This window comes from Trachinotus anak, unplaced genomic scaffold (assembly GCF_046630095.1).
Source record: "Trachinotus anak isolate AG129_WGS33_773 ecotype Australia unplaced genomic scaffold, CSIRO_AGI_Tana_v1 ptg000005l, whole genome shotgun sequence".
In the NCBI taxonomy this organism is placed as follows: domain Eukaryota; kingdom Metazoa; phylum Chordata; class Actinopteri; order Carangiformes; family Carangidae; genus Trachinotus; species Trachinotus anak.
Window position 1 is genome coordinate 5,077,911 of NW_027273856.1, and position 256,153 is coordinate 5,334,063.

Here is a 256,153-nt window from a genome sequence, read left to right on the forward strand (position 1 = left end):
TAACAGCTAAAACATTAGCCCTGACAACTTGCATGAAATATATTTACATAGTCACACGACCAACATGGTTAAGGTTTGAAGAGTTTCACTAGAAAGCAGGCGATTCTGTCACAAAATTACATGAAGAAAAAACAAAAAAACCCTTTTGCCTAAAAATGAGTTTTTTCTTTCTAAACATGACCGTGTCTGTCACAGGATGCTACTTCCTCACATGTTGAAAAAGGGCGGATTCATAATACATAATGATACATGAGGTGATTCATAATTTGTTTCTAGAAATGGGAACTGTTACAACTAACCCATGTTACAACCATCTCCAGTCTACATGCTGTATTTATGTTCAGCTTACTTGAGTATCTCAATTGTATGCTAACTGCATTTCAGAATGAAATACTGTACAGTTATTGTGTAAGATTTTACACAACAAACATGACATACAGTTAAGTGTTACAGATTTTCTGGCTGATTTTTTGTTGATTTACCTCGGGTGTTTATAAGCTGTTAGCAGCTCCACATAACTTTTTGAGCCCCAAATAAAAAAAGAAAAAAAAAAAAGAAAAAGGTTAAAATGTCTGAAAAAGCAGCAAAGATGAGTGTTGCAAAGTATATCTATATACAAGTATATCTTTTGTATATATAAAGTAGTTAACCAACCAGTTAGGTGCATGAATCACTGACTGACTAATTCTGTTAACTATCAAACTTGGAACAATTTCTGCTTGAAAACCTTAAGATTACTCAAGTCAACAAAAAAATTCCAGTTTAACTTCATCTATTATTCCATTTCCCAGCACAGTCCCTCCAGCTCCTCTGGTCTTGCGGTAAATATCCAAATATTTTTGTGTTGAATTGTTTGAATGAATTCTAATAAAACATCAGCGTTGCGATGCTGATCTGAAAACAATAGAGAGATGTGAATCCAAGGAAGCGGCAGAATCAACAACTTCTCAGCAAATGTGACGAGGAACTCTGTAACGTTCAAACAAAAGCACAGAGCCACGTGTCGCCGAAGGATGAACACTAGAGGACATTCTCTGTTTGCTCTTATCACATACCTCCGTCTAAGAACTGTTTAAATATGAGGTCATTTCTCTGGCGTGATGACGTCTGAGATTTAAAAGGATGCGTGACGGTCAGATAGTCTGATGTCTGACTGCCAGAGGTGTTGACACATGTCAGACTGGACAGACCAGTCAGTGACAGGCGTCCCCGGCTGTCCCGTCATATTCACCGCTCACAGCAGGTCTATAAGATGCCACAGTGTCCCGCAGATTCCTCAGTCTGCCAAGTTTCACAGTTGACCAAACTCTGCTCCCTCAAGACAGTAAGGTAAGAAAACCCACTTAGTGAGGACGAGCACCATGACAGGAGTACTGAGATACCACAGGCCTAGAGATTTCCATACTTCATGTTTTCTATTTTTAGCATTAGTCATGTTTTAAGAAGTACTTATCGGCTCACGTGAGATTGGTCTTCAAGTGACTTTCATGTTGTAACTTGAGGTGAAGAATTACATGATGCTGTAACTCTCCAGGAAATTCTGCAACCAGTGAATTTATGAAACTACTTAGAAAACAGAAGTAGACGAATTCTTCCCTCGTGATCTTTCCACCCACCATCAAGTCTGCATTTCTTGTAAATATGAAGTTTCTACCTATTAGAAGCAAATCGATTTTTATGATGTAGGACAATTTAATAAATCATTCTGAGTGTGCATCACTCTCAAAGCTAGAAGCTGAAAGTCTGAGCCTAGAACTTGTGACCTGCTGAACTTGATCTCAATTCTGGTTCAATATCAGAATATAAGTTTGATCTTATGGCTCCAAAGTCTACTAGCTACTGAATTTACATCCTGGAGACTTCTGAGGTACAAAGGTTTGGATTCTCAATGAGCGAACACATTAATGTGGTTGTTCAATAGCTGCTCTGATCTATGCAGGTAACTATTCTATTCTGCAAATGTAAAAGCCTCAACTTATTAAGCATTCGTCATTGCAACATCTGCTTTGTTCACTGTGTTATATTTAGTTAGTATGTGTGAAAAAAATGACATATTGACCAGAAATATACATAGATGTCCCAGTAATTTGGGCAACACACTGCCCAGACAGCAAAATAAAACTTCTGGCCCAGTATACACCCCAATTCCATGGTCCGAGTCTGGCCCATATACGTCCACATCTGGGTAGATTCTGGCTGTTATTCGGTGGTGACTAACAGCCGCAGGATTTTCTATGTGTGCACCAGAATTGGTCCACATATGGAAGTGGCATCTGACCATCATGCTGTACATGGGTCAGACTTGGGCCGTGGAAACCAGTGTGTATACAGGGCCAGAAGAAACAGAAGCATGTGGCCCAAGCATGAGCCAGATGTATCTTGCTATTCTGGTGGTTTTGTTGACTTCCTGCCTCAAATGAAATGTTTGTGCTGTCAGAAGAAAATCACGTTTGCTTTTCAGGAACCAAGAAAAAAAAAAAAAAACTCTGACTCTGACACTTAGTGACCTTGCACATTTGCAATAATCTAGTGCTTTGAAAGAAGATGTAGTGAGAAATGACACAATCCACAATAGATCATGTATAGCATGTACTTATTTGACATAGATCACTACGCATACGGCTAGATTCACCGTCTGAAAAAGCTGAACAACTTATTAATATTGTAGCTTTGTAAAAATGGATACTTGATATTCATATTTTGGCAAGAAAAGCTTTTGTCACAGTAACAATGACTGTTTTCTTTAGAAGCTGAAGCCATGTCTGAAAACATGGTCGTGTCCCAACCCCGGCCCTACATCATGACCACTGTATCCAACCAATGGACCTCTGGCATCTGTGACTGCTTCCAAGACCTGCCCCAGTGTAAGTCCTCTTTATATATATATATATATATGTGTGTGTGTGTGTGTGTGTGTGTGTATATATATATATATATATATATATATATATATATATATATACACATCCTTATATATATATATATATATATATATATATATATATCAGAATCAGAATCAGAATCAGAATCAGTTTTATTGCCAAGTATGTGGGGCTCTCTAGCCTTGTTGATGAGGCTAATAGCAGATGGGAAGAAGCTATTTTTGTGGCGAGAGGTTTTGGTCCTGAAGGACCGCAGCCTCCTGCCAGAGGGGAGTGTCTCAAAGAGTTTGTGTCCAGGGTGGGAGGAGTCAGCTACAATCTTCCCTGCACGCCTCAGAGTCCTTGAGGCGTACAGGTCCTATATATATATATATATATGTGTGTGTGTGTGTGTGTGTGTGTGTATATATATATATATATATATATATGTATATATATATATATATATATATATATATTACACTGTATTACAATATTACACTGAGAGGAAAAGGAAGAAATAGCAGGTGCAATTTTTAGTCCACGTGCTGAGACAAGCACTCGCCATCTAAATCTCTGTCTCGTGCATGAAACTGAAAACATGCTGATCATTCAGACTGATCTAGGTTCAGGAATGCCGACAGATTGGCAGATTGGAGATCAGTGGGTGTGGCAAAGGGTTTGAGCATTGCTGGACTTTACCATAATTAATGCTCCTTTTTTCTAATGCAAACTAACTCCATCCATCGGAATCTGAAAACTGAAGCCCTGAAACAATAAAAACGTGTGATCATCATTAAGAGCTCAAAAATGGATATTTGGGTGTGACCTCAGTGGCCATGAACTCTCTCACATCAGCATATTACTACTCCTCATGTCCAATGAATGTAATATATGACAAATATGTCCCTATATCAAGAGCAATGTTGCCATATATGTCACCTATATTATTAACACATATATACATCCTTTGCATATATGAAGATATAGTTTATAACATATTTGAAATACCCATAGTAAAATTCGTATATGTACATATATAAAAAATATCTATGTGATGAGTTTTTATATGGTGTAACATATGGTGACCATACATGTTAACAATATATATTAAATTATATATGCAGCTTTATTAAATTATAATACATATAAAAATTCTACATGTTTATATATGTTTTTCTTAATAATTCATTAATTGTAAACATGTCTAGTGGTCTCAGACTTTTGGAACCCACTGTATATAATATCAACATATATTTGCAGGTTGTGAGATGGATTTATGTATCATATGTCTACAATATAAGCATACATACATTAACATACATATTTGTATGGGCTAGACATATATGTCAATGTATGAACTTATTCCAGTGTCTAATAGATTTCATATGACATTTCATATGTGCTTTTATTTTTTATATATTTGCATATACGTCATATATGGAAATTCAATACATTTGCATATCTTACATTTGCACAGTGTGACCTAACGGCCTTTTTGCAGGTTGCCTTGCCTTTTGGTGCCTTCCCTGCTTCACCTGTAAAACGGCATACGAGGCCGATGAGTGTCTGTGTTTACCTCTGCTGGACGCTTTCGGAATCATCCCACCTATGACCACAGCCCTCAGGGTGTCAGTGCGCCAGAGATATGGCATTGAGGTACAGTTATCTACTGTTTTTATCTTCTTTTTTTTTTTGGTGTAAATAAAATGTTCCTCAACTACATCAATAAGTACCGACATAGTGTTTACCAGCATAAAAGTCAGTGTTGACTTCAATGTTTATCTGATCTCTGATGAGTCTTAAACCTGTTTAGCTTTTCGTCACAAAAGTTCCTGGACAACATCCGGGAATTCATGTAGTCTGGTCATTAAAGAAGGTCACATTACACTGTGTCCCTTTGTTCCAGCCGATTTGTTATGTAGACTTTGGCAGTGATTAATGACCAAAAAAATCTGCATGACGGGTAGCTGTAAGTCTGTGCAAACAAATCTGGGTTCTACAAGTACTGGATGCATTAGTTTAATCCCTCGCTCCACTCGCCTCTAACTGTGTCTCCATCCTCACAGGGTACAGTCTGCAAAGACTGCGTGTACTCCTTCTTCTGCGGGCCCTGCACCTGGTGTCAAATAGCAAGAGAAATCAAAACAAGGAAAAACCCCATTACCTTCATCAACATGACGGCCACATAAGAACAGAGACTCTTTTCAATCACCGTGTCATCAGTTGTAAAAACAAACGTCATCACCATCATCAGGGACTGTACTCTTCATCATTGGCGCTGTCATGCTATTTAGAATAAGCGGGGGGAAGGGATTGAATCGACTGACTCCTGATCTGTTTCTCAGCATGTTTGCCTCTGTGGAATGTGACTGAGCAGCTGATTAGGGATCAGTACACGAGGGTCACAAATAATGTTTCATAACTTACTGCAATGACAGAGGACAGAGATAAGCAGGCTCCTGGCCTCCATCACATCCACTGACAGATATTAATGAGCACCAGCCAGTGTCAGTGGCATATACTGGTGTAACTGTGTTGTTTATTATTGTCTTGTATTTTAAGTGGGTTTATACTTTTAATGTTCCACTTTCCCCGCCACTTACCAGTTGTTTGTTTTGTATTTTCCTTTAATTGCATGACCTATTGGATGGGTTGTTATCCTTCAGAAGTATGTGTGTATCTATATATGGGCTTATTTTTTATCTCTTATATGAAAAGCAAAAGAAGAATGTACTAAATTTACCAAAAGTGTTGCTTATTTTTGGAGCCATTCAAGTGAATGGGAAAGTGGTCTAAGACTTTTGGACCCCGCTGTATTTAATGTACCCAGATAACTAATTCATCTATTTTGTATTTAAAACATAACTGCTGCATGTGAGTCCTCTTGAACGGTGCAATAAAAGTCTTACACATCAAAGTCTGTGTGAAGGTCAGCACAATAAATCACTGTGTTCTGTGCTATGCAAAACCACACATGCAAATGTGCCATGCAACGTTATGCCTTGAAGCATTGAACATTCACTTTTGCTCTATGTGATCAAACCAGATGTACCAACACCACGAAGAGGTTCCAACAACAGGTGAGTGTTCATCAGATTTATGCCAAATTTCTCAAACAGAAAACACTGCAGCACAGAAACTGTATTAGAAGACAGTGAGCCGGATTTTCTGGCATGCATGCGAGGCCAGTGCATGTGAGTCAGTTTATATTATGAACGTTAACTTCAGGTTCATGTGAAATTCCTGCAGAAATGTGTTTTGATTAATAGTAAACAACTGTCACCAAGTGATAGAACATGCCAGGTATGTGAGTAAATGGTGTGAACAGTGTGATGGGGGTTGAAATGAGCCATAGAATGACGTGGAACAATTGAAGGAAGGAAAAGTTTTGAGGTGGCAAGCGTCTGGGGAGCTTTGTTCAGATATTTGGGCTCGAGGTCAACTTTGAAAAGGTGCAGTGAATGTATGAGTCCCACGAGAGAAAATTAGAAATACATGTTTGCATTTTCAGGCCTTCCTTATTTGACTAATTGCCATGGCAACAAATGTGTTCATCAACAACCAGCCTCCGCCTCAGCCTCAGCCTCCGGCTGTGGTCAGCATCCAGTCCAATCAGTGGAGCACTGGCATCTGTGACTGCTTCGATGATGTACACGTCTGTGAGTCTGTTTCTCTGTAGCCACATTTTGTAGCGTTCACTACAACACCTTCCACTGGTGCATGAAAATAGTGACATCTGAGTCTGGACTCTTAAGATTGCTTTAAACTAGGGCTGCAGTCCAGACCACTGAGGTGAAGAAACATTCAACATTAAATATTCTGTTTTGACAACGTGTCACCGTTAGTTGACCTTTGCTTATAAAATTCTGATTTTTACGGCCAGTATTTGCTTCCATAAGGGAGGAGCAGGTACACACACACACACACACACACAAACACACAGAAAGACAGAGAGAGAGAGAGAGAGAGAGAGAGAGAGAGAGAGAGAGAGAGAGAAAATCCAACTGGTCTCAGTCAAAACACCTCCCAGACTGAGACAAGTCAGAGATAATAATGAAAAAAAAAAGCCTTGTGAACAGACTACAGCCCTACATTAAAGGTCCCGTTTTGTATAAAATGAGATGTCCATTTTTTTTTTTTTATTACAAAGCAGGTCTGTAAAAGTATCAAAGCCTCAGTCTACAGAGAAATGCACACAGTCAAGACTACTGTACATTTGTGATGTCACAACAAAGCAGTCACCGCTCTCAGCCATGATCCAAACCTGGCCCACCTGGAACCACCATCCAACCTTGCAGGATTTGGTTTCTGAGTGTTTACCTGAAATCTGCTATATTTTTATTCAACCACCAGAAAATCAGAGGTGAGGCTCTGAGCCCTTTTTCTGGTTTTTGGTTTTTAAAACCACAGATATATCTTCTCATAGATATCAACACTTCAAATAGAATTCAGGAAAAGTGTAAGATACGGGACCTTTAAACTTCTGATTCAATTTGAAGAAAACTGTGCACAACAACAACGACAACAAACAAGTGTGATCAATAATCATGGTTAAAAAAATGCAGTGACAGACTGCCATACTTCAGCATCTACTCCATTTTCACATAGTAAGGTCTGTTGCCTTTTTTCTTATGGCACATAAATCCTGAGAAGCAGTTTTTCCTTTTACGTGTAGACCAATTTACAAAATGGAAACAGAAATCTGAAATCTGACATGTTTTGAAAAGCACCTGGGATATTTTGAACCGTGATAAAGGAGTTGTTACTGCTTCTTGAGATAGGGCCTGTTATCATTGCGAACTCATCTGAGCCTCATTCCAGGTTGTTGTGGCTTCTGGTGCTTCCCTTGCTTTGCCTGCAAAACCACCTATGATTTTGGAGAGTTTTGTTGTCTCCCCCTGCTGGATAATCTGGGGATGACCTGCCCTCAACCCATTTCCATGTCCATGAGAGTGGCTGTGCGCAACCGCTATGGAATCCAGGTGAGTTTATGAAAAAGAAAAAAAAACAAAACTTCACCAGGTTTATATATATCTTTTCATGTCTGTAACTGTCTTTCCACTTTGTGTGTCTCTTCTCAGGGAGACATGACATCTGACTGTGTCCATACCACTTTCTGCACCATCTGCTCTTGGTGCCAGATGGCCAGAGAGATAAAGAGACGCAAGACGACTCTGAATGTCCTCCAAGCCCTGCCGACAAACCTGCCTGGAGTAGTCACCTCGCAGCCAATGATCTCAGCTTTTCATTAGGAGGTCCTGACTTCCAGGGCTGTGTAACCTCCTGTTCTCTTTTTAATTCTTCTTTGGGTCTCTAGTCTCAATAGTCAGTCCTGACCTACCCATAACTCTCACAATGATGCGCGTTTGGATCTACTTTTAGACTGAGATGTAAAAGAATTTTATCAACTTTCCTAGCCCAGGAATGTCATCCAATCACATCTGCAGAGCTGTCCTAACCCGTCAGGAGTTTTGGCAGCAGGTGGAAAGTGATAAGAGAAATATGTGCAAACAGTTCATTTATTATATAGTTAACACGACTGACAGGAACTGATTTACAAAAATTCCCAAGACTCCATCGACAAACAACATGATGTTTTTATAAATTCCTTGTCAATGAGATAAGATATCAAAAACAGATGTGAATTTAATATATATATATATATACACATATATATAGCATATACTTTCTGTCTTTACATGAGTGAGCAACTTGTCTCAATACATGATGCTAACATTGTTGTTTATGTCACTTTACCTGCATCAAATCATCTCTGAGCCTCTGTGTTAAATCTACAGTTTAAGCCGTGATCAGTTTTCTTGTATTTTACTGTCATACATTTCTTTCTCAAAAGAACAGGAATAGCTCTCATGTCCTGCTCTGAGGAAGGACTATTTTTAGTTCACTTCCAAAATGTCAGCACTGTCTTGATAAATATGGGCCCTCATTTGTTAAACTGGTAACATACACTGTTTAGTCAGCTGATTATTTCTATTTCTTTATTATCTGAGGTCCTATTTAAAACATGTTTGGATTTCATTGACAAATAAAAGTAAAAATCTTTCACATGAAATATGAATGTATAATGGTTTTATCTACCCAGCCGCAGTTGCTGCTTTGCTGTGAGATATCATATGCACTTTTGGTAGGATGTAGACCACTGGTTTGCACTATGGTGGGGTACAAACAAAAGGAATAAAGCTGGCATTGACTCTCTTTGCAGTCTGATTCCATGCATCTTTTTTTCTGTACATATCACTGTAATACAAAACTTCCCTTTCTTGTGTTTTTTGTCTTGCGTGTACCTTCTCTACCGATAGCAGTTAAAATGAATTTTAATAATCATGTACTCACAGAGTATTGCTGAGAAAATAATGGACTGTGGATGAAGTCTGTGTGTCTTATTGGCCGCTCCTGCTCTGACTGCACACATGACTAATCATGTGATCATTGAAGAGCTGCTCTTAAAGGTTACTGCAACACTGCACTGTACGTAACACGGACACGCTTGTTATTGTGTCTTATTCTTTGCTTTTGGCAAAGAACTGATAAAATTTCTCCTTTGAGGACTTTTCAAAGGTAATTCTTAACTAACTTAACTAATGGTGCAGTCGGAACAAACCTGATCTGAAACGTTAGCTCTTTGCTCAGGTTAACTGAGTTGACTTTCGTTAGGCTGTGAGGCAAGAGAGAGAGCAAATGAAAAGCACTTTTACTTGTAACTTGTAACCTCAGTTGACCTTTTCATGTATATCACTGTGGTAAACATTCTGTATTCATCACAGCCATCAGAGCCACAAGCTGCATGTTCTCGTCCCTGCTGTCATAAGCTGACTCTTACTCTATGCTCAGGTTTACATAAGTCCACAGAGGCAGAGGAGAGGAGGGGAAGGGTGCAGGGCACTGATATGACTGTTGAACAGTGACTCGTGCTGTTATTGTAATCGCCCCTGCTCACTTTATTTTCCCTGTGTGACCTTGCTGCTTCCTCCTTCCCTCGTTCTCCGCCACTCCCGTCTCACACTCTGTGAATTTTCCCCTACTCTCCCTTAGGTTTCCTTATCAATCTCATCAGAAAGGACTGCATTTTTAAAATGCTCTAACTCCCGAGCTTAAGAAGCCGGTACATGAACATTGCCTGTGAGTGCTCACGTAGGAATCTGTAAGAAGTGAAAACTGTTATCCAGTGGAATAAGGAATTAACAGCAATTTTGAGCAGGGGATGAACTGAGGAGTAACTCTGCACTGACACACACAAAAACAACCCAGACAGGTCAAAAAACAGCCATTCATGGCTCACTTGAGTCCATCTGATGACTTCATCTTGTACTGATTCTATTATGTGAGTGCACATGTGGATGGAAAGGTGACTTGACACAATTAAGACAAATTCAAAATGTTGGGTAATTCTACTGGCAAAGCCAGTACTCATATCCTATGTGCACACTAGTATACCCAATCATACCACGGCTTTTAACATCAAGCTTTGCAGTTTACAACAGTTTAGACCTTTGTAAGTTACATCTAATCCACATGCTGGACTTTGACCTGACTGAATAGGGCCTATGTGTGTTAAAGTTAAGCTGTGTGGAAACACAGATATCACATAGTGTCCTGGCTCACTCAGGACCTGGAGCTCAAACCAAACTTCTGGATTCGGATACAACAAGAACAAGGTGAGGCATTTGATTAATTTTCAAGAGAGTAATTTTAACAAAAAATCAACCATAATTACAGTAGCTTTAACTAGTACTAGACTAAATATACTGACACCATGTGATTATACAAATACATAACTGGTACAATTTAGAATATTAATAATTCTTCTTGGTGTGCCTCCAGCCCCCTGTGACACTGAACAGAATAAGTGGCTTAGTAGTCATCTTTCTAAAGTGCAGAAGTCTTAAAATCCTGCTGAACAGAACATGTTGAACAGCATGGGTAAAGTAAAGTAGAGGAGAAACAGGAATATATATGGAATGTATATGTACATAAATACATAAATGTATATGTATTTATGCATATATGCATATATTCTCCTCCACAGACCACAGCAGGTCAAGACCAAACTTTTCTACCCACCACTGCATCACTGTCTCATTGTCAATGTTGCAGTTTTGCAAATTGCTGTGGAGCAGCAGGCAAATTTATTTAATTTCTTTGTTTGCATGAGTAAAAAAAAAAATCTGTCCTTTTTCCCACAATGCACTGCAAAGCAATTGGCTTCCATCCCATCAAAAATGAATAGTGGCAAACTTCATATGCTGCCTGGTTTTCATGGTTAAGCCTCTGATTTCTGTTCGTGTCAAACACTGTGCTCTGACTGAACCACATCCTAGATATTATTACAATATCAATAACAAAACATTCAGGATTGAACTGAGAGCAGGGGAAACTCAATTTTTCTTTTTTGTTCAACAAAAACATAAAAGTTCCTGTCATTGGCTTATCCCAGTGATAGGCCTTAATATGAGGAAAAATCATTTTGTTTTAAAGGATTTAAAAACATTATCTATATTTTTAATTTATGTTTTTTTAATTGCATATTTTTACCAAAGTTTTGCAAAATATTTGTCAGTCCACTTGTGTTACAAGCTACACCTTAAAGTATTACTGGATTTACAAGTCTAATCATTTCTATCTGTTGCTTCTCTCAGGTCATGTCCAGCACAATCCCCATATTCCTGACAGGGCTCTGCTTCCTGCTGCTCACACCCACTTGTTGCAGCGGCAGTAAAATTGTGGTAGTGCCCGTTGATGGTAGCCACTGGATCAACATGGAGGTGATCCTCCGAGAGCTGCACTCCAGAGGCCACGAAATCACAGTACTACGCTCGGCCAAGAGTTGGTACATTCCAAGTAACTCTCCAATTTATACTTCTATTAATGTGACTATGCTGGAGGATGAGTCAGACAAGAACTACTACAATAAAATGCTACAAGATGTCATGGAATGCCGCAAGTCACTGACCTTTATGGGCAGCTTCTGCCAAAGGTACTTGATCACATCCATGTTGGCAAAGGGCCATGGGATTCTTGCCAGAGCAGCTGCTACAATGTTGGATGACCCTGTTTTTATGAAGAAGCTGCAGGATGCCAAGTTTGACTTAATGTTAACAGACCCCGGTCTGACTACTGGAGTCCTTCTGGGTAGTTACCTCAAGCTGCCGATGGTTTTCAATGTGCGCTGGATTAATACTGGGGAGAGCCATTTCACCATGGCTCCCTCTCCTGTCTCTTATGTCCCCGTGCCAGGAAGTGAACTTCAAGATCAGATGGATTTTCTGGAGAGGACCAAGAATATGTTGCATTATCTCTACAGTCTTGTTGAGCAGCACTTTATCATTAACCCTGCCTACTCAGATCTACTCCAGAGGCACTTCCCTCCTGGAACGGACTTGCTGTCTTTGGACCTTGAAGCTGATATCTGGCTAGTGAGGGCGGATTTTGTTTTTGAGTTCCCTCGACCCACCATGCCCAACGTGGTCTACATAGGGGGGTTCCAGTGCAAGAAGGCCAGACCTCTCCCTGCTGACCTTGAGGCCTTCATGCAGAGCTCTGGGGAGCATGGGGTGGTGTTCATGTCTCTGGGGACGTTCGTGTCAGCCCTTCCTCGTGATGCAATGGAGGCCATCGCAGCTGCTTTTGCCGAACTCCCTCAGAAGGTGGTGTGGAAGTTTATGGGTGAAAAGCCTTCATCCCTTGGGAACAACACCCTGCTGGTAAGCTGGCTGCCTCAGAATGATATCCTGGGACACCCCAAGACTCGTGCCTTTGTGGCCCATGGAGGCACCAACGGGATGTATGAGGCCATCTACCACGGTGTTCCCATTCTAGGCGTGCCGCTCCTCTTTGACCAGTTTGACAACCTACACCGGCTGAAGGTACGTGGGGCAGCAAGGATGGTGGAGGCCAAGTCACTCACCAAAGAAGATGTCCTTGAGGCCCTTAAGGACATCCTGGATAATCCCTCATACCGAAACAACATTCAACGTCTCTCCCAGTTACATCACGACAAGCCAATGTCTCCAATGGACACTGCCATCTTTTGGATTGAGTACGTCATTAGGAACAAAGGAGCAGCCCATCTCCAGTCAGCAGGTTTCAGTCTGCCTTGGTACTCCTACTTCTGCCTGGATGTGGCTGTTTTAATCATGGCCCCTATTGGAGCTTTTGTCTGGGCTTCAGTCTTGATCTGTAGGATTATCTGCTGCCGGAGGTTCAGGAGAAAGATAAAGGCAGAGTGATGGATACAAACTCATGCTAAGTGACTGTTCAGTGTTTTTCAGTTCAATAACCATAATCATTACCACTCATGCATTTAGTGGAGTTAAACAGCAGCTGACACAGATTATACACGTTCCTGCCTCATATTTTAAACTTTTTCAGAAAATAAAAACCTTGAACTGTAAATTGTTGTGAAATGTTTATTTTAGATGCAAACACGTTATTTTTGATAGAGACGTAGGAGGTTTTTGGGCCATTTCACTTATACCTCATATAATACATAATCTGGAACTGTTTTGATATTATACAATATCAAAACTGTTTTGATATTATACAATTATGCTCTTAGCTAGTTTAGTTTCATCCACCTCCTGTTTGCTCCAAAGGTGATATACTGAGAGCTCTAAATCCTACTCTATACTCTAAAAGAAAGCATATACAATAAAACACCATATTATCAGCATTAACATATTTTAACTTCACTTTATTTTCTAGGGCACTCGGGCTCTTAATAAATCAATTATTTTAAAGAAAAAGAGCATGTTTGATTGTCAGTGGCAGATACAGGCTATACTTTGCCTTTAAACAAACATGTGGAGTCTTATCATGAGGTCATGATATCATTGAGTTCAGTGCTGCAAACCACAGGAAAATGTGAGATCATGGTGTACAACTTCTTTTTTTTATTTCTGCTAAATTTGGAAAAGAACTTCAGGCCAGGTTAAAACACAGCTCAAGCACCAATGAGAAAAACTTGCTTGGTTAAAATAAAACTAGCAGCAGAGCTGAAGATGTTTCACCATATTGTGGTAAAATGTGTTTTCAAGCCAGTTTGGAATTAACCTAGAGACCATTTGTGGTGGGATCACAGCCGCGATATCCATCTGCGCTGTATCTTATGATGATATCACGGTGACAAAATGTGTCTACAGATACCTGCAAAATAATTCCAAACCACCTTTGTGGTGTTCATACTATAGACCACATTTGCCATGATGACACACACACACACACACACACACACGCACACAACTAATAGTTTGTTCAGTGATTGGTTAAAGTATGGTGGTGATTCAGGGGAAAGATAAGCTCAAGAACAGATGAAGATGACATAGAAAATGGGATGCATATCATCACTTACAGTATGCTGAGAGACATCCTGTGTTCACACCTGGTTCCACAGATAAGATAGTGTGATGAGGTTAAATTGGTTGCTGCAGTAGCAGTGGGAGCTTCAGTATTTGCTCCGCAACTTCATATCTCCTTCTTATACAGCTTCCTGGAAGACTGACCATGTTGATAGTAGAAGAAAGAACTTATAATAAAATGAATATTGTATTGTAGTTGCTTACTGAAGCACTTAAAGATATGTGAGTATGTAGTTTGTCATTTATTTCCCCTTATTAGGACTCTGACAGGTGAATGACATGGACTTTTTCACCTTATCCAGCAAATACCATAACCACAACCTGGTGTGGTGACTTTTTCTGTGACAGAAAGATGGAGCTATGAGGTTGCCAGTCTTTCACAATGTTGCTTCCTGTATGATCTTTATTTGGCACAAAGCTGTAGTGGCACCCAGACTGCTGTGGAAATCTTTAGTCCAGAGACATAACTGTGTGAGGATGGAAGCGGGAGCAGTAGGTGTTGTTTGGAGTGAAAGCTGTGTTCAATGAGACACTCATGATGACCTTTATTGAAGTCAGTGGTGTTGTTCATATCAAGCAGCTACTGTACGTTTCTGAGACATATTGGAGAATACCGATTGTTTTGATGTGGACATAGCTGATGTCTTTGGTGACTTCTGTGGTTCGCTAAATGCCCTACCTGTCTCTTCCCTGCCTGGCCAGCACGTTTTAGCGCCTTTTCCATGCGGCGGACTGATGCCACTTTGTTACTATTGGAATATGTTGGTCGGTCAGTAGAGCTGAATACAGACGGAGCTACTTCGGGTGTTAGTCTGTTGGTGTAACTAACCTCCCAGACTCAAAGGTTTTCTCCTCAGTTTCCTCCAAAAAGTGTTCACTGCAAACCCTGGAGTCAGAGCCCAGTGGAGGGCTCTTTCTCTTCAGGTCTTTATGAAAATGGATTGTTTTGTCCTTGGCTTTAGCCCTGTAAAAGTCATTTTTACAGCCAGGAGCAATACAGTAGTGGCCCCCCTTTGGTCTTCTGGTGTCCTGCGGCTCGTCAGTCTCCATCTTTAGCTTTCACTGTCTGTCTCCTCACCTCTGTCTCTCACTGTCACTATCTTCCACGTCTGTAGCTTTCAATGTCTCTATTCTCCACGTCTCTGTCTTTCACAGTTTTTATCTTTCACTATCTATCTTTCACTGTGTCTGTCCTCCAACTCTGTCTTTCACTGTATTTATCTTTCACTGTCTATCTTTTACTTTCTGCCTTTCAATCTCTGTCTCTCATTGTCTCCACCGATCAATCTGTTCCATAGAGCATGGGACTAACCCTGTAACGTCACAGGTTATAGTACAGCAAGATGGCGGCGCCTTGAAACAAAACATAAAATGGAGCTTCTTTTTTCTTTTATATGTTTACATTTGTCATGCTTATCATATAATTGTTGGGTAGAGTGGATATCCATTTAGTGAATAATGCTAATTTGATTGACTGTTTCATATCCCCTTTAAAGGCTGACCCTCTTTTTACTGACCCAGTGTTCCATATTGAGGTTTTAACAGCCCAGTACCTCAGATTGGGGTCGAGGCTGATGAAACTGACTTGGCAGTGACTTAATCCTCATCTCTCCACGTCTATACAGTATGAACAACTCCCTCTTTCATGGCAATTCCTGTAGAGAACAGAGGACTTCCTGCAGTGTGCAGCCAGCCTGCTGCAGGAACAACTTATCATGCTCCCTCTCTACTGGGACCTTCTCCAGGAACACTTCCCTCTGCAGCTGATTTGTTGTCTGTGCAGTGCACAGCTGATATGTGTGCCTCCATACCCACAGTGATCTACACCAGGGCACAGAGACCTTTATGCAGAGTTCTGGCGAGTGAAGGGTGCTGGTAATGTCTCAGGGGACTAGTCAGCTTAATAGTGGGTTATTCAATAAATCAGAGATCAGTGACATTTAAAGGAAACAAAGTGAGTGATTAGACCCTCCTCCCTTTGAAACCATGTGGTAAAAATATTGCCTAACACCCATTGTCTCGACATACCCATTCTTCAGGCACACAATTTCAATTGTGTTAGATGTTTTTCTCCCCGTGGTGCCTGAGAAATATAACTCCTGGGTAAATTTAATATGTTCACTGTCTAACAGTATCAATTAAAACAGTGTTGGAAAGTGAAAATGTTTAGGTTTATTCTTTCATGTTATTTAACATGACATTTGCTTTCACTGCACAACAGGGTTGTTTATCTGCTCTTTCTTTCTGTGGTTTTAATCTCTTCAGTCAATCGACTCTCTCTTGCAAATCAGATATACGCACGCACACACAGCTTCATGGTTTTGTCCCTTAGCAGGGTGCAGCATACACTTGCATTCGTTCTCTGAACACTAAGCCGACTGTAACCGTATCCAAAGCCACTACATACCTAACCCTAACCTGAGTACTAATCTTAACATAACCTTAACCCTAACACAAACATGCACACACACTCACTTGGTTTACTTTGAGGAAACCTACTTTGAGAACAAATGTCTGTTTCCTTGATATATACTGTACACATACACACACACACACACACACACACTAACACAGGCACACACACACAAACACACACACACACACTCACACCCAAGCACACACATTTAACAAGATTCACAAGATAAGCAGAAAAATGTAACCCTCTGTTTACATTTAAAACACACCTAAAGCTGCTACGTTAAATTGCTGCACGCTTACATCATAAAAGCTTAAAGCACAAATGTGTTGAAAAGCATGTCTGAAGGCAGCATATAACAGAAGGGTTAATGTGTTTAATGGCACAGAGCCAGCAACCGACAATCTAAAAGGCATTAGTGGACACCATATATTAGTTCCTCCCCTTGCAGCCCCTGTCCACCTTAATCATCCTTTCAACTACTGGAGTAAGAGAGAGGGGGACACGGAGAAAGAGAGAGTGTGTGTTTTTGTTCTGGGGTAGAAAGGCGTTCTCCTGCCTCAGGATGTTGCCTTTAAAGCTGAAGAAGTGGGTTTCCTGTGGAGGAAACGATCACAGAATAGACATGGCTTGGGCGAGACACCGTGTTCCCAACATTTCTTGAGCACAGGTCACCCAGCTGCAGAGTGGGCAGTGAGCTTCAAGGGAACAAAGCTGGTCTCACTGCTTAGAGAGGTGAGTGGAAAGACTTGGTTTGTGTTTTTTGGTTTAATTCCTCATGCACCTGCTGATAGTAAACCATCTGAGAATGCACATGCTATGTGCTTTGCAGGTGTTTGTTTCCCCTGATGGATCCTGGATGGTTTGAAGACCGGTCGACTGACAGCACGAAATCTGAGGCTGACCTTCTCCAGAGGAAAATGCATTTCTGAATATTGCACAATGGACAAATGACAAGTAGTTGAGTGACTGACACTTTTGGTCCTTACTTTTGCTTTTTCGTGAATGAATGGGTATTTCTACACCAATTCGTCAGCCGGCGAGTTTCAGTCCACATCTGAGTGAGATCTCTTCTAGTTTCCCATGTCAGGTGTTTGACCAGCAGAGACATGTCCAATGACAGCTGCAACGTCCCCTTGGACACGGATACATTTGGCCTGACCTGTATCTATGGCCTGATCTTCTCTTTGGGTCTCCCCAGCAACCTGCTGTCTCTCTGGGGATTGTACCAACTGGGTCGCTCAGGTGGGGGAGGCTGCCAGCTGGTCTACATCCTCAACCTGCTGCTGTCAGATCTCCTCCAGCTGCTCACCCTACCACTCTGGATCCTTTACCTCCAGGGTGCACACCGCTGGCCCTACGGCCAGCTGACCTGTGAGTTGGTTGGCTACGTGTTTTATGTGAACGTCTACGCCAGCGTCATGTTCCTGTGCCTGATAGCGCTGGACCGCTGCCTGGCCATCGTGTACCCACTGAGCAGCCGCGGGGTGCGGACTGTCAGGGTGGCGGCAATGTTAGGTGTTGTGGTCTGGACACTCACCTTCCTGTTCTGTCTGAGTGGGCTGCTGCCGTCAGTGTTTGATGCTGACAGACTGCTGTGCCTGGAGCAGTACCCCGTCAGTCCCAGATATGCCCACTTCAAAATCACCACTGTGGTCCTTGGTTTTCTGCTGCCATGTGCCATACTTGGGTGAGTTAACCCCAAGCTCTCAGGGAGAATGTTCCTTTTGTATCCTGCATGTCCAAACCTGTTCATGTAAAGGTGTAGGGGTCAAGTCCACTGTTTCCAAGAACGTCTTTCTAGTCTAAATCATCTAAATTGTAAAATTTTTGGTAGCAGACTATTTACCAACCTCAAGTTAAAGTAATACAATAAAAATGTTTGGACTTTGTGTGGTAAATTTCAACAACAACTAAAATGAGGGTTAAATCTGAAAACATTGAGTGAATGTGGATCATGGAAATCCTTGTGATACTGAGCTACTTTTTTCAGTTAAGAAAACCTCAAATTTTCTTGTCTTTAGGGGGTCATAATGTGACTTTGTATATTCTGTAGAAAAGGCTGAGTTCTATCTGCATCTCTGCTTCCTCCCTCAGCTACACCTCAGCCCACATTGGGGTGACACTCCGACGATCTCCTTCTCTCTCCGATTATGAGCGCCACAAAATCGTGGGCATCCTAGTCGTCATCACCATCAATTTCATTGTTGTCTTCGGGCCCTACCACCTTGTGGGTGGATACAGGTTTGTGTCCTTGCTGCTGACTGATGAGCCGTGTGGATTGGAGCGTTCAATTTTCCTCATCTACCGCCTGTGCTACGGTCTGACCAGCCTCAACACCCTGCTGGATCCCCTCTTCTACATCTTCCTGTGCCCTGACGCTCGGCTTGAGCTGCAAAGGTCCCTGCCATGTTTGGGAAGGGGGAAAAACACCAGAAAAAAGATGAGCCTTAGTACCAGAGCTCATACTGACACCCAGGGGGAGAGTGAAACTGGACATAGTAATCTTCTAACTATATGACTTAGGTTTGACCACAGACCTGACTAGACAAAGCAATTGCACCACCCAGTGGACATGCATGTGCATTGCTTATGTGCAGCTTGAGTTTCAACTCAGTGAATAAATTCATTTGTTTCCGCCATGTCATCCAAAGAGTACTGCTAGTACAGTTTTTAATTTTAGTTTCTCATTTATAATCATCTGAGCACTTATTCAGAAACATGTGTGTAGAGCACAAAGATTCCCAAGCACGGCTTGAACTGTTGCTTACAATAATTTCAATACTGTGTATTAAACTACAAATATGAGAATTCACCATTTCATATTTGCCAAAAATGATTTTCTTTTTTATGACCAATAAAAGCCACTGTGCCTTAAAAGAAGAGACATATAACCCTCTAAATAGAATATATGACCTTTGAAAGGAAATAAAGCTTTGTGGATTTTTTTTCTTTTTTACTGTTACGTTTACAACACATTGAAATTAAAATTCATGTTTGATCACTTGTTTGCTGTCAGTTACTAAAAACCAACTGATGTGAATCACAACGGAAACACAAGCATGTTTGTGCTTCTATAATCGCAAGAGAAGTGTCACACTGCAACACCAAGTGCTTTTCTTTTTCTTTATTAATGCCAGGAAACTCTTAACAGTATGAAGGAATATAGACATTACATATAAAGAATGCCGTGATGGACAGTGAAGCAGATGTACAATGCAAAATTTAAGACGTCCATTTTCTATTATATGTACATATCAGAAAATCTGCACGTGTGCAGGGTATTTCAAAAATGTAGCTCCCACAGCTACTGATAAAATCTAGTGAGGAACCTCACACGTGATACTTGCATCTTAATATCTTTTTTTTTACAAAAAGAAACAACACTGATCACAAAGAATGAAGACTAAATGATATCAGTCAGATAAGATACTTAAACAAATAAAATCAGTATTCAAATAAAGGTCACAATAGCTGAGGTTGTGGCCAGCACAAATACTTACTAATAAAGTTTGGGAAAAAACACTGAGGAAAGATAATACACATAGCATAATGTAGCATAATGTACATGGCGATCCCACTAATTCCATCAGTACTAAAATGTCTCCCTGTGTCAACTATTAGGTCAGCATCAATGAAAATTAAAGGTCCTATTTTGTGTAAAGTGAGATTTCCATGTCTGTTTTGATCATAAATCAGGTCTAGGTTCAATATTAATACTGTGATAGTATTAAAGCATTCAGTTCACTGAGAAATGCACACAGCCTGTATTCAGAAACTGAGCCTTAAAATGAGCCGTCAGGACTTCTGTAGCTTTGTGATGTCACAACAAAGCATTCTATGCTCTCTGAGTGTTTCCCTGAAATCTGCTACATTTATGTTCAATCACTCAGAAAACAGTCAGCCAATCAGAGGAGAGCCTCAGCTCCTCCCTTCTGAATGGCTCACCAATCTTACTGTTGTTACTCTCTAGTAACAACAGAGAGAAAGCCATCACATATAGTAGCTGCACATCAACTCAAAAAATGACGGCATGCCAGCATAGAAAATTAGGGAAGTGGCCAGAGGTGAATGACAACTATATTTGTCAGTGGCAGCAGGGTGATGACTGAGATTGACTGTTGTTCTGATGAGAGTGATGCATTACAATGTACATTATCCTCGTATTACAACAGGCAAACAACATCAACAGCAACTTTGAACTGGAGAAGAAAGAAATCAGAGAGAGTTTGTGATACATTTTTGCTCATTAATTAATTAGTAGAATTCGCAGTACCTTCATCCTCTGTTTTAAGACACACAGTTGCAGTGGAATTCCTTGGCTTCATCAAAAACTCAGTGGTGCTGATGGAACCGCGAGCGGTGCTGCGGCGCCGGGACAGCTCTATCAGATCCTCAGCCAGAACGCTCTCCATCACTGCTCCCAGAGAATGTCTAATCTTATTGCACAGGTCAGGGCAGCTGAACACATACAGGATGGGGTTGAGGACACTGTTAAAGAAGCCGATGGTTGCAGAGACTGGGAGGGCTTTGCTTGCATATATCTGCAATGAACTCCCACTGGAAGCCATCACCTCTACGGTCATAAAGAAGTGGTATGGAGCCCAGCAGAGTGTAAAGGTGACCACCACAGCCACGACGAGCCGAACAAAACGGAAGGGGCGCCGGCAGCCTCTCCGCGACAAGGCAGTATTCACGGCAGAATAGCTGAAGATGATGATTAGTAGAGGGATCAGGAAGGCTAAGAAGAGCTTCATGAAGGCCAAGGCCTCCTTACGATGCTTACATAGAGCATTCAGGTCGTACGGCTCCCTAGGGAGGAGGGCTCGAGCATAATTGTAGTAACAGAGAATCTTGCCGTCTGGTAGGGGAATGGTGTCACGGTATAGGTAGAAGGGGATAGTGAAGAGCACAGCCAAGGCCCAAATAACCCCACATATCTTCCCCACTAGTTGGATGTTCCTGTGGTTCTGCGCCCAGACAGGTCTCAGCACCACCAGGCAGCGGTCCATAGAAATCGCCGCCAGCAGGAAGCCACTGACAAACATGTTGAGAAAGAAGATGGAGGAATGGATTCGACAGAAGGTCGGGCCCATTGTCCAGGTGTTGCCACGTGCCATATAGAGCGTGAAGAAGGGCAGGGATGCAGTGGCCAGCAGGTCAGAGGCTGCGAGGTTCAGGATCCAGATGCTGATGACGGAGCGGCGGATGTGGAAACCCACTACTCCCAGGATGAGGAGATTTTCTATGATGCCAATGGAAGAGACCATGCCATGGAGGGAAATGGTAAAAATATTCAAAGAACTCAAGTTGACTGTTTGGTGTGATGGGTTGATGGTGATATTTCCCATCTTGTTGGTAGGACAGTGAATCATCCTGGAGGGTAAATGTCTGGATCCTTTGACTTCACACTGCTGAGACCTACAACAGATATTAGAGCACGTAAAACTAAGCAGACACTTTAAGATTTCAATTGATCAGATCCGTTTTGAAGCAAGACAGGCATATGGTGCACATATATGACATGGCTTATGTTCTCTCCTTCTATAGCAGTACAGTTCATGACATGGGAAATACGTGCTCTAACAAACAACACAGTTTGCAGTAATGCTGATTATGCAAAACCTGTTTCACATACATTATCACATTCTTCACTAACCGCCTCTTAACAGAAACAGAAAAAGAAACACAACAGAGGTGAGAAGAAGATGAGCGCGCTATTTTTTCAGCTGACGCAGACTTCTGCATTCAACTCAGCTGTGCATTTTTCTTTAGTTCATTTCTACAACCCTTTTCAAATTGACCATTTATTAAGTTATTAAGTTATCTTATAGACCCGCACTAAGAAGTTAGATAGAAAAAAAAGAAATAAAGAAAAGATGGGAACATTTAGAGACTGGGACGGTAACAAGAAAGGAAATGGCAAACACCTAACCATCAATATTTCAAACCACACTAAATATATTGTTTCTCAGAAGATGTCCGAAACAGAAACCTACTTTTGAGGTCTACAAACTAGGACATATATATACATATGATATTAAGTTGATTTTATAGATCAAAGAAACCAATTGATCATTAATAATCAAATAAAATACAAGCATATAACCAAACTGGATGACGTAAAATCAATACCAAAATTAAACCGCTAAGTGGTCGAAATTTACACACAACACTGTGAATGTTTCACACAGAAACGCACACAGGCTTAGCTCACTGTTAAATCTCATTGCCTGCAGACACCAGGTTTAATCCTCTCTTAATCTGCACTGGACAATGTCACCATCTCTCGGTATGATTTTCTCATGGGTGCTCTGGAGCTCGGGCAAGCCACCATTATTTTGACTGCATAAAGCTTAATTGTACAACAACAGCAAATTTCCTCCACTAACCTTCACATTTTGTGGTGTAAGCTATGCACTTTTGCAAACTTTGAGAGAACAGTCTTTTTCCTTTTAAAACTCCAATGTATGGCAAATGTTGCATGTGAAATTGAAGCGTTTTTTTCTGTTTTGTAGCAGCTTCACAGTCGAGCAGTTTCTCTGAAAGAGGAATTTATAATTCTGTTTGCAGCCATTATTTTTTTGAAGTCTTATCTGTCACATCAGCCACATCCTCTCTACAATTCTACTCGTGATTACTAGTGTAATGCTTCCCTGTCTGATTTTATCATTCAACACAATATGCTAGTGTATTAAAGCACCTCTACATGTTAATGAGTTTCGCACATAGTAATATAGACCTATATAATTGCTGAATTACCATTTTGAAATTATACAGTAACGTATTAAATGTTGCATATCCTATTAAAGAGAGATTAAAATACTTAATTTAGGAATGGCTATTCCACAACTAAAATAAACATGTAATGCTCAAACTCTGCATAAAGACCAAATTTCAAAAAGTTCTGTCTCAAATCAAATTTTTCCTGGAAGCAAATGATCAAGGGATAACATTTACAATCAACATTCAATAAGTTTTAAAATTTGTGAAAATTATACTTGTGGTTTAGCTGGCTCATTGCAAGATGCTGACTGCAGCTGAAACTGCCTCTCACTTTAACCCATTTGTACAAACATGCACGCAAAAAAAAAAAAAAAAAAAAAAAAAAAAAAAAAACACTTGCCTGTTTGTCTGCATCTGGTGAGGTCTGTGTCATGTTATGTTACTGTAAGGCACAGTACCCAGCATTAGCCTCATGGGCGTTTAAGTAGGGGAATAGGAAGTCACAAACCTCAAAAGGAAGAACAGCTTGAAAGAGCCAAGCTTATTTGTTGCGACCTTGAAGAGCCAGACCTATAATTACAGGGTATTTGGTCGGCTGGTTTCTGAAAACAAACTGTTGCTCAGGAAATGAAAGTTGTAATTTATAAAGCTTTGTGTGTAATGATGTGAGTGGACTGCATTATCTCAGTGATTACTTGATGTGACACGTCAACCAGACTATATTATATACAGGGGGGTGCGAATGGGAAAAGGTTCTCTGACTTTTATACATACCATACAGGCTTCATTAATGCTAGGCTGCACAGAATTAAATTGAAGGCGCTGTGCAGGTAATATTTTAGGTTTTTCCAAGATGTCATAAACAAACTTCTTGTCAATGATACCGAAATTGAATCATTATTCCCTGTTTGAAGTAGTGGCAGAAAGAATGAGATCGCAGATAAAAACGCCTGAAATGAGTTTCCCCCACAAGCACGCAAGGTGGTTGGGCTCAGCCTTAAAGATAGGGTGAGAAGCTGTGACATTCAGAGGGAGGTCAGAGTGCAGCTGTACTCAGTCTCTACTTTGCATAAGATAGAGCCAGTTGAGGTGGTTCAGGTATCTAGTTAAGATGCCTCCTCAGCACCTTCTATTGGAGGTCTTCCAGGTACGTCCAACTGATGGGAGGCCATGGGGTAGACTCAGAGCACGCTGGAGAGATTATATATCTCACGTGGTCTGGTTGTGAACAACTCTGGATCCCCCAGGAGGAACTGGAAAGCGTTGCTGGGGAGACGGACGTCTAGACTTTGTTTGACCTTCTGCCAGTGCAACCTTGAATAAGTGGAAGAAAATGGATGAATTAATTATTTCCTGTTCTAACACTTTTTTTGTCATTTTTAGATGAAGTGAAAGACACTGACCACATCAAGGGTGTCTCAAAGACTGTTCACTCATTATAGATTTATAACACTAAAAGTTGTTTTTTTTAACATTGGAAAACATCTGTTCCACCTGCAGCAGCACTGGTGCAACGGAATCTTAGACGTCCTCCACCACGAAAGAGTCAACTTCCTTCTTTGCATCATGATAACTCATGTTCTTGCTGAATGTCTGCAAAACCCAAGAGCTGGTTTTGGAATTTAGGAGGGAGCAGTAGAGGCATAATATAACCCTAATGATCTCCAGGACACTTATGGAGAGGGTAGCGGATAGTCCACCTAGCTGATAATCTGACAGGCATCTTGGTGAGAAGAGCGAAGCAACGCCTTTTATCATGTCAGACAGCTGACAGTATCTCTGCAGGTCCTAAAGACCTTCTGCTCTGGTGCTGTGGGAAGCATCCCAACAGGCAGCATCAACAACTGGTCCAGGAACTGTCCTCCTCTGGGCCCTAGATGTACAATTGGATCTCAGGCAAACAATCCCACACCCAAAAGTCCGTTAGGCTTTTATGACTTTTATACATTCTCAGACTTATTTTTACAGTGTTCAGTGAACTCTGCACTCCGCATATTCACACTTTTTTTTTTACATATATCTACACTGAAATATTTTTAAGCCTCTCTTCTGATTGGCTGACTGTTTTCTGAGTGATCCAATAAAAATATAGCAGATTTCAGGTAAACACTCAGAGAAACCAAATCCTGCAAGGTTGGATGATGGATCCAAGTGGGCTGGACTTTTTGTGACATCACAAAGTTAGAGACATCCTGATGGGTCGTTTTAAGCCTAAGTAGGGGCTGACTAGGGGCTGTGTGCATTTCTGGAATGAGTGCTTTGGTACTTTTACAGTATTAATATAGAACCTAGACCTGCTTTATAATCAAAAAAGTCACAGAACTCTCACTTTATAAAATATGAGACCTTTAAAGTTCTTAGATGTGCTTCTCTTAAGATATCAAGACCTCAAGAAAGGAAAGCCAAGCAAAGCAGAAGTTTTCAAATGAAAGAAGAAATGAGGGTGTCACAATCCAGTCGCTCTTTTCTATCCTCACCAAATTTCACTTTCTGTTCAAGTTCCAATAAATGTGTGTTTGTATTTGTCTTTTTCTCTACCTACTATAAGGGCGCAGCTGGTTGTATTCAAGGTTTACACAGAAATTTGCTGGTCTACTGGGTGTTGACACATTCAGTATTCTCAATCTTTTTCTGGCACTTCCTCTTTGTGAGACTCAGTACTTCCCATTTATTACAATATGTGCAACTCAATGATGTATCTCCCTTTTACATGATACAGAAAATACCACCACATCTTAGATTTTATATTTTCAAATGCACAATGTGGAGTTACAGATGACTAAGCAAAAGATAAAGTGACAAGCACTTCTGATTTTTGTCTCATTGCTGTTTGTATAAAGGTGTGTATATAAGAGTGTGAGAAACTTAGACAGAAGGACAGAGGGAGGAGGGTAGCAAGGCAAAAACAATTTCTGTCAAAACCACCAAACATTGCATCTTTGGCTATTAGGACAAAACAAGAAGTAAAGGTCCCTTTCTTCAGCAAATACCTAAACACATAATGACTGACCCACATTTCAAGCCAGATACCAAAGACTGACCCTGTCCATATTAATTTAAGGTCTTGGAATACAAATTCATAACTCTAAAGGTCCCAGATTATCCAAAGTAAGATTTATGTGTCTTTTTTGATTATAAAGCAGGTCTAGGTTCTATATTGATACTGTGAAAGTATCAAAGCCTCAGTCCACAGAGAAATGCACACAGCCTGTATTCAGAAACTGTCACAACAAAGCAGTCACTGCTCTCAGACATACCCCAAGCCCTGCCTACCTGGACCCATCATCCAACCTTGCAGGGTTAGATTTCTCTTAGTGTACCTGAACTCTGCTATATTTTTATTGGATCACTCAGAAAACAGTCAGCCAATCAGAAGAGAGACTCAGACCTTCTCCTCTCACAAATATATCTTCTTATGGATATCAACACTTCAAATAAAACACTGGAAAAGTGTAAAATATGGGACCTTTAATAAAAGTTATTGTGAGGCATCATTAATGTACAATGGAAGTATTATGAAACAACTGTGAATGTGCCACAGAATGATACAATTTGTTAAATTATTAGAGTGGTGAACTGATATCACACACACACACACACAGTATGATGATCTCTGACAGGGCCTTTAGGGATGAATTTGTGGGGATTGCTACTTACACAGAGTTTATCGAGGCTCCATTTAGGATCTTACAGGCCTCCCAACAACCAAATGTAAGAAACAACAAAGGATCTTATTTTAACTTTGTGGATGACACACCTTTATTTAACAATATTACTTAGTGACAATGCTACTATGCAGTCACTGAGTAAGTACACTACAAATCCAAATCAATGACTGGAGTATAGAAATTTCTCCATCATTCATTGACATTTAAGACGACAAACTGACAAGTTATTGACTTAGACATAAATTTAATGTTTGCATTATTTGCATAATTAATCGTGAATCATTTGACTTATTCTTTCATTTGATTTTATTCTTCGAACTTGATTTCATTCTTTGAATTGTGAAGCACCTTGTGACTAGTGTCTGTGAAAAGTGCTATATAAATACACTTGTCTGTCTTATGTCTCAGCAAGATTTAAATGATCTTGTCTACATGTTTATCTCTAGTGTCTTCACAGGTCTATAAAAAGTCCATCAGACAGCTGCAGCAGAATGCTAATATTAAGGGCTAAGGTACTATGCTCATAATGTACTATGTCTACAATGACGATTACTATGCCTATCACAGTAAAGATTGAAGTGTGAAGAATCATGTCACAATATATGCAAACTGTGTGTATCACTGATTATGTGCACATGTGTTAAACTCAAGCAAATATATTATTTAAAAAAAAATGCAGTATGAAAAGGTTAGAACATAATGGTGTATTCTTGGATGAGAACATGTTTTTAAAAAAGGTACTAGAAGAGAATTAGAATATAATGGTGTCTACTGAGCATGGACTTGACTAAAAGAAAATAGATAAGCCTTATGAGCATAATTATATAAGAGTTATGTTAAAAGAGTTTCAAGAAATAATGAGCCAGGTATTATACTGAGAAATGCTTTTTAAATAGAAGAAAATAGACATGGACGAGACACAGAGAGCTGTGTGCCCTAGACGCAGGTGGGCGAGGGGCCAGTTTTGGTATGACGGGACAGTTAGGTAGTAATCCAGTCTCTGGGGAAGAATAGGGAAATATAATAGTGAAATATGATAGGGGGTGTGAGCAATTTTTGGACTATAAAAGAAGAGGTCACGTACTAGATTTTCAGAGCAACTCCTCGTTGTTTTCGGGCTTTGTTGTCGACAATAAATCTCTGCTGCACCAAATTCTGCCTCCTGGTGATTTTTGAAGACTTTGAAGATTTTTTGAACAACTGATAAGACTCAAGATTTAGAATCTGGTCCCACATCACTGCCAGTGTCCACAGTAAGACCAAGAAAGTAACCACATTGTCCCAGTTTTCAGATCTACTCTGACTTCCTGTTTGTCAAAAAACTGTTTACTGTTGAAACTAAACAAACAGAAGCTGCTTCAGTTTTTATGCATCACATAAACATCTGCTTCGACTCTACTTCTTTAATCAATATAAAATACTATCTATTCTATTTGCAACTCATTCATATCTTGCACTGCAATGTAACTGCGCTGTGATTTTTATGCTTCTATCAAAAAGGTTTGGTTGAATTTTGTCCTTAATCTTTTATCTTTTATCCTCTATTTAATTGTCTTTTTATATTATATATAATATTTTTTCTTTGTTATTTAAAAGTGCTTTACAAATGAATTTGCCTAAGAAATAAAACAAAAAACCAAAAAAACATACACAAACCCTTTGTGCAACTGACCACAGGCCAGCAACAACAAGCATTCCACCCAGTAACATGTTGCGTTGTTGTTGTCGCCCCCCTCTGGTCAATCAGCATAATATTCATATAAAGGAGAACAGACATGTGCAGCATCAATTTCATGCACAGAAGGGATGCATGCAAGCCTGCTGCACTTTATACATGTGAAAACACATCCAAACCACAAAAGGTGCAGCAAAGTTCAACCAGAATTGGGCTGAAGATGTTCAAGAAAAATCCATTTGGGTTACCGACGGTCAGTGGAAAATTATAACAGCTGTTGGATGATTGTTTGAACTCTGGAAAATGTTTCCACCTCAATGCAAAACATGAGAAATGTCAAGTGAACAATCTCAATTTAAAATGCATCTCACTTCCTTTTCCTTTTGAGTATTGACACCCACAAATCTTCTGGGTTACATAAAGACCACTTTCCGCTGAAGGTGTATATTCTCTGTCTTCGACCCCATTACACTGGAAGACCGGAGAGTGAAGGATGTACAAGCTTTATGTGTTCTTGATTCACCTCTTTAGAGCCTGTAAGTCACTGTGAACTCTCTTTTTTCAAGCTAAAAATTATTGGAATCATCTGTATCTTAAATCTTACTGTGGCTCCTTGAAATTTTTATTCCGTATCCTAAGAAAAGATTTTTGAAATTGTTGAATATTTTAGTTTAACAGTCATCAGTTTATCTCTCTCTTTCAGATGGTGCTCTGCTTTATGCTAACCTTGGAGACAATGTGACTTTACCTTGTTTCCATTCCTCCGGTGCCAAAGATCTGAGTTGGTACAAGCAGGTTGCAGGGGAGCAACCTCAAATAATTTCCTCTTTCTACAAACATTCACTCCGCTTCAACAGCTTCTACAACCAGTTTAAAGACGATAAACGATTTTCAGTTCACAGCGGAGAAGGATTCTATCATCTGAACATTTCTTATGTCCAGGACTCGGATTCAGCCATGTACTACTGTGGACAAACCAACGTTAGAATCACTGAATTTGGCAATGAAACATTTTTGGCTTTAAAAGGTAATCTGCCTTCTGTTTTTGATTTTTTTGCAAAACATTTTCAACATTTTCATTTCCTCCTTCTTCTTTCTAAAGTCTTATTTTTGTTCCTTCCAGAGTCCAGCTGCTGGTCTTTCATCCAGCAGCCGGTGTCAGACTCTGTGCAGCCAGGAGGCTCCGTGACTCTGAACTGCACGGTGCACACTGGAACCAGTGACGGAGAACACAGTGTTTACTGGTTCAAAAAGAATACAGGAAACTCCCACCTGGGAAACCTGTACGTCCACACATGCAGCAGCAGTCAGTGTGTGAAGGCCACAGGGTCAGGGTCTCCTGCACAGAGCAGCTGTGTGTACAATTTATGGAAAAGGAACGTGAGCCGGTCTGATGCTGGGACGTACTACTGCGCTGTGGCTTCGTGTGGAGAGATAGTGTTTGGTGAGGGAACAAAACTTGAAGGTGAGCAACACATGTTTCCCTTCAATTCATGTAATGTATTTACAACTAATATCACAAATCCATCCAGACACAAATCTACACTATCTGATTTTAAGGAGAATAAACATGTCCGCATCATTGCTGGTGGTGTCTCATAAAAATCCAAACCAAGCCAAATTCTTTTTTTTAATCCCATTATTTCTCTAGTCTTAATTGCATATTTTTAAAATTTATTTATTGACTTATTTATTTATTTATTTATGTATTTTTCACAGTGGAACAGAACAGTCTTCCTGTCTTTGTCTGGTGTGTGGTTGCAGCTCTGCTTGTGTCTCTCATCTTGAACATTATCCTCATCTGTATCCTCTGCAAAAGGGCCAGGAGAACAAACCTGCAGTCTGGAGGTGAATTAACTATATATTAATCACAGAAGAAGTCTGTCTGTTGTTTTGATGAGGCTAAAAGGGAAGGTTGATTAAGTCATGAAGACAGTTTTGGTTTTATTCGCTGACGACAGAAGACTGGATAGTTGATAAAATCTGATTTTATTTTTAAAGGATCACATTCCCAGCTGAGTGTCCCAGAATGCACCACTGTGACTCAGGTTAGCTCAAAATATCCTCCCCGACATGAGTGACATTTCCTTGTCTGCGGACTCATCCCAATAATTGACAGCTGCTTTCTTACGTCCTGCAGAATGAGCAGTCTGACGGTGTGCAGTATGTAGCTCTGGACTACAGGAAGAAGCAAAGCAAGAGCAGGAGACAGAGGAGCACAGAAGAGGAGACGGTTTACTCTGCAGTCAGACTGACTGACCTGCAGTGAGAAAACCAAACCTGCCAAATCCCGACTGCTTTTGCTTTTTCTGGCTCCTGTGGCCTCAGTTAGTGTTAATATCTGAAACACCTTTTTTTCTGCACTTAGTGAACCATATGTATCACTGCTGCTTCTTAAAAGGCTCTGGTGAAGTATATGCTTCCTGATGATTTTTATTCCTAGAAAGACACTGCCCTCATGTGTCCTGCATGAGTGGACTGTCATTGTTTCACCTTTTCATCACGATACATCAGTGGTTCTCAAACTTATTTACCCCTCCTTCAAAGAAAAAGCTCACACCACCCCGCCCCATAATTCTTAAGCATGATAGCATTTCCTTATGTTCATCATATCCATTCAACATAGTGTCACTCCACTCTCCTCTGGTGAATTTGCATTAGCGACAGCTACAGGGGTACTCCAACGATTTAGTGCACTGCTCATTTTCAACAGACTGAGTTTGTCTCTTCATGTCAAACAAACGTCATCTCAGTGGAGTGGTCCTTTAAACTTGGTCTAAGGCCTTAGTTGTTTGTCCTCATTATTTGTGTGCAGTTCAGCTCTTGATCAACAGAGAGCAGCAGACCACCTCCAATAGATACAACCTCAGCGCTAAATCGTGATGCTTTAACACCCTTTGCTGTTGCCGTGACCACCAGACAGCCAAGATTGGAAGCATAAGTTAAAGTAAACACACCGCAGAGAAATGCTGAAGAAGTGTGTCAGATGTGTGTGAGGTGTGTCCTGTTTTTTTCTCGACTCTCTGCAGCCACCCACCCACAGACTGATGTGTTTTCAGGTACTGTTGTGGTCAATTGACATAAAAAGCCTCCTTACACCCCTTTAAAGTGCCTGAGGGGCCGTCAGGACCGTGACAGAAACATTTCATCTTTTTGTACAGTTCACATGAGTGTGTAGACCAGCCTTTTGCCATCTGGATCAAACCTGACCAAATCTGACACATATGTATTGCTGTCGTCGATCCTGCTGAGTTTCTGAGTTGTGCAGTAAACATTTGGCTCAGCTTTGAACTTGTTTACTTCTTCTTATAAAGGCGGTTGTGTGTTTTCAAGAGCTGCATCTCACTGACTAATAAGAAGAGAGAGAGAGAGAGAAAAATAACACCTCTCGCTTCTGAGTTCCCGCTCTGGTCAAGCTCTCTCACATCGAGTTCAACCAAAGTGGTTTTGACACCCCCTCTCACTGCAGCCCCCCCTCCTGACAGGATGTCTTCGTGGTTGTATTTGTGATGCTGTTTGTTCGCTACACACGCCTCTTTTCTTTCTCCTCTCATTGGCCTGTATATTTTTACACTTTAGTCTATTAACAGGTTAAAAACCAATACACAAAGCCAGACTTTTAACAACTGACAAACAGGTTTCACATCATGGACTCTGCTGCCATCACAGCGGAGGAAAGAGGAGGAGGAGCTTTATGACAAGGTTGCTGGGGGCCTGGCTTCACTTTTTCTATTCTATAACCATTTTTTTTTGCCTTCATCTTCCTGCTTTTAAATACATACTTCTATAAATGTAAAAATAAAGGTGTAACTAGCAAAATGATTCTTATGCAATACAAGCCTCAGAAGTATCACTTGTTCTTTGTGTTTAATCTTGCAGAGGTACAGAGGAAGTATATTTGCCACTGACTGACCTGAATTTACTTCTTAATGCCAAAAGCACAGTGGAGGAAAAAGAAAAAATCTAGTGTTGCCACACAATGTATTTGCTACCCAGTGTGGTGCTCTGGTCGCCAGCTCACAGTGTTTCTGACCTATTTTCCACAGTTATTAAAAAAGAAGTGAAGAATCCTATGCAAAAAATAAGTAAATAAGTAAAAATTACTGCTACTCTTTGATTTCTTTTCCACGTTTTCATGCAAAGCCAATACCAGGATCAATCATTTGTGTATGAATGGTGATGTAGAAAACCACAGCAGCAGCAGCAGCAGCAGTATCTGTCTAAAGTAGTCTGAACTAGAACTACCACCTTGCAATTATGGCTCCGCCAATCAGACTAGTTTGAGGTAACGTATCTGTTACCCTCATATAAAATATTTTGTCATAATTCTCTTGTGAAATCTTGAGTTATGGCTCAAAAGTGTTTTGTGCCGTCAGACTGACCTTGACCTCTGACCTTTGACCACCAAAATCTATTCAGCTCATCCTTGAGTCCCATTGGACATTTGTGCCAAAAGCAAGGGGATTTCCTTGAATAGTTCCTGAGATGTTGTGTTCACAAGGCCAAAACTGTGTTTGTGAGGTCACTGTGACCTTGAACTTTGACCTGTGATCTAATCAGTTTATTCTTGAGTTGAAGTGAATGTTGGTGCCAAATTTGAAGAAGAATTTCCCTCAAGGAAATACTGAGATATTGTGTTTTGTGTTGTATTTTTCCAGATTTTCCAGACACAAAGAGTTGTTCTCTTTATCTCAAGCAAACTGAGGTTGATCTCAGCGGAACTGCCTTTTAGACCCAGTATAAGGCCTAAGTTGATTGTCTTCAATAGTTGTGTGCAGTTCAGCTCCTGATCAGCAGGGAGGTAGCAGGGGCTGTGGTCATATCAGTGGTCTGTCCACCAACCATGGTCACTAAAACAGACCACTGGTTACTACCACTAAGGGCACTGAAGATAGTGGTGCAGACCAGTTAATGAATGGTCTGTGGTGTGATCTTTGTTGTTCTAATCCACCTTTTCCCTTTTCTGGACGTGTCGGCAATGCTGTCAGCAGAATAAATGTCACAGATTATGATGTATCCATCAAATAAACTCGAATGATTAGCCTCTGCACATTTGTTGCACCATATATTGTAGTTTTATTAACTGTCTATAAATATCAACAAGTATATAGTCCTTGTGGTCCAGACCAGTTGCTCATTGGTCCATGTTGTGGTCCTTATGGTCTGGACCAGCTGGTCATTGGTCCATGGTGTGGTCCCTCTGGTCCCGACCTGTTGTTTAGTGGTCAGTGGCGTGGTCCTTGCTGTCCAGACCAGTTGTTCAGAGGTCCGTTGTATGGTCCAGACTACTGATTTGCTACAATCACCCCTCTCATGATGCTTAAACACCTTTTGCTTGGTGTAACAAAGTTGAACTAGAAAATGGCTGGGGATGTTCTAGAAAAATCCATTTGGGTTACCGACGGAAGATCTAGGAAAAATAGTTAAAAGTATTTTTTCAGTATGAAACTTCTTCTGCTTGCCTTAATTAGTGTAATCAACATATAATATGAAAATGGTTCATCTCACATATTTGCAACCACCCCCTGCATGTTTATATCACATAGATACTGTTCGGGTCAATTTGACCCAGCAGTCAAACTAGAGGTAAAGGGTGGCAGAAATGTCAGACTATTTTTTTCTTTGCAACTGTGAGACATATTTCATCCCAATCACTCACTCACACACACACACGCACGCACACAGAGCAGCAGCAAAAGGATGACAGTCCAGGAGGCTCTGGAAGTCATCATTGATCATGACGGTGCCAGGGCCCACTAGGATGGCAGTGACTCTGGTGACCGACATCAAGTCAACTTTTGAGCTGGTCATGCCAGATTCAATACAGAAAATCATTCTGGAAATGACTAATCTGGAAAGGAGGCGTGTTTCTGGGGAGAATTGGAAGGAGCTAGACAAAACACGTTTAGATGCATATTTGGGGCTCCTCATCCTTGCTGGGGTCTATAAGTCGAAGGATGAATCGACAGCCAGTCTGTGGGATGCAGAGACAGGCAGGGCTATATTTCGAGCCACAATGTCTCTGGAGACTTTTCACATTTTCTCCAGAGTCATCTGATTTGATAATCAAGAGACAAGGGCTGGTAGACGGGAGAGAGACAAGCTGGCAGCTATTAGGACTGTGTGGGACGAGTGGGTAGAGCAACTTCCACTACTCTATAACCCAGGCCCTAATATCACAGTGGATGAAAGGCTGGTGGCATTCAGAGGTTGCTGCCCATTTAGGCAATACATGCCTTCCAAACCAGCTAAATATGGAATAAAAATCTGGGCAGCATGTGATGCTGTCACCAGCTATGCATTGAACATGCAGGTTTACACTGGAAAGCCGGTTGGAAGAGCCCCAGAGAAGAATCAGGGCACAAGGGTCGTGCTCGACATGTCACAGGGTAATTACAATGTTATGTAAAACTATTGTGTTTCATATGTTGGTCTTTCAAAAGCAATAAAGTGGTGAAACATTTAAAAAAAAAAGTTTGAACATGCATTTTTTTAATGAAAAATGAGTGAATTATCCTAATTGAACCATTACCTGTTAGAGGTAAAGAACACCATTGCACTAAATATTGATAGAATAGTTAGTAATGGAGTTAGTAATGAAATATTCACAGTGCTTGTTAGGATTTTTTTGGTTTCGGACATCTTTTGGATAATTAAACATGCACTGGGTCAAATTGACCCGGGAACACCATTGCTGTTCCTGACAAATGAACATAACAGGAGGGTTAATGCAAAGTATGAGAAATTTCAAATGAACGATCTCAATTTAAAATGCTTCTCACTTCCTTTTGTGTGGGTATTAACACCCACAAATCTTCACTACCTGGGTTACATAAAGACCACTTTCCGCTGAAGGTGTGGCTTCTCTGTCTTCGACCCCATTACACTGGAAGACTCTGAACACTGGAGAGTGAAGGATGTACAAGCTTTATGTGCTCTTGATCCACCTCAATGCATTCTCTCTTTTTTCCTCTTTGAAATTGTTCCAAATCCTAAAAGAAGATTTTTGAAATAATTTAATATTTTTGTTCAACAGTCATTAGTTTATTTTTCACTTTCAGAGGTTGCAGGGGAGCAACCTCAAATAATTTCCTCTTTCTACAAACATTCACTCCGCTTCAACAGCTTCTACAACCAGTTGAAAGACGACAAACGATTTTCAGTTCACAGCGGAGAAGGATTCTATCATCTGAATATTTCTTATGTCCAGGACTCGGATTCAGCCATGTACCAGTAACAAACAGTGTTAGAATCACTGAATTTGGCAATATAACATTTTTAGTTTTAAAAGGTAATCTGCCTTCTGTTTTTGATTTTTTTGCAAAACATTTTCAACATTTTCATTTCCTCCTTCTTCTTTCTAAAGTCTTATTTTTGTTCCTTCCAGAGTCCAGCTGCTGGTCTTTCATCCAGCAGCCGGTGTCAGACTCTGTGCAGCCAGGAGGCTCCGTGACTCTGAACTGCACGGTGCACACTGGAACCAGTGACGGAGAACACAGTGTTTACTGGTTCAAAAAGAATACAGGAAACTCCCACCTGGGAAACCTTTACGTCCACACATGCAGCAGCAGTCTGGGACGTACTACTGCACTGTGGCTTCGTGTGGAGAGATAGTGTTTGGCGAAGGAACAAGAATGGATGTTGAAGGTGAGCAACACATGTTTCCCTTCAATTCATGTAATGCATTTACAACTAATATCACAAATCCATCAATACACAAATCTACACTATCTGATTTCACAGTGGAACAGCACAGTCTTCCTGTCTTTGTCTGGTGTGTGGTTGCAGCTCTGCTTGTGCCTCTTATCTCGAACATCATCCTCATCTGTATCCTCTGCAAAAGGGCCAGGAAAACAAACCTGCAGTCTGGAGGTGAATTGACTAATATTAACCACAGAAGAAGTCTGTCTGTTGTTTTGAAAAGGAAAGCTTGATTCCTCGAGTTTTGCTGACTGATGACAGAAGACAGATCAGTTGATAAAATCTGATTTTTTTCTTTGAAGGGTCACATTCCCTGCAGAGTGTCGCAATATACACGGCTGTGACTCAGGTTAGCTCAATATATCCTCCCAACGTGTGTGACATTTCTTTGTCTGCAGACTCATTCCAATAATTTACTGCATCTTTCTTATTTCCTGCAGAATGAGCAGTCTGACAGTGTGCAGTACAGTACTGAGCTCTGGACTACAGGAAGAGGCAAAGCAAGAGCAGGTGACAGAGGAGCACAGAGGAGGATATGGTTTACTCTGCAGTCAGACTGACTGACTGGATTTTTTTGTTGTTGTTAGTATTAATATCTGAATTGAGATCAGTGACAATGCATTTTCATAATATTCCACTGCTCTATCACATAAAGGCACAAAATGCCCGAAAAACATAATTGAAAAAAAACAAACAAAACAAAACTTAATGAATCATATGTAACATAATTGCTTCTTAAAAGGCTCTGGTTTCTATAGCAACATCAATGAAGTATATGCTTCCTGATGGTTTTTATTCCTAACACTGTCCTCATGTGTGTCCTCATGCGAGTGGACTGTCATTGTTCCGTGTTTTCATCACTGTACATCAGTGATTCTCAAACTTATTTACCCCCATTCAAAAAAAAAGAAAAAAAGAAAGGTCACACCACCCCTCCTCATAATTCTTTATCAATCATTAACATTGATAGACATATACTAAACTTTATCACGCTAACCTTAACAAAGATTAGCAAGATAGCATTTCCTTATGTTAATCATATCCATTCAACATAGTGTCACTCCACTCTCCTCTGGTGGATTTGCATTAGCGACAGCTACAGGGGTACTCCAACGATTTAGTGCACTGCTCATTTTCAACAGACTGAGTTTGTCTCTTCATGTCAAACAAACGTCATCTCAGTGGAGTGGTCCTTTAAACTTGGTCTAAGGCCTTAGTTGTTTGTCCTCATTATTTGTGTGCAGTTCAGCTCTTGATCAACAGAGAGCAGCAGACCACCTCCAATAGATACAACCTCAGCGCTAAATCGTGATGCTTTAACACCCTTTGCTGTTGCCGTGACCACCAGACAGCCAAGATTGGAAGCATAAGTTAAAGTAAACACACCGCAGAGAAATGCTGAAGAAGTGTGTCAGATGTGTGTGAGGTGTGTCCTGTTTTTTTCTCGACTCTCTGCAGCCACCCATCCACAGACTGATGTGTTTTCAGGTACTGTTGTGGTCAATTGACATAAAAAGCCTCCTTACACCCCTTTAAAGTGCCTGAGGGGCCGTCAGGACCGTGACAGAAACATTTCATCTTTTTGTACAGTTCACATGAGTGTGTAGACCAGCCTTTTGCCATCTGGATCAAACCTGACCAAATCTGACACATATGTATTGCTGTCGTCGATCCTGCTGAGTTTCTGAGTTGTGCAGTAAACATTTGGCTCAGCTTTGAACTTGTTTACTTCTTCTTATAAAGGCGGTTGTGTGTTTTCAAGAGCTGCATCTCACTGACTAATAAGAAGAGAGAGAGAGAGAGAAAAATAACACCTCTCGCTTCTGAGTTCCCGCTCTGGTCAAGCTCTCTCACATCGAGTTCAACCAAAGTGGTTTTGACACCCCCTCTCACTGCAGCCCCCCCTCCTGACAGGATGTCTTCGTGGTTGTATTTGTGATGCTGTTTGTTCGCTACACACGCCTCTTTTCTTTCTCCTCTCATTGGCCTGTATATTTTTACACTTTAGTCTATTAACAGGTTAAAAACCAATACACAAAGCCAGACTTTTAACAACTGACAAACAGGTTTCACATCATGGACTCTGCTGCCATCACAGCAGATATAGAGGAAAGAGGAGGAGGAGCTTTATGACAAGGTTGCTGGGGGCCTGGCTTCACTTTTTCTTTTCTATAACCATTTTTTTTTTGCCTTCATCTTCCTGCTTTTAAATACATACTTCTATAAATGTAAAAATAAAGGTGTAACTAGCAAAATGCTTCTTATGCAACACAAGCCAAAACAATATTGTTTGTTCTTTGTGTTTAATCTTGCAGAGGTACAGAGGAAGTAGGTTTGCCACCGACTGACCTGAATATAATTCTTAATGCCAAAAGCACAGAGGGGAAAAAAAATACTCTAGTGTTGTCACACAGTGTATTTGCAAACCAAGGGGGGTGCTCTGGTCGCCAGGTCACAGTGTTTCTGACCTATTTTCCACGGTTATGGAAAGAATCCAATACAAAATAAATAAATAAAAATTACTGCTATTCTTTGATTTCTTTTCCGCATTTTAGTGCAAAGCTGCTACCAGGATACTCAATAAGTCATTTGAGTATGAATTGTGACATAGAAAACCACAGCAGCAGCACCAGTATCCGCTGGGCTCCACTTCCTCTAGCTCTAAAGTCTGAACTAGAATTACCACCTCGCAGTTATGGCTCCGCCACTCAGACTAGCTTGAGGTCACATCCCTGTTTATCCACAATCATATGAAATATTAACCATTTGTGTGAAATTTTGCCATAATTCGTGTGTGAGGTCTTGAGTTGTGTCTCAAAATTGTTTTGTGCAGTCACACTGACCTTAACCTCTGACCTTTGACCACCAATAAAACTCAGACAATCAGAACTGGGGTGTCTATGAACTGTCATTTCACAGCCTTCTATATACTGTATATCAGGGTTGCATCCCTGCAGCAGCTCTGTGTGGTTCCCCGCCCTGCAAGCAAGGTGAGAGGAGAAACTACTTTTAATGAGTCAGAGACACTGTGCATACTTTCTTTCATACAATGCAGGATGAAATGTGTGCATTTTGTGTTTGTACAGTGTTTTGAAAGCTAAAAAGAAAAGCTGGGGGTTAGCTGAGCTGACAAAAGAGAGCGTCTTCTCTTTATCAGGACATGAGCCCAGCAACAAGAATCCTCCACCCACATGCTTTTCTGGGAAGTGCAACACAAACACACAATAGCACTAAGTACTTATTGCCAAATGACACTGAAACAATGTTGTAACCATGACACAGTGCAGACCAGTGTACCACAACATGCAAGTCTCAATAATAATGCGTTTTACATCTTGTTGTTTGCTCCTCCTCAGTTAAAGACTTCTGACATGTGGCACTGCTTCCTATTTGTCATGTTTACCACGTGGTCGAACTCATAATGTCTTAAAACAAGCATTAGTCTTTTTATTTTCCATTGTAGCTTTCGCTTGTTTGAAAACCAGTGAACATTAGGCCTCCCTACTGTCGCTTTGCACGACTCAGGAAGTACGGGTTTAAGTAAGAACCTTGGTCAGTAATGCTTCGTCTCTACTGAGTCAACAACCGTACAGCTTTTACACTCTTTTTTTTTTTTTTAAAGCATCTACATACAGACCACAAACATCAAAAGAGTCATATGCAGGAGCTTGCGTCTGCTGCATGAGCTGACAGTGGTGTTATATCTGCAAGGGCAAGGCGGAGGGAATAGACACAAATACTAAATTGTATTTACAACAGATGCACACACCTGACAACAATCAGACCACTCCAACAGAAACACAAGCTCCTACACAATTATGCACACGTGTACATGTACAGTGAATTTTTTTCACCACGTGTTACAATCAAGCACCGTGAGTCCTTTATGTGAGGCAAATATCTCAACCTACTGTATGATGTTGATAATGTTATTGATAGTTTACTATAATGCCGAAAACTTTGTGTATTGATTATCTTACAGTTATCTCTCACTGTGAATGCTTAATAATAAGTAATAACACATTTAAGATGATACTACACTGTACGACTTTAACCCCAGTACCATATTAATACATACAGTCATGTCACAGTCCTCCCTGTCATTATATTTTCCACAGCAGAGGCCCTACAGTCTGATCACACTTTTGAATCTCTCTGGTCAGAACTCTTTCCTTTTACTGACTGTAAAAGCAGGGCAGTATGGTGTTGCAGTGGTTAGCACCGTCACGTCACAGCAACACGGTTCTGTGTGCCGGTTAACTGGTGACTCTAAACTGCCTGAAGGTGTGAATGTGAGTGTCAATGGCTGTTTGTCTCTGTGTGTCCCTGTTGAACCGGTGACCTGTCTAGGGTGTACCTCGCCCACTGTCAGCTGGGATTGGCTCCAGCCCCCTCACTCACTAACAGCTGTCTCCAATGGTGGAAAGCAACTCCAATGCTAATTCTTTTCTCTATCACCTCTTTTCTTCTAGTGAAGTTAGCATGCTAACCAGCTAGCCCCAGCCCGTCTTGTCACTTTCTGATAGCGACTCACTGCAGCCTCCAGTCTGCCCTGAAGATGCGGCACTGCTCACACAGCCTATTATAACCTCTTGTAAACACAACAATGGCTGGACCTAGCCTGCTACCTACTGAGCTGTATTTTAGCTGAACCACAGTAGCTGCACCTGACTGACCAAAGGACTGAGTGATGAAGTCACACCATTGGTCTGCCACATGCGGTGTGACTGCGTGTAACTGTAACTTGTGTTACTGTTACAGCCTGCCCGTCGCTGTCTATCAGTGGTGGTGCTGAAACATTACTCGTAGAGCATTGTGTGCTGTCCTCAGTGCCGAAACATTTGAATATGACTGTCAACCTGTTACACAGCCTTGCTTGGCACAGCTAGGTTGAACTTGTGTTTATGGATGGGATATATCAGCTTTTTTGCAGTTGTGAATTTTAAAATGACTTAAAAACAAAGGCCCCTCAAGAACGCTCCGCCCCCTCTGAAAGTCTAGCTCCACCCCTGGGTTTGACTGAAGAGACGCTGCCTCGCTATAGGACACTGGTGTCCTGTAATTACCACTTGTGGCAGCAGAGGCCGCTGTTGCTGCTGCTCACCAGGAGCTATACAGTCTCACTTTAAAGTGTTGATACTCCACAAATATGTACTAAAACGACCTAAACTGAAAAATGGAAAACTATGCACAATAACCACAGTGTTGTTTCCTTCACCAAAAAAATATGCAGAATTCAAATTTCTGCTTGACTTGAATTGAATATAATCTGACACTAGCAACACAGGTTGTGGTAAATAACATGCGTTACGTGGTTTCCTCTAAATGAAAGACTGTGTTTTATTCAAGTTTTAATATTTATAAGAAAATATATTTTCTCCATGTAGTTTTAGATCTCCTCTCACAGGCTTCTCTCTGGAGCTCTTGCAACAACAGGTTTGTGAGCCAATCAGAAGAGAGGTTCTGAGGCTTTCTTATGATTGGCTGATGGTTTTGTGAGTAAAAGTATAGCAGATTTCAGATAAACACTCAGAGAAACAAAATCCTGAAAGGTTGGATGATGGGTCCTGGTGAGCAGGGCTTGGGGCATGGCTGAGAGCAGTGACTGCTTAGTTGTGACATCACAAAGTTACAGAAGTCCTGACGGCTTGTTTTAAGGCTCAGTTTCTGAATACAGGCTGTGTGCATTTCTCTGTGGACTGAGGCTTTGATACTTTCACAGTATTAATATAAAGCCAAGACTTGCTTTATAATCAAAAAACACATGGAGATCTACTTTTAAACTATATGGGACCTTTAAGTATCTGCATGTAACAATTAGAGCCATAACATTATAAATATAAATTATCAACATCTACTTAAAGTATTTTACATGGGTTAAATAAGTTGACCTGCTTTCCTGATTTCTTCTTTCTTTCTGTGTCACACCCACACAATCCCTTTCAACCCACTTAACCATTTAAACAAACACTTTCTTACACAACTAATTGCAGCACATCTACATGTCTAAGCATTCTGCATATTGTGGGAAACAAACACTGTGTTGCACCAACCTCTACACCTCTATTCAAACATGGACTTGAGAAAATTTCCATTTGATAATATAGACACATGTGACGCCTACTGTCCTCCAGTGGACAAAAAACAATGATGCAACCAAAAAGACTCAATGAACGCCAATTACCCCTCTAGTCAACTGATCAGGCTGATCTTTTGGAAAAGAACAAATCGCAAGTCTGACTCTAAACCAAACAAGTCAGCTTTAGCCAATCACAAACAGCCTTCGTCTCCTATAAGAGTTGGGTGCGTACATCGAACACACAGGATATAGACTGCAGAGCTTCAGAGATGATGCCACTTTGCATTTTTCTTTTGCTTCTCACTGAAATCGGTGAGTATCTTACACCATTTTCTCACATTTTCTATGTGCATGAATCTAATTTTGAATGAGAGAAATGTTTAAAAGACAAATAATATAATTTTTTTGCATTTCTGCACAGGTCAGGTGACAGCTGCTGTAAAGAAAACCTTAGGTATAATTCAGGACAGTGGGGTCATAAGAGCTAAAGTTGGGGATACTGTGACTTTGCAGTGTACTTGTCAAGATGACGCTGTAACTTTCCTGTCCTGGTACCAGCAAAGCTTGGGAGGCAAACCTCAAATCATATCAACTCGGATGAAGCACAAAGATGAAGCTGACATCTACCCCGCATATAAAGGGAGATTTCAAGTCTCTACACGAAATCAAGAGGGCAACAACCATCTCACAATCACAGACCTTCGCCTCAATGATTCAGCAACATATTTCTGTGGGATTTTAGAGTTCAATGCAATCGAATTCGGAGAAGGAGCTTTCCTTCACGTCAAAACGTCACTGTCCAACATCCAAGCTGTTGTCCATCAGACAACAGGGTTGGAGCCACTTCGGCCCGGGGACCCTCTGAATTTGAGCTGTACAGTGCACGCTGAATCGCTGTGTGCAGGGGAGCAGAGTCTCTACTGGTTCAGACTTGGTGCACCTCGGGCTTCAGTCATGGACCCCAGTGCAGGACAGTGCACAAGCTCCTCACACGAAAAGCCTGACGTGAAAAATTGCACTGCGGACCTTGAATTAAACTCCTTCGATGCTGGGATGTACTACTGTGTTCTGGCCTCATGTGGGGAGATCGTTTTTGGAAATGGAACGAGAGTGGAGATCGTAGGTAGGTGGTGATAGGTTCTATTGCATATTACTGTTGCTTCTAACCTGAAAAATGTCCATTTAATTAAGTGTATTGATTGTAGATCCACAAAAATACACGTTTAAAGGGATGTGAGTTGTTACATCTCCTCTCTTGACTCCAGATGGTTTTACCAAAGTCCACACTTTCCTGCCTTATTTCTTGAGCGTGGCATTGGCAGTTTCCATCATCGTTCTGCTGGTCCTGGCTCCCATCGTGTACAAGTTGAAAAAAAAGTTGTGCTCTGTCTGCAAAGGTAAGGTCCTCAGAGTCAATCAAACATTGCTGTATTGACTTGGCTTGACCATTAATGTATTTTGATCTGCAGGAACTGTTTCTCATCTGACATGTTCTGCAGCCCCTGGCACTGCGGTAGGTCAAATAACTGGATGTTAAAATTCAGATTTATACCTACAGAGTCACAAAAGCTGTTTTTCTTCTAGTGCTGTATTTCTTACATAATTTGACTTTGTCCTTAACAGAGCCAAGATGCAGACATCCTCCATTATGCTGCTCTGAATCTGAAGAGAAAAAGTGAACGACATCATCAAGAGAACGTGGAGAATGCTTGTGTTTACGCCAGAGTAAAGAGTAGAAAAGTGTGACGTAAAAGTTAATATTTAACCTCTTCAGCACATCAGCTTTCTACCTTTTCAATCACTGTTGCAAGAATTCACATGACTAAATGTACAATGTAAAATAATGTTGATGTAAAATAAAAATATTTTTTTGTGTGCAGTATTTGTACATCAAATCTGTCCTGAGTCACACAGATCAGCATCACTATACATGCAGTATAATACTGGATACAGACACCAACACAAGGAGGCTCATGAAAATCCCCTATGATCTATTAATACCTTCTTCTACCAGAAACGTAAGTGCTGGTCACACCTTTCAATCTGTGGCCTTCTCTCAACGTTCACCTTTCTCTCCTGTGGTGAAGGTGGTGTGAGCTACAGAGTGCAAGTTTCCACTGGTGGAAACATGAGTCCCAGCAGAGCTTAAACACAGGAAGACTGGCCTGTAGCCTCCGGTCACAGTGTCTTACATTAAAGCGAGCATGGGTCCCACAGGACTTTGTGAAACAAACAACATAGCTTAAATGCAGAAAACAAGCTGTGCATATAATAAAGACAATTAAAGAAAATGAATTTGACTGACCTTTGCTTTAGCTCTTGTGAAGACCTTCAGTCTTCTTGATCAGTAATAACCACAATGTTGTTTTGGTGTCTTATCCTGTCAGCATTTAGTGGTCTATAATTGTTTCACTTCCCTCAAGCTTTTATGCCCAAACTTGGCCTAGAGCTGTGATTTTCAGGAAACTCACCATAATGACATGTCGAGAATGTGGAACATCAACTTTCTGAGAAAGAAAGCACAAAGCACCATGCTGCCCTACAGCTTGTACTTAGTTCCAGTTTTAGGTTGCTGTGGTTGTAGTGGAGGTGGACTAAGCCTCATTAAAGAGGACATACAAAAATCTTTAACCACTGCTATAAAAAAGTAAAGACTTTTAGTAAACAAGGAATAAAGCTTTTGCTTCCTTTGGAAATTGTTCAAAATGAGGTGGCGATATGGCTGCCAGATCATATCAGAATATTTCAAGATATTTTATGAAAAAAAGGATAATGTGCTGTCAGCATCAAGGACATAATGTACATAATGAAAGGGCTGCCTCCAGTAAAGATATCTGTTAGGCACATCATATCGGCTTCCAGCTTCCTACTGGTGACATAACCAAGCTCGCTTTTTCAAATCACTCTGCCCAAATAAGGCACTACATATCTTCTTTCTGATTTCATCTGTACTAACAATAGAAATGGTCAAGCACAAGATTATTATAGAGTGCTGCAGGAATTAATCTTAAAATCCCGAAATGATTTAGCATTTTAACACTTCCAGTTCCGTCGTCCCAAAGACTACAGGTTTTTTCACATTTTTTTTCTACGCCATAAAATACATCAGTAAGTACCCCAGTACTGATTTCTTTAAGGATTTAGATTTAAAAAAGGGAAGGTGCTAAATGAAACTGCAGAGGTCGTCTGGGACAGTAAACATCATCCCGCTGAACACGAAAACTGATCTACTCACTGGTCCACCTTTACAGCCTCTTTGTGTTTAAATGCTTTTGCAAACTATTACTAATTTTGAGGCAGGTTTAGCAGTGGTGATGTTAAAATCACGCAACACTGATGTAGTACGTTTATAGCCTAACATTAGCTGTAACTTCTGGTGATTGTTTTTAGCCTTCAAAAACCATAAAGAAACCATAAAACCATAAAGAAACCTGCTAAACATCAAACTCTTGGCGATGCTAACATCTGGGTTAGGCTACAAAAATTCATCATCCCTGTGGCACTCTATAAACATGCTAGCATGAAGAGGTCAGAGGTCAGTGTTAAACTGTGAGTGATTGTAAGTGCAACCTTTCCAGTTTTGCAAAAATGCGTCTTTTGTAACATCACAGACTCGAACCTATGAATGAAATACTCAGCACTAGTAAATCCCGGTTATCTTATATGAATGCATTTATTAATGTGTTCCAAAGTAGAAAATCCAAGTGTATATGTGTTTCTTCCAAAGTCAGTAAAAAACAGCAGATCTATGGCACAGAGCAATGGGGACAAGATGAAGGGGAGGGGTGTTTATGGTCTGGGGTGGTCCTTGGCTTGACCTTCATGTTAATATAAAGTTCTACCTCACTAACTTTACAGCTGACCATAGTTGAAGTAAGAAGAACATAAATGATGTGCACATTTTCTCAGTAAATCCTAACTGCATAGCCTCTTACAAATACACTGTATTTTCCAATTCTGTGTCACTTCTTTCCATGACAATCTTCTCACAGAGCAAACTTTAGACTGCAGGGGGGCACTGGTCATGTGATCATGCAGTGTCATTTCTGATTGGCCAACAAAACACAGTCTTGTCTCTGAAAAGTAGAGAACGTAGAGAGACCCTCTCAATTGACCAACAAAATGAGACTTCCATTGTTTGCTTTGTATGCAACATGTCTGCTCTGTTTGGGGAGAATGAGTAAGTCATTTATTTTATTTATTTATTTTAATTTATCTTATTTTTTTATAGTTTTAAGTGCATTTTGTCTCATTTTTTTCTGCATAATGTTTTTTTTCTGATATTTTTGACATGCATTGCCATATATTATGTGCTCAATATCTTTTTCTTTCTCCTCAGCTGATATCACAACGAGTGAACAATCATCATCTACACGTTTCCTATCATTTAATGTTGGTGAAAATGTGACTCTGGAGTGCTTCTACAAACATACTGACACTGCAGTGATGTTTTACTGGTATAAACAGACTCTTGGACAGAGACCAAGGTTGGTGTCTAAATTCTACAAGCATGACAAAAACGGCACGCTGTTCGATGAATTTAAGAACAATCCACGTTTTGAACTGGTAACTACCACAAGTAAAAATCATTTGAAGATCTCAGGCGTGCAAACTTCAGACTCAGCGACTTACCACTGCGTAAGTAGCTTTTCATATCTCTTTGAATTTTTGGAGAGCATTACTGTTGGTGTAAAGGGTTCAGGATTGAACAGCCAATCTTGGGTCCATCAGTCAGGATCTGAGACCATCCAGCCAGGAGGCTCCGCGACTCTCAGCTGTACAGTACACACTGGGACCTGTGATGGAGAACACAGTGTTTACTGGTTCAAAGACTCTGAATCTCATCCAGGACTCATTTACACCCATGGAGACAGAAATGATCAGTGTGAGAGGAAACCTGAGACACAAACACACACCTGTGTCTATGACTTGCCGATGCAGAGCCTGAATCGTTCTCATGCTGGGACCTACTACTGTGCTGTTGCCTCATGTGGACACATACTGTTTGGGAATGGGACCAAGCTGCACTTTGAGGGTAAGTAAGGTTCTTGTTACATTTGTTAAGCTTTGGTGGATACTTTACAATCCGATTTGATGAAAAGTCTAAAAGCTCTAATGTTTCCTGATGTGTGGCTCTCTGCAGATGAGGTGGACTCTTTTGGCTTGGTGTATTTCTTGAGTGGAGCTTTGGCATTCAACACCATCCTGGTTGTTTTCCTGGCTTACACAGCATATACAATGCACAAGGCAAACAGCTGCCAACATACAGGTAGGATAAACTGTCATTATCTATATTTGATGGTGTGTTTTTCAATGAACATGATAATGTAGAACAACAAACATGAGTTGGTATGTTTTCCACCGTGTGATTTGGACATCCAGATTCATTCGTAGACTAGGGTTGCCACCTTCTATGTGAAGAAATAAGGGTGGGTTTACTTAACATCACATTATTCACAGCACTCTGAGGACACAGTTTATAAATGAAATGACGAGAACCAAAATACAAATAATTGCGTCCTCTACTGAGTTTATACAGAATGCAGCATTTCATTTTAAAATACAGGATGATCCTGTGTTATACCCTATTGGAGATATCAAGAGAAATTGTTTACTCAGCAGAGTCTATTGTTCTCTGAATGAAAGCGATTGTAATGGTAACAACATAACAATGGTAGCAAAAATAGCACACACTCAGATTTTAACATGCTAATTTGAACACTGAAGTAAATACACTTAAGATGTATACGGTGTGTGCCGAAAGACTGACAGTCCAGATATAATAACTTATATATAATAACTACCTGCACATGTTTCTTTCACAATACAGTATGATGTCAATTACAAGAACCGGTTCATGACTTTAGGTTCCAACAGTCCAGCTAATTCAAATATTTATCCCACCTCCAGCTTATTGCATTTTGAATAGCTGTTGTTTTTTTTGTCTTGACTAGACTCTCAAGCAAGATCTGCAGCGTCCTCTGCTCCAAATACAGAGGTAAGTATTAGCACTGCGCTATTACAACTGTAACATATTTTACATCACAAAAGCCAAGCACATAGGATGAACACAAGAGTGACACTAGTTTGACATAATGCAGTTCAGTAAGTACTACACACTGCTGTGAGGATTCAATGTAGACCGTAGAGCTTAAGTTGTTGTTGTTGCACTGGATTTCATTATATTTTGATTTTTTTCTGTTATTTTCTTTTTAGTCTTATTTCACACTGCACAGGAATTATGTTGTTCTCAACACTTGCCCATATCAGTTATGATACATATACTAATATGGCAATTAACTCTTATTACCAGGGTGACCGAGATGCAGACGACCTCCATTATGCTGCCATCAGGGAGCACAAGTTTGATGGCTCCAGAAGACAGAGAAATGACACCTTGAGTGAATGTGTTTACTCCAGTGTAAAGAAGTACAACCACTGAATGTTAAGCTTTGCCTTTGCAAAAAAAAAAAAAAAAGAAAAAAAAAAAGAAACATATTCCTTCAGCTACAGTTAAGTGAAGTTCCTTTGATGTGACCTGTGCTTTCAGTGGTGTCATGTTTCCACTCTCTCTATATCTGTCATTTACAATGTATAAACACATAACCACACTGATCTCTGTGGTACTTGTAGGGTCAGACACTCGAGAGAGTTTGATGTGTGGAAAATGAATATTAAAACCTTGCTGTCTACATCTGTCTGTGTGAATACTATTTTACTTTGCAAAGATAAACCATCACCGCTGACTACCTGCACATGTATTGTTTCCCGCCTCACACAGCACTCATTATCATGTGCTTGTTTGTGGTCAAAGTCATAAACAGTGTAACTGTCAGCAAGACGAGTCACTCAGATACAGACGTGAAGCTTTCAAGTTGTGGTGGCGTGCTCAGAAACAACGAGGCCAACCTCCTCAGAGCTGGGTGGCAACAACACTCGCCAACATTAAATATATGAAATAAACAATGGGGTCCAAAAATCTGAGACCACTGGTCCCCACTGTGCAAGGTGAATGCAGCACAAACACCTTCGTCAGAGAATGAGCGCCTGTCCAAGGTGATGTGATAAAGCCCTGTTGTTTACTGTAAATGTGCTGATTGTACACCACAAACCCAAGCTGTGAGGATCTTTATTTAGCCTCTGTGTCCTCGGCAGCTGAAAGACCCTCCGCTCTGTTTGTCTCTGTGGTTTCAGGCAGGAAGTCTCTGCAGTGTTTTCATGCATGCATGCCACGCAGTATCACTCTGATGCCCAGGCTAGTTCAAGTAAATAACAGTGAAACTAATATGAGTTGATAAAACTCAGTGACACAGTGTCACATTACAAAGCTAGAACATGGTGTAAAAAGTGTTAAATAAAATATTAACAAGAAACTGTGTTTGTCATTGAAAGTGCTGGGTTATAGAAGTTAACCTTGTCCAGACCCCCACAGCACCAGGCTTACCTGGGAAGTGACATGTTCACTTTGGTGTTAGCTTTAGTTTGTTATCATGTCCATCCACCAAATCCAAGTGAGTCTGCTTGTCATTTACACTTGTCAGTCACATTTAGTGTTGTATCAGCCAAACAGTGGCCATGATAGCCTATATGTGCCACAGATACAGGTACAGATGAAGTTACTAGCTACATTAGCTAAGAATTAAAATATCATTTAATTTGCTATATTATAATGTGTAATATGGACATAATGTTAGGTTATAGCAGCACACCATCTTCTTCATTCTGGCATTGGTTATTTCCTTTTGTTTTCAAGCCCTTTGTCTTCACACACATTGACACTCTGCTTACACTGGAAACAAAATCACACCCATCTAACAGGTAACAGTGAAAATCATGGTCATTATAGTAATGCCATGCAATGTCTCATACTTGCAAGATCAAAAAATCAGCTAAATGTCGTTTTAAGATGCCATCAATGTGAAATACTACCAAGCAACCAGGGGCATCAAAGGTGCTCATGCTTTTACATTGATGGGTTTTTTTTTTATCAAATAAGAGTTAGGTATATTTTAAATGTTAAGCACCCTATTGAGTTGTGTAATAAATAATAATAGATGATTACATTGTTATAGGACATTAACTAGGGCAAGTAACAAAGACAGATAGGTGAGACTTGCCCACATTCCCAGCAACTGAACATTAAAGAGCCTGGTGGTGTGTATGGACGGAAACAGTAGAAATCAGTTGAGTGAACCGTCTGTCCAATGATCTGTTTGAGCTTTCTTCATGCAGTGCATTCGAGGCAACACTGAACATGTGATCATTGTTTCCACATCAGGATAATAGGTGTTGCTTCTCGTTAGCCAATCAAACGCAGCCTTCTGTCTGAAGAGTAGAGAACGCACAGAGGTTCAGTTCATTTGACCTGGCATTTTCAAAACAATGACACCTCTGAAGTTTGCTTGGTATCTGACCTGTCTGTTCTTAGGGAGCTCAGGTAAGTTGTTTATTGTAAATATATTTTTTATAAAACAACTTAAATTATTACAGTTTTGTCCTATGATTGCCATCAGCCTATATCATTGATCAGAGCTGCATTTTTTCCAATCTTCTTTCTCTTCAGCTCAGACGCCTACTCTGAAATCCCCCCGATACGTGCGTCAAGACAGTGGTTTTATTGCAGCTAACGTTGGCGAGAATGTGACTTTACAATGTGTCTATGAAGGTAATGGAGTGATGTTTTATTGGTATAAACAACCTCTGGGACAAAAACCAAGGGCCATCTCTACCTTCTATAAACATGATGAAGGTGGAACCTTTCATAATGAATTTGAGGACAATCCTCGTTTCTCACTAGAAGCAGGAAATGGCAAATATCACTTGACGATCTCGGATCTGCGCATTTCAGATTCAGCCACTTACTACTGCGTAGGCTGCTACGCATATGATTTTGAGTTTGTAGATGGAGTTACTGTCAGTGTAAAGGGTTCAGGTTTGAACATCCAAGCTTTGGTTCATCAGTCAGGATCTGAGCCCATCCAATCAACTGACCAGCTCAGCTGTACAGTCCACCCTGGGACCTGTGATGGAGAACACAGTGTGTACTGGTTCAGAAACTCGGGAGAATTTCAACCAGGACTCATTTACACAAATGGAGACAGGGATGATCAGTGTGAGAGGAAACCTGACACACAAACACACAACTGTGTGTACAACTTGCCAGTGACAAGCCGGAGTCTTTCTCATGATGAGCTTACTTACTGTGCTGTTGCCTCATGTGGACACATACTGTTTGGAAACAAGAAAAAGCCAGACTCAGAGGGTAAGTAACATTATAGCAGTGCTTTCATATATATTGCATTTATGATCACTCCCTACTTAATTTTCTAAAGCTCTGTAATGTCTCTTATTGTGTGAATCTGCAGATGGGGATAACTCACTTGCCTTGGTGTATTTCTTGAGTGGGGCTTTGGCATTCACCACCATCCTGGCTGTTTTGCTATCATATGCAGCATATAAAATGAACAATAGCTCCCAACATACAGGTAGGCTGACAGTCAGTTATTACTTTTGATAGGGTGTATTTATGTACTTAATACTGGAGGTAAAACAACTTGAAGCTGATAAATGATACAATGAAGTCAACCAAATCAAGACCTTACATATACAATAGGAATATTATTCCATATCTATCAGCCGCAAACCTCATCAGCACCAAAAATTTGAACTTCAGAATTTTAGTCATCAGTTTGTAGAAAATTGAGCCAGTCAATATGAATATTAACGATGCTGAAGATGCTATAACTGGATAGGAGCTTTATACTATTAAATGGTGTAGTTGTGCAGTATGAAATGGTTTCACTGTTGAGTTTTATTGATTCAGTTATGTTGAACTACATTGTGCTGTTGTTCACTCTACGTCATGTGTGAATAGTATGTTAAAATCAAAAGAATTTTAAAGAGTCTGTCTTTCTGGTCTTATTTCATAATCAGACTTCCAAGCAAGAACTTCACCTGACTCAAATGCAAATGTAAGTATTTTCAAAGTACTGCATCACTATAACAAAATATAGCAGGAAAAGTGTACAATACTTGTGAAATGCATAACGCAGAGTAGCTGTTTGGTTATTTCCACTACAGGACTTCTAAAGTTTTAAGACACCGAGTCTCTGGTTCTAGGTTCTGTCTTGCGTCTCTGCTGTGTTACACGGCAGAACATTTTAGATATACCGTATGTCAATTAAATTATATATTTGAATATGCCAATATGTGCTACATGTTTAGTTACAGGTCATTACGTTCTTGTAGAGGAAGCCCCTGTGTATAAAACACTATTTTTTAAGTTTAGTTATATGAGTGTGAATTATACTGTTGCTATTGGTGCGTTTAATACCTGTGTGTCAACAAGTCATTGGTATTGATACAGTCAATAAATGTTAACGTGTTTTTTTTTTTTAACAGGGTTACCAGAATTCAGACAACCTCCATTATGCTGCTCTGAGGAAGCACAACACCAACAGATCAAAAAGACACAGGGAGAACACACAAACTGAATGTGTGTACTCCACTGTAAGGCAGTAGAGCTGCATTTCATTTGTACTTTGTTTCTTTGTAAGAAGTGACTTTCTAAATCTGTCCATCAAGCTCAATAATGCAATTTTTAATAGGGGCATTGTTGTCAAATTTTAATATATAAACCGAAAGCAGTGCTGGCAATAACCTAATAAAACTAATGCATTCAGTAGTCAGGTTTTAGCATGTCAAAAGTACTATTTTTAGCCATGCTATTTAGTGTCTCTAATGTCGGTCTGTCTGTTAGTTGTTCCACCTCCAACATCCACTGGATGGATTGGCAGGAAATTGGCTTCAAATAGGCTATCCATGGTGGCAAGGTAATGAATCATATTGTATTTGGTGTTCCCTGACTCTTCATCTAATGCCATCATCAGGTCAAAATTATACATTGTACTTAGATTTCCAAAACCTGCTAAACATCAGCACGTTAACAGTGTTGTTTCGAGCATATTAGCATGTTAGCGTACTGATGCACTGTGAGTATTTAGTTCAAAGCACCACTGTGCTGATGTACAGCCTCACAGAACTACTAACGTGGCTGTCTTGTTTCTGAAATAATACACAAGACCTGTCAGATTTCACCTCCATATACATAATAAAAAATCTTGATCTGCAATAAACTAATTAAACAAGTTCTTGATGTGGTCTGTGTCATCTAATATGTCATATTTCAACTCAGTATATCTGTACTACAGTTTAATTTACATGCAAACATCCACAACTCATCTCCATGGTGTTGTGGTGTCAGATATGGAGTTAGCGCTAAAGCACCAGCAATAATCACTCGAGAGTACCTGCAAAGAAACCCCCTCAGAGCCACAGCTATCAATCTTTCAACTGATTCATAGCAAGCTAGAGACACTGTCTCATAGCCATTTACCATTTACTAAACAGAACTGAAACCTTGACACTGGAACTGTCAGCACAGAGTATGACAAGCCGACATTGAGGGAGAGAGCATTTGCTCTCGGGTGTGATGGCTTTATCTCCGTGTTTCCATCTTCACCAGACAATCATAAAAATCAGGCCATTTACTCCCCACTTAAAATTAAAGATCGGAATTTGTTTTTTTTTTGTTTTTTGTTTTTTCTAAATGAGAGAAAGAGGAGGAAAGAGCTAGATGGAGTGCATGAGAGAAAGAGGAAAAAAGCCCCACTTGTTAGAAAGTGAAAGTTGGTGCAATAGTATCCTTCTTACTGGTTAGTTACTAAATCAAAAGCAAATAAAACTGTCAGCAAAAGCTCCCGTGCTCACATTCTCACATTTCATGAACTATACATTCTGAAATGTAGAAGGGACATAATCAGCAAGCAACCTGCAAACTTAAAGCATGTTTGATATGGCTGCATGCTCAGTAAGAGCAGGGCCGGCCTCCTCATAGCATATGAAGAACAACAAAAGCCACCACCACCTGTTGAACATGGTGGGAGGAACCAATTTGCCAAATAGTTAGTACCCACCTCAAGTGTACTGATAAATACCTTTCCTAAATGTCTTTGTGGGTTGTTTTTTGTTACACATTGTGTGAGTTGTACACCACAAACTCAGGATGTAAGGATCTTTTTTTAGTCTCTGTGTGGTTGGCAGTCAAAGATCAGGCTCAGTATACTCTGCTCGTGTACTTTTCTAGGACCCTCCAGTCTCTTTGTCTTTTTGGTTTCAAACAGGAAATCTCTGTATCATTGCATTGTTTCTGTCCAAATCATCTAGAGAGCTGTTTAACTGTATTACCAAAAAACCCCAAGACCAACCTTGCTTAGAGAATGGCACTTTGATGCTAGTGAAAGCTTCATCTCATGCTGTGTTGATACTGTTGATTCAACCAAACAGCAGTGGCCTATATGTGCTTAGGAGAAGCAGCTGACACAAATTACATCCCCATGTATCAGTGAACTTTCACCAGCAATGTTGCTGCCAAAGCATGGCTCTAGGGATGTCAATGTCTGTCTGTCTGTTCTCCACTTCGATCCAGAGTCAAATATCTCAACAACTACTGGACATTCATTGTCCCAAGAATGAACCCTTCTGACTTTGGTGATGTTTTCCCCTAGTGCCACCATGAGGCTGTCATGATTGGTCTTATGATACATGTCTGGACACTTGGTTGGATTTCCATGGAATATGATCCAGATACCAAAGGTGTCCAAAGGATGAACCCAGCTGACTTTGGTGGGTTTTCACTAGGCTTATCTTGTGAAATATATCAGCAACTGTTGGATGGATTGGTACAAAATCTGGTACAGACATTTATGGTTTCCATATGATGGATGCTGATAACTATGGTGTTCTCCTGTCTCTTTGTCTTGTACCGGCACCTGACATTTTTGAGCAAAACTTTTCAAAGATTATTGGATGGATTGCCATGAAACCTTGTTTACACATTCAGTTTCCAAACAGCATGAAGTTTACCAAAAGTAAAAGTAGTAGTGCAAAAGTAATGGCACCCTCATGATCCTCAGACCAATACTTGGAAGGCTGAAAATCAGCCAAATGTCCCCTGAACACCACATTGAGGTGAAACACAAAGAAGCTAAAACTGATTGGTGGGATAATTGTATGGTAATTGCAAATGCACATGCTTTTTTAAATTATAATTAAAAAGTCAAGATATCAACAGGTATGACACCACCCTCTTTTAACTATATAAGTTGCATTTTTCAGTATTTGATGAAAGTGGTGTGTACTTGTGAACAGTTTTCCACTGGCGGAAACCTGGGTCACAGCAGAGCTTCAACACAGGGAGACTGACCTCTTACCTAAACTATGTAGTACGTTTGAAAAGCAAACAATTCGCTTTGTTGAATAAAGCATGAGAAATGTTTCTGCCAGTGAACCATGATTTGTTGGATGCAGGACAAAGGACAGGGTTTATTTTACTTTAAAACACTACATTGTAAAGTGTAAGTGAATGGGATGACGGATGCGACCTTACACTTAACAAAGCCTGATTCATTTTCAATACTGAAAAGACCTTGCAGCCGTTTATTTTTCAGTTGACCTTGACCTCAACCCTGACAAAAAGCTTAGACCAACCCTTGGCCAAGGGGTCTAGTTTCCTAACATTTGGTAAACTCTCATTTACCGTTTCCTTTCACACAGACAATAGACATGTTTTATTATTAAAGAAGCATTTTGTGGTAGATAAAGAAAACCTTCATTCATGTATGGTAATATGGGGTCCAAAGTTTGCACTAGAATCAAGCTCAGCAGTCTTAAGATGTGTTTTCCTGGGTTGGTGTAGTAGACCAATTGACTTTGATATGGCACCATAAGTGAGATTCAATACTTCCACTACTTTGCAGTTTCTTTCTTTTTGTTTTTTTTTTTTTTACAGTCATTTGTACATTTGTCTGAAAATTACTGTCAAACATCTTGTATCTCTGTCTTCGTAACACCTACTGCTGCTGATGTCGGGCAATGAAAGTGAGTGATCTGTGAATGAGAGAACCTTAAATTCAGCAAAAGTGGACTCCACTTTAGCTTGTTATTCCTGTTTTTATTGATTTAAACATCAGGCATCAGGCTGTGTCTTGATTCAAAAACCAGATTTACAATGGAGGGGGCGCTGAACATGTGCTCAATGTTTCCAAAATAGGACATTCAGTGTCACTACTTGTTAGCCAATCAAATACAGTCCTCTGTCTCAGAGTAGAGAACGTATGAGGGTTCTCTACATTCATCAAGACATTTTGATCACGATGACATCTTTGAAGTTTGCTTTATATCTGATTGCTCTGTTCTTGTGGAGAATAGGTAAGTTGGGGCTTTTGTGGATACATTTACATCCTTAAAAATATTGTTATATTTTTTATTTTTGTGGCAGTCATTATGATAGATTTATCATGGCATTAACTGTGTCCTTTCTTGATCTCTATTCTCTTTAGCCTTTGTAACTAATCTTAAATCGTCCTCATGGGTGCATCAAGACAGTGGTTTCATACCAGCTGAAGTTGGAGACAATGTGACCTTGCGATGTTTCTATGAGGGTGATGTAGCAGCAATGTTTTTCTGGTATAAACAAACTCTGGGACAGAAACCAAGGCGTGTCTCTTCTTTCTATAAACATGACAAAACTGGCTCCTTTACTGACGAATTCAAAAAAAATGCACGGTTTTCACTGGACACTAATCCTGGTAACAACCACTTGACAATATCGGATTTACGCATCTCAGACTCAGCTACTTACTACTGCATAAGTTGCTCTGCATACAAGATTAATTTTGTAGAGGGCATTACTGTGAGCGTACAGGGTTCAGGTTTGAATGTCCAATCTATGATCTATCAGCCGGGATCTGAGACCATCCAGCCAGGAGGCTCTGCCACTCTCAGCTGTACAGTACACACTGGGACCTGTGATGGAGAACACAGTGTTTACTGGTTCAAAGACTCTGAAGAATCTCATCCAGGACTCATTTACACTCATGATCAGTGTGAGAGGAAACCTGAGACACAAACACACACCTGTGTCTACAACTTGCCCATACAGAACTTGAATCGTTCTCAATCTGGGACCTATTACTGTGCCGTTGCCTCATGTGGACACATACTGTTTGGAAATGGGACCAAGCTGGACTTTGAGGGTGAGTGCTATAAAATTCTAGCAGAGAATTAACCAAGGTTTATGTAAACACAAAGATAATAGTCTTGCTCTTTGCAGATGAGGTGAACTCTCTCAACCCTCTTGTGTATTTCTTGAGTGGAGCTTTAGCGTTCACTACCATTCTGAGTGTTTTGCTGGCATTCTCAATCTACAAGATAACCAAGAGAAACAGCTGCCTCTGCACAGGTAACCGGTACTGTTTTTGTGCTACATCATGTATTCACTGAAAATGACTTTTAAATAAAAATGATTTTCTATGTTTCACATCAGAGTCTGGAGCAAGATTTTCAGCTCCTTCCACAGCTAATGCAGAGGTGAATATTATATTATCTATTTACATTTGAATTACCTTACATATATATAGAACACCCACAATGTGTTTTGTGGTCTTATTTATATCATGCGCCATAATCTGATTCACTGATATATTTTTTACCAGGGTTACGAAGATTCAGATAACCTCCATTATGCTGCTTTAAAGGAACCGAGAGTCAACCGAACAAGAAGGCAGAGAGATGACACCTTGAGTCAGTGTGTGTACTCCAGTGTAAGATAGTAGAAATGTTTGATCTGTGCTTTGTTTCTATATTAGTTGGTAACTTTCTTAACTTCTGTTTTGAGATGTAATGCAGATTTTTATTTAAGTCAGAGCAGTTGAACATGAATCATGATGATGAATGTAAAAGGGTTGCAGTATTTCTACAAGCTTGTGCTTGTGCTGTCTGAGCTGTGTTTTGATGTGTGCTGGCAAAGGTGACATATTTCCACTGTCACTTTACCCACTCTATCAGTCTGTCAGTGCTACACTAAACGTACCATAACCATGCCATAGTGCTAAAGCGTCATAGACACAGGCCACGTATTATTTTTGCACTTTCACGGTTAAAGATCTCCAACGTCCAATCATCTGTGCTTGGAAATATCTGTTGTCTTTATGTTTGTTGTAGACGTTGCTACAAACTCTGAAACAATCTTTTCATGGCTTCCCTTGTGGTCTGCAGTCAATATATAAGACCGCTGCATGCTGTGCTAAAGGTGGCTCCTGTGCATGGTCACACACTTCTGCTCACTTTGTTTTTGTATCAGTGTGGTTTCAAGTGTTTGACACATTGTCACTTCATTTGTTTTACCAAAGCAGCTATGTATTTCTATTCATTTAATTTGTTTAATAGATAATACATTGTTTTTTTCAATGAAACCAGTATATTCAAAATGTCATGTTCACTGATGTACAGCAAGCCAAATGCCATAATGGAAGTCAATTTTTAACTTATTTGTTATTTGTTGTCTCATCATAAATTGTTTTCAACCAAATGCAGTATTGTGTATGTGCATTTTGTGTTATTAATGATGAAATCATTGGTCCAATCATTGCACACTGAGAAAATATGTGCATGCATAGTATATAAACTCAAAATATCATCAACAGTGCATTCCATTTCAGAAAACTAGAAGAGCAGGGGAGGTTGCAGCATTACTGTTGAGGTGATATAATGCTTACTATAGGACTGAAGTCAGTAAAGGTAACACCACCTCTTCTTCCTCTACACTCAAGCAATGACTTTCCAGCCACCATCAGGTCACACCACAATGAAGCAGACACAGCACTGTAGACACTGCTGCAGACTCCAGTAGCTAGCTCCAAGTTAGCTCCAGCAAACACACCTGGAAATGTTTTTCAGGTGGGAAGCCCGTGAGGGATCATGTCTTTGATAGCCAGTTAATTAGAAGTGGCTGATTGTATGTGCAACAGAGGAGGCACATAATGAAAAATTTCCAAAAATACAAACAATAAATAGAAAGAAAAGGCTCCAAAGCTGCTAGTTTTCACATTGCTGTCTTATGTGTATACCCCATTAAACACAGAACTGAAGACATTCTGGTTTAACAAGAAATCAACCTACACATTGACTGGCAATAGCAGGCCAATAACATGACTGGACTCAACATGCAGAGATGAATCTGACATTCATCTTCTCATCTAGTTAACTATGAATAATGCAGGAAACAAGATGATGTCCAAAAGAATCTGGGAGGTATGTTGTTAGAATAACAATGTCAAAGAAAATGTAGTTACATCATTTGTTTTTACTGTGAACGCAGAAATTAAGCAGTCTTTTCACCATATCCTTTAGTGCAGTGATCTTTGTGGTTTTCAGCAGGATGCAGAGGAGTTTACACTCATAGCAAAGGTTCAGACCAAAGACCGCCCTGCCTTTAAACAGTGCCAGGGGCTGCATTTGTGGGGGTGTGCTGTTAAAGATAGCGGTAAGACAATAGCATGACTTACACTGGACAAAAAACCTGTTTTAAAGTAAAATAAACCCTGTCCTTTGTCCTGCATCCAACAAATCATGGTTCACTGGCAGAAACATTTCTCATGCTTTCACATTGTCATCAATGTGAAAGAGGACAATAGGCATTCACTCCTGGGTTGAATGACTCTCCAGTGTCCATGGGTATTTATTGGCCCCAGCTCTGATTGGCAGTGCTGGAAACAAGACACTTGGGTGAACACACTAATTTTCACCCCTTTTCCATGCAGTGACATCTATAAGTGCAAACACTGTGAACGGACCTGACACCTGCTCAGCACAGTCCGTTAACCAGAAACACCGCTGGTACACTTTTCGCTGAGGGCAACAACCTGGGCGTGAGACAAGGTCATTGATATGATGGATTCATTGTACCAGTCTGCAGCTAAAAGCTCATCTGACAGTGTGAAAGAAGCCAGTGACCGTATTTTACAGCAGGTTTACCAACGTTTAAAAATCCTGCTCATATGCGCTGATTTTGGTGTAAAATGGGTGAATGAATGCAGATCAGGAAGTCCAGTTGGTTTAAAGGCATATCTACAGTGGCCCTAAGAGTTCAGTATTCTGCAGTTTAAGAACCACATGTAAATACACAAAACACAAGCACTGAGAAAATATCCTCTCCAATTTGACAGCGTTCTTGCAGGTACCACTGCCTGCAAAGGAAATGCACTTCAAATCAACTATTCTCAGGGGACACACGGACATCTACTGTTACTGTATTCAGTGTGTTTCTATATTTGTGCTTTTCCAAATGCCATTCATGCATATATTAACAAATTGGTGAAGATCTGGTTTGATTGTGTTTTGTCTATTCGGAGGTCAGTTCTTCAGTTGCAGTATGTTGAGCTCTCGGGGCCAATGTGCTTATAAGCCACCATCCTGTGCAATGGTTTATATGGAAACATGATTTTACAACTCACAAAACATTGCAGCAGCAACTATTATATCTTTTCCTTTATATTTTTGTGAGGTAAACAGTAGATATACACATCTGCCTGTGCAAAGCGTTTTCCCTGTTGACGTCGTCATTTTATTACGTTGTGGTAAAAGCTGATCACAATTTTTCAGGACATATTTGTCTCTTCATAACAGCACATATTACACAGGATTCATTTTCTGGGTTATATATTCTCAATTATTGATAAACTCTACAAAATCACAGGAAGTTGGAGTGTTAATGTTTCGCATTAAGTGATGCTGTTTTGCAAATTGTTGCCATGCTATGTTAGTGTGCTTGGCAGGTTGTTACTGAATCATCGAGCAACACTGAACTCTACTCCTCTCTGCTCTACAAAGGTCACCCGGTTTTCAGTAATTTCAGAGTTGTGAGGGGTCTTTAAGTGCTTCAAATGTCTCTCACCATGTGATTCTTCCTGAGGAACAAAAATTGACATCAGAGAACATGTGATCAGTGCTGCCCTGTTGGCCAATCAGCACAAGTCTTGTCTTTTAAGAGTGGAGAATGTATTGCGGGGCTTGACATTCAACACGACAAGTTCAACATGATGACATCTGCAGAGCTTTTCTTCTATCTGACATGTCTGTTCTTGGGAAAAATGGGTGAGTTTTTTTTTATTATTATAAAAATATAAATAATATCATTTCTGTCACATAAATTTAAATGTGTATTTGCCTTTTCTCCTGTTTCACTTCAGCTCAGATGAATAATTTTATTCTGTCCACAACTGTTCGTCAAGACCGTGGATTAATATCAGCTAATGCTGGCGATAATGTAACTTTGCAGTGTTTCTATGGCGGTGATGCTGCAAATTATTACTGGTTTAAGCAAACACCGGGGCAGAAGCTACAACTTATCTCCATTACCTATAAGTTTGATAAGAGTGGGACCTTTCATAAGGAGTTCAAGGACAATCCACGCTTCACACTGGAAACTAATGTTGGTGTGAATCACCTAAAGATTTCACATCTACAACTTTCAGACTCAGCCACTTACTACTGTGCAAGAGGTTATTCATTTATGGTTGAATTCGCGGAGGGCACTATTGTCAGTGTGAAGGGTTCAGGTTTGAATATCCAATCTAGGATCCATCAGTCAGGATCTGAGACCATCCAGCCAGGAGGCTCTGCCACTCTCAGCTGTACAGTACACACTGGGACCTGTGATGGAGAACACAGTGTTTACTGGTTCAAAGACTCTGAAGAATCTCATCCAGGACTCATTTACACACATGGAGACAGGAACGACCAGTGTGAGAAGAAACCTGAGACACAAACACACACCTGTGTCTACAACTTGTTACTGGGGAGTCTGAATCGCTCTAATGCTGGGACCTACTACTGTGCCGTTGCCTCGTGTGGACACATACTGTTTGGAAATGGGACCAAGCTGGACTTTGAGTGTGAGTAACCTTCATACAGGAGCGTTCTCATTTGATAAATAGTGAGTTACTTCTTTACATGTGTGACAAAGACAAAAGGTATACAATTTCTCCTATTACAGATGAGGAAGACTCTCTTGCCCTGATTTATGTCTTGGGTGGAGCTTTGGCTTTTACCACCATCCTGAGTGTTTTACTGGGTTTCTTAATGTACCGGATAAACAAGAGTAACAGCTGCATATGTTCAGGTAACTGGTACTTTGTATGCCAGGCAGCTTCAGTATTCGCTGAATTTGGCTTTTGATTAAATGATGATATTTTTCTGTGTTTCACAACCAGAGTCTCATGTGAGATCATCAACTCCCTCTACAACAAATCCTGAGGTAAATATTATCGCTTAAGTTTAACCATTAAATGTACATTCAAATGAATAATTGCCTTGTGGACATTGTTTTAAGCAGGAACTTAACTCATGTATTCTGTTACCAGGGTATCCGAGATGCAGACGACCTCCATTATGCTGCTCTAAGTGTTAACCCGTCCAGGAGATCCAGAAGACAGAAGGACAATACTAAGACTGAATGTGTGTACTCCAGTGTCAGGCAGTAGAACTGTTTTCATTTGTACTGTCTTTGGTAGTAACATGGGATTTCTCAGTGTCTCTTTAGAGGTGTATCATATATTTATAAGTAATTATCAAGATAAAATGTCTATGCTCAACAAGGACACTCTACTCTGTGTTATGTCTCAGTGATGCTGTACTTTGATGATAACAGTGGAACTGTCTTGGATTCCTGTCTTACATCCTTGCTGGTTTTATCCAAGTAATGTATGTGCATTGTCTGTGATTAATGATGAAATAAACCTTGTGATTTCATTGTGGAACCCTTTGACTGTTAGACAATGTATGTGTTCAGCAATATGTGTGTGTGTGTGTGTTAGCGATATGAACCACAGCACAAGAGAGGTCTGGTCATACCAAATTGGGAAACAGCAATAAGTTAAAAAATAAATAAAAAATAAAAAATTCAGGATGGAGGCAAGAAATGACAAATATTCTACATTTGGTTCAAACAATCCTTATTGGTCCAGCCCAGGAAAAACCTTTTATCTGTTCGAAAAAGATTTCTGTTATTAACCAAAACTGCACGAGATGATCAATGAGTACGTTGATACTCGTGAACGTCTGTTTGGGTAACAATGAAACCTGTTCACTTTCCATGGCTTAGCCTATGTATTATATTACTGTTTGCACTATTGCAGTCAGTCTCTGCCAGAAATCTTCACAGTACAAATCTGACCTCTAACCCCTTCATATATGCCTTCACCGGGTCAGATACACTTTGATGATGTCATATGAAAGAGAACAAAAACACTTTATGCCCAAGTCCTGTCCACAACCCTTAAAGCAGATGCAGATGTCTTTCTGCTGTTGAGGACAAACAGGATGTCACTGGAACACTCATGCTGTCAAACCGGGTGGAGTATATGTTCTCTGCTCACTAAGAAAGCTTTAATGATGTACAACAAGAACTATAAATAGCTTAGCGTTCAGCACTTCTCCTCTTGTGTAACCATATTTTCAACTGACACTACTGCTGCAAATATTTTGCTATGCAGTTTTTGGGGTCTTAGCTTTTGGGTTTTATTTAGCATTATTTAGCAACAACAGACAGTGAATGCACTTTTATTTCTAGATAGCTTAAACATTTGTCAGTAAGTCTGACTTTTAATTTCCTGTAGAAAATAAAAAACATAAATAATAAAAACGCTCAGAGCTCAGTCTTGGCTTGTTGTACCACTTCTTAAGAAATGAGGGGCTTGTCTTCTCAAACGTAGATTAAAATCATTGTAAAAGGTTTATTTTCACTGATGATAACAGAGATACCACTTTTCTGCAGAGCAATGGACAAATAACAGAAGACCACATTTTCTTCCATTACTACTACATTCTAAGGTAAACTACCATTGTTTATCTGCTAATTCCCTGCTGCAGCAGTTCAGTTTCAGTTTCAGTTCATCAAGGCATGCTGTTTCAAAAAGAAAAAGGAGGCAATCCTATTGGCCAGAGATACAAGGACCAAGGCCCTATTGTGGGATCTGCTCAATGCGGAAATGACAGACTCCCAAATGCCTGGTTACTTGTTTGCTGAATAACCAAGTAAGGCTGATATCTGAGCAAAGTGAGTTATCTGACTGTGCTTTCATTTATGTTCTCTACTGATGTGCCCACACACGTGCACACTTCAACACTAGGATTTTTACACACTTAGTGTCTACACACTAATCTAGTAAGTTGTATTTGTTATACTTGAATAATATCGGTAGCATAGTTGATGCTTGTAGTGTGTTATAAACCCTTTAATAAGTGCTGTTGCATAAATTATCTATCTTCACGATGCATAATTCAAAATTAATTCTATTCAAGCAATAAATAAGGCTACAAATGCCAATTGTCAAGAGTCCGCTTTATTCATTGGGCATCCTGGAAGCCACCTTCCATCAAGCTTTGGGGTGGTCATGCTATACAAGCTTCAGATGCAAGTTTCAATGGATTTGGTGCCTGTTCGTTTCTCTGAGCAGCAGGTAAAACAGGACAGATCAGTTGCTCACTCATCTTGGGGAAGGCAAGAGCATCCCCTACCAGACCACTGACTATCCCAAACTGTCATGAGCTGTGACTTAAGTCCGCAACAGCAACGTTGTCAAAAAGGAAGTCAATATTGAAAACCTGCAAGAGTGTCACTGGACTGACTCCTGGGCTGAGTGAACATGGGCATCAAGATGTTTCACATGTTTACACCAACTGGATCCAATGCACAAGATCCACAGACTGTATATAAAGATGGGTGTAGCCTCGGTGGTATCACCCACAGGTATCTGAAGAGCAGTTTTGAAGCTCAGAGTGGGCTGCAACACCGTCGCCATCTTGGCAGTGGCTTACTCCGCCTAATTCCTGCCTAATCCAAAAATGAGCAAGGAGGTGGGTGTTGATGGGGTGTGGGGGGTGGAGCCGAGATTTTGTTGTTGTGTCTAGTTAACGAGCTAAGCTAACAAGCTAGGTATGGTGAGCACAGTCAGAGGTACCTGCTAATTAGTGCTCACATACAAATGAAATTACACTAGAATTTCACTCACCTGAAAAACAGGAGCACAGACTCCCTCACGTTCTGTTGTCAGCGCTGTGACTGGAACACTCACGCTGACAAGCAGGGTGGAGTAAACATCCTCTGCTTACTAAGAAAGCTTTGATCATGTACAACAAGAACTATGCATAGCACAGCATGAAAAGGTGCATAGCATGAAATTGTGGGAGAAGTAGAAACAACCAAATCAAAGCTTTGCAAAGCCCATGTTCACACAGTCAAGATGAAAGAAATGAATTTAATAGTGAATTCACTAAATCTCACAAGGGTGTTCTGCATAGATGGATTAACTTTATTGTCATTTAGATTTTACACAAAGACAACAAAATAATATAATTACAATAAGTTGATTTATAGATATAAATCATTATTGCATAGAGTGACCTGAAACTTAATGTGTGCATTTTTACACATGTAATGTATTTAAAAAGATATAATAAAACAGAATGTGCCCGAGCAATAAGCGCTCTTTTCAAAGAACCACCTACACCTACAGTATATTTATGCAAATGACCTGTGTCCTGTTTATTATACAGGTATTTGTTAAATAATCTGTGTATCTGTTTATCATAGTGACAGTCACAAAATGAGACTCCACTGTATGTCATTACAGGTAAATATATACCTGTAATTTATTTTTCTATAATCTCAAAATACAATTTCAAGATGAAGAGCATTTGCTTTAGATTTCCCTCAACATGTGAATCTTCTCAAAACCCAAACTTGACACGATAGGTGGCTGTGAACATGTGATCATGTTTCCTAAGTAGGACATGTAGTTTGCAGTGTCGCCTCAGGCTGGCCTCAGACACAGGCTTGTCTCTGAAGAGGGGAGAACGTACCGAGATACTTTTCATTCAAGACAGGATTTCGAACATGACGGCATCTTTAAATCTTGTCTTCTGTCTGACATGTCTGTTCTTGGGGAAAAAAGGTGAGTGTTTTTTTTTGTGGATACAGTTTGTATTTTAGTTCACACATCATAAGATTATGCTTCTGTTAGATTTAATTGATTAATTGATTGTTCATTTGCTTTTATTCTCATTAAACCTAAGCTCAGGAGAGTCATGCGGATGCGACCTCATCTGTGAACCAAAAGAAAAGTTTTATATCAGCTGATGTTGGAGATGATGTGACTTTGCAATGTTTCTATGAAGGTGATGATTCAGCTTGGCTCTTCTGGTACAAGCAAACTCCAGGACAGAAGCCAAAGCTCATCTCTACCTTTTATGTGTATGACACAAAAATCACTTTTTATCATGAATTCAAGGATAATCCACGCTTCACACTGGACACTGAAAATGGTAAAAATCACTTGACAATCAAAGATTTGAAAATTTCAGACTCTGCTACTTACTACTGTGCAAGTAGCTACACGTTTGTCTTAAAGTTTGCTGAGGGCACTATTGTCAGCGTAAAGGGTTCAGGATTGAATATTCAATCTTCAGTCCATCAGTCGGGATCTGCGACCATTGACCCAGGAGGCTCTATGACTCTGAACTGTACAGTACACACTGGGACCTGTGATGGAGAACACAGTGTTTACTGGTTTAAAGACTCTGAAGAATCTCAACTGGGACTCATTTACACGCATGGAGGGAGGAATGATCAGTGTGACGAGAAACCTGAGAAACAAACACAAACCTGTGTCTACAACTTGTTACTGGAGAGTCTAAATCTTTCTCATTCCGGGACCTACTACTGTGCTTTTGTTTCATGTGGACAAGTATTGTATGGAAATGGGACCAAGCTGGACTTTAAATGTGAGTAACCTAGCATTATATCATATTTCACTTTCCAATCAAACTTTGAATGAACACAGATAAAGACTGAAAGCTCTGTGTCTGGCTCTCTGCAGATGAGGAGTACTCTGACAACTCTCATTTGTATATCTTGAGCGGAGCGCTGACATTCACCACCATCTTGAGTGTTTTACTGGCTTCTTTGGTTTTCAAGATGGTCAGGAGAAACAACTGCCACTGCACAGGTAAGTTGTAATGGTTGTATCTGGTAGCTTGCATTGACTAAATATAAGTCTTGAATAAAACAGCCTTTTATGTGTTTTACAACCAGAGTCTCAAGCAAGATCATCAGCTCCCTCCGCAGCAAATCCTGAGGTGAGATTTATTTTGATAATCCATTAAAGGTCCCATAAAAGATAGATTTCCATGTCTCATTGTATATAAAGTAGGCCTAGGTTCTATATTAATACTGTGAAAGTATCAAAGCCTCAGTCCACAGAGAAATGCACACAGGCTATATTCAGAAATTGAGCCTTAAAACGAGCTGTCAGAACTTTGTGATGTCAGAAAAAAGCAGTCACTGCTCTTAGCCACACCACAAGCCCAGCCCATCCAGACCCACTGAGGCTCAGAGCCTCTCTTCTGATTGGCTCACTGACTTGTTGTTGCTAGAGCTCCAAAGAGAAGCCTGAGAGGGGAGATGCAAAATAACATTGAGATGGTTTTTGGTTTTTAAAACCACAAACATATCTTCTTATGGATATCAACACTTAGACACAGGAAAAATGTAAAATATGGGACCTTTAATTACCATTAAAATGCCTTTTGAATGCACAACAATCACTTGATTTGTGGATGTTCTAAAATTTTTGTCAGGACTGACAACTTAATCAGCTTCTTAATGTTTTGTTACCAGGGTTACCAAGATGCAGACATCGTTCATTACGCTGCTATAAATGTTAACCAGCCCAGCAGATCAAGCAGACAGAGGAATAGCACCAAGACTGAATGTGTGTACTCAAGTCTAAAGCAGTAAACATAGACATGCTACACTTATACTTCCTTAATAAAACTGGATATTGTTCTATGTCAATTCAGTGCAGTCAATTCAATGCAGTCACAAGATGCAGCTGAGTATTGCTAGGAATTATGTTCATGCTGAAGGATTCTGCACCTTATGATTTACGCCCAGTGGCGACATTAGGTACCAATGCAAGAACTAGTCTGCCCTTTACGTAGCAAGGCAGAAAGTAGGAAGTGGGTGGTGGAATGCTCTGCAGTGCGTCATACTTTTGCGCAAGAGACCAGAAATCATGTTGTCACAGTTTTATAGTTAACATTGGATTTTTTTAAACCATAAAAACATACTTTTCCTAATCTTTACCATGTGACTATTTACTCTACCCCATTCATACTTTAACCATAGTTAAATGAATTTTTTTACATGACAATGATGTTTAACTAATATCAATCACACCAGAGTTTGCATGTGCAGATAATGTAGATATTGTAGAAAGCAAGACTTTTATTGGATGTAACAGTAAATTAATTCAGGAGGATTAAGTATGTCCAGGTCAACCAAACCAAATCCGGCATTTGCTTTTGTATGCCATTACTGTTCTAATAAAGCTCGTCTGATTATGGAGCATGTTGTTTGTCAGATGATATGTGTGTGTGTGGTTTCATATCTGGAAGCTCCTTCAGTCTTCAGTGGCTGGTGGCACCACCAGCAAAAAGCGTGTGGTTGACCTCACTCACCTCAATCAGTATGTGAGTAGTAAAACTCAGTTGTTTTGGTATTATGACATAAAATGACCTTTTTTTGGGGTTTTTTTTTTAACATGAGGGAATTGACTGTACTCCTGATGGGCTTACAGTGAGTTCTGCCAGATGTTAACAGGTCAACTACTCACAGTCACAGCTGGCCTATTGATGAAATCGTCATTCAAGTACAACTAGGGAGAAAACCTCTGTCATTAAACATCTGTATAAGGTGTTCATAGTACAGGTCTGACCTTCATTTATGGCTTTACCACTACAGAAATTGAGTACTTTGACTAACAAGTGGCTGTTGCCACAAGAAAGTTATTGTGCCTGACAATATTTAAAATACTGCATATGTTCAGTTTCCAGGAACTGTGGGTTGTAAACCCTCATTCTGCTGTGCCTCAGTTGACCTGTACAAGTGCCTGTGATTCTCTCTCGACAAGAGCTTCAACCATTGTTGCATTTACAAAACAAGAGGTTATAATTTACCCTCTGAGCAGCACTACATCTGAAAGGCTGATTGAAGGCAACTCTTACTACTGCTGTTGGTTGCTTTTCAACCAAAAGAGGAGTAGTAAGACTCTCACAGAGTCAGCTGATAGTGGTGAGGGGCTTGTATCACAATGCCAACTCATGTGGAAAGTCTGTGGTGCCAAGAGGTCAACATGAAGTATCTAATATGAGGTTATGAGGATGTTAGCTGTATTACAACTAGAGCTGTCAGCATCAACACGTTAATTGTGATGAGATTAAGGACCAAGCACAATGCTTTATTTTTTTTAAATTGTGTTAATCGCGTGCGGCCAAAGATTCTTTATTTTACACTGTCACTGGTGCTGTTACCAAAGAGTCTACAGCGCTACGTTCTAGAATCTTTGGCTGCTCCTGTTTTGACCCTTTGATGCACCCTTACTTGTTGGGTGCTGCCACAGACACTTCCTACAAAGATTTTATGAGCAAGATACTTATCCATGTTTTATGGCAAGTTATGTCAATGGGAGCAAAAGGGGGATGGTTCTGGTCTTCATAAAGGGGTGTGTCGGGAGACCTAAAGTGTTTAAATCCAATGCCTGAATCATCGTTGGTGAAGATCAAATGAGATGGAAAATAAAAATATAACTTACCCAGAGCTCGTCTACAGATAAATAAATTAGCAGACATCTTCATAATTATACGTCAGACATGCTAACATTAGCTTCTAGTTCAGACAGGCCTTGTGTGGTCAAGCAAGAGAAAACAGTTCTTTTTTTTTTTTTTTTTAAATATGATTTTTTTGGCTTTTTCATGCCTTTCTTGGATAGGGCAGTTGAGAGAGACAGGAAATGGGGAGGCAGAGAGAGGGGGAATGACACGCAGGAGAGGGCCACCCGGCGCGGGATTCAAGCCGGGGCTGCCTGCAGTGAGGACTATAGCCTCAACACATGGGGCGGGTGCTCTACCAACTGAGCTAAACACTGCCCCCAGAAAACAGTTCTGAAATGTGATTAAACATGCAATTAATCGAAATTCAGTGATTACTCGCGATTGAGAAAAAAATAATCGTTTGACAGCCCTAATTTCAACCAATCCAACATTTCCGAGGTTGTTTCAAGAGAGATGTATTGGAGGTCTCACTGCTGTCCTTGGGAATATAGCTGAGACACTGGGATGTGTAGTCAACAGCAGATAAGCTTGGCATAAAAACTACATTTACTGAAAGGTACTCAGCTGACAAAATCGGAAGTGCATTTTCACAAAAACGGCAACAATTTGTGTCCCGGGAAAGCAACCCTATCTGAAACATCCAACTAGAACGCTGTAAAGTAGCCTTTTAAAAGTTCCCCTCCAGACATGTTTTGAAACTATATAAAAAATACTCTGCTATGCTCAATATTTTGTTTAACGTGGTTTTCGCACATAAAAAGTGAAACTAAAAATGAAAAACAGGGGGTCAGAAGCACATCTACTCTTACTTCCTCAATGACAAAATCTGGATCAGGTGAAACAGCAGTAGTTACTTGTTCATGTTGTTTGTTAGCTTGTAACTGGCAGTGACTGACACAGTGTTAGTTGTGCTAATGCAAACTCTTGCTGTCTGTGCTGACAAGGTTTTGGTGACAGGTGAAGGAACAGAGCGTATCAAGATGGTTAGTGTTCGAGGAAACATCAGAGAGACTCAGCCACATTTCTGAGCGTTGGTCAGACCCAGACTCAGATGAGGAGTCTGTTGTGCAACAAAATTGGTGACTAACAGATGTATCAGAATGGTTAGTGTAGTTAGCATCCTTTATTTGTTTATGTTGTTTGTTAGATTGTTACTGGCAATAAGTAACACTGACTCACACTGACACTCACTCTGTACTGACAAAGTTTCATGTTTATTTTTCCTGCCCCTTGTCCCCACAAGTTATTGGGATTGGTTCCTCCTGTGGCATATGAATCACTTGCTCTCTGAATCAGTTTTTATGAAACTGTAATTGGTTAACTGCAGTTCCAAGTTGGAAATGTGCAGCCATAGCAATGACTGCGTATTTCACTGATTAAATGTCTTTTACAATATAAAAAAACACAATATGGACATGTTAACAAGGTAAAAAAACAGATTTTCATCTATTTTCTGAGCCCATGGTGAGTCAAATCCCTAGTAAAAAGATATAGAAAATAATTATCTTTGCTACATCATATTGTATTATATATGGTATTAACAACGGATAAATGCTCAAAATTATGCATTAGTTGTCTCCGAATGTATTATTTGACATTCAGCTTACACCATGAGAGTATTCTATGGGTGGCTGTGAGCATGTGATATTTCCTATAAAGGACACACAGAGTCACTTCAGGTTAGCCAATCAAATGTAGCCTTGTCTGAGAAGAGTGGAGGACCTATCAGCATTCCTTCATTTAGCACAGCAACTTGAACAGGATGTCATCTTCAAAGTTTGTCTTCTGTCTTACGTGTTTGTTCATGTGGAATATAGGTGAGTTGTGATTTTATGGCTCCAGTGTGTATCATTTACTGTATAGTCAGTCCTCATACAAATGTTTCTTAGATTTTTATTTATTGATTATCTGAATTTTGCCATGTTAAGTTAAATCTACATTTGCTTTGTCTCTCATTTCGCTTCAGCTCAGACAGCTGCTCTGAAATTATCCTCATCTGTGCGTCAGGAGAGTGTTTTCATATCAGTTGAAGCTGGGGAAAAGTTGACTTTACGCTGCTTTTATGAAGTCAAAGTTTCCGCATGGTTTTACTGGTATAAACAAACTCTGGGACAGAGGCCAAGACTCATTTCTACTTTCTATGCTTATGATAAAAAAGCCACTTTTCATGAAGAATTAAAGGACAATCCACGCTTCACACTGGATATTAAAAATGGCACAAATCACTTGACAATTTCTGATTTACGCATTTCAGACTCAGCCACTTACTACTGTGTAAGGGGTTATTCAGTTATGTTTACATTTTTGGAGGGCATTATTGTCAGTGTAAAGGGTTCAGGATTGAACATCCAAGCTGCAGTCCATCAGTCAGTATCTGAGACCATCCAGCCAGGAGGCTCCGTGACTCTCAGCTGTACAGTACACACTGGGACCTGTGATGGAGGACACAGTGTTTACTGGTTCAAAGACTCTGAAGAATCTCATCCAGGACTCATTTACACACATGATCAGTGTGAGAGGAAACCTGAGACACAAACACACACCTGTGTCTACAACTTGCCAATGCAGAACTTGAATCTTTCTCATGCTGGGACCTACTACTGTGCTGTTGCCTCATGTGGACACATACTGTTTGGAAACGGGACCAAGCTGCACTTTGAGGGTGAGCTGCTTTCTAGAAAAGTCCTATTTGAGTTGCATATAGCAGATGGTAGAATTCTGGTACTTACCAAAATTGAGTATCTAAGAATAGGGTGTTGTTTGCTGCACAGACTGTAAACCTCTTTGAGGCAAATTTGTGATTTTGGGCTTTTAATATAAAATTTACTAGTCATTGTTACCTCCTAATCAAACTTGATAAAAACAGAAAAGGTACTGATTCTCTTTCTAATGGATTTTCAGACGTGGACACACCAGTCTTAGTGTACTTCTTGAGTGGAGCTGTGACATTCAACATCATCCTGATTCTTTTACTGGCTTTCTCATTGTACAAGATGAAGAAAAGAATCAGCTACCAATCTCCTGGTACAGTAATGAACACTTTTTGAATCTGTTTGTGTCCACTGAACATGTCTGAATGTTTGAATAAAAGTGCTTTTTCTGTGTTTCACAATTAGAGTCTCAGGCAAGATTTATAGCTCCCTCCACAGCAAACATTGAGGTAAGATTTATCTCTTAAAAATTACCAAAATTATCATACATTTATTTATTAATTTATTGTCAGGGTCCATATTGTGATTGACTTTTACATATTTTGTAACCAGAGTATCCAAGACGCAGACAACCTCCATTATGCTCCTTTAAATGTGAACCCGGCCAAAAGAGCAAGCAGACAGAGGGACATCACAAAGAATGACTGCGTGTACTCCGGTGTTAGACAGTAGAAATAAAGTTTCATGTCTACTTTTTAAGTAAGACTGGATTCTTCACTATTCTTTTGAAGGGTAATGTAGGTCTAAACTAGATTTAAATGTAGATGTTGAGATAACTATCTGCTTTTAGCTTTTCATCTGTTTTGAAAACTGAGCTTAGGTAGGTTTTAGTAAGGTGCACATTTAGGGCCCTTGCAGAGAATTGTTTGGTTCAAAGTAACTAAATAGTGTTGTTCACATTTCGTTGTTTGAATTAGTCTATAGAGGAAATGATGAATGTACTATACTTTTTTTTACAGTAAATATGTAAGAAATGCGTCACCTGCTAATGGTATTAATTCAGTATTACGTTGTACAGTGTTGACAGGAAGTGCTTCTATCTTGAAGTGCAAGGAAGTAACCTGTGTTCAGTGATATTGTGAAGTCGAGACATCAGTTGCAAGGGCCCATATTGTTTACTTGGTTCCTTGTAAAACTGCAACATCCAAATAAAATGTTCGTTTGAAAGACAGATGAAGCTTCCACTGAATTATTTTGGTGCCAAGAAGATTTGTAAGATTTTGAACTTAGGAGAAGCTTGAAGCAAACACTAGCACAAACACAAACAAGTTTTAGTACACATGAATAAATTCTCTTCTCTTCTCAGAACAATTAGAGGCAAGATTTATCGATGGTGCATAAGTGACACCTGGGCTTAGAGGTTCAAGTATGTCAAGGCCTTTTTTTTGGTTTTGTTTCACCCTCAGTGGTTTCTGACTCATCTCTGTATGCGCATGTTATGTCATTAAAGATCTAATCCTGGAACATTTTCACCTTGTGTTTATTCCGTCATCACAGTAACTCTGGCTTTGTGATTCTTCAATGTCTGGGTGTCAGTGTCAACCACATGTACCTCACATGTGGCAACATGTGACCTCGCTCATCACAGTGAGAGGATGAATGTAGAAACTGAATGGCACAGTGTGTCTATTGTGCTACTGATAGTATTTGAAGCCATGAATGTCCAAGTTTGAGCTGACTGCTGAGGTGACGTCACTGGTGAAAAAGTGAAGCTGACCAGACAGTCGGGAGAGACTTTTGGAAACACTGCTGGCTCCGTCAGTTTGAAAACTTCGGGGGTTACATTTTGGTCTGGATGGTCGGAAACAGAGACAATTGGAAACGGTGATGGAGAAAACCAGGGTTTCATCAGTCACCTTCATAGATTGTATATAAAAATGGATGTCGACTCTGGTCTAAAAAGTGAAGCCAGTGCATGAAGTGCCTTAAATCTGCATTCTATCTAATGACCATCCACTCCACGACTCCACTGGTTGTAAAAAGAAGTCTGATTGTATTGACGTCTATAGGAAAATGACCCTACTTCCCACTTGATTTATTACCTCAGTTTTCCTAATGAGTTTGGTCTCAATCGTTCGTTTCAAGCCTTCCTCAATACAACATGATGTTCAAAATAGACCGTAAAGCAGTGTATGCATTAGATTGGGGCTACTGTGTAATTGACAGACTGTACCACACACAGTGACCTGTCTGACAACCAGGATAGAGGAGAGAGCAGGTCAGATCCACCCCTCACTCCTCCTCAGCTCCACCTTCTCATCCAAATATGGTTTCTTCTGGTTCCAAAAAACAAAACATGGCAATGGCCAAATGACAAACTCAAGGCTCTGGTTGACTTGCTTGTGCTTAGAGTGAAACTTGATTAGTTCTTGTTCAGTTGTGTTGCTGGAATGATCATGGTGCAGAGCAGGGAGACTTCATAGGCTGTAGAAAGGCCGTGCCAAAAAGCTCTGCATAATGTTCGCTGTTCTGTTTGTATCTTGTTAATGACATGGGACATGCGGGCGATGCAATGCACATTCTTGCCACTGGTTTTAACTTCCTGACTAAGAGTTAGCGATAACACTAAAAGAAACCAGGCAAAAAGGCAAAAAAGAATACCATTATAAGCTGGTAATCACTGATGTAAACACTGCATGACTGAAAATATTCTGAAAATTTATAAGGACGGAAATAAAATCAGCATGTTTGTTCGGCCTTAAGCTGAGAAACACTGAAGGTAGAAATAACTTTGTGTACAGAAACATTCCACAGTACGTGGCACCTTTAATCAGTACTGATTACAGATTGCTGTCTTGCAAAGCTTCATGGTTAATTTGTGGTTTACACACTTAACTCAGACTAAAATATAGTTTCTGCATAACGATACTGTTTTGAGCTGCATCTGACTGGACTGCTGAACACTGCAGCTGCTGGGTGCCTGTGAATGTGTGATGTTTCCGAAGTAGGTCACTTGATTCTGGCCAATCAAATGCAGTCTTGTGACTAAAGAACGGAGAGAGGACCAATGCTTTTTTCATTTCACACAAATTTGAACACAGTGTTTTATCCGGTGTTTGTCTTCCATCCGACAAAAAAAGGGTGTGTTGTGTGAGTTGTGCATCAAGAGAGCAGTTTTGTGTCAGCTAAAAGGGGGGGGCACCTTGACTTTGTGATGTTTCTATGACGGTGATGTTGTTGCAAGGTATTACTGGTATAAACAAAGTCTGGGAAAGAGGCCAATGCTCATCTCTACCCTTTACTTGTACAAAAGAAATGGCACTTTTTATGACGACTTTTAAACAATCCACGCTTCATACTAGACACTGAAAATGTTAAAAATCACTTGATGATTAAATATTTGCATCTTTGTCAGTGTGTCAGTGTGAAGGGTTTCAGGTTTGAATATCCAAACTTTGGTCCATCAGTCAGTAACTGAGACCATCCAGCCAGGAGCCTCTGCCACTCTCAGCTGTACAGTACACACTGGGACCTGTGATGGAGGACACAGTGTTTACTGGTTCAAAGACTCTGAAGAATCTCATCCAGGATTAATTTGCACTCATGAGGACACCTAATCAGGAGGGCGAGTGAACAAAAACTCACTGGACTTTCCCAGCAGCACACAGGGCTTATTTCAAAGGACTGGGTAACGTTGACTGGGACTGATCTAAACTAGCATAGCATAGCATAGCACAGTACGGCTGAGCACAGGACTCTGTGTCAACGTACGTGTATTGATTTGTTTAATCCACCAAGCTCTGTTGTTAACTCTGATGTCCACTTAGGTTGTTGTACCTGTAGCACCTCCAGTACTAGCACTTGTATGCAGCTAACCCTCTCTTTCAACCTGGCACTCTTTAGCCTGCATGCATTGGCCTGAACAAAGAAACTCACTCCCCCACATGGCATCTTTGAGTCCACTATCTTCCTTTTTTTTTTTTTTTTTTAACTACCATCTTGGCTGTAGTTCATTTTCTTTAAACCATGTGGTCCTAGCAGCTGTCTTGTCTTTGTCTGTGTCCCAACAGAGACACACACAAACACACCTGTATACACTTGCTAGATTGGACATTTGGTGTTTTCCGCTGTGATCTTGTCTTGGCAGAGGGTGGTCAAATCCTTCAACTCTTACTAACTATTGATACAACTAAACTGTTGTTTGTAGTCATTACATCAATTATTAACAAGAACTCCAATCAATAGTATAATTTAAGACTGTATCAATATTGCCTATTCTTTAATTTCATTTTAACTTATTATTTCATATTAATATTTTTAGCCAACAATTGATCAAAGCTGGTTGACTTTTTTTCACCCGAGACAGCGAGTGAACATGGTCCATGGTCCTCTCACTGGTCCAACTGGAAGAAATAACTACAACTGTTACTGGTGTCCATACTGTTTGTACAGATCATTTATTATTTGTGAGTGATTCAAAAGCTATCACCAACACGAGGAACCATAATGTTCCTCATGTAGCTCTCACCATGTGATTCTATTCAAAGAAACAAAGTACACTGTAGGTGGCAGTGACCTTGTTATTATAATTCCCACATGGGACATACTGAGTTACTTCAGATCAGCCGATCAAACACAGTCTTGTCTCTGAGGAAAAGAGAACAGAAACAGAAATCAAATATTAAACCTAAGAAGTCAGAACGTCCTGTCAGATCATTGCGAATACATAGCTGTGGTCTTTTTTTCCAGATAATCCAAATAATGATGTAACAAGAGTTTATTGGTACAAGCAAAGTCTGGGACAGAAACCAAGGCTCGTCTCTACTCACTATCAGTTTAATAAAAATGGAAGTTTTCATGATGAATTTGAGAACAATCCACGTTTCACACTTGACTCTGGAAATGGTAAAAATCACTTAAAAATAACAGATCTGCGCATGTCAGACTCAGCTACTTACTACTGTGCAGGGAAGCTTTCCAGAAATATTCAATTTGGGGAGGGAACTACTGTCAGTGTGAAGGGTTCAGGTTTGAACATCCAACAGCCAGGATCTGAGACCATCCAGCCAGGAGGCTCTGTGACTCTCAGCTGTACAGTACACACTGGGACCTGTGATGGAGGACACAGTGTTTACTGGTTCAAAGACTCTGAAGAATCTCATCCAGGACTCATTTACACACATGGAGACAGGAATGATCCATGTGAGAGGAAACCTGAGACACAAACACACACCTGTGTCTACAACTTGCCAATGCTGAGCCTGAATCGTTCTCATGCCGGGACCTACTACTGTGCTGTTGCCTTATGTGGATACATACTGTTTGGAAATGGGACCAAGCTGGACTCTGAGGGTGAGTAACTTTATAAACACAGTTGTTGCATTATACAAGTAGTTGTTATTACACCATAGTCAAACTTATGAAAACAGAAAACGTATTGAAAGCGTTGTTCCTGCAGATAAGTTTGACTTGATGTTTTTCTCACACGGAGCTCTGCTGCTCACCACCATCCTGAGTGTGTTACTGGCTTTCACATTGTGCATGATCACCAAGAGAAACAGCTGTCAATCTCCAGGTAACTGGCACTTTTATTTTTTATTTTTCCAAATCCAATAACTTGTATTGACTGAACATGGTTTTTTAAATAAAATGACCTCTTTTGTGTTTCACAACCAGAGTCTCAACCAGGATTTGCCGCTCCCTCCACAGCAAATGCAGAAGTGAATATTAGCAGTCACTGAATTACCATTCACACACCTTTTAACTGAGCAACTATAGTTTGATTCCCACTGTTTTAATTGATACGGATATCTATTGTGTTACCAGGGTTACCAACCAGCAGTGAACCTCTATAACACTGCTTTAGGCATCAAACTGACCAACAGATCGAGAAGACAGACGGATCAAACCTGGAGTGAATGTGTGTACCACAGCATAAAGCAGTAGAACTGGACACAGCACATTTTCTACTTGTTTCTGGGTTTCTTAGGGTCTCCTGTTTTGGTAATGTGATTTAGGATATTATGCATCATAATGTATAGTTAGCATAGTCTGAAGCAAGATATCTCACACTCGCACAATGTTGCTTTGTTTCCTGCAAATGATCCATGTATGTAAATTGTGCTGTAGAAGTCATCTGTTTGATTTTGTTGATCTTGACTTTTTGTGTTTGTCCTCAGTGATGTTTAACCTCATAATGTAAAGTATTGGTTTTTGTATGTAAATTTGATGTCATTAATGACCAAATAAACGTCACTAAAATTTGGAACACTTTTGTGTGGACATGTTCAATCTTTTCATCCAGTAGTAACTCAGACTTCTTCATACACACATAGTGTCATGTTTGTCAGTGAATGTGGTCGACCTCGTGTCACACCCTGGCTAGGACACAGGACGCAGATGCAGGATTTGGAGTTCTTCAATAAAAGTCTTTATTGCAAGAATCAGATAAGAAACCTCCAAGGCCGAGTAACAGAAGCTGGCTATGAAAACGTTCGCAATGGAACTAAACTAAGGTATGAAACTTACAACGGAAAATCACTCTTCTTGGAGGAACTGGAACAAAAACCAAATGCGACTGGGTACAGGACTGTGACAAGACTGTGGTAAGACTGGAGTGACCGCAGGCAGACATGGACGAAGACGAACGCACTGGCACAAGACAAAGGGAGACGCAGACTCATACACACAGGGTAACAAGGGACAGGTGGAAACACTCAGCAGGCAATCAGACCGAGACACACGAGGAAGGGCAAGTGACCTGAAACAAGAGCAGAGTTACTTTTCAAAATAAAACAGGAAATGACAAGACAAGACATGGAGAAAGGACCAAAACCCAACTTAACCTCACCGTGGTGTGACACCTCGCCCCGTTCCAGTGAGTGAAGCTCAATTGTTCTGCTGCCAAAATGACACAGGAGGGATTTTCTCTTCACCGAAAAACACCGCTGCTGTTTTAGGTGAAAATGAGGTTTGTCTATATGACTGTTTGGAGTGTTGATGACTTTACAATTCATAGGAACCATTAGAAGTGATAGGTCTGACATCTGAAACATTTCATTGCTCAAGTCGGACCTCTACTTGAACTTGATTATTATCCTAGATGTATAGTACACTAGCAGTAGCACAGTCTGAAACCGTCAGCACCCTCAGACCTGACACCTTTTAACTCCCTCAGTGCAGGGGTCTTTGTGGTTTTCCACAGGACGTAAAGATATGTGAGCACTTGTGTAGATGCCCCTGAGACTAAAGACCACTTGCAGTAAACATCCAAAAAACAGTGTATAGTCTTTATCAGGTTGTATTCAACAATTTTGCTACTATTAATACTTAGACAACTGTTTATTTTGAATATTAGTAATTTTACTGAAAATAATCAATTAAAGTTAAAAAGAAAAAGACATCTAAAAATATATTTAATGAAGGATGTTCAAACAGATACAGATCAATGGGTAAAGATATTTTAAAGGTCTCAAAAAATGCTTAATCCACGGAGAAATGCACACATCCCATATTTAGAAACTGTGCCTTAAAATGAGCCGTCAGAACAACCAAGCTACTGTGAGATGTAAAAATATGTTTTTGATGTTTAAAGTCACAAAAAGATTACATTGGGTCTGTTAGCCAAAAAGCATACAACGTACAAGTGAAAAGTATTTATACATTTATGCTGATTGTTTGACAAAATACAATGAGGAAAAAAAGCAGGTCAGGTCAGAGACACTGTCCTGAATAAAGCTTGAAAGGAGAGTCAAGTACCTTGTATCAGTATATGCTATCAAGTTTGAATGAACTACTCAAATCTCTATTTATTTATTTTTGTTCATAATAGTAAGTCCATTTCCAAAACCTGAACATTATTTGGTAGTAGCAGTGGTTATTTATTTTCATTCTGAGGCCATGATGAGTACCTGTTATGCATGCTCACAGTCACGCCCATAGTGTGACTGTGAGCATGTGATCATGTTTCCTATTAAAGACACACAGTGTGACTTCAGGTTGGCCAGTCCAATGTGTTCTTGTCTCTAAACACTGAAGAACCCATCAACGTTTTTTTCATTCACCACAGCAATTGGAACACGATGACTTCTCCAGCGTTTGCCTTTTATCTCACATGTCTGGTCTTCGGGAAAATGGGTAAGTTGCATTTTTGTGACTCCATCTTTTGTCTTTTAGTGTATGGTCACACATTCATTCACAGATTCTATCACTTTAAGCTTAGTCTACGTTGGCTTTGTCTTTCATGTCACTACAGCTCAGATGGCTCATCTGAAATTGTCCACATCTGTTCCTCAAGAGAGAAGTTTTATATCAGCTCATGTCGGCGACACGGTGAATTTGCAATGTTTCTATGAAGGTGTGCCTGCAAGGCTTTACTGGTTCAAGCAAAGTCTGGGTCAGAAACCAAGGCTTGTCTCTACCTTCTATAAATATAATGTCAATAGCACTTTTCATAATGAATTCAAGGACAATTCACGCCTCACACTGGACACAGAAAATGGTCAAAATCACTTGACGATCACAGATGTACGCACGTCAGACTCAGCTACTTACTACTGTCTTAGTAATTTATACACATTAGAATTTTTGAAGAGCATTATTGTCAGTGTAGAAGGTTCAGGATTGAACAGCCGATCTTGGATCCATCAGTCGGGATCTGAGACCATCCAGCCAGGAGCCTCTGCCACTCTCAGCTGTACAGTACACACTGGGACCTGTGATGGAGGACACAGTGTTTACTGGTTCAAAGACTCTGAAGAATCTTATCCAGGACTCATTTACACCCATGGAGACAGGAATGATACATGTGAGAGGAAACCCGAGACACAAACACAAACCTGTGTCTATAACTTGCTGATGCAGAGCCTGAATCATTCGCATGCTGGGACCTACTACTGTGCTGTTGCCTCATGTGGACACATACTGTTTGGACGAGGGACCAAGCTGGACTCTGAGGGTGAGTCGCTCTCTAGAAAAGATTATCTGATTTGAGTATCAGATAGTAGATGGTGGTATTCTGGTACTTGAGGATCTAAGAATAGAGGGTGTTGTTTGCTGCACACATTACAAATCTTTAAAATTGACTTGACCAGACTAAAACAGAAAATTATTCTCTTTCTAACTGTGTGGATTTTCAGATGAGGTGGACCTTATTGTCTTGGTGTATTTCTTGAGTGGAGCTCTGGCATTCACAACCATCCTGAGTGTTTTACTGGCTTTCTTACTGTACAAGAATAACAAGAGAAACACCCGTGAATCTCCTGGTAACTGGCATTTTTTATAACCAGCAACTTTTATTCCCTGAGTCTGGATTTATATAATAAAAGAACCTTTCCTGTGTTTCACAACCAGATCTCCAGGCAAGATTTCCAGCTCCTTCCATGACAAATGCAGAGGTGAATACCATTTATATTGTGTATTTAATAGTCATTGAAACGCCACAATTACCTGACATGTGTGGATCTTTTACATGTTTGCCAAGAATCATACTGAGATCTACATTTTGACATGTTTTGTTACCAGGGCTACCAAGACGTAGACCTGCATTATGCGGCTTTAAGTGTTAACCTGCCCAACAGATCAAGAAGACAGAGGAACAACACTGAGAATGAATGTGTGTACTCCAGCATGAAGCAGTAGAATTGGACATGTTTTATTTGAATTATGTGACTAAGATGATATTTTCTTAGAATCTCCACTGAGGTGTAATATAGAAGTAGATCATGGTATAAACATCTGTTCGTAGCTTCCCTGTGGTAAGATGTGCATGTTGAGTACCCTCGGCTCTAGTGGTTAAAAGGATGTCATTTTTCTTATGTAAAAAAGATGTAAAATCCTAAAATTATAATAGTTTGTAAATTTAACAGTACATTTAGAAGGACACATTCATTTATACTATACATGTTACTCATGGACTATAAATACCACAACAGAAATAAATGGTATTATTTGTGTTTTATCATTAATAATATTTCATCTAATTTTGTGCACTGAGCATTTCAATGTGTTGCATCATTAACGATCAAATAAGTTGAATCTATTTATCCAAGATGTTAGGACAATGTTTGTGTGTTACAGCTGGCATATGTGCATGGCACAATGTGTACTGGAGAAAGCATGTGACTGATGAACATTTAGTGTGGTACATTTGATGAGAGACAATATGTTTCGGAAAAACTCAGTTTCAGAAACAAATTCAAAAATGGTCAAAAAAACATCAAAAGAGAAAAGCAACAAAGGAAAAAACATCGGCACGTGCGTAGCGACCAGCAACCTCCTCAAGGACACAGGAGCGACACATGCAGACAAGTCTTCATCTAATCAGGAGGCCGAGTGAACACAAACTCACTGGACTTTCCCAGCAGCACACTGGACAGGACTTCTCTTATTTCTTACTTAGTCTGTTGACAGGGGTATTCCTATACTCTAGAAGGGCAAGGTAGGGGTCTTTTTTATCATCTCTAGCTTTTGTGAGAATCCGCTTTGCAATTTGGGCAGTCTTTTCAGCCAAACCGTTGCTCTGGGCGTAACGTGGGCTTGAGGTGACGTTGGAAACCCCATGACTCTGCAAACTGTTGGAATTCATGTGAGCTGTAGCATGGCCCATTATCACTTATGACCTTTCTTGGGATGCCTTGTCTTGCGAATGCAGCTTTCATTTTGTGAATGACAGCAGTGGTGGTGATGTTGTGCAGGCGCTCCATTTCAAATTACCTGCTGAGATAGTCACAAATGACTCCTGGAACTCTGAGTTCCAGGAGAATAGATCTGTTGATACAGTCTGCCATGGGTCCTCTGGAACTGCTTGTGTGAGCATGGGCTCCCTTTGGTTGGATCTGTGGTGTGTTTGGCATATGTTGCTGTTCATGACTGTTTCTTCTTTTTGTTTACCCATACCTGGCCAGAGCATTATGTCTTTGGTTCTGTGTTTGCTTTCTCCACTCCAAAATGTCCAGTGTGTATGCGCTTCAGCATGTCTTTTCTGAGTTTGTATGGGATTATGATTTTCTTGCCTTTCAGGAGAATTCCATCCACCTCTGTGATCTCGTCACGGTGGTTCCAGAAATCGTTGACGAGTGGGGAGCACTTTCCTCCTGGTCTCTGGCCAGCCTGTCTGAATAACGTGCCTGAGGGCGGACAGCTGTTCATCTATAGCTGTGGCTGTCTTGATGTCATCTAACCTGTCTACACTCACGGCGCTGTGCTGATGATGGTGTGTACTTATGTCTCCATAGCCTCAGCTAATGAACTGTCCTCGTCATCCATATTTTCTCGACAAAGTGTCAGCTACTGGAATGTCTTTGCCTGGTTTATGGATGAGAGTTATGCTGTATTTCTGCAGCGCGAGCAGCATGCGCTGTAGCTGTGGTGGTGAAAGGGCTAGCAGCTTGCGGAGTATGTTCTCTAATGGCTTGTGGTCTGATTCCACAGTTATGTGTCACCCATACATGTATTCGTGAAATCTCTTGCACCCATAAAGGACAGCATACAACTCCTTTTCGATTTGGGCATAGTTCTGCTCTGTGCTGTTGAGCAGTTTTGAGGCATATGCAACTGGTCTGCCCTCCTGTATAATCGTTGTGCCCAAACCGTTCTTTGATGTGTCCACTTGGAGTGTCACTTCCTTCTTGGGGTCAGTCACTTTTCGTTCATGTTGTCTTGTTCTGTCTTTAACTGGTCTCTGAGGGTGGATGGCACCCTCCGTGGTGGGCAAACCACAGGTGTTGCCCTGGGGTCTATCCTAAAACTGCACTCTCCCTGGAATTCACCAATGGCCTTGAAATCATACTGTGACAGTGTCTACAAACAGCTCTGAGGCTAAATCTTCTTGTATTTCTTCAACAGCGTGCACTTGCTTGTGTCCTGTTTTATATGAGGTATGAGACTTTGATTTGCATGCTCTTGTGAAGTGGTTGAATTGTCTGCACTTAAAGCACTGTTTTCCTTTTGCTGGGCATTCTGTTTGTTTGTTGTGTTTGGTGCTTTTGGGCCTTCATTTAGTTTGCTAGCATGCTTTGCCGGACCTAGCTTTCCAGTCTTGCAGCATATTGCAGGCATTTCCTGGCTGTCACTTGCCATGGCCTTTAGCTGCACCTGAGCCAGCTCGTAGGAACAGGCTATGTCAATTGCTTTTTCTAGTGTTAGCTCCTTGGCTAAGCAGTTTTTCTCTTACTTTGGGTGAGTTAGTTGCAAATACAATGCGGCCCCTGACCATTTCATCGCTGTTGTCATAGTTACAGTCTCTAACAAGTAGTTTGAGCTCTGTGATAAAATGCTCAAATGACTCACCAGTTCCTTGCATCTTCTCATGGAACTGTATAATGCTGCAAATCGGTCGTATTATGTTTTTACTTGTTAGCCTCATCTTCTGCTAGGTTCCACGTGTTGCTTATGTCTCATCCTTTGTCCCCCATCCATAGCAGGATAAAGCTGCATTTATGCTCCTCTGTCTTCTGTATGAGTGGGCCTGTGAACATGAGCTCGGCATGTTGTTTGGAACGGCGCCAAGCATCACGCAGGTTGGACGAGTCCCAGTCCATCCGTGGGGTCAGAACGCTGAAAGCTTCCATTTCTTCTTTTTTTTCTTTTTCAACATGGGTTCATAGTCCAACTACTACTAGGACTTCTCTTATTTCAAAGGACTGGGTTGTTGTGTCCGTCAATCTATTTAATAAATCTGGGTCCACACCGTTGTGCAGAAGTTATAGGCTTTTGCCACTTTATTGTATGCCTCGAAACACAGCACACTGAACTCTCACTAACCTTAGGCTAATAACCTGCACACAGTCCTCTTTGTTTCCGTTGCTGGGAATTTCAAAATAAAAGTCCAACATAAGGCAGTATTATCAAACATTACATGAGTAACGTTGACTGGGACTGATCTAAACTAGCATAGCATAGCACAGTACGGCTGAGCACAGGACTCTGTGTCAACGTACATGTATTGATTTGTTTAATCCACCAAGCTCTGTTGTTAACTCTGATGTCTGCTTAGGTTGTTGGTTTGCCACAGTGTTAAGTCGATGCTACTGTGTTTGACACACGTTTAGCACCTCCAGTACTAGCACTTGTATGCAGCTAACCCTCTCTTTCAACCTGGCACTCTTTAGCCTGCATGCATTGGCCTGAACAAAGAAACTCACTCCCCCACATGGCATCTTTGAGTCCACTATCTTTTTTTTTTTTTTTTATTATCATCTTGATTTTAATTAATTTTTATTTAAACCATGTAGTCCCAGCAGCTGTCTTGTCTTTGTCTGTGTCCCAACAGACACACACACACACACACACACACACACACACCTGTATATACTTGCTAGATTGTACAGTTGTTTTTTTCTGCTGTGATCTTGTAAATAAATGTCTTGGCAGAGGGTGGTTAAATCCTTCAACTCTTACTAACTATTGATACTATTGAATTATTGGTTGTAGTTATTACATAAATTATTAATCAGAACTCCAAATCAATAGTATAATTTAAGACTGTATCAGTATTGCCTATTCTTTCCTGTTAGGCTGGTGTCCCAGGGGATTAACTTTAATTTCATTTTAACTTATTATTTCATATTAATATTTTTAGCCAACAATTGATCAAAGCTGTTTTTTTTTTTCACCCGAGACAGCGAGTGAACATGGTCCATGGTCCTCTCACTGGTCCAACTGGAAGAAATATCTACAATTGTTACTGGTGCCCATACTGTTTGTACAGATCATTTATTATTTGTGAGTGATTCAAAATCTATCACCAACATCAGGAACCATGTTCCTCATGTAGCTCTCACCATGTGATTCTATTCAAAGCAACAAAGTACACTGTAGGTGGCAGTGACCTTGTTATTATAATTCCCACATGGGACATACTGAGTTACTTCAGATCAGCCGATCAAACACAGTCTTGTCTCTGAGGAAAAGAGAACAGAAACAGAAATCAAATATTAAACCTAAGAAGTCAGAACGTCCTGTCAGATCATTGAGAATACATAGCTGTGGTCTTTTTTTCCAGTAATTTCAAAGCTAATGCAAAGATGACATGTCTTTATACTCTTCACCTGTTTCTCACCATGTAATTCTCAGAAACTTCACACTATGGGCTGCAGTGAACATGTCATGTTTCCAAATTAGGACATACAGTGTCACTTCAGATTGGCCAATCAAACACAGTCATGTCTAACAACAATGAGGAAAAGATCAAGATTGTTTCCACTCAGCACAACAATTTGAGCACGATGACATCTGCCCTGTTTGTCTTCTACCTGACATGTTTGTTCTCGGGGAGAATGGGTGAGTTGTGTTTTTGTGATTGCAGGTTGAATATTTTAAATGTCTCCCTGTGTTCACAATGTGCACTTGCTTTGTCTCTCATTTCTCCTCAGCTCGGGCGACGAATCAGAAATTCTCCTCATCCGTTCATCAAAAGAGAAGTTTTGTATCAGCTAACGTTGGTGAAAAGTTGATTTTAGAGTGTTTCTTTAAAAATAATGATGTAACAAGAGTTTATTGGTACAAGCAAAGTCTGGGACAGAAACCAAGGCTCGTCTCTACTCACTATCAGTTTAATAAAAATGGAAGTTTTCATGATGAATTTGAGAACAATCCACGTTTCACACTCGACTCTGGAAATGGTAAAAATCACTTAAAAATAATAGATCTGCACATGTCAGACTCAGCTACCTACTACTGTGCAGGGAAGCTTTCCGTAAATATTCAATTTGGGGAGGGAGCTACTGTCAGTGTGAAGGGTTCAGGTTTGAACATCCATCAGCCAGAATCTGAGACCATCCAGCCAGGAGGCTCTGTGACTCTCAGCTGTACAGTACACACTGGGACCTGTGATGGAGGACACAGTGTTTACTGGTTCAGAGACTCTGAAGAATCTCATCCAGGACTCATTTATACTCACAGAGACAGGAATGATACATGTGAGAGGAAACCTGAGACACAAACACACACCTGTGTCTATAACTTACCGGTGCAGAGCCTGAATCGTTCTCATGCTGGAACCTACTACTGTGCTGTTGCCTCATGTGGCTACATACTGTTTGGAAATGGGACCAAGCTGGACTCTCAGGGTGAGTAACCGTCTACCAGGGGCTTTCTCATTTGATGGATGGTGAGTTACTTCTTTACAAGTAAGACAACATCAAAAGTTATACAATTTCTCCTATTGCAGATGAGGTGGACTCTCTTCTCTTGGTGTATGTCTTGAGTGGAGCTTTGGCATTTACCACCATTCTGGTTGTTTTACTGTCTTTCCTAATTTACAAGATGACAAAAACAAGCAGCTTCCAATCAGGTAACGATAACAGGTAGCGTGTATATCTGGCTGCTTGTATTCAGTGAGTTTGGATTTTCAGTTAAATTGTTCGTTCTTGTGTTTTAGAGTCACGAGCAAGATTCCCCCCCCTGTCCAGAGGAGATGCAGAAGTAATTTATATCATCTATTCATCTGTTTATATCTGAATCACTTTGTCTTGCGGACATTTTTGAACATTTCTGTCAGTGTAACTTAGCTGTTAAATGTGCGTTGCATTGCAGCACATGCGATATTGCAATAATGCAATATTCACTTGTCATTTGGAAACTGTTTTAATTGTTATCAGGGTCCATATTGTGATCGCCTTTTAAATATTTTGTTACCAGGTTTACCAAGATGCAGACATCCATTATGCTGCTTTAAATGTGAACCTGCCCAGCAGATCTTCCAGACAGCGGGACACCACCAAGACTGAATGTGTGTACTCCAGTGTTAGGCAGTAGAACTGTTTCATTTCTACTTTGAGTCGATTGAAAAATGTAAAGTAATGTACATTTATATGTAGATTTTGATATAAATATATTTCAATATTCTCACTGTTGTCTTGTGATGTGTACAGTTTCAAACATGGATACAGAACAGCTCAAATATGCTGAAGATGATGAATGAATTCATTCTTCTGGACATTATGTAGATCCCACAATAACTGTATTGGCAATGCATAGTACTACACAAGTTTGTCATTACAATGATCAACGCAGTAAACACCTGGAGTCAAATACCATGTAGTGCTGTAAATAAAACGAAAGTGGTCTCAAAAATGCTATCTAGTATTTTTCAAACTATTCCTGAAATTATTTCTCAAAGTTGAATTCACTTTCAAATTTTAATGTTTTACATGAGACAATAACTGCTGACAATCTGGGAACAGAGTCATTGTGGCAACATTGATAATGATCCACAAATACATGAGAATTTTTTTAAATACCATTATATTGTTTCTGGGAACCACTACTGTATTTAATCTGAATAAGCTATCTTTTATTTTAATTTAGTAGTTTATTTAATTTATATTGTTAAAAAAAAAAACAAAAAAAAAAACATTCTAAGTTAAGTATTAGTTAATTATCAGTTGCAGTAAGGGAGCTTTGAGGATTTGATGGATCTGTGTGGAAATGCAATAGTAGAAACACTAAAACCTTGGTATTAACATCTTTCTTGAGTGATCCAATCACAAGTGGACAGCTCTCAGTACGTAGGTTCACACCTGGCTTTAAAATGTGTCTCCATATGTGTCCTGAGTGACCACTTGTGATCTGATCCCACTTCCCCGTTTCATATGCATAGGTGTGCAGTGTTGTTTTTAGCCAATCTGACACACGGGTCTGTTGTCAATGCGCCTCTGTATGTGTGTGTATGTCTATGAGAGAGAGAGAGAAAGATACATAGAAGAGCTGAGCAAATCAATGCGCTGCCACAGCTCTACAGTCAAATAAGGGTTAAGCCATTACAAATAGTGAAATATTTTTGGTTCATTATGAAACTGTGACAGGACGTATCAGACTGTGTCAGAAGACGTCAGTAGAGTAGACACTCCTTCAGTGTGGCCATGAAGCATCTGTGTTCACACGGCTAAAAGAATGTGACCACATGTGGATCAGACCACAATGTGTCTTGAGTGTGTTCACACCGGAACTCAGAGCTGTCCACTTGTAATCGGTTCACTCAGGACAGATGTTAACACCAGGTCTGAACGGGGCCTGACTGCTTTCATTCAAAAAACATCTCAACTAACAACAGAACAGTGAAAATGTAAACTGGGACTCGTGAAGGATGTCTACACTGTAGCACTTTGTTTTTCTTTCAAAGTAACTGATGCTTGCATCATTTTTACCTGGGGGGAATTTTTTAAGAGATCAGACAGAGTGTTTAGAAACATTCATTCTGATGCCGCATAATGTCTCAGTTGTGATATTTAAAGATCACAATGTATCACAATGAGTCGCTTTTTTAGATTTATCCTCAATTGTTCCTCAAGGGCACATTTTTCCTGTTTTCCAGTATTTTATTTGAAGTTTTGATATCCATAAGAAGATTTATTCGTGGTGTGAAGCTCTAAAAGCCTTGTCAGTGTAGTTTTACATCTGAACCTCAACCACAGGTAAGGGACTGTGGCCTACTACTGTAGCTTTGTAAAACTCACATGTAATCACAATGGTCAGTCAGCGCTGAAATGAGCCAAACAGACCATCGGATTTCAACTTAAATGTTCCAGCTAGATTCTGTGAGGTGTTATGCACCGGCGTCTAGGTCCAGTGCAGGGGTGGCATAGCTCATGCTTCTCAGCTGCTCCCCGGGCAGACCGGTACAATGCCAGCGTGTATTGAGAGCAGCAAGGTGAGCGTGAATGGAATCTGAGACCATTAAGGAAATTAGGGAGGTCGGTGATTAGGCAGCTGTTGCAGAATTTTAAATGGGATGTATTGGGACTTCAGATGAGAGACTTGGGGCTACGGTAAGGAGTGTACATGGAAGGAAGTCTACCAGCTGCAGCGTGATGGGGAAAATATGGTGGAAACATGCTTTGCCTGGACAGCATCTATGGAGACAAAGCTGTCAAGCAGCTTATCCTTTTTTTCAGAGCTCGGACTCCAAGGGCTGGATATCATCTTGTAACTGTGAGTAAGCACGTGTGATTCATAAAACAACATGAAAAGTTATCCAGTGATCGGTAGAAGAATGGTATTAAAAAGATTAAAAGCTGTAAAAATAATTTGAAATCCCAAACTAATACTAAAAAGCATCCTTAATAGAGATGGTAAACAGGTAAAGCCTACAGCATTGGATGGTGGGTCTGGGTGGGCTGTGCTGGGGGCACACATATTAGGACATTGTCAACAAGCTACAAATAGTGGTTACATACGTGATAAGTGATTGCAAAGGGTCAAAACACTCATAGACAACAAAGGCATACGACATCAGTCTTCACGTACCTTCTTGGTACTAGTCTGACTCTATTTACTGTATTCCTTTGGCAGGTCAGTAGCCTTTTGCTAACTTTTGCTATGTTTGGCCTGGCGTCCATACTACTCAGCCATTTTCAAGCCCCTAAAATGGAGAGTTTTAGACTCGCTGCTGGTTTGAAAACTCCAGGGTTGCATTTTCGTCTGAACGGTGAGAAACGTGGACTACTGGAAACGATGATGCAGACATCAGTCCATCACTTTGGTCACTCAAAACTCAAATACCTGGATGGACTGGTGTGACATTTTGTACAGACACACACAGTCCCCAGAGGAAGAATCACACTGACTTTGATGACTCACTGACTTTTTGTCTAGCACCACCAGCAGGTCAGTGTTCACTGATTCAGTGAAGTACAGCCACTTGTTGTTGTTGTCTTCTTGATTGTACTTTGTGTTTAGTAGTAATTGGCTATTGTAAGCACACTCAACTAAAGGTGGTGAATGTAGTAAACATTATCAGATGTTAACATTGTCAAAATTTTTAATTAATTTTTTTCACAATTTTTTAAAAGTCTTCCTGTTTTTAACATTAACATCTTAACTAAACAACTACATTTAACAAACTAAAGTTGACTCTATGGGTTGCACTGAACATGTGATCATGTTTCCAAATTTAGACATGCAGTGTCAGTTCAGGTTGGCCAATCAAACACAGTCTCGTCTAGTAAAAGTGAAGAAAAGCTCAAGATTGTTTCCACTCAGCACGGCAATTTGAGCACGATGACATCTGCACTGTTTGTCTTCTACCTGACATGTTTGTTCTTGGGGAGAATGGGTGAGTTGTGTTTTTGTGATTGCAGGTTGAATCTTTTAAAGTGCATGGCCATGTTTTCATGTGTTCATAATGTGGATTTGCTTTGTCTCTCATTTCTCATCAGCACAGACGACAAATCTGAAATTCTCCTCATCCATTCGCCAAGAGAGACATTTTGTGTCAGCCAAAACTGGGGACAACTTGACTTTGCAGTGTTTCTATGAAGGTGATTTTGCTGCAAGGTATTATTGGTATAAACAGAGTCTGGGACAGAAACCAAGGCTCGTCTCCACCTTCTACAAGTTCAAAATAGATGGTTCTTTTCATGATGAATTCCAGAACAATCCACGTTTCACACTCGACTCTGGAAATGGTAAAAATCACTTGAACATAAGCGACCTGCGTAGTTCAGACTCAGCTACTTATTACTGCGCAAGTAGCTATTCATACAAGTTTGAATTTGCGGAGGGCATTGTTGTAACTGTGAAGGGTTCAGGTTTGAACATCCATCAGTCAGTATCTGAGACCATCCAGCCAGGAGGCTCTGCCACTCTCAGCTGTACAGTACACACTGGGACCTGTGATGGAGAACACAGTGTTTACTGGTTCAAAAACTCAGAAGAATCTCATCCAGGACTCGTTTATACTCACACAGAAAGGAATGGTCACTGTGAGAGGAAACACAACACACAAACACACACCTGTGTCTACAACCTGCCAATCGAGCAGATGAATCTTTCTCATGCTGGGACCTACTACTGTGCTGTTGCCTCCTGTGGACACATACTGTTTGGAAACGGGACCAAGCTGGACTCTGAGGGTGAATCACTTTCTACCAGGGGTTGTGTTGTTTTCGAGGCTAATACTCCTTATAAAAACTGAAGATGAACACAGCTAAAAGGTCTGTAATATCTCCTTGTATCTCCCTCTCTTTAGTTGAGGTGGACTGTTTTGTCTTGCTGTATTTCTTGATCGGAGCTTTGGCATTTACCACCATCCTGAGTGCTTCACTGGTTGTCTTTATGTGTGTGATCAACAAGAACAATAGGTGCAAGTGTGCAGGTACTGTAACTTGAATTCTAAAATAGTTGGCAATGTATACTCCCTTAACACAGCATTATAATAAGGGCACTTTTCATTTTTCTTCAGAGTCTCATGCAAGATCTCCAGCTCCCTCTACAATAAATACAGAGGTAATTTTTCTCAGTATTCAACACTATTTAAACATTTAACAAGACCAGGTCTAATCCTAGTAAATGGTTGGATGCTGTATGGCAGTGGTTGGCAACTGGTGGTCCGTGGGCCTAAACTGGCCCGCCAGATTATTTCAATATTTGATATTTTGATAATGTGATTTTTCTTTTATCTTATAATATTGGACTGACAGTCCCACAATTCTATGATATCCAAAAAGAGAATCTGCCCCCACCTGAAGATGCTTATTATACTTTTATCCATGTTGAGAGTGAATAATAGAGTCACATCAGGCTGCTAAAATAGAGCTCCCTCATGGCAGTAACAGTTACCCACAGAATCACTTCCTGTTTAGCCATTTAGCTTTTTTTGTTTGTTTTTTTAAGCTATTGTGAGCTTTTATTCTGAAAAGTTATAATAGGAAATTCCAAAAGTGTGATTAGCTGTGACACAATTCGTAGACAACCTTTGGTGAAGAGTAATGACGAACAGACACATGTTCATGAATCACAACTTCGAGTCAGGACTTTCACAGTAAAATCACAGGTGAAACAGAATGCCGATCATGATTAAAATCATGGACTGAAGTTCTACTCAAAAACCCAGATTGCCCACCTCTATATGTTACTGTGGGCCACAGCGCCACATATGTGAACAGTAACAGTGAAAATTCCAGTTGCATTTTTATCAATCTATTTCTTTAATTAGCCTTTGATAATGTTCTGGCCTGCCATCTAAATGGAAAAAGATTGACCCAAGGCCAAACTTAGTTGCTGATCATTGGTGAATGGTGTATGGTCAGTGTCTGAAATTTAGGACATAGTTGAGAGCTGTTGTGGAACTGTTGTTAATAGCTGCTTTTTAATAGAAAAGTAGCTAAACTCTACTTGAAAAGTCACTAAATGTCGATAGATGACATAATACCTTTGTTAGCATATTTATGACATCATTGCGTTGTTTGCATTGTGCCTGGTTTTGGCCCTTTATTTCTTAGCTTTTTTCCAAAAAGCTAAGAAAAATTGGGATTTTCTGATTTATGTTTTATTGTCAGGGTCAGCGAAATGAAGATAACATCCATTACGCCGCTTTAAGGGAACACAGAGTCAACAGATCTAGAAGACAGAGGGACAACACCCAGTCTGAATGTGTGTATTCAAGTATAAAGATGCAGAACTGAACATATTTCATATTTGTTGCTGTGTAATAAGACATGTTGTTATTAGTGTTTCTGATATGTATGGTATAAGGTATGACATATAAAGAGCAGGTAGAGTATAACCTTGATAACCCTGATGAAACTTAAAGCTTTAGGGAATTGTCAGTCAAGGCAATCAAAGCCTTAATGTCTAATTGTTTGTATCACAAAATAAGTTAAAAAAACTCATCATGGATGTCATCACAACATCTGGCTTTTAGACAAACGTAATCTCAAAGTGTTCATGTTCATTTGTTATAAATGTCACATTCTGTAAAGAAAATTTTCACTGGCTTTATGTGTGGTTTAACGTCTTTGTTTTGCTTGAATTTTGTGCATTACTAATAGATTTGGATGCAGAATGAATAAAACCTTCTGCCTGTGAGCCTTGATATATTAACTATGTTTTACATACAAAACCTTCAGGCATGTCATGAGATGGTTTCATCGACTGTATGTGTTGAGTAGAGATGAGGTGCACCCTGACCCATCCAGCCAGTGATTGTGACCTCAACTCTGTGACCTAACTCTATATAAGTAAACACCTGAGACCATATTCAAAAGATAAACAGCGCTAAATGTTCCTAAGAGTTTCTTAACACTGCTAAGAGCAACTTTCTACTGAGAGGTGGACTCCTAAGCTCAGTTGAACTGGGTTTGAACTGCTTGCTATGTGTAACATCATGTTTCATGAATAAACCTCCTCATTATACACTCTCCACTTTATTGGGTACACCTGTTCAACTGCTAATTAATGCAAATATCTAATCAGTCGATCACTTGGCAGCAACTCAGTGTAGTTAGGCATGTAGACATAGTGAAGATGACCTGCTGAAGTTCAAACCAAGCACCAGAATGGGGAAGAAGGATGATTTCAATGACTTTGAACGTGGCATGGTTGATTCCAGACGGGCTGGTTTGAGTATTTCAGAAATTGCTGATCTACTGGGACTTTCCCACACAACCATCTCTAGGGTTTACAGAGACTGTTCTGAAAAGGATGCACAACACGCCGAACCCTGAAGCAGATGGGCTACAGCAGCAGAAGACCACAACAGGTGCCACTCCTGTCAGTTAAGAACAGGAAACTGAAGCAACAATTCACACTGACTCACCAAAATTGGACAATAGAAGGTTGGAAAAACTTTGCCTGGTCTGAACAGTCTTGATTTCTGCTGCGACGTTCGGATGGTTGGGTCAGAATTTGGCATCAACAACATGAAAGCATGGATCCATCCTGCCTTGTATCAACACTTTAGGCTGCTGGTGGTGGTGTGATGGTGTAGAGGATATTTTCTTGGCACACTTTGGGCCCCTTAGTATTAACTGAGCATCCAGCAGGATAACGCACCATGTCACAAAGCTCAGATCATCACATACTGGTTTCTTGAACATGACATTGAATTCACTATAGTCAAAGGGCCTCCACAGTCGCCAGCTCCCAATCCAACAGCTTACCTTTGGGCTGTGGTGGAACAGGACATTCACATCATGGATGTGCAGCCGACATATCTGTAGCAACTGTGTGATGCTGTCACGTTAATATGGACCAAAATGTTTCCAGCACCTTGTTGAGTCTATGCAACAAAGAATTAAAGCAGTTCTAAAGGCAAAAAGGGGTCCAACCCAGTACTAGCAGGCTATAACAAAAAAAAGTGGCCAGTGAGTGTATGTCCACAGTGACTGGTTGACAGGAGATAGATTGCTAGTTAGATAGGTCTCTAACTAAACCTAACTGTACTTAAATGCAAATCTGAGGTTCAAGCATTCTGCTAGCATCAGCAGCTAATATGCTCACAATGAAAAATGCTTACAAATATGTTAGTGTAGTGTTTTAACATGTAGTTATTTTCTAATAAGCACTAAACACATAGTAGAGATTATGCTGTTGATTAGGACTTAGTTTTGCAGCCACTGGGTCATCAACCAAAGTGGACAAATACAGATTTCGACCTGATGACAGCACTGATAGAAAAGTCGGGGGATCACCAAAGTCATCAGGATACAGCAACTTTAAAACATTAATATCTTTAGTACTACAACTAACAATAATAATAAGCTTTATTTGTAGCACTTTTATTAACAAAGTTATGAAGCACTTAATAGAAAGAAAAGGGGTAATTCAAATACGACCAGATTTAATGACAATGCACTTAATTGTTGTCGAAATGTTTCAAGAAATACCAGCAATAGCATCCTCTTAGTGGTGATAGACGAAAGGTTATGGGATCAACAAAGTCATTAAGAGTCATCCTCTGGGGACCATGAACACTGTATGTGCAGTCCAGCCAACATCTGTGGAGCCACAGCAATAAGTTGGCTGAATACCTGAGGCGAATGAGAGCAGCCCAACAATCTTCAACCCAACAAGAAACTAAATTTTAAGTGTGTTTGACTGTTTTACCCAGTCGGTTCGTTTTGTAGATGGTACTGCCAAAGAAAAAAAATAAAAATAAAAAAAATTCACCCTGCAAACATACAATTTATCTGCAGCAGTTACCTTACGTCAACTCTAATTACCTAAAAAAGACAAATCAACTGTCAGTCACACAACAAACAGGACACCTGAGAGAGAGAATGCTATTTATATTTGAACATTGTCATTGTAACTGTTTCAAACTCAGTGTTTGAACCAGGGAATTAAAAGGAATGCAAATATTGTAATGACTATAGTTTAAATTCCATGGAAGCTGATGGTTAGACCTAATTGACTGACAATATTTAAACCTTTATTAGTTATAATCTCATTGTGATACATCAAATGTTGAGGTTGTGATTTAGAGACAGCATTCTAAGAAAATTACAGTTAGTTTGGCTCATCAGTGAAATAGGCATAAAGGTCTGGCGCTACATTAGTGAGAATGTCTATGCTTATTTGTATTTTGGTGATTTAAAGCTACTGCCATTGTTGACAAATGTTGTCTATACATTTCTCTTTGTGCAAAGTTTCTCTAAAAAAAAAAAACACAAAAAACTCCACACTGAACATGTGACCACATTTCCTCCAGTATTTAGGGCGTACAAAGTCATATCTGGTCAGCCAATCAAACGCAGCCTTGTCTGTGAAGAGAGGAAAAGGTATGAAGAGTTTTTTCACTCAGCGCAGCAATGAGAGCATGAGTTTGTTGTTCAGTTTGTTGTCTATCTCATGTGTTTGCCCATGGGTGAGTTTGTTACTCCATATTCCTTTATTGTCCCCTCTCATGTCAATGCTTTGAATAATTTCACTGCTGAATATGTTGAATTATGTTACAAAAAACTTGATTTGCATTTGTTTCTCTCCTGTCACTTCAGCTTGGATGACTGATCTGTCCTCATCTGTTCACCAAGACAGTGGTTTTGTACGAGCTCATGTTGGAGACAATGTGACTTTGCAATGTTTCTATGAAGATGATGTTGCATCATTGTTTTACTGGTATAAACCAACTCTGGGACAGTAACCAAGGCTCATGTCTTCCTTTTATAAACATAATAAAAGTGGTACTTTTACTGATGAATTCAAAAACAATCAACGGTTCTGACTAAATGTTAATCATGGTAAGAACCACTTGACAATATCGGATGTATGCATTTAGCATTTAGCTAAAGATCGATCAATTTAAAAGTCAAAAGCCTGTACTGTAAAAATGGGTCTCTTATACAAAATATAGCACTGGTTATCTTTACTATATCATATTGTATTATATATGGTATGAACTCACCATGAGAGTATTCTATGGGTGGCTGTGAGCATGTGATGTTTCCTATAAAGGACACAGAGTCACTTCAGGTTAGCCAATCAAATGTAGCCTTGTCTGAGAAGAGTGGAGGACCTATCAGCATTCCTTCATTTAGCACAGCAACTTGAACAGGATGTCATCTTCAAAGTTTGTCTTCTGTCTTACGTGTTTGTTCATGTGGAATATAGGTGAGTTGTGATTTTATGGCTCCAGTGTGTATCATTTACTGTATAGTCAGTCCTCATACAAATGTTTCTTAGATTTTTATTTATTGATTATCTGAATTTTGCCATGTTAAGTTAAATCTACATTTGCTTTGTCTCTCATTTCGCTTCAGCTCAGACAGCTGCTCTGAAATTATCCTCATCTGTGCATCAGGAGAGTGTTTTCATATCAGTTGAAGCTGGGGACAAGTTGACTTTACACTGCTTTTATGAAGTCAAAGTTTCTGCATGGTTTTACTGGTATAAACAAACTCTGGGACAGAGGCCAAGACGCATTTCTACTTTCTATGCTTATGATAAAAAAGCCACTTTTCATGAAGAATTAAAGGACAATCCACGCTTCGCACTGGATATTAAAAATGGCGCAAATCACTTGACAATTTCTGATTTACGCATTTCAGACTCAGCCACTTACTACTGTGTAAGGGGTTATTCAGTTTACAGTTTGCTTACATTTTTGGAGAGCATTATTGTCAGTGTAAAGGGTTCAGGATTGAACATCCAAGCTGCAGTCCATCAGTCAGTATCTGAGACCATCCAGCCAGGAGGCTCCATGACTCTCAGCTGTACAGTACACACTGGGACCTGTGATGGAGAACACAGTGTTTACTGGTTCAAAGACTCTGAAGAATCTCATCCAGGACTCATTTACACCAATGATCAGTGTGAGAGGAAACCTGAGACACAAACACACACCTGTGTCTACAACTTGCCAATGCAGAACTTGAATCTTTCTCATGCCGGTACCTACTACTGTGCTGTTGCCTCATGTGGACACATACTGTTTGGACGAGGGACCAAGCTGGACTTTGACAGTAAGTCAGTTTCTATCAGAAGTTTTTAGTTGTATAATATTCCCATTGAAAATAGTTGAAAGCTCTGCAATGTTCTCTGGTGTCTGAATTTGCAGATGAGGACTCTGTTGTGTATTTCCTGAGTGGGGCTGTCGGGTTCAGCAGCATCTTGAGTGTTTTACTGGCTTTCTCAGTGTGTGTGATCAGTATGAGAAGAAGCTGCCTCTGTACAGGCACTTGGTGTCATCTGTATATATAATGTGTATTTATTGAACATGACATGATAAAAAGAGGGGTTTCCTTTTGTCTTTCAGAGTCCTCTGCAAGATTTTCTGATCCCTCCAAAAACATCACAGAGGTATTTTCAAAACCTCTTACTGTTTTTAAAGCACAATACATTTTTTGTGTTTTTTTAATTTCTGCCATGGGCCACATAGTAATTCATACGTTTTCATTTCCAGGGTTACCAAAATGAAGATAATGTCTATTACAAATCTTTAAGGGAGAACAAGATCTACGGGCGAAGAAGACTGAAGGACGACACCTGGAGTGACTGTGTGTACTTCAGTGTAAATCAGTGGAGCTGAGCACGTTTCATTTTATATCTGTGTGACAGAACGTAAGCTCATACTGAGGTTCTGCACCTCTTTTAAAGTATAATATGGCTTTTGTAACATTTTGTAAACATGACTTCACCTAAATATGATGAATATGAAGATTTGCTTTCCAATCAACTCATCAAACAAGATTTTACAAAGACAACACATGAAGTGCCATGGACCATATCTGTATATATGTGCTGTAGCAGACTTACCACAGAGGTTTATGACGGCAACATGAATAATGAGTGAGAACTCTCTTGTACTCACCACTTGTCCTTTTAAATAGTTAAAGTTGGTTCACTGTTATTCTTAAATCAAATTACTAAAAACTTTTTCTCAAAGGTGGAGAAATGACGAGGATGAAACAAAGCAAGATTTTGTTTGATGAAGGAAGAGAGGAATCAGAATGGAGAAAGAGAAAGTAGTATGAGATAGAAAGGTGCAGAATCATATGTATGGTACAAGGGATGACAAATAAAGAGCGGATACAGTATAACCTTGATCCCATGGCACATGAAACTTAAAGCGTAAGGGAGTTGTCAATCAAGGCAATCGAAGCCTTAATGTCTACTTGTTGAGATAAAAAGTCATTAAAATAAGAAAAAAAACCCCATCAGTGATGTCATAACAACATCTGGCTTTTAGACAAACTTAATCTTAATGTACATACATTTCCTTCTGTCAGTCAGTTTCCTACGATGAGCAGTGAAGTCTTGTATGGACACAAACTTAGAACAATTTTGGTTGTTTCAAATTAGAGCTCAGTGGAGGCCAGGGCTCAGTCAGAAAAAAATGTGTAGTTATGTCTATCAATCACACTTTTGCAGTGTTTGAATCAGAATTCGACAGCAGTTGTTGGGTTGTTTGCTGATGTTGCCATCGCGCTGTTACTCACATGGTCCTAATGAAGCAGATCAGATGAGTCTATGTGTGTTAAACTCTAAATAATAACACATATGTATATTATTTTCCAAATTCTAACATGGTCATTTGTTATAAATGTCACATTCTGTAAAGAAAATTTTCACTGGCTTTATGTGTGGTTTAATGTCTCTGTGTTGCTTGAATTTTGTGCATTACTAATAAATTTGGATACAGAATGAACAAAACCTTCTGTCTGTGAGCCTTGAAATATTAACTATGTTTTACATACAAAACCGTCAGGCATGTCATGAGATGGTTTCATCGACTGTATGTGTTGAGTAGAGATGAGCTGCACCCTGACCCATCCAGCCAGTGATTGTGACCTCAACTCTGTGACCTAAATCTATATAAGTAAACACCTGAGACCATATTCAAAAAGGATATTATCTTAGGAGTCCTTCTAAACAGTGCTAAATGAGTTTCTTAACCTTTTCACAATGCTGTTAAGAGAAACTTGTTACTGAGAAACTGGGAGTACTCCTAAGCTCAGTTTGAACTGGTTGCTGTGTTTAACATTATGTTTCATGAACGAAACTCCTCACTATATGTCCACAGGGACTGGTTGAAAGGAGGTAGATTGCTAGTTAGATAGCTAGCTAAACAGCAGATTATAGTGAAGAAAATATAACACCGAAGCCCAACTATCATAGGGGTAGAAGTATCTCCATTAGATGCAATAAAATGATTAAAAAAAAGTTTAACCAGTACAATGTTGAGAGCTATGTTTTAACTTTCACTTATAGTTTAATTATTTTGGGTTTTTTTATGCCTTTATTAGATAGGTATAGTGAGAGAGTGACTTGAAAGTTGGGGAGAGAGAGAGGGGATGACATGCAGCAAAGGGCCAAGGGTCGGATTCAAACCTTGGGCCCTTGCAGTTAGGACACAGCCTTAATGGTACACGCTCTAACAGGTGAGCCACCGAGGTGGCCCACATACACGTATTTTCTAATTACTAGTAAACACACAGTAGCCTACAAACTATGCTGTTGATCAGGAATCAGTTTTGCAGCCACTAGGTCATCAACCAAAGTGTTGGACAAATACACTTTTTGACCTGATAACAGCACTGATGGAAAAATCAGGGGATCAGCAAAGTCTTCAGGGTACAGCAACATGGACACAATAATATCTTTACTACTAGCAGTAGTATTAGTAATAATAATAATAAGAATAATAATAAACTTTATTCATAGCACTTTTATTAGCGCTTTTAGTTACAAAGTGTTTAACAGAAAGAAAAGGGGAAATTAAAATTTTACCAGATTTCGTGACAATGCACTGAATAGTTGTCGAAGCCTTTCAAGAAATACCAGCTGTATCACCCTTCAGGTGGTGATAGAGGAAAGGTTATGGGATCAACAAAGTCATTAAGAGTCGTCCTCTGGGGACCATGCCAGCCAACATCTGTGGAGCCACAGCAATAAGGTGGCTGAATACCTGAGGCGAATGAGAGCAGCCCAACAATGTTCAACCCAACAAGAAACTAAACTTAAAGTTTGTTTGATGAGCAATAGATATGGTTGATGGTTAGACCTAATTGACTTACACAGTTAATACTTAATTAGTTATCCTCTCATTATGATACATCAAATGTTGAGATTGTGATTTAAAGAAGGCAACCTAACAAAAACTACAATGTGTTTGGCTCATCAGTGAAAAGGGAATGAAGGTGTGGTGTTGCATTAGTGCCACTGTTGACAAATGTTATCTATACATTTGTCTTTGTGCAAGGTTTCTCAAAAAAAAAAAAAAACTTCACACGTAACATGTGACCACATTTCCTCCAGTAGTTAGGGCATGCAAAGTCTTATCTGGTCAGCCAATCAAACGCAGCCTTGTCTGTGAAGAGAGGTATCACAAGTCTTTTCACTCAGCGCAGCACCAAGAGCGTGATGACTCCTTTACAGTTTGTTGTCTATCTCCTGTGTTTTCCCATGGGTGAGTTTGTGACTCCATATTCTTACACTGTACCGCCCCCTCTAATGTTTTTGCTTGTAATAAACAGTCTTGTCTGCGAAGAGGGAGAGAAGATTAAGACTCTTGTCAGTCAGGTCAGATATTTGAACATGATGACAGCTTCTCATTGTTATTGTGATAAATTAATTGTGTGTTTGCTTTGTCTCTCCTGTCACTTCAGCTCGGATGACTTGGCTGTCCTCATCTGTTCGCCAACAGAGAGGTTTTATATCAACTGATGTTGGTCAAAATATTACTTTGCAATGTTTCTATGACAGTGATGTGGTAGCAAGGTATTACTGGTATAAGCAAAGTCTGGGACAGAAACCGAGGCTCATCTCCACCTTCTACAAATATAATAAAAATGGCACTTTTTATGATGAATTCAAGAATGATCCACGCTTCAGACTGGACACTGGAAATGGTAAAAATCACTTGAAGATCTCAGATTTACGTTCTTCAGACTCAGCTACCTACTACTGTGCAAGCGGCTATTCAGTAACATTTGAATTTGGGGAGGGAGCGACTGTCAGTGTGAAGGGTTCAGGATTGAACAATCAAGCTTCAGTCCATCAGTCAGGATCTGAGACCGTCCAGGCAGGAGGCTCTGTGACTCTCAGCTGCACAGTACACACTGGGACCTGTGATGGAGAACACAGTGTTTACTGGTTCAAAGACTCTGAAGAATCTCATCCAGGACTCATTTACACTCATGGAGACAGGAATGATCAGTGTGAGAGGAAACCTGAGACACAAACACACACCTGTGTCTTCCACTTGCCTATGCTGAGCCTGAATCGTTCTCATGCTGGAACCTACTACTGTGCTGTTGCCTCATGTGGACACATACTGTTTGGAAACGGGACTAAAGTGGACATTGACAGTAAGTCACTTTCTATCAGAAGTGTTTAGTTGTATATTATTCTCACTGAACACAGCTAAAACCTCTGTAATGTTCTCTGGTGTCTGAATTTGCAGATGAGGACTCTGTTGTGTATTTCCTGAGTGGGGCTGTCGGGTTCAGCAGCGTCCTGAGTGTTTTACTGGCTTTCTCAGTGTGTGTGATCAGCATGAGAAGAAGCTGCCTCTGTACAGGTAATTGGTATCATCTGTATATATAATGTGTATTTATTGAATGTGACATGATAAAAAGAAGGGATTCCTTGTCTTTCAGAGTCTTCTGATCCCTCCAAAATCAGCACAGAGGTATTTTCTAAACCCGTCCTTCTGTTTTTCTTAAAGAATAAATTTTTTGTGTTTTCTTTAATTTTTGCCATGGATCACATTGTAATTCACACTTTTTCATTACCAGGGTTACCAAAATGAAGATAATGTCTATTACAACGCTTTAAGGGAGAACAAGGTCAACAGGCTAAGAAGACTGAAGGACGACACCTGGAGTGACTGTGTGTACTTCAGTGTAAACCAGTGGAGCTGAGCACGTTTCATTTCATATCTGTGTGACAGAACGTAACCTCATGCTGAGGTTCTGCACCTCTTTTAAAGTATAAGATGGCTTTTGTAACATTTTGTAAACATGACTTCACCTAAATATGATAAATAAACTCATCAAACAAGACAACACATGAAGTGTAAGGGACTATGTCCTTTGCATGTTTCACACATCACACCAAGTTACACCATTTTTACACAAGTGTTCATTTTACTATAATTTATCATTGCATTACTTAGCAGACTTACACATCACCTGCATCACTATGTTACAGTTCAAACCAAAGTAAACGAGCAGCTCTAGGTTAGTCTCAGTGACCTTTATCATGTTGCAGGTTTGAACATTGCTTAAATGTTTGCTTCTTTGTTCACACTCACTGTGCAGGACTATTGTTTTGGAGGGGGCTGCCCGGCATTTCCTGTTTTTCATTGTATTAGTGATCTTATGGCTGACATCACTGGGCAAAACCAAGTGGAGGGGGCTCTTTTTTGCTTTGTTGTGGTTCTGGCTGAAGTCTCGGTGTGAATTGAACACTCTGTATAAGCAGGTAGATTTTTAGCTTGAGCTGCATGTGTAATGGAGAATGCTATAAATAAAATATTAACCACTGAGAAATTAAGATGTCTGCTGAGTCTGCCTATCTACCACCTACCTACCATCCCTCATGGTGCAGTACATGCAGTAAAATTTTTCAGAAACAGGCCACTCCTATTAGTAGATGTGTGTGCTGACATGTACACTTGCTCATACTTAAGCTGCCCGATTTCAGTTTCAGAGAAAGAAAGAAAGAGTGACTTGGTTTAGATTAGAGGGAGTACAGTGCTTTGGGTCAGGCAGAGCAGAGGCACAACAGATTAGCCTAGGACATCAGGTGTCGATCACTCAGAACTAGACTGTATCAAAAAATGGACGTAGCCTCCGGGGCTGAAAAGTGAAACCAATGCTGAAGTGCCTTACACCTGCATTTTATCTAATGATCATCAGGGGTTGACTCCACTGGTTGCTCGTTTCAAGTCTTTAATACAACACGATGTTCATTTTTTAAACTATGGTCCCATTTAGAAGAAAAAAGACATCAAAGCAGGGTATGCTTTAGGGCGTGGCTATTGATTGACAGTCTACCACACACAGTGACCTGCCTGACAGTCAGGATAGAGTACAGAACAGGTCAGATCCACACCTCACTCCTTCTCAGCTCCACCTTCTTATTCAAATATGGTTTCTTCTGGTTCCAAAAACCAAGATGGCAACTGTCAAATTACAAACTCAAGGCTTCAAAATGGCAGTTCACAAACCAATGGGTGATGTCACAGTAGGTTGCCACTTGAAGAAAATCCCTCCAACAACAACAGCCCTGTGTGTTTATCCACTATATAAAATCAATCATGTCTATCATTCTTAGAGTAAGAACTATAACTTTGTTACAAAATGAATTGGGGAAGCACAGGGCAGGGACACATAGGCTTCTTGTGCACAATCTGCAACGCAAGAAAAAATATTGACTAAGGATGTATCTTCTATCTAAGCAGGTGATACAAAATTTTGCCCTTTTGCCTTAATCCTGAGAGCTTCATGCACTTACACCTTCATCCATAAACTGACCAGATATAACAGAAGTCACATCTGGCCCTCGAAAGAATTAACGAAGTGTTCAGTGTCGAAAGGTATTCTTAAGATTGAAACACAGGAATAGTAAACAACCTGACACTTAACTTTACTCAGTAACTTATCTTGCTAGGAGATAATAGTGGCCATTTTCATGATGTTGCTAGCCGAAGCTCCGCGAGTGCTTCCCAACAAGTTCCTTGAATGGCCTCAATCTTTCTTTGGTGTCATGGCTGAAGAAAACATTCAGAACAAAAAGTGCCACACTGAACTCTGAAAGACTTGACTACTAAATCAAAGTGCACATCAAAATACCAAAGATTGTAACTTTAAAGTTCCTCTTCAGACATGTTTTAAACTTTGTAAAAATACTCCGCTATGATTAATATTTTTGTTTAACATGGTTTTCCCTCAGAAAAAGTAGAGAAAAAGGAAAACTGGGGCTGGAAGCACATCAACACTTACTTCCTTATTGAGAAATTCTGGATCAGGCCTCATGCCCTGCCCACCACCACTGCTTAGGCTAGGTTGACGAGAGCAGAGAGTGTCAGTATGGTTAGAGGAGAAAACACTGGAGACTCAGCCACATGTTTGAACCTCAGGAGTTTGTTGTGATCAAAATCGGCAGTTAGCAGATGTATGAGGACGGTTAGCGTTGTTAGCATCTTTTATTTGTTTATGTTGTTCATTAGCTTATAATGGCAATGGCTGACACAGTGTTAGCAGCAGTGCTAATGCAAACTCTTAGCATTAGAGGAAACATTGGAGAGGCTAAATAGTATAATATATTGTTCCCACTGATCACAGCTAAAAGCTCTGTAATGTAGAGGACCTTACATCTGAATTTGCAGATAAGGACTCTGTTGTGTATTTCATGAGTGGGGCTGTCAGGTTCACCAGCATCCTGAGAAGAAGCTGCCTCTGTACAGGCACTTGGTGTCATCTGTATATATAATGTGTATTTATTGAATGTGACATGATAAAAAGAAGGGATTCCTTTTGTCTTTCAGAGTCTTTTGATCCCACCAAAAACAGCACAGAGGTGTTTTCTTCTTGGATCAAAAACTGCCTTAGTGGTTTTATAGTAAGATACATTTTATTTCTGCCATGGCTCACATAGTAATTCACACTCTTTCATTACCAGGGTTACCAAAGTGAAGATAATGTCCATTACAATGCTTTAGAGGAGAACATAATCAACAGGCGAAGAAGACTGAAGGACGACACCTGGAGTGACTGTGTGTACTTCAGTGTAAATCAGTTGAGCTGAGCACGTTTCATTTTGTTCTGTGTGACAGAACGTAACCTCATACTGAGGTTCTGCACCTCTTTTAAAGTATAAGATGGCTTTTGTAACATTTTGTAAATATGACTTCAACTAAATATGATGAATATGAAGATTTGCTTTCCAATCAACTCATCAAACAAGATTTTGCAAAAACAACACATGGACTATACGTAATGGACTACATCTGCATCTTTTGATTGATTTATGTATTAAGGAATAATGTGTCAGGATTATTTACCTGGTATAGAGATGTTTAGAAATGTAAATGTTCTTATTAAGGAGTTCAAGACTGTTAGTTGATTTCTTTGTGTTAATATTACTGTGTAGCTCAACTGGCTTTGTTGTGGTTCTGGCTGAAGTCTTGGTGTGAACTGAATACTCTCTTTAAGCAGTTCAATTTTTGTATATATATACATTTCATTGATATATTCATGTTTTATAAAGCAACATGCAAATAACAGTTCTATATTCTTATGTATGATTTTCTCATTAATTAAATAATCATTCCTCTTTCATTCATTTTAAACATGTTTGTCTTTCCATTGTGGGAATGTGCTCTCAGAATTTTGTATACAAAATCAACAGACAGGCTTTGGGATTGATATATATTTATGTAACACATGTCTACAGTATAAGCATACATACATAAATATACAGATTAGTACGGGTGAGACATATGTCAATATATGAAATTGTTCAAATTCAAATTCATTGTGTGTTATTTGTGCAAATGGGTTTGGGCTATTACTTTAATGGGATCCATTTATGTCCTACACTACTGAGTGTCTTTCTTAAAAGTCATGATTCCAAATACTGTATACGTCTGTGTACGTCTGTGCATACATGGCAGGGGCACTGATCATGTGTTCACTGTTTCCAAAATAGATTCAATCTGATTGGCCAGTCAAACTCAGGCTTCTCTGTGAAGGGTGGAGAACGTACAGAGATTCAATCCATTCACCACAGCATTTGAAGCACGATGACACCTCCTAACTTTGCTTTGTATTTCTCATGTCTGTTCGTGTCAAGTATGGGTAAGCTTTGTTGTCTGACTGCCTGTTTTTTGCTTTAAACTATAACCATATGTTTGCTTGTTTATGTGTTCTGTAATCCAGAGCATTACAACAAAGCAGCATTAAATTAAATGTGTATTTTCTTTGTCTCTTCTCCTGCAGCTCATTTGACAGCTTTGAAACAATCACCATTACATTTTCAATCAGCTAATGTTGGGGACAGTGTGACTTTGCTGTGCCTCTGTCAGGACGAAGCAGCAGTGATGTTTTACTGGTATAAGCAAACTCTGGGTCAGAAGCCAAAGATGATGTCTACATATTATAAACACAATAATAACGGCACATTCGATGGTGAATATAGTGGCAATCCACGGTTCTCACTGGACACTGGAAATGGGAAAAATAACTTGAAGATATCACATTTGCAAATTACAGACTCGGCTACTTACTACTGTGTACGTAGCAACTTATATGTCTTTGAATTTTATGAGGGCACCACTGTCAGTGTAAAGGGGTCCGGTCTGAATGTCCAGGCTTCGGTCCATCAGCCAGGATCTGAGACCATCCAGCCAGGAGGCTCTGCGACACTCAGCTGTACAGTACACACTGAGACCTGTGATGGAGAACACAGTGTTTACTGGTTCAAAGACTCTGAAGAATCTCATCCAGGACTCATTTACACTCATGGAGACAGGAATGATCAGTGTGAGAGGAAACCTGAGACACAAACACACACCTGTGTCTTCAACTTGCCGATGCAGAGCCTGAATCCTTCTCATGCTGGAACCTACTACTGTGCTGTTGCCTCATGTGGACACATACTGTTTGGAAACGGGACCAAGCTGGAGTCTGAGAGTAAGTCACTTTCTATCAGAAGTTTTTAGTTGTATATTATTCCCACTGAACACAGCTAAAACTCTGCAATGCTCTCTGGTGTCTGAATTTGCAGATGAGGATTCTGTTGTGTATTTCCTGAGTGGGGCTGTCGGGTTCACCAGCATCCTGAGTGTTTTACTGGCTTTCTCAGTGTGTGTGATCAGCATGAGAAGAAGCTGCTTCTGTACAGGTAATTGGTGTCATCTGTATATATAATGTGTATTTATTGAATGTGACATGATAAAAAGAAGGGATTCCTTGTCTTTCAGAGTCTTCTGATCCCTCCAAAATCAGCACAGAGGTATTTTCTAAACCCATCTTACTGTTTTCAGAGCACCAAACATTTTTTGTGTTTTTTTTATTTTTTATTTCTGCCATGGATCACATTGTAATTCACACGTTTTCATTACCAGGGTTACCAAAATGGAGATAATGTTTATTACAATGCTTTAAGGGAGAACAAGGTCAACAGGCTAAGAAGACTGAAGGACGACACCTGGAGTGACTGTGTGTACTTCAGTGTAAACCAGTGGAGCTGAGCATGTTTCATTTCATATCTGTGTGACAGAACGTAACCTCATGCTGAGGTTCTGCACCTCTTTTAAAGTATAATATGGCTTTTGTAACATTTTGTAAACATGACTTCACCTAAATATGATGAATATGTCCAATAAACTTATCAAAGAAGATTTTACAAAGACAACACATGAAGTGTAAGGGACTATGTCCTTTGCATGTTTCACACATCACACCAAGTTACACCATTTTTACACAAGTGTTCATTTTACTATAATTTACAATTGCATTACTTAGCAGACTTACACATCACCTGCATCACTATGTTACAGTTCAAACCAAAGTAAACGAGCAGCTCTAGGTTAGTCTCAGTGACCTTTATTTTGTTGCAGGTATGAACAGTGTTTAAATGTTTGCTTCTTTGTTCACACTCACTGTGTAGGACTATTGTTTTGGAGGGGGCCGCCCAGCATTTCCTGTTTTTCATCGTATTAGTGATCTTATGGCCAACATAACTGGGCAAAACAAAGTGGAGGGGGCTCTTTTTTGCTTTGTTGTGGTTCTGGCTGAAGTCTCGGTGTGAATTGAACACTCTGTATAAGCAGGTAGATTTTTAGCTTGAGTTGCATGTGTAATGGAGAGTGCTATAAATAAAAATTCACCACTGCGAAATTAAGATGTCTGCTGAGTCTGCCTATCTACCACCTACCTACCATCCCTCATGGTGCAGTACATGCAGTATAATGATTCAGAAACAGGCCACTCCTATTAGTAGATGTGTGTGCTGACATGTACACTTGCTCATACCTAAGCTGCTCTCTGGTTCCCGATTTCAGTTTCAGAGAAAGAAAGAAAGAGTGACTTGGTTTAGATTAGAGGGAGTACAGTGCTTTGGGTCAGGCAGAGCAGAGGCACAACAGATTAGCCTAGGACATCAGATGTCGATCACTCAGATCTTCATATTATTACTGGTTGCCCGTTTCAAGTCTTCTTCTATACAACATGATGTTGATTTTTTTAAAGTATGGTCCCATTTAGAGGGAAATAGGCAGCAAAGCAGGGTATGCTTTAGGGTGTGGCTATATATTGAAAGTCTACCACACAGTGACCTGCCTGATAGTCAGGATAGAGTACAGAACAGGTCAGATCCACCCCTCACTCCTTCTCAGCTCCCCCTTCTTATTCAAATATGGTTTCTTCTGGTTCCAAAAACCAAGATGGCGACTGTCAAATTACAAACTCAAGGCTTCAAAACGGCAGTTCACAAACCAATGGGTGATGTCACAGTAGGTTGCTACTTGAAGAAAATCCCTCCAACAACAGCCCTGTGTGTTTATCCTCTATATAAAATCAATCATGTTTATCATCCTTAGAGTAAGAACTATAACTTTGTTACAAAATGAATTGGGGAAGCACAGGGCAGGGACACATAGGTCTCTAGAGCACAATCTGCAACGCAAGAAAAAACATTGACTAAGGATGTATCTTCTATCTAAGCAGGTGATACAAACAGAAGTCACGTCTGGCCCTCTAAGGAATTAAGAAACTGTTCAGTGTCAAAAGGTATTCTTAAGATTGAAACAGAGGAGTGGTAAACAACATGACACTCGGCTGGGAGAGTATGCTTTGCTTGGCTTCTTCCTCACATGGTTGAAGGACTGGGGTTGTGCTATCAACTCATGTAGTCGGGAAACTAGACTCAGGCATCCTGGAAGTGAAGCGATGTTTGAGAATGTTGACTAGATCCCTGACATTGTGGATCTTGGAAGTAATGACTGTTGGCCATTCATCAGTCACCAGCTTTGTCCCCAGGCTGTAACGACCATCTTCTCTCTCTTGCTGTCTGCAAGTGGCTCCAGAATCAGACAAGACACAAACTCCAAAGGGTGACCATTTTATACTCCTTCATTGATGTTTACAATTCTGATATTTAGCTGTGAAATGGCATTTGGGGTCTTTCACTTTGGCCTTCAGGAGGCTGTTGTCCTCAGCCAAAAGTGTCTTGAGTCAGACCCATCAATGTGCACATCAGAATCAGGTTTATTGCCAAGTATGTTTTCACGTACAAGGATTTTTTTCTGGTGATTGATGCAATGAGCGCAAAAATAACAGAACCCAAACTATACCAAAGATTATAACTTTAAAGTTCCTCTTCAGACATGTTTTAAACTTTGTAAAAATACTCTGTTATGATTAATATTTAGTCTAACATGCTTCCCCTCATAAAAAGTAGGGAAAAACGGAAAACTTTGGCTGGAAGCAAATCAATGATTACTTCCTTATTGAGAAATTCTGGATCAGGCCTCATGCCCTGCCCACCACTGCTGCTTATGCTAGGTTGACAAGAGCAGAGAGTGTCAGTATGGTTAGAGGAGGAAACATTGGAGACTCAGCCACATGTTTGAGCCTCAGTCAGACTCAGGAGTTTGTTGTGATCAAAATTGGCAGCTAGCAGACATATGAGAAAGGTTAACATAGTTTGCATCTTTTATTTGTTTATGTTGTTTGTTAGCTTGTAACTGGCAATGGCTGACACAGTGTTAGCAGCAGCAGTGCTAATGCAAACTCTTCATGTCTGTACTGACAAGGTTTCAGTGACCAGTGGTGGTCAAAGAGCAGCGCTTATCAAGAAGGTTAGCGGTAGAGGAAACATCGGAAAGACTCAGCTGCATGTTTGAGCCTGGGTCAGACCCAGACTCAGATGAGAAGCCCGTCGTGACCAAAACTGGTGAGTAACAGATTTATCACAACGGGCAGTGTTGTTTGCATCTTTTATGTGTTTATGTTATGTTTATGCTGACACAGTGTTAGTGGTTGTGCTAATGCAAACTCTCACTCTCTGTACTGAAAAAGTTTCAGGTTTATTTTGCCCCACCCCCTTATCCCTGTAAACTGACAGGATTGGTTACATAGGCTATATGGTGTGTGAATCCCTGGCTGTCTGAACCTGTTTGTACGAGGCTGCACTCGGTTCAAGGTCTTGAACAAGGTTAAAGACTTTCACCACAGGGGTTCTTTAAGGGGGTTGATCAGAATTCCCCTCCATTGCTGAGCCAAGTTTTTATTTATTAGCCTTTTCTGTACTTTCAAAAAAAATGAATATGAATATTAATGTAAAATAGAAGCCATCGGTGAGATTAGGACAGTGTGTCATGAGTGAGGATAAGTAGTCTTTTTATATTTTGGTGATTTTAAATCTAATGCCAAGTTGAAGAGTAATTCATAGACCTCTCATCAGGGAAATCTTGTCAGAAGCTAAACTTCAAACTATGGGTGGCAGTGAACAAGTGATCATGTTTCCTTAACAGGAACTAGTCACTTCTGGCCAATCAAACACAGTCTTGTCTGTAAAGAGGGGGAAAAGATCAAGACTCTTGTCAGTCAGGTCAGATGTTTGAACACGATGACAGCTCCAAAGTTTGTTTTCTATGTGACATGTTTGTTCTTGTGCAAAATGGGTGAGTACTGTTTTTTTTTCTGTTTGTGTCTCTGACTTGTTGTTTTTAATGTTCTCATTGTTATTGTGATAAATTAATTGTGTGTTTGCTTTGTCTCTCCTGTCACTTCAGCTCGGATGACTTGGCTGTCCTCATCTGTTCGCCAACAGAGAGGTTTTATATCAACTGATGTTGGTCAAAATATTACTTTGCAATGTTTCTATGACAGTGATGTGGTAGCAAGGTATTACTGGTATAAGCAAAGTCTGGGACAGAAACCGAGGCTCATCTCCACCTTCTACAAATATAATAAAAATGGCACTTTTTATGATGAATTCAAGAATGATCCACGCTTCAGACTGGACATTGGAAATGGTAAAAATCACTTGAAGATCTCAGATTTACGTTCTTCAGACTCAGCTACTTACTACTGTGCAAGCGGCTATTCAGTAACATTTGAATTTGGAGAGGGAGCTACTGTCAGTGTGAAGGGTTCAGGATTGAACAATCAAGCTTCGGTCCATCAGTCAGGATCTGAGACCGTCCAGCCAGGAGGCTCTGCCACTCTCACCTGTACAGTACACACTGGGACCTGTGATGGAGAACACAGTGTTTACTGGTTCAAAGACTCTGAAGAATCTCATCCAGGACTCATTTACACTCATGGAGACAGGAATGATACATGTGAGAGGAAACCTGATACACAAACACACACCTGTGTCTACAACTTGCCGATGACAAACGTGAATCGTTCTCAAGCTGGGACCTACTACTGTGCTGTTGCCTCATGTGGACACATACTGTTTGGAAACGGGACCAAAGTGGACATTGACAGTAAGTCACTTTCTATCAGAAGTTGTTTCATCTAATAAAAACTAATTATTATTCCCAAACATGAAATGAACAGTCTCCTCATGACTGTCTCCCTGCAGATGAGGAAGACTCCCTTGTCTTGGTGTATTTCTTGAGCAGCGTCTTGGCATTCACCACCATCCTCAGCATGTTACTAGCTTCCTTTCTGTTCTGGATAAGTAAGAGAAGCTGCCGGTGTGCAGGTAAATGCTGTTGTTTGTATCTATAGCATGTACTTGCTGAATTTAGCATTATAGAAACATGCTTTCCTCTGTTTTTCAGACTCTGATGCAAGATTTTCAGCTTCCTCCACAATGAATGCAGAGGTATTTTCTGTCTAGATTTTTTTTAACATTTACAATTATTCCATCACTAACATTGCTGTTTTATATACGTCACTCACCACATTTTGACTAATTGTTTGATATTTCATTACCAGTCCTGCAAAAATGAAGAAAACCTCCATTACGCTGCTTTAGAGGTAAAAAGGGCCAACAGATCAAGAAGACAAAGGAATGACACAGAGGATGGATGTGTGTACTCCAGTGTTAAGCAGTGAAGCTGGACATGTTTCATCTGCGTCTCTGTGACAGGACATGACTTTAATTATGAAGTTAAATAAATGTTAAATGATTAATGGAAAACTTTACCTTGCCATAAACAAAGTGTGAGGGTTAGATGTCTATATATGAGGATTTGAGCTGCATATGAAAGATTTTACACCACAGGGATTAATGTGAAGATGTGTGTTGCTGTGGAAAAAAGATGCCTCAGAGGAAAATCTATGACACAAGGCAGATTGACAAAATGTATTCGTCAATGTTTATGATCATGAGTGCTTCGATTACATTTGTAAAAAGTAATTAGGTGTTAGTTGTCAGTCGTGTTGTAGTAATCGTGTTGATTGCCACAAACCTTTTGCATGTGGAATAATGATAAAATCTCATTATGGTTTTGTCAAGTTTTGTCCTGTGCATTCACTTCTCTTGTGTGTGTGTGTGCACCCGCAAACCATAAATATCATGGGTTAGTGTGGCAACAAAAATAAAAACTGACAGGCCGTCATGGTTCATTTAGAAATATTTTCTGCTTTTCTGTCTGTGAAACATTTTGCAAACTTGTATTTGAAAAGTGGTTTATAAATAAAGGATAGGACTTTTCTATCTTCTATAACAAAGAAGAAGCGGCGCACACCTCCAGTGGGTGTAGCCCAGCACTGAGATCAGTGTGTGTCTGTTGTTACAGTGACGCTGTCTGTGGTTCATTTATGTTTTCCTGACCTGCACTTGACAGTGAGCATGTGATCATGATTCCTGTGGCTTACCAGTCAAACAGTCTTGTGTCTGTGTGGAGACACACATGTGACATGTCTGTTTTAGGGAAGATGGGTGAGTTGTGTATCAGTCCTCGGTACGAATTTGGCACTTGTTGTGGGTGGCTTTCGCTCAGCAGGTAGAGTGAGTTGTCCACTAATCAGAAGGTTGGTGGGTTTGGTGATTTGGTGGGTTTGGAAACAGTAATCACAGTAAAATAATTGCATCAAGATCCTTTCAAGGAGGTCCAGTCCCAAGGGAACACTGGAGCGGTTGGTTTTTGGTGTGAAAGAGTTCTGAACTCAATCCAACCCCAGTAGCAGGTGAACTCACAAGTTTGAGTGAGACAGTTGGACGTGGTGGTTAGCATGTCACTGTACATCTTCAACTTTATAGGTCCATCCTCCTAAACATTTTATGGCAGCGCGTCTTTGCAGAGTTTGAATCTGTACAACATTTTAACGACACACTGAAACAAATCAGTGTTCTAGTGTTGGGTGCAGGTAAACTGCCCAGATACATATCAGAGCTATGAAGAAATGTCATTTCTGACACTGATCTATGTTGCATAGGATGTCACAGAGAAGAATGCAGGACCTTTCTCCTGTGTTTACTTTCCCTGCCAAACAATCTGACCAATAAGTGGAGTGGACATTCTTACGTGGTTTATAGTGATGCATTTTGGTTCACTTCAATTTTTCTACAAGTTTACAAACTCATTACCTATATCGGCCCAGAGCAAAGAAACTTTAGTTGTGAGAACACCATAAGTGTAGTGCATTTACAAAAGACCCCTTTGTGTTTTTCCTTGCTGAGCTGCATTTTGCACTTATATACATTCATATTCAAATAATATTTTGGGAGGGATCTCTTCATGGCCATATGAAGAGTAGGGACAAGTAAGGTTACAAAAAACAGTTTGAGTACAGGCATGTTGCCTGGCTCACAATATTTATGTTGCTGCCACAGAGGTCTTCACACTTTCTCTGACATCTGAAGTGAAACCACAGCTGCTAAAGGTAAGATATGTTGGTGCTGGTGAAGTCTGCTCTGTCAGTAGGTCAAACTGCTTTGGGGAAGAGGCAGGCCCACAGACGCAGACAAGATGATGCTGTGCTTTTGAAATGTTTTCCAGCTCCGGATGATGATGATTTTTTTTTTCCCCTTGCAAAGACAGTGTGGCAATTGTGTCTAAACAAGAAAATACTGTATGAATGATGCAATTTTACAGTTGCAGTTAAAATATGAACAAACCATTTAAAAGACATCAAATTGAACTCTCTGTACCTGGCAGCGTGCACTCCCTCTGCACCAGGGGCATGGCTGCACCCTCCTGTGACCCACTGTGGTCACAGACTGCACTCCAAGGCCTCCAGTCTGTTGGTCTTTAATGTGCTGTCGGCACCTGCATAGCAAGATGAACTGCTCCAAGGGGATTACCTCCAAAATGGAGTCTTTGTGCAAAATGGAAAAGGTCTGCTTCCACAACCGTGATGCCACAGAACCTGTTGTCTAAATCTACGCTAATCTGCCAAAATGACAGACAACCTTCAGATTTTCCGTCATTGTCAAAGGTTACATATTTTACACTTTTACGTTGTTTTATTTACTGTTTTTATATACATACGATTTTATTTTTACATTTGGTTTTAAGGGCCAAAAGCCATCTCAATGTAGTTTTACGCCTCCTCTCTCAGGTCTTTCTCAGGTCAATGAGCCAATCTGAGGCTCAGAGCCAACCACAGATCGTAGCCCCTTTCCTTGTGCAATCTTAGACCTCTAATAGAGCTATGGAGCTGCTGTTCTATGAGTGGGTTACGGTTTTGGTTATAAGTACAAGGATGCACAGGTGAGGACACACATTCAGTGATGTCACACGGTGGCCTTGAGGGCTCAGCACACTGAAGAAAACACATGCAAATACTCATAACACAACCAAATACACAGATGTAACCTTCCTGTTGCTATTGGAATAAGTAACATGTACCATAATGCAGTGTGTTGATCTCTCACGGCCACCTTAGCATCACAAAACATGGAAAAAATGCTGTGACGCACCAATAAAGACAGGAGAGAAGAAGACTGCAAGCTAGAAAACATGAAAACTTTGAGCAGCAACTAAATATGTGAACCTCTGTTGTATGAAGGGGCACTGACTCCACAAATCTTACAACTGCATATCTCAAGACCTCAAAAGAGATAAAACCAAAACTAAACAACATAAAAGGGTTGGTGAGTGACTTCAGTACACTGGCCCTCTTATGTCAAGTGAGGACGTCAAATCAAATGAGTAGGAAGTTACAAAAGGGACCTTGATCAACTCTGCGAATAACAACAATATTATGAAGCAATTTCAAATAACAGAGGAGAATAAAACCCTTTTAACCGTTTTTTAATCAAAATTGAAAAAAAAAAAAAAAAGGTTCAGTTAAAAACCATGCAGTTGGCCCGTAAAGTTAAATGTATGTGCTAGATGCCACCACAGCAATGCAGACACGACATGTAAAGCTCAAAAGTCCCTTTTGATCTATTATTACCTTCTTCTAACCGGAAACATAAGCAGAGGGTGCAACCTTTAAACTAGCCAGCTCTCAGCATTCGACTTTTGTTTTGACTCCTGTGGTGAAGAAGGTGTGAACATTTCCGCTGGTGGAAACTTAACTCTTCTCTCGAACACAGGAAGACTGGCCACAGTGCACAGCATCGACAGAAGTGCACAGCAAAGACATTTTACATGCTGTGCACACCCCGTCAGCCCAGCTAGGTCTTATCTGTCTTCTTCCCTAATGTCACCAGTATTTATGTTTCCTGTCTATTTTGATATTCGCTTCTTGTCTGGTTTCAGGTCCTTCACTTCCCGCCCCTTCTGTGTGATTACCTGACCCGGCCCTGTTGTGTTGCACCTGTGTCTCATTGTCTCTGCTGCCCCAGAGTATGTAGTTTCAGTGTTCCCTTCCCTCTGTGCCAGTTCGTCATGTGACAGTGCTCCAGCCTTAGGTGCCAAAACCAAGCAGCCACAGAGAATGCTGACCATCCACATGTGTGAGTGTGCAGCCGGGGGCCAAATTTACATTGGTTTGATAACAAAGGTCAGTGCTAGGATGGATCAGCCGTAGATACTAAGCTGCTGTGGTTGTTTTGCTGTCTGACCCCTGCCCCTAACTGTAACCACCAGTCACAGAGCGCCCCTCTGACTGATCCACACTCCACCTGATGCAGCACATGTTGCACATGCACGGCATAGTGTTATCCTTGCATTTTATGTTGTGCATCATTACATTTTCTATCTCCAAGCCCTCTGTGTGTGTATATGTGTTGGTCGTCACTGTTCATTTCCTGCGGTGCTGTAATGCATGGATTTTTATCTTTTCCAGATCCATATAGCAACTAGCCATGTAGGTTGTGTCTGTGGTTTTTGCAGAAGGTTTATTTTGGGCATGGGGTTGGGACATTCAACCCATCCACAGAAACATAAATCGGTGGCTATGGTTTCAGCCTTTTTTACCTCTGTGTCTATTTCTCAGTGAACCAGTGTGTGACTAGTTACTTACCTTTTCCTTTAACCTGCCAATTTTATACTGTTGACCTGTTGGACTGATTTCTGTGTATCCAACCTTTTTGCCTGAGTAAAGACGGTTTATTGAACTACTGAGTCCTGTATTTGAGTCCACTCCCTGTCTTCAGTCATTACGTAAAGAAGTGAATGGCCATGTACTGAAACTTAACTTAGAGGGATGGAATCACATCAGCTGCAACATCTGTCGACATTCCAACTAAGTACTCAGAAGTCATTACTATATTATTACATGAGTACACAGTATTCATGACTACATTATTACATTTGGATTTAGTACTCATGGGCAAGGGCCAGCCGATCATCGAACACAGTCTTCATTTTAATCTCAACTACACACCTGTAAAAGTACTCAAAAACCCGTTTCCCAATAGTCAAAAGCCAGATAAGACCCGCTAACATCTGGCTTTAGTTGGCAATAGAAAAGCCTGCCAACCAATCTTTCAGAGCACACAGACACGGACCTGTGCACCACAAACACCATGTTTACACTGTACCCAGGATTGACAGAGATAGCTGCAGCCCCAAAATAAGTTATAAAAACACAATCACCACAATCAGCGTCACACACAGAGGGTCCGACACTTACAGGAGCGCCAGTCCGAGGATGAGCTGCAACAGATCTGTTTTATCAGTTTGCACAGCGGCTAACAGCTCACTTTTTCTCCACTGCATCAATGTAAGTGCTCTGTAAGCACATGTGATGATGTTACTCCTTGCAGTTGTGTGTTTCGTAGGTCTGCACAGAAAAGCAAACTGGACTGGCAATGGAAAAGAGGTCAATTGGCTTTTATTAGCTGGTTTACCCACATTCAAAAAAACGTTTATACCTAATTTTGGTGGAAAAAGGGTATAGGTGTCTCCAGGATCACATTTTGCCATGATCACACACACACAGATTCAAAAGGTGAAGACAATACCAGCCCCACTCTAACAGCTGGTAATAAAGCAGTGGGAGGTTAGAAAGCAAGTACCATCTTATGTTAACTGGTGCTGTCCTTGGAAATAGTTTTAGTCATATATATATATTAGAGAGTGTCCAATCCATTTTTCCAATATCTACTTCCGTTTTATGTGACCATAAATCCCTTCATTTATTGCCAACATTGTTAAACACTTTGGATCAATGATACTTTGGACTATCACTTTGAAAGGAAGCCATTTATGTCATATACTGCTGAGTATCTTTAAAGTCATTATATAATGCTGTATATCTGCACATATATGACAGATTGTCATCAAATATCAGTGTTATTAAATCAACAAATAGTGTTGTTGATCAAGCTCTTTTCAAGAACCAAAATTACCTGGGTAGGGGGCACTGATCATGTGTTCAGTGTTTCCAAAATAGGATGTTCAATCTGATTGGCCAGTCAAACTCAGGCTTCTCTGTGAAGGGTGGAGAACGTACAGAGATTCAATCCATTCAACACAGCATTTGAAGCACGATGACACCTCCTAACTTTGCTTTGTATTTTTCATTTCTGTTCGTGTCAAGTATGGGTAAGCTTTGTTTTCTGACTGCCTGTTTTTTGCTTTAAACTATATCCATATGTTTGCTTGTTTATGTGTTCTGTAATCCAGAGCATTACAACAAAGCAGCATTAAATTAAATGTGTATTTTCTTTGTCTCTTCTCCTGCAGCTCATTTGACAGCTTTGAAACAATCATCATTACATTTTCAATCAGCTAATGTTGGGGACAGTGTGACTTTGCTGTGCCTCTGTCAGGACGAAGCAGCAGTGATGTTTTACTGGTATAAGCAAACTCTGGGTCAGAAGCCAAAGATGATGTCTACATATTATAAACACAATAATAACGGCACATTCGATGGTGAATATAGTGGCAATCCACGGTTCTCACTGGACACTGGAAATGGGAAAAATAACTTGAAGATATCACATTTGCAAATTACAGACTCGGCTACTTACTACTGTGTACGTAGCAACTTATATGTCTTTGAATTTTGTGAGGGCACCACTGTCAGTGTAAAGGGGTCCGGTTTAAACATCCAGGCTTCAGTCCATCAGTCAGGATCTGAGACCATCCAGCCAGGAGGCTCTGCGACACTCAGCTGTACAGTACACACTGGGACCTGTGATGGAGAACACAGTGTTTACTGGTTCAAAGACTCTGAAGAACCTCATCCAGGACTCATTTACACCCATGGAGACAGGAATGATACATGTGAGAGGAAACCTGAGAAACAAACACACACCTGCGATTACAACTTGCCGATGCAGAGCCTGAATCGTTCTCATGCTGAAACCTACTACTGTGCTGTTGCCTCATGTGGACACATACTGTTTGGAAACGGGACCAAACTGGACTATGATTGTAAGTAACCTCTTACCACTGGTTGCCTCATTTGATAAATAGTTTTAATAACTCCTTAATGAATATTTTTTGAGATCTACCTTGAAACAAACTCAACAAGTGTCACTGGTTGCTGTAATAATTCCTTATGTCCATACTGGCCATTAAGCAATTCCTTCCCGGCGCTATTTCACTATAAGTCCTTGTTCTCTGCAAATATGCATTTTAAAATTCAGCCGACACCAATGTGACGCTTCAGGAGTCTTCAATGTACATATAGGCCTGTCAGTGTTGTTTTAAGACAGACTTGAAAAAAATCCTATATGTCCTTTAATCATTATTGAGATAAAACTCTTATCTTATGTCTCCTGGTGCCCAACTCTGCAGATGATGTGAGCTCTGTTGTCTTGGTGTACGTCTTGAGTGGAGCTTTGGCATTCACCACCATCCTGGTTATTTTTTTGACCTTCTCAGTGTATAAGATGTACAAAAGAATCTACTGCTGCACAGGTAACTGTTACTCTTTGAAGCTGACAGTAAGTACTGAGTGTACATCGCATCTGAATAACAGGACTTTTCATTTTTGTTTCTCATAATCAGACTCGGCAACCTCCACTCCAAACACAGAGGTATGTGTCAGTTTCTAGTGAAAAATAAAGAATTTCTGACAACAGAGCAATATCTTTACTTTATTCTATTGTTTTTAATGTTGGCCCGGCAGGTGTCTATAGCAGCCTTGAGTCCCTTCTTTTGGGGGGAAGGAAGAAAAAATTCCTTTTTTTCATTCGGTTCTTGGGGGTTGTTTTCACAGATGAAAAAAAACTTTAAAATTGCTTTTATATTTTAATTTTAAAAATGACTCAGCTCTCACATCATGTTTTCACACACGAAAAAACAAAAACTTTAGAAAAATGATAGGGAAACATCTGAGTTGTCATTGTTTCAGCTTTGGCTGCTACCCATTAGATGCCAGGCCGTGGCCAATCTAATCTCAAAAAGCTGCTTGGGTTTAATGCAGGTTTGTGTTGATTTGGCCCAGAGATGCTGATAAAAGTAGGATTATGACTCTTAAACAACACTATGTGATCTCTGACATAAACATAAGTTCACAAAGATTAACCTTGTTGTTTAACGTGTTATTCTCATGACATTGCACACAATTTATTAATCTGAGAGCATGAATTTGTCCTTTTCCCCATGACACCTGCCAGGTTCCTTACATGTCTCCTCTGTCCTGTATCTTAAACTGTTCAATGATGATCAACCCATTTATCTTTTATTACCAGTTATGTCAGGATGCAGAAAACCTTCATTATGCTGCTCTAAAGGCTCCAAAGGTCAACAGATCAAGAAGACAGAGGGATGATGCCCCGAGTGAATGTGTGTACTCCAGCGTACGGCAGTAGAGCTGGACTCATTTCATCTGAACTTTGTTTGAATTCTGCTGAATCATCAGAATTTCTTTCATTATAACTTCACCTAAATTTAATGAGTATAAATGTTTGCCTTGCAATAAAATAAGCTCTTTCATTAAAAAAAAGAAAAAAAAAGAAACCGCAGTCTCCTGTTAGAGGATTTCTTTGAAGTTCCACCGTCATTGTAATAATTGTTGCCAGATATTAAAGAACTGCTCTCACGCCTGTGTGGGAATAGTGGGGTTTTTCTACTCTGAAAGTTTCCACAGTTCAAACCAACCCTGCATCACTGACATCACACGCACAGTGTGAGCTCTGAGGCCAGAGTCGTCACAGAGCAGAACATGTTTGTAGGTTGTTTATTCTGGATGCTGCCACGAACACGGAGGTGTAAGAGGCTTTTTATAACCTGTGTGCAGTTGACAGTGAAGAGAGAAGATCTCAGACCCTCCCTGTGTTTTTGTCTCTGTCTCTGTGGTTTCCAGCACACTACATCAGTAGACTGAGGTTGGTTTGTTGTCTGTGCTGCAAGTCACAGATAAACTATTCAGGCAGGGGAATACAGCATTAAGCCATCAGGGAGAGAAGGGTTCTGGTTTGTTGAGAAGCACTGATCCGTCATGATTATTATGTTTTTCCTCTTTCCATGTCATGATATTGTTAGATTTGGACCCATGAAGACCTCTATTCCCAGTCTCTGAGAAGGGTAAAGACCTTACAAGGAAAATAAAAAGAATGGAACAAATACTTAGTCTATTTCAATGAGGAACAAAACAGGAACAAAAGAGGACGTGAAATTTTAAGTGAAACGGAATTTATCGTGAACAGAAGGAACAGACTCTGGTGGTTAGACCCAGGCAGGAAGTGGATCACCAAAACTCACTTGCTAATGCTGCTGAAAGCCATTTGATCAGCTTGATGCAAACTGTTAGGACCACACATGCACAGCAGCAACATTTCAACAAAGAAACTTGAATTTCACATCAAAGGAAACACCCAACCCAAATCACAGAGAGCGCTGTCATGTTCTCTAAGGTTAGTTACGCCATCTGCTTTAATTTTACAGTGTCTACTTGCACCTGGGTGAAAATAGGCACATGGCAGCTAGTCGGCTATTTACACCCATATGGATGCCCAGTAACTCCCTAAGGGGCTCCGTCTTTGTGCTGCATATCATCGGGTGGTGTTCCAAATGATTTTATAGTAGATGAAGATAAAGTCTTTGTAAAGTTTTTAGGTTCAACATATCCACTTCACTGTGTGCCTGACATCTGCTTTGAGGTTAAGGGTATCTCATGTAAAGCAGCTTGCTCAGCAGTCAGTATTCATGTATATACACACTAACACAGACGTTTTCAACCAGCCACTGGCAACAGCTGTGACATCAACTGCAGGACTTGCAGGGTGTTTTCACCCAACCACAAGTATGATCCGCTAGCGTAGAAAGAACAATGTGAACTGACAGGAGAGGATGGTTCACATCATGAAAAAAAGAAAACAACCTAGAAGCAGAGCGAAGATGGGTTTTTTTGTTGTTTTTTTTTTTTTCAACAGTCAAAGCTTTGAAACTTCCACTCGTGTAAACTGCTCTGTGGTTTTCAGGTGAGGGAGCCACAGACTGTTCTATGAGAGATCTACAGGAAGTGACTTTTGCTGTTGGAATAGAGAAACTGAAAGAAGCAGTGCTCTGGGTCAGCGATGCACACCAGAGGATCAGTTATCCAGCAAAAAAAAAAAAACTGGGAATTGGGATGTTAACATTTTAAAGAAATCAGGGGTTGTATTAATCAACACAATAAAGGTGTATGGAGTTTAGACTGTGGTGGTCACAGGGTTAAAAATGAACATTTAAAAATTTTAGAACATATGTTTCCAGTAATAGTCAGGCGTGGATCAATTGCCTAGGGCCACCAAACAAGAGGGTCCCTAATAGCTACAGATTTATTTTGATGATTAGATAAAAAAAACATAAAAGATTGTGTTACTGCAATAACTGCAAATAACTGTGTTCAACTTCATTGTTAAACCAGTTTGATGTATCAGATCATATGAAACAACCCTTCAAATAAGATGAAATACCATAAAAAATATTTGTAAATATGGATTATACAGATTATAAAATTGTGCAATGGGACTTTATAATAATGGTAATATTCTGAGTCCAGTTTCTCAAGAGCATTAAGCTTTTGTTTTCCTTTAAAACAGACTAAGGTGTGTTTAAAGACTCTAGACTACGTCTCTGAAGCTGTTTGTAATATTACTTAAGCATGAAAATGTAAATTAAGCTTCAGGCTAAATTTCATTTCATGCAGAAATGAAAGTTTATCGCATGTGGTTCACAAAAAAGTCTAAAAGTAATGTTTCTGTCATCGAACTATTCAGACAAATGTCATATGTTTTCTATAAACCAAAAAGCAAAATTACTTAATTGAAATGTAGTTGCAATAACTGATTTGAAATAAGTGATATTTAATATTTCCAATTTTTGCTTCATGTACAATAGTGGTACAGATGAGCAGAAATAAATGTTTCTTAATAATTGAAAGACTAAATGTAAAGCTGAATTTCAATGAGCGTGTAGCTGAATACAGCAATGAAATAAACACCTAAATTAAATTGTGGTGAGAATAAAACAGACAGGTGCTGAATATGTGAAAAAAAAAAAAAAAACGCAATTCTTCATCGACATAACATTATTAACTATTACAACAAACTAAAGACAATCTGAAAAACAGTGACACAATTTTTATCACTGTACTTTCTGTGTTTCAATGTTATTTCTAACTAAATATGGTGATTGTGTTGTGAATCCAAATTTAAAAAAAACATGCAGTTAGACAGGGTTTTTTTTCTACACTTGTTTGTCTATTGTAGGGGAAGAGGTCAAAATCTATTTATTATTAACATACAAGTCACAGAAACAGAGACCTTACAGTGTCAGCATAGCCTTCTTGTGATCAGCAGTATAAGATCTTTCTGTACATCGGTAGAGTTCGGTCATGTGCCTGTTTTAGACCCTTTGCTTACTTGTGTTTGCATGTAGGTGGTTTGAAGCAGGATGTCCTCATTTAGTTGCAAGGAACCAGTGAAACTCCTCCTTTAAAGACGTTCAGGAGCTCACAGAAATGTATTTATGTGATCAAACGATATGTTCAGAAATCGATTGATGTTCCACAACACAGTGTGTCTCTTTGTGTGTCTCTCTCTGATGACACAGCTTGTGAAGAAAGAAAAACAAAACACAGGTGTTATGTGGCACTGTGGTTAGCAAAACCTGAAGTCATGTTTATCGCTTGATCAGGCAACAGATTCAAGGTTAGTGAGGGTTGAGGTGATGTCACAGCTTTACACCGTTTTTTTTTTTTTTGGCCTCTTAACCAACATTTTTCTGACATACACAATGTGTCAAAAGGTCAAGTCAAGTTGATTTATACTGCAGATTACATCATGTGTAGACTCAGTGTGCGTCAAGATAAAAAAAAAAAAGAAGCAAAAAATAGGTAAAGATCAGATATAACAAAAACATGTAAGAAAGTATTACAACACAAGGGGAATAAGATAGGGAGGTATTATGATTATTATAAAATGATAAAATGATAATAAAGGTAAAAGTTTTAACTACTAACAACATACTTACCTGACCAAAAGCTACTAAAAGAAGATATGTTTTTAATTTGTGTTTAAGATTGAGTGAATACATCATAAGCTGAATTACAATTTATGCTAGTTTAATTGAGGAGACCTGTGATTGATGATCTAAGGGATCCTGTGTGTGTCTGTCAGCAAAGTAAGGAGGAGCTACGCCATTCAAAGATTTAAAAACAGTAAGAAGCATTTTAAAACCAATTCCTTGTTTTACTGGGAGCTGGTGAAGATGAAACAGGAGTGTTGCGTTTGAAGCTTTTGGTTCTGGCTGCAGCGTCTGAATGAGCTGGAGTTGATTTAACATCTGCTTTTGTCAGTCCAGCAAAAAGTGCATTTTAGTAATTCAGTCTACCAGAAATAAATGCACGAACCACAGATATGAAGCGTTTAGCTTTAGATATATTTCTGAGATGGAGATGTTAGATATGTGCCAAAATCACACCCACGTTTCTGGCGTGTTGATAAGATTCTACAATTAGGGTAGTTAACACAAGTGTGAAAGTGTAAAACATTTAGGCCATCCAGTAATTTATATCAGCAATGCACTGGGTTGGCAGAAACAGATGTATATAACTGCACGTAACCGTAGAGACTCCGTATCACCTGATTCAAAGTTAGCAATAGAAACAGAGAACGATCTTGGCGGAAGATGGAAGAACTGAAATTACTTGAGATTGTGTTTGTACAGACAGACAAGTTGTTTGTATCCAACATCTAGCATTTCTTTTTTTTGTTGATTAATACTGAAGAGGGATTAAGATGAGCTCAGCTCAGCTTCACCAGCTCTTAGACCTGTAAACCAAGAGACAGACCGTTAGAAAGAGCAAGAGAATCACAGTTCGGATGATGGAGAGCCAGACAAAGACTCTTGTCTGTGCCATTTGGTCTCCATCATCTGTGATGAGCAACTTGCTTCCATTGCCAAACAGTATATCCCCGCAGGAGGCCACGGCACAGTAGTAGGTTCCAGCATCAGAGGAGTTCAGGTTCATCTTCTGCAAATGGTACACACAGCTCTGTGAAGGAGACCCTGGTGTAGAGACTTGTCCACACTGATCCCTGTGTGTGTGAAGGATTCCTTGGTGGTATCCATGTCTGAACCAGTAAACACTGTGTTCCCCATCGCAGGTCCCAGTGTGTACTGTACAGTTAAGAGACACAGAGCCTCCTCGCTGGATGGCCTCAGACACTGGCCTCTGGACAATTTCCTGGAGTCTGGCTCCTAAATCCCCCCAAAAATGTAAAGGGTTAAAAAAAAAAAAGCAACAAACTTTTTTTAAGTATTTAAAATGAGCATTAGCCTCTTTTTTCAACTCAAGTTATTGTTCTGTGACAACTAAAGAACACTGAAGGCTGACAATAACATTTATGAAGAGTGTATGAACAGAAAAGTATCTCATTTTCCATAATTTCTGGTGTGTATTTACTTGTTTAAACACTATAGTGTCGATCTTATTTTGCTGATAGCTCAGGTGATTAAACACATATTTAACATGCAAATCTCTTGCGACTTCTGCATTTCATCTAAAGTCAAAGCTAATGAAATATAAAAGCAAAATACCTTTGACACTTAAAAAGACCCCTTCGCCAAATTCCACTATGTTGGAGTGTGAGCTTCCACAGAAATATGTAGCTGAATCTGAGAACTGAACAGCAGAGATGCGTAAATGATTCATCCCTTCCCCCCTTTGCACAGAGAGACGAGGGTTCTTCTCCAACCGGCGGAGGACTTCGGATGGTTCATCATATCTATAAATCGTAGACAGGAGCTCGGGTCCGCTTCCCAAGGTTTGTCGGTACCAGGAGAAGTGCATCGACACATGGCTGTCATAGAAGCAATGTAAAGTCACATCATCGCCGACGCTGGCAGATACAACACCAGTGACTTGTTTGACATCTGCTGACTGGATCACAGCTGACAGGTGGACTGGGTCAAAAAATATATAATATTATAGAAACATTAGCTGACATTCAGTTATTGTAGCTTGAATTAGAATCACAGACTGAATATATTTGACATGATACGAGACTTACATACTCCACAGAGGATCATATACAGGTGCATGGTCTCTGAGGTCTTGAGAACTGAGCGTCTTGAGCACAAGAGCAAGCAACATCTTAAAAAATGAGGTTACGCTTGATTGGCTGCTAAGAGGGTCAGTGTGTGGTACTTTAAACATCCGTCTCGGCCTCAGAAGGAAATGAATTTGTTTGACTCTGCCAAGCCGCTGTAGGGTTTCATAAAGATTTCAGTCAGTATACTTGTTTGTTATTTATTCTATATTTTCTGATGGTAATGGCTTTTTTAAATTACTAAACATTTAACTGATCTGATCACATCGAGGGGATTTGGTGGAATTTGTTTTTAGGTAAGCTAAGTTCACAGTGTCAGTAACATCATACAGAGTGTAAAACACATACTCTAATGAATACTCAAGGAAGTCACTGCAAATGCTGGATTTAAGAAGTGGAGTTCAGAGTTTTGTTTTGGTAGACTTATGTAGTGCCGTCTGGGGTCGCAAGCTGAAATCTGTAGTGAGCAGGAGTCAGATGTGATTGTTCTTGCCCTTTTGGTTATACAGTTTCTTTACACTACAGGGCAGTGGCGGTTCAAACTTAATAAATAAATAAACACACTTAAGAGGACCTGATTGTTACACTACTTCTCATTTCAAACAAGAGTCACACTTTTTAAATTGGACGTTTGTCGTCTAAAGCCTGACCTTTCTTGCTTTCCTTCATGCAAAGTCAACAATTACATCATCATATGAAATCTGTCCAGAAATGCATGGTTAATAGTGATGCTTTCCAGAGATAAAAGTGCGCAGTTCGACAGATTCCGCTGCTCCCCTGCTCTGCTGGGGAGACCTGAGGTCAAACTAACACCTGCCCCCATCTCCCACCACCTGTGAGAGTGAGGGAGGAGACCTTCCCAGCCAGCAGACGCCTGCATCACCTATGATCTTGGAGAATCAATTGAGTGGCAGTGTGCACATGAGCGCTGGCTCCTGTGCGTCTGGTAACAGAAGCTGTGGGTAGGTATAATGGTCTCTGTGACGGCATTTGGTTTTGCATGAGATCACCCCCTCCCTCTGTCACTCTGCTTTTGATTTCCTAATAAAGAAACTGCAGAGAGTTGGCTGACCACTGGCATCCCTCAGGGCTAAGTACTCAGCCCACTGCTGTTCACACTGTAGTGGTAAATCATATCAGTAACAATAAGGAAACAGCAAGGAAGTGAAGAGGCTAATTGGGTGGTACAGCAAAAACAACCTGACCCTCAAAGATGGTTATGGGCTGCAGGAGAAGGCAGACTGACCACAGGCAATAGCAGCTATGCTAAGTTTTTCAGGGTGTATATTAGCAATGACCTTATTCCTCCAACACTGCTTCCCAGCATCAGCTTCTCTTCATATGGAGATTGAAAGTGGCAGCTCTGCTGTTTGTGATCATATTTCTTAGTTCATGACCTATTTTACTGTAATTATTATTATTATTATGAACAAATACAGTTTTTAATGTGCAGTCATGCTGATTATTTTTTCATTTATATTGGCTTGAGAGATTTTCTGATTTCTTGTTCTGCCTTTATTGTTGTGTTGTCAACGTTTTATGTTTGTGTACTTGTGCACTTGTGCATGTCTGACTGTCTTTCCATGGTGATTACTTAAATCTTGATAAATCTCTGAAGAAAGTTACATCTGGTACACATATCAGAGTGGTGAAAGATTAGAGCCGCCTAGCATGGCCTATTCAATACCCCGCCCCTTTCCAAAGACAATATATAAAGTGCCCTTGCTGTGAAATGTTTATGCGCACAATGAGGAGCTTCACATTAATAACAGCTTTCGTTCTCTACAGCTACAGTAAGTACTGGTATTACATTATTCTCAGCACCTAAGAAAATGCTAATCACACTTTTCTCCAGAAGCCCACCTTTAATTTAAACATGCAAATTCATTAGTGTTGAATTTACAAAATGTGTTGTTGTTAGGTTATGAAGCGAAGAATAAATCTTGTGTCTGCTGTTTGTTTCAGGCTGGATCTCTGTCTCAGTGTCTCAGTCTCAGACTGTGGTCCAGTCTGGTGAAGAAGTCACACTGCTGTGCTCCAACATTTCCAGTTATCAAAGTCAGACTGACTGGTTCAGACTGGTCAACAGAACCAAAGTCAGCTGTGTCTCCTCTATGTACGGGTCTGAGGGAAAAGCTTCCTTCTGTGATGGATTTCAAAATAGATTTGAAATGAGCTCCAACGTCACCACTGTCTTTCTTAAAATCAAGCGAGTGGATTTATCAGACTCTGGACTGTATTTCTGTGGATTTTACAAAGGCACACACACAGTCATTTCTGATACAACACATTTAAATGTTCAAGGTAAGATTGTATTTAAGTTTAACGTCTTTCAGACATGTCATTTTCTTATCATATGTACAGTAAACTATCTCATTATGACATAATGTAGAGTGGAAACAGCACAAAGACAAATAAACAACTTATACTTTAATACATATTCCATTCCAACTGATTATATAATAACATCCTCATGTTTTTGGTAGGTTATAGTAAATCTGATGATGACTCTAAAGGTAAATGCCTTCTCTCTGTTACCACAGGGCATGTAATTCCAATATTACCCATGTCTAAAGCCACCAGAGCTAATCTATTATTTTATAGTAGAAACATCTGATGGAATGACAAACCTGATGAGTGTGATCCTGGGTGGTCTGACTGTTTTCCTCACTATAGTCGTCATTGTTCTAGCTGTTAAAATCAGGAAACTTCAGAAAGGTACAGCTGATTATAATTTATATTTTGTTGCACATGGTCTTGTAAATTGTGTCAACATGATGGAAAATGAAAAGTACGGATGAAAAAGCAAAGTACGATCAGTAACAATTACTAATTAGACTTTTGTCTTTTGCCACATAGCTGTGAATGAAGACCCGCAGACAGAAAGAAACGAGGTAAAACAATTTTTTTACTCATATAAACCAGGGTATCTACCAGATATGTCATTAGGTCCGTTTATATAGACAGTCCCAGTAAAACCTTTATGGATATTTGACTGATGTGGCGGCCCAATGTGATTCAGCCCAATATACATGATTGCCATTGCTACTGTAACTGTTCCTGTTCTAACAGCGTTACTGAGGTTGCACGCTGGCTGTGCTTTATCCACCTGAGGCTGAGGGGTTAACGAGATGTTTTAACAGACAAATGTCTCTGGTGAACTTCAATACGAGTGGCCCCGAATTCCATGATTCGTCAGCCCGGCAGGGCTACAGTTTAACCCCAGTGACATTAGAATAGACCGGCTGAAATGTTGTCAACTGTATGATATGGTCTGAAAGTTGAATTTCAACATTTGAGTATGTTAATAATCTTTGTCCCGTAGTTCTGCAAGTAACATCATACAGCAAGTTCAGACAAGCAGAAAGTCATGGTAGTCCTTTTGAACATCAATTAATATCAGCCCAGTTAATTATTATAAGATTAATCATTGCTTTAAATGATTTAGCGGAGTTTTACACATTTGTGTAACAGCTCCATTAAAAGTCTGGTTTTATCATTTAAATTTGATTTTAGCTGAACTGTGATTAGGACTTTAAATGTTTTAAATGATTCTGTTTTGGTGCAACCAACAAACTCTGAGGTTCCATTTGTGCCAAAACTATGTCCACATGTGCACATGTTCAGTCTATGTCGACTCAACATGTGACAAAACAATGGCTTGATGGTGTTGTACATCCAGAGATTTTGGTACAAATGGAACTCCATACAAATCCACCACTTTTACTGATTTTTGGCAAATAGCTCCAGTGTGTGTTATACAGCACATGACTGTAAATACTCTGATTTACAGAATCTGGGCTCAGAGGACCTGAACTACGCAGCTCTAAGTTTCCAGGCCAAACCAAAAAGAAACCGCCGACCTGCATCGGAGAGAGAGCTGGAGCCGAATGTTGTGTACGCTGCCACCAGATAGACTCAGGAAGCCTCTGGAACAGTAGCTCAAAGAGGAGCTTTGTTATATTCACCTCCTATTGTATGCATGTGTGTGGGTAGTGGGTGGAAAGACTTAATGCCAAAAAATAAATTTTGAATATTTCTATATCAGGCTGTGTTGTTGCTCATATTTCTTTCTCTCTCTCACACTCAAAGTCTGTGTTGTTAGTGACTTTTCTGCCTCTTGTCTGAGAGGAAAAAGAGCACACTTGATGTGTGATGGAGGAGGAGTCAGAAAGGACACTGATGACTATTAAACTGACTTATAGGGAGGGTGAAATGGTCTGTGGGGGGAGGAGTGAGTGAGAAACACATCACTTGGTTCGCAGGAAGAGACAGCACAGTGTGGTCTGAGCACATATGAGGTGAAAATCATAAGGTTTCTAAGACAAAGCAGTGAAAACTAACCTGGTGTTCAGGTCAAATTAAACTCACTGCTGGATTTAGACTTTTTGGAAAAACAGTTGAGGAGAAAAAAAAAAGAACAGGATAAACCATAAACTGTGAGTCCAACAGTCTGATATTCTTGATAACCCTTTTCCTCAAAAAGCTCTGCCTTTTGCCACACCGCTATTGTAAAGAAGAATTTTCTCTTAATGACCTGCCTTGTTAAATAAAGTCTAAAGAAAGAAAAAGGAACAGGAAGACTTCAGCCATGACCGCAAACACCAGAGGACTTGCTCTACTCACAGAAAAGGAAACTGTTGTTTATCAGTCTCTTCTGACTTTGTTAAATCACTCCTCAAACTGAACTACTTCACCTTCACACACTGCATCAGTAAGCTCAAAGAGGTGGCAGGTATTCTGGTAATCAAGATCAGAGAGGGCAAGATAAAATAAAACGCTGATGTTAAACGAGACACAGTTTACAGCCATGTTAGTGACTGTGAGGCTGAGCTTAGACACAGTGGAAGAAGTTAGAGAACAATTTCCCATTTTCATTTTAACCACGCCTTTAGCGTAAAGCATCAGTGCTGTTGATATGATTGAAAGGGTCAAACAAACTCAGTGACTGGAGAAGAAGAAACCATGTGCCTCCCTCTCTGTTTATTAATGTGCTGCTAGATCACACAAGTACAGGTAAATGAAAAAAAAAAATTGAGAGGACTTAAAAAGAGGCAGAGATTGATACAGGAATATCATATATATTGTGAGTGTCACCAGGACAGATCTGCAAGAAAACTCCATGAAGTTACTGAGTTCTTTGCAGACTACACTCTCATGGATGTAGAGAGAATGAATCCATTAATATCATTATTTATGGGAGCTGGTCCTTGGTTGATGGTCAGTGGACACATGATATCAGTCCAACTGAACACCTTTAGAATGAATCCAAACAATGCATCCATAAAAAGCAGTGTCAGAGACAGAGACTAAATACTGAGCAGCAACCACAGACCGTATATAAAAGTGGACGTATAGACTCCAGGTCTGAAAAGTGAAGCCAATGCGGATTTGCCTTAAACCTGCATTTTATCTAATGACCATCAGGGGTCGACTCCACTGGTTGCAAAAAAAAAGTCAGATTGTATTGCAGTCTATGGGAAAATGACCCTACTTCTCACTTGATTTAATACTTCAGAAAACATATTCTAATGAGTTCATGGTCTCAGTTGTTTCAAGTTTCAAGTCTTCTTCAATACAACATGATGTTAATTTTTTAAATTATGGTCCCATTTAGAGGAAAATCGACCATAAAGCAGGGTATGCATTTGGGCGGGGCTATCGTGTGATTGACAGATTGTACCACACATGTCGACTTGCCTGACAATCAGGACAGATTACAGAAGAGGTCAGATCCACCCCTCACTCGCAGCAACCTCCAGGGCTGAAAAATGAAGACAACCCTGAAGTGGAAAAAATTGCACTTCGTCGAATGGCCACTTGAGTTTGGTGTCTATGGGGAATCAATCCTCATAGACACACATGTAAAAATGCCCAACTTTACAGCAGAAATAAACAAAAATAATTTTTGGTCTCTATAGCTTATTTTCTCCTTGAATTTGTTTTTTATAAGTCTCATTTAAATTTTATTAAGACTTAAAGTTACACGTAATTTAGGGCATGGCCTTTTTGAGTGACAGGTGGGTGAGTGTACATTTGCCACAAACTGGCATGCACAAAGTCTTGGTTCCACACACATCTCACGTCTTTGGCCATTTTGGGATTTGCCAGGAGTTAGGCGGACTCAAGCACTGCCAAGATGACAACGGCAGAGCAGCCCATTCTGAGCTTCAAAACCACTCTTCAGAAACCTGCGGCTGACATCACTGAGGCTATGTCTATCTTTATTTAGAGCTGGAGGGGGAGAGTAGGAGTCACTGAACAGTTGATCCTTGTGATTCTTTAGTTCTCTGTGGCAACTTTTGTCTCTGCATTAGTTGTAGATTAACATGGTATTGTAAGATGATGACTAGTCCTTGCAACAAGCTTTCCAGTGAGGTCATTATTCAAGTTTATGTCATTGGTTATTTGCTGGCGATGAAATACACTGCATATGCAAAAACATTGCATTACATTGGCTGGTAAGTGTGACAGGCAAGAGGAAAAACTAAAGACACTCCGCCCCTCTACACCTCTTTATATGAGCTCAGTGGTTCAAACGATGTTTGAGGTGACACGATAAACGCACAATGAGGAGCTTCACCCTGATGACAGTTTTATTTCTCTGCTGCATCAGTAAGTACTTTATCATGAACTAATTATTGTGAGCAGCAAGTGATGTAACCAGTAACCCACCAAAGTCTAAATTAACTAATTAGAGCTGAATTGTTGCTGTTGCCTTATTACACTAACTATTACTTTAAACACTCAGAGATAAATCTCTTGCTGTGTCTGCTGTTTGTTTCAGGCTGGATCTCTGTCTCAGTGTCTCAGTCTCAGACTGTGGTCCAGTCTGGTAAAGACGTCACACTGCTGTGCTCCAACATTTCCAAACATCCAACTCAGACCGACTGGTTCAGACTGGTCAACAGAACCACAGTCAGCTGTATCTCTGCTATGTACAAGGCTGACGGTGAACCTTCCTTCTGTGATGGATTTCAAAATAGATTTGAAATGAGCTCCAACGTCACCACTGTCTTTCTTAAAATCAAGCGAGTGGATTTCTCAGACTCTGGACTGTATTTCTGTGGATTTTACATAGGCAAACACACAGTCATTTCTGACATAACACATGTAAATGTTCAAGGTAAGATTGTGTTTAAGTTTAACCTCTTTCAGACATGTCATTTTCTTATCATATTTACAATAAACTGTATCTCATAATGCCACAGTGGAGTGAAAACAGCACAAAAAACAAAGTAAAAACTAATAAATGTAAAAAAAAAAAAGAATCTGTGTTTTTTGCAGTTAATAGTGAATCTGTTGATGAAGAGGATTTAGTCCCTAAAGGTAAATGCCTTCTCTCTGTTACCATAGGACATGTCATTTTAATATTACCCATGCCTAAAGCCATCAGAGCTAATCTATTATTTTATAGTAGAAACATCTGATGGAATGACAAACCTGATGAGCGTGATCCTGGGTGGTCTGACTGTTTTCCTCACTATAGTCGTCATTGTTCTGGCTGTTAAAATCAGGAAACTTCAGAAAGGTACAGCTGATTATAATTTATATTTTGTTGCACATGTTCTTGTAAATTGTGTCAACATGATGGAAAACTCAAAGCAAAGTACGGTCAGTAGTATTTAATCAGGCTTTTGTCTTTTGCCACATAGCTGTGAATGAAGAGCCGCAGACAGAAACAAACAAGGTAAAACTATTTTTTACTCATATAAACCAGGGTATCTACCAGATATGTTGTTACGTCCGTTTATATTGACAGTCCCAGTAAAACCTTCATGGATTATTTGGCCCAATGTGATTCAGCCCAATATACGTGATTGCCATTGCTACTGTAACCGTTCCTCTTCTAACAGCATTACTATTACTACTATTATTATTTTTTACTCATATAAACTAGGGTTTCTGCCAGATATGTTATCAGGACCATTATGATTTGGCCCCGTATACCTGATTGGAATTGGGACTGTGGTTGCGCTTGTTCTAATGGCACTATCAAGGACAGGACACTCGCTGGCTCCGCTTCATTGACCTAAGGCTGGGGGGTTGATGAGGCATCTAAACAGACAGATGCCTCTGGTGAACTTTCCAACCATTTTATCTAGGTTACTATACAAGCCACCAAGAACATCATGGTGCTTTTGTCCAGCAGGGCATCAACTTAGGCCCAGTGAGGTTGGAATACACAGGTTGAAACCCTGTAAAATGTATGTTATGGTCTGCAAGTTGAATGTAAACAGATGATTAGTGGGTTTTTGATCTTTGTACCATAGTCCTGGAAGTGGTGTCAAACAGCAAGTTCAGGCAAGCAGGAAATCTCTGTAGACCTTTTGAATTTATAATATCAGCACTGTTTATTATTATTAGATTCAACACTGCTTTAAACTATTAAGCTGCCAACAAACTCTGAGGTTCCATTTGTGCCAAAACTATGTCCACATGTGCACTGTCTATGTGGACTGAACATGTGACAAAACATTTGTCTGTGAACTTTTGTTGTCTTGTTACACTCCCTGTAGTTTGTGTTGTTGTACATGTCTTCCAGAGATTTTGGCATGTAGTTTCAGTGTGTTAAATACTCTGATTTACAGAATCTGGGCTCAGAGGACTTGAACTACGCAGCTCTAAGTTTCCAGGCCAAATCAAAAAGAAACCACAGACCTGCATCAGAGAGAGAGCTGGAGCCGAATGTTGTGTACGCTGCCACCAGATAGACTCAGGAAGCCTCTGGAACAGCAGCTCAGAGAGGAGCTTTGTTATATTCACCTGCTGTTTTTTTTTATTTTTTTGTGTGTGTGTTTGTCCTAAAAGAATAAATTTTGAATATTTACATATTTAGGCTGTGTTTTTGCTCACATTTCTGTCTGTGTCTTGGTCAAAGTCTGTCATTTTTTTTTTCTGCCTGTCATCTGAGAGGAAAAAGAGCACGCTTAATGTGCGATAGAGGAGGAGTCAGAAATTACACTGATGACTATCAAACTGACTTAAAGTGAGAATGAAATGGTCTGTGGGGGGAGGAGTGAATGAGAAACACATCACATGGTTCACAGGAAGAGACAGCACAGTGTGGTCTGAGCACATATGAGGTGAAAATCATGAGGCCTCAAAAGACAAAGCTTTGAAGGAAAGTATAAAAGGAAGCAGTGAAAAGTAACCTGTTGTTCAGGACAAACCTTCACATGCTACATCTTCTTTCGATATTGAATAAAGAGAGCTGATATAACATGTTAATTTCCGCCACAGAACTCTCCATGTTGAACCTACTCGGCCATGGTCTCAGGTTAGAAACAGCTATCAGGTCTGATTGTGAGAGGTGTTCATGAAATAGTCTCACTGGAGCTGATGAAAGAAAGCTGGAACAAGTAACCAGTATCCTCATAATTGAAGTCACAAACACAAGTCTACAGCCATGCTAGTGACTCTGTGACAGTGATGCTTTGAGCTTATTTCTAAAGTCTGCATGTATCACACAACAACAATATATAGGGCAAAAAATTCAGAGCAATCCATCCAATACCTGCTGATATATCCCACTCAAAATCAGGAAAATTAACCTCATGGTAGTGCCACAGGAACAGGTCAGGTAATCACGTAAGTCATTAGGATTCTCCTCTGGAGACCATGAATGTTTCAAAAAAAAAAAAAACTGATAACAATCCCTCCTGTAGTTGTTAGAATGTTTCAGTCTGGACTAAAGTTTTGTCTCGACTGACTGACCAACATTGCCATTGCTGCAATAAAGAAACATCTCTCTATAATCACATGTATAAGCATATGTAGCATAATTTTAACCAAAAGTCCATGAACTCTGAAATGTTAATAAATGTATATTACCGTTCACCACTGTTATGTGAATAGCAGGAGGTGTGGCATCAAGATAAATGAATTAAACCTTAGCAGACGAGGACATTTCAGACGATGAGAAACAATGTAGAAAAAAAAATGTAGGAAAACTTGCAAACACCGCTGAGCTAGACTGAGCAAGCTAAAGAGTCCTCTTCATCACCGACCTGAGCCTGTAGGTGTCTCGGTGTCACTGACATCCTGACTCGCCTGCTGCTACAGAAAAAGGTGACTCTTCCTCCACCTCCTCTAGCCTCGCTTGAGCCTTGTTGCCTCCTTCATCCTTTTTGTTTTAGAAAAATCTTATATCCACAGCCTTAGCTCATTAGCTACCATTAGATGCCAACAATAGCCCTGCAACCGCTGCGCTGTCTTTCTCCCTATCTCACTTTTGTGCTCACACAAAAGTGCCAAGCAGCTTGATGAAGATCTGCTGCTTGAATATCACAGAGTACCCAAAACATTTCAAGAGCTTTAATGCATGATTGAAATGACTAATGAACAGTTTTGGGGCATTTTTTTATTATTATTATTTTTCTTAATTTTGTATAAAATGAATAAACAAATAAATATTTGAGATCTGTGGATATTCCCAAATCATCCAGGGCTTCAACCCAGGCCTAACAATGCCTATGTTTGTCTCCATTGCCATTTGATATACAAACTTGTCCACCTCAGCCAAGCAAATTAACAGTCCAAAACAGCCAACTTGGACACCACAAAGATATGACTACTTTTTAGAACTGTTAGAGAAATATTTCCACATCGTCTGTTGGTATATGAGCAATAATGCACCAATTGGTTTTCTGATACACCAAATAATGGACATTGCAGACAGCCAGGGATTCATAAATCATATAACTATGGAATCAATCCTGTCAATTAGCATGGACCGGAGAGCGGGTAAAATAAATCGGAAACCTTCTCAGTACAGAGAGGCATAGTTTCATTAGAACACCCACTAACACTGCGGAAGCTACTGCCAGTTACAAGGTAACAGACAACATAAACAAATAAAAAGATGCTAACTACGCTAATCGTCACCAGGGTTAGAAAGGGTTAGAAAGTCATGGAAATATGATGCTAAAGGGTCCTTGGTGTGTTTTCTTCTCATGTTTCAGATGTCATACTAGGCTATTATGGATTACGTGAGAATATTTGTGTAAACCTGCAGGAGTCACTGAGCAGTTGATCCTTGTGATTCTTCAGTTCTTTGTGGCAACATTTGTCTCTGCAACTGACAGACACGATATGGTATCATAAGATGATGACACTCCTGGCAACAAACTCTCCACTGAGGTCATTATTCTTAGTTTACTTTATTGCAAATATGCTGCCTGGAGCTTAGCATATGCAAAGACATTGCATTACATTGGCTGGTAAGTGTGACCGGCAAGATGAGAAATATAAGATACTCCGCCCCTCTAAACCTCTTTATAAGAGCTCAGTGCTTCAAAAGATCTTTGCAGTGACACGATTAAACGCACAATGAGGAGCTTCACCTTGGTAACAGCTTTATTTAGCTATGCCATCAGTAAGTACTTTACTATGAACTAATGTAACTGAGTAACCCACTGAAATCTAAATTAACTGATTAGAGCTGAATTAATTGTTGCTGTTTCCTCATTACAGTAACTGTTACATTAAACACTCAGAGATAAATCTCTTGTTGTGTCTGCTGTTTGTTTCAGGCTGGATCTCTGTCTCAGTGTCTCAGTCTCAGACTGTGGTCCAGTCTGGTGAAGAAGTCACACTGCTGTGCTCCAACATTTCCAAACATCCAACTCAGACCGACTGGTTCAGACTGGTCAACAGAACCAAAGTCAGCTGTGTCTCCTCTATATATGGGTCTGATGACAAAGCTTCCTTCTGTGATGGATTTCAAAATAGATTTGAAATGAGCTCCAACGTCACCACTGTCTTTCTTAAAATCAAGCGAGTGGATTTCTCAGACTCTGGACTGTATTTCTGTGGATTTTACATAGACAAACACACAGTCATTTCTGACACAACACATTTAAATGTTCAAGGTAAGATTGTATTTAAGTCCAACCTCTTTCAGACATGTCATTTTCTCATCATATTTACAATAAACTGTATCTCAAATATAACATCTCAGGAGACAGTATGAAAACAGCACAGAGAGAAACAAGCAACTAATTTCATCCTCATGTTTTTTGCAGTTAATAGTGAATCTGTTGATGAAGAGGATTTAGTCCCTAAAGGTAAATGCCTTCTCTCTGTTACCACAGGGCATGTCATTTCAATGTTCCCCATGTCTAAAGCCACCAGAGCTAATCTATTATTTTATAGTAGAAACATCTGATGGAATGACAAACCTGATGAGTGTGATCCTGGGTGGTCTGACTGTTTTCCTCACTATAGTCGTCATTGTTCTAGCTGTTAAAATCAGGAAACTTCAGAAAGGTACAGCTGATTATAATTTATATTCTTTTGCACATGTTCCTTTTAATTTTGTCAACATGATGGAAAACTCCAAAGCAAAGTACAGTCAGTAATAATTACTAATCAGACTTTTGCCTTTTGCCACATAGCTGTGAATGAAGAGCAACAGACAGAAAGAAACAAGGTAAAAACAAATATTTACTCATATAAAGCTGCTACTGTTGTGGTAAATATGTAATTTTTTGTATCTATTTATTTTGTACATTATTATATTGTTATTATTTATCTTTCTTTTCCTGTTCTCTGCACTGCCACTTTGTTGCTGTAACACTGTGAATTTCCCCACTGCTGGACTAATAAAGGCAATTTTATCTTATCTTATAAACCAGGTTTTCTGTCAGAAACATTGTTAGCTTCCCTTAGACTGACAGGGCCGGTGAAACTTTTATGGCTTATTTAATCAATGCATCAGCCCGGTATGCCACTGATTGACACTGTGATTGTGGCTGTTCTTGTTGTAACGGAATCACTAAGGATGGGGTGCTTGCCAGCTGCGCTGCCTCGTGAACAAGGCTTGGGGGTTCACGAGGCATTTTAACCAACAGATGTCTCTGGCGAACTTTTCAAAAAGTTTGTCTAGGTTTCCAAATGAGCCGCCAAAAATTCCCTGGTGCTTTTTTTTTCACCTTAGGGCCAGAGCGATTGGAATACACTGGCAAAAACCTTGTAAACTGTAGCTTATGGTCTGAAAGTTGAATTTAAACTTATGATTAGTCTGTAAATTATTTTTGTTCCATAGTCCTGCAAGTGGCAACACAGAGAAAGTTCAGTCAAGTACGAAGTCATGATTTTCCTCTTTAACCTAAATTAAAGCCGAGCTCTGATCAGCATTGATGTAAACATAACACCCAGGTGAACACACTAAATTTCACACCTTCTTCTGCTGTAACTTCTCTCAGAGCACAAAGACACTGTAACCACACCTGTCACCTCCCCAGCACGGTGCTGGTAAACCAGAAACACTGTATCTACACTGCGCTTGGGGATGAAAGAGTGAGATGCAGCCCTGAAATAAGTTTCAAAAACACGCAATCACCAATTAAAGTGTCTCACATGGAGGCTCCAACACTTTCATAGGAGAATCAACATGGTAAAAGATCCAGCTAGCAGCTCACTCTCTCTCCTCTGCATCTATGTGGGTGTGCTCTAAGTGCATGTGATGTTGCAGTTGTGTGTGTCTTCAGTCCAAACAGAAAAGCAAACTCTAATGGCAGTGGAGGGGGGTCAATGGGCTTTTATTAGTGGGTTTACCCAGTTAAAAAAAACACTTATACCCACTCATTTTAGCAGAAAAAGGATATAATAATAGCCCTGTTAATTCATATATGATTTAACATTGGTTTAGACTAAGAAGAGCTTTACAGTTTTGAACTGTGTAACAGTTACATTATAATTCTGGTTTTATCATTTAAAGTAGATTTTAGCTTAATAAATATGATTATGCCTTCAAATGTTTTAAATTATTCTGTTTTGGTGCAACCCACAAAGTCTGAGGTTCCATTTATGCCAAAACTATGTCCACATGTGGACATGTTCAGTCTATGTCGACTGAACATGTGACAAAACAATGTCTGTTCAATTTTCAACTGAACTTTTGTTGTCTTGTTACTCTCCCTGTTGTTTGACTATGTTGTTGTATATGTCATCCAGAGATTTTGGTACAAATGGAACCCCTTACAAATCTACCAGTTTTACAGATTTTTGGCAAATGCAGTTCCAGTGTGTGTTATACAGTGCATGACACTCAACAGTCTGATTTACAGAATCTGGGCTCAGAGGACCTGAACTACGCAGCTCTAAGTTTCCAGGCCAAACCAAAAAGAAACCGGAGACCTGCATCAGAGAGAGAGCTGGAGCCGAATGTTGTGTACGCTGCCACCAGATAGACTCAGGAAACCTCTGGAACAGCAGCTCAGAGAGGAGCTGGAGCTTTGTCATATTCATCTGCTGTGGTGTTTTTGAGTGTGTGTTGTGAGTGGGAAATAAACTTTGAATTTTTCTGCATCAGACTGTGTTGTTGCTCTTGTTTCTTTCTGTGTCTCGGTCAAAGTCTGTGTTGTTCATAAGTTTTCTGCCTCTTGTCTGAGAGAACACGCTTGATGTGTGATGGAGGAGGAGTCAGAAAGGACACTGATGACTATCAAACTGACTTATAGGGAGGGTGAAATGGTCTGAGGGGGGAGCAGTGAATGAGAAACACATCACATGGTTCACAGGAAGAGACAGCACAGTGTGGTCTGAGCACATATGAGGTGAAAATCATGAGGCCTCTAAAGACAAAGCTTTGAAGGAAAGTATAAAAGGAAGCAGTGAAAAGTAACCAGTTAACCTCCCTGTCTGTTTGTTAATGTGTTGCTACATGAAACAGGGTCATGTGACTGCAAGTTTCTGCATCTGCTTCTCATGTCAATGGAAAAATAATTGTAAAGACTTAATCACATTCTTTTTAATCTTGTTAAAATGTCCATATGGTGTTTTTATACAAGACATATGAGTGAAATAAGCAGTCAACACCTTGACAGCATATTTTCATCTTGGAACTGCACTGAACCAATCACACATGTCACATAAAAAACTGATTCTGACAGCCTGGGATTCATATGTCACATAACCTAAGGAATCAGTCCATTCAACTTCCTGGAAAAAATAAACCTGAAACTTAGTCTGTGCAGAGAGCCAGAGTTTGCATTAGTACGACCACTAACACTGTGTCAGTCACTGCCAGTTACAAGCTAACAAACAACATAAACAAAGTAAACATGCTAACTTTGCTAACCATTCTGATGACTCCTCATCTGAGTCTGGATCTGACTGAGGCTCAACCATGTGGCTGATGTTTCCTCCTCTAACAATCTTGATACTCTCTGCTCTTCCACCTGTCAACCTAGCACAAGCAGTGGTGGTGGGTGAGGCATGAGGCCTGATCCAGAATTTCTCATTGAGGAAGAAAGCATAGATATGCTACCAGCCAGAGTTTTCCAACATTTTTTTCACTTTTTATGTGTGGAAAACCATGTTAAACAAAATATTAATCATAGCAGAGGATTTCGACATAGTTTCAAACATGTCTGGAGAGGAGCTTTAAAAGAGGCGGAGATTGAGAAAGAAATATGTCTTTAAGATGACATTCCTCGAGGGTAAAAGGGGAATGAATCCATTTATAACATTATTATATGGGAGCTGGTCTTTGGTTTATGATCAGAGTACAGATGACATCAGCCCCACTCAACACCATTAGAATGAACCCAAAAAATGTGTCAACAGAAAGCACAGAAAGTCATGGAAATATGCTGCTAAAGTTCCCTTGGTTTGTTTTCTTCGCATGTTTCAGATGTCATACGAGGCTGTTATGGATTACGTGAGAATATTTGTATAAAACTGCAGGAGTCACTGAGCAGTTGATCCTTATGATTCTTTGTGTGAAAGGTTATGGTGTCGTAAGATTATGACACTCTTTTTTCATAGTTTACTTTATTGCAGAGCTTAGCATATGCAAAGATATTGCATTGCATTGGCTGGTAAATGTGATGGGCAAGATGAAAAACAAAAGACACCCCGCCCCTGTAACCCTCTTTGTATGAGCTCGGTGGTTCAAATGATCTTTGCAGTGACACGATTAAACGCACAATGAGGAGCTTCACCTTGGTAACAGCTTTATTTCTCTGCTGCATCAGTAAGTACTTTATCATGAACTCATTATTCTGAGCAGCAAGTGATGTAACCAGTGACCCACTGAAATCTAAATTAACTGATTAGAGCTGGATTAATTTACGCTGTTGTCTAATTACAGTAATTGTTACATTTAACACTCAGAGATAAATCTCTTGTTGTGTCTGCTGTTTGTTTCAGGCTGGATCTCTGTCTCAGTGTCTCAGTCTCAGACTGTGGAGGTCCAGCCTGGTGAAGAAGTCACACTGCAGTGCTCCAACATTTCCAGTTATCCAACTCAGACCGACTGGTTCAGACTGGTCAACAGAACCAAAGTCAGCTGTGTCTCCTCTATATATGGGTCTGATGACAAAGCTTCCTTCTGTGATGCATTTCAAAATAGATTTGAAATGAGCTCCAACGTCACCACTGTCTTTCTTAAAATCAAGCAAGTGGATTTCTCAGACTCTGGACTGTATTTCTGTGGATTTTACATAGACAAACACACAGTCATTTCTGACACAACACATTTAAATGTTCAAGGTAAGATTGTATTCAAGTCCAAACTCTTTCAGACATGTCATTTTCTTATCATATGTACAGTAAACTGTATCTCAAAATCAAAGTAGAGGGAAAACAGCAACAAAACCAAGTAAAAACTAATAGATGTCAAAAAACTGAATCTGTGTTTTTTGCAGTTAATACTGAATTTGATGATGAAGAGGATTTTGTCTCTAAAGGTAAATGCCTTCTCTCTGTTACCACAGGGCATGTCATTTCAATGTTCCCCATGCCTAAAGCCACCAGAGCTAATCTATTATTTTATAGTAGAAACATCTGATGGAATGACAAACCTGATGAGTGTGATCCTGGGTGGTCTGACTGTTTTCCTCACTATAGTCGTCATTGTTCTGGCTGTTAAACTTCAGACAGGTACAACTGATGCATTATTTGTTACACATCTTGTTGTACGTTATATGAAGTTGTGAAGTCCACAACAATGTATCTGCTCAGTGACTAACTAATCAGACTTTTTTGACTTTTTTATGATTTAGCTTCAAATGAAGAACTACATCCTCAAAGAAACAAGGTGAAGCATCGTTTTTTTAAAATAACCTTTGTTAAACTATGATGAAGCAAAATCGTATGTTCTGTGTTTCAGCATGGACATCAACTTAAAAGACTGAAACACTAAATGCTTAGATGTTCTGACATATTTGTTTTCCTCTAGTAAACCTTATAGATAGTGAGCTAGTTTCTGAAAACAGTGTGTGTGTTATACAGTACGTGACTCTAAATACTGTTTTACAGAATCTGGGCTCTGATGACCTGAACTCTGCAGCTCTGAGGCTCCTCTCAAAGACAATCAGAAACAGGAGACCTGCATCACAGAGAGAAGTGGAAACTCATGTTATCTATAATGCCGCCAGATAGATGTTTACTAAAAAAAAGGAACCAGACTAAAACACACCTTTTATATGAGTTAGTTTAACTATTAGTTTTAAATGTCTCTTAAATTCAGGGCCTCTCCTGTCTCATGATTTTGTGCTGCCTGTCTTTCCTGTGCTGAAAGTCTCTCTCCTGCATCTTGCCGCTCTCTGCCTGGACATCTTCACCTTTCTGCACTCCTTCCTGGCTGAAGAAATATTAGGATGATTCATTTGTACTGGAAGTAAACCTAGCTTCCAGAGACAACAGCCTGCTTTAGTGATAACAGGGCAGTAAATTACAAGATAAATACAAACAGGCAAAACCAGACCCTTCATGCTACAGAATGCTAATGATGAAAAGAGAGATATTACTTTCACTTCCATATAGTTCTAACTGATTGATAATGATTTTAGTTTTAACTGGTCAAGTTCTGCTTGCCTTGCTAGTCTTAATGGCACACCACTGCTGAAACTGCAACCTTGATTATTATTCATGTATTGTCATTTGTATCTGCTATTTAGTCTGATCTTCATCTGAGAGGACATGTTTTATGTTTGATGAGGAGGAGCCACTGATGGCTGTCAGATTTACCCACAGGGAGAGTCACACGGTCTGTGGGGGGGAGGGACGGTAGAGTGAGATACACATCTCTCCAGCGACAGTGGCAGCGCAGTGTGGTGTGAGCTGTTGTTCTTGACTAAATGATATCAGCCTCTGTACCTGTGAAGAAAATAAATGAGAGTGGAATAAACCAGCAGCCTGTGGTGACACATTGTATGAGTCAAAAACAAAGTCCACCACAGGAAGACTTCAGCCATGACCACAAACATCAAATGATCTGCTGTTTTCAAAGACCAAGGGTGAAGCTACTTTTATAAGTTGTTTATACATCTCTACTTTACACAAACTGATCTGACTACTTTTCCTTCACAAGCTACACAAACATCTGTACACGACAACATTAACATACCCAGCCATAGTTTCAGGTCACACTCTCGTCTATCAGGTTTCTAATGCTGTTCGCTGAATTAATTTATAGTACAGAAATGACAGGTGAAAAACAGTAACTGGTATCCTGGCTAGACCAGCACCAACAGTTTCTCTGTCCTGGCAGCCATGCTGTGATGAATTAACATTGTGGTCAAAAACACAAACAGCAGGTCAAAGGAGATACTTCGGACAAGAAATAAAACATGGCAATAGATAATAGTCCAAAGAGAGCCACAAAGTGAAGACTAGTTTAAGCAGTAGATTCCCCGTCGGCATAGGGGTTTTTTGTTCAAGATCTCAAACGTTTTTGGGTGGGCAGGGAGATTGTGGCCAAAATTATATATGTATATATATATATATATATATATAATATTTTAATTTTGTGTAGTCTGCTTCAAGCTTTACCTTAAAGGTCAGTCTAAGGTTTCCTGCTACAGCTATAGCAAATATCCAGTAATAAACTGGGTATGAGAGGAATTAACGTCACTTTCTCAAATGCATCTTTTTCTAGCTTTTTATTTAGTTTGTCTTTGACTGTAATCTGAAGAGGAAAAATAATAAAGTTCAAGGTTTGATGGAGGACGAGCCAGAGTAGGACACTGACGTCTCTGTAAGGAGGGAGGAGTGAGGTACACATCACTTGTTGGAAAGAAAAAGCTGAGTGTGGTTTCAGAACTGAGGTTAAAAAAAAGCCAACTATAGTTGAACCTTAGTTGATACAATCTGATATGAAGCAATGAATGCTGTGTTAGTTTTGTGTGTAACACTGACAACAGAGTGGGCCTCTACTCAAGAAGAGTCTGCAGGGAGGGAGGAGTTGTGAGGTGCACGTCATGTTTTTGTCCAAGACAGCACAGTGTGGTCTTAGCTGTCTCATGTGCACAAGTTCAGTCTGTGTCGACTGAACATGTGATAAAACAATGTCTGTTTGACTTTGAACTGAACTTTTGTTGTCTTATTACTCTCCCTGTTGCTTGGCTGTGTTGTTTTATTGATTTTTGGCAAATGCAGTTCCAGTGTGTGTTATACAGTACATGACACTCAACAGTTTGATTTACAGAATCTGGGCTCAGAGGACCTGAACTACGCAGCTCTAAGTTTCCAGGCCAAACCAAAAAGAAACCGCCGACCTGCATCAGAGAGAGAGCTGGAGCCGAATGTTGTGTACGCTGCCACCAGATAGACTCAGGAAACCTCTGGAACAGCAGCTCAGAGAGGAGCTGGAGCTTTGTAATATTCACTTGCTGTTGTGTTTTTGAGTGTGTGTTGTGAGTTGGAAATAAACTTTGAATTTTTCTGTATCAGACTGTGTTGTTGCTCTTGTTTCTTTCTGTGTCTCGGTCAAAGTCTGTGTTGTTTGTAAGTTTTCTACCTCTTGTCTGAGAGGAAAAAGAGTACGCTTGATGTGTGATGGAGGAGGAGTCAGAAAGGACACTGATGACTATCAAACTGTCTTATAGGGAGGGTGAAATGGTCTGAGGGGGGAGGAGTGAATGAGAAACACATCACATGGTTCACAGGAAGAGACAGCACAGTGTGGTCTGAGCACATATGAGGTGAAAATCATGAGGCCTCAAAAGACAAAGCTTCGAAGGAAAGTATAAAAGGAAGCAGTGAAAAGTAACCTGTTGTTCAGGACAAACCTTCACACACTACATCAACATCTGCCTTCAATAATAAATACAGGGATCTTAAGTAACATCTTCATTTCTGCCACAGAACACAGCTCTCCATTTTGAATATACTCTGTCCTGGTCTCAGGTTAGACTCTCAACTATCAAGTCCGATGATCAGCTGTGGAGACATCCCACTGAAAACTATGAAAGTTAACCTCCCTGTCTGTTTGTTAATGTGTTGCTACATGAAACAGGGTCATGTGACTGCAAGTTTCTGCATCTGCTTCTCATGTCAATGGAAAAATAATTGTAAAGACTTAATCACATTTAATCTTGTTAACATGTCCATATGGTGTTTTTTATACAAGACATATGAGTGAAATAAGCAGTCAACACCTTGACAGCATATTTTCATCTTGGAACTGCACTGAACCAATCACACATGTCACATAAAAAACTGATTCTGACAGCCTGGGATTCATATGTCATATAACCTAAGGAATCAGTCCAGTCAACTTCCTGGAAAAAATAAACCTGAAACTTAGTCTGTGCAGAGAGCCAGAGTTTGCATTAGTACAACCACTAACACTGTGTCAGTCACTGCCAGTTACAAGCTAACAAACAACATAAACAAAGTAAACATGCTAACTTTGCTAACCATTCTGATGACTCCTCATCTGAGTGTGGATCTGACTGAGGCTCAACCATGTGGCTGATGTTTCCTCCTCTAACAATCTTGATACTCTCTGCTCTTCCACCTGTCAACCTAGCACAAGCAGTGGTGGTGGGTGAGGCATGAGGCCTGATCCAGAATTTCTCATTGAGGAAGAAAGCATAGATATGCTACCAGCCAGAGTTTTCCAACTATTTTTTTCACTTTTTATGTGTGGAAAACCATGTTAAACAAAATATTAATCATAGCAGAGGATTTCGACATAGTTTCAAACATGTCTGGAGAGGAGCTTTTAAAGAGGCGGCGACTGAGACAGAAATATGTGTTTAAGATGACATTCTCAAAGATGAAGAGTGAATGAATCCATTTATAACATTATTATATGGGAGCTGGTCCTTGGTATGTGATTGGAGGACAGATGACATTAGCCCCACTCAACACCATTAGAATGAACCCAAAAAATGTATCCATAGAAAGTATAGAATGCCATGGAAATATGCTGCTAAAGGGTCCTTGGTTTGTTTTCTTCGCATGTTTCAGATGTCATACGAGGCTGTTATGGATAACGTGAGAATATTTGTATAAAACTGCAGGAGTCACAGAGCAGTTGATCCTTATGATTCTTCAGTTCTTTGTGCGAACTTCTGTCTCTGCATCTGACACAGAAAGGTTATGGTGTCGTAAGATTATGACACTATTTTTTCATAGTTTATTTTATTGCAGAGCTTAGCATATGCAAAGATATAGAATTACATTGGCTGTTAAATATGACGGGCAAGATGAAAAACAAAAGACGCTCCGCCCCTGGAACCCTCTTTATATGAGCTCAGTGGTTCAAATGATCTTTGCAGTGACACGATTAAACGCACAATGAGGAGCTTCACCTTGGTAACAGCTTTATTTCTCTGCTGCATCAGTAAGTACTTTATCATGAAGTCATTATTCTGAGCAACATGTGATGTAGCCAGTAACCCACTAAAATCTAAATTAACTAATTAGAGCTGAATTAATTGTTGCTGTTTCCTCATTACACTAACTGTTACATTAAACACTCAGAGATAAATCTCATGTTGTGTCTGCTGTTTGTTTCAGGCTGGATCTCTGTCTCAGTGTCTCAGTCTCAGACTGTAGAGGTCCAGTCTGGTAAAGAAGTCACACTGCTGTGCTCCAACATTTCCAAACATCCAACTCAGACCGACTGGTTCAGACTGGTCAACAGAACCACAGTCAGCTGTATCTCTGCTATGTACAAGGCTGACGGTGAACCTTCCTTCTGTGATGGATTTCAAAATAGATTTGAAATGAGCTCCAACGTCACCACTGTCTTTCTTAAAATCAAGCGAGTGGATTTCTCAGACTCTGGACTGTATTTCTGTGGATTTTACATAGGCAAACACACAGTCATTTCTGACATAATACATGTAGATGTTCAAGGTAAGATTGTGTTTAAGTTTAACCTCTTTCAGACATGTCATTTTCTTATCATATTTACAGTAAACTGTATCTCATAATGCCACAGTGGAGTGAAAACAGCACAAAAAACAAAGTAAAAACTAATAAATGTTAAAAAAAAAAAAAAAAAAAGAATCTGTGTTTTTTGCAGTTAATACTGAATTTGATGATGAAGAGGATTTTGTCTCTAAAGGTAAATGCCTTCTCTCTGTTACCACAGGGCATGTCATTTCAATGTTACCCATGTCTAAAGCCACCAGAGCTAATCTATTATTTTATAGTAGAAACATCTGATGGAATGACAACTCTGATGAGTGTGATCCTGGGTGGTCTGACTGTTTTCCTCACTATAGTCGTCATTGTTCTGGCTGTTAAACTTCAGACAGGTACAACTGATGCATTATTTGTTACACATCTTGTTGTACGTTATATGAAGTTGTGAAGTCCACAACAATGTATCTGCTCAGTGACTAACCAATCAGACTTTTTTGACTTTTTTATGATTTCGCTTCAAATGAAGAACTACATCCTCAAAGAAATAAGGTGAAGCATCTTTTTTTAAAATAACCTTTGTTAAACTATGATGAAGCAAAATCATACGTGCTGTTTTTTCAGCATGGACATCAACTTAAAAGACTGAAACACTAAATGCTTAGATGCTCTGACATATTTGTTTTCCTCTAGTAAACCTTATAGATTTTGTGCTAGTTTCTGAAAACAGTGTGTGTGTTATACAGTACATGACTCTAAATACTGTTTTACAGAATCTGGGCTCTGATGACCTGAACTCTGCAGCTCTGAGGCTCCTCTCAAAAACAATCAGAAACAGGAGACCTGCATCAGAGAGACAAGTGGAAACTCATGTTATCTATAATGCCGCCAGATAGATGGACCAGACTAAGACACACCGTTTATATTAGTTAGTTTAACTATTAGTTTTACATCTCTCTTAAATTCAGGGCCTCTCCTGTCTCATGATTTTGTGCTGCCTGTCTTTCCTGTGCTGAAAACCTCTCTCCTGCATCTTGCCACTCTCTGCCTGCACATCTTCACCTTTCTGCACTCCTTCCTGGCTGAAGAAGTATTAGGATGATTCATTTGTACTGGAAGTAAACCTAGCTTCCAGAGGCTGTAGTGATAACAGGGCAGTAAATTACAAGATGAATACAAACAGGCAAAACCAGATCCTTTATGCTACAGAATGCTGATGATGAAAAGAGAGATATTGCTTTCACTTCCATATAGTTCTAACTGATTGATAATGCTTCTAGTTTTAACTGGTCAAGTTCTGCTTGCCTTGCTAGTCTTAATGGCACACCACTGCTGAAACTGTAACCTTGATTATTATTCATGTATTGTCATTTGTATCTGCTATTTAGTCTGTTTTTGTGGGTGGTGGCATAAAGATTTTCTTGTACTTATATAAATTAAAAGTTGGCTTGTTTTGCTCATGGTCAGAGTCTCTGTCTCTCTTATTGCCTGCATCCGATCTTCATCTGAGAGGACATGTTTTATGTTTGATGAGGAGGAGCCACTGATGGCTGTCAGATTTACCCACAGGGAGAGTTAAACGGTCTGTGGGGGGGAGGGACGGTGGAGTGAGATACACATCTCTCCTGCGACAGTGGCAGCGCTGTGTGGTGTGAGCTGTTGTTCTACCTGTGAAGAAAATAAATGACAGTGGAATAAACCAGCAGCCTGTGGTGACACATTGTATGAGTCAAAAACAAAGTCCACCACAGGAAGACTTCAGCCATGACCACAAACATCTAATGCTCTGCTGTTTTCAAAGACCAAGGGTGAGGCTACTTTTATAAGTTGTATATACATCTCTACTTTACTCAAACTGATCTGACTACTTTTCCTTCACAAGCTACACAAACATCTGTACACGACAACATTAACATACCCAGCCATAGTTTCAGGTCACACTCTCGTCTATCAGGTTTCTAATGCTGTTCGCTGAATTAATTTATAGTACAGAAATGACAGGTGAAAAACAGTAACTGGTATCCTGGCTAGACCAGCACCAACAGTTTCTCTGTCCTGGCAGCCATGCTGTGATGAATTAACATTGTGGTCAAAAACACAAACAGCAGGTCAAAGGAGATACTTCGGACAAGAAATAAAACATGGCAATAGATAATAGTCCAAAGAGAGCCACAAAGTGAAGACTAGTTTAAGCAGTAGATTCTACATCAGTATGGGGGTTTTTTGTTCAAGATCTCAAAAGTTTTTGGGTGGGCAGGGAGATTGTGGCCAAAATTATATATATATATATATATATATATATATATATATATATATATATATATATATATATATATATATATATATATATATATATATATAATATTTTAATTTTGTGTAGTCTGCTTCAAGCTTTACCTTAAAGGTCAGTCTAAGGTTTCCTGCTACAGCTATAGCAAATATCCAGTAATAAACTGGGTATGAGAGGAATTAACGTCACTTTCTCAAATGCATCTTTTTCTAGCTTTTTATTTAGTTTGTCTTTGACTGTAATCTGAAGAGGAAAAATAATAAAGTTCAAGGTTTGATGGAGGACGAGCCAGAGTAGGACACTGACGTCTCTGTAAGGAGGGAGGAGTGAGGTACACATCACTTGTTGGAAAGAAAAAGCTGAGTGTGGTTTCAGAACTGAGGTTAAAAAAAAGCCAACTATAGTTGAACCTTAGTTGATACAATCTGATATGAAGCAATGAATGCTGTGTTAGTTTTGTGTGTAACACTGACAACAGAGTGGGCCTCTACTCAAGAAGAGTCTGCAGGGAGGGAGGAGTTGTGAGGTGCACGTCATGTTTTTGTCCAAGACAGCACAGTGTGGTCTTAGCTGTCTCATGTGCACAAGTTCAGTCTGTGTCGACTGAACATGTGATAAAACAATGTCTGTTTGACTTTGAACTGAACTTTTGTTGTCTTATTACTCTCCTTGTTGCTTGGCTGTGTTGTTTTATTGATTTTTGGCAAATGCAGTTCCAGTGTGTGTCATACAGTACATGACACTCAACAGTTTGATTTACAGAATCTGGGCTCAGAGGACCTGAACTACGCAGCTCTAAGTTTCCAGGCCAAACCAAAAAGAAACCGGAGACCTGCATCAGAGAGAGAGCTGGAGCCGAATGTTGTGTACGCTGCCACCAGATAGACTCAGGAAACCTCTGGAACAGCAGCTCAGAGAGGAGCTGGAGCTTTGTAATATTCACTTGCTGTGGTGTTTTTGAGTGTGTGTTGTGAGTCAGAAATAAACTTTGAATTTTTCTGTATCAGGCTGTGTTGTTGCTCTTGTTTCTTTCTGTGTCTCGGTCAAAAGTCTGTGTTGTTCATAAGTTTTCTGCCTCTTGTCTGAGAGAACACGCTTGATGTGTGATGGAGGAGGAGTCAGAAAGGACACTGATGACTATCAAACTGTCTTATAGGGAGAATGAAATGGTCTGAGGGGGGAGGGACGGTAGAGTGAGATACACATCTCTCCTGCGACAGTGGCAGCGCTGTGTGGTGTGAGCTGTTGTTCTTGACTAAATGATATCAGCCTCTGTACCTGTGAAGAAAATAAATGACAGTGGAATAAACCAGCAGCCTGTGGTGACACATTGTATGAGTCAAAAACAAAGTCCACCACAGGAAGACTTCAGCCATGACCACAAACATCAAATGCTCTGCTGTTTTCAAAGACCAAGGGTGAAGCTACTTTTATAAGTTGTATATACATCTCTACTTTACTCAAACTGATCTGACTACTTTTCCTTCACAAGCTACACAAACATCTGTACACGACAACATTAACATACCCAGCCATAGTTTCAGGTCACACTCTCGTCTATCAGGTTTCTAATGCTGTTCGCTGAATTAATTTATAGTACAGAAATGACAGGTGAAAAACAGTAACTGGTATCCTGGCTAGACCAGTAACAACAGTTTCTCTGTCCTGGCAGCCATGTTGTGATGAATTAACATTATGGTCAAAAACACAAACAGCAGGTCAAAGGAGATACTTCGGACAAGAAATAAAACATGGCAATAGATAATAGTCCAAAGAGAGCCACAAAGTGAAGACTAGTTTAAGCAGTAGATTCCCCGTCGGCATAGGGGTTTTTTGTTCAAGATCTCAAACGTTTTTGGGTGGGCAGGGAGATTGTGGCCAAAATTTTGTCAAAGCTTCAAGCTTTACCTTAAAGGTCAGTCTAAGGTTTCCTGCTACAGCTACAGCAAATATCCAGTAATAAACTGGGTATGAGAGGAATTAAGGTCACTTTCTCAAATGCATCTTTTTCTAGCTTTTTATTTAGTTTGTCTTTGATTGTACGATTGTTGATTGTTTGTCTTGTATGAACCAGAGTAGGACACTGACATCTCTGTAAGGAGGGAGGAGTGAGGTACACATCACTTGTTGGAAAGAAAAAGCTGAGTGTGGTTTCAGAACTGAGGTTAAAAAAAAAGCCAACGATAGTTGAACCTTAGTTGATACAATCTGATATGAAGCAATGAATGCTGTGTTAGTTTTGTGTGTAACACTGACAACAGAGTGGGCCTCTACTCAAGAAGAGTCTGCAGGGAGGGAGGAGTTGTGAGGTGCACGTCATGTTTTTGTCCAAGACAGCACAGTGTGGTCTGAGCACTCGAGCGTTGTGTCTAAATTTGTTTAACCTAACTTGACAGCTGAGTCTCTCAAGTCTTCACACTATACAACATGGAAAAAGCAGTAACAGTAACAGTTCTAATTACTTTTGTAGTGCAGTTAAACTAGAAAATGTACAATTGTAGTTTCCCTGTTGCACACTTGTGGTTTTGCAAATGCACAGCCATGGTTAAACAGAAGTAGATATTGAATTTGAGAAGATACATGTGGAAATTTAAAAAAAAATCCTGTTTGTATATTTTTGATGAATTAGAAACCCAAAAAACGTTTCTTGTGTGTGGTTATGATGCAGAGAGCTTAAGGCCTGCCTTCCTGTGTGCTGTGAAATCTGTCTTTGTCACCGCAATGGAAAATAAAAAGCAGGGCACTGATGCTTATGCATGCCGGCTATTGCATGCAAGTTGTGCTCAGACCACACTGTGCTGTCTCTTCCTGTCAATCATGTGATGTGACCCTCACTCGCTCCTCCACTGCTGCAGATCTTAATCTAGCTCTCAATATCAAAGACTGTGGTCAACCGTCAGTGTCTTTACCGGCTCCTCCTCCATCGCACACCAATCGTGAGCAAGACTCAGTGTGTCAGAGAGAAGACAATAGAAGAAAAAACTCTGCACAACCAAATTATTGCAGTTTGGCTTAAAGTAAGATCTTTATTACAAAAATGAATTTTAGGACAAAGGGATGTAACTTTTCTAATGCACAAGTTAAACAAAATGATGAAGCATCATCTCCTCTCTGAGCTGCTGTTCCAGATGTTTCCTGAGTCTATCTGGTGGCAGCGTACACAACATTTGGCTCCAGCTCTCTCTCTGATGCAGGCCTTCTGCTCCTTTTGCCCTTTGGATGGAAACTCAGCGCTGCATAGTTCAGATCATCAGAGCCTGGATTTTCCTTTTGTGGATTGCGTTCTTCATTATGAGCTAAATGACAAACGAATGCCTGGTCAACTCATCAGTTCAGCATCATTGTCCTTTGACGTTACTGTTACTTGCATTTTTAACAAAGGAAGTTTGGATTAGTCCATCACATGGATACAAATTTAAGCAAAGAAAAGCAAATATAGATTCATTAGCTGCCAAAAGTACCTGTCTGAAGTTTCCTGTATTTAACAGCCAGACCAATGACGACCATGATGAGGACTACGGTCACACCACCCAGGATCACAACCATCAGCTGTGTTATTCCATCAGGCTCTTCTACAAGAAACATCCAACAGTTTGCTCCCTCACTGAGTAACATTAAAGAAGTGACATGAAACCATCCAGATGTTTTACATCAACAGTCAATGGAAGAAATATTTAGAAGAATCTTACTTTTCACTTTGATGTCATCATCAGGTTCATCATTGCCTTTGAAATATGAAATATGAGAATCACGTCATTTTAAATTTATTTTCATCAATAAATTATGAGGGTGAAAATTCATTCTATTGAAATAGGTCAATCGGCAGAATAAGCACCAAAAGAAAGACAAACTTACCTTTAACATTTACATCTATTGCACTAAGTATTGTGTGTCCATCCATGTAAAATCCACAGAGATACAGCCCAGAGTCTGATAAATCCACTTCTTTGATTATAAGGAAGATTGTGGACATGTTGGTTCTCATTTCATATTTGCCATTTTTAAATCCATCACAAAATGAGGTTTTGCCATGAAACCCATACACGGAGGAGATGCAGCTGATTTTGGTTTTGTTGTAAAGTCTGGACCAGAATGTGTGAGTTGGAGATCTGGAAATGCTGGAGCACAACAGTGTGACCTCTTCACCAGGCTGGACCTCCACAGTCTGAGACTCAGACACTGAGACAGAGATCCAGCCTGAAACAAACAGCAGACACAGCAAGAGAGCTGATAACGCAGCAGCAGAGCATCTTGAATAATGTACTGATAATCAGCATTGTAGAGGATACTGAATAATCCAATGTCAGTACTTACTGCAGAGAAGTAAAGCGGATATCAAGATGAAGCTCCTCATTGTGCGTATGGTCGTCTCACTGCAACGGCACTTGATATCTCTGAGCTGTTGTACAGGGGGTTTTGTTGGAGAGAGGCGGGGCTCGTCGTTCAAAGTGATCCCATCAACTTCTGAGCAAGAAGTGTTAAAACAATCAGAAGCTGAAATGTTTCTCCAAAATGCCATTCATCTTCAGAAATATGTTAATGTTGTATATTTAAAAAGGCCACCTGTTGTTGTCTCATCTAATAAAGTAGCTATTTGTAAGCAATGATTTCAAAAAACTGTCTTCACACTACAACTGAAAGGACATTGAACAATGAAATCTGTGAACAACCAAACAGCAGTCGAGAGCAGACAGAGAAAGGTAGCAACTACCCGGTCAACACAGTGAGGAGAAGTGTTTAGCAGCTAAAAGGCCAGATATATATTTAAGGAGTTAGTGAAATGCAGAATGTGCATTCAGACAATCATTTGCTGACAAGTTTGCCATTTCAACTTCATAAGGTGATGATACATTAATATGTTACAGTTGCACAATAGATGATTAAAGGTCCCATATTGTATAAAGGTAGATGTCCATGTCTTTATTGACTATAAAGCAGGTCTAGGTTCTATATTAATACTGTGAAAGTATCAAAGCCTCAGTCCACAGAGAAATGCACACAGCCTGTATTCAGAAACTGAGCCTTTAAACGTGCTGTCAGGTTCCGGAACCTTGTGATGTCACAACAAAGCAGTAACCACTCTTAGCCATGCCCCAAGCCTGGCCTATCCAGACCTGCAATCCAGCCTTGCAGGATTTGGTTTCTCTGAGTGTTTACCTAAAATCTGCTATATCCTCATTTGATCACAACACATTGGTGAGCCAATCAGAAGAGAGCCTCAGAGCCTCTCTTCTGATTGGCTCTGGAGAGAAGCCTGATAGAGCAGATGGACAGCTATGTTGAGATGGTTTTTGGTACTTAAAACTATGAATATAAAGATATCAAAAATGTAAATAAAACACAGTAAAAGTGTTAAATATGACATCAACAGTGGCATCAACGGATAGTTAGCCAACACAATGCCAGGACCCTGAACCTGAAGCAGCTAAATGACTTCAGCATCATTCATTTGATTATTTACACCAGTGCTTTTCTTACTAAGACATGTCAAAAATGATTTCCATGAAAAAGGTCTGTAATTGTAGAAAAAAATCTCTTTGGCTTCAGCAGAGGGGACATGTGGTCACTCTGTCATCAATACAGTCTATCAAAGCAACGGGTTTTATCATAATTAGTTGTTTCATGACTGTTGCAGCTTTTATTGTGAAAGTTGCACTCTGGAGAAAGTAACACGTAATTCAAGGTCAGGCCTCTTGTGCTTGAGACTTCAGTCTAGGCTGATAGATATGGTCCTGTTTGTTACAGAGGGAGGTGCCAGGACGGGGAAGTGAGGGCATGATGTAAACATACCCAGGATTGTGAACTGAATGGCTGCATTAAAAAATAAAATTAAATAATAAAAAGTTTCTATAATGTGACGTCTATTTTTCAAATACATGTTAAATGTAGAAACTGATTTTCTCTTTGAGGTAGTAGAAAGTCAGCAAGTATCCGCTGTTAATTTCAGGTTTGACTCTTGCAGAGCTTTGAGTGGCCTGATGATTTTCACCTCAGCTGTGCTCAGACCACACTGTGCTGTGTCTTCCTCTCAAACAAGTGATGTCTGTCTCACTCACTCCTCCACTGCTGCAGATCTACATCTAACTCTAAGTAATGTGTACAGTCGTGGATGATTACTGGCTCCTCCTACATCAAACATAAACCAGATTCTTTAGACAATACAGAAATCTAATATATGACATATGTCCCTGTATCAAGAGTGATGTTGCCATGTATGTCACCTGTAAGAACATATATTATTATGAAATATATACATCCCCTGGGTATATGAAGATATAAGTTCATAACATATGAAAAACCCATATCAAAATCAGAATATGTAAATATATTAAAATATGTATAATGCATTTTCATAGGCATATCAGGTTGCAAGCATATATGTAAACAATGTTTATTTAATTTATTAAAGCAAGTTTATGACAATAACATACATATAATATAATCATGTGTTGACAAGCTTTGGTATGGTAACATTTTGTTTTACAAAGAGCCAATATGTTTTTACATCACATGTACAAATATTTCATGTACGGTGTGTGTGGGTGTCTGTGTGTGTGCTGTATATATATATATATATATATATATATATATATATATATGTATGTATGTATATATGTGTATATATGTGTGTATATATATATATATATATATATATATATATATATATATATATATATATATATATATATATATATATATATATATATATATGTATGTATGTGTATATATATATATATATATATATACATACACACACACACACACACACATGAGATATATATATATATATATATATATATATATATATATATGCCTACGTGTGTGTGTGTGTGTGAGTGTGTGTGATGGAGATTTAATGTTTGTGAGGGGGAGGGAGGGGGGAGGCAAATGAGAATTCAAGACACAGCACTACCGAATATTTGAATGAATACAAGCTCTTTATTGCAAATTATTTGAAAAAGTGATGGTGATGGTAACTCCCATCAACCAGCCACACAAAATGAAATCAGCTGGTTAATATGATAAAAGCATCAGATCCACATCAGAGAGTCTATCTGCTGGCAGCATAAATAACATGAGTCTCCACTTCTCTCTGTGATGGAGGCCTCCTGCTTCTCATTGCTGGTGAATACACATCCTTCAGGTCACCAGAGACCAGATCCTGAAAATAATAGTACTGATTAAAGTGATTCTGGGACTGTTTAAACTGTAGACTATACAAAAGTAATTGGAAGAGACAGACTCACATTGTTTCTCTGTGGATTCTGTTTTTCATCAGTGACTAAAGGAGAGGCAATCAATCTGATCAGCTCATCAATATTAATCATTATCGAAAACATTTCTGTTAATACAGTTTCACTGGTGAGTAGGTTGTATAGGTTTCATCATATTGACATAACAATATGTTGATGTGCAAAAGCAAGAAAATCATTCAGACACAGTAGCTCTGAAATAGTACCTGTCTGAAGATTCAGGGCTTTAACAACCACACCAATGATGACCATGACAAGGAAAACAGTCAGACCACCAAAGATCCCACTCGTCAGATTTGTGGGTCTGTCAAACACTACAGAAAAACCTGTTAAATTAGTTTTGTTGACTTTAGGCATTGCCAACATTTCAATACTCTAAACTGAAACCATTTTACATTTTACATTAACAATCGCTAAATGAAAGAAATATTTAGGAGAGTCTTACCTGTATCCTCGCCATCAATGCCATCATGAGATTCATCATTGCCTTTAATGAAATATTTTATCTTCGTAAAGCAGGTATGAGTCATGATTTTAATATATCAACAATGACAAAAGACAAGAGTCCAAAAGACAGACAAGTCTTCAATCTTACCTTTAACATTTACATCTATTGCACTAAGTATTGTGTGTCCATCCATGTAAAATCCACAGAGATACAGCCCAGAGTCTGATAAATCCACTTCTTTGATTATGAGGAAGATTGTGGACACGTTGGTTCTCATTTCATATTTGCCATTTTTAAATCCATCACAAAATGAGGTTTTGCCATGAAACCCATACACAGAGGAGATGCAGCTGATTTTGGTTTTGTTGTAAAGTCTGGACCAGAATGTGTGAGTTGGAGATCTGGAAATGTTGGAGCACAACAGTGTGACCTCTTCACCAGGCTGGACCTCCACAGTCTGAGACTCAGACACTGAGACAGAGATCCAGCCTGAAACAAACAGCAGACACAGCAAGAGAACTGATAACGCAACAGCAGAGCATCTTGAATAATGTACTGATAATCAGCATTGTAGAGGATACTGAATAATCCAATGTCAGTACTTACTACACAGAAGTAAAGCTGTTACCAAGGTGAAGCTCCTCATTGTGCGTATGATGGTCTCACTGCAATGGCACCTGATATCTCTGAGCTGTTGTACAGGGGGTTTTGTTGGAGAGAGGCGGGGCTCGTCGTTCAAAGTGGCCACATAAATGACTTCTGAGCAAAAAGTCACACCCTCGAAGAGTGATTTATGACCTTTACAGTGTAACACAAGTGTGTTTTTCATCCTGTGACAGTTTCAAATTCAAGTTACAGGAAATCTAAAAAGGACATCAAAACATGAATCAACTAAAAAAGACTCTTCAACTAAAAAAATCATTCATGCAACATCTGACAATGAGTTTGTTCTTGTGCACATTATCATGTATACATTTGGTATTGTAAAAAAAAAAGTCATTCATGACACAACAGATGATTAAAAAAAAAGCTGTAAACTGGTTAACAAAATGAGGAAGGGAATTTAAAATAGTTGTAGCTGTTAATACAAGATATTGGAAAATAGCGTAGAAAAAAATTCAGTGATGGTGGTGTCACTTCAGAAGTAAGGAAAAGGCCACAGGACAGTTTTTGATTGACTGTCAGCATTTGAATTCTCTGTCTAAGTGATGTTCTGACTGATGAGTTGGGACAGTGCCTGGGAACAGCCAGTCCAGGCAGCTGCTCTTATTTCTGATAACACAGGGCCCTACTTGTTCAGTATATTGGTAACACTTTTGATACACAACAATGTGAATAGACACATCATACTATATGTATATGCTAAAGAAGTTTTTGCTGGGAAATTCACAATTAGCTGTTCATAACAAATCAGGGACAGCTGGATTCTCAAAACATATTTAATCATCCTAATATGACCAGATATATATCAATATTCACATCCAAGTCATATTCTGTAGCACTTATGAGGCTGACATCTTAAAAATAAATGTGGGGGAGATGAAGAACTATAAGACATGGAACTGAGTTCCTCCTATCAGAAACAAGCTAGCTTGCACATGCTCAGTGAAATTGTCTTCTTGCTTACAAAACAGGACCCACATTTGAAAGTCCCAGACAAAGCTACCAGAAGGAAAAAGATTTTTTTGAGGTAAAAATGTAGCTTTTCTATCAGATGTATTTTTTGGATACTCTAATGGGATCAACTGTCTACTGTGTAATCCAAACTATTATTATTGGAATCACTGATTTATAAGATAGAAATTGAAATGGCTAACATGTATCAGACTAGCAGCCAGACAAGACAGACACCATAGACTACATAAAGCGGGGGGCAACTCCAGTGGTTGTAAGTCAGATTGTATTAAAGTCTATGGTCTCAATTGCTGGTTTCAATACAGCATTATTATATTATAATTATGGTCCATTTAGAGGAAAATAGACAATAATAAAGCAGGGGATGCATTAGGGTGTGGCAGGCAGCTGATATGTACTATGGGTTGCACCCAAATGGGGTAGGCTACTATAGTGAATAGCTAATCATGTTTTCCTTTGGAGTATTTGATTGATTAATTATGTATATTTTAGGCATGTGTGATGTATATATTAGGCATGTGTGATGCTGTGTCACCCACTGCCAGAAAGGTAACAAGCTAACAGACACCATAAACACAGAAATACTGCCAACTACTCTTACCAGTCAGATACATCTGCTAGTTGTGGTGCATTTAGGTGTCCCTGATGATTCCTCTGCTCGGTCAGCCTAGCACAAGCAGTGGAGGTGGGCAGGACACGAGGCCTGATCCAGAATTGACGTATCGTTATTGAGCAGTGTTACTCAGGAAGACTAATAAGTTACTTTTTTACTTATTATGCCTTTAAAAGTAATAATATTACTTTACTTATTACTTAATTTCAAAAGTAATTAGTTACATTACTTTTTATATTACTACATTACTTTCGCTTTACAAAATTTTTAAATATTAAACATTAAGGGAAATACCATAGCTTCCTGTTTTGGAATTTCAGCCACAACATATTAAACAAATATAAATCTCACAGCAGTGTCTCAAACTTCTTATCAGTCTGTTCCTTGTTTGAATCTCAACCTCAGATCTCCATGACCTCAAGTAGTCCATTACTTTTTTTTCAGCCATGCAGCTGTCCTCGGACTCTGTCTCAAATGCATAAAAGTCAGTTTCACCATGGCCGGCTGACATAGTGTCAACCAGAGGAAGCTTGGCCTTCAGCTCTCTTCTCCAGAACTACACACAACAAAGGCCTTCATGTGTCCAAAGAGAAACAGCACTTGTTCAAAATGCATTAAAACCTTCATATTACTGTAAAAAAAAAACATCTCTTGTTGGATTAGGCTGTGTCTGTCTTTGTTGTAATATTTCATTTGTACATGATGCCAACTAAAAATATAAAAGTAGCCTATACTATAAAAGTTTTTAAAAAATTTTTTAAGGTTTTTTTTCAAATAACCTGGTCTGAAGAATTACTTGAGTCTGTGTTTCTTCTATCCTTTCTTTTCCCTGAGAGCATTTCTGTGCATTTCAGCATGAGCAATTTTTAGTTTGACCGAAAGAAAAAACAAAACCGCCTCCACCTCTTTACTTTAAAGGCACCCTGACTACACAGTTCACTTACAGACATCGCAGCGCTACAGTCATACGCACCATGAAGACCTTCACCTTGATAACAGCTTTACTTCTCTGCAGCTTCAGTGAGTACTGGCACTGAATTACTCCCAGTTATATTCACATCTATGGTAACTCCAACCCTCCAGAATTTAAACAATTAATTTATATAAAATTTTATGTATTTGTTCATGTTACATTTGTTGTATTGAAATTGAAATGAAGACCTGAAATTGAATTGAAACGATTGTTTTTTGTTTTGTTTTTTTTTTAAGTTTATTGATTTCTCCATGTTCCATTTGCTTAATTGAAGTTGAAATGGGGAACTTTATCTTGATGACAGCTTTAAATCTCTAATGTATCATTAACTACTTTATTATAAACTAATTATTCTCGGCATCGAAACGTGTAACCAGTAGACTTTCAAATCAGAGCTGAATTAGTTGTTGCTGTTGCCTTATTACAGTAACTGTTACATTAAACACTCAATCTCTTGTTGTGTCTGCTGCTTGTTTCAGGCTGGATTTCTATCTCAGTGTCTCAGCCTCAGACTGTGGAGGTGCAGTCTGGTGAAGACGTCACACTGCTGTGCTCCAACATAACCAAATATGACTCCATGACATTCTGGTTCAGACTGGTCAACAGAACCCAGATCAGCTGTATCTCTGTTATGATCAGGTCTGACAGCGCAGCTGAATTCTGTGATGGATATGGAAAGGAAAATTTTGAAATGAAATCCAACATCTCCAGCATCTTTCTCAAAATCAAACAAGTGGATTTATCTGACTCTGGGCTGTATTTCTGTGGATTTTACACAAGTGGACATTTCAATTTCAGTGTAAAACGTTTACATGTTGAAGGTAAGATCACTGTAAATGATTCTTTTTTTTGGTTTCTTTTCTTGGTCATTTCTTCAAACAATGCAAACAGACTGTCACAGATTATGATGCAAATCCGCTGAAGCAAAATCAAGATTTTCATTTGTTTCATTAAAAGGCACCTCTCAATTTTATGAAGATGAGGACAACAAGTCTCAGAGTGAGATTTCTCTCATTGTGCAGATTATTGGCCTGGTTTCAAGCCACTGAAGGGAAAGTTTAATCTGACTCATTGATTTTTCTTTTAGGAAAGTCTGATGTAAAACCAGAGCTGATGAGTTTGATCCTGGGAGGTCTGACTATTTTACTTGTAATGATCATCATTGTTCTGGTTGTTAAAATCAGGAAACTTCAGAAAGGTATTTTTGAAAGCTTCTGTATCTGTTGTATTTATTATGTATATATTTTATAGTACTTCCCATGAACAGTGAAGATGTTTATCATTGTTCTCATTATTCATATCAATGACTTGTTAAAATTTAAATTACAAACTTAGAAAGTGAGAAACCTCTGCAACTGCATTATTAAATAGAAACAAGACTTTAACCATCTATGTTTACCATGTTAGCATGTGAGAAATGGCACATAGCATTTAACTTAATCTACACTGAGCACTGGATAGAAGTACACTGATGGAAAAGTCATTAATTTTAAAATAACAATAATTAAAACTTTTAACTTTGACGATTAAACTCTTTATAGAATTCACCTAATAGGAAAGTGCTTCACAAAGATTGTACAGTGAATATCACTCATCTGACCAGATGTCTTGTCTCTGTCACTAAGGTGAGAATGAAGACAGTGGCCCACAACGGAGAGAGGTGAACCCAGTTTAAACATTTTTTATAGACATGATTGAACTTGTCACATCATCACTTTGTTTCTCTCTCAAACTGTGTGAGATGACTGAGTATAAATATTCACTATATTTACAGAATCTGGACTCTGATGACTTGAACTACGCAAGCGTGAATTTTGGTCGAGGAGGAAGGAGAAGAGAGGTGGAGTCAAATGTTGTGTACGCTGCCACCAGATAGACTCATTAATCTGCTGTTTGTATGAGAGTAGTGGGTGTGGGGGGTCACCATTACTCTTTCATTTTGCAGTGAAGGTCCTATGAAGACTGTCTTGTGTCCAGAAGAATATGATTGGTGTTGCAGCAGAGGAGGAGGAGTGAGTGAGATACACATCACTTGTTTGACAGGAAGAGATAGCACAGTGTGATCTGAGCACGGGGGTGGGGGTGGGGGGGGTGGGGGGGTTATGAGGCCTGAAATAAAAACTTGTACCCTCTGTTTTTCTCTGTACTGAAGGCCAAAGTAAAGTGCATCAATATACGAACAGGATGTTTTATCTGGGGATGTGTATAGCAATGTGCTGAGTGTCTGAATTAAGAATAAAGTACATTTAAAATTTTAAAATAAAGTACATTTTAAAGTACAATTTTCTATGAATACACTGTATGAGCAGCCCATCATTATACTTGTCACTATGGTGACAAGCAACATTTTCTGTATCACACCACAACTTTATCTTCACATGGTGCATCAGCATCTTCCAAACTCCTACAGCAGAATGACACTGATGCAGCCGAACTCCATAACAATGGCTGTAACAAAATATCCATCTTTTATACATCAGATGGTTTAACTTACCAGTTGTCTTTATGCTAGAAGAGCAACTAGAGATTTGTGTCGGTCACTGAACCTGGTAGGCGTGATGCATGACCAGGCCAAGCACAGGTAACGTATTAGAACCCATTACTGCAGCTCACAGATCAATTGAAATGGCGATGGTCATTCATCATTGAAATGAGCTAAACAGACGGAGACAGTGAATGATATATTCATGTTGAGTTTCCTCAACATTTTTCAGAAAAGTAACTTGCTTTCTCAGCCACAGTATGATGTCTTTTATTAGTAGAGTTAAAACAACAACAACAACAAAAAAGGCTAGATGTTGTTTCATGTGCTGGGGGCATTGCTGAGGGCGGTCACTGTGTGTGACATCACTGTCACCATCACCACTGACCGTGATACTTTCACAGAATTTATGTAGCACCTAGACCTGTTTGATAAAACACACAAGGAAATCTATATTTCTACAATGTGGGTCCTTTAGGAAGAATGATGAGCTTTATTTATTAATATTAATGACACCCACATACTCAGTGTTCCACTCTGCACTGTGGTTACAAGCAGCACTGTGTGCATTAGTGAGATATCTGTATGTGTGTCTTCACACCTTTGACAGACTCACACCACTACTGTATCTTCACTCTGTGTATAAATATACATAAACTTGTGAAAATATGTCTGAAGCAGTGTGATACTTTTATATCCTGATATGAAACCATTCATTCTGCTCCAGGCTGTACATGGTTAACACATGACAGATCACAACAAGGCTACGACATCTTCACTGAGACATACAGTCAATCTTCTACCTAAAAATGTCAGTTACTTATTACTTCTTACTCACAAAAAAAAATAATTACTGTAGTAACGACTCAACCACCGGAAAAAATGGCGTTTATGTTGACCTTTAAATTTAGTCATTTGGCAGAAGCTTTTATCCAAAGTAACTTACAAGTGACGGACATCACTAAAGCTTCAGTGCAGTAGAAAACCTTGGTGTAAGTTTTAAGTACTACATCTATTTAATAAGTTCGAGGAGATCAGATAAAGAAGTGCAATGAAAGTGCATAGTAAGTTGTAGTTAGGCATGTTAGGGTGTTAAAGGTGTTAGGAGAGGAGGTGCTCTGGGAAGACAATAACCTTTAAAGAGATTCTACTTGCCCCTCTTTGATAGCATTCAGAAGCTTGTTCCACCATTGGGCATGTAGGAGTTGGAACAATAATTATGTAATGTTCATTATGATATTATACCATATATTATGTTCACTGATGTTTATTATGATATTATATCATATATATTGTGTTCACTGACTTAAGTTAGTCAATACCGAGGAGATAAACTCACACCTATTGCAAAATGTACTCAGTGTGGTTTGTTATCATGTACCAGGCTGTTCGAGCATTGACTAAGCACTGGCCAATCATACCGCTGTAATGACTTCTTGGCAGAGCACACCAATGATGGCCTGTTGGCTGAGCAGGTCAACATGATGACTGATGATACCAACTACTCATTAGAGCGCTAGTGGAGCAACAGTTAGGGCATTAGCGGAGCAACCACTGGGCAATAGTTGGGCTTACAGATGTAATTATGTATGAGAAATGTATTCCCAAGTGCACTGCAGTTCTTTAAAAAAAAAAAAAAGGTGCAGTGAAGCCCCTTCAGAGACAAGAGAGTCAGCTGATGTCAGCTAAGGGGGTTCAAACTAAGGTTATGGAGCAGCAATCCATTAGTAATTGTCACAAGGAGTGAACTCTACTGCATCAAACCCTGAAGGTCTTCAGTGCCTTTTTGAACATCTTTTTGACTTTGTGTACTTTCAAGAGACTTTTGTTCCATGTTGGTGTAGAAGTCCAGAATCATATCCTGCCCACAGCTGGATCTCCATTTTACACAACGGGGAATGACCGACAAGAACAGTCTGGACTGCGACGACCTTGTGTGCAGGGAGGGCACTGAGAATAATAATAATAATAACTTTATTTATATAGCACTTTTCTAAAAACAAAGTTTACAAAGTGCTTTACATACAATTAAAATGATACAGAAATAAAATACAATAGAATACAATAAAGAATAAAACAAGATAAAATAAAACAATTCACACATAAGCCTGTTTATAAAAGTGTGTTTTAAGAAGGGATTTGAAGGACTCAATGGATTTTGCCAACCTAATATTCTCGGGCAGCCTGTTCCAGAGCACAGATGCCCTTACAGCAAACACACAGTCACCTTTTGTTCTGAGCCTGGCCTTACTTGAGGATCTCAGGCTCCGAATGAGCATGAGACTGTATGATTGAGTTCAAGTAGATGGGTGCAGACCCAGAAGTTACTCTGAAGGCAAACATTAGGGACTTGAATTTGACCTGGGTGAGCATGGGTAGCTGTTGTAGGTTGATCTGTAGCAGAGTGACATGTGGCCTTTTGGGCTGACCAAAGCCCAGACAGGCTGCCACATTCTGGACCATCTGTGAGGGTTTTACCGTGCATGAAGGGAGGCCTGCCAGAAAAGCAGTGCAGTCGTCAAGGCGAGAGATAACCATGGCCTGGAGAAAGAGCTGGGTGGAGTACTGAGTCAGGTAAGGCCTGATTTTTCTGATCAGGTGTTGTGTAGTGCAAAGTGGCACGACTGGGAAACGGATGAAAAATAGTCAAAGAGGGATAGCTGGTCATCAAACATGACACCCAGGTTTCTTGCGACCTTGGTTGGGGTAAGGGATGAAGAGGGGATTTTGATATTGACATGATGATGGAGAGACCGATTGGCCAGGATGACTAGGAGTTCAGTCTTAGAGAGGTTAAGTTGAAGGTGGAGTTCCTTAATCAATTCAGATATGTCAGACAGACAGGCAGAGATCTGAGCAGAGAATGTGGGATCACTTGGCGGGGGATGACAGGTATAGTTGGGTGTCATCTTCATAGCAGTGATATAAGAAGCCATGTGAGCAGATGCTCGGACCCAAAGAGGAGGTGTATATTGCAAAAAGGAAGGGTCCCAGCACCAATCCGTTGGGCACTCTCGTGGGGAGGGGATGGATAAGGACAATTGTCTTTGCTATAAGATGGTTGCTTGCTTGTTGAAGAACCACACCGAATATCGGGATCTGCACGTTTATTTTTCTAAGAGAGTAGCAGACACACACAGGCTCTGTCTCAGTCCCAGCTCAGTAGCTATCCTGTTTTGTTTTCCTCTTTTAACAAAATTATGCTTTGAATAAAATACACAAATAAAAACATCTCTCTTCACAGTAGTTGCAGAACTCATGTATATAAATAACAATATTATTATTATTATTATTATTATTATAAATAATAATAAATAACATGCAAATATTCTAAAAATGAAATGACAAAATATAAATAATTAAACATACAATAAGAGTCTCATTTTTCCTGTTAGGCTACTCACACAATGCAATCCCCCACTAACAATATATAAAAAAAGAAATGAACAACAATATAATGTACCTAAGAGAGTAGCAGAGGGCACTGTCAGTAGACACACACACAGGCTTTGTCTCAGTCCCTGCAGCGAGTTAGACAATAAGCAAATGAGGGAACTTCCCAACATAAATAGCCGAATTTAGGACAATTTTAGCCGACCAGGAACAACAGTATACCTCCAGATTTTGTTACCAATGTTTCACCATGACATTTTTTGTGCAATTCAACTCAGAATAATTGACTTTTAAACGTGCGATCTTAACCAGAGGGATGAGAGAGTCAACACATGTCTTACCAGCTCAGTAGCTATCCTGGTTCTGCCAGGAATTTGCAGCTACGTCACAGAGCGTGTCCCCCATAAACGTATTTACTCAGCTACACTTGCCATGACGCACTGTAAAAGCGTCCAATGAGTTGGTCACATTAATTTGAGTGAGTCCGCACAGCTCCATTTACAGCAACTCAACAGTTGTCACACTCACACCTCACATCCGTTATATTTAATAAGCAGAAACAAAAATGAGACACTTTGCTTGCAGCTGGCCCAGTGACCACACAGACAACTATCTTGTCAGTGTGATGTGAGCACAACCGAGGAGAAAATCGTGAGGCGTTTAAAGTTAAATCTTTCTGGTAACAGAATCAGAGGAAGCAGTGAATACTGACCTTCCTCTGTGATATTGCTGGATGTGTATGTATAGTCATATGCTAAATGTCTAAATTGCATACACACGTTTCAGGGCTGACTATTAGATGTGCTGTATCTTTAAATACAAATAAAACGTCAACCCCTCCTGCCCATCACTCCACTGCAGGAACAAACAGCACTGTCTGTATCAGTGACATATCTGTATCATTAGTGAGGTGTCAAGTAGGGGAAGCTTGGTCATCAGCTCTCTCTCCAGAACCACACACAACAGAGGCCTTCATGTGTCCAAGGACAAACAGCACTTGTTCAAAATTATTTGATATTTAATTTTGTACATAATAGTTACCAAAAAATGAAAATATGCTATAAAACTATTGTCAAATCACATAGTCGGAAGATCAACTTGAGACGGAGATGCTGCTCAACTTCTGCTTTTCTCTGCATACTAGCACACCCCACCTCTTGACATTGACAGCACCCTTACTACACAGGTCACTTACTCACATTGCAGTGCTGCAGTCATACGCACCATGAAGACCTTCATCTTGATAACAGCTTTACTTCTCTGCAGCTTCAGTGAGTACAGAGACTGAATTACTGTAACTTACATTTACAATTACGGTAACTCTAACCCATCAGAATTCAAACAGTTAATTATATATTTGTAAAGTTTATTTATTTGCTCATGATCCATTGGTTCCATTTTAGGAGCTTTGCCTTGATAATAGCTTTATTTCTCACTTTATTATGAACAAATTATTCTCAGCACCAAGTGATGTCACCAGTAACACACCGGAGTTTAAACTTGTAAATTAGAGCTGAATTAATTGTTGCTGTTGCCTTATTACAGTAACTGTTACATTAAACACTCAGAGATAAATCTCTTGTTGTGTCTGCTGCTTGTTTCAGGCTGGATCTCTGTCTCAGTGTCTCAGCCTCAGACTGTGGAGGTCCAGTCTGGTGAAGAAGTCACACTGCGGTGCTCCAACATTACCAAATCTAAATCTGTGGCATTCTGGTTCAGACTGGTCAACAGAACCGAGGTCAGCTGTATCTCTTTTATGTCTGCGTCCGACAGCGCAGCCGAATTATGTGATGGATATAAAAATGAAAAGTTTGATATGAAATCAAACATGTCCAGCATCTTTCTCAAAATCAAAAAAGTGGATTCATCTGACTCTGGACTGTATTTCTGTGGATTTTACACAAATGGAAATGCAGTTTTCAGTGTATCATATTTAAATGTTGAAGGTAAGATTACTATGAATCATTCTTTCTTTTGGTTCCTTTTGGTGATCCTTTTTTCTGACAATGCAAATATACCATCACAGATTATTCACAGATATTGATACCTGTGCAAATATTAAAATGTGATTATGATGCAGATCGACCAAAATAATATTAAGAATATATTTTTCTTTATTTCATTAAAAGGTAATAATGAGGACAGCAAGTCTGAAAGTAAGATTCCTCTCATTCTGCAGATTATTGGCCTGGTCTCAAGGCACAAAATTTAATCTCTCTCGGATTTTTCTTTTAGGAAAGTGTGATGTAAAACCAGAGCTGATGAGTTTGATCCTGGGCGGTCTGACTGTTTTACTTGTAATGATCATCACTGGTCTGGTTGTTAAAATCAGGAAACATCAGAAAGGTATCTTTTTATATATATTTTGCAATACTTCCCATGACCAGTGAAGATGTTTATCATTATCCTTATTATTCATAGTAATGACTTGTGAACATTTCAACTACAGACATAGAAAGTGAGAAACCTCTAGAACTACATTAATAAATAAAAACAAGACTTTCACCAGTTTAATTTACCATGTTAGCATTTGAGAAATAGCATTTAACTTAATCTACACTGAGAACTGGATAGAAGTACACTGATGGAAAAGTCAATAGTTTTGCAGGTATCGGTGCCAATCCATCAAGCAGGTGTAGAGATAATTAAAACTTAGAACTTCAACAATTAATCTCTTTATAAAGGACACCAAATCAGAGAGGGTGGTAACTCTTTAATTTACAGGCCGTGAATTATGTTTTAATCATGTAGTAATTATACAGTAATGTGAAGAAATTACCAAAGATGAAAGTCAAATAGGCTTAATTATATAGTAATTATGTGGTGACGTAAAGTACTGTGAATTACTGTAAAATATTTGGTGATTACAGAGTAAAATTGGAGCAGAAAAGAGTGTTGGTCGGTAATTCTATTGGAATTGTTATAGTAAGTAGTATAACTTACTTACAGAGTAAGACAGAAGGTTCCTTTCTGTAAAGGCTATGATTAACATTGATAGCGTTAATGTCACGTATTGTAACACAGGCTGTTAGCAGACAATACCAAGTCTCATATATTACCCATCAGCATGTCAACATTGTTGTCCCCCAAACTAAACGCAGCAGCCAGTTTGCTCCACATAGCGAAGTACTGTCAGTGTAATGAACCTGATGTGTTCGTAATTTCAACAATCTTACCTTTTAATAAGCCAAGAGAAGTGGTCGTCACTGCAACGGTTGTTTACCAAAATGAAAAGCTGATGTGGTGACTGCTGGACATGTCACTGTAGTTAACCCATAATTACCTTTCCACTGCCTGTAAAGTGTAATTACCTTTCCACTGCCTGTAAAGTGTAGTGTGCGTTGTTTTGCAGAAATATGTCAGTAATTACTGAGAACTTCTGCTGTTATTACTTTTCCATGGCTGTGAAGTGTAACATGAACATACGGATAATTTCCTTATACCAGAGGATGACACAGCAGCATCATGATAATGTCAAGTGCACAGTATTAATTGGAAAGTTTCTTAGTTTCAACATAATCTATGAGGATGTTGTGACAGTCAGTAAAGTGATACATCAATAAATGCTCCAATGTCTGGCAGAAATAAAAAAATATTCACATGACTACATAAATAACAGCCTGTAAATTAAAGGGTTACCAAGAGAACTACCTAAAACCTTTACAGTGTATATCACTCATCTGACCAGATGTCTTGTCTCTGTCACTAAGGTGAGAATGAAGACAGTGGCCCACAACGGAGAGAGGTGAACCCAGTTTAAACATTTTTTATAGACATGATTGAACTTGTCACATCATCACTTTGTTTCTCTCTCAAACTGTGTGAGATGACTGAGTATAAATATTCACTATATTTACAGAATCTGGACTCTGATGACTTGAACTACGCAAGCGTGAATTTTGGTCAAGGAGGAAGGAGAAGAGAGGTGGAGCCAAATGTTGTGTACGCTGCCACCAGATAGACTCATTAATCTGCTGTTTGTATGAGAGTAGTGGGGGGGGGGGGGTCACCATTACTCTTTCATTTTGCAGTGAAGGTCCTATGAAGACTGTCTTGTGTCTAGAAGAATATGATTGGTGTTGCAGCAGAGGAGGAGGAGTGAGGGGGGGGGGGGGGGGGGGGGGGGGCTGAAAAATCAAATGTAAAAAAATATATATATCTATCTATAACAATCTTTCTTCTGCATTTCTGGTATATGGACTAGTGCCCTCTGTATTTCTCTGTATTGAACATCGTGCATCAATACAGTATCAGGATGTTTTAACTGTGGATGTGTATAACAATATGCTGAATGTCTGAATACACTGTATGAGCAGCGATGTTTCTGGAACATGTTTAGATATGGTTTCTGCTTGGCCTGGTAGAGTTTCAACCTGCACTTGTGGATGAACCAATGAACTGTGTTCACAGACAATGCTTTTCAGAAGTGTTCCCGAGCCCATGCAGTAATTTGCACGATAGTATTGTGTCTGTTTTTAATGCAGTGCCGCCTGAGGACCTGTAGATCACGACCATCCAATATTGGTTTTCGGCCTTGTCCCTTGCAGACAGATTTCTCCAGATTATCTGAATCTTTTAATGATATTATGAGCTGCAGATGTCGAAATCCCCAAATTCTTTGCAGTTTTACATTGAGGCACATTATTCTTTAATTGTTGCACTATTTGCCCACACAGTGTTTCACATAGTGGTGAACCTCTCCCCATCTTCACTGCACAGAGACTCTGCCTCTTTTTATTACCAATCATCTATTGACCTGTTGTCAGTTAACCTACTTAGTTGTTATATATTCAACCAGGTGTTTTTTTTAGCATTACAAAACTTTTCCAGTCTTTGCTGCCCCTCTCCCAACTTTATTGAAATGTGTTGCTGCCATCAAATTCAAATTGAGCAATTTTTTTTCATAAAACAATAAAATTTCATCAATTAAACATTTGATATGTTGTCTATGTTTTTGTCAATGAAATATGGGTTCGCATGATTTGCAAATCATCACATCCTGTTTTTTATTTACACTTTACACAGTGTCCCAACTTCTCTGGAAATGGGGTTGTATTTGGTTACTTGTTCTCTCAGTGACAGAATGTCCTCTCTGTGTTTTGTTAGACTCTTCAATGTGCAGTTTCTTAATATGAGCTGTGTGCATTTTTCCATGGATTAAGCAGTTTCACAGTATTTATACAGCACCTAGACCTGCTTTACCAAAAAGACAAGGAAATTCTCTTTTCTACAACATTAGTGACAACCACATACTCAGTGTTCCACTCTGCACTGTGGTTACAAGCAGCACTGTGTGCATTCGTGAGATATCTGTATGTGTGTCTTCACACTTCTGACAAACTCACACCACTACTGTATCTTCACTCTGTGTATAAATATACATAAACTTGTGAAGAAGCCATCTACGTGAAAGTAGAGAAACCATCCCTCAACAGGGGAGGAGGCCTCAGACACCACCTATCTCCAATTTACAATGCTGCCCTTTCATCCCTTCCCAGGAGATTCAACAATTTAACCTCAAAGAAAAACAACTGTACACAAGTGGCTTGTGACTCCAGCGACTGTTGTTATAACACAATAGGGCTCCAACGAAGCCGAAACCAACTCTCCACCAAGACAGTCACTCTAACGACTGTCGTTGGCACATGGAGCACAAAGGGAACCAATGACATCATCAGCCTTGTGAAAGCCCCTCCCAGAGGTTAAATACCTGGGTCTCCACACCAGATAGTTGGACCAGTCCCAGCCTGGTCAGGTGCGAGAAGGAACTGATGAAGCCTCTTGGATGAGAGGTGAAACGTCTTCCTAGACAAATAACCAAGTCCAGTTGCTTTCGATTTAATCCTCCTTTGAGATACTATGACCTGGACAAATGAGAATATTCACAGGCTTAATGTCAGACGACATTCCTTTGAGGAACACAGTGGCTGAGAATGAGCATGAAGGTATATGATTGAGTTCAAGTAGATGGGTGCAGACCCAGAAGTTACTCTGAAGGCAAACATTCAGGACCTGAATTTGACCTGGGCGGGCATGGGTAGCTGTTGTAGGTCGATCTGTAGCAGAGTGACATGTGCCCTTTTGGGCTGACCAAAGCCCAGACAGGCTGCCACATTCTGGACCATCTGTGAGGGTTTTACCGTGAATGAAGGGAGGCCTGCCAGAAAAGCAGTGCAGTCGTTGAGGCGAGAGATAACCATGGCCTGGAGCAAGAGCTTGGGTAGAGTACTGAGACAGGTAAGGCCTGATATTTCTAAAGTTATTATTTTTCTGGGCTTTTATGCCTTTATTATAGTTCAGTGGAGACTGACAGGAAAGGGGGTAGAGAGGGGAATGACATGCAGGAAAGAGTCGGACCGATCGGGAGTCGAACCGGTGCCCGCCTGCTAAGAGCGTCTTTGCGCCCAAATGGTATGCGCCCGAACCACTCGACTACCGGGCCGCCCCAGGCCTGATTTTTCTGATGTTGTGTAGTCCAAAGTGGTTCGACTGGGAGACAGATGAAAGATAGTCAAAGAGGGATAGCTGGTCATCAAACATGACACCCAGGTTTCTTATGACTTTGGTTGAGGTAGGGGATGACGAGGCGATTTCGATGTTGAATCCGCAATAGAGAAACTGATTGGTTGCTTGACAAAGAGTTCAGTCTTACAAAAGTTTGGGTAAAAGTGGCATTCCTTCATCCATGTGGATATGTCAAAGAGACAGACAGAGATCAGAGCAGAGAGTGTGGGGTCACCTGGCAGGAATGACAGGTATAGTTGGGTTGCGGGGATGTCATGGGTGGCCCTGGTGGGGGTGGGCGGCCTCCTTTTGTGGGTGGCGGGCTGGGTGGGGGCTGTGGCCATGCTGCGGGGGTTCGAGGCTCCGGCGGGTAATCTGGGCATTTCTGGGATGCCCTGGGCCCCGCCAGCCGATTTGGGGGATTGGGTTTGGGGCTGGGCGGGGGGGCCTGCTCTTCTCTGTCCCCCCGGGCTTGGCTTCCTGGCCGGGGGGTGGGGACTCCGTCTGCCCTCCTTCCCCCATTTGTCCTGCAGGGTCACTGGGACCGGAATACCGGGCCGCCGCGGCTGGCTGGGGTCTTTCCCACTGGGTGGACGGGAGCTGGGGGGTTGGGGCCTCTCCGGTGTGTGGCGGGCTCTCCGCTGGGGGTGCGGGCGGGTCTTCAGTTGCCGGGGCCATTTGGCTCTGGGTCCGGCTCGCGCTGGGGTTGGTGGTCGCGGGCTGGCTCTGGGGCTTCCTGCCCGCTGTCCCTCTAAGGGCCTCCTCGCGCTGGGGGCTGTTGCCTCTGTACTCCCTTGCGGGCTCCTCCTTGGGTCGGGCACGTGGCTACCGGGGAGTCATGCTACCGCGGGTCCTTGGGCTCTGGGGGTGGCTGGGAGTCTCAGTGGCCTGGTTTCTGGCCACCTGTGCCTTTGGTCTGGGGGGGCGCTGTTACTGCAGCCCCCACATCAATTACCCACCACATCCAATGACAAATCGCCACACACTTGCATACACACATGAACACATACACACACGCACACCTACCTACCCCTTCCCTCATACACACACACACAGACAGATTCACACACACACACACACACACACTGACCTGGTTCCACAGAGTACAGACACATATACACATATACACAAATACACATACGGAGCATCTAATGTTTAAGAACTATAGAGTGACCATAAATGTGGATATTGTTAGCTATTGTTATTGTTACTGTGGTTGTTTTTCTGTTGTTGTGCTGTTGTTGTTTTTCCCCGTCTCCCCACTCCCGTTTTCCTTTTCCCCATATATTCTCTCGGTTTTCCTCTTCCTGTCCACTCTCATTCCTGATGCGGTCCGGTTGTCTTAATAAAGTTAAAATATGCGATAGGAGGAGTATCCCATACTCCTCCTTCGCACAGTAAATCTGCCCCAACAATACAAGGCATCCAGACCACTCATACTGCTTGCCAATGATATTGGGACAGGACAAAAAAAAAAAAAAAAAAAGGTGTAGTTGGGTGTCATCTGCATAGCAGTGATATAAGAAGCCACGTGAGCAGATAATTGGACCCAAAGAGGTGGTGTATACTGCAAACAAGAGGATTGTTGTTTGCAATATACACAGAGGATACACAGAAGATTGTGACCATTGATTGCTTGACAGGAAGAGACAGCACAGTGTGGTGTGAGCACAGCTGAGGAGAAAATAGTGAGGCCTTTGGAGAGAAATCTTTCTAGTAACAGAATCAGAGGAAGCAGTGGATGCTGACCTTCCTCTGTGATATTGTTGGATGTGTTGGACATTTAGCCTATGTATAGTCATATGTTAAATGCCCAAATCACAAACACTGTATTTTAAAACTGACTGTTAGATGTACTGAGTCTTCAAATCAAGTCAGAGTCTTTGAATCAAACTTGTGAAAGATGCCTGAAGCAGCATTGTATGGCTGTGGTTAATCACCTTTGTATGTAAAGAGCCCCCATCTTGGAGAACAGTTTAGTTATGGACATTTCGGAGCCGCAGTGAAACGCACAATAATGAACTTTACCTTTGTAACAGCTTTAATTGTCTGCAGCCTCGATAGATACTGGAACTGAAGTACTCTCACCATCATCTTAACACTCTGGACCACTGTTACACCACAATCAGTGGTGCTTATCAAGAAACTAAAGCTGTGTAAACCTGTTGTTTACAAGAACCTCCAAGAACCTCCAATTGCACCAATCACCAAAACAAATTCCTTGTATGTGGAAACATACTTGGCTATAAAACTGATTCTGATTCTGATTCTCATCCTGATTCTGATTCTGATTCTGATTCTGATCTGCACTGTAACTCTGCTGACCTCTTTGACCCACCAGAATTACAACTTATTTTATTGTTAATATTATTTAGAGGTATTATCAACCATATTACTGTAAAACAAATAAATCCCTTGTTGAATCAGATGATTTACTCTTTAATTTGTATAATAGCTACTAAATATATGAAAACACGCCATAGAACTATTGTCAAATCACATGGTCTGAAGATGAAGAGACTGAGATGCTGCTCAGCTTCTGCTTTTCTCTGCATGCTAGCACACCCCACCTCTTGACATTGACAGCACCCTTACTACACAGGTCAGTCACACACATTGCAGCGCTGCAGTCATACGCACCATGAAGACCTTCACCTCAATAACAGCTTTACTTCTCTGCAGCTTCAGTGAGTACAGAGACTGAATTACTGTAACTTACATTTACAATGATGGTAACTCTAACCCATCAGAATTCAAACAGTTAATTCATATCTTTAATTTTGTTTACGTTACATTTGTTGTCTGGAAATTGAAATGAGGAGCTTCACCTTGATAACAGCTTTATTTCTTACTTCATTATAAACTCATTATTCTCAGCATCAGGTGATGTCACCAGTGAAACACCAAAGTATAAACTTGTAAATTAGAGCTGAATTATAGCTGAATACACTCAGAGATAAATCTCTTGTTGTGTCTGCTGTTTGTTTCAGGCTGGATCTCTGTCTCAGTGTCTCAGTCTCAGACTGTGGAGGTCCAGTCTGGTAAAGAAGTCACACTGCTGTGCTCCAAGACTGACAAAGTTTACACTGTGGCATTCTGGCTCAGGCTGGTCAACAGAACCGAGGTCAGCTGTATCTCTCTTATGGTCAAATCTGGCAGTGTTGCATATTGTGATGGATATCAAAATAGTGTTGAAATGACATCCAGCAACTCCAGCATCTTTCTCAAAATCAAACAAGTGGACTTATCTGACTCTGGACAGTATTTCTGTGGATTTTACACAAGTGGACGTTTGATTTTCAGCGCAATACATTTAAATGTTGAAGGTAAGATCACTGTAAATTATTCTTTCTTTTGGTTCCTTTTTGTGGACATTTCTTCTGACAACGTTATTTCCTTAAAAAGGCGGTGATCAATTTCATGAAGAGAAGGACAGCGAGTTTCAGAGTAAGATTTCTCTCATTGTGCAGATTGTTGGCCTGGTCTCAAGGCACCGAATTGAAAATATAATCGGAGTAAATGATTTTTCTTTTAGGAAAGTCTGATGAAAAACCAGAGCTGATGAGTTTGATCCTGGGCGGTCTGACTGTTTTACTTGTAATGATCATCATTGTTCTGGTTGTTAAAATCAGGAAACTTCAGAGAGGTATTTTTGAAAGCTTCTGTATCTGTTGTATTTGAGAATATTTTATAGTACTTCCCATGAACAGTGAAGATGTTCATGATTATTCTTATTATTCATATTAATGACTTGTAAACATTTCAACTACAGACATAGAAAGTGAGAAACCTGTATAACTGAAATACTAAATAGAAACAAGAATTTCACCATTTTAGTTTACCATGTTAGCATGTGACAAATAGCATTTAACTTAATCTACACTGAGAACTGGATAGAAGTACACTGATGGAAAAGTCAATAGTTTTGCAGGTATTGGTGCCAATCCATCAAGCAGATGTAGAGATAATTAAAACTTAGAACTTTGAAGATTAACCTCTTTATAAAGGACACTTAAACCCTTTAATTTAGAAGCCATTAATTATGAAGTTATTATATAGTAATGTGAAGAAATTACTAGGAAATAAAAGGCAAGTAGGCCATTAATTATATAGTAATTATGTGGTAATATGAAGAATTGCAAAGAAATAAGTAAAGTAAAAACAAGTAAAACAGGAAAATAATAAGTTGTAGTACTGTAGTTACTGGGAATTACTGTAACTAATATGGTAATTACAGAGTAAAATGGAGCAAAAGAGTGTTGGCTGGTAACTATATGGGAATTGCTATAGTAAGTACTATAAGACATGAGGGTCATTTCTGTATACGCTACCATTAACATTGACATTAGCATTAATATCCCTTAATACATTGTGAAGACAGGCTGTTGACAGGTACTACTACTAAGTCTTGCAAGTACTGTCAGTGTAATGAACCTGATGCGTTTGTAATTTCAACAATCTTACCTTTTTAATAAGCCAAGAGAAGTGGTCGTCACTGCAACGGTTGTTTACCAAAATGAAAAGCTGATGTGGTGACTGCTGGACATGTCACTGTAGTTAACCCATAATTACCTTTCCACTGCCTGTAAAGTGTAGTGTGCGTTGTTTTGCAGAAATATGTCAGTAATTACTGAGAACTTCTGCTGTTATTACTTTTCCATGGCAGTAAAGTGTAACATGAACATACAGATCATTTCCTTATACCAGAGGATGACACAGCAGCATCAAGATAATGTCAAGTGCACAGTATTAATTGGAAAGTTTCTTAGTTTCAACATAATCTATGAGGATGTTGTGACAGTCAGTAAAGTGATACATCAATAAATGCTCCAATGTCTGGCAGAAATAAAAAAATTATTCACATTACTACATAAATAACAGCCTGTAAATTAAAGGGTTACCAAGAGAACTACCTAAAACCTTTACAGTGAACATCACTCATCTGACCAGATGTCTTGTCTCTGTCACTAAGGTGAGAATGAAGACAGTGGCCCACAACGGAGAGAGGTGAACCCAGTTTAAACATTTTTTATAGACATGATTGAACTTGTCACATCATCACTTTGTTTCTCTCTCAAACTGTGTGAGATGACTGAGTATAAATATTCACTATATTTACAGAATCTGGACTCTGATGACTTGAACTACGCAAGCGTGAATTTTGGTCGAGGAGGAAGGAGAAGAGAGGTGGAGCCAAATGTTGTGTACGCTGCCACCAGATAGACTCATTAATCTGCTGTTTGTATGAGAGTAGTGGGTGTGGGGGGGTCACCATTACTCTTTCATTTTGCAGTGAAGGTCCTATGAAGACTGTCTTGTGTCTAGAAGAATATGATTGGTGTTGCAGCAGAGGAGGAGGAGTGAGTGAGATACACATCACTTGTTTGACAGGAAGAGACAGCACAGTGTGGTCTGAGCATGTGGGGGGGGGTCATGAGGCCTGAAAATTCTAATGTAAAAAAAAAAGAAAAGAAATTATGTCAACCCTTGATATGTAATGCCGATGTATCAACTAGTGCATCAATACAGTATCAGGATGTTTTAACTGTGGATGTGTATGACAATATGCTGAATGTCTGAATTAAGAATAAAGTATATGGGGTGGTGTTTAGCTCAGTGGGTAGAGCACCCGCCCCATGTGTTGAGGCTGTAGTATCACACATACCCATGTGCCACACATGACACATAGGAAAGGGCCGTGCGGCCTTAAAATGGATGTTTCAACAAGACATCGACCCCAAACACACTAGTAAGTGAGCAGCATCTTGGTTCCAGACCAACAAGATTAACGTTATGGAGTGGCTAGCCTCATCCCTGGACCTTAATCCAATAGAAAACTTGTGGGGTGACATCAAAAATGCTGTTTCTGAGGCAAAACCAAGAAATGCAGAGGAACTGTGGAATGTAGTCCATTAGTCCTGGGCTGAAATACCTGTTCATAGGTGCCAGAAGTTGGTCGACTCCATGCAACACAGATGTGAAGCAGTTCTCAGAAACAGTGGTTATACAACTAAATATTAGTTCAGTGATTCACAGGAAAGCTAAATCTGTAGGTCTCTAATATTATCATCCATGGGAAGGCTGTGTAATGACATATTAGCTTCCTGACACCCAACGGTTGTGCAGAGCTTTCTCAACATTTTTCTGTTTTGTAATTTGCTCTCTCAGTGACAGAACGACTGCTTGGTGTTTTGTTAGAGTCAAAACAACAAAAAGTAAAAAAACCAAGGCACAAAAATTACTATTTTTAATGTACAGTTTCTGAAGATGAGCTGTGTGCATTTCTCCATGGATTAAGCATGTTGATAGTTTCACAGTATTTATATAGCATCAGGACCTGCTTAATAAAAAAGACAAGGAAATCTTATTTTCTACAATGTGGGTCCTAAGAAGAATGATGAGCTTTGTTCATTAATATTAATGATACCCACATGCCCAGTGTTCCACTCTGCACTGTAGTTAAGAACACCCTTGTGTACATTAGTGAGATATCTGTATGTGCATCTTAACACCTCTGACAGACTCACACCACTACTGTATCTTCACACTGGGTATAAACACATATAAACTTGTGAAAATACGTCAGAAGCAGTGAGATATTTTTATAGCTTCATATGAAACTGTTCATTCTGCTTCAGGCTGTACATGTTTAACACATGTCAGATCATGGTAAAACCAGAACAGGTCCACTTCCCATCCATCTCCACTGCACAACCACTTTACATGGAGGAAAGCAGTGGCCGAGAAGGAGCATGACACTGTATGACTGAGTTCAAGTAGATGGGTGCAGACCCAGAAGTTACTCTGAAAGCAAACATTAGTGATTTGAATTCGATCTGGGCAGCCATGGGTAACCATTGTAGGTCGATGAGTAACAGAGTGACTTGTGGCCTTGATCAAAGACCAGACAGGCTGCTGCATTCTGGACCATCTGTGAGGGTTTCACCGTGCATGAGGGGAGGCCCACCAGAAAAGTATTGCACTTCTCAAGGCGAGAGATAACTACAGCCTGGAGCAAGAGCTGGGTGGTGCACTGAGTCAGGTAAGGGCTGATTTTTGGTTGGACCACAACAGCGGGGCCAGCCCTGCAGCCTGGAATGCCCCTGACTGATTGGCTCAGAAATGATATTTCTACAACTCAACCCCTAAGTGCCTCATCACTGAGTTAGAGTTTCTGGTGCAAACAGGTTCTATTAGAGGAGTGTTTACAGCCTGCAGTGTTGCTACCTTAGCACAGTGTCACTAGATTGAGAGACGTTGTTTCAAACACACTGGGTATAAATCTGGTACATGACTGGACTGTTTATGGATGCTGGCCAGGGGATTAGGGCTACACCTTTTATTGCTGGCAGTCTACCGAGTCACTCTGGTTTCCTGGCTGCTCGAGTACTGCGGGGAAGCTGAGGAGTGTTTCACTCCACTGAGCTTTGCCTCCATTGCAGCTAATGAACAACTTTTTTTATATGTATTACTATTACTACAGGAGGCAGAGGAATAACTAAACATCTGACATACCAAGCAGAGAGAGCAGGAGTGATTGGTGATTTTGTCAGATGACATCATGGTTATAAAAATCAGGATTTAAGGGCCATAAGTGGTTCAGCCACATACTAGGACTTAGTCTTGTTCTGATGTTGTGTAGTGCAAAGCGGCACAACGGAGACAACATGGTCAGAGAAGGATAGCTGGTCATCAAACATGACACCCAGGTTTCTTGTGTCCTTGGTTTGGGTAAGGGATGAAAAGGGGATTTTGATACTGATATCATGATGGAGAGACTGATTGGCCAGGATGACTAGGAGTTCAGTCTTAGAGAGCTTTAACTGAAGGTGGCATTCCTTCATGCATGCAGATATGTCAGTGAGACAAGTGCCTTAAAATTCATTAATAAATGTCATTTTGGTATTGTGCTGAGCGCCACTGCTCCTGTTGTCAAAGGTCAGACTTCAAACACTTCAAATCTAACTTGTGAAAGATGCTTGAAGCAGCATTGCATGGCTGTGGTTAATCACCTTTGTATGTAAAGAGCCCCCATCTTGGAGAACAGTTCAGTTATGGACATTTCAGAGCTGCAGTCAAATGCACAATAATGAACTTTACCTTTGTAACAGCTTTAATTGTCTGCAGCCTCGATAGATACTGGAACTGAATAACTCACCATCATCTGCACTGTAACTCTGCTGACCTCTTTGACCCACCAGACTTACAACTTATTTTATTGTTAATATTATTTAGAGGTATTATAAACCATATTACTGTAAAACAAATAAATCCCTTGTTGAATCAGATGATTTACTCTTTAATTTGTATAATAGCTACTAAATATATGAAAACACGCCATAGAACTATTGTCAAATCACATGGTCTGAAGATGAAGAGACTGAGATGCTGCTCAACTTCTGCTTTTCTCTGCATGCTAGCACACCCCACCTCTTGACATTGACAGCACCCTTACTACACAGGTCACTTACTCACATTGCAGCGCTGCAGTCATACGCACCATGAAGACCTTCACCTTGATAACAGCTTTACTTCTCTGCAGCTTCAGTGAGTACAGAGACTGAATTACTGTAACTTACATTTAGAAATATGGTAATTGCAATGCACCAGAATTGTTAATTAATTAATATTAGAATTAATTAATATTTTTGAAGTTTTAAGTTTATTTGTTCATGTTTTATTTTTTTAACTGAAATTGAAATGAAGATCTTTACCTGGAAAACAGCTTTATTTCTCTGATGTATCACAAATTACTTTATTATGAAAGAATTATTCTCAGCACAAAGTGATGTCACCAGTAACACACGGGAGTTTAAACTTGTAAATTAGAGCTGAATTAGTTGTTGCTGTTGCCTTATTACAGTAACTGTTACATTAAACACTCAATCTCATGTTGTGTCTTCTGCTTGTTTCAGGCTGGATCTCTGTCTCAGTGTCTCAGTCTCAGACTGTGGAGGTCCAGTCTGGTGAAGAAGTCACACTGCGGTGCTCCAACATAACCAAATCTAAATCTGTGGCATTCTGGTTCAGACTGGTCAACAGAACCGAGGTCAGCTGTATCTCTTTTATGACTGCGTCCGACAGCGCAGCCGAATTATGTGATGGATATAAAAATGAAAAGTTTGATATGAAATCAAACATGTCCAGCATCTTTCTCAAAATCAAAAAAGTGGATTCATCTGACTCTGGGCTGTATTTCTGTGGATTTTACACAAATGGAAATGCAGTTTTCAGTGTATCATATTTAAATGTTGAAGGTAAGATTACTATGAATCATTCTTTCTTTTGGTTCCTTTTGGTGATCCTTTTTTCTGACAATGCAAATATACCATCACAGATTATTCACAGATATTGATACCTGTGCAAATATTAAAATGTGATTGTGATGCAGATCGACCAAAATAAGATTAAGATTACATTTGTCTTTATTTCATTAAAAGGTCAATTAAAAAATCAATTTGATGACGAGGACAGCATTTCTGAAAGTAAGATTCCTCTCATTCTGCAGATTGTTGGCCTGGTCTCAAGGGACCAAATTTAATCTCTCTCTATGATTTTTGTTTTAGAAAAGACTGATGAAAAACCAGAGCTGACCATCCTGAGAAGTGTGACTGTTTTACTTGTAATGATCATCATTGGTCTGGTTGTTAAAATCAGGAAACTTCAGAAAGGTTTTTTTTTATATATATATATATTTTGCAATACTTCCCATGACCAGTGAAGATGTTTATCATTATCCTCATTATTCGTATTAATGACTTGTTAACATTTAAACTACAGACTCATAAAGTGAGAAACTTGTATAACTGCATTACTAAATATGTTAGTTGTTATACATCTTGTTGTACATCGTGTGAAGTTGTGAAAGGTCCACAGCAATGTATCTGCTCAGTGATACGAAACTAATCAGACATTTTGTCTTTTGTCATTTAGCTGCAAATGAAGAGCTGCATCCTGAAAGAAACAAGGTGAAGCATCTTTTTTAAAATAAAGTTAGTTAAACTATGATGACACAAAATCATATGTGCTGTGTTTGAAACATTAAATGCTTCGATGCCCTGAAATATTTACTTTCCTCTAGGAAGCACAGGCCTAATAGATAGTGAGCTAGTTTCTGAAAACAGTGTGTGTTATACAGTACGTGACTCTAAATACTGTTTTACAGAATCTGGGCTCTGATGACCTGAACTCTGCAGCTCTGAGGCTCCTCTCAAAGACAATCAGAAACAGGAGACCTGCATCAGAGAGAGAAGTGGAAACTCATGTTATCTATAATGCTGCCAGATAGACTCAGGAAGCAACTGGAGCTCAGTGACATGTGTTGACTTTTATTAATAGGCAAGCAGAGCCAGAGAACCGACTACCATCCACCACCCACAGCCACAACCACAAACTACCAGTCAATGCGTCGACTACAAGGACAAGAAAAGGGAACAAGACTAAAACACACCTTTTCATGAGTGTATTTGTATTAAATCTCTCAAATCTCTTAAATTCTGAGCCTGTCCTGTCTAATGATTTTGTGCTGCTTGTCTTTCCTGTGCTGAAAGTCTCTCTCCTCCATCTTGCTGCTCTGTGCCTGGACATCTTCACCTTTCTGCACTCCTTCCTTTTTGCAGTAGCTTGCTGACCCTGTCAGCTACATTAACATGTGCACAGTGACTCATATAGCTAAATAACTTTGCCATTTTTTTGTATTTAACTACTGAAACTACAAACTATTTGGGGCCATACAAGGAAAGGAATCATTTTATTTTTATTTTACCATTGCTTCTCCACTGTAATTGAACCACTTTGACAAGCCACACCCCTTTTTATTTTCATGAAGGTATGCCCAGGCAATGCATGCGTCAGGCATGCATCTTTGTATAGTGCAGGTGCAGGAGCCAAGGATGGGTGTTGCACCGTGCTCACACAGCAACAACGTCATCATGGACAAACCAGAATGTCAGCCTGAGAAACAATCACCATGGTTATACTTACACTCTTAGTGTATACCAAACTAAGGCTGACATTCAAACACTTTCCCATGAACAGTGAGGTATTTTATTTCTGTGGTTTATGTGTGAACAGTTTTTTGCAGTAAACTGGACTGAATGGCATCTTTTTCCGGCATTTGACTTTTTTTTGTATTATATTTTGTGATAATTTCATATCACATGTATATTTTCAATTTCATTATTTTATTAATTTATTTTTACAAAGTAGTTTGAGCTACTTTTTCGAAGTAGTTTCCCTAAAACTGACTGTAAAGTTGTTAAAAGCTGCCTCGCGATACAACCTAGCCACATCTCTCCACGGGAAGTGACGGCACAGTGAGGTCTGAGCTTGTGTTCTTCTCCAAATTAAATCAGCCTCTGAACATATGAAGAAAATAAATAACAATGGATTAGCCAGCACCCTGTGGTGACAAACAGCCTTGTCTGTTTTTTTGATTGTAATCTGAGAAGGAAAAATAACGCGTTCTAGGTTTAACGGAGGAGGAGCCAGAAGAGGGACACTGATGACAAATTTACTTCTGCAAATAGAGGAGAGAAGTACATATCACAGAAAATCAGTGTGGTCTGAGGACAACTGAGGTTAAAAAAAGAAGCATCTACAGTAAAAACCTGCTCAGTTTCCTGTGTAACACTGACAATAGAGTGGGCTTCTACTTCTTGGAGAGTCTGCAGAGAGGGAGGAGTTGTGAGGTTGTTGTTGCCAGAGACAGCACAGTGCGGTCTGAGCTCTGAGACTAAATTTGTTTAACCTACATTTGTATTAAGGCTCAGGAAAAAAAAACAAACTTATTTTCCCAATTTGAATATACTGACTTTTTTGGAATTTAATAAATGCGTATGTTGTGTGGTTACATGTGAATGTGTATATGAAAAACACAGTGCAGTAGCTCTGCCCAGGCTGTGTTTGCATGCACATGTGGGCAAGTTGTGCCCCCTCCCCCCTGTAATTTTCCACTGAGGAGGAGGAGGAGGTGAGAACTCTGTGAATCAGCTAAAATGAAAGCCACAAGACTGGCCTTCAGCTCTCTGCAATAAAACCACATGCAACAAAAGCTGTCACACAAACACTAGTAAATCCATCTCCTCCCACACAGTCACCTTCTCTACAGACCACACTAACTAATTCCCTCCAGCTCATTTCACTCTTTTACCTTTTTACAGTACATCAGCTCCCTGAAAATAAGCCTTGTGCAGTCTCATCCTTGGACAGCCAGATGACAGCATCTTCCTCTTCAAACTGAGACAGTTAAAGTGAAACAGTTATAATGCTTCACTCATCTGTCCAGGCAGATGGCATCTGCTGTACATGCCCTCTGGAACCCTTGTCTCCATGGTGATCCAGCAAGAAATTGGGATGTAAATTGTTTAGGGCTAACTAGACTCACAACTTACATTGTTAAAGGTTCTGCAAATGAGATTTTACACAATGAAATAGCAGCAAAGGACTGTTTTCTATGTAAAGATATCCTGGATAATGGCGTCCTGAGCAGAGAACAGCGTCACACCCCCTTCATTAGTGTTGTAATCAGAGCTCCTCTGCTTCTTTGTTTTTGTGCATGTTAGTGCATGTGAGTCCCTCCCTGTTGAACCATTGGTCCCCCTCACATTTATAAGCACACAGGCACCACACAGATGCGAGATGTAACACTGCAGTGCACAGTGTTCAGGTGAAAGCTAACCTCCAGAATTTCTTCTCCAGTGAGGCGAAGTACGAAACAGAGCAAAAAAGTCCACGTCAGGAGGAGGTCGAGGTGAAAGGATGGGTGGACAAAACGCAGGAATATGACACACAAGCAGCCTTTGATTCCCATGTGAAAGTAGCAGTTTTTGTTGTTTCTATTATCCATGATTGTTTGAATATGTTGTTGTAACTGTGAAGTACTTACTGAGGAAGTACTTATTATAACAGGGCTGTCAGCATTAATGTTTTAATCGCAGTGAGATTAAGGACTGAGCATAATGCGTTTCTCTTTTTTTTTTTTTTAAACGTGGTAATCGCGTGCTGCCAAAGATTTAATCCTTATTTTACACCGTCACTGCTGCTGTTTCCAGAGATTCTAGAGCGCTACATTCTGGAATCTTTGGCTGCTACTATTTTGACCCTTTGACGCACCCTTACTTGTTGTCAAGCTGCCACAGACACTACAAAGATTTTACATGGCGGAGCAAGATACTTCATGGCAAGTCATGTCTATGGGAGCAAAAGGGCGAGGGTTCCAGTCTGCATGAAGGGGCGTGTCAGGAGACCTAAAGTGTTTAAATCCAAAGCCTGAATCGTCCTTGGTGAAGATCAAATGAGTTGGAAAATAAAAATATAACTTACCAAGAGCTCATTTACAGATAAATAAATTATCTGACATCTATATAATTACTCAGCAGACATGCTAACGTTAGCTTCTAGTTCTGACAGACTGATGGTTATGTGTTGTCAAGCAAGAGAAAACAGTTCTGAAATGCAAAATAAAAGAATTTTAATCATGTGATAAAACGTGTGATTCATCGCGATTAAGAAAAAAATTGACAGCCCTAATTCTAACCCAAATCACCATCTTTTCTTAAACCTAACCAAGTAGTTTTAGTAGCTAAACTTAAGCAAGCCATGACCGTTGTTATAGTAACCATAGTGACGAAGGTAGGTACACCTTTCTCGATACAGTCAGTGCGTTTATTATTGTAACCATGCCAACCAAAGTCCAATACGCCTGCCACCTAAGAGGAGCTATTTGAGGAGACTCTCCTTTATGTTGTATCGTTGGGCTGAAAAGAAACGACCTGTATGGTTGCTCAGGCTGGAGGACGTGTTGAAAATACCTCCTGTCACATTGTTGCTGCTTATGCACACCCCACTCACACGTACAACAACGTGGTATTATGGGTTGTTTTGTGGTCAGAGCTTTACAAGGTAAATATAAAGAAAAAAAAAACAAAACTCCTTCCTCTTTAATGAAACCTCCTTCCTGAAGCTTAGTTAGTTTCAGCTCTGTTGCAGTAAGACAACCTGATGCACTTACAAAGATGATCTTTACTCTAACAGCTTTACTTCTCTCCAGCCTCAGTAAGTAACAGCACTGAATTACTCTCAAAATGTTCTCCACCGCTAACTTATGTGTCCAATTTAATAACTAGTAAAACTGAATTTAGTTGCTGCTACAGAGGTTTATGGGCATTTTTACCTGCTTGTTGCATTATCAGCTGAGAAATTACTCTCTGCTGTTTGTTTCAGGCGGGATCTCTGTCTCAGCTTCTGAGTTTCAGACTGTGGAGGTCCAGTCTGGTGAAGAAGCAACACTGCTGTGCTCCAACTTTACCAGCTCTCCCTCTCAGATAATCTGGTTTAGACTAGTCAACAGAACTCAGCCCCGTTGTATTTCCTCAATGTACAACTCTATTACACCTGCTTCATTCTGTAGCGGATTTGAAAATGGCAAATTTGAAGCGACATCCAACATCTCCACTGTCTTTCTCAGAGTGAAGCATGTGGATTTGTCTGACTCTGGGCTGTATTTTTGTGGATTTTTCCTCAACAAATACTCAGTAATCGTCAGTGCAACATATTTAAAGGTTCGAGGTAAGACGGTTGTAAATTTTCATTTAGCTGCACAAACACAAAGAAACGGATGCATCTCATTTCACATTTCATTGTCAAAGGCAAATTATGATGGAATACTGCACATAAAAAAAAAAAAATATCTGTCAACATCATCTGTAACAGCAGTGGTGAACCTCATGGTGAAAGGATAACTAAAATTTCTTGATTTAATATGCTGATTAAAATTTGTCAGTTGATGGAATAAAGTCATCTGTCCCTGGTAATGTTAGCCAGATCTCCACCTTAAGGGTGGTTGTTTGATCATTGTCCGACAGAAAAGCAGAGAGTCTAACTGATCATCTTTCTTGTAGAAGAGCCTTGTGAAGTAACAAACCTGGTGAGTGTGATTCTGAGTGGAGTGACTATTGTTCTCACCAAGATCATCATTGGCCTTGTTGTCAAAATGAAGCGTCAGACAGGTAATGTTTGAGGGCTGTCCTCCATCATCTTTGAACTGTCCTCTGTCACGACCACCAGTCTGGATGCAATAAGCAGCAGTACAAACAAATGTCAGATGTGATTTCCTGCCTCTGTCACTGAGCTGCTGATGAAGAAGAAAATCCACAATTATAATAGATGAATCCATTTTTAAGATTTGTTGTATGTTACTGTACAAGTTAGTTCAATCACTTCAACTCAGAATGAACAGTCACTATATTGCCACTGGTAAGCTCATCTGTGTTAAAATCTGACATTTTCTTGCAGAATCTGGACTCTGACCTGAAAGACTCTGGAAACTCCTCCTTTATGCAGCAGCGACAGTGATTCAGATGGCAACTCAGAGGGCGCTCAGAGTCTGTGTTACAGGAAACAAAATCACTAGATGGTATAAGACCACTGTTCCAACTGGAACGACACTCAGGGTGTGCAAACCTCTGCCAGGTCCAATATCACACAACACACACCAGACTTCGGAGAAAAAACAAAAATCTAATTCATAGTAAACGATCAGTAGCTGCCCCAAAATATAACATGTTCTTCTTTGGCCCATGCCTCATCCCTCCATCAAGTTCACTGCAAATCAACTAAGTATATTTTTGTGCAATCCTGATGATAAACAGGTGAAAAAAATTAACTTTATCGCATTACTGCAATATAGCCTCTGGCCACCAGTGGCTGTTTTGAGAGCAGTGATGATGAACAGCATTAGAGTTGGGACTTTAATGGCAGAGACATTTCAGTCAATGTAAAGTGTTTTTTTTTTTGTGACTTTACACTCAATGTTTTTTTTTTCTTGTTTCTCCTGAATCAGAGCAACTTCAAATGCAACTCACTGTGAAACATGTTCTGAGTTTTCCCATCTTCCTTGTCACCCGATGAAATGTAATTATCTCATATTTATGCAGAATGTTATAAAATGCTTTCACTGACTTCTGTATTTTTCTCTTCATTTGGTAAAATCTGCATCCAGACTTGCAACAAATGAGCAAAGTCACACTTGGACAGCCAGATTTGTCTTCTACTTGTCTTACTGAAGTTTACATTTCATCACATTCAACAATAGAAACAGCAGGAAAAAGGAAATTTAGGATATTGTGGTGAATATCTTCATTTTTACCACCAGTTACTGATGCCATTTCTGAGTTTTTACTTGGCATGAAACATCTCTGCTACTTGAGGGATTTCCTTAAACCAGCTTGAAGACTATAACTCTGGCAATCTCTTCATGGGCCTGTTTGGAAGCACTTGTGTCCCACTCTGATGAGCAGCTAGAAATAAGAGCATTGTTCTGAGCTGTAATGTTGAATTTTATCTCAGCTTGTGCATCTTCCCTTTTTGATACTTTTGTGTTCATTGTATTGCAGGAGATTTGGTTTGAAACTTCACTGAGAAATGTTTGGGTCAACTCTTATTCTCCTGGAGGTGTTAGGGTTACCTTGATAACACCTTTCATTCTCTGCAGCGAGTCAGTACCAGGACTGAACTGATCTACTTGCTGACTTTTATTAAGAGCCATTTACCTTCGTGTTGCTTTAAAACAACTATGCTCGTCTTAGACTGAAGGTAAGCTAACAAATGAAAGATGCTAACTACACTTACAGTGCTGATGCAGCTGCTTGTTGCCAATCTGGTGCACAACAGACTCCTCATCTGAGTCGGCGTCTGGCTGAGGCTCAAACGTGGCCGAGTTTCTGACGTTTCCTCCTCTAACCATCTTGATAGTCTCTGCTCTTTCACCTGTCAACCCAGAACGAGCTTTGGTTGTGGGCAAGGCACAAGGCCTGATCCCGAATTACTCAATGACGTAAGCGTCCCAAAGCTCCCAGCCCCGTTTCAGAATTGCTTACTTTTTTAAGTGGGGAAAACCATGGTAAACAAAATACCGATCATAGCAGAGAGTATTTTTACATACCTTACAGAGTAACTGCAGGGGAACTTTAAAGTTGTGTGCAACCCAGTCGAGAACTGGGTTCATCAAGATTATTTTATTTCTAATATTTCTGTGAAAGTTATTCTATAGTTATTGTGCCACATTACAGCGTAAAAGAAATAAGCAGACAAACCAGCATCTGGTCAAATAAAGCCTGCAGCAGTGAATAACTAAACCATAAATGCTAGGTATACCCTCAGAACACACTTCTGGAAGCCTCTAGGTTAGGTTTTGAGATTCCCAGGAAATACCTTTAGATTTGGATTTTGGATGAAAGAGATGGCCACTCATGAACCTGATTTCCTCCTTAACCCAAGGGTTTGGACCGAGCTCACCTTTTGCCCTGAGAAGGGTCATAAGTCAGTATCAGATAGTAGGACCCAAGATGCAGACAGCAAAAGGGTTAGGTGCAAAAAGTATGTTTAATAACAAAAACTGAAACTCACAAAAACAAGAATCCAAAAAACCCAGGCAGGAACAAAAACCAGAAATGAGGAGACACAAAGGCAAGCAGGAGAAGCACGCAGGAACTCGCACTGGATGACAACTGGGACACACTGGAGCGAAACAGAGAGCAACAGAATGACATGGACAGAGGGGAAGACAGAGACTTAAATACACGAGGGAGGCAAGAGCAATGGAGCACAGGTGAGATACATTAGGGCGGGGCAGACAATCAGACTGGAGGGAAACAGAATAAAGACAGGAAGTTAAGACAACAAGAGACACTCAAGGAAACTCTGTCAAAATAAAACAGGAAATGAACACAACAAAAAAAAAAAAAATCCAAAGAGTCCAAAAATGAAATGTCCATTGGGCAAACCAAGACAGGAGACCCTTCATTCCCTCAGTCTCATCACTCGTTTACACCAGTTTTGTTGGGCAGTTAAAGCCCCACATCTTACTACTTGACTTCTGACAAAACTAAGTGCACTTAGGAAGTGAAACTGACTTGACATCACCCCATCTGACTGTGTTGAAGAAGCCTGTTGATCCCCATTGTGGAAGTGGTGCAGTCCTACTGTACACACAATGATGAACTTTACCTTGGCAACAGCTTTACAGTAAGTACACTTATAAACCCCTTTTTCTCAATACAACACTTATTAACCTTTCTTCAGTAAACTGCTGGAACTCAAACTTACAAACTGTTCATTAATAAAATGATTTACCTGCTCTGTTTGGTTCCAGTTGAATTATGGGTTTATGAATAAATCCCCAATCAGTCAAAATGAAACTTGCCCATATAAACACAGCACATATTGTTCATGGCAGACAATGGTTGTTCTCGTGGTTTTAATAAGCTCTTAATGTGAAAGTAACACGCTATGAATCAAAGCTGAGCTGACAACTTTCAGTCACCAGTGTGGAGCTCCACTGCTAAAATCAACGGGTTCAGTCAGTCTGTCTAGACAGTTTGTACATGTGCTGAACACCTCTCTTGATCAGTGAGCATCCTGTTAGTCACGAACCCTGTCACTGCTCCCCTCATCACCTGTCACACTTATCAGGCTCCACGCTCACACAAACCCACCTCTCTACATTGTTGTGAAAAAATGCCTGTAGCATTGTGACACTTCCACAGCTTCAAATCAACACATTTACTCTGCTAAAGGCTAAATGATAGATCACATCAAACCTGCAGTAGGTGAAGGTCCCATCCATCTACTGATATTCACATTTGAACCTACTGAGCACTGCAAACATTAATCCAGTGATTCTCACTGTCCAGGTAAGATTTAAAATGCTGTTACTGATACATTCATTTTATCGGCTTCTATTGGGTGTACGTTATAATCAAGCAAAGACAAGCCAATGTGCACTTTTTGTAGCTTATTGTAAAGTTTACCATTAACATTAGCATCACTGCACAAGCTAATTTTGTTGATCATCATTTAGATGAACTTTAGCAGTTTAAAAAATACCAAACAATTCAGATTTCAATGTCTGATTTAGTGAAAATATGGGAATTACAATTCTAATACATTTCTGAATACTATGAATGAATGAATGAAGGAACTATCTTTTTTTTAGGATAAGGTCCAGTATTTTTAGTATTTTTCATTATTAGATGAGAACAGGATTTTACATTTACTGGCTTTGACATATTTTTAGGGATTTGTTTGAGTATGAGATCAAATCAAATAACATGGTGTTGATTTGTAAACGTCTCGTACCATTGAAACTGACCACTTACAACTCTTGATATCAGTATGTAAAACTGTGGGCCACACCAGTCTGTGTTATACTATATTGGCAGTTATTCATGATCTTTCCTGTGGCAAGTGAATATGGTGTAAACAAGCATGATAAGACACTCAGAGATGTCTGATATAGAAAATATCGAAATCAGCAGAGAACCTCATTATTGCTGCATATTGTCAACAACATAATGCACACAGCAGGGTTAAATCTCTTTGCACTGATACTTCTCAACCAGTCCATTGAATATAAAAGCTTTCAGTTAAAACATCTATTGGATGTGTCATTAGTGGAACTACTGTATAAGGTTTCCTGACAAAAGAAAGATTATACTTCCTTGTGCTATAGAGACTTGTACAAACGTTAGATAATAACCTTGTTCTATTCTCATTGCAGATGTTATTTTGCAGCCATTTTCCTCAGAGCATTGTCATTCTGAGAAACTGGATCAACAGAGGAACAGCCCGCCTCTTTACACTGAGACCACTGTCACTGGAGCACAGTTCAGTCACCAACATTAAAGTGGTGCAGTCCTACTGTACGCACAATGATGAACTTTAACGTGGTAGCAGCTTTACTCTGCACCTGCAGTAAGTACACTTAACTATTTTTCCTCAATGAAACAATTACTAACCTTTCTTCACCTGCTGGAAACTTACAAACTGTTCTTTAATAACATGATTTACCTGCTTTGTTTGGTTCCTCTTGAATTATAAGTTGATGAATAAATTACTTTTTGTGTGTTTCAGGCTGGATCTCTGTCTCTGTCTCTGAGTTTCACACTGTGGAGGTCCAGTCTGGTGAAGATGTCACACTGCAGTGTACCAACTACTCCAGTACAACTGGTCACATACACTGGTTCAGACTGGACAACAGACCCAACATCAGCTGCATCTCCTCCATGTCTGACTCTGATGGCAATGCTTCGTTCTGTGATGGATTTAAAAATGGAAGATTTAACATGACATCCAACGTGACGACCGTCTTTCTCCAGATCAAAAGTGTTGATTCATCTGACTCTGGACTCTATTTCTGTGGATCTCACTGTGGAGATAACCAGAACGTTAAGGCAGTAATTGTCAGTGCAACATACTTAAAGGTTCAAGGTAAGACTGTTGATGTTGTCTTGTCTGTGTTTTAGCTGGGAAGAAGCAGATATGTACCTTTGTAGTCACTGTCAAAATAAGAGCTGAGCTCATGCAGAATAAGAAACAGAAAGTTAAATGTATTTATCTTTCTTGTAGAAGAGTCTGTTGAACCATCAACTGTGACGAGTGTGATCCTCGGTGGTCTGATTATTTTCCTCATTATAGTCGTCATTGTTGTGGTTGTCAAAACCAGGAAGCTTCGTGCAGGTACTTGTATGTTTTTTTATTATTATTATTTACAGTTGAAGTCAGTTCAGTTTACATACATTTAAGTTGAAGACATGAAAACTCATGTTCATGTTCTCAAACTATTTTGGCAACTCAGTAAGGTCGTCTATTACGTGCATTATGTTCAGTTATTTTTCAAAATGTCTACCAACAGATTGTTTCACTTTTAATTCACTTTATCATAATTCCAGTGGGTCAGACGTTGACATAAGCTAAGTTGACTGTGCCTTGAAACTGCTTGGAAAATTACAGCAAATGATGTCATGGTTTTAGAAGTTTCTGATAGGCCAGCCTTCAAACTCAGTGCCTCTTAATGGGATAATCAAAAGAAATCAGCCAAGATGTCAGAACAGAAATTGTGGACCTACACAAGTCTGGTATATCTTTGGGACCAATGTCCAATCACCTGAAGGTTCCATGTTCATCTCCACAGACAATAGTACGTGAGTATAAACATCATTGGACCATGCTGCTCTCTTAGTGATGAACTTAATGTGTTCCAAACAGTGCAAATCAGTCCCAGGACAACAGCAAAGGACCTTGTGGATATGCTTGAGGAACCAGGTACAAAACTATCTACATCCACAGTAAAACAAGATCTATATCAGCATAACCTGAAAGGCTGTTCAACAAGGAAGAAGTCACTGCTCCAAAACCACCATAAAAAGACTACAGTTTGTAGCTGCACGTGAGTGCAAAGATCTTTCTGGAGAAATGTCCTGTGGTCTGATGAAACTAAAACTGTTTGGCTATATTGCATGTTCAAGAAAATGCAGTGAGGCTTGCAAGCTGAAGACCACAAACCCAACAATGAAGCGTAGGGGTGGCAGCAACGTGCTGTGGTAGGTGCTCTGCTGCATGAGGGACTGGTGCACTTCACAAAACAGATGGTGTTATGAGGAAAGAAAACGATGTGGATATATTGAAGCAATGTCTCAAGACATCAGCCAGGGAGTTAAAGCTTGCTTCCAAATGGACAATGACTTCCTTCTAAAGTTGTGGCAAAATGGCTTAAAGACAACAAAGACCAGATATTGAAGTGGCATCACAAACCTGACTTCAATCCAAATGAAAATGTGGTGTTTGCAAGCAAGGAGGCCTACAAACCTAACCCAGTTAGAGCAGTTCTGTCCGGAAGAATAAACCAACATTCAGCAACTTCTTGTGAGAAGCTTGTGGAAGGCTTCCTGAGACGTTTGACCCAAGTAAACAATTCAAAGACAATGCTACCGAATACTAACAAAGTGTATATAAACTTCAGGCACACAGGGAATGTGATGAAAGACATTAAAGCTGAAATAAATTGTTCTCTACTATTATTCTGACATTTCACATTCTTGAAATGAAGTGGTGATCCTCACTTACCTAAGACACGTGATGTTTATCAGGAATTATGCAAAACTGAGTTTAAATGTATTTGGCTAAAGTGTATGTAGAGGTCTGACTTCAACTGCAAGTTGCAAGTGCACAACTCTAAAGATATAAAACTTCCTGTTTGCCAAAAAAGTTTGAACAGTGATTTTCGATCAATGAACTGACCAGATGTGCTGTTTCTGTCATTCAGATTTAAAGACAGAGGAACAGAGTCCACTACACAGAGAGGTAATCTAAATGTAGCCTTAGATTAAGATCAAAGTCCACTTTATATGTTGTCTGGTTTTGTGTTTTCTCACAAACTCGTTCATGATAAATGAGTGACTAAATTTTTTCATCTACAGAATAAGGGCTCTGATGATCTGAACTATGCAGCACTGAATTTCCATTCAAAAGCCAAAAGGAGCAGAAGGCCTGCATCAGAGAGAGAGCTGGAGTCAAATGTTGTGTACGCCGCCACCAGATAGACTCAGGAAACATCTGGAACAGCAGCTCAGAGAGGAGATGATCTGCTTTTGGGGGTTTGTGTCAAAAAATGTTGAAATAAAGATTTTATGTTGATGCATATTTTGAAATCTCACTATACATCTGTATCTGAGAGCAAAAGAATATGATTGTTCTTAGCTGGAAAAGACACTGATGACTGTTCAGATCCTCTTACAGTGAGTTAGATGGAGGTCTGCAGCAGTGAGTGTTTGACAGGAAGACACAGCACAGTGTGGTCTGACCACACCTGAGCTGATGAATGATGAGCTCTAAAACTGAGCTCTGAAAGTTTTCTGACCACAATCTGACAGAACCAGAAAACAATCAGCATCTACATGAGTAGTTTGTGGAAAATATAAAGAAGCATTAAAAGTAGCTGTTGATTCAATCACCTGCGTCTGTTTTCATTTGTCACATATCTGAATGAGAAGTAGAAAGATAAGTTATGGTCTAATATACAAATACATGAGTAAACAGTGTAGATGTAGAACCTGGAGTCTTAAAATGCACATACTCTGGTGAAAACACACTTTTCAGTGTGGACAGTGTAAACTTTTTAAAGTCAGAATGACAAACAGTGCAGTTTTTGGATGGATGGCAGGACAGGGAACTGAGCCAAGTCTGACATACATACATACATATATACATATATTAGATTTGCATATGAGTGGTTGAGATCGTGGCACAGGCTGACTGGTTACCAAACAGATCTGAAGTCAGCTGATTACGAGAAGTGGGGTGAGTGAGGGGGAGAGCGAGAGAGAAATGTGAATGAAAGAGGCCTAAAGATACGGTGGTCTTCCTGATTGAGCTTCATTCCTCACATTGTGGGAGCAGCTGAAAAACTCTGCATCAAGTCAAGTTAGTGTTATTTATATAGAACCAGATCATAGCAGAAGTGATCTCAGGCCACTTTTCACACAGTGTGTGGATTTGGGGTGGAGGGAGGTGGAGGGCTCCGTCACCGCTGTGGTGACACACAGCCTCTTGACCTGCTGTGTGACCTCCTCAGGTTCACACTCAGACGCTGCAACACAAACAAACAACAACAGAAACACTGATCAGTCACTGAGACTTTGTAACACACTTTGAAAACCAGATGCTGCTTCTTAAACCTGCGCTGAGGAACATCTTCAGCACCAGAGTCAAATAAAATCACAGATCATGTTCATGTTTCTGACAAGTTATGATCCTCATTGTTATTCATCACAGTTTTCATCACGTCACATGAAAACACACAGTGATCCAAAGAATTTTGTCGTACCTTCAGCCCTGGTGGGAGCCTTCCTCCTCACCCTCTTCCTCTTTTTGCCCTACACAAAAACAAACACATTTGACTTTCCACCTGATGTCAGTGACTGTGCATCATCTTGTGTAAAGATGTAAACATGTATGAGTTGTATGTGAGCACAGTGAACATACATAATTCTGACTGCAGGACCAGTCCGGGTGTCGCTGGGCGTGGAGCCTCCTCTCCTTCTCTGCCTGCTCGTAGTATTTGGCCTGCTCCTCCTTTGACAACGACTTCCACTGTGGACACACGACAACACACTGTCAGTGCACACAGCTACACTACAGGCTGACTGGTGCACGAACACAAGCATGACAACATGATAACAGATACAACACTTCCACATTAATAGGTGCAGGCCCTGCAATGCAAACTCCCACATGTGTCATAAAATGTTGGAAATCCTGTTTCAATGTGAACTTGTTTTCTGGTCATGTGACAGGAAATAAAAATCATTCGCTTTCAAGAATAAAAATACTTTCAAGATGTGAAGATCTGTGGTTAGAGGGAAATTTGAAGTGAAATTTGAAGTGTTGTCTGAAACAGTGATCAATGCAGCAACTTTTACCAAACTGTGATGAAGAGTCTGAAACAAACAGAGCAAAGACACTCACTCTCTGTCCCAGGACGGTGTTCGCTGTGGCGCTGTTGTTGTCGTTCAGTTCTGCAGTAACCTTTGGCCTCTGCTCATCCCTAAAAATCATGAAAGCGTTGGGCGGCTTCTTGATATAGGGCCGGCCATCATCCTCCTGGCTGTCACGCTTTCTCTTTCTATGGGAAAACAGAAAAAAAAACAGAAGAGCTGTGACCGTGAGGAGAGAAGTATTTTAGGAACAAGCAACATCTTGGTTGACAAATAACAGACACCTGAAGCTGTGAGAAATGAAATATAAGGTGACTGTGATTTGATTATCAGTCTGGCTTTGTTGTGCTCTTCCTGCTCCAGATCATGAGCCAGTCAGGCTGACTTACTGTGAGCTGGAGGTGTTTGGTGGAGGAGCAGCAGAGACAAGAGGAAGGCTGTACACCACCTCTCCATTCCTACATGAATAACATCAGACAGATTCATTAGACAACAGAAAAAGTGTGTTTGAAGATGCAGACAGAGGCTCACAGATGTGCACACTCATGTGTTTGTTTGTGTGTGTTACTTGCATTATTCCAATGGGAACCAGGTTCTCCTGAAAACCTTCAGCAAGCCTCACCATCGGTACATTGTTATGCTGGAGACACACACACACACACACACACACACACACACACACACACACACACACACACACAAAACAGGTGATGAGACGAGCTGCTTCATCATCTGTGTCAGAGTTTCCTCTCTCTTTAAGCTGAGCTGCAGAGGCTCCTGTGGAGTGGCAACTTCTGAGGCTGAAAAATGAAGCCGACATGAAAGTGCCAAAAACTGTAGTTCCTCAAATGTCCACTTGAGTCTGGCTCCAATGGTGAGTCAGTCCCCATAGACTCTCATGTCCAAATGTCCAACTTCACAGCAGAAATAAACTTGTTTACAGCCTGGAACAAAATTTCCCCCTTCATGACAACGATATGGTGGTAATTTTTTTATATAATTCCCCAATTTAAATTGTAAAGTTTCTTAAAGTATAATATGTATGTAATGTATAATAATATTTTTTATGCTCACACTAATTAGCGCATATTGGTGTCCTAGCTTAGTTTGTTAGCTAACTAATTAGCCAGCAAATGAAGTAGCCTTGGGTTAGCCTTTGAGCACAATGCTAACAGGAGCATATGCTCACTGAAACTGGTTTTGGGGACTCGAACCTTCTGTGCAAACAATCCCTAACTATTCCAAACTTCAGTGGTGGATGTTGCTGTTATTACTGAACAACAGGTCCCTTTTTAGTAAAGAGACTGTTCTCAGAGTGCCAGGTGAAACTGGCACATATTTATACCTAACCTGGCCTTGTGTGATCCCTGTCCTGATCTTAATATTGTCATCCCAAACCTGACTTAACAAATATGAAAAAAAGTATAAAAAACAACCAAAACAAAGGTGAATAACATCAGTAACCTTTCATATAGGTGCTCTTTAGCACATCCCAGAACTCCTGCCTTAAGATAATCCACAGAAGGACTAAAGCTTACATCTGCATCTGAAACAATCAAATGATTCATCAATCAGCCAGATTCAGATTCAGATAACTTTGTTGATCCTAAAAGGGCAATTCGTTTGCAGCTTACCCAAAATACAATCACATAGACAAACGACCAATAATCCATAAATACTGTTCACAAACACTGCTGCGTGTCGAGGACACAGATCAACACACAGCGAGGTCAGTAAATGAATAGCAATAAATAGTAAAATACCCTTAAAGAAAACTTTTAAAAATACATAAAATACATAAATAAATAGACCAGATGACAAGACATGGTCAGGATTGTTCATAATGTTTTTTGCCATCTTTATAACCTGATTTCCCCAGAGTGAACACAGATCTCTCTGCCTGACCCCGGTGATTTTGGAGCAGACGCTGACAATACTGCTGAGGGAGTTTCTATCCTTAATGGAAAAAAAACACTGAACCAGCAGATAAACGAGAATGTTAGAAGACTTTCAATGAATGAGCAATACAAATTACATATAATTTCCTGACTGACATTAAAGGAGTTCAGCCTCCTTAACAAATGTACTCTCTGTTGATCCTGTTTTGCGATGGACCAACGAACTCAAGTTAATGGTCAAAGACTGTGCCAAGATATTTGTAAGACTGTACAATCTGGAAATCCATGCCCTGAATAACACTGGCTTTATATTCAGTGTCACAAATTCACACTCAGAACCTTGAAGCAAGGACAAGAGGACGGTATCGTCAGAAAACTTGACTATAAATCTGTTCTCATAATAAGTCCTGCAGCTGTCAGTGTACATGATAAATAAAAGGGGCGACAAAACACAGCCGTGAGGCGAACCAGTGTTTGACACTATCCTACTGGACATTTGTCCATTAACAAGGACCTGTTGAACTCTTTCAGTGATAAAGTTTAAAATCAGCATCATCAAATCAGCTGATCAGGGCGTTTAAAATAAGAGTCTCTCACTCAGAATGTGAGTCTTGCTGTCTTAGCCATGCAAGAGAAAAACAATCAGGTATTGTTCTCTTCAACAATCATTTATGCCATTCCTCCAGAAAGAAAAAAAAGGTGTGCAGAGATTCCCTGGTTTGAATTTCTACTCTTGAATTATGAGTAATTGGCAGTCATTAAGGATGTTGATAAGCAGAGCCTCACAGGACTGTTGCATAAACTCATTACATTTTGAGCAACACATGGGATAACAGATGGGCTCAGATTAAAATCATTCTTCTGTTGCCCTAGAGCTTCCACCATTGATAACTATCTGTATTGATAAAGGAATTGATCAGATTCTTGTGAATCTAACCTATACTCAGTATCTTACCTGTCCCTGGCTGTGAGCTGCTGCCTGGCTGTGCAGGTGACCTGGCTGCAACACCTGTTTCTCCTGAGGGTGGGTGTCAAACATAACCTCAGTGGAGACAGCAGGAGGAAGAGGAGCTGGAGGTAGAGATGGAGGCATGGGTGTATAGCCCAACATTTCCATGACCACTGCCTCCACAGTTTCAAGGACTTCACTCCACTCCATCCCCTGTAAGACGCGCTCAAACTCTTCTCTGATGTCCATCTTTTCTCTTACTGAGCCTGTGACGTTGACAGGAAGCTGGTTTTGAGACATTTTTATACCAAACAACATTGAGTTGTAAAAGTACCAAGTACAAACCACTACTCCACTACATTTACCCGACAGCTCGAGTTACTACTTACTTTGCAGATAAAGATTTTATGTAGCTCATTTAGCATATGATGCATTTGTTAGGGATTGAACTCTCCAACAATATATAATTACTGTTTTCACCTCAGCACGAAACATTTAAATACAGCTGACATGTTGATGAACAAGTATTAATAATCCAATAATATAATCTAAGGATACAATATTTAAAAGACGTCAGTGCTTTAAGTTTTAAGCAAAAAAAAATGTGATTAAAACTTATAAAGTAAAAACATTAAAGTATATTTTACATTGTGGTTTTATTTCTTCTACCTCAGTAAAGGATACGAAGTCTCTTCTTTAGGCCACGAGTGTAACTGTATTAACTGAGCATCAGCAAATATCCCAATAAACTGAGTTTCTTTACTTGTCTATTGAGAAATAATGTTATATTGATAGTAGTTGACAGAGGTGTGTGTTTAGAGAATCAAGTCTATCTGAGTTCTAAAAACTAAAAACTACTGTTTCTGCATTTGAAAACAACACATTCAAACCTTGCTTTAAAAAAGAACTCATCATTTCAGCACTTACCTGCTGCGTTCACTGACACTCTGGCTGGTTAACACTCTGTGTTTCTTGTCTTTCACTGTGACTTCTTCCAGTTCCCAGTTGTCTCAGATGAAGTCTGTGTTAACTCTGTGTTGTCTACAGGTGAACTGGACCAACACACTCTCTCACTGTGTGTCACCTTCCATAGAATCATCATCATAGAGTCATTTAAACATTCTATTCTATTCTATTTCAATATTCTCATCCATAGCCAATACAGTTTACTGGTAACCATGACAACCACTAGCAATGTCCCAATCTCTTCCCTGACCATTCATATATTTTACTCAGTGCTGGAATGTAACTAAGTACATTTACTCTGTTTTGAGCTGCTTGTGTTCACTGGTGATAAAAACTGAAGTCAGTGTATCATTATAACAATGTCAAAACACTCCACTACAAGTAAAAGTCCTCAGAAAAAGTGCAGAAGTATGATCAGCAGTTAGCATGTACGGATTAGTATCATTCACATGTGACATTATTAGATTGCTAATACTGTGCAACAGTTTGTAAGCAGCACTTTACTGCTGTAGCTACTGTACAAACTGTGAGGTAGTCCAGTGGTTTCAAGCCACAGGGTGGGGCCCCTCCAGAAGAACAATCTGAGGGACCGTGAGATGAATAATAGGAGAGGAAAGAACTAATTATTTATCAATTGATTTTTATACACTGTATTTGTTGAATTGAATTCCCTTACAGTAGTTATTTCTCAGAAAGGAAACCAAGGAAATGACTTTATGATATCTATATTTTATATCCCCCTCCACCCTGTCTAACAATAATAATATTATTATTATTTTTTTTAATAATAATAATCATAATAATTACACAGATACATTTAAAAAATATATATAAATAAATTCAGAAAAATTTTGATTTAATCAAAAAAATGTATTTATTTATCTGTTTATTGTACTGAGATGCTGCATAAAAGAATGACATCACACAATGCTGGTTTTCAAGGTCTGTGTTAATTTATTTGTGGTTGTAGAAGAGGCAGAACCATGAGAAAAGCAGAGGAAACATTAAATATGTAGATGGTTTAATGATGAGACACACTGAAATTGGGAGTAGTTCAGACGGAGGATACAAACGTTATTAAAACTGAAGTTACCAAGTGCTTCAAGGCACCATAATAAAACACAGTAACATGTTGGTTCAAGCAAGTAAAAAGCCATGAAGAGATGAAGGCTTGTAAGTAAAATAAAGAACTAAAGATTCCCTGCAACAGGCTTGATATGTCCCATGATGCAACCAGCTGATGGCAGAATTTGTTTTGCCCTGTGCTGATATTGTCTGAGATCGGATGAAGGAAACTTCCAGTGAGCTCATTATTTCAGAGTCTGAGGGACTAACAGGCAGGTACACCTGTGTATCATCAAGGAAATAAAATTGATCCCAACACCAACTCCTGAGGCACACCATGCTTAACAGAAGAAAATGAAGAGACACAGAACCTCCTCTTTGACTGGAACGTTGAAAACCATCCTGAAGCTGCACCAGACGTCCCCACCCAGTGCTTCAGTCTGTCCAATAGGATGCTGGGACCGATCATGTCGAAGGCTGCACTCAGGTCCACGAGAACAAGGACTGTGCTCATGCCTCAGTATCAGCATCATTATAAAGTCATTGGTAACCTTGAGTTTAAGTTTTGAAAAATGGTTGTATAGGTTCCTCACTTTCTAATAGGTCATCAGCAAAAGCAGGTAGGTTATCTAGGTAAATGTTAAATCATTAATAATGTGACAATAATGTGACCGTCACTGTGATTCATCAACTCTGCTGTCAGTGGTAAAATGTTGTTGATGAATTTTGGTCTCCTCCTCAGTCTTATTCCTGAACCCATGAGGACAAACAGGAAGTCAGTAATCCTGACCTGTAGACCACGTGGGACCATTGACAGACCACTGTCATTGAGAAAATGAACCAAACTCTTCCATAATTCATCAACATTCAAAGTGATGAGATGAAGTTTGGGGGGAATGGTCAGTGTTGTTAGGAGCTCTGCTCTGAATATGAGAGCTGATGTAGCTGAGAAAGTCCTGATAGCTGAGGTGGTTCAGTGAAAATCCAGAAAGTCCACTGATCCAGATTTTCCTGTCTCTAGACAGATGAGGTGAACTTCCTTCATCTTCCTCCTTCGGTCTGATCTTCTTTCTTTCTCTGCTCCTGTGAGTTCATCAGCGCTGAAGTGGGAACGACGATGACTAGAAACACAGAAACATGGATTTGAACCTCAGCTGGGACGACCTGAGGCATGTGGCCAAGGTGTGTGTGTTTGTGTGTGTGTGTGTGTGTGAGTGTGTGGACAAGATCGTTGTGCCTTGATACACTGTCCTTTTAATTCCACCAAACAAAGGTGTGTGACACAGAAATTAGTGGTTTGTGGTGAATGTGTAAGTGGTTTCAAAACAAAGACTGAAACCAGGAAAAATTGAAAAAAAAAAAGAAAAAGACAAAGTGTGAAAGGAGCGACCCTGAAGGGAACAAAGAGGAAGTGAGTACCAGAGCAGGTAAGTTAACCTTCCTCGAGTGTTAGGGTCGGCACCGACCTGTTTTTAGGTTTTAAATGCATAAAAGTACTACATAAATTTGTTTATTGCATCAAGACTTTTTGACCTTCTCAGGAATTTCTATTTAAACTAAATAAAATCAAAAAAATTAATTTTACTGAATTATAAAATGCTGTAGATGAACGTTTTCTCCCTTTCCATGGAAAATGCCCCTTCTGGCAATAAATGCCCAGTAAGGCAGGCAAATACGGCATAAAAATCTGGGCAGCCTGGGATGCAAAAAACAGCTATGCATGGAATCTACAGATTTACACAGGCAAATCTGCAAGCAGCATCCCTGAAAAAAACCAAGGAAAACATGTAGTCCTTGATATGACTACTGGACTGCAGGGTCACAACATCACTTGTAACAATTTTTTTACCAGCTATGACCTTGGACAAGAACTTTTCAGGAGGAAACTCACCATGGTGGGCACAGTAAAAAAAAACCCCAAAAAAAAAAAAACCTGAGCTGCCTGCTGAAATGTTGCAGGTGAAGGACAGGGCTCCACTTTCCTCAAAGTTTGTTTTTACAGACACCACCACTGCTGTTTCATACTGTCCAAAAAAACAATGGAATGTGATACTGATGTCCACTCTTCACAAAGATGCAGCTGTGTCATCAGGAAGTGACAAAAAGCACATAATCATCCTGGGCTATAACAAAAACAAAGGAGGAGTGGACAACCTGGACAAGCTGACTGCCACCTACACTTGCCAGCGAATGACCAGGAGACGGCCAATGGTTGTGTTTTACAGCATTCTCAATGTGTCTGCATACAACACATTTGTGTTGTGGACCCACATTCACCGAGGGTCGAACTCAACCAAAAAAAACAAGCAGAGAAGGTTTCTTGAGGAGCTAGGAAGTTCCCTTGTCAAGGCGCACGTTGAGCAAAGGGAACGGGTGCCCCAAGACCCAGCCGCTGCAGCCTTGGTCAGACAGCTGCAGAGCTCACCAAGCACTCTGTCCACGCCCACAGCAACACAAAGAGCGCCAGCATCCTCCTCAGCCAGCCCTGCCTCAACATCAACCACAACAGCCACAGCCACAACCCCAGTGAGACCACCTGATTCTAAAAGAAAGAGGTGTCAGGTCTGCCCTAGCAATAAGGACAAAAAGACAAACACATTGTGCTTCACCTGCAAAAAATATCTCTGCAAAGAACACACCAAGTGACAAGTGACAAGTGTCACTTTTTGCCACACATGCATCTAAACACACACGCATACACATGCATGTTCTTGCACAGAGAGACTTTTTATGGACCTAGTACGAACGTATTGTGCCTCTACTGCAAAAAATAGCTCTGCAAAGAACACACTAGTGTCACTTTTTGCCACACATGCATCTAAAAATACACAAATACACATGCACAGTCTTGCTGACAGAGGTTTTTATGGAACCTGTACTTGATTTCTGTTGGTTTGATTTGCTTGATTGTTGTTTGTTTGACCTTGCAAATCTACATTTTATTATTATTATTATTTTATTGTTTATTACTAGTTCTGCTTTTCATTTTATATTTGTATTAAAGTTCTATTTTTGAAAAAAAAAATTGAAGAAATTCCCTCAATGCGTTACAGAGATATTGCATTCAAAATGCCAAAACCACATTTTGTGAGGTCACCATGACCTTGACCTTTGAACCACCATAATCTAATCATTTCACCCTTTAGTCCAAATAAACCTTTGTGCCAAATTTAAACAAGTTCCATCAATGCTTTACTGAAATACCATGTCCACGAAAATCAGCTGGATGGACGGACAGATAGACATACGGGCGGACGGATAACTCAAAAATGCTGTTCCTCCAGCCCTGGCTGTCACTGGCACGGAGGCATGAAAATATTTCAACCCCTCCTGCCCATCACTCCACTGCAGGAACAAACAGCACTGTCTGTATCAGTGACATACAGGGATTGGACAATGAAACTGAAACACCTGCCAATTTAGTGTTGGAGGTTTCATGGCTAAATTTGACCAGCCTGGTGGCCAATCTTCATTGATTGCGCATTGCACCAGTAAGAGCAGAGTGTGAGGGTTCAATTAGCAGAGTAATAGCACAGTTTTGCTCAAAATATTGCAATGTACACAACAATATGGGTGACATATCAGAGTTCAAAAGAGGACAAATTGTTGGTGCATGTCTTGCTGGCGCATCTGTGACCAAGACAGCAAGTCTTTGTGATGTATCAAAAGCCACGGTATCCAGGGTAATGTCAGCATACCACCAAGAAGGACGAACCACATCCAACAGGAGTAACTGTGGATGCAAGAGGAAGCTGTCTGAAAGGGATGTCCGGGTGCTAACCCAGATTGTATCCAAAAAACATAAAACCACAGCTGCCCAACTCACTGCAGAATTAAATGTGCACCTCAACTCTCCTGTTTCCACCAAAACTGTCCGTCGGGAACTCCACAGGGTCAATATACACAGCCGGGCTGCTATAGCCAAACCTTTGGTCACTCGTGCCAATGCCAAACGTCGGTTTCAATGGTGCCAGCAGCGCAGATCTTGGGCTGTGGACAATGTGAAACATGTATTGTTCTCTGATGAGTCCAGTTTACGGTGTGGAGAAGCCCCAAAGAAGCGTACCACCCAGACTGTTGCATGCCCAGAGTGAAGCATGGGGGTGGATCAGTGATGGTTTGGGCTGCAATATCATGGCATTCCCTTGGCCCAATACTTGTGCTAGATGGGTGTCTCACTGCCAAGGACTACCGAACCATTCTGGAGGACCATGTGCACCCAATGGTTCAAACATTGTATCCTGAAGGCGGTGCCGTATATCAGGATGATAATGCACCAATACACACAGCAAGACTGGTGACAGAGTGGTTTGATGAACATGAAAGTGAAGTTGAACATCTCCCATGGCCTGCACAGTCACCAGATCTAAATATTATTGAGCCACTTTGGGGTGTTTTGGAGGAGCGAGTCAGGATACGTTTTCCTCCACCAGCATCACGTAGTGACCTGGCCACTATTCTGCAAGAAGAATGGCTCAAAATCCCTCTGGCCACTGTGCAGGACTTGTATCTGTCATTCCCAAGACGAATTGATGCTGTATTGGCCGCAAAAGGAGGACCTACACCATACGAATGAATTATTGTGGTCTAAAACCAGGCGTTTCAGTTTCATTGTCCAACCCCTGTATCTGTATCATTAGTGAGGTGTCCATTAGGGGAAGCTTGGTCCTCAGCTCTCTTCTCCAGAACCACACACAACAAAGGCCTTCATGCAAAGCACCTGTTCAAAATTCATGAACAAATGTGATTTTTTTTTTTATTATGCTACTGCTCCTGTTGTCAAAGGTCAGATTTCATAAACTTCAAATCAAACTTGTGAAAGATCCTTGAAGCAGCATTTTTTAGCTATGGTTAATTAGTACAATTGTACCTCACCTATATATGTAAAGAGCCCCCACCTTGGAGAACAGTTCAGTTACAGAAATTTCAGAGCTGCGCAATAATGAACTTTACCTTTGTAACAGCTTTAATTGTCTGCAGCCTCGACAGATACTGGAACTGAATAACTCACCATTATCTGCACTGTAACTCTGCTGACCTCTTTGACCCACCAGAATTACAACTTATTTTATTGTTAATACTATTTAGAGGTATTATAAACCATATTACTGTAAAACAAATAAATCCCTTGTTGAATCAGATGATTTACTCTTTAATTTGTATAATAGCGACTAAATATATGAAAACACGCCATAGAACTATTGTCAAATCACATGGTCTGAAGATGAAGAGACTGAGATGCTGCTCAACTTCTGCTTTTCTCTGCATGCTAGCACACCCCACCTCTTGACATTGACAGCACCCTTACTACACAGGTCAGTTACACACATTGCAGCGCTGCAGTCATACGCACCATGAAGACCTTCACCTTGATAACAGCTTTACTTCTCTGCAGCTTCAGTGAGTACAGAGACTGAATTACTGTAACTTACATTTACAATGATGGTAACTCTAACCCATTAGAATTCAAACAGTTACTTCATATTTTTTAAGTTTGTTTACGTTACATTTGTTGTCTGGAAATTGAAATGAGGAGCTTCACCTTGATAACAGCTTTATTTCTTACTTCATTATAAACTCATTATTCTCAGCATCAGGCGATGTAACCAGGGAAACACCAGAGTTTAAACTTGTAAATTAGAGCTGAATTATAGCTGAATACACTCAGAGATAAATCTCTTGTTGTGTCTGCTGTTTGTTTCAGGCTGGATCTCTGTCTCAGTGTCTCAGTCTCAGACTGTGGAGGTCCAGTCTGGTAAAGAAGTCACACTGCTGTGCTCCAAGACTGACAAAGTTTACACTGTGGCATTCTGGCTCAGGCTGGTCAACAGAACCGAGGTCAGCTGTATCTCTCTTATGGTCAAATCTGGCAGTGTTGCATATTGTGATGGATATCAAAATAGTGTTGAAATGACATCCAACAACATGGCATCCAGCATCTCTCTCAAAATCAAACAAGTGGATTTATCTGACTCTGGACTGTATTTCTGTGGATTTTACACAAGTGGACGTTTGATTTTCAGCGCAATACATTTAAATGTTGAAGGTAAGATCACTGTAAATGATTCTGTCTTTTGGCTCCTTTTTGTGGACATTTCTTCTGACAACATTATTTCCTTAAAAAGGCGGTGATCAATTTCATGAAGAGAAGGACAGCGAGTTTCAGAGTAAGATTTCTCTCATTGTGCAGATTGTTGGCCTGGTCTCAAGGCACCGAATTGAAAATTTAATCGGAGTAAATGATTTTTCTTTTAGGAAAGTCTGATGAAAAACCAGAGCTGATGAGTTTGATCCTGGGAGGTCTGACTGTTTTACTTGTAATGATCATCATTGTTCTGGTTGTTAAAATCAGGAAACTTCAGAGAGGTATTTTTGAAAGCTTCTGTATCTGTTGTATTTGAGAATATTTTATAGTACTTCCCATGAACAGTGAAGATGTTCATCATTATTCTTCTTATTCATATTAATGACTTGTAAACATTTCAACTACAGATATAGAAAGTGAGAAACCTGTATAACTGAAATACTAAATAGAAACAAGAATTTCACCATTTTAGTTTACCATGTTAGCATGTGACAAATAGCATTTAACTTAATCTACACTGAGAACTGGATAGAAGTACACTGATGGAAAAGTCAATAGTTTTGCAGGTATTGGTGCCAATCCATCAAGCAGATGTAGAGATAATTAAAACTTAGAACTTTGACGATTAACCTCTTTATAAAGGACACCTAATCAGAGAGGGCGGTAACCCTTTAATTTAGAAGCCATTAATTATGCAGTTATTATATAGTAATGTGAAGAAATTACTAGGAAATAAAAGGCAAGTAGGCCATTAATTATATAGTAATTATGTGGTAATGTGAAAAAAATTGCAAAGAAATAACAGCCAAGTAAAAACAAGAAAATAATAATATATATAATATATATATATATTATATATATTATATATTATATAATATATATAATATATAATATAGTAATTACAGAGTAAAATTGGAGCAGAGAAGAGTGTTGGCTGGTAACTATATGGGAATTGCTATAGTAAGTACTATAAGACATGAGGGTCATTTCTGTATATGCTACCATTAACACTGATAGCATTAATATCCCTTAATACATTGTGAAGACAGGCTGTTGACAGGTACTACTACTAAGTCTTGCAAGTACTGTCAGTGTAATGAACCTGATGTGTTTGTAATTTCAACAATCTTACCTTTTAATAAGCCAAGAGAAGTGGTCGTCACTGCAACGGTTGTTTACCAAAATGAAAAGCTGATGTGGTGACTGCTGGACATGTCACTGTAGAAAGAAATATGTGGGTAGTTCATAAGAACTTTTGCTATAACTACTTTTCCATGGCAGTAAAGTGTAACATGAACATACAGATCATTTCCTTATACTAGAGGACGACACAGCAGCATCAAGATAATGTCAAGTGCACAGTATTTCTTGGAAAGTTTCTTAGTTTCAACATAATCTATGAGGATGTTGTGACAGTCAGTAAAGTGATACATCAATAAATGCTCCAATGTCTGGCAGAAATAAAAAATTTATTCATATGACTACATAAATAACAGCCTGTAAATTAAAGGGTTACCAAGAGAACTACCCAAAACCTTTACAGTGTATATCACTCGTCTGACCAGATGTCTTGTCTCTGTCACTAAGGTGAGAATGAAGACAGTGGCCCACAACGGAGAGAGGTGAACCCAGTTTAAACATTTTTTATAGACATGATTGAACTTGTCACATCATCACTTTGTTTCTCTCTCAAACTGTGTGAGATGACTGAGTATAAATATTCACTATATTTACAGAATCTGGACTCTGATGACTTGAACTACGCAAACGTGAATTTTGGTCGAGGAGGAAGGAGAAGAGAGGTGGAACCAAATGTTGTGTACGCTGCCACCCGATAGACTCATTAATCTGCTGTTTGTATGAGAGTAGTGGGTGTTGGGGGGGGGGGGGGGGGGGGGGGGGGTCACCATTACTCTTTCATTTTGCAGTGAAGGTCCTATGAAGACTGTCTTGTGTCCAGAAGAATATGATTGGTGTTGCAGCAGAGGAGGAGGAGTGAGTGAGATACACATCACTTGTTTGACAGGAAGAGACAGCACAGTGTGGTCTGAGCATGGGTAAAAAAAACAATGATAACAATCTTTCTTCTGCATTTCTGGTTTATCAACTAGTGTCCTCTGTATTTCTCTGTATTGAACATAGTGCATCAATACAGTATCAGGATGTTTTAACTGTGGATGTGTATAACAATATGCTGAATGTCTGAATTAAGAATAAAGTACATTAAAATCTTTCCATGAATATCCTGTATGAGCAGCCCATCACTGTACACATTTTCTGTATCACTGAGAAATATGAACTTCAACATGATGTTCACACCACTACTTTATCTTCACATGGTGCATCAGCATCTTCCAAACTCCTACAGCAGAATGACACTGATGCAGCCAAACTCTGTAACAATGGCTCTGATGCATCAGATGGTTTAAGTTTCGAGTTGTTTAGAATGGAAAGTAGCAACAACTGACAAGATCAGTGCAATTTGTGTTGGTCACTGAGGATCTCTTCTGAGAAGACAACCACAGGGAACAGATTTCAGCCGTCTACTGTAGCTTGGTAAAACACATGGTTAAATGCAAATGGTGATGGTCATTCATCACTGAAATGAGCCAAACAGAGTCAAATTCAGATTAAAATGCTTAATATAGGTCTCTAATATTATCATCCATGGGAAGGCTGTGTAATGACATATTAGCTTCCTGACACCCAACGGTTGTGCAGAGCTTTCTCCACATTTTTCTGTTTTGTAATTTGCTCTCTCAGTGACAGAACAACTGCTCGGTGTTAGAGTTAAAACAACAAAAAGGAAAAAGCTGATATTGGTTTATGTGCTGGAAGCATAGCTGAGGGCGGTCACTATATATTTGTGACATCACAGAATTCATTACTTTTAATATAAGTTTCTAAATATGAGTTGTGTGCGTTTCTCCATGGATTAAGCATGTTGATTCTTTCACAGTATTTATATAGCAACAGGACAAAGAAACCTTGTTTTCTACAATACAAACATATTCCCACATACTCAGTGTTCCACTCTGCACTGTGGTTACAAGCAGCACTGTGTGCATTAGTGAGATATCTGTTTGTGTGTCTTCACACTTCTGACAAACTCACACCACTTGTTTAACTTCACATTGTGTATAAACATGTACAAACTTGTGAAAAGATGTCTGAAGGAGTGTGATACTTTTATAGCCTCATATGAAAACCAGTCACTCTGCTCCAGGCTGTACATGGTTAACACATGACAGATCACAGCAAAACTACAGCAGATGCACTTCCTATCCATTTCCACTGAGACATATAGTCTGTCTTCTCTTTCAAGATGTCAGTTACACATTACTTATTACTCACTGAAAAAATAATGACTGGAGTAATGACTAAACCACAGAGAGAGAACTAACATCTACATGTTGGGATTCAGTCCTTTCAAGATGGAGGAGACATGTTCTTTTGTTCCACAGAACAAACAGAGGCCATTTGACCTCCATTGTACATAATTCTTCACTCTACACACCTGGGGATGACCTCACCCAGACATCTTCCTGACCAGTGAGTATTGGTCAGTTTGTGACATGTGATGCAGGTTGTCACCAGACAACAAAACCAACTGTTGCCCCTTTGTTCCCACCATCCTCTCTGGCCCTCACTGTGAGTGCAGCAAGGCTCTCAGCACCAGGTTAGCACTGCTGCTACCTGAAACTCTCTTCTCTCCCTGGCTTGAAACAACACCTCTTCTCATCTCGCTTCCTACAGGCCTGCTCACAGCAGACTCCTCCACTTCACTCTTCCTCAACAGCTCTGGCAAGGCTCTGGCTCAGGAGGTAGAACAGGTCAGCCAATAATTAGAAGGTCGGTGGTTTGATCCCTGGCTCCTCCAGGCCACGTCTCAAATTGTCCTTTGGCAAGATACTGAACCCCACGTTGCCCCTGATGGCTGCTCCATCAGTGTATGAGTGTGTAAGAGTGTGATGTACGAATGTTTGAGTGAATGGGTGAATGTGGCAAGTACTGTATAGTACTTTGAGTGGTCAGAAGACTAGAAGAGTGTTTTACAAGTGCAAGTCCATTTTCCATTTACTCAACAGCACCGACCCAAGTGCCTGCTTATGGTTAAACCCAGAGTGAACAAGTGAATTTAGTACCAGCTGCTACCATACAAACAACAGGAGCTACAGAGGAGTTAGCATGAAACAGCTAACTCTGTAGGAAGAACAAAGTAGTGACCAGTGACTTCCTCTGTAACATAGAGGTCACACAATCGTTCAGGACTTCATTCCACCAGGAAGTCACACAGATTTACTGCATTTTATGAGCACAACATTGGAAAGGACCTTCCCTCTACCCTGAAAAAAAAGAGCCCAGCTCTAATCTAACCAAAAACAAAACCACGAAAATGGGACTACCACACCCATCAGTACAACAAAAGAAACAACAAACCCCAAACCCTTGCTTGGGTGGTTGGAACCAGAAAAGTTACACTTCTTTTCACTTCTGCCTGAACAGGACGAACCTGACCTCCACCACCAACTCCCCAAGGTAGGTCACGTTCGCCTGCCCAAACTTACATGTAGACAAGTTTACTGTCAAACTTGCTTCCTCCAGATGACAAAACATTGTATGCAGATGCCCTACTTGCTGAACCCATGACTCAGGACAGACAACCAGATCATCAAGATATGCCTCACAAAATGCCAAACATTCATCAAACGCTGAAAGGTGGACGACACATTACGTATACCAAAGACCAAAACCTTGTATTGAAGAAAGTCATCAGGAGTGCCAACGGGACCTGCCAATAGCATTTTAGCAAATCTAACTTTGCCACAAACATCACCCCATCAACACAATCCAAACAATCCTCCATCCATGGGAGAGGATAACCGTTGGGTTTCATCACAATGTTCACTTTTCTGAAGTCTGTACAAAAGCGATCTCCACCATTACATTTATCCACAAGTAAACACTACACTACAGGTGGGTTCAGAAATCCCATGCTGCACCATGTACTCAATCTTCTGCTTAAAACGATTACGATTGTCTGGGTCAACACATTAAGGATGCTGTTTATTAGGTTGTGTGTCACCCACATCAATATCATGTGTCAACAAGTGTGTCTGAGAGGGAAAATCTGCAAACAACGCCTTGTGTGATTCAATTAACTTGACCAAATCCAAACACTGTGATTTGGAGAGATGAGACAGGCAAGATGGAAAACTTCGCAAGACCTCAGAGTTTGATAACCCTCCATGTGTCAAGGCTACAGACAGCATCCGTCACTCACTTCAGCACTGGACAACTCCCTCAAGGCTCTCCCTATTACAAAACTGACAAGTGGCGCAACAACTTCAGCACCAGACAGAGCCACAGAGGTCACAGCAGTCTTACCTTACCTCTCACCTGGATCCAGGAATCGGCAGCAACACCAAAACCTTATCACCAGGTGAAAATGTTCTGCTCTTAGTATTTTCAATTGAACCACACCTTCATTCTAGCCTGCACTGCTCTCAGATTACCACTGGCAGTTTCACATACACAGCACAGTTTTAACCTGACGTTACATACATACCATACATACCCAAACGCGTTCAAGTGTTCACCCACTACTGGAATGGGATACAGTGGTGCAGGAGGGATTGTGGGATTTGGCTTCCTGGCTACCTGACAGGTACGATAAGATATGCAATAACACACGACATCCCTATTTAACCTAGGCCAAAAGAAGTGGTGCAAAATACAATGGTACATTTTCTTAATACCCAAGTGCCCAGCAAGAGGATTATCATGCACCAGACTCAAAATTTCCATTCAATATTGACGTGGGATCACAATCTGAGTCACAACACGCCATTCACTGGCAGCTGAGGTGCCCAACGGTGTCCATTTACGCATGAATAAACCATCCCTCACAAAAAAGGCTGGTTGGCAAAGACACAACCTTCTCATCAGCTACTGCAGCTTCAAGCAAAGGAAACAAAGTAGCATCATATCTTTGCCCCACAACCATCTCATCACAAGACAGAGGCACATCTTTAATCTGGAAAAAAGATTTTGCGCTGGACTCATGATTCTCTACACTACCTAAAATGAACATGCCTAACTAGGCTCACAAAGAAAACCCATCACTCAAATCAATGTCATTCTTCTTCTGTTTATACACAGATCGAGTAACGGCACAAGCCAAAAAAACCTTCAGAAATTTCTGGACTAGCTCATCCGAAAACTTTCTGAAAGGAATCTGTGTCACTTGACTAGCACTTTTCCACCAGCCAAATCATTCCCCATTATAATATCAACCCCTTTAATCGGGAACCCAGGACACAATCTAACAACCACTTCGCCTGACATGAGGTCAGATTCCACACAGATTTTATGCAGAGGCACACCAACATCCTTCATACCAAAACCCAAACCTGGAATATCAGAACCCACAGCAGACTGATTACCGAATAGCAGCATTTCATCCAGAAGTAAAGACTGTGAGGCAGCCAAGTCCCACAGAATCTTCACAGGAATCTTTTTAGATTCTGCTAGAATTACCACCTCGTAGTTGTATGCCTCTGTGACCCAGACTAGTTTCAGATTACATCCCCGTTTATCCAGAGGCATATAAAATAATAACCATTTGTGAAATTATGTCATAATTGCTGTGTGAGGTTTTGAGTAATGGCTAAAAAGTGTTTTGTGAGGTCACACTGACCTTGAACTTTTACCATCAAAACCTGAATGTGTGTGTACCAAATTTGAAGAAAATCCTTCAAAGCACGAAAGAGATATTTTGTTCACAAGGCCAAAACCATGAGGTCACCATAACCTTTAACAACCAAAATCCAATCAGTTCGTCCTTGAGTCCAAGTGGACATTTGTGCCAAATTTGAATAAATTCCTTCAGGGCGTTATTGAGATACCACACTCATAAGGCCAAAAACATAATCTGAGGTCACCATGAACCTTTGACGTTTGAGCTTTAGCGAGCAGAACATAATCAGTTTGTCCTTGGGTCCAGGTGAACATTTTTACCAAATTTGAAGAAATTCCCTCAATGCATTATAGAGATATTGCATTCAAAAGGCCAAAACCACATTTTGCGAGGTCATCATGACCTTGACCTTTGAACCACCAAAACCTAATCATTTCACCCTTTAGTCCAAATAAACCTTTATGCCAAATTTAAACAAGTTCCATCAAGTCTTTACTGAGATACCATGTCCACGAAAATCAGCTGGATGGACGGACAGATAGACATACGGGCGGACGGATGGACGGATAACTCAAAATGTTATTCCTGTCACTGGCACGGAGGCATGAAAATATTTCAACCCCTCCTGCCCATCACTCCACTGCAGGAACAAACAGCACTGTCTGTATCAGTGACATATCTGTATCATTAGTGAGGTGTCAAGTAGGGGAAGCTTGGTCATCAGCTCTCTCTCCAGAACCACACACAACAAAGGCCTTCATGCAAAGCACCTGTTCAAAATTCATGAACAAATGTGATTTTTTTTTTATTATGCTACTGCTCCTGTTGTCAAAGGTCAGATTTCATAAACTTCATCAAACTTGTGAAAGATCCTTGAAGCAGCATTGTTTAGCTATGGTTAATTAGTACAATAGTACCTCACCTATATATGTAAAGAGCCCCCACCTTGGAGAACAGTTCAGTTCCAGAAATTTCAGAGCTGTGCAATAATGAACTTTACCTTTGTAACAGCTTTAATTGTCTGCAGCCTCGACAGATACTGGAACTGAGTTCCTCTCACCATCATCTGCACTGTAACTCTGCTGACCTCTTTGACCCACCAGAATTACAACTTATTTTATTGTTAATATTATTTAGAGGTATTATAAACCATATTATGGTAAAACAAATACATCTCTTGTTGAATCAGATGATTTACACTTTAATTTGTATAATAGCTACTAAATATATGAAAACACGCCATAGAACTATTGTCAAATCACATGGTCTGAAGATGAAGAGACTGAGATGCTGCTCAACTTCTGCTTTTCTCTGCATGCTAGCACACCCCACCTCTTGACATTGACAGCACCCTTACTACACAGGTCAGTTACACACATTGCAGCGCTGCAGTCATACGCACCATGAAGACCTTCACCTTGATAACAGCTTTACTTCTCTGCAGCTTCAGTGAGTACAGAGACTGAATTACTGTAACTTACATTTACAATGATGGTAACTCTAACCCATCAGAATTCAAACAGTTACTTCATATTTTTTAAGTTTGTTTACGTTACATTTGTTGTCTGGAAATTGAAATGAGGAGCTTCACCTTGATAACAGCTTTATTTCTTACTTCATTATAAACTCATTATTCTCAGCATCAGGTGATGTAACCAGGGAAACACCAGAGTTTAAACTTGTAAATTAGAGCTGAATTATAGCTGAATACACTCAGAGATAAATCTCTTGTTGTGTCTGCTGTTTGTTTCAGGCTGGATCTCTGTCTCAGTGTCTCAGTCTCAGACTGTGGAGGTCCAGTCTGGTGAAGAAGTCACACTGCTGTGCTCCAAGACTGACAAAGTTTACACTGTGGCATTCTGGCTCAGGCTGGTCAACAGAACCGAGGTCAGCTGTATCTCTCTTAAGGTCAAACCTGACAATGTTGCATATTGTGATGGATATCAAAATAGTGTTGAAATGACATCCAACAACTCCAGCATCTTTCTCAAAATCAAACAAGTGGATTTATCTGACTCTGGACTGTATTTCTGTGGATTTTACACAAGTGGACGTTTGATTTTCAGCGCAATACATTTAAATGTTGAAGGTAAGATCACTGTAAATGATTCTGTCTTTTGGTTCCTTTTTGTGGACATTTCTTCTGACAACTTTATTTCCTTAAAAAGGCAGTGATCAATTTCATGAAGAGAAGGACAGCGAGTTTCAGAGTAAGATTTCTCTCATTCTGCAGATTGTTGGACTGGGACCGAATTGAAAATTTAATCGGAGTAAATGATTTTTCTTTTAGGAAAGACTGATGAAAAACCAGAGCTGATGAGTTTGATCCTGGGCGGTCTGACTGTTTTACTTGCAATGATCATCATTGTTCTGGTTGTTAAAATCAGGAAACTAAAGAAAGGTATTTTTTTATATATATATATATATATATATATATAAATATATATATATATTTTGCAATACTTCCCATGACCAGTGAAGATGTTTATCGTTATCCTCATTATTCGTATTAATGACTTGTTAACATTTGAACTACAGACTTATAAAGTGAGAAACTTGTATAACTGCATTACTGAATATGTTAGTTGTTATACATCTTGTTGTACATGGTGTGAAGTTGTGACAAACAGGTCCACAGCAATGTATCTGGTCAGTGATACTAATCAGACATTTTGTCTTTTGTCATTTAGCTGCAAATGAAGAACTGCATCCTGAAAAAAACAAGGTGAAGCATCTTTTTTAAAATAAAGTTAGTTAAACTATGATGACACAAACTCATATGTGCTGTGTTTGAAACACTAAATGCTTCGATGCCCTGAAATATTTACTTTCCTCTAGGAAGCACAGGCCTAATAGATAGTGAGCTAGTTTCTGAAAACAGTGTGTGTTATACAGTACGTGACTCTAAATACTGTTTTACAGAATCTGGGCTCTGATGACCTGAACTCTGCAGCTCTGAGGCTCCTCTCAAAGACAATCAGACACAGGAGACCTGCATCAGAGAGAGAAGTGGAAACTCATGTTATCTATGATGCTGCCAGATAGACTCAGGAAGCAACTGGAGCTCAGTGACATGTGTTGACTTTTATTAATAGGCAAGCAGAGCCAGAGAACCGATTACCAACCACAAACTACCAGTCAATGCGTCGACTACAAGGACAAGAAAAGGGAACAAGACTAAAACACACCTTTTCATGAGTGTATTTGTATTAAATCTCTCAAATCTCTTAAATTCTGAGCCTGTCCTGTCTAATGATTTTGTGCTGCCTGTCTTTCCTGTGCTGAAAGTCTCTCTCCTCCATCTTGCTGCTCTGTGCCTGGACATCTTCACCTTTCTGCACTCCTTCCTTTTTGCAGTAGCTTGCTTACACTTTCAGCTACATTAACATGTGCATAGTGACCACATAGTTAAATAACTTTGCCATTTTATTTAACTACTGAAACTACAAACTATTTGGGGCCATACAAGGAAAGGAATCATTTTATTTTTATTTTACCATTGCTTTTCCACTGTAATTGAACTACTTTGACAAGCCACACCCCTTTTTATTTTCATCCTGACCACTGTGAAGGTATGCCCAGACAATGCATGCGTCAGGCATGCCTCTTTGTATAGTGCAGACAACTGAGGTTTAAAAAAGAAGCATCTACAGTAAAAACCTGCTCAGTTTCCTGTGTAACACTGACAATAGAGTGGGCTTCTACTTCTTGGGGAGTCTGCAGAGAGGGAGGAGTTGTGAGGTTGTTGTTGCCAGAGACAGCACAGTGCGGTCTGAGCTCTGAGACTAAATTTGTTTAACCTACATTTGTATTAAGGCTCAGGAAAAAAAAACAAACTTATTTTCCCAATTTGAATATACTGACTTTTTTGGAATTTAATAAATGCGTATGTTGTTGTGGTTACATGTGAATGTGTATATGAAAAACACAGTGCAGTAGCTCTGCCCAGGCTGTGTTTGCATGCACATGTGGGCAAGTTGTGCCCCCTCACCCCTGTAATTTTCCACTGAGGAGGAGGAGGAGGTGAGAACTCTGTGAATCAGCTAAAACGAAAGCCACAAGACTGGCCTTCAGCTCTCTGCAATAAAACCACATGCAACAAAAGCTGTCACACAAACACTAGTAAATCCATCTCCTCTCACACAGTCACCTTCCCTCCAGCTCATTTCACTCTTTTACCTTTTTACAGTACATCAGCTCCCTGCTTGCAGAAAATAAGCCTTGTGCAGTCTCATCCTTGGACAGCCAGATGACAGCATCTTCCTCTTCAAACTGAGACAGTTAAAGTGAAACAGTTATAATGCTTCACTCATCTGTCCAGGCAGATGGCATCTGCTGTACATGCCCTCTGGAACCCTTGTCTCCATGGTGATCCAGAAAGAAATTGGGATGTAAATTGTTTAGGGCTAACTAGACTCACAACTTACATTGTTAAAGGTTCTGCAAATGAGATTTTACACAATGAAATAGCAGCAAAGGACTGTTTTCTATGTAAAGATATCCTGGATAATGGCGTCCTGAGCAGAGAACAGCGTCACACCCCCTTCATTAGTGTTGTAATCAGAGCTCCTCTGCTTCTTTGTTTTTGTGCATGTTAGTGCATGTGAGTCCCTCCCTGTTGAACCATTGGTCCCCCTCACATTTATAAGCACACAGGCACCACACAGATGCGAGATGTAACACTGCAGTGCACAGTGTTCAGGTGAAAGCTAACCTCCAGAATTTCCTCCACTGCAGATACTACATTTTCTACCAGCTTCAATCCTGGTGGACTTCCTGGTGGCCCTGTCTGTGTGCCTGCTATGCACACGTCCAAGGCTGAATTTCTTTCCCAGTCCGACTCTGGAGCCTATACTGCAACGGCTTTACCAGGATGGAGAACCCTTTGAGCTGCTGCTGCTTCTCGTGCATTTAATGACCACTTTCACTGGGCTTCATAACACTGTGGTGAGAGCTTAGAACCAAAGGGAGGCCAACGAAGTTTTCTTCTTTTTTTTTTTGGGTCTGAGATGCTGGTGGTCTAGTGTACCATCTAGTGGCTGTGACAATCATTTACAGAACCTTTAAGGTCCTTAAGTTAGAAAGAGTCTCCCTTTCGAGTGTGGACAACATACTCAGGCTTCTTTCCTTCTATTTGGTGAGTCCCGAACAGCTGTGTCCTTCTAAGCAAAAACAACAGTCAAGAAGGTATATGGCAAGAGGTTCATCAGACTGAGCGGCCGTTATAACTGTCAAAGGGGTGGGGGCACAATATCGAAAAAGCTTGATTCTGTCGCTGTTCCTGTTCCTGTTCCTGTAATTTAACACAATGAACAAAAATGGCAAAGTAGAACCAACTGTAATGTATTATTGAGGGCACACAATGTTGCTGTTATAGAGAATAAACTTGTCTCCTGGAAAAAACAAGCCCATAGGTTGTTTGTGTTTGTGACCCATAGTTATGCTTTGTTGGTGACATCATCTGGTCATAGTAAATATGACAGGAGCAAAGGAAGGAGTGAGGCGAAGTATGAAACAGAGCAAAAAAGTCCACGTCAGGAGGAGGTCGAGGTGAAAGGATGGGTGGACAAAACACAGGAATATGACACAAGAAAGCGGCCTTTGATTCCCATGTGAAAGTAGCAGTTTTTGTTGTTTCTATTATCCATGATCGTTTGAATATGTTATTGTAACTGTGAAGTACTTACTGAGGAAGTACTTATTATAACAGGGCTGTCAGCATTAATGTTTTAATCGCAGTGAGATTAAGGACTGAGCATAATGCGTTTCTCTTTTTTTTTTTTTCTTTAATCATGGTAATCGCGTGCTGCCAAAGATTTAATCTTTATTTTACACCGTCACTGGATCCGTTACCAAAGATTCTAGAGCGCTACGTTCTGGAAACTTTGGCTGCTACTATTTTGACCCTTTGACGCACCCTTACTTGTTGTCAAGCCGCCACAGACACTACAAAGATTTTACATGGCGGAGCAAGATACTTCATGGCAAGTCATGTCTATGGGAGCAAAAGGGGGAGGGTTCCAGTCTGCATGAAGGGGCGTGTCAGGAGACCTAAAGTGTTTAAATCCAAAGCCTGAATCGTCGTTGGTGAAGATCAAATGAGTTGGAAAATAACTCACCAAGACATCAGACATCTTCATAATTACACGTCAGACATGCTAACGTTAGCTTCATGTCTCAATCAATTGACAGCCCTAATTTTAACCCAAATCACCATCTTTTCTTAAACCTAACCAAGTAGTTTTAGTAGCTAAACTTAAGCAAGCCATGACCGTTGTTATAGTAACCATAGTGACGAAGGTAGGTACACCTCTCTCGATACAGTCAGTGCGTTTATTATTGTAACCATGCCAACCAAAGTCCAATACGCCTGCCACCTAAGAGGAGCTATTTGAGGAGACTCTCCTTTATGTTGTATCGTTGGGCTGAAAAGAAACGACCTGTATGGTTGCTCAGGCTGGAGGACGTGTTGAAAATACCTCCTGTCACATTGTTGCTGCTTATGCACACCCCACTCACACGTACAACAACGTGGTATTGTGGGTTGTTTTGTGGTCAGAGCTTTACAAGGTAAATATAAAGAAAAAAAAACAAAACTCCTTCCTCTTTAATGAAACCTCCTTCCTGAAGCTTAGTTAGTTTCAGCTCTGTTGCAGTAAGACAACCTGATGCACTTACAAAGATGATCTTTACTCTAACAGCTTTACTTCTCTCCAGCCTCAGTAAGTACCAGCACTGAATTACTCTCAAAATGTTCTCCACCCCTAACTTATGTGTCCAATTTAATAACTAGTAAAACTGAATTTAGTTGCTACTACAGAGGTTTATGGGCATTTTTACCTGCTTGTTGCATTATCAGCTGAGAAATTACTCTCTGCTGTTTGTTTCAGGCGGGATCTCTGTCTCAGCTTCTGAGTTTCAGACTGTGGAGGTCCAGTCTGGTGAAGAAGCAACACTGCTGTGCTCCAACTTTACCAGCTCTCCCTCTCAGATAATCTGGTTTAGACTAGTCAACAGAACTCAGCCCCGTTGTATTTCCTCAATGTACAACTCTATTACACCTGCTTCATTCTGTAGCGGATTTGAAAATGGCAAATTTGAAGCGACATCCAACATCTCCACTGTCTTTCTCAGAGTGAAGCATGTGGATTTGTCTGACTCTGGGCTGTATTTTTGTGGATTTTTCCTCAACAAATACTCAGTAATCGTCAGTGCAACATATTTAAAGGTTCGAGGTAAGACGGTTGTAAATTTTCATTTAGCTGCACAAACACAAAGAAACGGATGCATCTCATTTCACATTTCATTGTCAAAGGCAAATTATGATGGAATACTGCACATAAAAAAAAAAAAATATCTGTCAACATCATCTGTAACAGCAGTGGTGAACCTCATGGTGAAAGGATAACTAAAATTTCTTGATTTAATATGCTGATTAAAATTTGTCAGTTGATGGAATAAAGTCATCTGTCCCTGGTAATGTTAGCCAGATCTCCACCTTAAGGGTGGTTGTTTGATCATTGTCCGACAGAAAAGCAGAGAGTCTAACTGATCATCTTTCTTGTAGAAGAGCCTTGTGAAGTAACAAACCTGGTGAGTGTGATTCTGAGTGGAGTGACTATTGTTCTCACCAAGATCATCATTGGCCTTGTTGTCAAAATGAAGCGTCAGACAGGTAATGTTTGAGGGCTGTCCTCCATCATCTTTGAACTGTCCTCTGTCACGACCACCAGTCTGGATGCAATAAGCAGCAGTACAAACAAATGTCAGATGTGATTTCCTGCCTCTGTCACTGAGCTGCTGATGAAGAAGAAAATCCACAATTATAATAGATGAATCCATTTTTAAGATTTGTTGTATGTTACTGTACAAGTTAGTTCAATCACTTCAACTCAGAATGAACAGTCACTATATTGCCACTGGTAAGCTCATCTGTGTTAAAATCTGACATTTTCTTGCAGAATCTGGACTCTGACCTGAAAGACTCTGGAAACTCCTCCTTTATGCAGCAGCGACAGTGATTCAGATGGCAACTCAGAGGGCGCTCAGAGTCTGTGTTACAGGAAACAAAATCACTGGATGGTATAAGACCACTGTTCCAACTGGAACGACACTCAGGGTGTGCAAACCTCTGCCAGGTCCAATATCAAACAACACACACCAGACTCCTGAGAAAAAAAAAAATCTAATTCATAGTAAACGATCAGTAGCTGCCCCAAAATATAACATGTTCTTCTTTGGCCCATGCCTCATCCCTCCATCAAGTTCACTGCAAATCAACTAAGTATATTTTTGTGCAATCCTGATGATAAACAGGTGAAAAAAATTAACTTTATCGCATTACTGCAATATAGCCTCTGGCCACCAGTGGCTGTTTTGAGAGCAGTGATGATGAACAGCATTAGAGTTGGGACTTTAATGGCAGAGACATTTCAGTCAATGTAAAGTGTTTTTTTTTTTGTGACTTTACACTCAATGTTTTTTTTTTTCTTGTTTCTCCTGAATCAGAGCAACTTCAAATGCAACTCACTGTGAAACATGTTCTGAGTTTTCCCATCTTCCTTGTCACCCGATGAAATGTAATTATCTCATATTTATGCAGAATGTTATAAAATGCTTTCACTGACTTCTGTATTTTTCTCTTCATTTGGTAAAATCTGCATCCAGACTTGCAACAAATGAGCAAAGTCACACTTGGACAGCCAGATTTGTCTTCTACTTGTCTTACTGAAGTTTACATTTCATCACATTCAACAATAGAAACAGCAGGAAAAAGGAAATTTAGGATATTGTGGTGAATATCTTCATTTTTACCACCAGTTACTGATGCCATTTCTGAGTTTTTACTTGGCATGAAACATCTCTGCTACTTGAGGGATTTCCATAAACCAGCTTGAAGACTATAACTCTGGCAATCTCTTCATGGGCCTGTTTGGAAGCACTTGTGTCCCACTCTGATGAGCAGCTAGAAATAAGAGCATTGTTCTGAGCTGTAATGTTGAATTTTATCTCAGCTTGTGCATCTTCCCTTTTTGATACTTTTGTGTTCATTGTATTGCAGGAGATTTGGTTTGAAACTTCACTGAGAAATGTTTGGGTCAACTCTTATTCTCCTGGAGGTGTTAGGGTTACCTTGATAACACCTTTCATTCTCTGCAGCGAGTCAGTACCAGGACTGAACTGATCTACTTGCTGACTTTTATTAAGAGCCATTTACCTTCGTGTTGCTTTAAAACAACTATGCTCGTCTTAGACTGAAGGTAAGCTAACAAATGAAAGATGCTAACTACACTTACAGTGCTGATGCAGCTGCTTGTTGCCAATCTGGTGCACAACAGACTCCTCATCTGAGTCGGCGTCTGGCTGAGGCTCAAACGTGGCCGAGTTTCTGACGTTTCCTCCTCTAACCATCTTGATAGTCTCTGCTCTTTCACCTGTCAACCCAGAACGAGCTTTGGTTGTGGGCAAGGCACAAGGCCTGATCCCGAATTACTCAATGACGTAAGCGTCCCAAAGCTCCCAGCCCCGTTTCAGAATTGCTTACTTTTTTAAGTGGGGAAAACCATGGTAAACAAAATACCGATCATAGCAGAGAGTATTTTTACATACCTTACAGAGTAACTGCAGGGGAACTTTAAAGTTGTGTGCAACCCAGTCGAGAACTGGGTTCATCAAGATTATTTTATTTCTAATATTTCTGTGAGAGTTATTCTATAGTTATTGTGCCACATTACAGCGTAAAAGAAATAAGCAGACAAACCAGCATCTGGTCAAATAAAGCCTGCAGCAGTGAATAACTAAACCATAAATGCTAGGTATACCCTCAGAACACACTTCTGGAAGCCTCTAGGTTAGGTTTTGAGATTCCCAGGAAATACCTTTAGATTTGGATTTTGGATGAAAGAGATGGCCACTCATGAACCTGATTTCCTCCTTAACCCAAGGGTTTGGACCGAGCTCACCTTTTGCCCTGAGAAGGGTCATAAGTCAGTATCAGATAGTAGGACCCAAGATGCAGACAGCAAAAGGGTTAGGTGCAAAAAGTATGTTTAATAACAAAAACTGAAACTCACAAAAACAAGAATCCAAAAAACCCAGGCAGGAACAAAAACCAGAAATGAGGAGACACAAAGGCAAGCAGGAGAAGCACGCAGGAACTCGCACTGGATGACAACTGGGACACACTGGAGCGAAACAGAGAGCAACAGAATGACATGGACAGAGGGGAAGACAGAGACTTAAATACACGAGGGAGGCAAGAGCAATGGAGCACAGGTGAGATACATTAGGGCGGGGCAGACAATCAGACTGGAGGGAAACAGAATAAAGACAGGAAGTTAAGACAACAAGAGACACTCAAGGAAACTCTGTCAAAATAAAACAGGAAATGAACACAACAAAAAAAAAAAAAAATCCAAACAAAGAGTCCAAAAATGAAATGTCCATTGGGCAAACCAAGACAGGAGACCCTTCATTCCCTCAGTCTCATCACTCGTTTACACCAGTTTTGTTGGGCAGTTAAAGCCCCACATCTTACTACTTGACTTCTGACAAAACTAAGTGCACTTAGGAAGTGAAACTGACTTGACATCACCCCATCTGACTGTGTTGAAGAAGCCTGTTGATCCCCATTGTGGAAGTGGTGCAGTCCTACTGTACACACAATGATGAACTTTACCTTGGCAACAGCTTTACAGTAAGTACACTTATAAACCCCTTTTTCTCAATACAACACTTATTAACCTTTCTTCAGTAAACTGCTGGAACTCAAACTTACAAACTGTTCATTAATAAAATGATTTACCTGCTCTGTTTGGTTCCAGTTGAATTATGGGTTTATGAATAAATCCCCAATCAGTCAAAATGAAACTTGCCCATATAAACACAGCACATATTGTTCATGGCAGACTATGGTTGTTCTCGTGGTTTTAATAAGCTCTTAATGTGAAAGTAACACGCTATGAATCAAAGCTGAGCTGACAACTTTCAGTCACCAGTGTGGAGCTCCACTGCTAAAATCAACGGGTTCAGTCAGTCTGTCTAGACAGTTTGTACATGTGCTGAACACCTCTCTAGATCAGTGAGCATCCTGTTAGTCACGAACCCTGTCACTGCTCCCCTCATCACCTGTCACACTTATCAGGCTCCACGCTCACACAAACCCACCTCTCTACATTGTTGTGAAAAAATGCCTGTAGCATTGTGACACTTCCACAGCTTCAAATCAACACATTTACTCTGCTAAAGGCTAAATGATAGATCACATCAAACCTGCAGTAGGTGAAGGTCCCATCCATCTACTGATATTCACATTTGAACCTACTGAGCACTGCAAACATGAATCCAGTGATTCTCACTGTCCAGGTAAGATTTAAAATGCTGTTACTGATACATTCATTTTATCGGCTTCTATTGGGTGTACGTTATAATCAAGCAAAGACAAGCCAATGTGCACTTTTTGTAGCTTATTGTAAAGTTTACCATTAACATTAGCATCACTGCACAAGCTAATTTTGTTGATCATCATTTAGATGAACTTTAGCAGTTTAAAAAATACCAAACAATTCAGATTTCAATGTCTGATTTAGTGAAAATATGGGAATTACAATTCTAATACATTTCTGAATACTATGAATGAATGAATGAAGGAACTATCTTTTTTTTAGGATAAGGTCCAGTATTTTTAGTATTTTTCATTATTAGATGAGAACAGGATTTTACATTTACTGGCTTTGACATATTTTTAGGGATTTGTTTGAGTATGAGATCAAATCAAATAACATGGTGTTGATTTGTAAACGTCTCGTACCATTGAAACTGACCACTTACAACTCTTGATATCAGTATGTAAAACTGTGGGCCACACCAGTCTGTGTTATACTATATTGGCAGTTATTCATGATCTTTCCTGTGGCAAGTGAATATGGTGTAAACAAGCATGATAAGACACTCAGAGATGTCTGATATAGAAAATATCGAAATCAGCAGAGAACCTCATTATTGCTGCATATTGTCAACAACATAATGCACACAGCAGGGTTAAATCTCTTTGCACTGATACTTCTCAACCAGTCCATTGAATATAAAAGCTTTCAGTTAAAACATCTATTGGATGTGTCATTAGTGGAACTACTGTATAAGGTTTCCTGACAAAAGAAAGATTATACTTCCTTGTGCTATAGAGACTTGTACAAACGTTAGATAATAACCTTGTTCTATTCTCATTGCAGATGTTATTTTGCAGCCATTTTCCTCAGAGCATTGTCATTCTGAGAAACTGGATCAACAGAGGAACAGCCCGCCTCTTTACACTGAGACCACTGTCACTGGAGCACAGTTCAGTCACCAACATTAAAGTGGTGCAGTCCTACTGTACGCACAATGATGAACTTTAACGTGGTAGCAGCTTTACTCTGTACCTGCAGTAAGTACACTTAACTATTTTTCCTCAATACAACAATTACTAACCTTTCTTCATCTGCTGGAAACTTACAAACTGTTCTTTAATAACATGATTTACCTGCTTTGTTTGGTTCCTGTTGAATTATAAGTTGATGAATAAATTACTTTTTGTGTGTTTCAGGCTGGATCTCTGTCTCTGTCTCTGAGTTTCACACTGTGGAGGTCCAGTCTGGTGAAGATGTCACACTGCAGTGTACCAACTACTCCAGTACAACTGGTCACATACACTGGTTCAGACTGGACAACAGACCCAACATCAGCTGCATCTCCTCCATGTCTGACTCTGATGGCAATGCTTCGTTCTGTGATGGATTTAAAAATGGAAGATTTAACATGACATCCAACGTGACGACCGTCTTTCTCCAGATCAAAAGTGTTGATTCATCTGACTCTGGACTCTATTTCTGTGGATCTCACTGTGGAGATAACCAGAACGTTAAGGCAGTAATTGTCAGTGCAACATACTTAAAGGTTCAAGGTAAGACTGTTGATGTTGTCTTGTCTGTGTTTTAGCTGGGAAGAAGCAGATATGTACCTTTGTAGTCACTGTCAAAATAAGAGCTGAGCTCATGCAGAATAAGAAACAGAAAGTTAAATGTATTTATCTTTCTTGTAGAAGAGTCTGTTGAACCATCAACTGTGACGAGTGTGATCCTCGGTGGTCTGATTATTTTCCTCATTATAGTCGTCATTGTTGTGGTTGTCAAAACCAGGAAGCTTCGTGCAGGTACTTGTATGTTTTTTTATTATTATTATTTACAGTTGAAGTCAGTTCAGTTTACATACATTTAAGTTGAAGACATGAAAACTCATGTTCATGTTCTCAAACTATTTTGGCAACTCAGTAAGGTCGTCTATTACGTGCATTATGTTCAGTTATTTTTCAAAATGTCTACCAACAGATTGTTTCACTTTTAATTCACTTTATCATAATTCCAGTGGGTCAGACGTTGACATAAGCTAAGTTGACTGTGCCTTGAAACTGCTTGGAAAATTACAGCAAATGATGTCATGGTTTTAGAAGTTTCTGATAGGCCAGCCTTCAAACTCAGTGCCTCTTAATGGGATAATCAAAAGAAATCAGCCAAGATGTCAGAACAGAAATTGTGGACCTACACAAGTCTGGTATATCTTTGGGACCAATGTCCAATCACCTGAAGGTTCCATGTTCATCTCCACAGACAATAGTACGTGAGTATAAACATCATTGGACCATGCTGCTCTCTTAGTGATGAACTTAATGTGTTCCAAACAGTGCAAATCAGTCCCAGGACAACAGCAAAGGACCTTGTGGATATGCTTGAGGAACCAGGTACAAAACTATCTACATCCACAGTAAAACAAGATCTATATCAGCATAACCTGAAAGGCTGTTCAACAAGGAAGAAGTCACTGCTCCAAAACCACCATAAAAAGACTACAGTTTGTAGCTGCACGTGAGTGCAAAGATCTTTCTGGAGAAATGTCCTGTGGTCTGATGAAACTAAAACTGTTTGGCTATATTGCATGTTCAAGAAAATGCAGTGAGGCTTGCAAGCTGAAGACCACAAACCCAACAATGAAGCGTAGGGGTGGCAGCAACGTGCTGTGGTAGGTGCTCTGCTGCATGAGGGACTGGTGCACTTCACAAAACAGATGGTGTTATGAGGAAAGAAAACGATGTGGATATATTGAAGCAATGTCTCAAGACATCAGCCAGGGAGTTAAAGCTTGCTTCCAAATGGACAATGACTTCCTTCTAAAGTTGTGGCAAAATGGCTTAAAGACAACAAAGACCAGATATTGAAGTGGCATCACAAACCTGACTTCAATCCAAATGAAAATGTGGTGTTTGCAAGCAAGGAGGCCTACAAACCTAACCCAGTTAGAGCAGTTCTGTCCGGAAGAATAAACCAACATTCAGCAACTTCTTGTGAGAAGCTTGTGGAAGGCTTCCTGAGACGTTTGACCCAAGTAAACAATTCAAAGACAATGCTACCGAATACTAACAAAGTGTATATAAACTTCAGGCACACAGGGAATGTGATGAAAGACATTAAAGCTGAAATAAATTGTTCTCTCTACTATTATTCTGACATTTCACATTCTTGAAATGAAGTGGTGATCCTCACTTACCTAAGACACGTGATGTTTATCAGGAATTATGCAAAACTGAGTTTAAATGTATTTGGCTAAAGTGTATGTAGAGGTCTGACTTCAACTGCAAGTTGCAAGTGCACAACTCTAAAGATATAAAACTTCCTGTTTGCCAAAAAAGTTTGAACAGTGATTTTCGATCAATGAACTGACCAGATGTGCTGTTTCTGTCATTCAGATTTAAAGACAGAGGAACAGAGTCCACTACACAGAGAGGTAATCTAAATGTAGCCTTAGATTAAGATCAAAGTCCACTTTATATGTTGTCTGGTTTTGTGTTTTCTCACAAACTCGTTCATGATAAATGAGTGACTAAATTTTTTCATCTACAGAATAAGGGCTCTGATGATCTGAACTATGCAGCACTGAATTTCCATTCAAAAGCCAAAAGGAGCAGAAGGCCTGCATCAGAGAGAGAGCTGGAGCCAAATGTTGTGTACGCTGCCACCAGATAGACTCAGGAAACATCTGGAACAGCAGCTCAGAGAGGAGATGATCTGCTTTTGGGGGTTTGTGTCAAAAAATGTTGAAATAAAGATTTTATGTTGATGCATATTTTGAAATCTCACTATACATCTGTATCTGAGAGCAAAAGAATATGATTGTTCTTAGCTGGTAAAGACACTGATGACTGTTCAGATCCTCTTACAGTGAGTTAGATGGAGGTCTGCAGCAGTGAGTGTTTGACAGGAAGACACAGCACAGTGTGGTCTGACCACACCTGAGCTGATGAATGATGAGCTCTAAAACTGAGCTCTGAAAGTTTTCTGACCACAATCTGACAGAACCAGAAAACAATCAGCATCTACATGAGTAGTTTGTGGAAAATATAAAGAAGCATTAAAAGTAGCCGTTGATTCAATCACCTGCGTCTGTTTTCATTTGTCACATATCTGAATGAGAAGTAGAAAGATAAGTTATGGTCTAATATACAAATACATGAGTAAACAGTGTAGATGTAGAACCTGGAGTCTTAAAATGCACATACTCTGGTGAAAACACACTTTTCAGTGTGGACAGTGTAAACTTTTTAAAGTCAGAATGACAAACAGTGCAGTTTTTGGATGGATGGCAGGACAGGGAACTGAGCCAAGTCTGACATACATACATACATATATACATATATTAGATTTGCATATGAGTGGTTGAGATCGTGGCACAGGCTGACTGGTTACCAAACAGATCTGAAGTCAGCTGATTACGAGAAGTGGGGTGAGTGAGGGGGAGAGCGAGAGAGAAATGTGAATGAAAGAGGCCTAAAGATACGGTGGTCTTCCTGATTGAGCTTCATTCCTCACATTGTGGGAGCAGCTGAAAAACTCTGCATCAAGTCAAGTTAGTGTTATTTATATAGAACCAGATCATAGCAGAAGTGATCTCAGGCCACTTTTCACACAGTGTGTGGATTTGGGGTGGAGGGAGGTGGAGGGCTCCGTCACCGCTGTGGTGACACACAGCCTCTTGACCTGCTGTGTGACCTCCTCAGGTTCACACTCAGACGCTGCAACACAAACAAACAACAACAGAAACACTGATCAGTCACTGAGACTTTGTAACACACTTTGAAAACCAGATGCTGCTTCTTAAACCTGCGCTGAGGAACATCTTCAGCACCAGAGTCAAATAAAATCACAGATCATGTTCATGTTTCTGACAAGTTATGATCCTCATTGTTATTCATCACAGTTTTCATCACGTCACATGAAAACACACAGTGATCCACAGAAATATTGTCGTACCTTCAGCCCTGGTGGGAGCCTTCCTCCTCACCCTCTTCCTCTTTTTGCCCTACACAAAGACAAACACATTTGACTTTCCACCTGATGCCAGTGAATGTGTTGCATCATCTAGTGTGAAGATGTAAACATGTATGAGTTGTATGTGAGCGCAGTGAACATACATAATTCTGACTGCAGGACCAGTCCGGGTGTCGCTGGGCGTGGAGCCTCCTCTCCTTCTCTGCCTGCTCGTAGTATTTGGCCTGCTCCTCCTTTGACAACGACTTCCACTGTGGACACACGACAACACACTGTCAGCGCACACAGCTACACTACAGGCTGACTGGTGCACGAACACAAGCATGACAACATGATAACAGATACAACACTTCCACATTAATAGGTGCAGGCCCTGCAATGCAAACTCCCACATGTGTCATAAAATGCTGGAAATCCTGTTTCAATGTGAACTTGTTTTCTGGTCATGTGACAGGAAATAAAAATCATTCTCTTTCAAGAATAAAAATACTTTCAAGATGTGAAGATCTGTGGTTAGAGGAAAATCTGAAGTGAAATTTGAAGTGTTGTCTGAAACAGTGATCAATGCAGCAACTTTTACCAAACTGTGATGAAGAGTCTGAAACAAACAGAGCAAAGACACTCACTCTCTGTCCCAGGACGGTGTTCGCTGTGGCGCTGTTGTTGTCGTTCAGTTCTGCAGTAACCTTTGGCCTCTGCTCATCCCTAAAAATCATGAAAGCGTTGGGCGGCTTCTTGATATAGGGCCGGCCATCATCCTCCTGGCTCTCACGCTTTCTCTTTCTATGGGAAAACAGAAAAAACAGAAGAGCTGTGACCGTGAGGAGAGAAGTACAGTTTGGCCCAGAAATATTTGGACAGTGACACAAGTTTTGTTATTTTAGCTGTTTACGAAAACATATTCAGGATACAATTATATAATCAATATGGGCTTTAAGTGCAGACTCTCAGCTGTAATTTGAGAGTATTCACATCCAAATTGGAGCAAGGGTTTAGGAATTACAGCTCTTTAATACGTAGCCGCCTCTTTTTCAAGGGACCAAAAGTAATTGGACAATTGACTTAGAAGGCTGCAAAAAAAAAAATAACAAGGCTGCATGGGCTCTTCCCTCGTTAACCTGTCATCAATTAAGCAGTTAAAAGGTCTGGAGTTGATTCCAGGTGTGGCGTTTGCATTTGGGAGCTGTTGCTGTGAACACACAACATGCGGTCAAAGGAGCTCTCAATGGAGGTGAAACAGACCATCCTGAGGCTGGAATAAGAAGAAATCCATCAGAGAGATAGCAGAAATGTTAGGAGAGGCCAAATCAACAGTTTGGTACATTCTGAGAAAAAAAGAGTGCACTAGTGAGCTTGGGAACTCGAAAGGGCCTGGACATCCATGGAAAACAACAGTGGTGGATGATCACAGAATCCTTTCCATGGTGAAGAAAAACCCCCTCACAACATTCACTCAAGTGAAGAACACTCGCCAGGAAGTAGGTGTATCAGTATCTAAGTCTACCATAAAGAGAAGACTTCATGAGAGTAAATACAAAGGATTCACCACAAGGTGCAGACCATTAATCAGCCTCAAAAATAGAAAGGCCAGAATTGACTTTGCCAAAAAACACCTGAAGAAGCCAGCCCAGTTCTGGAACAGCATTCTTTGGACAGATGAGACTAAGATCAACCTGTACCAGAATGATGGGAAGAAGAAAGTTTGAATGAAACCCAGCGTTTGGTGATGTCCATGGGTTCCAGACTTCAGGCAGTCATTGCCTGCAAAGGATTCTCAACAAAATATTGAAAAGTAACATTTTACTTAGGGTTATGTTTATTTGTCCAATTACTTTTGAGCCCCTGAAATGAGGAGCATTTGTATAAAAATAGCTACAATTCCTACATGTTTAATCATATACTTTTGTTCAATCCCTTGAATTGAACCTTAAAGTCTGCACTTCAATTCCGTTGTAGTTGTTTCATTTCAAATCCAATGTGGTGGCATGCAGAGCCCAAATCATGAAGATTGTGTCACTGTCCAAATATTTCTGGGCTGTATTTTAGGAAGAAGCAACATCTTGGTTGACAAATAACAGACACCTGAAGCTGTGAGAAATGAAATATAAGGTGACTGTGATTTGATTATCAGTCTGGCTTTGTTGTGCTCTTCCTGCTCCAGATCATGAGCCAGTCAGGCTGACTTACTGTGAGCTGGAGGTGTTTGGTGGAGGAGCAGCAGAGACAAGAGGAAGGCTGTACACCACCTCTCCATTCCTACATGAATAACATCAGACAGATTCATTAGACAACAGAAAAAGTGTGTTTGGAGATGCAGACGGAGGCCCACAGATGTGCACACTCATGTGTTTGTTTGCATTTGTGTTTGTGTGTGTTACTTACATTATTCCAATGGGAACCAGGTTCTCCTGAAAACCTTCAGCAAGCCTCACCACCGGTACATTGTTGTACTGGAGACACACAAACACACACACAAAACAGGTGATGAGACGAGCTGCTTCATCATCTGTGTCAGAGTTTCCTCTCTCTTTAAGCTGAGCTGCAGAGGCTCCTGTGGAGTGGCAACTTCTGAGGCTGAAAAATGAAGCCGACATGACTGTAGTTCCTCAAATGTCCACTTGAGTCTGGTTCCAGTGGTGAGTCAGTCCCCATAGACTCTCATGTCCAAATGTCCAACTTCACAGCAGAAATAAACTTGTTTACAGCCTGGAACAAAATTTCCCCCTTCATGACAACGATATGGTGGTAATTTTTTTATATAATTACCCAATTTAAATTGTAAAGTTTCCTAAAGTATAATATGTATGTAATGTATAATAATCATTTCTATGCTTGCACTAATTAGCAGATATTGGTGTCCTAGCTTAGTTTGTTAGCTAACTAATTAGCCAGCAAATGAAGTAGCCTTGGGTTAGCCTTTGAGCACAATGCTAACAGGAGCATATGCTCACTCTAACTGGTTTTGGGGACTCGAACCTTCTGTGCAAACAATCCCTAACTATTCCAAACTTCAGTGGTGGATGTTACTGAACAACAGGTCCCTTTTTAGTAAAGAGACTGTTCTCAGAGTGCCAGGTGAAACTGGTACATATTTATACCTAACCCGGCCTTGTGTGATCCCTGTCCAGATCTTAATATTGTCATCCCAAACCTGACTTAACAAATATGAAAAAAAGTATAAAAAACAACCAAAGCAAAAGTGAATAACATCAGTAACCTTTCATATAGGTGCTCTTTAGCACATCCCAGAACTCCTGCCTTAACATAATCCACAGAAGGACTAAAGCTTACATCTACATCTGAAACAATCAAATGATTCATCAATCAGCCAGATTCAGATTCAGATTACTTTGTTGATCCTAAAAGGGCAATTCGTTTGCAGCTTACCCCAAATACAATCACATAGACAAACGACCAATAATCCATAAATACTGTTCACAAACACTGCTGCGTGTCGAGGACACAGATCAACACACAGCGAGGTCAGTAAATGAATAGCAATAAATAGTAAAATACCTTTAAAGAAAACTTTTAAAAATACATAAAATACATAAATAAATAGACCAGATGACAAGACATGGTCAGGATTGTTCATAATGTTTTTTGCCATCTTTATAACCTGATTTCCCCAGAGTGAACTCAGATCTCTCTGCCTGACCCTGGTGATTTTGGAGCAGACGTTGACAATACTGCTGAGGGAGTTTCTATCCTTAATGGAAAAAAAACACTGAACCAGCAGATAAACGAGAATGTTAGAAGACTTTCAATGAATGAGCAATACAAATTACATATAATTTCCTGACTGACATTAAAGGAGTTCAGCCTCCTTAACAATAAATAAAAGGGGCGACAAAACACAGCCCTGAGGTGAACCAGTGTTTGACACTATCCTACCGGACATTTGTCCATTAACAAGGACCTGTTGAACTCTTTCAGTGATAAAGTTTAAAATCAGCATCATCAAATCAGCTGATCAGGGCGTTTAAAATAAGAGTCTCTCACTCAGAATGTGAGTCTTGCTGTCTTAGCCATTCAAGAGAAAAACAATCGGGTATTGTTCTCTTCAACAATCATTTATGCCATTCCTTCAGTAAGAAAAAAAGGTGTGCAGAGATTCCCTGGTTTGAATTTCTACTCTTGAATTATGAGTAATTGGCAGTCATTAAGGATGTTGATAAGCAGAGCCTCACAGGACTGTTGCATAAACTCATTACATTCAGCAACACATGGGATAACAGATGGGCTCAGATTAAAATCATTCTTCTGTTGCCGTAGAGCTTCCACCATTGATAACTATTTGTATTGATACAGGAATTGATCAGATTCTTGTGAATCTAACCTATACTCAGTATCTTACCTGTCCCTGGCTGTGAGCTGCTGCCTGGCTGTGCAGGTGACCTGGCTGCAACACCTGTTTCTCCTGAGGGTGGGTGTCAAACATAACCTCAGTGGAGACAGCAGGAGGAAGAGGAGCTGGAGGTAGAGATGGAGGCATGGGTGTATAGCCCAACATTTCCATGACCACTGCCTCCACAGTTTCAAGGACTTCACTCCACTCCATCCCCTGTAAGACGCGCTCAAACTCTTCTCTGATGTCCATCTTTTCTCTTACTGAGCCTGTGACGTTGACAGGAAGCTGGTTTTGAGACATTTTTATACCAAACAACATTGAGTTGTAAAAGTACCAAGTACAAACCACTACTCCACTACATTTACCCGACAGCTCGAGTTACTACTTACTTTGCAGATAAAGATTTTATGTAGCTCATTTAGCATATGATGCATTTGTTAGGGATTGAACTCTCCAACAATATATAATTACTGTTTTCACCTCAGCACGAAACATTTAAATACAGCTGACATGTTGTTGAACAAGTATTAATAATCCAATAATATAATCTAAGGATACAATATTTAAAAGACGTCAGTGCTTTAAGTTTTGAGCAAAAAAAAATGTGATTAAAACTAAAGTAAAAACATTAAAGTATATTTTACATTGTGGTTTTATTTCTTCTACCTCAGTAAAGGATACGAAGTCTCTTCTTTAGGCCACGAGTGTAACTGTATTAATTAAGCATCAGCAAATATCCCAATAAACTGAATTTTTTTACTTCTCTATTGAGAAATAATGTTATATTGATAGTAGTTGACAGAGGTGTGTGTTTAGAGAGTCAAGTCTATCTGAGTTCTAAAAACTAAAAACTACTGTTTCTGCATTTGAAAACAACACATTCAAACCTTGCTTTAAAAAAGAACTCATCATTTCAGCACTTACCTGCTGCGTTCACTGACACTCTGGCTGGTTAACACTCTGTGTTTCTTGTCTTTCACTGTGACTTCTTCCAGTTCCCAGTTGTCTCAGATGAAGTCTGTGTTAACTCTGTGTTGTCTACAGGTGAACTGGACCAACACACTCTCTCACTGTGTGTCACCTTCCATAGAATCATCATCATAGAGTCATTTAAACATTCTATTCTATTCTATTTCAATATTCTCATCCATAGCCAATACAGTTTACTGGTAACCATGACAACCACTAGCAATGTCCCAATCTCTTCTCTGCCCATTCATATATTTTACTCAGTGCTGGAATGTAACTAAGTACATTTACTCTGTTTTGAGCTGCTTGTGTTCACTGGTGATAAAAACTGAAGTCAGTGTATCATTACAACAATGTCAAAATACTCCATTACAAGTAATAGTCCTCAGAAAGTGTTATCAGCAGTTAGCATGTACGGATTAGTATCATTCATACGCGACATTATTAGATTGCTCATAGTGTGCAACAGTTTGTAAGCAGCACTTTACTGTTGTAGCTCCTGTACAAACTGTGAGGTAGTCCAGTGGTTTCAGTGACTTCTTATTTGTTGAATTGCATTCCCTTACAGTAGTTATTTCTAATAAAAGAACCCAAGGAAATAACAACTTTATGTATCTATAGTTTATATCCAGCTCCACCCTGTCCAATAATAATAATAATAATAATAATAATAATTACACAGATACATTTTAAAAAATACAAATAAATTCAGAAAAATTCAACATCTTCAAACATTACACAATGCTGATTTTCAAGGTCTGTGTTCATTTATTTGTGGTTGTAGAAGAGGCAGACCCATGAGAAAAGAGGAGGAAACATTAAATATGTAGACTGTTTAACAGTGCACCCAGAAAGTATTCACAGCGCTTCACTTTTTCCACATTTTGTTATGTTATAGCCTTATTCCGAAATGGATTAAATTCATTTTCTACCTCAAAATTCTACACGCACTACGCCTAATCCGCTGTGTGCTTAGGGTCGTTGTCCTGTTGGAAGATGAACCTTCGCCCCAGTCCGAGGTCCAGAGCGCTCTGGAGCAGGTTATCATCAAGGACGTCTCTGTACATTGCTGCATTCATCTTTCCCTGGACCCTGACTAGTCTCCCAGTTCCTGCTGCTGAAAAACATCCCCACAGCATGATGCTGCCACCACCATGCTTCACTGTAGGGATGGTATTGGCCAGGTGATGAGCGGTGCCTGGTTTCCTCCAGACATGACGCTTGGCATTCAGGCCAAAGAGTTCAATCTTTGTTTCATCAGACCAGAGAATTTTGTTTCTCATGGTCTGAGAGTCCTTCAGGTGCCTTTTGGCAAACTCCAGGTGGGCTGTCATGTGCCTTTTACTGAGGAGTGGCTTCCGTCTGGCCACTCTACCATACAGGCCTGATTGGTGGAGTGCTGCAGAAATGGTTGTCCTTCTGGAAGGTTCTCCTCTCTCCACAGAGCAATGCTGTCAGAGTGACCATGAGGGTCATGGTCACCTCCCTTACTAAGGCCCTTCTGCCCCGATCACTCAGATTGGCCGGGCGGCCAGCTCTAGGAAGAGTCCTGGTGGTTCCAAACTTCTTCCATTTACAGACGATGGAGGCCACTGTGCTCTCTGGGACCTTCAATGCTGCAGAAAGTTTTCTGTATCCTTCCCCAGATCTGTGCCTCGATACCATCCTGTCTCCTTCACTCTGATGTTCTTTCTCTCTCTGCTCCTGTGAGTTCATCAGCGCTGAAGATGGTCCAGTGGGAACGACGATGACTTGAAACACGGAGACATGGATTTGAACCTCAGCTGGGACGACCTGAGGTATGTGGCCAAGGTGTGTGTGTGTTTGTGTGTGTGTGTGTGAGTGTGTGGACAAGATTGTTGTGCCTTGATACACTGTCCTTTTAATTCCACCAAACAAAGGTGTGTGACACAGAAATTGGTGGTTTGTGGTGAATGTGTAAGTCGTTTCAAAACAAAGACTGAAACCAGGAAAAACTGAAAAAAAAAGTGTGAAAGCAGCGACCCTGAAGGGAACGAAGAGGAAGTGAGTACCAGAGCAGGTAAGTTAAAGCAGCTCCACCTGGAGCAGCAACAACAGTAAAATGCTGCTGAAGCATCGATGACTCAGGATTAATCATCTCATTTATAACATCAGTCACAACAACTTTTATTTTGAGACTTTAAGTACATTTAGCTCAAAACACTTATTTCCTTTGCTGAAGTAGAATTTCAAAGGCAGGATTTTATTGGTGATGGAGTATTTTGACTTTGTGCTGCTGGGACTTTTTCATTAGTAAATCCTGTTTTTTCATCACCACTCCTACATGGAATTACAGTTGCCTGGTGTGAGCAATGTGTTGCTGCAGCCACCAGAAGGCAGCAGAGTAAAAGCTTTATTAAGTCATGTCAAATCTTGTTGAAATGGAAAAACACAGTCGACCCACAGCAGACAACAGGACAGACTGTTCCTTTAAGACGTGTGTGCACAGCTTCAGGGATAGTTCCTCTACTTTGACCATGAGTTCTGTTTCTATTATTGACTCTGCTTCTGAGGATGTGTGGTCCCTTGTTGCCGCTGAGCTTTTCTTTCATCACAGTACATCCCAGACAGAATCTGTGACTCTGAACACTTTGATCATTTTCACCATGAACAGCTGTTAGAAGACCAACTCTGTGTTCTGGTGAAATGGTGAAAATCGTCTCCTCTCAGTCTCAGACAGGCGTCACATCAGTCAACGACTCCGTCCACTGTGTTTGTGAGATGGATTTGACACAATGACGCAGACACTGGTCCAGACAAAGGTCCAGTCTGCAGGTCCAGAGGGGGGACTTTATAAGAAATGTGAGTTTCTACAGACACCAAACATGTCCGACTGAACTTTGGTGAAATGTGAATAAAATGATGCAGCGGGACATTTGATGGCATCTGAGCTTTGAATATTTTATCATGAAGAAAAAAATGATGTAAAGAATATATGATGTTATAATGAAAGCTTTTGACACTTTAATGTTGCTGCCATGAAATGATCATTTCACTGTTGAACTCATGAGTTTGTGGTTTTTCTTTCCCCTTTAAAACCTCCCACTCAGAGGAAAACCACACAACAGCTTCAGCTGAGCCGCCAATCAGCAGCAGCAGCCTCATCTGTGGGCAGCAGGGGCTGATGGGAGGTTTGAGGAGGCGTCAGAAACCACGTGGCCCTGGTCTGATCTCACAGCTCGTCCTTGTTTGGCCTCAGCTGCATCAGAGCTCCACTTCTCCCCAGGTTCACCAGAGGAAACACCACTGCACAAAATGCTTTTCCTCCCAGCTGCTGCTCTGTGCTGTCTGTGTTCAGGTGAGTGTTTCCAGCCAATCAGGAGCCGACAAAGTCCACCTGTGACAAACACTGTCACACTGACCTTCATCTACCTGTCTGTGTCTCTACAGCGCTGGTTGCCATGGCAGCAGAGCTGATTCAGGACCAGTTATCATTGACCAGGAGAGTTGGTGAATCAGTCTCCTTCAGCTGTGGAGGAACTGACCAGTGTAACGGTGTTTATGTATTCTGGTACCAGAAGAAAGAGACAGAAATATTAACACCAATTCTGCATTTTAATAAAAGAAATGATGGAGTTAACAAAGGTTACAATCATCCTCAGGAAGATGATTTCACACCTGTTAACAAACAGAACGGCTGTGAGTTGAAGATAGACAAAGTTAAACTCTCTCATTCAGCCTCCTACTACTGCTCCTGTTATAAGTTTGCTCCCCACAGTGAGAAATGATCCCTGCAGCCTGAACAAAAACCAACAGATGAACAGATGTCAAACAGAGTTTGTGACAGGAAGAGAGCAGTAAACCACAGCCCAGGTTGACATATTTCACCTCCAGCTCAGACACGTTTTCTTGACTTTTCTATGATATTGATTCATATTGTGATCAGATATTTGAGCAGGTTTCCTGTTGTTCCACACAGTGAGGACAAAGAGGAAACTCAGAAGCACAAGAATAAAACAAGAAGAAGAGAAAACAATGAAAGGAACTAAATGAATAAAATCATGATGACGCTTGATGAAGAGTCAGAGGATCAAAGTTATTACACTTCATCAACAAAACACTGGACTTTATCACAGGAGACCGCTGTTCATTTCTTCTCCAACAGAGTCACTGCTGATTTTTTTGAAGCGTCACCACCATCGTTCCCTGACCTCAACTTGATTATTTGTGTAACCATGGCAACGAGGCTCATCTTACCTGAACCGCATGTTTATTATTGTAACCATGGTGATGAAGGTCCTGTGATGTTAACTAAGTACTTATTTGAACCCAAACTAGGATCTTCACCTAAACTAACCAAGTTGACCACAGCACTGTCATAACATCAAAGGGTCAGTTTGATTTATGTGTCAGCAGTGGGTTTTACTCCGGGAACACACTGCCTGTGTTGGGTGTGTGTGGCGGCTGCGTCACTGACCTGCTGCAGAGAAACACGTGTGTGTGTGTTCACACCGGCTGTGTGTCTGCTGTGTCACTGCTGCTTCCAGCTCTGTCTCTCTACATAGAATTTGTAGGTGACTTGAATGTTGGATTTGTTTTCATTATAAATTAATTTCTGATTTATTTTTGACAGAAAATGTTTCTAAAACACCACAGTCTCCACATGCAGCTGCTCACATGCTTCAAATATATATTGATATTTTTTCATGTCTGTGTCATATTCAGATTCAGACTAGACAAAGACAACTGTAGTGAAAGGCGTCAGGTTTATGTAATGTTGCTGCTATGACGTCACAATGACATCAACAAGTCTTTTTCTGTCATGTCACACACATGTCACACATCCAGCGTGCTCCTGTCCTTAAGTTTATCTGTGGTGTCTCTCCTGGAGCTGTAGTGGCTCCAATTCAGGAAACACTCCCATGAGTCTAATCAGAGGGTGGGGACAAAGGACATATATGGTCATCTAGGTTGGAGGACTTGTTGGTTTCATGATGTGACAACACTGTGGTTAATGTTTGGTGAGGTTTAAGGAAATATCATGGTTTGGGTTAAAATAAGCACTAAGTTAAGGTTAGATGAGCCTCATTGTCATAGTTAAAGGTAACCATGTAGATACGATTTTAGAATAATGGTGATTAAAAGACAACATCTTGCTGTTCCATCAGCCAGAGAACAGCACATATAAATACAGCTGCTACGTCAAGCACGAGGGGGAAATGGTGGAGGCCCAAACACAACAAGGTGATGAAGGCTTGGTGACTGTGTTGAGGAGTGATTCAGCTTCATGTGGAGACGCTGTCAAAGAGAGCAGAGGAGCAGAGCACTGACATTTCTCACTGCAGCTCCAAATATTTGACTCCTCTTGTGTTTCAGAGGTTCCAGCTCCAGCAGCCTCCTGTCCTCCAGAGAGAGAGCCAGCACACCCGGCAGCTCTGCAGCAAGCTCCCTGTAAGATCACCTGCTGCCTCTCTGCATGGACAGCTCCAATGTTCTGCTGCAGTTAGGGCTGCATATCAGTCTGTTCACTTCCTGCTCATCACTGAAGGATTGAAACATACACTCCCTGATCTATCTCAAAGCTCTATTTATTCATATTTCTACATTAAGAATGAATCTAATCACAGTGTAAGGTCAAAGGTCAGAGTCGACTTTATTTAGCTTGTTGTTGTGTTCTTCTGCCCCCAATTGGCTGTAAAAGAAAATCAGTGAATCCAACTTCAAGCTCATAACAACCTTTGTCTTTTTCTATCTGGACTTTCCATTTGATGGAGTGATTTGAATTGTCATAAACACTTGACAGAAGAAGGTGATGAAGGCTTGGTGACTCTGTTGAGCAGAGAGTCAGCATCATGTGGAGACGCTGTCAAAGAGAGCAGAGGAGCAGAGCACTGACTGATTTCTTTTTGAATCCTTTTCTGTTGCAGTGGGTCCCCTGGATCCTCTCCAGCCTCAGTGCAGGGTGAAGCTGCTCTGTCTGCTGTACACAGTGCTGATAGTGAAGAGTCTGGTGTACTGCTGTGGACTCTCTCTGCTGATGATCCTCAGGAACAAGGGACCGTCCACCAACTGCACACATGCTGACTGACTGTTTTCTGCTCGCCTTTTCTCACCATCACTTCATCTCATTATGTCTTTGATCACTGTAAAGAAATTTAAGTCAAGTGTGTTTTTTATCCAAATCTTAGATAGAGTCAGTCTAAAAATAGTAAATACATATGTCATATATCACACATTTGTTTGCAGGTTCTAAGATTAAACTCTTCTGGTGTTAGTATTTAAGTGTTTCAATGCTGTATATCTACCTGTAATTGGGACTTGTATATTAATAGAAAATAAAGCTAAATCATGAGTTGTCTGGCAAATATTATATTGTTAATTGTACATTTTCCTTTCTTAACTTACTTTTCAATACTTTCTGTCCAGTGTGGCCAGTTTGTCAAATTCATCCACTGCAACATAGTCAATATATTAATAGACATCCAGGTTTTTGTGGATTTAAATAATAATCAAATAATTAGTAACAGACTCGACTATCTTGGTCATATATATTGACACCTACAAGTAATTTAATTGTGGCTGCTAACAGCTTTCAGTAAACTTTAATAAAGGTCCAAGAATAGATGTAGAGGATGATAAAAATGTAAGCAAACAGCTTAACAAGGAGAACAAAGCCAAACAAAGAACAGCAAAAACAAACACAGCTTTCATACATAATCAAGTAAATGTGGGTGTTGTATATTTTTATCATTTAACATGAACATTAATCATCTGTGTCAGTGTGGATGTAAAACTCTACGCTGATGACACTGTTGTTTAATCACACACAAAAAACACCAGGCAAGTTACTTCAAATTCATGTAAAGGTAAAAATATAAAATCATTTATAAGCCATTTGAAATTTATATTAAATTAAATATGCAACAACAATTACATATAAGTTTAATTAGATAACCTCCAGGAGGGTGGTCTTTGTGGGTCTGTGGGCTCAGTTGAACTCTGTGTGGGTGGAGGGCTCAGTGGAAAAGTGTATCCAAGAGACAAACTACAGAGAGGGAGGGGGGTTCATGAGTGTGTACAGCAGCAGATATGAATCTGCTCTCAGTGGTTATTAGGACTCAGAAAAAACTGTTGACAACGAATCAACACTTCCTTTCCTGCAGCAGACGGGCTGTGTGGGTTTCTGCTCTGTAGCCTCCACACTGTTAGCTGTGGCTTTTAGCTTTAACAGCACAATGACAGCTGCAACCATCCACTCTGTTAAAGAATCATTGCAGGAAGGATCTGTGTTCTTCATTTGTGAGAGAAACAGCTCAGATCCACAACTCAGAGCTGAGAAATGAACTTTGAGGAAACAAAACAACGTTAAAGCTCCTTCGTTCTGATCAGGTCCCATTTTATCAGCTGTCACTGATTCTAACAGTGTTTTCAGTCTTCAGAGCGTTCACATGAGACTAATTACAAACTGAGGTCTCAACATGAGAGTATGGAGAATAAAACTGTCATTTTGTAAACCTCTAACAAATTAGGGGAGTTAGTCATGATTATTCATTCACTAAAACCCAAGGTAATGAATTTAGTGGTATTATAGGAAATGTTACAGCATGATTTGTTCATTTCATAATTTATATTTTCATTAATTTGTTCTTATTTTACCATGAAATTATCAGTTATTTTTCAAATGAAGCACATTTTAAAATCAATAAAATTGATGATTAATTCAATTAAATTTACATTTCACAGAGTGTAAATTGAAACCATGAGAGAGTTTTCATCACTGAGTCCCTGACTGTAAATTTAAAAATAAAAAAAGTAAATTTGTTCCAATTAATCTGACCAATAAACCACAAACCACACACAGACAGAAACACAAACACACTGAGACAAACACATCATGTTGTTGTTCTCTTCTTGAGGCAGAACGAGAGCGGCCATGTTGGTTCACCTCAGCTCTCATTATTTCAGTAAATGATAAAAAACAAAAGCTGTTTTCAGATGAGTCTGTACATCTCAATCAATTCACCTCATGAACCCACTGACCCACTGACCTCTGGTGAATGACATTCAATCTTCAGTTGTTATCAGTGTAGCTGTCAACTACACAGATGTGTTGTGTATTGGGCTCTAGAAGCTGTTAAAACACTTGGTTTAAACACTGATTCAATGATGTCAGCCTCAGCATGTAAAAGGTGAAATTTTGGGTCAGGTTTTCTCTTGATAGAAAATGAGACTATGGTTATTTAAATATTATTTATAGAGATGACACAATGATGACACTGAAATGCCTCTGTGTCCTAAATGTTTAGTGATTCATAGTTTTATTTTTAAATTTCAAAAAATTCTCATTTTTATCATGTTTCAAAAACAGGTTTTGAGTGTATTGTGTCTGTGTTATATATTACTATACAACGTGTTTTATTTTTTCAAAGTGTGTATATAACTTGTGTCTTTGTGAAGCATTTTGTGATTTCAGTCTTGAAACATGTTAGATAAATATAATTCTTAGTTTACTTATCTTCTGTATTAAGAGTAAAGTTTGATTATATTTCATAACAACTGTAGTTTCACAGCAGCTCGACCTGCTGATTGTTCATGTGTGTAAACAACAGCATCGTCAGCGTAGAGTTTTGCATCCACACTGACACAATGATAGAAGATCATTAATATACAACCTAAATGATCAGGGGAACCAGCACTGAACCTCAAGGTACAGCCACACCTACTTGTTTGTATTAAATAGCAACAAATTTATGTTACTTCTCTTTCTTAGTGTTGTTGTGCTTGTTTGGCTCTGTGCCACTGTTCATATCATCCTGTACCTTTGTTCTGGACACTGAGTAGAGTAAGAGCTATGTACACCCACAGTTAATTTGCATGTGGGTGTCAGTGGAAATAGTCAACATAGTCTTTTTTATTTTTCTGATGATTTGCTCTGAGGCCAAATGGAAATCAATTAAAAAACATGTTAACAAACCCTAAACACTGTGATTTTTTATTTATTCAAAGATGATTTGACAAAAATTTCATTGTCAAGTTAAAATGTATTAAAATGAAAAAAATAAGAAAAAAAAACAACATAAACAATAACATATCCAGTAAGCAGCTAAAAATTCAGCTTCATTTTCTATTATTAAACAACTCACAATTAAAGTGGTAATGAAATACAGCATCAACATAACACAATACTAAATGATATACATTTAAAAAGTGAAAATATATATGTATATTTGTTCTTGTTTTTTATTTTTTTAAAGATATCGTGTTGGGCATTTTTGCCTTTATTCGACAGGACAGTAGAGAGTGACAGGAATGAAACGCAGGAAAGAGCCAGGCCGGTTGGGAGCCGAGCTGGCACTCACCTGCAAAGAGCATGAGCTTGTGTGGAACGCGCCCTAACCACTCCGCCATCAGGCCGTCCCTGTTTTTATATTTTTAGAATGACCGTATCTAACATTTACATGAAAAGATACATTTCACATAAATTTCTTTACAGTGATCAAAGAGATAATGAGATGAAGTGATGGTGAGAAAAGGCGAGCAGAAAACAGTCAGTCAGCATGTGTGCAGTTGGTGGACGGTCCCTTGTTCCTGAGGCTCATCAGCCGAGAGAGTTCACAGCAGTACACCAGACTCTTCACTATCAGCACTGTGTACAGCAGACAGAGCAGCTTCACCCTGCACTGAGGCTGGAGAGGATCCAGGGCACCCACTACAACAGAAAAGGATTCAAAAAGAAATCAGTCAGTGCTCTGCTCCTCTGCTCTCTTTGACAGCGTCTCCACATGAAGCTGAATCACTGCTCAACACAGTCAGCAAGCCTTCATCACCTTGTTGTGTCGGGGCCTCCACCGTTCCCCCCTCGTGCTTGACGTAGCAGCTGTATTTATATATGCTGTTCTCTGGCTGATGGATCAGCAAGATGGCGGCAGAGCGTCCCGACTCTGTGAGCTCCAGCTGCTCTCCCTCAGCAGGGGGCAGCTCCTCCAGAGGACCACCCTCCTTCTGTCTTTTCCAGGAGAACTGGACCCGAGGAGGAAACATGGCTGAGGCCAGACACAGCAGGGAGCTCTTCCCCTCCAGGTGGGCTCTGGGTGCTGCTGGGTACACGCTCACCACGGGCTTCACTACCTGCTCATCTGAAGATTGACAGCAGCAACAAGCAGCACAGACACACATTCACACAGTCAACAGCAGCTTCCAGCACTGCACTGCATTCAGTCTGATCCTGGAAACTACATGGACTCTGATCACTCAACTACTCATCCATACAGCACAAAGGTCCCCACATATACTGGATTCACCTTCACATATATTTACTGAGCTATAGATCATGGCTATATATTATGTATATCATCAGAGAAAGATCAAGTTCAAGAAAGTCAAAGATGGAAACACTGTTTAAATTCTTTATATTCATGTTTCACTTTTATAAATCATAAGCTCAGAATAAATGTGGTATTATAGTATTTGTATATTTAAAAATATTGAATTATCCAAGTATCCAAGTTTATCTTTAGCAAAAGTGCATATTTACTATTATTTCAAATACAATGATAGTCATAAGATATACAGTATTAACCAAATATTTCACGTTAAGAAAAACATTACAAGATTTTATGACTGATAAATATAAAGAACAAAAAATATTTATCATGATATATTCTGACAATATATATAATTCAAAATACATTGTGCATGTATTTTTGATTTTTCTTATAGGTTTTGGTATATTTTTTGCTTATTTAAATAAAAAAAAATGTATTACATATTAAATTTATCATCTATTGATCATTATCTTATGATTAAAATATTTACTTGGACAATTTTGGATCAATTCTACATCAAACCAAAAACATGTTGAAGTGAAAGAAATATCCACAATCAAATAAATAACAGTTATTACCACCTAACTAGTAAAATAAATTTAAAAAATATAGACTAATTATATTCAAAGGATTCCAAATATATTTCACATTGTTGTTGATATATTCTGCAAATTTAGACACATTCACCATTATATAAAGTGTGGTTACATTCATTAGATGAACAAATTAAACATTATACAAATTATATTTAACGTGAATTACTTTGGAAGTATAGATCTATAGTTTATATCATCCTGCATGATATATTATATCCATAGAAAATCTTTATGTCATTCTATTAATTAATTGAACCTTTACTCATAATAATTTCACATTATATCATCTGAATGAATATTAAATGTAATGTTGTACAATACATATATTTTTCCTCATATTAAGGGTTTGTTTTTGTTGTTGTTAATATGAATATTTGATATAAAATTAATTTATCATCAGACAACAACTGAATAGATTTACTATTTATTTCGAATTTTTAGAAAAATTATTTCCCATCAAGAAAAATAAGGTTTAAAAACATGTAACTTTGAAGAATGAACAGAAATTCACTTTGATTAACTGGACATTTTGTACAAAAACTCAAATGAGCAGGAAAATCCTCCACAGTCCTTCATGTAGAAGTCAATTGATTTGAGCAGAGAGAAGAGAGGAAAGAAAAGCAGTCTGATGATTCATGAAGCAGCAGCTGATGAGAATCCACAATGCACTTACAATATCACACTTTTTGGACTCTTCAAAACCTTTTGAGCTCCAGCAGAAATAAAGAATTCCTTCTGCTGTGCAGTGAGATTTAAACATCTTTTCACTAATGATTGAACTTTTTCATTGAACAACGGCTGCATCAGGAACTTTGTACTAACTATGAACAAACTAACATGTAAAGTCTGAAGCAGCAGAAACTGACTGAAAACACATTTTCTACTTCTTCAATAAAACAACTGAAGGAAAATAAATGTTTGTTCTTACCTGTTACATACAGTTTAGCTCCAGAGCCAAAGATGAGGTACCAGCCTCCTCCCACAGTGAAAGAGACTGATACAAAAACCTGTCTGCTGTTGAATGTGTCAGCTGAGGTGAACGAGTCCACATTATGAACCAGGATCATATTTCAGCTCCATCATGTGTTTCTCTAATGTTCAGATCAACATGACTGTCTCTTCTTCTCTTTTCTTTTTTCTTCACACTCAAATATCTCAACAAATATTCCCATTTCAACTGCTTCAGACGTTCATGGTCCCCTCAGGATGAACTGGAATAACTTTGCTGATCCTCTGACTTTTCATCACATTGACATTTGTAAAGATGTTTGTAAGGGATGCTGGACCTAAACACAGGAGACCTCTGTTAGTTTCCTGTTTCCGTTCTATAACCTTAACCACGTGGTTATTATTGTAACCATGATGATGAGCCTCATCTTAACTTCAAAGTGCTTATTTTAACCCAAACCAAGTCCTCCAACTAACCCAACCCTAACCCTACAAGTCCTCCAACCTCAATGACCATATAAGTCCTTTGTCCCCTCCCTCTGATTAGACCCATGGGAGTGTTTCCTGAATTGTCACCACTATAGCTCCAGGAGAGACGCCACAGATAAACTTAAGGACAGGAACAAACTGGTTGTGTGAGATGTGCGTGCACATCACGTGATCTAGAGGTTCAATATTTCACCTGAAGTGTAATAACTTTGATCCTCTGACTCTTCATCAAGCGCCATCATGATTTTATTCATTTAGTTCCTTTGATTGTTTACTCTTCATCTTGTTTTATTCTTGTGCTTCTGAGTTTCCTCTTTGTCCTCACTGTGTGGAACAACAGGAAACCTGCTCAAATATCTGATCACAATATGAATCAATATCATAGAAAAGCCAAGAAAACGTGTCTGAGCTGGAGGTGAAATATGTCAACCTGGGCTGTGGTTTACTGCTCTCTTCCTGTCACAAACTCTGTTTGACATCTGTTCATCTGTTGGTTTTTGTTCAGGCTGCAGGGATCATTTCTCACTGTGGGGAGCATCCTTATAACATGAGCAGTAGTAGGAGGCTGAATGAGAGAGTTTAACTTTGTCTATCTTCAACTCACAGCCGTTCTGTTTGTTAACAGGTGTGAAATCATCTTTCTGAGGATGATTGTAACCTTTGTAAATACTACCATCATTCCTTTTTATATAAAGAATACGTGTGAATGTTTCTGTCTCTTTCTTCTGGTACCAGAATACATAATCATAGTCACACTGGCCAGTTCCTCCACAGCTGAAGGAGACTGATCCACCAACTCTCCTGGTCAATGATAACTGGTCCTGAATCAGCTCTGCTGCCATGGCAACCAGCACTGTAGAGACACAGACAGGTAGATGAAGGTCAGTGTGACAGTGTTTGTCACAGGTGGACTTTGTTGGCTCCTGATTGGCTGGAAACACTCACCTGAACACAGACAGCACAGAGCAGCAGCTGGGAGGAAAAGCATTTTGTGCAGTGGTGTTTCCTCTGGTGAACCTGGGGAGAAGTGGAGCTCTGATGCAGCTGAGGACAAACAAGGACGAGCTGTGAGATCAGACCAGGGCCACGTGGTTTCTGACGCCTCCTCAAACCTCCCATCAGCCCCTGCTGCCCACAGATGAGGCTGCTGCTGCTGATTGGCGGCTCAGATGAAGCTGTTGTGTGGTTTTCCTCTGAGTGGGAGGTTTTAAAGGGGAAAGAAAAACCACAAACTCATGAGTTCAACAGTGAAATGATCATTTCATGGCAGCAACATTAAAGTGTCAAAAGCTTCTATGTTTCAGTGTGTGATTGGTCAAACTGAGACCTTCAGTCTCCAACATGTTGTTTGTGTTCAGTCTTCAAATGTCTGCTGCTGAAGAAGAAGATGAAGGTGACTGTCAGCCTGCAGAGGGGAGTCATTTATTATTTCATCTCTTTATCTTTGGTTTATTCTCATTATTTTCATCTTTTCTCTAAATTTTCCCAGATTTCTCTGTTTCTCTGAACTGATGGAGTGAAAAGCTTCTTGGTCTTGATGCTCTTCGCAGATTCCCCCACTAAGAGCACCTGCGGTTTGGCCGGTTCAACTCCCAATCAGTCCAACCCTTTCCTGCATGTTGTTCCCCCTCTCTGCCCCTGTCACTCTCTACTGTCCTGTCTAATCAAGGCAAAAATGCCCAAAAAATAAATTCTGGGTCACCATGATGCACAAACACAACAACACATTCATGTTCCCACAAACACATTCAGGTTGGTGGTGAATTTAGTAACACACACTGTCATGTGTCGTTGAACAGCTGTGATGGAAACACAAAAGCACAAATCCACAGAGCTCCTCAGCTGAGATTTTAACCCTTAAAGTTCCTTCAGTTTATTTCATTCACTTCAAGAATGTTTTCTCTGACTCTGCTCTGTATCATATACACGGTGCTGATAGTCAGTCTTAAAATCAAAAATAGATCAAATAATTATTTATAATAATTATGATTTTTATGAGGTTTCGTCTATGACGTGATTCACACTCCAAACTTATTTTTAAAATGATACAACAAAATTCACTTCAGCATAAAAACAAGTGGAGAAATTCAAACTGTCTCTCATTTGAGCCAGGCTGTTGTCCCCACATGCCTCAAAGCCACCACCATCATCCCGGTCCCGAAGAAGTTGTCCCCCTCCTGCTTCAATGACTACCGCCCGGTCGCACTCACTCCCATCCTTATGAAGTGCTTCGAGCAGCTCGTCATCGTCATCGTCAGCACATCAAGTCTGCCCTCCCCTCCTCCCTGGACCCTTTCCAGTTTGTATATCGGTCCAACCGCTCAACCGATGATGCCATCTCCACTGCCCTTCACTCAGCCCTCACACACCTGGAGACAAAAGACTGCTACGTTAGAATGCTGTTCATCGACTTCAGCTCAGCATTCAACACAATCATCCCCCAACAGCTCATTCACAAACTGGACCAGCTGGGGCTGAATACTTCGATGTGCAACTGACTTCCTGACGGGGAGACCGCAGTCTGTACGGGCTGGCAGCAACATCTCCAGCACTATCACTCTGAACACAGCGGCCCCCCCAAGGATGTGTGCTGAGCCCCCTCCTCTTCACCCTGCTGACCCATGACTGCACACCGAAAGAGAGCTCCAACATCTTCATCAGGTTTGCGGACAACACGATTGTGGTAGGTCTCATCAGCAACAATGACGAGACCACCCTCCATCAGGAAGACGACTGCGGAGTCTCCGGGCCAGAACCAGCAGGCTAAAGGACAGCTTCATTCACCAGGCTGTCAGGATGCTCAGCTCCCTCCCCGCCCCCCCCTCCCCCCTGCATACACAACCCTCCCTACTGCACACATAACCCTCCCCTGCCTCCCCCTCGGCATCTGACATCACTTCCACCCCTACATTTGCACGGTCACATGACTACACTTTGTAAAAACTTTTTGTTTACATTATGTTTTATTTCTTTATTTGCACCATGGGTCAGAGAGGACTGTAATTTCAATTGTGCTGTATGTCCTGTATGTGTAGCAGAATTGACAATAAAGCTGACTTGGATAACTTTGATAACTTTGATAACTTTGTGTCATGTTGGACGGTCCTGACAAACAACCTGTGTCAGTTATGTACATGCACTTGTTGGCAGTGTCAACTGTAAAGTGACCTTTGGTTGCTAAAGCTCCAAATTCCCATTAAAAACATCCCACGAAGGAGACCTCCAGGCGGGTGGTCTGTGTGGGTGGAGGGCTCAGTGGAAAAAAGTGTCACTAAGAGACAAACTACAGAGAGGGAGGGGGGTTCATGAGTGTGTACAGCAGCAGATATGAATCTGTTCTCAGTGGTTATTAGGACTCAGAAAAAACAGTTGACAACGAATCAACACTTCCTTTCCTGCAGCAGACGGGCTGTGTGGGTTTCTGCTCTGCAGCCGACGTTAAAGCTCCTTCGTTCTGATCAGGTCCCATTTTATCAGCTGTCACTGATTCTAACAGTGTTTTCAGTCTTCAGAGCGTTCACACGAGACTAAATACAAACTGAGGTCTCAACATGAGAGTATGGAGAATAAAACTGTGGAATTTTGTAAACCACAAACATATTAGGAGAGTTATGATGTCATGATTATTCATTCACTAAAACCCAAGGTAATGATTTTAGTGGTATTATAGGAAATGTTACATTATGATTTGTTCATTTCATAATTTATATTTTCATTAATTTGTTCTTATTTTAACATGAAATTATCAGTTATTTTTCACATGAAGCACATTTTGCAAATCAATAAAATTGATTATTAATTCAATGAAATTTACATTTCACAGAGTGTAAATTGAAACCATGAGAGATTTTTCAACACTGAGTCCCTGACTGTAAATTTAAAAATTAAAAAACTCCATTTGTTCTGATTAATCTGACCAACAAACCACAAACCACACAGAGACAGAAACACAAACACACTGAGACAAACACATCATGTTGTTGTTCTCTTTTTGATGGAGAACTAGAGCGGCCATGTTGTTCCACCTCAGCTCTCATTATTTCAGTAAGTTACAGTTGATAAAAAACAAAAGCTGTTGTCAGACGAGTCTGTACATCTCAATCAATTCACCTCATGAACCCACTGACCCACTGACCTCTGGTGAATTACATTCAAGCTTCAGTTGTTATCAGTGTAGCTGTCTGTGCTTCACTCACACTGGTCGTTATGTGGCTCAAGAATTATGTTTATTCTCTTCTGACTTAGAAACACAGCTACACAAATGTGTTGTGTATTGGTCTGTGGAAGCTGTTAAAACACTTGGTTTAAACACTGATAAAAAACTGAATGTGTTGTTGTCCTGCTTTAGCTTCGGTGTAGATAAGAAACACAACTGCTTATGGGTAAATTTAATGAAGTCGGCCTCAGCAGGTAAAAGGTTAAGTGTTGGGTCAGGTTTTCTCTTTATGGAAAACGATACTGTGGTTATTTACAGATTATATAAGAAATGACACGATGATACTGAAATGCCTCTGTGTCCTAACCATTTAGTGATACATAGTTTTATTTTTGAATTTCAAAAATTCTCATTTTTAGCATGTTTCAAAAACAGGTTTTGAGTGTATTGTGTCTGTGTTATATATAACATGCTTTATTTTTTTAAAGTGTGCATACAACTTGTGTCTTTGTGAAGCATTTTGGGATTTCAGTCTTGAAACATGTTAGTTAAAATAATTCTCAGTTTACTTATCTTCTGTATTAAGAGTAAAGTTTGATTATTTTTATAACAACTGTAGTTT

The 256,153-nt window shown here is 39.9% G+C and overlaps 36 protein-coding genes, 3 long non-coding RNA genes, 2 pseudogenes and 1 gene segment (V, D, J or C); 35 read left to right on the top strand and 7 right to left on the bottom strand.

The window, feature by feature from the left end:
• The first annotated feature begins 1,174 nt into the window (after positions 1-1,174).
• On the top strand, positions 1,175-5,781 carry LOC139621450 (cornifelin homolog A-like). Of its 2 annotated transcripts, none has more exons than XM_071477970.1 (4): positions 1,175-1,329; positions 2,748-2,864; positions 4,366-4,520; positions 4,931-5,781. In XM_071477970.1, the coding sequence occupies exons 2-4, from the start codon at positions 2,759-2,761 to the stop codon at positions 5,051-5,053; spliced, it is 384 nt and encodes a 127-aa protein (XP_071334071.1). In that variant the 5' UTR covers positions 1,175-1,329; positions 2,748-2,758; the 3' UTR covers positions 5,054-5,781. The 2 variants fall into 2 exon arrangements, with proteins under 2 accessions (XP_071334071.1, XP_071334072.1); XM_071477971.1 differs by lacking the exon at positions 1,175-1,329 and adding an exon at positions 1,383-1,635.
• A 53-nt stretch (positions 5,782-5,834) lies between these two features.
• On the top strand, positions 5,835-9,080 carry LOC139621447 (placenta-specific gene 8 protein-like). The gene is made up of 4 exons (XM_071477967.1): positions 5,835-5,944; positions 6,376-6,523; positions 7,686-7,846; positions 7,946-9,080. The coding sequence occupies exons 2-4, from the start codon at positions 6,400-6,402 to the stop codon at positions 8,114-8,116; spliced, it is 456 nt and encodes a 151-aa protein (XP_071334068.1). The 5' UTR covers positions 5,835-5,944; positions 6,376-6,399; the 3' UTR covers positions 8,117-9,080.
• Positions 9,081-10,360: 1,280 nt separating this feature from the next.
• Positions 10,361-13,277, top strand: ugt5g1 (UDP glucuronosyltransferase 5 family, polypeptide G1). The gene is made up of 2 exons (XM_071477923.1): positions 10,361-10,540; positions 11,522-13,277. The coding sequence occupies exon 2, from the start codon at positions 11,525-11,527 to the stop codon at positions 13,109-13,111; it is 1,587 nt and encodes a 528-aa protein (XP_071334024.1). The 5' UTR covers positions 10,361-10,540; positions 11,522-11,524; the 3' UTR covers positions 13,112-13,277.
• A 118-nt stretch (positions 13,278-13,395) lies between these two features.
• LOC139621435 (probable G-protein coupled receptor 132) lies at positions 13,396-19,663 on the top strand. Of its 2 annotated transcripts, XM_071477944.1 has the most exons (3): positions 13,396-17,390; positions 17,488-18,345; positions 18,753-19,663. In XM_071477944.1, exons 2-3 carry the CDS (start codon positions 17,765-17,767, stop codon positions 19,174-19,176), a joined length of 1,005 nt encoding a protein of 334 aa, XP_071334045.1. In that variant the 5' UTR covers positions 13,396-17,390; positions 17,488-17,764; the 3' UTR covers positions 19,177-19,663. The 2 variants fall into 2 exon arrangements, with proteins under 2 accessions (XP_071334045.1, XP_071334046.1); XM_071477945.1 differs by having other exon boundaries at positions 13,396-18,345.
• Positions 19,664-19,767: 104 nt separating this feature from the next.
• LOC139621420 (prostaglandin D2 receptor 2-like) lies at positions 19,768-45,663 on the bottom strand. 3 transcript variants are annotated; one of them, XM_071477925.1, is made up of 3 exons: positions 44,810-45,663; positions 24,508-24,695; positions 19,768-22,076 (listed from the first exon to the last, which is right to left on the bottom strand). In XM_071477925.1, the coding sequence occupies exon 3, from the start codon at positions 22,028-22,030 to the stop codon at positions 20,909-20,911; it is 1,122 nt and encodes a 373-aa protein (XP_071334026.1). In that variant the 5' UTR covers positions 22,031-22,076; positions 24,508-24,695; positions 44,810-45,663; the 3' UTR covers positions 19,768-20,908. The 3 variants fall into 3 exon arrangements, with proteins under 3 accessions (XP_071334026.1, XP_071334027.1, XP_071334025.1); XM_071477926.1 differs by lacking the exon at positions 24,508-24,695; XM_071477924.1 differs by lacking the exons at positions 24,508-24,695; positions 44,810-45,663 and adding an exon at positions 23,782-24,090.
• LOC139622215 (uncharacterized) lies at positions 24,493-32,362 on the top strand. The gene is made up of 6 exons (XM_071479445.1): positions 24,493-24,528; positions 29,403-29,751; positions 29,848-30,189; positions 30,444-30,572; positions 30,726-30,772; positions 30,865-32,362. The coding sequence occupies exons 1-6, from the start codon at positions 24,493-24,495 to the stop codon at positions 30,991-30,993; spliced, it is 1,032 nt and encodes a 343-aa protein (XP_071335546.1). The 3' UTR covers positions 30,994-32,362.
• LOC139622216 (piggyBac transposable element-derived protein 4-like) lies at positions 32,442-209,172 on the top strand (annotated as a pseudogene).
• Positions 41,887-44,794, top strand: LOC139621427 (uncharacterized). The gene is made up of 5 exons (XM_071477936.1): positions 41,887-42,816; positions 42,926-43,627; positions 43,770-43,901; positions 43,974-44,017; positions 44,128-44,794. The coding sequence occupies exons 1-5, from the start codon at positions 42,774-42,776 to the stop codon at positions 44,248-44,250; spliced, it is 1,044 nt and encodes a 347-aa protein (XP_071334037.1). The 5' UTR covers positions 41,887-42,773; the 3' UTR covers positions 44,251-44,794.
• Positions 45,893-49,830, top strand: LOC139621425 (uncharacterized). Of its 2 annotated transcripts, XM_071477934.1 has the most exons (6): positions 45,893-46,684; positions 46,844-47,142; positions 47,236-47,539; positions 47,648-47,773; positions 48,459-48,502; positions 48,818-49,830. In XM_071477934.1, the coding sequence occupies exons 1-6, from the start codon at positions 46,627-46,629 to the stop codon at positions 48,944-48,946; spliced, it is 960 nt and encodes a 319-aa protein (XP_071334035.1). In that variant the 5' UTR covers positions 45,893-46,626; the 3' UTR covers positions 48,947-49,830. The 2 variants fall into 2 exon arrangements, with proteins under 2 accessions (XP_071334035.1, XP_071334034.1); XM_071477933.1 differs by having other exon boundaries at positions 46,844-47,539.
• Positions 50,530-54,416, top strand: LOC139621431 (uncharacterized). Its single transcript, XM_071477939.1, has 5 exons — positions 50,530-50,941; positions 51,068-51,766; positions 51,870-51,989; positions 52,438-52,475; positions 52,906-54,416. Exons 1-5 carry the CDS (start codon positions 50,887-50,889, stop codon positions 53,023-53,025), a joined length of 1,032 nt encoding a protein of 343 aa, XP_071334040.1. The 5' UTR covers positions 50,530-50,886; the 3' UTR covers positions 53,026-54,416.
• On the top strand, positions 56,248-58,922 carry LOC139621421 (immunoglobulin kappa light chain-like). The gene is made up of 5 exons (XM_071477927.1): positions 56,248-56,772; positions 56,904-57,599; positions 57,677-57,805; positions 57,890-57,933; positions 58,059-58,922. The coding sequence occupies exons 1-5, from the start codon at positions 56,679-56,681 to the stop codon at positions 58,173-58,175; spliced, it is 1,080 nt and encodes a 359-aa protein (XP_071334028.1). The 5' UTR covers positions 56,248-56,678; the 3' UTR covers positions 58,176-58,922.
• LOC139621424 (uncharacterized) lies at positions 60,619-63,161 on the top strand. Its single transcript, XM_071477932.1, has 5 exons — positions 60,619-61,497; positions 61,593-62,297; positions 62,399-62,524; positions 62,616-62,659; positions 62,766-63,161. The coding sequence occupies exons 1-5, from the start codon at positions 61,440-61,442 to the stop codon at positions 62,883-62,885; spliced, it is 1,053 nt and encodes a 350-aa protein (XP_071334033.1). The 5' UTR covers positions 60,619-61,439; the 3' UTR covers positions 62,886-63,161.
• LOC139621423 (uncharacterized) lies at positions 65,502-68,807 on the top strand. Its single transcript, XM_071477931.1, has 5 exons — positions 65,502-66,356; positions 66,478-67,185; positions 67,281-67,409; positions 67,496-67,539; positions 68,081-68,807. The coding sequence occupies exons 1-5, from the start codon at positions 66,299-66,301 to the stop codon at positions 68,198-68,200; spliced, it is 1,059 nt and encodes a 352-aa protein (XP_071334032.1). The 5' UTR covers positions 65,502-66,298; the 3' UTR covers positions 68,201-68,807.
• LOC139621429 (uncharacterized) lies at positions 71,744-74,745 on the top strand. Its single transcript, XM_071477938.1, has 5 exons — positions 71,744-71,891; positions 72,041-72,736; positions 72,976-73,098; positions 73,191-73,234; positions 73,338-74,745. Exons 1-5 carry the CDS (start codon positions 71,837-71,839, stop codon positions 73,455-73,457), a joined length of 1,038 nt encoding a protein of 345 aa, XP_071334039.1. The 5' UTR covers positions 71,744-71,836; the 3' UTR covers positions 73,458-74,745.
• Positions 77,557-80,468, top strand: LOC139621442 (uncharacterized). The gene is made up of 4 exons (XM_071477961.1): positions 77,557-78,077; positions 78,184-78,300; positions 78,402-78,445; positions 78,552-80,468. Exons 1-4 carry the CDS (start codon positions 77,663-77,665, stop codon positions 78,669-78,671), a joined length of 696 nt encoding a protein of 231 aa, XP_071334062.1. The 5' UTR covers positions 77,557-77,662; the 3' UTR covers positions 78,672-80,468.
• On the top strand, positions 80,515-82,367 carry LOC139621422 (uncharacterized). 2 transcript variants are annotated; one of them, XM_071477929.1, is made up of 5 exons: positions 80,525-80,861; positions 80,980-81,681; positions 81,863-81,988; positions 82,077-82,120; positions 82,248-82,367. In XM_071477929.1, the coding sequence occupies exons 1-5, from the start codon at positions 80,807-80,809 to the stop codon at positions 82,362-82,364; spliced, it is 1,044 nt and encodes a 347-aa protein (XP_071334030.1). In that variant the 5' UTR covers positions 80,525-80,806; the 3' UTR covers positions 82,365-82,367. The 2 variants fall into 2 exon arrangements, with proteins under 2 accessions (XP_071334029.1, XP_071334030.1); XM_071477928.1 differs by having other exon boundaries at positions 80,515-81,681.
• LOC139621434 (uncharacterized) lies at positions 87,042-88,570 on the top strand. Its single transcript, XM_071477943.1, has 4 exons — positions 87,042-87,793; positions 87,895-88,017; positions 88,105-88,148; positions 88,365-88,570. The coding sequence occupies exons 1-4, from the start codon at positions 87,064-87,066 to the stop codon at positions 88,479-88,481; spliced, it is 1,014 nt and encodes a 337-aa protein (XP_071334044.1). The 5' UTR covers positions 87,042-87,063; the 3' UTR covers positions 88,482-88,570.
• LOC139621452 (uncharacterized) lies at positions 90,480-95,049 on the top strand. The gene is made up of 5 exons (XM_071477974.1): positions 90,480-91,779; positions 91,883-92,578; positions 92,695-92,820; positions 92,908-92,951; positions 94,004-95,049. The coding sequence occupies exons 1-5, from the start codon at positions 91,725-91,727 to the stop codon at positions 94,127-94,129; spliced, it is 1,047 nt and encodes a 348-aa protein (XP_071334075.1). The 5' UTR covers positions 90,480-91,724; the 3' UTR covers positions 94,130-95,049.
• On the top strand, positions 97,588-100,595 carry LOC139621428 (uncharacterized). The gene is made up of 5 exons (XM_071477937.1): positions 97,588-98,054; positions 98,204-98,905; positions 99,001-99,117; positions 99,199-99,242; positions 99,346-100,595. The coding sequence occupies exons 1-5, from the start codon at positions 98,000-98,002 to the stop codon at positions 99,469-99,471; spliced, it is 1,044 nt and encodes a 347-aa protein (XP_071334038.1). The 5' UTR covers positions 97,588-97,999; the 3' UTR covers positions 99,472-100,595.
• LOC139621432 (immunoglobulin alpha-2 heavy chain-like) lies at positions 101,514-104,641 on the top strand. The gene is made up of 5 exons (XM_071477940.1): positions 101,514-102,351; positions 102,551-103,252; positions 103,348-103,464; positions 103,544-103,575; positions 103,682-104,641. The coding sequence occupies exons 1-5, from the start codon at positions 102,306-102,308 to the stop codon at positions 103,805-103,807; spliced, it is 1,023 nt and encodes a 340-aa protein (XP_071334041.1). The 5' UTR covers positions 101,514-102,305; the 3' UTR covers positions 103,808-104,641.
• Positions 107,572-108,612, top strand: LOC139622205 (immunoglobulin kappa light chain-like). Its single transcript, XM_071479438.1, has 2 exons — positions 107,572-107,749; positions 107,891-108,612. The coding sequence occupies exons 1-2, from the start codon at positions 107,695-107,697 to the stop codon at positions 108,610-108,612; spliced, it is 777 nt and encodes a 258-aa protein (XP_071335539.1). The 5' UTR covers positions 107,572-107,694.
• Positions 108,795-109,718, top strand: LOC139621454 (uncharacterized). Its single transcript, XR_011691000.1, has 3 exons — positions 108,795-108,905; positions 109,018-109,315; positions 109,476-109,718. It is a non-coding gene; the product is annotated as an uncharacterized lncRNA (long non-coding RNA).
• LOC139621426 (immunoglobulin kappa light chain-like) lies at positions 112,406-114,551 on the top strand. Its single transcript, XM_071477935.1, has 5 exons — positions 112,406-112,578; positions 112,690-113,391; positions 113,490-113,612; positions 113,692-113,735; positions 113,849-114,551. The coding sequence occupies exons 1-5, from the start codon at positions 112,524-112,526 to the stop codon at positions 113,966-113,968; spliced, it is 1,044 nt and encodes a 347-aa protein (XP_071334036.1). The 5' UTR covers positions 112,406-112,523; the 3' UTR covers positions 113,969-114,551.
• On the top strand, positions 119,621-122,139 carry LOC139621433 (immunoglobulin kappa light chain-like). The gene is made up of 5 exons (XM_071477941.1): positions 119,621-119,799; positions 119,941-120,633; positions 121,000-121,122; positions 121,213-121,241; positions 121,899-122,139. Exons 1-5 carry the CDS (start codon positions 119,745-119,747, stop codon positions 122,016-122,018), a joined length of 1,020 nt encoding a protein of 339 aa, XP_071334042.1. The 5' UTR covers positions 119,621-119,744; the 3' UTR covers positions 122,019-122,139.
• Positions 125,721-127,609, bottom strand: LOC139621451 (uncharacterized; the record flags this gene model as incomplete). Its single annotated transcript, XM_071477973.1, has 2 exons — positions 125,721-126,894; positions 127,234-127,609. Coding segments are annotated over 2 exons (822 nt in total), but the record flags the coding sequence as incomplete, so codon positions are not given.
• On the top strand, positions 127,529-131,793 carry LOC139621440 (uncharacterized). Of its 2 annotated transcripts, none has more exons than XM_071477955.1 (6): positions 127,529-129,538; positions 129,711-130,049; positions 130,232-130,261; positions 130,353-130,463; positions 130,605-130,639; positions 131,539-131,793. In XM_071477955.1, the coding sequence occupies exons 1-6, from the start codon at positions 129,478-129,480 to the stop codon at positions 131,659-131,661; spliced, it is 699 nt and encodes a 232-aa protein (XP_071334056.1). In that variant the 5' UTR covers positions 127,529-129,477; the 3' UTR covers positions 131,662-131,793. The 2 variants fall into 2 exon arrangements, with proteins under 2 accessions (XP_071334056.1, XP_071334055.1); XM_071477954.1 differs by having other exon boundaries at positions 127,532-129,538; positions 130,350-130,463.
• LOC139622206 (uncharacterized) lies at positions 134,281-138,066 on the top strand (annotated as a pseudogene).
• Positions 138,174-142,780, top strand: LOC139621439 (uncharacterized). 2 transcript variants are annotated; one of them, XM_071477952.1, is made up of 6 exons: positions 138,174-139,122; positions 139,280-139,618; positions 139,772-139,813; positions 139,902-140,015; positions 140,144-140,178; positions 141,806-142,780. In XM_071477952.1, exons 1-6 carry the CDS (start codon positions 139,077-139,079, stop codon positions 141,938-141,940), a joined length of 711 nt encoding a protein of 236 aa, XP_071334053.1. In that variant the 5' UTR covers positions 138,174-139,076; the 3' UTR covers positions 141,941-142,780. The 2 variants fall into 2 exon arrangements, with proteins under 2 accessions (XP_071334053.1, XP_071334054.1); XM_071477953.1 differs by having other exon boundaries at positions 138,231-139,122; positions 141,818-142,770.
• LOC139621443 (uncharacterized) lies at positions 143,245-145,884 on the top strand. Its single transcript, XM_071477962.1, has 6 exons — positions 143,245-143,727; positions 143,904-144,245; positions 144,401-144,442; positions 144,531-144,635; positions 144,758-144,792; positions 145,014-145,884. The coding sequence occupies exons 1-6, from the start codon at positions 143,682-143,684 to the stop codon at positions 145,134-145,136; spliced, it is 693 nt and encodes a 230-aa protein (XP_071334063.1). The 5' UTR covers positions 143,245-143,681; the 3' UTR covers positions 145,137-145,884.
• LOC139621437 (uncharacterized) lies at positions 153,959-157,106 on the bottom strand. The gene is made up of 5 exons (XM_071477948.1): positions 156,460-157,106; positions 156,001-156,342; positions 155,835-155,870; positions 155,607-155,717; positions 153,959-155,441 (listed from the first exon to the last, which is right to left on the bottom strand). The coding sequence occupies exons 1-5, from the start codon at positions 156,662-156,664 to the stop codon at positions 155,287-155,289; spliced, it is 849 nt and encodes a 282-aa protein (XP_071334049.1). The 5' UTR covers positions 156,665-157,106; the 3' UTR covers positions 153,959-155,286.
• On the bottom strand, positions 159,065-160,761 carry LOC139621436 (uncharacterized). 2 transcript variants are annotated; one of them, XM_071477946.1, is made up of 6 exons: positions 160,453-160,761; positions 159,994-160,335; positions 159,844-159,885; positions 159,605-159,724; positions 159,393-159,427; positions 159,065-159,307 (listed from the first exon to the last, which is right to left on the bottom strand). In XM_071477946.1, the coding sequence occupies exons 1-6, from the start codon at positions 160,673-160,675 to the stop codon at positions 159,197-159,199; spliced, it is 873 nt and encodes a 290-aa protein (XP_071334047.1). In that variant the 5' UTR covers positions 160,676-160,761; the 3' UTR covers positions 159,065-159,196. The 2 variants fall into 2 exon arrangements, with proteins under 2 accessions (XP_071334047.1, XP_071334048.1); XM_071477947.1 differs by having other exon boundaries at positions 159,605-159,712; positions 160,453-160,758.
• LOC139621453 (uncharacterized) lies at positions 162,764-165,110 on the top strand. The gene is made up of 4 exons (XR_011690999.1): positions 162,764-163,114; positions 163,547-164,265; positions 164,693-164,727; positions 164,842-165,110. It is a non-coding gene; the product is annotated as an uncharacterized lncRNA (long non-coding RNA).
• Positions 168,908-173,022, top strand: LOC139621444 (uncharacterized). Its single transcript, XM_071477963.1, has 6 exons — positions 168,908-170,213; positions 170,547-170,888; positions 171,072-171,098; positions 171,178-171,288; positions 172,653-172,687; positions 172,802-173,022. Exons 1-6 carry the CDS (start codon positions 170,168-170,170, stop codon positions 172,901-172,903), a joined length of 663 nt encoding a protein of 220 aa, XP_071334064.1. The 5' UTR covers positions 168,908-170,167; the 3' UTR covers positions 172,904-173,022.
• LOC139621441 (uncharacterized) lies at positions 177,777-186,546 on the top strand. Of its 4 annotated transcripts, none has more exons than XM_071477956.1 (11): positions 177,777-178,133; positions 178,437-178,772; positions 178,852-178,893; positions 178,982-179,092; positions 180,419-180,453; positions 180,568-183,993; positions 184,362-184,703; positions 184,887-184,931; positions 185,013-185,117; positions 185,380-185,414; positions 185,612-186,546. In XM_071477956.1, exons 6-11 carry the CDS (start codon positions 183,948-183,950, stop codon positions 185,732-185,734), a joined length of 696 nt encoding a protein of 231 aa, XP_071334057.1. In that variant the 5' UTR covers positions 177,777-178,133; positions 178,437-178,772; positions 178,852-178,893; positions 178,982-179,092; positions 180,419-180,453; positions 180,568-183,947; the 3' UTR covers positions 185,735-186,546. The 4 variants fall into 3 exon arrangements, with proteins under 4 accessions (XP_071334057.1, XP_071334060.1, XP_071334058.1 ...); XM_071477957.1 differs by lacking the exons at positions 178,852-178,893; positions 178,982-179,092; XM_071477958.1 differs by lacking the exons at positions 177,777-178,133; positions 178,437-178,772; positions 178,852-178,893; positions 178,982-179,092 and having other exon boundaries at positions 179,125-180,453.
• Positions 189,240-191,405, top strand: LOC139621446 (T-cell surface glycoprotein CD8 beta chain-like). The gene is made up of 4 exons (XM_071477966.1): positions 189,240-189,501; positions 189,670-190,014; positions 190,347-190,454; positions 190,741-191,405. Exons 1-4 carry the CDS (start codon positions 189,462-189,464, stop codon positions 190,752-190,754), a joined length of 507 nt encoding a protein of 168 aa, XP_071334067.1. The 5' UTR covers positions 189,240-189,461; the 3' UTR covers positions 190,755-191,405.
• LOC139622207 (probable non-functional immunoglobulin heavy variable 7-81) lies at positions 195,156-197,858 on the top strand. The segment is given in 4 exon segments: positions 195,156-195,198; positions 195,358-195,714; positions 195,853-195,963; positions 197,549-197,858. Coding segments are annotated over 4 exon segments (558 nt in total).
• Positions 197,894-200,193, bottom strand: LOC139621448 (transcription factor 7-like 2). Of its 2 annotated transcripts, XM_071477968.1 has the most exons (5): positions 200,108-200,193; positions 199,750-199,906; positions 199,267-199,374; positions 199,109-199,157; positions 197,894-198,871 (listed from the first exon to the last, which is right to left on the bottom strand). In XM_071477968.1, exons 2-5 carry the CDS (start codon positions 199,837-199,839, stop codon positions 198,732-198,734), a joined length of 387 nt encoding a protein of 128 aa, XP_071334069.1. In that variant the 5' UTR covers positions 199,840-199,906; positions 200,108-200,193; the 3' UTR covers positions 197,894-198,731. The 2 variants fall into 2 exon arrangements, with proteins under 2 accessions (XP_071334069.1, XP_071334070.1); XM_071477969.1 differs by lacking the exon at positions 200,108-200,193 and having other exon boundaries at positions 199,750-200,083.
• A 75-nt stretch (positions 209,173-209,247) lies between the features above and the next one.
• Positions 209,248-212,538, top strand: LOC139621239 (uncharacterized). Its single transcript, XR_011690958.1, has 5 exons — positions 209,248-209,996; positions 210,301-210,763; positions 210,852-210,962; positions 212,269-212,303; positions 212,418-212,538. It is a non-coding gene; the product is annotated as an uncharacterized lncRNA (long non-coding RNA).
• An 11,001-nt stretch (positions 212,539-223,539) lies between these two features.
• LOC139621445 (T-cell surface glycoprotein CD8 beta chain-like) lies at positions 223,540-226,007 on the top strand. The gene is made up of 4 exons (XM_071477964.1): positions 223,540-224,103; positions 224,272-224,616; positions 224,949-225,056; positions 225,343-226,007. The coding sequence occupies exons 1-4, from the start codon at positions 224,064-224,066 to the stop codon at positions 225,354-225,356; spliced, it is 507 nt and encodes a 168-aa protein (XP_071334065.1). The 5' UTR covers positions 223,540-224,063; the 3' UTR covers positions 225,357-226,007.
• A 3,941-nt stretch (positions 226,008-229,948) lies between these two features.
• Positions 229,949-232,506, top strand: LOC139622217 (T-cell surface glycoprotein CD8 beta chain-like; the record flags this gene model as incomplete). The annotated part of the gene is made up of 3 exons (XM_071479446.1): positions 229,949-230,321; positions 230,460-230,570; positions 232,158-232,506. Coding segments are annotated over 3 exons (531 nt in total), but the record flags the coding sequence as incomplete, so codon positions are not given.
• Positions 232,507-233,007: 501 nt separating this feature from the next.
• Positions 233,008-239,254, bottom strand: LOC139621438 (transcription factor 7-like 1-B). Of its 2 annotated transcripts, none has more exons than XM_071477951.1 (8): positions 239,012-239,254; positions 238,094-238,372; positions 236,119-236,186; positions 235,924-235,992; positions 234,363-234,519; positions 233,880-233,987; positions 233,719-233,767; positions 233,008-233,480 (listed from the first exon to the last, which is right to left on the bottom strand). In XM_071477951.1, the coding sequence occupies exons 2-8, from the start codon at positions 238,334-238,336 to the stop codon at positions 233,341-233,343; spliced, it is 834 nt and encodes a 277-aa protein (XP_071334052.1). In that variant the 5' UTR covers positions 238,337-238,372; positions 239,012-239,254; the 3' UTR covers positions 233,008-233,340. The 2 variants fall into 2 exon arrangements, with proteins under 2 accessions (XP_071334052.1, XP_071334050.1); XM_071477949.1 differs by having other exon boundaries at positions 233,010-233,480; positions 238,094-238,353; positions 239,012-239,250.
• An 8,739-nt stretch (positions 239,255-247,993) lies between these two features.
• On the bottom strand, positions 247,994-251,354 carry LOC139621455 (immunoglobulin lambda-1 light chain-like). Its single transcript, XM_071477975.1, has 3 exons — positions 250,867-251,354; positions 248,845-249,153; positions 247,994-248,726 (listed from the first exon to the last, which is right to left on the bottom strand). The coding sequence occupies exons 1-3, from the start codon at positions 251,003-251,005 to the stop codon at positions 248,566-248,568; spliced, it is 609 nt and encodes a 202-aa protein (XP_071334076.1). The 5' UTR covers positions 251,006-251,354; the 3' UTR covers positions 247,994-248,565.
• Positions 251,355-256,153: the final 4,799 nt, after the last annotated feature.

Excerpts from the sequence above, each read along its gene's own strand:
- LOC139621450 (XM_071477970.1), top strand. The coding sequence starts at position 2,759 with ATGTCTGAAAACATGGTCGTGTCCCAACCCCGGCCCTACATCATGACC. Across the intron at positions 2,865-4,365 it reads CTTCCAAGACCTGCCCCAGT|GTTGCCTTGCCTTTTGGTGC; the intron begins GTAAGTCCTCTT and ends GCCTTTTTGCAG. Across the intron at positions 4,521-4,930 it reads GCCAGAGATATGGCATTGAG|GGTACAGTCTGCAAAGACTG; the intron begins GTACAGTTATCT and ends CCATCCTCACAG.
- LOC139621447 (XM_071477967.1), top strand. The coding sequence starts at position 6,400 with ATGGCAACAAATGTGTTCATCAACAACCAGCCTCCGCCTCAGCCTCAG. Across the intron at positions 6,524-7,685 it reads CTTCGATGATGTACACGTCT|GTTGTTGTGGCTTCTGGTGC; the intron begins GTGAGTCTGTTT and ends GCCTCATTCCAG. Across the intron at positions 7,847-7,945 it reads GCAACCGCTATGGAATCCAG|GGAGACATGACATCTGACTG; the intron begins GTGAGTTTATGA and ends GTCTCTTCTCAG.
- ugt5g1 (XM_071477923.1), top strand. The coding sequence starts at position 11,525 with ATGTCCAGCACAATCCCCATATTCCTGACAGGGCTCTGCTTCCTGCTG.
- LOC139621435 (XM_071477945.1), top strand. The coding sequence starts at position 17,765 with ATGTCCAATGACAGCTGCAACGTCCCCTTGGACACGGATACATTTGGC. Across the intron at positions 18,346-18,752 it reads CTGCCATGTGCCATACTTGG|CTACACCTCAGCCCACATTG; the intron begins GTGAGTTAACCC and ends TTCCTCCCTCAG.
- LOC139622215 (XM_071479445.1), top strand. The coding sequence starts at position 24,493 with ATGCCTCCTCAGCACCTTCTATTGGAGGTCTTCCAG. Across the intron at positions 30,573-30,725 it reads AACAAACCTGCAGTCTGGAG|GATCACATTCCCAGCTGAGT; the intron begins GTGAATTAACTA and ends TTATTTTTAAAG. Across the intron at positions 30,773-30,864 it reads AATGCACCACTGTGACTCAG|AATGAGCAGTCTGACGGTGT; the intron begins GTTAGCTCAAAA and ends TACGTCCTGCAG.
- LOC139621427 (XM_071477936.1), top strand. The coding sequence starts at position 42,774 with ATGATGCCACTTTGCATTTTTCTTTTGCTTCTCACTGAAATCG. Across the intron at positions 43,628-43,769 it reads AACGAGAGTGGAGATCGTAG|ATGGTTTTACCAAAGTCCAC; the intron begins GTAGGTGGTGAT and ends TCTTGACTCCAG. Across the intron at positions 44,018-44,127 it reads CTGCAGCCCCTGGCACTGCG|AGCCAAGATGCAGACATCCT; the intron begins GTAGGTCAAATA and ends TGTCCTTAACAG.
- LOC139621425 (XM_071477933.1), top strand. The coding sequence starts at position 46,627 with ATGAGACTTCCATTGTTTGCTTTGTATGCAACATGTCTGCTCTGTTTG. Across the intron at positions 47,540-47,647 it reads GACCAAGCTGCACTTTGAGG|ATGAGGTGGACTCTTTTGGC; the intron begins GTAAGTAAGGTT and ends GGCTCTCTGCAG. Across the intron at positions 47,774-48,458 it reads AAACAGCTGCCAACATACAG|ACTCTCAAGCAAGATCTGCA; the intron begins GTAGGATAAACT and ends TGTCTTGACTAG.
- LOC139621431 (XM_071477939.1), top strand. The coding sequence starts at position 50,887 with ATGACACCTCTGAAGTTTGCTTGGTATCTGACCTGTCTGTTCTTAGGG. Across the intron at positions 51,767-51,869 it reads GAAAAAGCCAGACTCAGAGG|ATGGGGATAACTCACTTGCC; the intron begins GTAAGTAACATT and ends GTGAATCTGCAG. Across the intron at positions 52,476-52,905 it reads CACCTGACTCAAATGCAAAT|GGTTACCAGAATTCAGACAA; the intron begins GTAAGTATTTTC and ends TTTTTTTAACAG.
- LOC139621421 (XM_071477927.1), top strand. The coding sequence starts at position 56,679 with ATGAGGGTTCTCTACATTCATCAAGACATTTTGATCACGATGACATCT. Across the intron at positions 56,773-56,903 it reads TCTGTTCTTGTGGAGAATAG|CCTTTGTAACTAATCTTAAA; the intron begins GTAAGTTGGGGC and ends TATTCTCTTTAG. Across the intron at positions 57,934-58,058 it reads CTTCCACAGCTAATGCAGAG|GGTTACGAAGATTCAGATAA; the intron begins GTGAATATTATA and ends ATTTTTTACCAG.
- LOC139621424 (XM_071477932.1), top strand. The coding sequence starts at position 61,440 with ATGATGACATCTGCAGAGCTTTTCTTCTATCTGACATGTCTGTTCTTG. Across the intron at positions 61,498-61,592 it reads TCTGTTCTTGGGAAAAATGG|CTCAGATGAATAATTTTATT; the intron begins GTGAGTTTTTTT and ends GTTTCACTTCAG. Across the intron at positions 62,298-62,398 it reads GACCAAGCTGGACTTTGAGT|ATGAGGAAGACTCTCTTGCC; the intron begins GTGAGTAACCTT and ends CTCCTATTACAG.
- LOC139621423 (XM_071477931.1), top strand. The coding sequence starts at position 66,299 with ATGACGGCATCTTTAAATCTTGTCTTCTGTCTGACATGTCTGTTCTTG. Across the intron at positions 67,186-67,280 it reads GACCAAGCTGGACTTTAAAT|ATGAGGAGTACTCTGACAAC; the intron begins GTGAGTAACCTA and ends GGCTCTCTGCAG. Across the intron at positions 67,540-68,080 it reads CCTCCGCAGCAAATCCTGAG|GGTTACCAAGATGCAGACAT; the intron begins GTGAGATTTATT and ends TTTTGTTACCAG.
- LOC139621429 (XM_071477938.1), top strand. The coding sequence starts at position 71,837 with ATGTCATCTTCAAAGTTTGTCTTCTGTCTTACGTGTTTGTTCATGTGG. Across the intron at positions 73,099-73,190 it reads AATCAGCTACCAATCTCCTG|AGTCTCAGGCAAGATTTATA; the intron begins GTACAGTAATGA and ends TTTCACAATTAG. Across the intron at positions 73,235-73,337 it reads CCTCCACAGCAAACATTGAG|AGTATCCAAGACGCAGACAA; the intron begins GTAAGATTTATC and ends TTTTGTAACCAG.
- LOC139621442 (XM_071477961.1), top strand. The coding sequence starts at position 77,663 with ATGTCAGACTCAGCTACTTACTACTGTGCAGGGAAGCTTTCCAGAAAT. Across the intron at positions 78,078-78,183 it reads GACCAAGCTGGACTCTGAGG|ATAAGTTTGACTTGATGTTT; the intron begins GTGAGTAACTTT and ends TTGTTCCTGCAG. Across the intron at positions 78,301-78,401 it reads AAACAGCTGTCAATCTCCAG|AGTCTCAACCAGGATTTGCC; the intron begins GTAACTGGCACT and ends TTTCACAACCAG.
- LOC139621422 (XM_071477928.1), top strand. The coding sequence starts at position 80,904 with ATGGTCACACATTCATTCACAGATTCTATCACTTTAAGCTTAGTCTAC. Across the intron at positions 81,682-81,862 it reads GACCAAGCTGGACTCTGAGG|ATGAGGTGGACCTTATTGTC; the intron begins GTGAGTCGCTCT and ends GTGGATTTTCAG. Across the intron at positions 81,989-82,076 it reads AAACACCCGTGAATCTCCTG|ATCTCCAGGCAAGATTTCCA; the intron begins GTAACTGGCATT and ends TTTCACAACCAG.
- LOC139621434 (XM_071477943.1), top strand. The coding sequence starts at position 87,064 with ATGTGCACTTGCTTTGTCTCTCATTTCTCCTCAGCTCGGGCGACGAAT. Across the intron at positions 88,018-88,104 it reads AACAAGCAGCTTCCAATCAG|AGTCACGAGCAAGATTCCCC; the intron begins GTAACGATAACA and ends CTTGTGTTTTAG. Across the intron at positions 88,149-88,364 it reads TGTCCAGAGGAGATGCAGAA|GTTTACCAAGATGCAGACAT; the intron begins GTAATTTATATC and ends TTTTGTTACCAG.
- LOC139621452 (XM_071477974.1), top strand. The coding sequence starts at position 91,725 with ATGACATCTGCACTGTTTGTCTTCTACCTGACATGTTTGTTCTTGGGG. Across the intron at positions 92,579-92,694 it reads GACCAAGCTGGACTCTGAGG|TTGAGGTGGACTGTTTTGTC; the intron begins GTGAATCACTTT and ends CCCTCTCTTTAG. Across the intron at positions 92,821-92,907 it reads CAATAGGTGCAAGTGTGCAG|AGTCTCATGCAAGATCTCCA; the intron begins GTACTGTAACTT and ends ATTTTTCTTCAG.
- LOC139621428 (XM_071477937.1), top strand. The coding sequence starts at position 98,000 with ATGTCATCTTCAAAGTTTGTCTTCTGTCTTACGTGTTTGTTCATGTGG. Across the intron at positions 99,118-99,198 it reads AAGAAGCTGCCTCTGTACAG|AGTCCTCTGCAAGATTTTCT; the intron begins GCACTTGGTGTC and ends TTTGTCTTTCAG. Across the intron at positions 99,243-99,345 it reads CCTCCAAAAACATCACAGAG|GGTTACCAAAATGAAGATAA; the intron begins GTATTTTCAAAA and ends TTTCATTTCCAG.
- LOC139621432 (XM_071477940.1), top strand. The coding sequence starts at position 102,306 with ATGACTCCTTTACAGTTTGTTGTCTATCTCCTGTGTTTTCCCATGG. Across the intron at positions 103,253-103,347 it reads GACTAAAGTGGACATTGACA|ATGAGGACTCTGTTGTGTAT; the intron begins GTAAGTCACTTT and ends CTGAATTTGCAG. Across the intron at positions 103,465-103,543 it reads AAGAAGCTGCCTCTGTACAG|AGTCTTCTGATCCCTCCAAA; the intron begins GTAATTGGTATC and ends CTTGTCTTTCAG.
- LOC139622205 (XM_071479438.1), top strand. The coding sequence starts at position 107,695 with ATGACACCTCCTAACTTTGCTTTGTATTTCTCATGTCTGTTCGTGTCA. Across the intron at positions 107,750-107,890 it reads TCTGTTCGTGTCAAGTATGG|CTCATTTGACAGCTTTGAAA; the intron begins GTAAGCTTTGTT and ends CTTCTCCTGCAG.
- LOC139621426 (XM_071477935.1), top strand. The coding sequence starts at position 112,524 with ATGACAGCTCCAAAGTTTGTTTTCTATGTGACATGTTTGTTCTTGTGC. Across the intron at positions 112,579-112,689 it reads TTTGTTCTTGTGCAAAATGG|CTCGGATGACTTGGCTGTCC; the intron begins GTGAGTACTGTT and ends CTGTCACTTCAG. Across the intron at positions 113,613-113,691 it reads GAGAAGCTGCCGGTGTGCAG|ACTCTGATGCAAGATTTTCA; the intron begins GTAAATGCTGTT and ends TCTGTTTTTCAG.
- LOC139621433 (XM_071477941.1), top strand. The coding sequence starts at position 119,745 with ATGACACCTCCTAACTTTGCTTTGTATTTTTCATTTCTGTTCGTGTCA. Across the intron at positions 119,800-119,940 it reads TCTGTTCGTGTCAAGTATGG|CTCATTTGACAGCTTTGAAA; the intron begins GTAAGCTTTGTT and ends CTTCTCCTGCAG. Across the intron at positions 121,242-121,898 it reads CCTCCACTCCAAACACAGAG|TTATGTCAGGATGCAGAAAA; the intron begins GTATGTGTCAGT and ends TTTTATTACCAG.
- LOC139621440 (XM_071477954.1), top strand. The coding sequence starts at position 129,478 with ATGTTTATGCGCACAATGAGGAGCTTCACATTAATAACAGCTTTCGTT. Across the intron at positions 129,539-129,710 it reads TTTCGTTCTCTACAGCTACA|GCTGGATCTCTGTCTCAGTG; the intron begins GTAAGTACTGGT and ends TGTTTGTTTCAG. Across the intron at positions 130,464-130,604 it reads AATCAGGAAACTTCAGAAAG|CTGTGAATGAAGACCCGCAG; the intron begins GTACAGCTGATT and ends TTTGCCACATAG.
- LOC139621439 (XM_071477952.1), top strand. The coding sequence starts at position 139,077 with ATGAGGAGCTTCACCTTGGTAACAGCTTTATTTAGCTATGCCATCA. Across the intron at positions 139,123-139,279 it reads TTTATTTAGCTATGCCATCA|GCTGGATCTCTGTCTCAGTG; the intron begins GTAAGTACTTTA and ends TGTTTGTTTCAG. Across the intron at positions 140,179-141,805 it reads AACAGACAGAAAGAAACAAG|TCTGATTTACAGAATCTGGG; the intron begins GTAAAAACAAAT and ends GACACTCAACAG.
- LOC139621443 (XM_071477962.1), top strand. The coding sequence starts at position 143,682 with ATGAGGAGCTTCACCTTGGTAACAGCTTTATTTCTCTGCTGCATCA. Across the intron at positions 143,728-143,903 it reads TTTATTTCTCTGCTGCATCA|GCTGGATCTCTGTCTCAGTG; the intron begins GTAAGTACTTTA and ends TGTTTGTTTCAG. Across the intron at positions 144,246-144,400 it reads AACACATTTAAATGTTCAAG|TTAATACTGAATTTGATGAT; the intron begins GTAAGATTGTAT and ends TGTTTTTTGCAG.
- LOC139621437 (XM_071477948.1), bottom strand. The coding sequence starts at position 156,664 with ATGGCATTTTGGAGAAACATTTCAGCTTCTGATTGTTTTAACACTTCT. Across the intron at positions 155,718-155,834 it reads TGATGACATCAAAGTGAAAA|AAGAGCCTGATGGAATAACA; the intron begins GTAAGATTCTTC and ends TGTTTCTTGTAG. Across the intron at positions 155,442-155,606 it reads ATACAGGAAACTTCAGACAG|CTCATAATGAAGAACGCAAT; the intron begins GTACTTTTGGCA and ends TTTGTCATTTAG.
- LOC139621436 (XM_071477946.1), bottom strand. The coding sequence starts at position 160,675 with ATGAAAAACACACTTGTGTTACACTGTAAAGGTCATAAATCACTCTTC. Across the intron at positions 160,336-160,452 it reads AACAGCTTTACTTCTGTGTA|GCTGGATCTCTGTCTCAGTG; the intron begins GTAAGTACTGAC and ends TGTTTGTTTCAG. Across the intron at positions 159,428-159,604 it reads AGCCCTGAATCTTCAGACAG|TCACTGATGAAAAACAGAAT; the intron begins GTACTATTTCAG and ends CCTCTCCTTTAG.
- LOC139621444 (XM_071477963.1), top strand. The coding sequence starts at position 170,168 with ATGAAGACCTTCATCTTGATAACAGCTTTACTTCTCTGCAGCTTCA. Across the intron at positions 170,889-171,071 it reads ATCATATTTAAATGTTGAAG|GTAATAATGAGGACAGCAAG; the intron begins GTAAGATTACTA and ends TTTCATTAAAAG. Across the intron at positions 172,688-172,801 it reads GTGGCCCACAACGGAGAGAG|AATCTGGACTCTGATGACTT; the intron begins GTGAACCCAGTT and ends CTATATTTACAG.
- LOC139621441 (XM_071477956.1), top strand. The coding sequence starts at position 183,948 with ATGAAGACCTTCACCTTGATAACAGCTTTACTTCTCTGCAGCTTCA. Across the intron at positions 184,704-184,886 it reads ATCATATTTAAATGTTGAAG|GTCAATTAAAAAATCAATTT; the intron begins GTAAGATTACTA and ends TTTCATTAAAAG. Across the intron at positions 185,415-185,611 it reads TGCATCCTGAAAGAAACAAG|AATCTGGGCTCTGATGACCT; the intron begins GTGAAGCATCTT and ends ACTGTTTTACAG.
- LOC139621446 (XM_071477966.1), top strand. The coding sequence starts at position 189,462 with ATGATCTTTACTCTAACAGCTTTACTTCTCTCCAGCCTCA. Across the intron at positions 189,502-189,669 it reads TTTACTTCTCTCCAGCCTCA|GCGGGATCTCTGTCTCAGCT; the intron begins GTAAGTAACAGC and ends TGTTTGTTTCAG. Across the intron at positions 190,015-190,346 it reads AACATATTTAAAGGTTCGAG|AAGAGCCTTGTGAAGTAACA; the intron begins GTAAGACGGTTG and ends TCTTTCTTGTAG.
- LOC139621448 (XM_071477968.1), bottom strand. The coding sequence starts at position 199,839 with ATGATTTTTAGGGATGAGCAGAGGCCAAAGGTTACTGCAGAACTGAAC. Across the intron at positions 199,375-199,749 it reads ACACCGTCCTGGGACAGAGA|TGGAAGTCGTTGTCAAAGGA; the intron begins GTGAGTGTCTTT and ends GTGTGTCCACAG. Across the intron at positions 198,872-199,108 it reads GGCTCCCACCAGGGCTGAAG|CGTCTGAGTGTGAACCTGAG; the intron begins GTACGACAAAAT and ends TTTGTGTTGCAG.
- LOC139621445 (XM_071477964.1), top strand. The coding sequence starts at position 224,064 with ATGATCTTTACTCTAACAGCTTTACTTCTCTCCAGCCTCA. Across the intron at positions 224,104-224,271 it reads TTTACTTCTCTCCAGCCTCA|GCGGGATCTCTGTCTCAGCT; the intron begins GTAAGTACCAGC and ends TGTTTGTTTCAG. Across the intron at positions 224,617-224,948 it reads AACATATTTAAAGGTTCGAG|AAGAGCCTTGTGAAGTAACA; the intron begins GTAAGACGGTTG and ends TCTTTCTTGTAG.
- LOC139621438 (XM_071477951.1), bottom strand. The coding sequence starts at position 238,336 with ATGGACATCAGAGAAGAGTTTGAGCGCGTCTTACAGGGGATGGAGTGG. Across the intron at positions 234,520-235,923 it reads CCAAACACCTCCAGCTCACA|AAAGAGAAAGCGTGAGAGCC; the intron begins GTAAGTCAGCCT and ends GTTTTCCCATAG. Across the intron at positions 233,768-233,879 it reads GGTCCTGCAGTCAGAATTAT|GGCAAAAAGAGGAAGAGGGT; the intron begins GTATGTTCACTG and ends GTCTTTGTGTAG.
- LOC139621455 (XM_071477975.1), bottom strand. The coding sequence starts at position 251,005 with ATGATCCTGGTTCATAATGTGGACTCGTTCACCTCAGCTGACACATTC. Across the intron at positions 249,154-250,866 it reads AGCTAAACTGTATGTAACAG|ATGAGCAGGTAGTGAAGCCC; the intron begins GTAAGAACAAAC and ends GTCAATCTTCAG. Across the intron at positions 248,727-248,844 it reads GGAGGCCCCGACACAACAAG|TGGGTGCCCTGGATCCTCTC; the intron begins GTGATGAAGGCT and ends TTTCTGTTGTAG.